At 44.7% G+C, this 240,291-nt stretch overlaps 6 protein-coding genes across 14 annotated transcripts; 2 read left to right on the forward strand and 4 right to left on the reverse strand.

The window, feature by feature from the left end:
• Positions 1-14,705: 14,705 nt before the first annotated feature.
• On the forward strand, positions 14,706-15,114 carry LOC129503109 (copper transport protein ATOX1-like). The gene has a single exon (XM_055315055.1). The coding sequence runs from the start codon at positions 14,715-14,717 to the stop codon at positions 14,919-14,921; it is 207 nt and encodes a 68-aa protein (XP_055171030.1). The 5' UTR covers positions 14,706-14,714; the 3' UTR covers positions 14,922-15,114.
• Positions 15,115-23,842: 8,728 nt separating this feature from the next.
• On the reverse strand, positions 23,843-25,685 carry CUNH11orf86 (chromosome unknown C11orf86 homolog). Its single transcript, XM_055314953.1, has 2 exons — positions 25,284-25,685; positions 23,843-24,673 (listed from the first exon to the last, which is right to left on the reverse strand). The coding sequence occupies exons 1-2, from the start codon at positions 25,551-25,553 to the stop codon at positions 24,578-24,580; spliced, it is 366 nt and encodes a 121-aa protein (XP_055170928.1). The 5' UTR covers positions 25,554-25,685; the 3' UTR covers positions 23,843-24,577.
• An 11,041-nt stretch (positions 25,686-36,726) lies between these two features.
• Positions 36,727-134,975, forward strand: PC (pyruvate carboxylase). Of its 5 annotated transcripts, XM_055314968.1 has the most exons (23): positions 36,730-36,822; positions 42,172-42,209; positions 71,601-71,718; positions 111,891-112,026; positions 112,185-112,369; positions 112,631-112,796; positions 112,922-113,067; positions 113,229-113,346; positions 113,648-113,799; positions 115,357-115,475; positions 117,698-117,860; positions 120,127-120,309; positions 130,137-130,281; positions 130,633-130,722; positions 130,810-131,031; positions 131,510-131,666; positions 132,159-132,399; positions 132,531-132,780; positions 132,987-133,231; positions 133,310-133,489; positions 133,566-133,814; positions 134,113-134,253; positions 134,339-134,975. In XM_055314968.1, the coding sequence occupies exons 4-23, from the start codon at positions 111,891-111,893 to the stop codon at positions 134,585-134,587; spliced, it is 3,537 nt and encodes a 1,178-aa protein (XP_055170943.1). In that variant the 5' UTR covers positions 36,730-36,822; positions 42,172-42,209; positions 71,601-71,718; the 3' UTR covers positions 134,588-134,975. The 5 variants fall into 5 exon arrangements, with proteins under 5 accessions (XP_055170942.1, XP_055170943.1, XP_055170945.1 ...); XM_055314967.1 differs by lacking the exon at positions 71,601-71,718 and having other exon boundaries at positions 36,727-36,822; XM_055314970.1 differs by lacking the exons at positions 36,730-36,822; positions 42,172-42,209; positions 71,601-71,718 and adding an exon at positions 54,440-54,461.
• On the reverse strand, positions 123,617-130,073 carry LRFN4 (leucine rich repeat and fibronectin type III domain containing 4). 2 transcript variants are annotated; one of them, XM_055314972.1, is made up of 3 exons: positions 126,521-130,073; positions 124,726-126,084; positions 123,617-124,178 (listed from the first exon to the last, which is right to left on the reverse strand). In XM_055314972.1, the coding sequence occupies exons 2-3, from the start codon at positions 126,072-126,074 to the stop codon at positions 123,617-123,619; spliced, it is 1,911 nt and encodes a 636-aa protein (XP_055170947.1). In that variant the 5' UTR covers positions 126,075-126,084; positions 126,521-130,073. The 2 variants fall into 2 exon arrangements, with proteins under 2 accessions (XP_055170947.1, XP_055170946.1); XM_055314971.1 differs by lacking the exon at positions 126,521-130,073 and having other exon boundaries at positions 124,726-126,405.
• Positions 134,976-136,717: 1,742 nt separating the features above from the next.
• On the reverse strand, positions 136,718-139,829 carry RCE1 (Ras converting CAAX endopeptidase 1). Of its 4 annotated transcripts, none has more exons than XM_055314975.1 (8): positions 139,644-139,829; positions 139,406-139,508; positions 139,229-139,312; positions 138,887-138,965; positions 138,195-138,362; positions 137,998-138,069; positions 137,665-137,770; positions 136,718-137,383 (listed from the first exon to the last, which is right to left on the reverse strand). In XM_055314975.1, exons 1-8 carry the CDS (start codon positions 139,826-139,828, stop codon positions 137,029-137,031), a joined length of 1,152 nt encoding a protein of 383 aa, XP_055170950.1. In that variant the 5' UTR covers position 139,829; the 3' UTR covers positions 136,718-137,028. The 4 variants fall into 4 exon arrangements, with proteins under 4 accessions (XP_055170950.1, XP_055170949.1, XP_055170952.1 ...); XM_055314977.1 differs by having other exon boundaries at positions 137,011-137,383; positions 137,665-137,727; XM_055314974.1 differs by having other exon boundaries at positions 139,406-139,829.
• Positions 139,830-139,969: 140 nt separating this feature from the next.
• CUNH11orf80 (chromosome unknown C11orf80 homolog) lies at positions 139,970-237,147 on the reverse strand. The gene is made up of 15 exons (XM_055314973.1): positions 236,919-237,147; positions 230,929-231,070; positions 227,262-227,315; positions 187,898-188,007; positions 180,341-180,424; positions 178,930-178,985; positions 178,275-178,346; positions 176,138-176,333; positions 168,463-168,613; positions 165,469-165,615; positions 160,840-160,958; positions 160,100-160,210; positions 158,227-158,325; positions 144,557-144,629; positions 139,970-140,395 (listed from the first exon to the last, which is right to left on the reverse strand). The coding sequence occupies exons 1-15, from the start codon at positions 237,018-237,020 to the stop codon at positions 140,052-140,054; spliced, it is 1,860 nt and encodes a 619-aa protein (XP_055170948.1). The 5' UTR covers positions 237,021-237,147; the 3' UTR covers positions 139,970-140,051.
• Positions 237,148-240,291: the final 3,144 nt, after the last annotated feature.

The following is a 240,291-nucleotide window of genomic DNA, read 5'->3' on the forward strand; positions in this document are numbered from 1 at the left end:
GGGGGAAGACCAAAAAAGTGTGGCACCATTACCAACAGCCCCTGTTAAAATAGGGCAAAAGAACAACAGGAATGTACCTCCTAACCCTTCCCCAGGTGCTGAGTGATAGCTGAGGCTACCCTCCATCCCAGAATGTCCAGGATAGGGTGTCAGGACCTCATAGGCACAAGCAGGATGCAAGGCAGCCACAAAAAGCATTTGGAGGTGGCAGCAGGTGTCACCAGCAGGGTGCTGGGCAAGCAGCTAATGCAGAGCCAGAACAGTCCTGACAAGATGAAGGGAATGAGCCCAGGAAGTGGGCTAGGGGATCTAGGATTTGGGGCGGGGCTTGGCACTGTGCAACATCAGCTCCATCGCGACGCCTACAGTCTAAACTCTGATACTCCTTTTGGCTCTAATCTGTCCTACCCAGGCCTTAGGACCCAGCACAATAGAGATGGAACCCGGATTTGGGCAAGGTGGCTAGCTGCAGAAATCATGCCACACCCTCCCCCTCGAGGTACCCTGGAATAGGGTTGACCTGGATGCTTCCATGGGGGGAAAAATGAATGACTAAAGATTCTTCTTCTGAATAATTCTTAAGACTCTGCTTCTTCTTTTTTTTTATTTTTTTTTAAGATTTTATTTATTTATTCATGAGAGACACGGAGAGAGGCAGAGACACAGGTAGAGGGAGAAGTAGGCTCCTCACAGGGAACCCGATGTGGGACTTGATCCTGAAACTCCAGGATCACGCTGTGAGCCGAAGGGAGACGCTCAACTGCTGAACCACTCAGGCGTCCCAAGACTCTGCTTTTCTTTTTCTAGCCTGGGAAGTGGCAAAATATTTTCTCTTAATGTCTTGGGAAGCCAGAAATCAGGTCAGATATTTTTGTGGCATTTTCTCACCCCTATCTTCAGCTTCTTATCTGGTCCTTTCTGTCCCTCGGGCTATTCATTTTAAATTTCAGCCACAAAATAAAATAAAAATAAAAATAAAAATAAAAAACAAAAAATAAAAAAAAATAAATTTCAGCCACAATACCTTACTATTCCCCAAACACACCAAAGCCTTTCTTCCCTCCAGGCTTTTGCTCAATGCAATTCCTTTTTGCCTGGAGTGACTTTTATCTGCTTCTCTCCATATAAAACTCCTCTTCATCCTCCAAAACCTTCTTCTGCAATGCCTCTTAGAACTGTCCTGATAATTCAGCCATTCTCCTTTCCCACAGTACCTGGGCCTTCCTTTTAGCCTATCAACATATAAAGTCTGTCATGAAAGTATTTCTTTTTCTTTTCTTTTTCTTTCTTTCTTTCTTTTCTTTTTTTTTTTTTTTTTTTTTTTTTTTTTTGTGGCGGTGGGTACAAAGGGTGAGGGAGAGAGTCATAAGCTGGCTCCATGCTGGGCTCAATCTCATGACCTTGAGATCATGACCTGACCAAAATCAGGAGTCTGAGGCTTAACTATCTGAAACATGCAGGTGCCCCAAAAGTATTTCTTTCTGTGCCTGTCTCTACAGGATGCTGGCCAACTGAAGAGCAGGTATCATTTCTCAGATATCTCTTTTGGCCCAGCATGCAGCAGGTGCTTTGTTAGTATTTTAAAAATCAAGAACCCACAATTATGAGGGCTTTCAGTGGCAGGCACAGTTCTCAGTGTGTTACATGTTTTGATTCCCAAATGCTCCCACGATGCAAATTCCTTTATCAGCCCCTACAGTGCTTATTGAGAAACTGAGGTATAGAGAGGTTAAGCGTGGCCAACAAGATACGGCAATAACCTAAGTGTCTACCAACAGATGAATGATTAAAGAAGATGTAGAGGGCAAATACAATGGAGAAGAAGTTTTGCCATTTGTGACAACATGGAGGGAACTTGAGGACATTACACTGAGTGAAATAAGTCAGAGAAAGACAACATATGGTCTCATGGAATTAAAATAGCTAGACTCAGATATACAGAGTAGAGTGGTGATTACTGGGGCAGGGTGGGGGGAGTTGGGGAGATGTTGGTCAAAGGGTATAAATTTCCAGTTATGGATGAATAACTGCTGAGTATCTAATGTATAGCATGGTGACTACAGTCAATAACACTGTATTATACACTTCAAAGTTTCTGCAAGAGAAAATCTTAAATGTTCTCATCACAAAAAAGAAATATAATCATGTGATGTGATGGCGGTGTTATCTGGTGGGATAGATCATATATTTAAGTGTATTAAATCAATGCATTGTATACCTTAAACATACACAATGTTCTAAGTCAATTATATCTCAATAATGCTGGAAAAAAGGACTTTTTAAATATTTAAAAATTTATTTGAGAGGGATGCCTGGGTGGCTCAGCGGTTGAGCATCTGCCTTTGGCTCTGGGTGTGATCCCGGGGTGCTGGGATCGAGTCCCATATTGGGCTCCTTGCATGGAGCCTGGTTTTCCTGTCTCTGCCTCTCTCTGTGTCTCTCATGAATAAGTAAATAAAATCTTAAAATAAAAAAAAAAGTTATTTGAGAGACTGGGGGGGGCATGGATGCCTACAAGTGGTGGTAGGAGCAGAGGGAGAGAATCTCAAGCAGACTCCCTGGGAAGTGCAGAGCCCAATATGGGGCTCCATTTCAGGACCCTGAGATTATGACCTGACTCAGATGTTTAACAGACTGAGGCACTCAGGTGCCCCATAAAGGAGTTATTTTTAAAGAAAGAGTGGTTTCTGACAAATTATAAATGAGACCTGATGGGAGGGAGCTTATGTGTTTGATGCTCCTACAATTTGATCGTACTTTAGTGTAGTCTTTACTTTTACCTGGTAGGAGAATAAATCAAATGATTTTATATATATGAAATATATATAGTGTCCATGTTATATGTGCACATATATACAATACACACACACACACACACACACACACACACACACACAAGCAAGGAAGAAAGAAGAAATGTGACCAAGAGCAAACACTAGCAGGTAGCAGAGGTGAGATTCAAACAAATGACTAGTAATAGCAGTAGCAATAACAATAATGAGGAAAAACAGGAAGTGGAAGAGCAATGAGTTGATGAATGAACAGATGACTTAAAGGACCCACAGGAGAAAATCAAATGAAGAGGGATTTCTTCAGGATCAGAAAGGGAATGTTCCCCCTCAGAAATGAAGAGAAACAGTTTGATCCAAATCCAGTCTTTTAATAAATCCATTCTTCCTTCTCCCACCCCCTTTTACCATTGCCTCTCACTTGGGAACTGAGAGCGCTCTGTGTAAAAATAGCAAACCTGAGGGAGTGTGAAGGAAGCTCTCGGCAGAGCACCCACCAGGAACCCCACTCTCACACCATGTCATCCACTTCCCATTTCCTGCTCATCCCTGGAAACCCAGCTCCTCTGGGAGCCCTGTCCCACCCCAGCAAGTCATAGCAGCCCACTCAAGCTCGCTGAAGCAGAAGGGGGGGGGTGTCTCAAACACATGCTGTGTCTCAAGGAGCCCGGGCAATGCAGCCAGATATCCATAAAGGACAAGGAGCTGGGGACAGGGAGACCCTAATGGCTTCCCTCTGTGGCTCCGACCCCGCCTTCCTTCTCTGCAGCCCCCTCACCCAGAAGAAAGGCCGCCCAGGGCTCCCGGGTCAACAGCATCTAGAATCCCACCTGTGCCACTTTCTCTGGAGTCAGCGCTGATTGGCTGGCGCGGGTCAGGTGATCCACCCTTCTCCAATCCAGTTTGGCTGGTGGTGCTGTCACGTGGTCCAAGCCGGGCTCCCACGCCTGCTTTCCGAGAGTGAGGGGAAGGGTGAGGAATGTTGACGTCACCCAGAAGGTGTCCCCAGCTGCCAGCCTGCTTGTTTCTCACCCTCACGCTTCTTTGCAGAATTCCTCACTCTTACGTGTGTTTACAGCACTTCCTGTGCAACGCAGTTTAAAGTCCAACCGCATTCTTTTGCTTGCTTTCTGATTGGGTTGCGTGTACCCATCTTCGTGCACAAGCCTACGTGAGGCCCCCAGCGTGCAGTGCACAGACTCCTCACCCATGGAGTAGTTCAAGGCCTCCACCCTAGACCGTCCTTAGGGCTGTCTTCGTGGGCGTACAGCCTACGCACGGTTGAATGCTCTGCTGTTGCCACCTTGAAATTCACAATAATTTCTGCAAAAAGACTCAGCACTTATATTTTGCATAAAGCCCCGTAAAAAAAAAAACCCAGTCCTCCTCTCTTTGCCTCACCTGAGCGTCTTAGTCGGCTTGGGCTGCCATAATAAAATACCCTACACTGGGTGGCTTACAGCACAGGAACTGGTTCTCTCATAGGGAGTTCAGAAGCCCAAGATCCAGGTGCTGGCAAAGTCCGTTTCTGGTGAGACCTCTCTTCTTGGCTTGTAGAGGGCCACTTTCCACTTTGTCATCAAACGACCTTTTTCCTCTAGGTGCCCAGGAAGAGAGAAAGTGCTCTTTGGTGTGTTGTTCTCTCAAATGGAAACCAGTCTTATCTGATTAGGGCCCCGCCCTTACAACCTCATTTGACCTCAATTACTTCTCCAAAGGACCAGTCTCCAAATACAGTCACATTGGAGGTTAAGCTTGAACATATGCATTTGGAGAGGATACAATCCAGTCCGTAACACCAGCTGTCTAGGCTCCTGGCCCCTGTGCTTGCATCTCGTGCACAGACTCATGCCTGCCCCTTGGATCTACCAGGTGGCACTGTCCCTTGGGGTGGACCTCTGGTTTTTGTTCGCAGCCTTGGAGTCTTCACCCTGGGCAGCACCCTGTTCAACCCTGTCTCCCCCTGACTTTATCTCACACAGCCATATGGGGTAAAGAGCACTCACACCCCTTCAGGGACCTTTGGGGCTGCCTGACTGGTGTTTTCCATGACTGCCAAACTCATGCTCAATCTTCAGAACTTGTCATGACCCATCCTCATCCTGCATGTTGTTTCTGCTCACCTCCCAGGGCGCCCCTGTGTGTCTTTTATTATTTTTTAAGATTTTATTTATTTATCCACAAGAAACACAGAGAGAAAGGCAGAGACACAGGCAGAGGGAGAAGCAGGCTCCCTATGGGGAGCCCTATGTGGGACTTGATCCTGGGACTCCAGGATCATGACCTGAGGCAAAGGCAGATGGTCAACTACTGAGCCACTCAGGTGCCCCACCCTCCTGTGTGTCTTATCTCACCCCATTTGAGCTCCCACCAAACCTATTGTAGAGGCTGCTTTTAGGCAATAGGCTTGAGCAGTGGAAACTTGAACAAGGCAGAGGGCCCACAGCAACCATCAAGCCCTAGGCCCTAACTGACCCCTGGGCCATTGACAACCCAGACACAGTTATCAAAAAAAAGAGGAAATTCCATACATCCCCATACTCCCTCACTGTGCCCTATAACTGGCTCCCTGACCAGACCGTCTCCCCTTTGCTGTCCTGCCTGCTGCATCTTGCAGCAGATTCAATAAACTTCTATTTCTTTGGTTATGCCTTGGGTGAATTCTTTAACCGCCTGCACTGTGTCGGGCCACCGCCCAGTAGGGATACCCCAAATCTATCATGATGGCTAATTTTGTGCCTCTTGGGCTCCCTGGTCTCTTTCTGATGACAGGGACTCTTGTCACCATTGTCACCCTGATGCCTCACACAGGGTTGGCACAGAATGGGTACAAGAAATGGTAAGGTGTTCTTTGAAGGTGGGGCTTAGTCTTGTCACCTTTGGTCCCCTTCTCGGTCCCTTTATGATCATTACCTGGGTGTGCAGTGAGGACCATCTGCAGGGACAGAGAGGGAGCTGGCTGCTTCTAGTTCAAATGGGGGAAGAATCTTTTGGGTTTGGGATGCCTAGGTAGCTCAGCTGAGCCTTTGGCTCAAGTCGTGATCCCAGGGTCCTGGGATCAAGTCCCATATCAGGCTTCCTGAAGGGAACCTGTTTCTCCCTCTGCCTATGTCTCTGCCTCTTTCTGTGTGTCTCTCATGAATAAATTTTTTAAAAAACGATTAAAAAAATCTTTTGGGTTCTTCATCATTTGGCTTTAAGAAACTAGAGCTTGGGATCCCTGGGTGGCGCAGCGGTTTGGCGCCTGCCTTTGGCCCAGGGCACGATCCTGGAGACCCGGGATCGAATCCCACATCGGGCTCCCGGTACATGGAGCCTGCTTCTCCCTCCGCCTGTGTCTCTGCCTCTCTCTCTCTCTCTCTCTCTCTCTCTCTCTATGACTATCATAAAATAAATAAATAAAAAAAATAATAAAATAAAATAAAATCTTTAGAAAAAAAAAGAAAATAGAGCTGCCTTGGGGCGCCTGGATAGTTCAATTAGTTAAGTGTCTGACTCTTGATTGTGGCTCAGGTCATGATCTCAGGGTCATGGGATGGAGCCCTGAGTCGGGCTTTGCACATAGTGCGGAGTCTGCTTGAGATTCTCTCTCTTCCTCTCCCCATGTCCCTGTCCCCTGCATGTGAGCTCTCTCTCTCTTTCAAAATAAATCTTGGGGGGGGGGGCAGCCCCAGTGGCATAGCAGTTTGGTGCCGCCTGCAGCCCAGGCCGTGATCCTGGAGACCCAGGATTGAGTCCGACATCGGGCTCCCTGCATGGAGCGTGCTTCTCCCTCTGCCTGTGTCTCTGCCTCTCTCTCTCTCTCTCTCTCTCTCTCTCTCTCTCTCTTTCTGTGTTGCTCATAAATAAATAAATAAATAAATAAATAAATAAATAAATAAATAAATAAAATAAATCTTGGGGGATCCCTGGGTGGCTCAATGGTTAATGCCTGCCTTTGGCCCAGGACATGATCCTGGAGTCCCGGGATCGAATCCCACGTCAGGCTCCCTGTATCGAGCCTGCTTCTCCCTCTGCCTGTGTCTCTGCTTCTCTCTCTCTCTCTCTCTCTGTATCTCTCATGAATAAATAAATAAAATCTTTAAAAAAAAACAAAATAAATAAATCTTACAACAACAACAAAAGGAAAATACTAGAGCTGCTAAAGGCCCTGGACAACCTCATGGCCTTTGGTCCGTTTTGCTTTTTATTTGATAGTCATGATCAAGATATACATTCATTAGGGGCACCTGGGTGGCTCAGTGGTGAGCATCTACCTTTGGCTCAGGTTGTGATGGTGGGGTCCTGGGATCGAGTCCTGCATTAGGCTCCCTGCAGGGAACCTGCTTCTCCCTCTGCCTATATCCCTGCCTCTCTCTCATGAATAAATAAATAAAATCTTAAAAAAAATACATTCATTAAATTTTTTTTAATTACAGAAACTCTATCATGGTGTGAAACATCAAACAAATGGCTGCCGTTTAAGATTTGAAACACAAAAATTGGTATGAACACCCGAATTTCTAACTCTGTAATAACTAGACTCAGCTCCCTTTGCCCACGATTCTGCTCAATGGCAGCAAAATCCTAATACTGCCAATTTAGCACTGGGCACTTTCCATGACACTTAGGCTTTGTAGTCTTGGGGAAAATTTGCCTTATATTTTTGATCTTGGCTAAAGGAGGATATTCACTGCACTTTGAAACTCAGAGCAGCTGAGACAGGGAAACTAAAGGGACCCCATGAAAAACTGCTTTTTTGGCTCTTTCCTGCTTTTGTTCTTACTAGCCCTACCTTTCCATCTCATGCATGTGTTGTAGAACAGATAATGTGTGTCCTCCTGTAGAGGTCAAGGGTTTAATGATTCCTTTGGAGTCTTCCAGCACAGCAGATAACATCTAAGGAGTGACTGGGCAGGGTTGTTATAAACAGTTTTCCAAGACCACTGACTAATCACCGAGACTCCTAGCTCCAGGGCCTAAGTGACTTGTGGAGGACACCTAAATACCCATCTTTGTTCCTGGATGCCTGAGAAGACACATGTACCAGACCACAATCCTCTATAAAACCGCAGGCCATAGGCCAAGGTAAAACTCACTCTTCCTTTCCGGGTCTCCCAGATGCTCTGTCTCTGTCTGTACTCTATGTTTTCAATAAACTCTGCTCTCACTTCCTCTTGGCTCACATTTGTTTTCTACCCTGCATGAAGCTGAGGACCCTCTTGGCTGGTGCTATGGGACACCCTCTAAAGAAGAGTACATTTATCAGATGTTTGTTTATGTATTTGCATATACATATATGCACACAGATTTGGGTGTATACATATATATTTTGCTGTTATTTTTGCTGTTTTAAAGCCAGTTTGCCTGGGTTCAAATCCCCACTCTGCTATTCACTACGTGTATAACCTTGGGAAAGTCACTTGATCTCTCAGTGACTCAATTTTCTTATCTATAAAAATCGCTAACAATAGCTATTAACGGGCAGCCCAGGTGGCTCAGCAGTTTGGTGCTGCCTTTGGCCTGGGGCCTGATCCTGGAGACACAGGATCGAGTCCCACGTTGGGCTCCCTGCATGCAGCCTGCTTCTCCCTCTGCCTGTGCCTCTGCCTCTCTCTGTGTCTCTCATGAATGAATAAATAAAATCTTTAAAAAAAAAAACAATAGCGATTAACTCAGAGCTGTGAAAATAACATTGAGGGTGAGGCTAGCACATGGTGAAGGTGAATGCCACAGTGTTACCTGTGATTACTGTACTATTTGTGCAAAAGGCTGACCTCATGTTTTTGCCCTATTGCAGAGTATTTTATTTTATGGGAGCATTGTAGTCTCCTATTGATGGACCAAGGCTGTTTCTAGTTTTGATTATTACTAGTAATGCCGCAACAAACACACAGGGTATGTGTACTAATTTTTAAAATTTACTTCCAAATTGCCTCCTCTGGAGATTATACCAGTTCATACTCCTGCAGACACTGACTATTTCGCTGTGTCCTCATCAATACTGAACACCATCAATTTCTTGTCAGGTGAGAAGATGGTGGTTCACTCTTGTTTTAATCTGTATCTCTCTGGTTACGGTGTCATAGGGCATCTTCACATGAGTACTGATCTGTTTGTCTTCTGTGAATTTTCCGGTTTCCGTCCTTTGCCTATATCTGGTAGCAACTTTGTATTGTGGCCACAAATCTTGTTTTAGATGTTTGCATATTTTTCTCCCACGCTGTCTCTTGTCTTTTTTTCTCTTTTGATACTTTTTTTTTTTTTTTAAGATTTTATTTATTGGGACACCTAGATGGCTCAGTGGTTAAGCTCTACTTTTGGCTCAGGGCGTCATCCTGGAGTTCAGGCTCCCCTCCCCTGAAATCTTTTTAAAATTTTTAAAAATAAAGATTTTATTTATTTATTCATGAGAGACACACAGAGAGAGGCAGAGAAATAGGCAGAAGGAGAAACAGGGAGAGAAGCAGAGGGAGAAGCAGGCTCCCAAGGGGAGCCTGATATGAGACCCAATCCCAGGACTCCGGGATCATCACTGGAGCCAAAAGCAGATGCTCAACCACTGAGCCACCCAGGTGCCCCTCTTTTGAGACTCTTTAATGTAGCATAGTTTTAGGCTTACAGTGAATTTGAGAAGGTCGAACAGAATTCCCACATACTCCACACCCAGGTTTCTCTATTAACACCTTAATGTTAATTAACATAGCACAATTATCACAATTAATTAGCCAATATTTACACATTATTATTAACTAAAGCCTGAACTTTTCCAGATGTCTTTCCTTTCTAAGGCATTCCTTCTGTCCCAGGATCCATCCAGGAGGCTATGTTACCTTTAGTTTCCCTGTACCTTCTTAAGCAACTCTCTCTCTCTCTCTTTTTTTTTTAAAGATGTATTTATTTATTTTAGAGATAGAGGAAGAGAGAGGGAGAGTTGGAGGAGGAGTAGAAGAAGGGGGAGGGGAGAGAGAATCCTCAAGGAGACTCCATTCTGAGTGCAGAGCCTAATGTGGGGCTCGATCCCAAGATCCTGAGATCATGACCTGAGCTGAAATCAAGAGTCAGATGCTGGGGTTGGCTCAGTGGTTGAGCGTCTGTCTGCCTTTGGCTCAGATCATGATACTGGGGTCCTGGGATTGAGGGTGAGGCTAGCACACGTTGAATGCCCTGCGGGGAGCCTGCTTCTCCCTCTGCCTATGTCTCTGCCTCTCTCTCTATGTCTCTCGTGAATAAATGAATAAAATATTTTTTAAGAATCCTTAAAAAGGGATCCCTGGGTGGCGCAGCGGTTTGGCGCCTGCCTGTGGCTCAGGGCGCGATCCTGGAGACTCGGGATCAAATCCCATATCGGGCTCCCGGTGCATGGAGCCTGCTTCTCCCTCTGCCTGTGTCTCTGCCTCTCTCTCTCTCTCTCTCTCTCTGTCTCTATGAATGAATAAATAAAATCTTAAAAAAAAAAAAAGAATCCTTAAAAAAAAGAGTCAGATGCTTAACCTACTGAGCCACCAGGCGTGCCTTAGTTTCCTCTTGACTGTGACAGTTTCTAAGACTTTCCATGTGTTTGCATGTGTGTGTTTAATGACCTTGGCACTTTTGAGGGCAACTGGTTAGTATTTTGTAGACTGTTTCTCAATTAGGATTTGTTCGTTTGCTCATGATTAGGTGGGGTCCACGGGCTTTAGGGGGAAGACAACAGAGGTTAAGTGCCATGTTTGTCATATCGCTCATCATTGTTGATGCCGACCTGACTGAGGTAGTATTTGGCAGATTTTCCACTGTTAAGTGGAATCTCCTTCCACTCCTTCCTTTAATCTCCTTCCTTTATTCCTCTGTCTCCTGTGTGTTAACCACGTTTATAGTGTCTTTTTTTTTTATGGTCTTTTCAGACAGAAGGTTTACATATTCTGTTTCTTTAGAGCTGGAAGGATCTTCATCAGGGGACAGCATCAGGGGCACCAGCACATCTGATGTAGTGAGTGCCCTTGGAGCATCGAACCCTGGGCTAAGAACTTCCACACCTGTCTCACTGACCCCTGAGGACAACCCATAATGTTGGTCCCTTTATTGTGTCCATTTTGTAGAAAGAAAGTGGAGTCTGCCTGCCATGAGTCACAGCAGAGCCAGCCCAGGTGGCAAAGTCAGGATTTATACCTGGGTCTGTCTGACACTGGATGTAACTGTCTTTTGTTTTTTTTTTTTTTTAAGTTTCTTTAGGGGCGCCTGGGTGACTCAGTTTGTTAAGTGTCTGCCTTCAGCTCAGGTCATGATCCTGGGGTCCTGGATTGAATCCTCATTGAGCTCCCTGCTCAGCAGGGAGTCTGCTTCTCCCTCCGCCTGCTTGTGATCTCTCTCTCGAATAAATAAACAAAAACAAAATCTTAAAAAAAAAAAAGTAAAATGTATTTATTTTTAGTAATCTCTACACCCAGTGTGGGGCTTGAACTCGAGATCAAGAGTCACATGCTCTTCTGATGGAGCCAGCCAGGCGCCCCTGGACATAAGTGCTCAAGTGTAGAAACCAAGGTCCAGAGAGATGGTGCTTATCTGAGCCCCCGCAGTGGGTCGGTGGCCTTGCCCAGGCCCTCCCACTGCCAGGCCACCTCTGACCCCAGTGAATCAGCAGCTAGTTCTCAGCCAGGGAGCCTGCCCTGCCCTCAGCCCCACCCCAAGCCACCCCCTCCTGAGCTGCCTCCAGTGCGTGTCCTTTGGCCACTGCGGCTTCTTGCACCCACAGGGGAAGGGACCCAGACTTTGCAACAAATAAACACCGCCTACAAATTTCTAAATATACAGAGATAAGTGTTCCTTTCCACCTCAGCTGGTCCTGGCTGGAACTCCAAACATCCCACCTGGCTTCTGCCCCTCCAGGGGTCAGATTCTGGGTCTTCGGTTGTCCTAAGGATGGCACGTGTCCTTTGCTGTGCGGAAACCTGCCCTGTGGGGATATCTCCACCATCAACATCAACAAATATAATAGCTGTAGTAGTTCTCCACTCCCCCTGCTTCAATTCAGGGCTGCTCTTGCTTCATCTGCATTCCTGTCCATATCCTTCACCTTTAAAGCAAATCCCAGATGATGCATCATTTCATCCACAAGAAGCAAGAATAATCTAAAGGATGAGGAGTTTTTCATTAATATAATAGTATAGTTTTCATGCCCGCCTCCCAGGAATAGTTCTGTAACACCATCAAATTGTCTGGTCAACATTCAAAGTGCCAAATATTTCCTAAAGAATTTCCTTAAAAAAAAAAGTTTGAATTAGTATCCAAATAAGGTTAATACACTGTGATTGGCTAATGTGTTAGGTTTCTTTTACTCTAGAGGTCCCTTTCATATCTCTTGTTTTCTTTACAACTTCTTTTTTGAAAAAAAGCTTGGCCGGTCCTTTAGGGATCACTATAGCCTGGATTTTGCTGATTGCAGCCCTGCGGTGTAATATAACATGTTTCTCTGTTCCCAAGGGGATCTTGTAAATTCAGAGTTGGATCTAGAAGTATAATAAGATGCAGGCTCAACTTTTATTTTTTGGCAAGATTGTTTCATAGGTGGTACTGTTTCTTCCATCAGGAGACACATACTTTCCGATTGCCTCTCCTTTTGCAAAGTTATCATATTGCTTTACTTTAAAAAATTCTTATTTTGGAAAAAATTCAGACCTGTGGAAAGTTGCAAGGATGATACACCTTCACCTTGATTTACCAGTTTTTGCCACACTGATTTTGTCATTCACACATACACATACATTTATACCCACACCTACATACACATTATTTGAGAATGGGGTACAAGTGTTATGCTTCTTCACCCCCAAATGCTTCCACTTGTGTCTCCGGAGAGCTCTCACAACCATCTAAAAGAAAAGCAGTTTCTCTCTATATTCACAACACTTCTGACACCAAACGTGTGGATTTTCCCTCACATTCAACAATCCACCAACTTTCGATACCAACTAGGTGTCCTACAATTCGGTTCTCACACTAACCACTTGGATTTAGCATAGACCCCACAGGCAATAGGTTCAATTCTACATTGTCTCCATTTTAGAAGCCAATCACAGAGCAATGCTGGATGGCTCAGTGTCTGCCTTCCGCTCAGGATTTGATCCTGGGTCTGGGATTGAGTCCTGCATCAGGTTGGTTCCCTGCAGGGAGCCTGCTTCTTTGTGTCTCTCATGAATAAACAAATAAAATCTTAAAAAAAAAAAAAAAAAAAAGAAAGCCAGTCATGGTTGTTACCTGCTTCTGATTGACCAGTTATAAATCAGGGGTTCCTAGACCTCCTTTTCAAATTCAATAGTTTGCTGGAAAGGCTCAGAGAACTAAGGGAAACACTCTGTTTGCCAGTTTATTGCTGCAGATATAATAAGGGATACAGATGAACAGCCAAATGGAAGAGAAGCTTGGGGCAAAGTATGTGTAAGGGATGTGGAAATTCCATGCCCTCTCCAGAACCACCCCTCCCAGTACCTTGGTGTGTTCACCAACCAGGAAGTTCCCCGAATCCCATTGTTTAGAATTTTTATGGAGGCTCCATTACATAAAACAATTGATTAAATCATTCACCATTGATGATTTAACTCAATCTCCAGCCCCCTTCTGCCCCAGAGGTCCAGAGGTGCAACTGGAAATTCCAACCGTCTGATCACAGGGCCTTTTCCTCTGACAACCAACTCTTCCCCCAGCTTCCATGTCTCCTAGTTAGCACAAACTTGGAATGTGGTTGAAAGGGGGCTTATTATGAATAGCAAAAGATGATCTACCACCCACCCAGAGAAGTGGGATCCAGAGAAGATTCCCACTAACAACTCTGAGGCTGAGTAGAGTGGTGAGTTCCCTTTTCTCCACATCATTGCCAACATTTATTTCTTTTCTTTTTGCTAACAGCCATTGCCAACAAGTGTGAGGTGACATCTTATTGTGGTGGGTTTTTTAAAATTTTTAAGCCTTTATTTATTTATTTGAGAGAGAGAGACAGGGAGTGAGAGAAAGAGCATGGGTTGGGGAGAGGGGCAGAGGCAGAAGCAGACTCCCCACTGAGCTGGGAATCTGACCCGAGGCTCCATCCCAGGACCCCAGGATGACCTGAGCTGAAGGCAGATGCCCAACCAATTGAGCCACCCAGGCACCCCTTCATTGGGGTTTTGATTTGTATTGCCCTGACAATGGGTGATGTCCAGCAGCTTTTCTTGTACCTCTTGGGCATCTGTATGTCTTCTGTGGGAAAAAATTGATTCAGATCCTCTGCCCATTTCTTAATGAGATTGTGTTTTTATCAAAACAAAACAAAAAAAACAAACAAACAAAAAAAAGAGGGATCCCTGGGTGGCGCAGCGGTTTGGCGCCTGCCTTTGGCCCAGGGCGCGATCCTGGAAATCCGGGATCGAATCCCACGTCGGGCTCCTGGTGCATGGAGCCTGCTTCTCCTTTTGCCTGTGTCTCTGCCTCTCTCTCTCTCTCTCTCTCTCTCTCTCTCTCTCTCTCTCTCTCTGTGACTATCATAAATAAATAAAAATTAAAAAAAGATATTGTGTTTTTGCTATCGAGCTGCATCAGTTCTTTATACATTTTGAATATCAATCCCTTATCAGAGATAGATTTGCATATATTTTCTCCCATTCCATTTTCATTTTACCCAGGTGTCCCCATCAACAACTATTAATTGAGCACCCACCATGCATAATGTATTGGGGGGACAGCAGGACAGAAAGAATATAAAGTTCCTGACCTGTGGCGGGCGGGCCGGTGGCGCGGGGCCTGGCGGGAGGGGCGGCCCTCCCCGGCGCCCAGCCCCGGAAACACCGCCGAGCCCACGCTCCGAGCCGGCCGAAGCGTCGCCGCCGCCGCCGCCGCCGCCGCCGCCGCCGCCGCCGCCGCCGCCACCGCCGCCACCGCCACCAACGCCACCACCACCGCCACCACCACCCCCCTCCCCCGCCATCCACAGTCATGCCGAAGCACGAGTTCTCTGTGGACATGGCCTGTGAAGGATGCTCTAACGCCGTCAGGCGGGTGCTCAACAAGCTGGGAGGAGTTGAGTTTGACATTGACCTGCCCAACAAGAAGGTCTGCATCAACTCTGAGCACAGCGTGGACATTCTGCTGGAGACCCTGGAGAAAACAGGAAAGGCCGTTTCCTACCTCGGCCCCAAGTAGTGAGGGCCTGGACCCCTGAGCCCATGATGGACCAAAGGGAGCAGGACGCTGATCCTCTCCTGCCTTCCAGAGAGACCTGGGGCCTGGCAGTCCTGCTCAGCGATGGCAGTTCCTGACAGAGACCCTCACTTGCCCCGCTCCTCCCTAGCTTCCCTGTAATAAAGTTGAGCCGCTTTTGCTGGGGAAAAAAAAAAAGTTCCTGACTCATAAAGCTGAATTACTAATGGCAGAGAGAATAGGAGTAAGAAAACATGTTGGCCAGAATAAGTGGGTAAGGTGCAGAGAGGAAGGATGAGAAGAGGAGAGTTGTTTTAAATTAGCAAAGTCAGGAAATTCCTCTGTGATGAGGCAATCAATAAGCCAAGATTGAGGGACGCCTGGGTGGCTAAGTGGTTGAGCATCTGCCTTTGGCTCAGGTTGTGATCCTGAGGTCCCAGAATCAAGTCCCACATCAGGATCCCTGCATGGAGCCTGCTTCTCCCTCTGCCTGTGTCTCTGCCTCTCTCTCTCTCTCTCTCATGAATAAATAAAGAAAATCTTAAAAAACAACAACAACAACAACAAAAAACAGATTGCAAGGAAGTAAGGTAGGTATTGCAGGAAAACTTTGCAGGTGGAGTGAACAGTAAATGTAAAAGCCCTGAGGTGGGATAGTGTGTCAATATGCTTAAGGAACAGCAAGGAAATTGTTGTGATTGCAGGTGAGAGACAAGGTGAGGGGAGGCCTCTGATGAGGTTGGAAAGGTAGCCATATGGTGTTGGGTGGTGTATGCCATGAGATTTGAAGTGCATAAGCAGGGAAGCCATTTCTGAGTTTTGAGAAGAGTGCTAGGATCTGACTTTAGCTTTAGAGTCATAATCCCGGACAAACGTGGAAAGTAGATGGCAAGGGGCTGAGTTGGAAGTGGGCTACCAGATAGGAAAGCACAGACATAGTCCTAATGAGAGGGGATGGTGACTTAGCTCAGGGCTTTGGTACTAAAATGGAAGGCAAGTTCTCAGAATTTGGATGAACTTTGAAGATGAGGCCAACAAGATTAGCTAGTGGAAGTGGCATGGGGAGAGTGGGGGATAAGCTGTAAAGGTTAATTTCATGCATAATTTGATTGGGCTATGGAAGGCCCAGACATTTGATTAAACATTATTCAGAGTGCATCTGTGAGGATGTTTCCGGATGAGATTAACATTTGAACTGGTAGACTTAGTACAGCTTGCTCTCCCCAGTGTAGGTGGGCCTCATCTGATCAGTTGAAGGTATGAAAAGAACAAAATGTGGAGTGAGGCAGAATTCACTCTCTTTACCCACCTGTCTTTGAGCTGGGACATTGGTTTCCTACAGGCTTTGGACTTAGATCCAGACTTGGACTGGAACTTACTCTATTAGCTCTGCTGGGTCTGCAGTTTGCCAACTGTGCACTTAGCCTCTTAATGAAACAATTTCTATAGTAAATCTGTATGTATATATGTCTCACACTGGTTCTGTTTCTCTGGTGGACTCTGACTGATATGCTGAGCAACAAGCTTTCTGGTCCTGCCTATGGAAAGCTTGGAGTTGTCAGGCTGGACCAGATGACTGGGAAAAGGTTTGGCACATGTAAGGGGGTGGGGGCTGTGTTACACGGGGGGCGGGGGGGCATTGTGTGACCTTGGGAAATTGACTATTTCCTATAAAAGCTTTATGTTTGAGTTGGAGAATTCATCCTGTACCATGTGATTCCCAGAAAGACAACTCAGACCTGACCAGTCAGAGCCTTACATTACCTGTCATAGTGACTGGTTCAAGGATGAGCCTGTGGAGAGAGATAAGCATTCTTTCCCTGTGGGCTTTTGGATATAAGGGCTGGGAGCTGTTGCAGATCCATGAGGAGATCATGAAGTGAGAATTAATCTGAGAGAGAGATGGAGAAAGGGAGAGGGAGATAATGCAGGTCCTAGGGATGGCTTTGAGCCCCCGAGCAAGCTGTACCTGAAGCCAGTCTATGTCTAAACTTTTCAGTTATGTATACCAACATATTCTTTTCTCCCTTAAACTAGTTTGGGTTGAGTTTCTTGTTAATTGAAACAGAAAGAGCTGTACTTGGAAAACCATCCAATCCTTTCATTTTCCAGATTTAAAAAAAGGTAAAACCCCTAAAAGATGGAGGATTTCCCAGAGGTCACACGATGAGTGAGCAAATGGGTAACTGAGTCCCTTGAGCCAAGCAACCAAATCCCTTCTTGATGTCTCTGAAGATCCAGGATTCTTGGTTGGGAATAGGCTGCCCCAGCCCCCATTCCAGGAATACAGTCTCTATTGTGGAGCACCTGGGAAATCTGACCAGGAGGAGTGTCCTCTCTCAGGGACTCCACTGGCTGCAGGGAGCCCACTGGGCAGGCTCCAGCTCACTTAAGCTCCCCATAGAACCAATCCCCGGTGCCCTTCTGCTGTAGGAAGGTGAAGGGGCAGACATTGGGAACAGTTTTGGATTCTAGCCTTCCAATCATCCATAGCCTATGGATATTTAAGATATGCACACTGACTAGTCACTGTGTCTGATGTCTGTACTCTGAGAGGCAGCAACTGTGCCAGCAAAGATGCAGAGGTGGGTTACTTGCCTCCAGGGTGGAGGTGAGAACGGAAGTAAGAGGAAGATGTGGAAAGATTGAGAGGGTGTCCAGTGCCAAGGGCAGAAGCAGGGGCCCAGACCTGTAGCCAGCCTCCTTGGCACCCATCCTTACCCACTCATCCACCCCCAGCTCTCAGGGCTGAAGCCTGCCCTGGGAAGGGGAAGGCCAAGCACCCCTCCTGCTAGGAGCTACTAGCTGAGATGGTGGAATCCAGCAAAGGAAAGAAGACAAAAGGTGGAGCTAAGCCAAAGTGCATGTGGGGACCTGGGCCTAACAGGTGAGATAGGATGTGAAATATAGAGTGCTCAGCCCGGGTCATCTCACTGGGTGTGACCCATTCAAGCCCATCTTTCCATCAGGGCCTCAAAACTCTCATTTGTAAAATGGCAACACAATTCATCTGCACTCCGCCCAGAGGGTTCCCACCACGCTCTGGGCTGGAATGGTCACAGGGAATCTTTAAGCTATCTTTCTTCCTTTGTTACTGAAAACCCTGTGACAGCTCCCTGGGTGAAGTGCCATCCCCAGTCCTTTGAGCCTTGTCCCCTGTGGACCTGTCCTTGCCTTCCCCACTCCTACTCATTCCCCAGGAAAACTGAATGAGGTATGCCTGGTTCTCCTCATACTCCAGCTATGCCACATCCCCATGTCCTTGCCCATGCTCTTCCCTCTGCCTGGCACACCCTTCCCAACCTTCCACTGTGGGCAAGCATACTTGCTCTGCTGTCCGGTCCTCAAAAAGCCTTCTCTGACACCCACCCTGCAAGAGCTAACCTCACCCTTCTCTGGGTACACCCACTCCCTGAGCCACCTCCTGGAATGCAGGTTCATTTATGTGTTTGTCACTGTGGGGAATTCCAGGGGCTGTGCATGTTATCCTGTCTGAAGTCTCTACCAGAGCAGGGCTCTGAGTGTTGGCTGAACTAACTGCTTGTGTCGAGCTCAGAGAAGGGAGATTGGGCCTTGTGGGGGGTGGGGCAGGGAGGTTCAGTGACAACCACAGACAGTGCAGGGTGAGGAGAGGCCTTCTTCCCACGCCATGTCTGCATTGATGCTAGAGGACAGACAGTGTCCTGGGAGGCCTGGGGGCAGCTGTCTGGTCTGCGGCTGGGCCCACTTTCCTGGATTCCAATGCCCACGGCCCTGCCAAGGCCCGGCCAGGCCAAGGTGACCTGAGGACACATTGGGCTTTGAGCGCCAGGCTTCCTGAGGTTCTCACTGAATGGGCACTTCTGTGCATTGGCCCTGGGTCAGTGCATGTGTGCCTCGGCCCATCTCGTCCCCAACAAACTGCAAGTCTGATGCTATTATTAGCACCCCCATTTCCCAGGGGAGGCTACTGAGGCTCAGAGAAGGGACCCACCCAGGGTCACATAAGGTGAATGTTCTGGACCTGGCTATTAAGAACTGAGGAACAGGGATGCCAGTGGTTGAGCATCTGCCTTTGGCTCAGGTTGTGATCCTGGGGTCCTGGAATCAAGTTCCATATCAGGCTCCTCACAGAGAGCCTGCTTCTCCCTCTGCCTGTATCTCTGCCTCTCTCTCTGTGTCTCTCATGAATAAATAGATAAAATCTTAAAAAAAAACCAAAAAACTGAGGACCAAACTCTCCAAAGGCTTTACATGCATTAATGTGGAAGAAATAGGGATCCCTGGGTGGTGCAGCAGTTTGGCGCCTGCCTTTGGCCCAGGGCGCGATCCTGGAGACCCAGGATCGAATCCCGCATCGGGCTCCCAGTGTGTGGAGCCTGCTTCTCCTTCTGCCTGTGTCTCTGCCTCTCTCTCTCTCTGTGTGTGACTATCATAAAAAATAAAAAAAAAAATCGTTTGTAAAAAAAAATGTGGAAGAAATAAAACAACCTTGTGAGGAGGGACCAGGTTTATATTTATTGAACAGATGAGACCAAACTGCTCTGAGTGCCCTTGCAGCTGGGTTGGCTGTGCTTGCTCTGAGAGGTGCTTGGGGACACGATGTTTCCCGCCTGCCCTGCTGCCTTCCCCCTTAGTACAACCAAGTGGCCCCATTCCACCTGCAGGATCTGCCCTCCCTCTTCCTTCCCCAGAGGACAACCTCTTCCCATCCAGCATGGCTGCAGGCTGCAGGAAGCTGGGGAAGATGTCCAGCCAAGCCCAGAGTGTGCACTGGTTCAGGACTCAAGGCCTCCTGCTTGATCGGCCTCATGAGCTCCTACTCCATTCTGCATTGAAACAGAACAGCTGGCCATCTGTCTGTCTGCTCATCTGTCCCCCTCTCAAGCAGGACTGTGAGCTTGAGGGCAGAAGTCACATGGAAGGAGCAAGACTTGATAAACCACGAGATCTCCTGTCCTGGAAGCATGCACAGAGGGGCAGGATGTTGAGCAGGCAGTGGGTTGAAGGGTGTCAGACTCCTATAGCTCCTGGCTCTCAGCCCCCATGGCAGGGGAAAGGCCTGGGAGGCTCTGCCCTTGTGGGCATCAGATACAGAACACAGGTCTCTATGTGATCTTTGGGCTCATGCTGGCCCTTAGAGAGCCTGGGGCTTTTGTGCTGGCTGGGTCATCTCTCCACACAGGTCACCGCTACCATGCATATCTTGGAGGCCTCCAAGGGAGCCACCTCCTTCCATTCAGATCCACAATGTCAGCAACGTCCTCGGAGGTCTGCTTTCTTGCTGGCTTGCTTGCTGGCCCACCTGGAAGCAACCTTAGACCCCCTCTTTCTCTTTCTCACCCTGTTTGAACCCAAGCCCCTGCCGAGGCTCCAGCCCAGCTCCCAGCTCCATCCCAGTGATACCTATGCTTCCTCCTGTCACCTCACCCCACCCCAAAGGGTAGCAAAGCAAGGTTATTCTCTCTCTTTGACAGATGAGAAAACTGAAGCCCCAGGGGCATGAGTGTATGAGTGGCAGTCCCAGGGCCTGACCCGAGGCCCAGGGGTCCTCCCAGGAGCCTGCCCATCCCACGAGAGTGAAGTCTTCATGTGCAAACAAAACCAAGACAAGCAAGGCCTGCAGAGGGCACATCTGGGGAGGTGCTGGGGGGAGGCAACATGTATGTCCAGAGCCCCAGCCAGGGACCTCTGTTCTTTTTTTTTTTTTTAAGATTTTATTTATTTATTCATGAGAGACACAGAGAGAGAGGCAGACACAGGCACAGGGACCTCTGTTCTTTTTTTTAAATTTTTATTTATTTATGATAGTCACAGAGAGAGAGAGGGGGGCAGAGACACAGGCAGAGGGAGAAGCGGGCTCCATGCACCGGGAGCCCGATGTGGGACTCGATCCCGGGTCTCCAGGATTGCGCCCTGGGCCAAAGGCAGGCGCCAAACCGCTGTGCCACCCAGGGATCCCTTTTTTTTTTTTCTTTTTAAGATTTTATTTATTTATTCATGAGAGACACAGAGAGAGAGGCAGAGATACAGGCAGAGGGAGAAGCAGGCTCCATGCAGGGAGCCCCATGCGGGACTCGATCCCAGGTTTCCAGGATCACGCCCTGGGCTGAAGTCAGCACTAAACCACTGAGCCACCCGGGCTGCCCAGGGACCTCTGTTCTGTCATAGACCATTCAAATGGTTTGGTTCAAATGGTCAACCTCCCAGATGCATTGTGTTCACTCTAGACCTTCCAGGCCACTCCCTCCACGTGGAACACTTACTCCCTCCCTCCGCCTGGCTAATTCCTGCTCACATGCTAGGTCTGGCTGCTGAGCACTCAGTAATTCAGCAACTGTTTCCTGAGCACCTACAACAAGGCAGACACTGTCCAAAGTGAGCTGTTCATAGTGAGCAAAAAGAGAATTGTCCTTTCTGGGAGTTTCTAGTCCCCAAGGAATCACACAGAGCTGACATGAAATAGTTGGGACAGACTTGCAGCTATAACAAGCAGCTCCAAATCAGAGGCTCCACACAACCAAGACCTATTTTGCAGCCACTTCACAGTCCAGATGGGAGACAAGAGGCTCTGCTTTGGGGTCATCACTATCCACTAGCCTCAAAGCCCCCTTAGACCCTTTGCACCGGGTGGGCCTGTGAGTGAGGAGGGAAGCATTGAGGGCTGGACAGGGAGGCTTAGTGGCTGGGTCTGGAAGGGCAACATATGCCACTTCCATTCATATTCTACTTGCAAGAGCTTGGCCACACAGCCATACTGGGTTGCAAGGAAGTCTGGGAAATGTTGCCTAGCCATCTGGCCAGTCTCTGCCAAGTAGAATCACACAAACACACTGTTTTAGTTTCCTGGGGGTCCTGTACCAATTCCCCAAATCCTGTGGCTTAAAGCAACAGGAATTTATTGGTGTTGGAGGCCAGAAGTCTGAGATTGGGATGCTTGAGGGTCCAGGGGAGAATCCTTCCTGACTATCGGTGGCTACTGGTAGCTGGGTACAACCTTGGCTTGTGGTCACTTCAATCCACTCTCTGCCTCCCCCTTCACATGGCCTCGTCCTCTACGTCTTTTCCTTTGTGCATCTTTCTAAGGAAGCTTCATGTTGGAGTTAGGCCCCTCCCACCCAGATTATACAAGATGATCACCTCATCCCAAAATCCTTAGTTTAATTGTATCTGCAAAGATCTTTTTTCTGTATCAGGAAAAATTCACAGGTTCTGGGGATTAGAATACAGACATACCTATTTAGGGGACACTTTAGAGGCAGGATCACCTGGACTCCTCTACATGGCAGCTGGCTTCTAAGAGGCCAGAAACAGAAGCTGGAAGGCTTCTCAAGGCCCAAACTTAGAAGACCCAGAACATTATTTCCACTGCATTCAGTTAGTCCAAGCAGGTCACAGGGCCCACCTCAAGGGGAGGGAAAATAAAATACTTCTCTGGGTGGGAGGTGTGGCAAAGATACAACACAAGAGGGCGTGAACCATAGGATGGAGGGCTGAGGCCACCTTTGGAAGCAACCTATCAGAGTGTATGCATGATTTGTTGAAGGCCTCTGCCAAGGGCCCCAGATATGTGCTCCTTGATGATGGAGTTGCCGGTAAGGCTGAGGTAGAACTGTTCTGCCTGAGTGGGAGCCCCCAGACCGTTGAACTGTAGGCCCACCCAGCCATCAGCTTACTGGGTGACCTTGGGCCAGTGTCTCATTCACTCAACAACAGCTTATTGAGTACCTAGTATGGGCTGGGTTCTGAACCAGGCACTGGGGTCCTGGTGGTGAGCAGGCCAGATCTCCATGGAACCTTCTGTCTTGTGGATGACAAAAGCTACTAATTGAACAAACTGGTCACAGAGCATGGTGAGTAAGAGAACAGCAAAGAGGGGATCCCTGGGTGGCTCAGCGGTTTCGCGCCTGCCTTTGGCCCAGGGCGCGATCCTGGAGTCCCGGGATCGAGTCTTGCGTCGGGCTCCCGGCTTAGAGCCTGCTTCTCCCTCTGCCTGTGTCTCTGCCTCTCTCTCTCTCTCTATGTCTATCATAAATAAATAAAAATAAATCTTAAAAAAAAAAAGAGAGAACAGCAAAGAGTTGGGCTAGAAAATCCTGGGGGACACAGAGGCTTCCAGGAGCCTCAAGGGCTGAGACCTAGAGGGTGATGAGGACACCTTTACATTCTGGGCCTCAGTTTCCTCTTCCAGACATCCAGAGGGTAGGCAGGAGCTGTAGACTCAGATTGTGCTTCCTGGAGCCTGGAGTTCCCCAGAGACACCCAAAAGGCTACTGCAGAAGGCAGCAGAGCAGTGGGCATCTAAAGTTTGTGACTAGTTGGGCTGGAAGCTTCTGGTCAGCTCCCAGAGTCCAGCTTCCAAGCCAGGAGCCCAGGTCTCTGATCCCAGTGTCTCTCTGGGACATGATTTACCCAGGACCCTCCTTGTTCCCCAATAGTCCTGCCAGGGTTCTGGGCTCTGCGGAAACAGGGAACCTCCCTTCTGTCTGGTTGAACTCTCGGGTCTCCCCATCATCCCAGGACAGACCTTACACTAGGATGCTTGTAGCTGCCCTCTCACCTTTGACCTTCAGTCTGCTTGAGCCATGAGAGCCCTGGGGACCCCACAAGAAATGCCAGTGCCTCTCAAAATGCTCAGGTTTTTTGGGGTAAGACCCTCCCTTCTGTGTGGCCTTGGATGAGCCTGTGCTCTTTCTGGGCCTCATGAAGGTGAGCACAAAGGCAAAGTGGGTCCCCCAAAGCTGACTGGAGGTCAGCACAGGAGGAGGTGGCAATCCTCCATGGAGTGAGGTCAAGAGAAGTGGCAAGAAGGAACCAGCCTCCTGGGGACCCATGGGTGACCTGCCTATGGTGCCCCTGCTCCACCATTCTGGCAAATTCTGAGCCAAGCTTTCCCCTGTTAGACGAGTTAATCACTAGGCAAATTGTTGACATCAGCTCAGCATTTTTATTCCTGTGTTCAGCCCCAAGGTTGGGAACTGGGTGGGGGTGGGGCTGGAGGTGCCAAAAACAAGAATTCTTTCCTTGCTCTGGGCTTCAGTTTCCACCTCTGTCACACAGGGAGGGAAAGCTTCCCTTGCTTCCTTCATTGGGACACTGTGAGGATACAAGTGAGCATATCCAGGTCTGGGCATTTCAGCTACAGGGCTCTAGTACCGATGACTGCCCTGACTGTCCTTGCCCTTGGGGAGCTCACTGTCAGGGAGGGAGACCCAAGCCTTGCCTACCATTAGCTGCTGGCAGGCAGGGGATGGCAGGGGTAGGGTGTGGGCAGGCAAAGAGCCTCTCAGCCATAGGTCTGGCTTCACTGAGCTCTGTCCTGGAAGTTCATGACTGGTCTTGTGTGGGGTCAGGGGTATCGATATCCCTATTTCTAGGCAGGTTTCTAAGGCCTTCATACATGTCACTGTCCAGGGGTGCCTCCACGCCCACAGGGCAGAATCCACCAAGAAACAGCTGAGCCCCCTTCTTCTTGCCCTTCTGAGGTCTTTGTTGAGAGCCAGTCTTGGAGTGGAGGGCCAGGGCCAAGGGGTGAGCTGGTGGCAGAGGCCTTGGTGCACCGTGTAAGGAAGGCAGGAGCAGTCCACGGCAGAAGGGTCCAGAGGGCCAGGAAGATGTAGGTCAATAGACATGGCCATCTGACCTGGGTGCAGCAAGGGCCAATACCACTTTCAATATCCTTAGCTGCTGGTGCCCAGAGAGGGCTGTGGGGAGGCTGGCTGGCTCAAGGTCACACTAGGGAAGCTGGAGACAAAGCTCTTCCACCTTCTCCTTATCTGTTGGAAGACAGAGGAGGGGGAGAATCAGGGTCCCTGTCTCACAGCTGCTTGGTAGGCTTCAGGTATTTTCCACCTACAGCCACCAGGTGGTGCTAGACCCCAGAGACAAGAGCTCTGCTCACTGGGAAATTTTTCTCCTAGAAGAAGGAGGCAAAAAAAAAAAAAGAAGAAGGAGGAGGCCGGGCCAGGAGTCAGCTGCTCCCACCAAGGGGGTCAGGATGCCCCCTTTGCTGGGTCAGAGGAACACAAGAGGCAACCCTGGGGAAGTTTTATTGGCTGATCTCCTTGCCTCTAGCAAAATCCACCCATCCAACATATTGCCCGATTAATCATTTTAAAACAGCTCTGACCACATCACTAGCCTGCTGTAAAACCTTCCAGGACTCCCCAGTGCCTGTGGGATAAATTCCAAATGCATTTAGGGCCCTCTGAAATATGATACCTGGACACCTCTCTTTCCAGCCTCACCTCCAGACAGCTCTGTTGTCTTCTTGGTCCTTGGCCTTATATGTTTCTACTTCTGAGCCTTTGCTACCTTGGATCCCTTTCTATGGAATCCCCACCCTCCCCCTGTAGTGCTCCTCCATCCAACAACCCTCAGCCAAACCTGTTGATACTGCTTCAGCCACCGCCGGCTGTCTCCTTGCTGGGCTTGGATCAGCTGCTCTGTGTCCTCCAGGCCCCCGGGCAGCCCCTCCTGACTGGGTGTGTCCAGCCTTTCTGGTCCTCTGTTTGAGGGCCTGGACTTCTCTTGCCCCTGTCTGAGGCTCAGCACCCGGCACAGTCGGCTCTCTAGAGGCTTCCCCCAGGGCTCCTGGAGCTTGCTGTAGGAGGACTGTGGCCCTCGCAAGGACTGGCTGCGTGGCCCTGGCCCCATGGTTCTTGAGGCTGCAAGCACAGGACTGCTACAGCCCTTCAGCAGGCCAGTGGCTTCTGAGATGGCCTGGAGTCTCCACCCACGTGATGGGAACTCACTTGGGGGCAAAGGTTGGTACTGCTGAGGTGGCCATCATAAACCAAAGAGCAGGCCACAGGGTTCAAGCATCTCTGAGTCAGTGTCACCACTGCCTCTCTTTGCCTTCTAGGGCAAGGGGTACAGGTCTCTTCCTCTTGCTCCTCCCCTCCTCCTCCTCCTTCTCCTCCTCTTCTAGGCAGCCTTCTCTGATCTCTCCACCCCTGAAGTGCTTGGTCCCCCCTGAACTCCTGCAGCCCTGGCTGTCCAAATTCATTCTGTTGATGCTGAGAACAGATGGCTCAACAGCAAAACAGAGATGTGCCTTTAAGAAACAGGATAGTTCTATTTTTTTTTCTTTTTTTTGTCTGACATCTTAGCGAGGCTGCCAGGGTGTCCACCAATCTCTGAGCTTCTCAATGCCTCCCAAGGATGACAAGAAGAGAGATGCCTGAGAGTCAGCCAAGAAAGACAAAGACCTGGTGAGCAAATCTGGGGGCAAGGCCCAAAAGAAGGGGCCCAAAGGCATGGTTGGGGGCATGCTCAATGTGTGACAGAGTGACATAGGACAAACTGTGAAGTTCTCAACTACAAGCATAGAACCCCAACTGTTGTCTCTGAGAGAAGATTCAAGGTCCCCTGGCCAGGGAAGCCCCCTCCCCAGGATCTCAGCAAAGGACTTATTAAACTGGCTTCAAAGCACAGACTCAAGTCATTTATACCAGCAACACCAAGGGTGGAAATGCCCCAGCTGCTGGCCAAGTTGCATGAACAGATCCTGCCAACTGTATGTCCTAAAAAAATAAGAAGTTTTATTAAAATTTTTAAATTAAATTTAAAAAGAAAAAAAAATTTAAAAAGAAAGAAAGAAACCGGACAGCTCCAACATAGAATAGAAGAGTCAAAATCACAGAAACAGAAAGTAGCCCCGTGATTGCCAGGGGCAGGGGTGGGGAATGGCCAGTACAATGGCTATAGAGCTTCAGTCTGGCAAGATGAAAAAGTCCTGGGGGCACCTGGGTGGCTCAGTGGTCGAGTGTCTGCCTTTGGCTCAGGGCCTGATCCCAGGGTTCTGGGATCAGATTCTGCATCAGGCTCCTCAGAGGGAGCCGGCTTCTCCCTCTGCCTGTGTCTCTGCCTCTCTCTGTGTGTCTCTCATGAATAAATAAAGAATATCTTTAAAAAGAAAAGAAAAGAAAAAATCCTGGAGACTGTTTGAACAACACTGTGAATATATGTAACCCTACCTAATTATACATTAAAATGGCTAAATGGTAAATGTTATGTTTCTAGCTATTTGACTGCAACTGGAAATTATTCACTAGCCTAGATGAATCCCTTTCCCTTCCTGCTCCATCTTGTCAGCTCCAAAATGGGGTGCTGTGAAAACCCAATGAAATCATGAATGTGTAAAAGCCAGACTACCAGCAGCAGCTCTTTCTCCCAAGACAAGAGAAAGAGAGAGGCACTTGGGCTGGACCAACAGGTACCCAGAATCATATAATTTGAGGGCTGAAAGGGACCTCACACATCTGGCCATTCTTTTTTAACTACTATTTTATGGGTATTTTTCCTCATTCTGGGGCTAACCCCTGCCCCTGCTGCCCCCCAGCACTGCATTTCAACCTCATGATAGTCCTGAGGTTAACATTGTTATTCCCATTTCAAGGATCAAGAAACAGAGGCTGAGAGATGAAGCACCTGGCCCGAGAACACATTCAGTAAGAGGCAAACCTGGGACTCACTCCTCAGTCAGCCTGGCCTTAGATCCCATGCTTCAACCACTCTACTGCCCTGCTCCGGTATTGGTGGTTGACATAGGACCCAGAGCCAGGAGTCTTCCTTTATTTTTGGGCTGCTGCACAAATCCCCCGTCTGGAGTCAGGGAAGTGCTGCCTGCAACTCTTGGCTCGTCCCAGACCTCTCCCCAGGCCTGGCCTTGCTCTGTTTCCTCTCTCATGGTTGCTAGGCCTTCCCTGGGCAAAGGGTCTTGTGATACCCTCCAGTCTCATCTCCCAGCCAGAGGAACTAAGGCAGGGCCAGAGCAAAGAAGAGAAAGGAGAAGGAGGGCCTGATCTCCTGCCCCAGTCTGTCCCAAAGTTGGACTGTGACCTGCACACAAGCCTCTTTACTCCCAGCCTGACCACACCTCTAATGTCTGACCCACAGGGCAGCCCTGGTTCTGGCTGAAAGGCAGCAAAGCCATTCTGTAACCTTCACCACCCTCACCCAGTTTGAGTGGGCTCAAACCCCTGCTCTTGCTGAAGCCTGTGCCAGGAACAATTTGCTGACTCAGACTTCTGGGACATGCTGGGGTGAATCACTCATGCTTGTGTCAAGCATAGAGCTGCCCAATACCCTCCTGCCAAGTGTGTAATCCTACCATTTCCCAAATCCATGGAGGGCAAGAAGCAGATGTATGCCCTCCTTCCTTCCCTGGGAAGCTCTTGCCTTTCCAGACACTGCTGTGCTCAGTGATACCTCCTCTGGAAGCCTGCCTCTCCCCCCTGCAAGGGTTAGGGAGGCAGCCCCTCCCCAGCCCACTCAATAAACACAGTAGCAGCAACCACATACATATGCCTTTCCCCCTGATACTGGGTGTCCCTTGAAGGCTTTTCATCTCTGTGTTCTCAGGACACAATGCAGTAAATATTTTGTCCTAAATATTGGAGACTATTAATTATCTATTGTTGCCTTAAAAAATTACCCCCAAACTTAGTGACTAAAAGCAACATTCATGTACCACCTCCTGGTTTCCAAGGGGCAGGAATCCAGGGCTGGCCCAATCAGGAACCTGCAACCATCTCAAGGGTCAGCTGGGGGGAATCTACTTCCAAGGTCACTCTGGGTTGTTAGCAGGACTCAGTTCCTTGTAGATGGAGGGCCTGAGGGTCTAAGAGCTTCAGTTTCCTTGTTGATTTTTGGCTGTTGCCATATGGGTCTCATCCAAGAAGCAGCTCACATCATGGTGGCTGGCTTCAATTGGAGCCGGCAAATGAGAGGGCAAAGATGGTAGGCAGGCAGAAGCCAGAGTCTTTGGGGAGCTCAGTCTCAGAAGCGACCTCCCATCACTTTTGTCAGTGTTCTGTCCCTCCTAAGTGAGTCACCAGGTCCAGTCCGCCCTCCAGGGAGGAATCCTCACAGTGTTTGAACACCAGGAGGGGGGATCACTGGGGGTCATCATGGAGGTGCTTACCCACCTGAATTTTATTATTTTAAAAAATTCATTATTTATTATTAAAGAAAAGATTTATTTATTTGAGAGAGAGACAGAGAGAGAGATCATGTGCACTCACAAACCAGCACGAGCAGGGGGAGGGGCAAAGGGAGAAGGAGAGAAATCCCCCAAGTTTAGACTCCCTGCTGAGCATGGAGCCAGACTAAGGGCTGGATCCCAAGACCCTGAGATCACAATCTGAGCTGAAATGAAGAGACAGATGCTGGACCAACTGAGCCACCTAAGGGCCCCAGATCTGTATTTTAAGCCTTCGCAGTGTCTGAGTTTGGAGCCTGGCACTTCTGTGTGCTAGCTCTGTACTTTGAGTAAGTGGCTTAACCTCGTGTGCCTATAATTTCTCAGCTACAAAGTGGGGGAAAATACCTTATTTAATCAAACCTAAGGTGGTGTTGATGGAAAGGTAGCATTAATTCATACACCATTAAGAAAGAATACGCAAGGTGTCTGGGTAGCTTAGTGGGTTAAGTGTCTGCCTAAGGCTCAGGTCATGATCTTTCCCCCACCCTGCCTTGTGCTCTTTCTCTCTCTCAAATAAATAAATAAATAAATAAATAAAATCTTAAAAAAAAAGGAAAAAGAAAAAAAGAAAGAATACTCACTGCTCATTCATTGGAAAATGCAGTCCATTTCAGAGAGGTTAAAATGGGGGAAAATAATGTGCCGTGAAATTAATGAAACACTTGGTATCTCTTTCCTGAAGTGGGTTCCGGGACTTAGAGATACGGGAAGGCTGCGAATGGAGGCAGGCCATCCAGATATTCCTTTTTATTAGTGAGCCAATGAAATTAATCCACATCTACACACTGCAGGCAAGACTCTTTTTGATGATGCCTAGAGTAAGGCCAAGGAGAACAGGGTAGAATCATTGTCCTGGGAAAAGGAGGGATTCTCATATACATAAAGGAAGGCACCTTAAAACAGACGCCAAGTGCTGAGAGTGCAGGAAAGAGAATGGGAGACAACATCTGGTTTGGGGATAGGGAAAATCTCTTTGCTTGAGCAGCAGTTATTATACAGTACATTTTGGGGAACTAGTTTTTTTTACTTTGGAATAATAGTACCAGATGTGTCCACTGTTTTGGTTTTCACTTCCCTCCAGGAAGCCAGAATGCAAGCTATCAGGTTCAATGCCCGACTTTGGCCGCATTATCGCTTGGAGAAATCAAACAAAGGGAATGAAAAATTATTATAATATTGATTTTTTTTATTTTTTTAATGATAGTCACACACACAGAGAGAGAGAGAGGCAGAGACAAAGGCAGAGGGAGAAGCAGGCTCCATGCACCGGGAGCCCGACGTGGGATTCGATCCCAGGTCTCCAGGATTGCGCCCTGGGCTAAAGGCAGGCGCCAAACCGCTGCGCCACCCAGGGATCCCTATAATATTGATTATAAAAGCTCCCATGGGACACCTGGGTGGCTCAGTTGTTGAGCGCCTCCCTTCGGCTCAGGGCATGATCCTGGAGTCCCGATATCGAGTCCGCTTTGGGCTCCCTGCAGGGAGCCTGCTTCTCCCTCTGCCTATGTCTCTGCCTCTCTCTGTGTCTCTCATGAATAAACAAATAAAATCTTAAAAAAAAAAAAAAGCTCCCATGTTCTGAGCACCTGTTTTGTGCCAGGTATTGCGCTTAGGGCTTCTTTTATGTGGTCCCAAGAAACCAGGGGAGGATTATTTCTACATTACATACAAAACAATTGGGATGGGGACGCCTGAGTGGCTCAGTGGTTGAGTGTCTGCCTTTGACTCAGGGCATGATCCCAGGGTCCTGGGATCAAGTCTCGCATCAGGCTCCCTGCAAGGAGCTTGCTTCTCCCTCTGCCTACGTCTCTGCCTCTCTCTGTGTCTCTCATGAATAAATAAATAAAATCTTTAAAAAAAACCAAAGCAGGGCAGCCCCGGTGGCGCAGCGGTTTAGCGCCGCCTGCAGCCCAGGGCGTGATCCTGGAGACCCGGGATCCAGTCCCACATCAGGCTCCCTGCATGGTGCCTGCTTCTCCCTCTGCCTCTCTCTCTAGCTGTGTCTCTATGAATAAATAAATAAAAATCTTTAAAAAAAAAAAACAAAGCAATTGGGATCAATTGATATAAGGTCCCGGAGCTGATAATATAGGTGCTCTCGAAGTTTTTCTTTTTCTTTTTTTTTTTTAATAGATTTTACTTATTTATTTATTCATATCACACACACACACACACACACACACACACACACACACACACACACACACAGAGGTAGAGACACAGGCAGAGGGAGAAGCAGGCTCCATGCAGGAAGCCCGATGTGGGACTCGATAGGAGGACTCCAGGATCATGTCCTGAACCAAAGGCAGACGCTCAACTTCTGAGCCACCCAGGCGTCCCTCTCACAGTTTTTCAAATATGCAGGCCCTGATGACAATTGATGGTGAGCCTGTCCCTTCTCCTATTGTGTGAACCTATTTCCTCATCTGTAAAATGAGTGGGTCCAGCTGGAGCATCCCAAACTTCCCTTGTTAAAAAAAAAAACAAACCAGTTGCTAGTCCCGTCACAAGCCCCCTGCATGAATAGGTCCCCACAGGGGCTTGAGAAGTTGTCTATACAATCATGCCCTAGGTGATCTATTTCTTAGGGGAAATCCTGGAAACATAATTGCTCAAGGCCCTTTTGCCTTTGAGGTCTGTGATTATAGGACTTAGATTGCAAACCAAAGCCCTTCCTTTGAAATCTGAATTCTGCACATTCTTGCCTTTTCTTTTCCCCCAAGGCAGCCATTGGAGCAAAAAGACTACAGCTTGGGGATCAAGAGACTGGAGGTCTGGTCCTGGCCCTGCCCCTGCCCCTGACTAGCTATGTAATCCAGAGAGAACTCAATTCCTTTCTCTGAGTCTCAGCAGCAGAATCAGAGGAGCTGTGGCTCAGAGTGGGATCTGATCCTTCTCTGCCTTGTGAGCAACAGCCTTAGTTCGGGCCTGAAGTGCTGGGGGCTGGAATTTGCTAGACCAAGGCCCACCTTGGCGGGTAGAAGGTCTGACTGTCTTGTTAGAGATCCCATGATGGCATGGGCTTCACAGGGTCAGTGGACTGATTAGCCAGAGTCAAAGGAGACCAAAAAGACAGGGTGGGTCCCTAGGAGTAGGAGGTCTACATACAGGGTTAACAGCCTAGAGATTGCAATGGTGAGGCATTGGGCTTTAGTTTCCCCCAATTCCAAAACTGTATTTGGGTGGCCACGGCAAGGGTCCAGGGCAACCTCACACAGATGTTCAGTTTCCACAAACCACTCTTGGCAAGCTGGGACTGCAATCCAACCCATGCTTTGCCAGCTCAGTCACAGGCTAGCATGACTCTGCTGCTGTCCTAAGAAGGATCTCACCACTAGGATGATGCCAGAGGAGCATCTTTTCCTCATTATAACAAGGTACAGCATGAGTTAACAGTGTTTATGGTGGAGCAACCTGGATCCCTGAGGACCTGCAGGGAGGAAAACTCTTGAACCACCTCTACCCCCAACACACGCACTGGGGGCTCTATGCTGCTTAGAAGACACACTATCTAACCTGTGGAAAAGGATTATTTTGTGCATTCTTCTTGCCTCCTTTTTCCATAATTAAGGATTTAACCCTAAGGTATTGCCAGCAGACAAGCTATCTGAGGTTCCAGTTGCCAGAATTTGGTTAATTTTTTTTAAAAAATGACTTTCTTTTGTCTCCCTGGACAGGGGATCTGGGATATCTGGTTTGTCCTTGTGAGATCCTCAGGGCAAAGCCAGCCTTCTGAACTATCAACATGGAGAGGTGGGTTCATGGTGGCTGTTAGTGTTTGAGGGGTCCGTGGTTTTGTCTGGGAGTCCTCATCCACCTGGGTGCTTCTGCTTATCCAAGCTTCCTGAGTTCTAACTGTTCTTGGACTTCCCCACAGCTTCCCCTCAGGCAATGCTTCCTGAACTTGTTAGTGGGTCCCCACTGACCCCTTCCATGCCTTGATCCTATCATGCCTCCCTGTCTTTGTTTAGGCTGTGTATAGGATTCTTTTTATCAATAAATTTACCCAATAAGTTCTCAACTTTTCTCTATCTATCTATCTATCTATCTATCTATCTATCTATCTATCTATCTATCATCTATCGACTTAGCATAGATAGGTATTGCCCCCTCCAGGAAGCCTTCCACATCCCTCTCATGGGGTCAGTGACACCCTCTTTGGATTTCTATAGCACTCTGGCCATTTTCTCTAGCACAGCACAAACTATTTTGAAATCATATGCTTTGAAGTGTATCTCCCCATCTGGTCTAAGAGCAGCTTGAGGGTGGGGCAAGTAGCTCCTTTTTCTATTGTGTGTTGCCAAAATGGGCGCAGAGTGAATGTACTCATTGTCTCTTGCCATTCAGTCCTTCTTTCCAGTCTGGGGCCCTGGAGATGCCCCCCCCCCTCAGAATTTGCTCTTCCTGCCAGCCCTTGCCCTCTTTTTAACTCTTCCCTTCCTCTTAAATGTGGTGCCTTCTCTATTGGTGGACTCTACTCAGCCTCAGGGGCTGTCTTCTTCCCTCCCTTGGTTTTAACCACTAAAAGTGGGCTGATGACTCCCATTCCTTCATTTGCTGACTCTTATTAAGCATTTATTTTGTGCCAGACTCAGCTCTTGTAGTGGTAACATTCAAATATCTGAAGGGGTTGGGAGAATAGAAGCAAGAAACAAACCAAGAATAGAAGCAAGAAACAAACCAAGAAACTTCCAGAAAGTGATTGATACTAAGAAGCAATAAGGCAGACATAATCCTAGTTTAACAGGAGCCCATAAACTGCTCTGCAGCTGCCCCTAGACCACACTCTCTTAACAGAACTATGCTGCCTGGGCCCTAAACACCAGAGCTAGACTCCTCATTAGCATTCTCAGGCTGATCTCAGCCTATCTCTCCCACATCACCTTCTCCTGTAGCCCCCTAGGAACTCAGCGAAGTTTCCCAAGCTCTCTGTAGCTTCAAGAATCAGTTGAGCTTAAGAGGCACCTGGGTGGCTCAGTAGGTTAAGTGTCTGACTTTGGCTCAGGTCCTGATCTCAGGGTCCTAGGATGGAGTCCCATGTTAGGCTCCGTGCTCAGTGGGGTGTCTGCTTATCTCCTTCCCTCTGCCCCTCCCCCTCTTTGTTCTCTCTGGGCAAATAAATCTTAAAACAGAAAAAAAGAATCAGTTGGGGGCTTTTGATAGAGAAAGAGTCTTGTGCCCGGCCACCAGACTTACTGAACCCTTACGAATCAGGGACCTGGGAGTCGGCCATCTGTTTTGTTTTTGTTTTTTAAAGACTTTGTTTATTCACTGGAGAGAGAGCGAGAGTGCGCTTGCGCGCCTGCGCGCGCACGCACACACGCACGCACACGTGCATGCATGTTGTGGACGGGGTGGGGTGGGGTGGGGGGTGCCTGGGAGGGACAAGCATGACCCTGAGATAGTGACCTGAGCCGAAATCAAGAGTTGGTTGCTTAACCAACTGAGCCACCGAGGTGCCCCATCAGTTTTGTTTTTAAAGAGCCCCAGGGAGGGTCTTATTATCAGGAAGTCAAGAGAGTAACTTCTCTTGGTCTATTAGTGGTTCTCAACACTGACCCACATTAGAACCATTTGGAGAGCTTCTTAAACTAGCAATTCAATGCAGGGATTTCATCCAACAAAAATAGACCCAGGTGGTATTCTGCTGGTCATATTGGTGATCAATATGCTAAGAACCATGGAGTGGGGCTCAGGAATCTGATTCCCACTAGCCAGCACCCTGTCCCAAGGAGATTCTATCACTAGAGGTATGGAAGCCCAAACAGATGCTTTCTCTAGCCACTGTGGCTCTCCACCCAGGGTTTTGTCGGGCAGTTTTCTCTATCTGGGATGGAATACACCTTCTAACTTTGTCTTTCTGGGGAAATCAGCCTGAGGGTAGGACAGAGGCCAGATGGATAAGTATCTTGTTTCCTAATCTCATTTGAACTAGATAATTTATATGCCTGAGCTAACTGTCCAAAAACCATACTTTTTTGGTTCACAGCAGTCCATTTTCTAGTTCTCAATTAGTTTCTTCATTCAGACCTTTACCTGGTGGTGTTGATATGGGGGACCACCTGAACCTGGCTGGAGTCACCCAACCTTTGCTCCAGACCCACAGGTTCACAGGGACCAGCCAAGACTGAGCTGACATGTCGCAGCATCTATAGCATGGCCAACTGTAGAGAAGGACCCTTGTCTTTCCTGAGGGACACCAGGGTCTGCATCTTACATGTACACAGTAGGGGAGATAAGATACAGGCAGGAAATGTCAAAATCACAAGGTAAGCATGCTAGAAGAATAGTAACAGGGACAACCATGTAACAGAGACTCAATGTCCATCAAGCCCAACCGCTTTTAAGAAGAAATTCAATCCAGAGAGGGAGGGGCTCTGCCCAAGATCACACAGCTTTAATGCTTTCTGGCATAAAGTTCTGAGGTAGAAAGAGTCATAGGACTTGGACGTCTAATAGAATATGAGCTCTATAATGTGATGCCAGGGGCTATGTCTTTTCACAGTAGTGTCCTGGGATAGCACAAGGATCATGGTAGGTGCACAATCAAATGAATTTTTAAAAACATTATATTTATTTATTCATGAGAGACACACACACACAGAGGCAGAGACATAGGCAGAAGGAGAAGCAGGCTCCCCATGGGAAACCGGTGCAGGACTCAATTCCATTGGAGGACCCCAGGATCAGGACCTGAGCTGAAGGCAGATGCTCAATCACTGAGCCACCCAGGCATCCCACAGTCAAATGAATTGTTAATTGAATGAATATGTGGATCTGGAGAATTAGGATTTTAATCCTTTTTCTGCTACTAAAATAACTGTGTTGGATTGACCTATGTTGAAGTTCAGCCAATAGGTGGAAGGAAGGACAAGAAAGTTGGGAGAGACAAACATTAACAGACACAACAGAGAATGGAGTTGTAAATATTTCTCCATGCTCAATAAGCAATTTCTAGTTAACAAGATGTTCTCATAGTCCTTGATCCTCCCTACTGTCTGGAGGGAGGTTATTTTTCCTCCATGTCCTGAGTACCACACGATGTACCCTATATTTTGTTTATCGTCTGTCTTTTCTCTCACTATAAAGCAGAGATTTTGCTTCGTTTTGGTCATTTCCATATCCCCTTGGCTGGTACAGAGCCTAGTTTATGAAGCTTTCTGTTTAATCAGGCCTTCTAGACCTTCTAGGTCCCCAGGGGCCTCGATTTGCAGGTTAAGAAACTGAGGCTCAGAGCGGTGAGGTTGCTTGTCCAAGGTCACACAGAGATGGACTCTTGCTCATTGCCCACCCCAGCTAACCGACGCAATCTCGATCACTCTTGTGGTACAACTGCCATCTCCTTCCTCCTGCCCGCTCCGCAAACGCTTTTCCTCCGCCCTCTTCCCCGTCCGCTCCTTGCCTCCGCGTCCAGTTGGGATCTCCCGGTCTCGGTGCGATCTGTTTTGCTTGCGGCTTTGGGAGACACGTGCTACTCGGGTGAATGAATCGCACGTCCCCACCCCCGCCGATAGCCAATCACAGCGTGCCGGAACCCGGTTACTTCCGCCTATTGCGGGCGGAGGCCCCGGCGCCGCGGCCCACGTGGGGCTTTAAAGGCAAGGGAGTAGGCGGTGGTGCGCCAGGGGCTGGCTCTCCCAGCCTCCTCACCAATCCAGGGGCCCGCCGGCGACGCGAGGGGCGGAGCCGACGTGGGGCGCCAAGGCTTAAACGTGACGGGTAGGCGGGAGGTAGGGAGGAGTCCTGAGCCGGGAGCGGTGAGTGACGGTCGTCATTGCCCAATAACAGGAGGGGTTGGGCTGTCTGAGCCAATAAGAAGTCGGTAAGGCGGGGCCAGGACTGCAGCAAGTTCGGTTGCGCGGAGACCGCAGCTGTTCCCTGTCAGTGGAGGCAGCGGCGGTAGAGACGGTGGCGACGACTTGAGGCGGAGGCGAGGAGGTGAGTGCCGGCGGCGCTGCGCACCTTCCTCTCCTCGCGACGGGTCGGAGCCCGTGGGCGTGCGCCAGCGCCGCCGTGGGGGACGCTTATGTAAGGGTCGTGCGCGCCAAGGCGGTGCGGTCTCCACGAGTGACGGCTGGAGGAGACGGCGGCGGGCGGTGCGCGACGCGACGTGCGCCGCCCCTCCCTTCCCCCCTCCCTCTCCGGCGGGGCGGCCGGCGCGGGCCCACCTCCGCCCGCCTCACGGCGCGCGAGAGCTCCCGGGACCCTTCGCCCAGGCCCCGTGCCGCCTCTCCGCCGGTGTCCGTCCGCGCGGGCGCAGCCGGGCCTCGTCAGCTCCGCGTCCCTGGCGGTCGCCGGCGGCCTTATTCCTGCCCTCGAGCCCATTTTGCAGATGGAGAAACTGATGCACGGAACCCCCGGATGCCCTGGGCGAGAGGTCCCTGTGGATTCGAACCCAAGTCTGTCAGAATCGGGAGCCTAAGTTTCCCCCAGCGTACTGGAAGTTGTTCAGCCCTGAAGGAAGCTGTGGCGTGCCAGGCGAGGGTTTTCTGTGTTCCAAGTGCCTGCACTCCGCCTGCTGTAGGGATTCTTGTAATAATCCGGTCGGGCATTCGTTTTAGAGGCAAAGCAGTGATTCGCCGGAGGCTGCTCAGTGAGGAGGAGGTGGGGCTGCACTCAGCCCGTTATTCTACAGGCTGGAGCAGTTTACAAAGTGCACTGGCCTCGGGCGGTGAGGAGCAGCAGGTGGTCCTGGAAGTGCCCTCCTGGGCACGGAATCAGGAGCACCGGGCAGGCTTCGAGGACCTGCCGTGGCAGGTTCTTTCCAGCGGAACTTGTTTTGTGTACTTTTGAGTTGTTTCACCTCTGACAAGCTCTTTCCTCATCTCCTAAATGCTGGGGTTAGGCCAAGTCCATAGGTTCCCGGCAGCTCTGAAAGCCCTACAAATCAAAATGTTTTGTGAGAGAGAGTAGGCCAGGGCCCATTGTCCCTATTCTGCAGCTGAGAAAGCCAAGGCTCCAAGAGGTGCCGGTGTTTGCCAGATCACAGTTAGAACTTCCAGTGTCTTTACCAAGAAGTCCTTGCCTTCCCTCCTAACAGCAGCCCCGGCTTCTCCATGCCACCCTTCCCCTGCCGGTGATGCAGACACTTACGGTGAGGGTGGATGTGCTGGACATGTGTAGTTGCTCACAGCCGGAGCTCTTCTGTTTGTCCATTCACCATCCTAATTCAGGAACTCTCCATCCCATTCTTTTGCACGCCTACCCTGTTGGGAGCCCTAGACTGGGCATTGAGATACTTGGGAGGTGAAGTTAATTCTTGCCCTAGGACTGCTGGCAAACTGGGGAGAGAAATAGAAGCAGAACTAAGCCGTGAGTGTACATGCCACAGGTATTTGTAGAGAACCCAGTGTGGGTGAGGTATGGCCTCTAGGGGGACATGGAAGAGGAAATTCAGTAAAGGCCCACAAATCAGGGCAAACCACACACTAAGGCCAGGGAGAGAAGAACTGGGCTGGCTGGGGCTGGACTGGGGCAGGCTTTATGGAGGAGATGAGTCGTGAATCTCCTTCAATTCCACTGGAGCCCACGGTGAAGAAGCAGTCCAGGTTTTGTCATGGAGGAGAGGTGAGCTATACGCATTAGAACCCTCCAGAGAAAGGTTGAGGAAGATGGGAGGAGAATGTGGGGGAAGTAGTGCTTTCCAGTTGGATAGAAGTTTGGTCTGGCACTTAGAAGAGGCTTCTCTAGGAGATATAACAAGGTGAGGGCACTTGCCAAGGTGCAGAAAAGCCAGAAGTCAGATTGGGTTCCACAGGTGCCAGGGTGCTTGGTTGGGTGCCCAGGGCCCAGCAGCAGGCCTGAGCTACAGGCTGTGTCTGTGTTGTAGTGAGCAACTTGAGGGCAAGCATCTTGTGTTTCTAAATGGCTGCCCTGCTGGAAGTGGCTTTGTTCACAATTGTTGCCCAATATCTGTCTGTTTGTTGAATTGAATTAGATTGCCAGCGAAAGTTTCCACAATTTGTCCCAATGTCCTCTCTGTGCCTTCTTTCCTACTCTCTCTCCCAAAGCCTACTCCAGCCTGATGGACCCTCTGTGCCATTACTCACTCCCAAGATCGTCCTTCAGGAAGGTTTGCCCTGGTGGCTGTAGCCTCTTGGACCCCTGCTACCTTTGGTTTATGAATACAGGCCACTTGCCCATTTTTTTTTTTAATAATTTTTATTTTTTTAATTTTTTTATTTATGATAGTCACAGAGAGAGAGAGAGAGAGAGAGAGAGAGGCAGAGACACAGGCAGAGGGAGAAGCAAGCTCCATGCACCGGGAGCCCGACGTGGGATTCGATCCCGGGTCTCCAGGATCGCGCCCTGGGCCAAAGGCAGGCGCTAAACCACTGCCCCACCCAGGGATCCCCTCACTTGCCCATTTTTGTCCTGCTCTTTGCTTTCTCCTTGTTTCACATCTGGCACTCCAGTATCCCACGTATGGTGCTAGGTTCCAGTCCTCCCAGCACTACTCACAGAGGCCCTGGGACCATGGCAGGGTGGATCTCAGACCCAGGTCTTTCCAAATTGTAGTTCCCCGTGTACCTCTTCTCTGTGTCCTGTCAGTGCTGTTGACAAATGTTTCAGGTGAATTACTGGAAATGGCACAAATTGGAAACCAATGAGGAAGGAAGGGTGGAAGTTGGGGAACCAGGAAGGGAGTACCATTTGGATGCTGCATGGATGACTGTCATATGGCGGTGCATCTGGGAGGAAGGCCTGGGCAGACCCCAGACCATGTAGATCTTATTGCTAGCACCCTTCTGCATGAGCTGGATGCCTCGAGTAGACGTTCTTGAGGATTAGTGTGGGCCTTCTTTTTGACTGCCTCCCAACAGCATCTGACCGTCTTCTGAGGGGGCCCCTACCCCTCACATCCAGAGAGTGTGCCTGTTTGGGGGCTACTCTCTCGCCAGAGACCTCCTTTGCAGAAGTGGGCCATTTTGCCTGCTTACTCTGAAATCTCACCTGGGCCTGACTGACCACTCCTTGGTCTCTGCCCTAGCTGCTTCTAGTCTTGGTTTTAGACATGTTGCCGAACTGCCAAAGAAGTAGAACACCATAAGTGACAGGGAAATGATGGAAAGAACCATTTCCTCTTCCCTACTCAATGAAAAGATGTGAGGCCATCTCTGGGCTTTTTCTTCCATTTGACACCTGTTCAGGTACCCTCTTCTGCCTCAGCCCTCGTCTAAGACTGCTTGCTGTCATCCCAGACTTTCTTTTTAGTGTCCTTTCCCCATTCTTGTTCCTTGGTGACCTTGTTTTCTGCAGGGCTTTTCCTCGTACCTTGTCCTATCAAAGTGAAATTATTTGTCAAGATTCAGGCTTTCTTACAGTATTAAGTCTTGCCAAGTCTGTTCAGTTGAAAGTGGGCTCTTTCTTTTAATAACAGTAATGATAACTAATAATTTATTGTTATTAACAATAAAAGCCAACCTTTATGGTGCTGTTACTGTAACTGTATGGTGGCAGGGGGCCTTGCAAGGCCCCTCTCCCCATGTATCACTTCATGTGATCATGACAACAACTCTACAGCAAAAGTACCATTAGGCCCTCATTTACATGTCCACCCCAGGCCACCAGGCTTGGAGTCTCCTTGGCTCCCTCTCAAGCATGACTCCATTTTCTTTCTTTTCTTTCTTTCTTTTCTTTTCTTTCTTTCTTTTTTGAAGATTTTATTTATTTGTTTGAGAGAGAGCAGCAGAGGCAGAGGGAGAATCAGAGTCCCCACTGAGCAGGGAGCCCAATGTGGGGCTCGATCCCAGGACCCTGGGATCATGACCTGAGCCAAAGGTAGACACTTAACCAACTAAGCCACCCAGGTGCCCCTTCGTTTTCATCCTCTATTTGCTAGCCCTCAACAACTTGCTCTTGGGCCTTTGGGGAACAGAGCCTGTGCCTTCTGGCAGGCTGCCTCGTGCAAGATACGTGCTCGATAAATATTTTATTGAATTTAATGCCTCAAACACTCATTTCTAGCCTTGAAATAATCTATCAAGGCAACTGATCTTCTTAGAACATGGATTCAGTACATTTGATGGCTTGCTGGCCTGTGTCTCCATTTTGCTCTTTACTGACCAGTGGCTAGAGCTGACAGACAGATGTGGCCTTTCTAAAACAAGGGGTGTCTGGGTGGTTCAGTTGGTTTAAGTGTATGACTTTGGCTCCAGGCATGATCTCAGGGGGTCCTGGGATTGGCTCTCTGTAGGCCTCCATGCTCAGTGGGTAGTCTGTTTCTCCTCCCTCTGCTCTTGCTCATTCTCTCTCTCTCAAATAAATAAATACAATCTTTAAAAACAAACAAAAAAAACCTGAAAAAGTCTGTAGAAATCTGAAAAATTATGGGCTTCCATGGATCTAAACAAGGGGTGTGCTCTCGTGTGTGTGTGTGTGTGTGTGTGTGTATTATCTCTGCAGGAAAAGATCTGAAGAAACAGGGAAAGAGGAGACCTATCAGCTCTCAGGGTCATGTAAGACAGTTCTTAATTAGTGTCAGGTTGCTTAGAGAGATAGGAACCAGGCTCAGAGAATCCAAAGGGGAGGAAGTAACTCCTGAAGGATTAGAGACAGCTCTGCCCAGAAAGTGGGCCTGGGCTGGCTGGAGGTGGGCAGGAAGAGAAAGCACTTCAGATAAAACAATACAAATTTCTAGAACTTCTTGTTCTTATGTAGTGGGTGCTAGGAAAGGTCTTACTTTAATGCTTCTTACTAATAAGCACGTTGGCTAATGTCTGAGAGCATCCTTTGTACCAGGCTTGGTGCCAGTGCTTTGTCTGTGTTACCTCACTGGGAACTCTATGAGCTGGATGCTGTTACCATTCCCATTTCACAGACGAGGAAACAGGCTTTGAGTGGTTATGGGAATGGGTGGCTGAGCGTCAAGGGTGGGGCCCAGACAGTTGGATAAGAGCCAGGGTGCTTGGGACACCTGCGTGTCTTGGTGGTTGAGCATCTGCCTTTGGCTCAGGTCGTGATCCTGGGGTCCTCCGATCAAGTCCTGCATCAGGTTCTCTGCATGGAGCCTGCTTCTCCCTCTGCCTATGTCTCTGTCTCTCTCTCTGTGTCTGTCATGAATAAATAAATAAAATCTTAAAAAAAAAAAAAAAAAGAAGAACCAGGGTGCTCTCAGCCCTGTGGTGTCCTGGGCTCCCAACCCCCACCACTGTCCCAAGTCCCTAAGATGGAAGCAAAGCAACAGATATCTCTCTGGGTTCTAAATCTATGTTCTTGCCACTCCTAGGTTCTTTGGGGGAATGCTCGGAGAAATGAAGATAACACTTCTTTTTTCTTTTACTTTAGATAGCAGCTGCTTTCTGAGAACTGACAGAACACTGAGGGTAAGTCCGTGCCTGAATCCAGGTCGGTGGGATGTGTGTGGGTCTTCTTCAGGAGCAGTTGTAGATGTTAGCAGTCCTAGAACATCAGTTATCAAGTTCAATTAAAAAAAAAAAAAGCCAAGTGACTGTCATCTGTACCTGATCTCTCTCTTGGTTTACACAGGAAAGTGACATCTGGCTCCCTGCCAGCCACAGTTGGTAGCTGGCAGCCTCAGCAGGAGGCCTGACTTCTGGAAGCATGTGTGGCTTGGGATGCTGGTCAAGGGGAGGGCAGTGAGGCTTCCCAGGACCACAAGAAGCATGTTTAGAGCTGGGCACCTCCTGGGAAGACCCCTTGAGTCAATGAGTAGAACAGACGGCTGGGCAGTGGGGGACTCTGGGAAGTGTGAAGCTGGATCTGGGAGGTGGTTCTGTCAGCTGGCTGTAAAAACACCTGACACATGTTTCCCGACAATGACACTCAGGCTTTGGGAGTCAAAATGATAAGGGGACCAGGGGGTGTAGTTGGACCTTCTCCCATGTAGTGCTCAGGCAGCACTGTCCTATATAACCAGCTGCTTGTCTCAGGTTTCCCCTGATGCACTGATCTGGGTGCATCTCAGCCTAATGCCGAGGCCCTGTGGGCAGAGTCCACCTAACAATCCAGTACTGTTTCCTGCTGCTAATCCACATGAACATCCTAGGTGGGCACGGTCCTTTCGCTCTGTCTAGCATTCCCCCTGTATTTCAGATACCAATAATGTTGCTCTTTATACATCCAGAGGCAGGCCAGTTACTATCCTCATTTTGTAGCTGGGGGCCTTGGGGACATTGTGGCCCAGGGACAACTTTCCCCATGGCTCAGGTTCTGTGCTCAGAGTGGAGATTCCTTTGTGTTGGGATTTTTCTTGGATTTCCACCCATTGTGCAGGAGTTCTTCTCAGGTGACCCTTCATGACTTAGGAGTTGTTCTGCTTTCTGATGTGTTCCCATGATCCTCTCTAGTCCTATGTCTTGGACCATTTTCCACTCTAGGATTGTATTTGCTTTGAAAAGCAGGTGGAGTAGGGTACCTTGCTGGCTCAGCATGTGACTCTTGACCTTAGAGTTGTGAATTCAAGCCCCACATTGGGTGTGGAGCCTACTTACAAAAAAACAAAAAACAAAAAACAAAACAAAACTCGTTATATGCGAACCAGGTGGAGTAAAGGCAGATGGGTATGAATTTTTGATGGACTCTACTCCATAAAGGTTCCACTGCCCCGTTCTCTGTTTGCTCTTCTCTTTCTGTTCTTGGTTGACAGAGTTGAATGTTATTGCTCTTACTTGCATCCCTTTGAGGAGAGGTGGGAAAGTTGGGTGAAGGCCCCAAACCACCTATCTTATGGAGCTGAGAAACTGGGGCCCAGAGAAGGCTGATTAGCAGTATCCAAGATTCTGACCCCCTCCCCCCCTTTTAAGAGTGTCTTCTTTTCTTGTATATCTTCCCTCAAATCCATCAGTAGCAAGTGAAAATTAGTTGCCAAGAAGGGCTGCCTTTTACCAGCTCATCTAATTTGTTAAGGCTTGTCTGGCACTTCATCCCTAAGTCCCTGTTGAGTCCCTGGAGTTTTGCTTATTAGTTACTGGAACTAAGACTGCCATGGGAGGTGGCTGCCCTGTTCTCCTCCTTTGCTGTCTCCTTGGTGATACTGGAGGGAGGGGGATGTGGGATGTTGTTGGTTTTTTGTTTTTTTTTTTAAGCAGAATGCCGGTAGGTGTAACTGAGTTCATCGCAGCAGCCCCTTGTTGCTGCTGTCCGCAGCTTATCCTGATTTGCCTGCAGGCCAGAGAAGGGTGTGGGTGTGGGTGGGTATCCAAGACTGCTCTAAGTACATTTCCACCAGCTGTGTGGGAATGGGGCCCAACTCCACATGTGGCAGCTCCCCTCCCCACAGACATTCATCCCTGGCTGAGGCCTTGGGTAAAATTCCATGGTCTGTGCTGAGTCATGCTTAGTCTCTGAGGATACGTATGGCACCTTTCACATGTCTGTCCCTAGTCAGCCAGGGGTCTGGGAAAGGCTATTTCTCTGAAGTGATATCCTGCTGCTGATCATTTGTATTTGCATATCACTGCTTTTACTAATGTGCTGTTTACCAGTATGGAACTTATTAATATGAAATCACTAATAATAAATGTATTGTTTATTCTGGATTCCTCTCTTATGGGTGAGGAAACTGAAGGTCAGAGACTAAGTGATTTGGTGAGTTTTAGGTGACTGGAATGTCAGGGTGAGGTTTGTGATGCAGGCCCCGCCCCTTCCCCCAGGCTTTTGTGTCACACAAAGATTATTTGGAAGTAACTTTGGTTGAAAAAAAGATTGATTTTCAAATTGTTAACGTCACAAACTCAAAAACCAGCCTTTTCTTTTAAGGGCTAGTCTTTTGTTTTTATTTATTTATTCATTCATTCATTTATTTATTTATTTATTTATTTATTTATTTTCAGTTTATTTATTTATATAATTTCCACACTCAGTGTAGGACTTGAACCCACGACCCTGAAATCAAGTGTCACGAGCTCTTCCAGCCAACCAGGTGTCCCAAAGGCTAGTCTTTTATTTTTTAGAGAGGGAGAGGATAGGGAGAGACAGAGGAAGAGGGAGAGAGAGAATTTTAAGCAGGCTCCATGCCCAGCTCGAGCTGACATGGGGCTCGATCGCATAACCCTGAGATCAAGAGCCGAAATCAGAAGTCTGATGCTTAACCAACTGAGCCACCCAGATGCCTCTAGTCTTTTAAGTTTAACTTTTAAGTAGGGCCTACAGATCTTTCTGTTCTATTTATGATTCTAGAAAATTTTAACAATTTGAAGGGACTTTCTTTATTTATTTTATTTTACTTTTTTATTTGTGATAGTCACAGAGAGAGAGAGAGGCAGAGACACAGGCAGAGGGAGAAGCAGGCTCCATGCACCGGGAGCCCGACGTGGGATTCGATCCCGGGTCTCCAGGACCGTGCCCTGGGCCAAAGGCAGGCGCTAAACCGCTGCGCCACCCAGGGATCCCTGAAGGGACTTTCTGATTAATACTTGATTCCATTTGCAAACTTAACTCATTTGAAAATTGTAACTTGGGGATCCCTGGGTGGCGCAGCGGTTTAGCGCCTGCCTTTGGCCCAGGGCACGGTCCTGGAGACCCGGGATCGAATCCCACGTCGGGCTCCCGGTGCATGGAGCCTGCTTCTCCCTCTGCCTGTGTCTCTGCCTCTCTCTCTCTCTCTCTCTCTCTGTGACTATCATAAATAAATAAAAAAATTTAAAAAAATTATAAAAAAATTAAAAAAAGAAAATTGTAACTTGAATTTATAAATTACATTCAACTTTCTTTAATTATTTTAACGCTTCCATTGTCTGCTTAACAAATATCCCTAATGCTTAAATAATTCCTGTAAATCTAATAAATTAAGGTGACAAATTTTCTTAAACATTCTTATGTTTTACCACTTGAAAGCTATTCTACTCACTTTATTGAGGTGTATTTAACATAAATTGCACATATTTAGTGTACAGTGTATGTTTTCACATATGTATACTCTTGTGAAACCTTAACCACACTTAAGATAATGAACACATCGGGGATCCCTGGGTGGCTCAGCGGTTTAGCGCCTGCCTTTGGCCCAGGGCACGATCCTGGAGTCCCGGGATCGAGTCCCGCATCGGGCTCCCAGCATGGAGCCTGCTTCTGTCTCCTCCTGTGTCTCTGCCTCTCTCTCTCTCTCTCTTCTCTCTCTCTCTCTCTCTATCATAAATAAATAAATAAATAAATAAATAAATAAATAAATAAATAAATCTATCTTTAAAAAAAAAGATAATGAACACATCCATCACCTCCCATATGTCCGCATGCCCCTTGGTAGTTCTTCCCTCCCACCCCTTTCTGCTTCCCCCAGCCCCAAGTAACCACTAAATTGCTTTCTGTTACTGTAGATTAGTTGACATCTTTTGGAATTTTACATTAGTGGAATCAGAGAGTATGTATCCTTTTTTGTTTGGCTTCTTTCACTCCGCATAATTTTTTGAGGTTTGTCCATGTTGTTGCATCCATCCGTAGTTCTTTCCCTTTTGCTTCAGAGTAGTATTCCATTATGTGGGTACCCCACAGTGTGTTTATTATCCATTCACCTGTTGGTTGTTTCACTCATTTTCCAGGTTTTGGTGGTTCTAAATAAAGCTGTTATAAATGTTTGTGTACAAGTCTTCGTGTGGATATCTTTCCTTTTCTCTTGGGTAGATATGTAAGAGTGGAGTGGCTAGATCATATGGTAGGCATGTGTGTAACTTGAACTTGCCCAACCTTCTTCCAAAGTGGCTGTACCATTTTACATTCCCACCAGCTGTGTATGAGAGCTCCAGGCTCTCCACACCTCACTGATACTGGATATGGTCAGTCTTTTACATTTTAGGCATTCTAAAAGATGTGTATTCATGTTTTGTGGTTCCAATGTGAATTTCTTTTGTCACTATTGATGTTGGGCATATTTGAGCTTATTTGTCATCTGCCATACTGATTTTAAACTTAATAAAATTCCTGCTTAAAATTGTGTCTGAACCAATTGCTCAGTTACATATGTTAATTGGGAATCTTGAGACTAACTCGTTATTCTGAACAGACTGAATTCCCTTGAATTAAAGTACATAGAATAATAGATATGTACACATTTCTTTTTCTTTTCTTTTTTTTTTTAAGATTTTATTTATTTATTCATGAGAGACACAGAGAGAGAGAGGCAAAGACACAGGCAGAAGGAGAAGCAGGCTCCATGCAGGGAGCCTGATGTGGGACTTGATCCCTGGACTCTGCGATCACGCCCTGAGCCAAAGGTAGACGCTCAACTGCTGAGCCACCCAGGCATCCCAATAACATACAGATTTCTTAACACAAAATTATAAATACTATGGTTTTTATTTTCTTGGGCATATTTATTCTTAATGCTTTATCTTCTTGGAATTAGAGAATCTTGCCTAACAAAGAAATCATGCTGTGATTTCAAACTGTAGTAAGTTACTTTCCTAAGCAACTTGAGGAGTTTCTCAACTAGATGACATTTCTTTATAATTCAAGAGATCCTAGCCAGGATAAAATTAGTTCTTTTTCTTTCAGTCCAACTGCTAGGCAGAGCCCTGATTCATTGCTGTTTTGCCCCCAAATGGGGATAGTCTCGCAGCCCATATGTCCCAGATTGAAGCATCACATTACCTAATCCTCTTCCCATGAAACTCTGCACTTTACCACCCAGGCTGCCATACTATATGACTGGATCACTAGATTCAATTAGCCTATTTAAGGCTTCATTTCTCATGTACTATGGTCACAAAATAGGTGGAATTAAAGTACGAAATAGGTGGAGTTGAGACTCTGTGTACTTCCAAGGCTTTGTTAGACCAAGGAATAGCTGTAAAATCAGGTCAGTGATCCAGCAGTGCGAAAATTTGAGTCTTGGTCTTCGGAGTCTAGGTCTAACATTTTATCCCCTAACCATCCCCCCAGCTTCCATTTCTTACATCTTAAATGAAGAGAAAGGGAATCTGGTACTTCAGAGACTGGTGATTTCTGGTCAGGCTTGGTTACCAAGAAATCCTGGTACCAAGAACCCATACCTGCCTTTTTCCTTTTCTTCATTTCACCTTCCTGGAAATATTAAGAACCCTGGCTTTTCCCGACCTTACAGTGGAGAGCTACCAATCTCTTTGGAGGGGCCATTACCATCAAATTCTATTTATAGATTTGATGTTGGATGATAAATGGATGTGGACTTGCATTCCCATCCTGGTCACTAGGTGGGGCCTCAGGAAACTTGTGGGTGATTAGTGGGACCTGGTTGAAAATTATTAATGCAGCCTGACCTCTCCTGTGATGGCCAATGCTGACATCACCCCACGTGAGTAAGAGTGAAGGTCTGTGGAGTTCCAAGAAAAGGAAATTTGAGTGGGGGACTGTCTTAGATTTCGGCTCTGCAGTCTGAAATACAGTCTTTATTTACCTTTGGCTCTGAGATTCCCCTTCAGGTGGTGAAGCAGCACTGTGTGATAATAAATTATCAATTCCAGTTCTAGATATGTAACCTAAAGTATAATGGGGCAAGCACACAAACTGGGCTGTTCAGATCAGCATTTTTATAGCAGAAAATGGGAAACTGGGGCACCTGGCTGGCTCAGTTGGTGGAGCATGCAACTCTTGATCTTGAGGTTGGGAGTTCGAGCCCTACACTGGGTGTAGAAATTACTTAAAAATAAATCTTTAAAAAGGAAAAGAAAAAGAAAATAGGAAACCAAAATGTACATCAAAAAAGTATTGTTACATATGCAGTCTGTTCAATGTCTATATAATGCAGCTTTAAAAATAGCCCATGTACCCTAATCAAACTGTTGCTCTAAATTTGTTACCCTAGAACAAGATGTGTTTATTTGAGAAAGGTATATTATAAAACAGAATGTATAACATCTTTTTGGTTATTTTGAAATGCTATACCAACATTTTTTTCCTGGGTGCTGGAATTATAAAATTATGTGTTTAAATTGTTTTGTTTTGCTGTGTCTTTTAATTTTGAATAATCAGCTTTAAAAATGTTGTGCAAATCCGAGAAACCACCACGGAGCCGACACCGATGCAAGTGCACGAGCGTTTATTAGCAAGCTCGAGCTTGGGTCCAAGTGTGCCCGACACAGCGGAGCAGGGACTTGGACCTCGAAGTGGGTTACAGCTGGGTTTTTTATAGGCTGGTCTAGGGGATTTTCAGAAGGGGTGGAAGAATTTCTCCAAGTTCTGTTTACATTCTGATGTGGGGCTTTCAAGGGCATTGAGCTCTGTTCTCATTCTAAGATGAGACTTTCTACCATGGGCGTGGGCTCTGTTGTCTTTCTGATATGGGATTACCTGCCGAGGACATTGAGGACATTCTGCAGTTTTTCCCATAAAGTTCAGCTCTTATTCACAGGGGCCGAAGATGGCTGTACTTGTGCTAATGCTAAACTTTAGGTGGGATGGCCTTAATTTTTCTTGGCCTCCACAAAAAAAAAAAAGAAAAAAAAAAGAAGGGTGCAATTTATAATACTATGTGGGACATAAGATCAGGGATAGTGTTTTATTATCAGACTTCCTCTCTTTTACCTCAGTTCTCCAACAAATTGTTTAGGGGGATGAAAACCACTTTCTAAGTGCCATACAAGATATAGATTCCTGGGGAATAGTGGAATAAAGACTTCTTAAAAGATGCTCCTCTCTAAAGAAATGAAAAAAATTGGCAAAAATTGTAAAAATAATCTTTTTCAGAACTCTGGAAATTAAAGGCTTGCAGCAATCCAAGGAACATTTACTCAAGAGAAATGACTAAATCTTATTTTCCACAGAAATTATGAGTTCTGCAAAGAAACAGAATGGCACATGCATAGGAAAAGCTGCCAAAGGAAACTGTACTCAAGGAAGCTCAGATGTTGGACTTTTTTTTTTTTTTTACTTTTTTTTTAGATGTTGGACTTTTATAAAGACTTTAAATCAGCTATGTTAAAACATGTCTAAAAAACTAAGTATGAGAACAGTGCCTCAGCAAATAGAAATGATAGAAATTATTAAAAAAAAAAAAAAAGGGCAGCCCCGGTAGCTCAGCAGTTTGGTGCCACCTTCGGCCTGGGGTGTGATCCTGGAGACCCAGGATCAAGTCCCATGTCAGGCTCCCTGCATGGAGCCTGCTTCTCTCCCTCTCCCTCTGCCTGTGTCTCTGCCTCTCTCTCTCTGTCTTTGATGAATAAATTAAAAAAAATCTTTAAAAGATTATTAAAAAAAGAACCAGAAAGAAGTTCGGGAGTTGAAAAATACAATAGCTAAAATGAAAAAGTCACTAGAGGGGCTTAATAGCCGAATAAAGCAGGCAGAAGAATCTGTGAACTTGAAGATGGGTCATTGAGATTATCCATTCAGAGGAACGGAAGGGAGCAAGAATGAAGGAAAATGAACAGAGCCTCAGACACCTGCACAACACCATCGAGCCTATCAGCATTATTACACAACAAAAATTCAACAGTAAATTGGAAGATCTCATTGGCTTTATTAAATGATTCATGAATCTGGCAGCATCCCAACTAGCAAGTAGAGGAGAGCTCTGAGGAGTGGTACCAGGTATTTAAAAGAAGGTATTTATAGGAGGGGGTGGGTGAGGCAAGGAGTTATTAGCAGAATAAAAGAAGAAATTGTTCCAGATCAGTCACCTTCCCTTAGGTGATCTTATTAGATGGATTACGTTATCTTTCTCTGGGAGATGGAAAGGCCCAGATGACAGATTACCTCTTTGGTGCTGACCAGCATATTCTAGATTGATTGGTTTAAGATTCCAATCCTAGAGAATTTGAAACTGCAATTATTATTATTTATTTTTTAAAAATATTTTATTTATTTATTCATGAGTGCGAGTGAGTCACACAGAGAGAGAGAGAGGCAGAGGGAGAAGCAGGCAACACACAGGAAGCCCAACGTGCGACTTGATCCTGGGTCTCCAGGATCAGGCCCTGGGCCAAAAGCGGCGCTAAACCCCTGAGCCACCCAGGCTGCCCTGGCTGAGCCACCCGGGCTGCCCTCAATTTCCATTTTAAAGTAAGCTCTACTTAGGTTGAGTAGATGGGGCTTGAACTCAACCTCAAGACCAAGAGTCGCATGTTCTACCCACTAAGCCAGCCAGGCATCCCTGTGGCTTTCTGGTAAAGTGTGTACATAATGAGTCCTAGCAGGAGAGGATGGAGAGAAAGGAGCAGAACAAATATTTGAAGAAATAATGGCCAAAAACTTCCTAAATTTGATGAAAAACAGTAATTTATGTGCCCAAGAAGCTCAGCAAACTCCAAATAGGGAAACTCAAAGAAAGCCACATTTAGGCATCTCATAAAGAATCTTTAAAGCAGCACTTAAGCAACTCATCACAAACAAGGAATCTTTGATAAGATTAAGAGCTCATTTCTCGCTGCAAACCACAGAGGCCAGAGGCAGTGGGATGAACACAGGTACCAGATGAGGCAAACTTTCAATGTATTTGACATTTGAGTCTGAGATAGCTTGGATCTCTTCTGTCATCAGGGACAACATATCAGTTTAATCCTTAAATAACAATTACTTGAGGTCTTTTCACACTTATTCTGCAAGAAATCTGTCTTTTACCATGTTCCCCTCCCGAAGTATTTCTAGGAATACCTAAGGAATGCTTATTCTATGTTCTACCAAACCTAGAACGTAATAGGCCCCCCAAAATATTTGTTAAATGAATGAAACCTGTCTGGGTTGCTTCCTTCTTTGGTCATCTGTCTATCCACTCTTGTGTGTGTCATCTCATTCTCCCTAAGGGTTATTATACCATTTTGCCTGAAACATACAGACTAACCAGTTTAATAACTTTGAAAAACAGCATTTAAAAATATTACTGGACATTTTACAAAATTTTACTGACTGCTTGTGGATAGCAGAATGGAATTACAATACAGAAAAAAAAAAGTTTTGAAAAATAGAACAGTTGCTGTAACCTAATAGTGGCAGCTTCTCTCCCCTGACCATTAGTCATCAGGTTTCACCAAATATTGGGGGCTAATCATGATCAGCACTTCCCAGGACACCATGGAACATCATCTGCTGATGTTCTATTGTTTCTCTTGGTAACACTCCTCATATATGTACAGCACTTTACAGTTTCATCTTTTCATTGGATAGTCCTCACAGACACTGGTCAAGATCATGGTTTCACTGTTTATGAATGATAGATCAGAGATTGGAGGAGTTCAGTGACTCAACCAGCTCTGCCAGGAAGCTTTGAAAGCAACAACTTGACTCCTGGCGTTGAGACCTTCCTGCTGTCACACAGGATTAGAATGTGATGTGGCCGTGTCACAGTGTAAGGGCTGAAGAGATCACTCCGAAACAGTCTTTCCTACTTTAGTTCATCAACTCTCGATGGGGGTTTGCAGCTCCTCTCATAGGAGCCATTTGTTGTCACTGGACTTTGGCCAACCGGGAGCCTTCACTCAGGGCTGGGGGCTCCTCCCTGCCATGTTGCCAGAGGCCGAAGGCAGGGCCATCTCTACAAGACTTGAAGGTTTTGCTCCGCCTGCCAGGCTTTCAACTGTTCTTTTCCAGCTGGTTTGCAAAGCCACTGTTTGTGTTTTTACTGACCCAAGTCATATTTCCCTTTCCCTCCCTTTTAATCTCTGATAGTAACGGCAGTTGAATATTTGGCAGAATACATTCCCCATGACCTAAGCCTACAGATGTTTCACAGTTGAATGGTTTGAGAAAGGCAAAGGTTATGATTGTGAGGTGTTCCAAGAAATTGTTCTTTCCTCAGGTGTTTGCTGTGGCAGGCATTGCTCTTTACTAAATACTGTAGGGCTATAGGAGGATCTGACAATGCTGTGGCCCTTGCCTTTGGTTGTGTATCCCATGGCTCGGGAGAGAAAATGCATGCGTGTGCTGGGGCAAAATACAGGCTCGCTCAAGTAGTGCCTGTTAACAAGGAAGCATTATAACTCCTCCCCCCTGAGGGCTGCTTCTGTCAGGTGAGCTGCCCAATGCAGGCAGTTCCCAGAGAAGTGGTTAAGAGCAGGGATCTGGAGTCAGGCAGTCAGGAGTGGAGTTTGGGTTTGGCCCTTTACCAGTCTTGTCACTCTGGCAGTTTCCTGAACTCCTGGGAGGCTTGGTTTCCTCATCTATAAAATAGAGGCAGTGAAAGCATCCTCACAGGGCCATTGGGGGAATTAAACGAAATCACTTTTTAAAGTGGCACCCAGCAGACACATCATCATAGTGGCTGTGTTGATGGTGCTAGTGGATAGGAGCCACAGGGGGAACATGTTATAGAGTGGAAGACAGGAGGTGGGAGGCCTGCACTTTGAGGGGGACTGTGTCAGGTGGGTGGCCACACAGGAGGGACTTCTTGGGAGAGCTGGCCCAGAGACAAGGGGGTCATATTTGGGCTGGCAGAGAGTGTGGTGTCTAAGTGGGGAGTCTCTCCCCATCAGAGGAAGGCCTCCAGATGTGGGGTGGAGGCTGGGTGGTAAAAGGATATGTCCAAGGCAGAACAAAGGAGATAGCACTTTATAGAATGCAGCAAGGTAGCAGAGGACAGGGCAGCAGAGCAGAGGTGCAGTGAGGCAGTGGGTAGGGGCTGTTGGAATTCTCCCTTTTTTGGTAACTATGCCAAGCTGTGGCTGCAAGTAACCCATTGGTTAGTTAGGGCCTATGGATATTTTGAGGTGAGTCACCGGAAGGGCCTGTGAGCCCTTTCTACATTCCATCGCTTAAGCCTGTTTGCCTAAAAGCCACCTCTACAGAGAGGAGAGGACAGCATCCAGGTGGTGGCACATGGAGAAAAGTCATGTTAAGAAGAGCCATGCATTGGGAAGGGTGATGCCCCAGCCTCACTGGTGGGAGAAAGATGATGGAAGCCCTGTGAGGATGGAGATTTGCGCCTGTTAGGTTCACTGCTGAACCCACAGGACTCTGTGCTTAGGAAACTTGTTGAAAGAATGGCTCCTGTTGGGGGAATTCTTTCTGTGATGCCCAGCAGCCTGCTGGGATCTGAGAAATGAGAAACCTCTGAGATGCTTGAGCAGACAACCACCCACAGATGAATGGGGTTTTGAAAAACTCTTCTGGAAGTATCGTGCTGACTGGCCCAGAATGGGGAGAGGCAGGTCGTCAGGGTGGGAGACCAGCTCTGAGAGGCAGTCGTTGCGACTCAGACATCCCTGATGTACACTTGGACTGGACCAGGTGGCAATGGGCAGGAAGAAGCAAATACAGAGTTCTAGAGAAGAAAGGTTACCATGGGTGGAGTGCAGAAAGGACTTAACACGAATTTTCAACTCTGCCTCCACCTTGAGATGCAGAGCTGGGAAAGCATCCTCATTCCTCAAGCTGAAGAGACTAACTGGACCGGCATAGAAATAGGGAATTGGAATGGAATGCTGTGTTTGGACTGGGCTGTTAAGCCTAACTCACAATTTCCGGAGAAAATTGAGTTTGCTTGAGACCAGAGCAGCTAGTCTGAAGACGTACCTGGAGAAAACATCTAGAGAGAGATCAAGCAGAGTCCTCCAATTCCTGAATCTCTCTAGCTGTTGCCTCAGTTCCTTTTCTCTCTCTTAGAGCAGGTGCTACTGACAGTGTCTGGGTGAGAGACCACATATCGTCTGCCTGGTGAGCCTCCCAGAGCTCCTTGCTGCTTGGTTAGGTGGGCTGGCAGGAGGAACCACTTCCAGGTACTTGGAGCTTTCCCTTTACTTCCAAGGCAGGGCAGGTAGAAGCTGAAACTGCCTGTCAGCACTGGGACTTAGTCTAAGCAAAACAGTGTATTTGTGAAGGTTAAATTTGAATGGTTTTATTTTTTCCTTTTTTTTTTTTTTTTTTAAATGTGAGGTGAGGGAGGCATTTTGGAGAGGAGGATCCTTCCTCCTAGCACACTCAGAATATGCATTTATAACTCTGGTTTCTGTTCTTCTTCCAACTGCTTTGTTTTCATGTTTCATGTGCTGGGGGAATGGTATTTGGTGAGCAGAACAGACAGGTAGGGCACCTGCTGAGGACAGGGAAAGTCAGTACATTGAGACTGGTCACCAGTGAGGGGATGGTATGCTTTCCCTTCTAAGCAAAGCTCTAAGTCTAATCCTGCAGCCGGCTTCTCTGTTGTTTTTACAACTCTGAGTCTGTTTTCTTCTCTATGGCTCGCTTCTCCGAAAGGCGAGAACATAGCTTAAAGAGGTTTTATTCCCCAGGAAGCAGATGAAGGGTCTATCTAGGGCAGAGGGCAAATACAGCCATTCCTAGCAGATTTATGGTCCCAGGAGGACATTTCCCACAGGAGCCTCTGTTTTTCTGAGATTTTTGTCCCAGATCAGCCAGCCCAGCAGAGTACACGCAAGGTTCCAGTCATTGATGGGTTCCCATCCAAAGATCTCTCGTGGTGTTTAACCACAGCACTGTAGACACTAAATGTATGGTGTTTTTTCCTAACACCAACCAGGTTTCTGACTCTCTGATACTGAGTGTCCTACAGTTTGAGTTCTGACACTAACCACATGGAGTTAGTGCAGACTCCATGGGTTGAGGGCTCAATTGCACAAGATTACCTCCAGTTCAGATGCCAGTCACAAGTGCCAGGCTGCCATCTGTACTTCTGACCGACTGGCTGTAAATAGGGGGCTCCCAAGACCATTTCCTTGGGTTTGATAATTTACTATAATGGTTCACAGAACCCAGGGAGACACTTTACTTATGTTTACTGACTTATTTATTATGAAGGATACAAATGAACAGCCAGATGAAGGAGTACTTTGGGTAAAGTCCAGAAGTATCCTGAGCACAGGAACTTCTGTCCTCATGGAGCTCTCTGAACTCTGTTGTTTAGGGTGTTTATGGAGGTTTCATAACATAAACATGATTGGTCATTGGTGATTAACTCAAGCTTTAGCCCCTCTCCCATTCCTAAAGGCCTAAGGGTGGGGCTGAAAAGGGCTTGTGAATAACAAAAGATGACTCTCCTGTCACTCAGGAAATTCCAAGGGTTTTAGAACTTTTTATGCCAGAAACCCGAGAATAAGGGCCAAATTCATATTTATTATATTACAATATCATCAGGTCCTTGTGGGATTCTGGGCTTGGATGGGTTGGTGGACCCTTGCAGTGAAATCTTTGGGATGATGATGTGCCTTCCATCCTGGAAACAGGTCTGGTGGAACAGCTATGGATGAGTCAAAGAATGCCCTGGTGTGGCCCAGGCAGTGGCCCTAGAGGCACTACCCATGAACCTAATAGTCTTTTTTTTTTTTTTACTTCAAAATTGTACCTGTTATTGAACTTCATCGGGTTTTAGGGACTGAGACAGCAGACCCCGAGCCCTGAGCGCAGAAGGCTGAACCTAATAGTCTTACAACAAATTTACCAAGTGGTATATCAAAGGGTTAGGCCTTAACTTAAAAAAAAAAAAAAAGTATGTATTTTAGCTGAGTAATACTTGGACTTGACATGACACATATAAAAGCCTTGTTTTGTTCTTTTTTCCCTTGTAACGCTGTTCTGCTCCCTAGAAGCCACCTCTGGTTAAAGTATCTTGTCTATCCTTTTAGAGATGATGGGTCTGTTTAAAATATAAATCTATCTCTTTTCTTTTTTCCTCCTACACTCTCTGCTCCATGCTGTTTTCGTCTATCATTGTGTTTTAGAGATCTTCCCATATCAGTACAGATGTCAGCTTCACTCTTTAATAGCTGCATAACGTTCCATAGTTTCTTTCTTTCCTTTTTTTTTTTTGCCATATGTTTACCACAAAATATATCACATAGAAGAGGTATTTAAAACATAGACACACATACGTTAAAACAAAATAATGAACACCTATGTTTCCATCCCTCAGGTTAAGGAATAAAAAGGCTAGGACCATATAAAAATCCTATGTATAGCCCCCCACCCCAATTGAAGAGCCTTACCCCCACAGCAGCTATTCTGTAATAATCATTCTCTTGATTTTCTTTTTCTTTTTTTAATTTTATTTACTTAGGGGCACCTGGGTAGCTCAGTGGTTGAGTGTCTGCCTTTGGCTCAGGGCATGATCCTGGGTCCGGGGATCGAGTCCCGCATGGGGCTCCCTGTGAGGAGCCTGCTTCTCCTACTTATGTCTGCCCCTCTCTTTGTGTCTCTCATGAATAAATAAATAAATAAAATCTTAAAAAAAAAGATTTATTTACTTAGAGAATCTCATGCAGACCCCCACTGAGTGCGGACCCAGAAGCAGGACTCGATCTCATGACCCTGAGATAATGGGCTGAGCCGAAATCCAAGAGTCGGCGTCTTGACAGACTGAGCTACCCAGGCACCCTGTCTCTTGATTTTCTCAAGAGTTTTACCACCTGTGACCAATCTCTAAATAACTTACTGTCTAGTTTTGCCTATTTTTGAACATCTAGACATGGAGTCATACTATAGACCTCTGACTCACTCAGTATTGTGTCTGTGATGTGTCCATGTGGATGTACCTAGCTCCCTTCATTTTCACTGTTCTGTAACTTTCCACTGTATGAATGCACTACAGCCTATTGATCCTTTCCCCTGCCAAGAAGCCTTTGGTCTACTTTGATGTTTTTGCTCTGAGGAACAGCACTGCTGTGAACATTCTTGTCCATGGTTCCTGGTATACATGAACACAAGTTTCATCAGGGAATAAATTAGGAGTGGAATTGCTGGCATGTCTGACCCTTCTAAGCTTACGGGAAATTTTTCCAACATGGTTGTGATAATTTACCCTTTTTCCCATCAGCAGTATTAGAGCAATGTTTTCTGATCACCCATGTAGGAATTTAGACTTCAAATCTTTGAGGGCTGTTTGTAACTACAAAGGGAGGGGGTTGTAACTACAACTTTTGTGTGTGTGTGTGTGGGGGGTTGTTGTTCTCCAACTGTTCAGTAACAGGGATTAAGACACTTTTTTTTTTTTTTTTCAGATACCTCTTGCCAGTGAGGAGGTAGATAGGTTTATTTCTGGTTCACTCTCATGCAAAAAGAGTATCCTTTCAAAGTCCCAGCTGCATTGGTGTTAAAGACCTCTATAGACTCCCCACCTTGTGTGGGCTCTGAGCTGTGCCCTTGTGTTTGTTGAAGCTTTGAAGGATCATCTGGTTCTGTAGATGCCCTCAGGGCAAAGGCTTCAGTGTTTACTTGTCTCTCCTGGTTTCTTCCTCCACTTAGATTTTGATCTGAGTGTTCCTTATTTTCTTGCTAGCTTGTCAACACTTTTAAGAAGATTTTTAAAAATCAAGTTTTTTTTTTAATGAAAAAACAATTAAGAAATATATACAGGTATTTTATTCAGCATTTTTAGTTATTATCTGCAGGAGTCATGAATTAAAAAAAACAAACTCAAAATTCAACTGAGTAAATTTGAGGATTTAGTTGGTTTTATTTTGTGGCTCTTGAGTCGAGCAGCATCTCATCTAGCAAGTAGAAAGGAGCTCTAAAGAGGTATACAAAATGGGCAAAAGGTGCAGGGACAAGGAAAGAACAGATTACCTCACCTTTCTTTGGGGGATGGAATGGGGTCTATCAGGCAGATAGATACCTCACTACTGCTGACAAAGAAAAGTCCAGATTGAGTGGTTTAAGATTACATTTCCGGGAGAGGTGGAACCTGCAACTAGGTTTGGTATTAAATCTTGGCTTGCTGATGTGGGGCTTGGCACAAGTGATTCCATTTGGGGCCTGTTGTTTCGATTTTTCATCAGTGTTTATCTGACCCAGCTAGAAAAATTCTTGTTTAACTTTAAAGTAGTGCTTTTGAGGCAGGATCCTTTCATCCTTAGGATATGGCTCCCATTCTCATGCGTCTTTGGCTTTAACACTTGAAAATAAGACTACCAGCATCACAGTGATGTTATGGAGATGGTTTGGGTCACTCCCCCAGAGCTGTAGTACTTTAATTGGGTCGAACCTGGAAATCTGACTCATTTTATTTTATTTTATTTATTTTAATTAATTAATTAATTAATTAATTTATAGATTTATTTGTTTATTCACGAGAGATACAGAGAGAGGCAGAGAGACACAGGCAGAAGAAGAAGCAGGCTCTTTGCAGGACCCCGATGCAGGACTCGATTCCAGATCCTGGGATCATGACATGAGCTGAAGGCAACTGTCCAACCGCTGAGCCACCCAGGCGTCCCTGACTCACTCATTTTAAACTTATTTGCCATTGATTTGCCCTGGAAGGTACTTTGAATTTGTAATGGAAGATACAATCCCTGGGGTCTGCCCTTCTCATTTTAAAGGCCTGTGGTTGGCCCATCTGTATCAAGTAACTCTGGCTGAGGGCTAGGTCTACTCTAGCACTTACTACACAGTTAGGTTTGCTTAGAGAGCAGGAATAACACACAGGCAATTATTGATACCTGCCTTAATGGACTTTTAAAATGATATGATCCTATTTTAAACTCTGGTCCCCCTTGTCTCTGGTTGCAGATTCCTGCCTTGCATAGTTGCTTTTCCAAGTATTTTGCCCTTTTGATTTCTGAAATTCTCCATAATTTTCACATTTTTGCATTCCCGTGGAGACTGTGTGAATATCCCATTGTCATTCTACTGCTGCCAAATTGATCTTTTGTTTTAAACCTTTTTTTATGGTGCCTGGGTGGCAGTTAGCTCAAGTCATGATCTCAGGGATGTGAGATCAAGCCGTGCATCTGGCTCCGTGCTGGTCATGGAGCCTGCTTGATATTCTTTTTCTATCCCTCTCTCTCTCTTTCCCTCTGCACCTCCCCACACTTTCTCTCTCTCAAAAAATTAAATTTAAAAACATTTTTAAAAAAATATTTTACTTATTTATTCATGAGAGGCACACACAGAGAGAGACAGAGACTTACACAGAGAGAGAATTACAGAGAGAGGCAGAGGGAGAAGCAGGCTCCATGCTGGGAACCTGACATGGAACTCGATCCCGGGTCTCCAGGATCACACCCCGGGCTGAAGGCTGCGCTAAACCGCTGAGCCACCCAGGCTGCCCATAAAAACCCATTTTTATAAGGTCCATCTGTTGTCTGGATACTGAAGAAGCTACTTATTTTATTTTTCCTTTTTTTCTTATTGTGTTAAAATACACAGAACATGAAATTTGCCATCTTAATCAAAGGTCAGTGGTATTAAGTATATTCACACTGTTGTGCAGCTGTCACCACCATCCAACCCCATAACTTTTTTCATCTTGTAAAAGTGAAACTATGTTTCCATTAATTGATAACTTCAATTCTCCCCTCCCATATATCTCCCTGCCCTGGAAACCACCATTATACTTTGTCTTTTCATATGCTTAGTGGCCTTTTATATGTCTTTTTTGGAGAAATCTCTGATCAGGTCCTTTGCACATTTTTGAACTGGGTTTTTTTGTTGTTGAGTTTTAGGAGTCCTATCTATTCTGCATATCAGTCCTTTATTGGATATATTACTTGTAAATGTTTCTTCCATTCTGTAGGTTGCTTTTTTACTCTGGGAATATTGTCTTGTACAAAATTTAAACATTTTCATGGAGTCTGATTTGTCTATTTTTTCTTTTCTTACCTGTGCTTTTGGTGTTATATCCAAGAAATCATAGCCAAGACTAATGGCATGAAGCTTTTTTCATGTTTCCTTCTAAGAGTTTTATTGTTTGGGGACTTACATTTAGGTCCTTGATCCATTTTGAGTTAACCTTTGCATCTGGTGTTAGGTAAGGGTCCAGCTTCATTCTTTTGCATGAAGATGTTGTTTTCCTAGCACCATTTGTTGAAAAGACTATTCTTTCCCCGTGCAGTGAACTTGGCATCTGTGTCGAAAATCCTTTGCTCATATATGTGAGTTTAATTCTGGGCTCTCACTTCTATTCCATTGTCTATATGTCTGTCTTTATGCCAGTACCACACTATTTTGATTACTGTGGCTTTGTGGTAGGTTTTAAAATCAGTAAGTGTCAGTCCTCCAGTTTTATTCTTTTTGTTTTTCAAGATTATTTTAGCTATTTGGGGTCCCTTGAGATTCTGTATTAATTTTAGGATTTTTCTATTTTTGAAAAAAAATAGTCATTAGGATTTTGTTAGGAATTATATTGAATCTGTAGAACACGTAGGGTAATACTAACATTTTAACCATATTAAGTCTTCCAAACCATGAACACAGGATGTTTTCATTTATTTATGTCTTCTTTAATTTCTTTCAGCAATGTGTTGTAGTTTTTATTGTACAAGTTTTTTACCTTCTTGATTAAGTTAATTCCTAAGTATTTTGTTCTTTTGAGGCTATTGTAAATGAAATTGTCTCTGTAATTTTCTTTTCAGATTGTTCATTGCTCATGTGTAAAGCAACTGACTTTTGTGTTTACTTTGTATCCTGCTACCTAGCTGAATTTATTTATCCTAATAGCATTTTTGTGGTATCTTTTGTGTTTTCTACATATAAGATCATATCCTCTACAAACAGAGATAACTTTACTTCCTTCTAAATTGCATGCTTTTGATTTCTTTTTATTGCATAATTGCTCTGGTTAGAACTTCCAGTACCATGTTGAACAGCGGTGGCAAAAGTGGGCAAGCATCCTTGCCTTGTTCCTGATCTTAGAGGAAAAGCTTTCAGTCTTTGACCATTGAGTATTATGTTTGCTGTGGGTTTTTCATATATAGCTTTAATTATGTGGAGGTAGTTTCTTTTTATTCCTGTTTCATTGAATGTTCTTATCCTGAAAGGATGTTGGATTTTGTTAAATATTTTTTCTGCATCAATTGAGATGATCAGTTGTTTTTTTCCTCCATCATTTTGTTGATGTGTTTTCATATATTGAACTTGTGCATCCCAGGAATAAATTCCAATAAGGTGGAGTGAATAATCCTTATAATATGCTGCTGAATTCTGTTTGTTGTTTTTGTTTTTGTTTTTGTTTTGTTTTGTTTTTTGAGGGTTTTTGTATCAGTGTCCCTAAGGGATATTGATCTAGTTTTCTTATAGGTGTCTTTATCTGGCTTTTGTATCGAGGTTCTGTTGGCCTCATAGAATGAGTTAGGAAATGCTCTCTCCTCTTCAATTTTTGTAAAAATTTGAGAAGGAAAAAAAAAAAGTTTGAGAAGGATTGGTATTAGTTCATCTTTAAATACTTGGTAGAATTCACCAGTGAAGCCATCAGGTCCAGGGCTTTTCTTTGTTGGGAAATTTTGATTAATGATTCAATCTCTTTACTAGTCACAGATACTCCAGATTTTTCTATTTCTTCATGATTTAGTCTTGGTAGGTTTTGTGTTTCTAGGAATGTGTCCATTTTATTTAGGGTATCCAATTTGTCATGTATAATTGTTTATAGTTATTACATAGCCCTTTTTATTTCTGTAGAATCAGTAGTAATATCCCCACTTTTATTTCTCATTTTAGTAATTTGGGTCTTTTCTCTTTTTGTCTTAGTCTATCTAGTTACATTTTCATCAATTTTGTGAATCTAAGAATTAACTTTTGATTTTTTAAATTTTTTCTATTCTCTATTCCATTTATCTCTGTTCTTAATTTTTATTATTTCCTTCCTTCTACTGAGTTTAGTTTGTTCTTTTTCTAGTTCCTTAAGTTGTAAAATTAAGTTGTTGATTTGAGTTCTTCTTTCTTTCTTTCTTTCTTTCTTTCTTTCTTTCTTTCTTTCTTTCTTTCTTTCTTTCTTCTTTTCTTTTTCTTTCTTTCTTCCTCTCCTCTCCTCCCCTCCCCCTTGTGATTTCTTCTTTGGTCCATTGGTGATTTAAAAATGTGTTGTTAAATTTCACAAATTTCTGAATTTTCTTTTTCCTTTTATTGATTTCTAACTTTATCCCATTGTGATCAGAGAAGATATTTGGATGATAGCTATCTTTTTAATCAGAATTTAATTTGTGGCCTAATGTATGATCTCTCCTGGAAAATGTCCACGTGCACTTGAGAAGAATGTGTATTCTGTTGTTGGGTAGTATTCTATATATATCTGTTAGATCTAGTTGGTTTATTATGTTCTGTAAGTCCTCTTCTGTCTGGTTGTTCTATCCATTATTTTGAGGGGTATTGAAGTTTCCAACTATTAGTGTAGAACTGTTTATTTCTCTCTTCAATTTTGTCAGTTGATGATCAATTGTATTTATAATTGTTTTTTTTTTAATTTTTATTTATTTATGATAGTCACAGAGAGAGAGAGAGAGAGGCACAGAGACATAGGCAGAGGGAGAAGCAGGCTCCATGCACCGGGAGCCCGATGTGGGATTCAATCCTGGGTCTCCAGGATCGCGCCCTGGGCCAAAGGCAGGCGCCAAACCGCTGCGCCACCCAGGGATCCCTGTATTTATAATTGTTATATTTTCTTGCTGTGTTGAATCCTTTATTAATATATATTTGTCTCTTGTGATGTTTTTAATTTAGAATCTATTTTGTTCGATACTAGTATGGCCACCCTGCTAATAGTAACCTTTTGGTTACTATTTGCACAGAATATCTTTCTCCATCCTGTCACTTTGAGCCAGTTTGTGTCTTTGGATTTCAGGTAATTCTCTTGTAGACAATGTGTTTTCAATCCATTATGCCAGTCTATATCTTTTGTTTGCAGAGTTTAATCCATTTACATTTAAAGAAATTACTGATAAGGAAGGACTTACTTCTGTCATTGTGTTGTTTTCTATATGCCCTTAGTTTTTTGTCCATTATTTACTGCATTACTTTTTTCTTTTGTGTTCAGTTGATTTTTTTGTAGTGAAATGTTTAAATCTTTTCTCATTTCCTTTTGTGTGTATTCTATAGCTTTTTCTTTATAGTTACTATGAGAATTACTTTTAATGTCCTAAAGTTATAACAGTCTAATTTTCACTTGTACCGTTTTAACTTAAATAATATACAAAACTGCCCTTTTATAGCTTTGTCCCCACTCTTTTCAGTTGTTGATGTTACAAGATTATATCTTTGTATGTTGTGTGCCCCAAAATATAAACTAATAATTCTTTTAAATGCATTAGTTTTCTAAATTATGTAGAGAAGAAGATTTGAAGTTATAAACTAAAGTTGTAGTAATACTAGTGTTTACACTAGTAATTGTTTTTTTCTTCAAATATTTAAGTCTCTTAAATAATGTAGAAAACAAAAAGTATATTCATAAAGCATTGTTGCAATAATACTAGCTTTTATAATTGCCCATGTAATTACCTTTATTGAGATCTTTATTTCTGTGTGGCTTTGAATTACTATCTAGTACCTATTCATATAATTTTGCATGATTTCCTTGAACGTATCTTGCAGGGCAAGATTCCCTGTCCCCTTTTGTTTGGATACCTTAATTTCTTCCTCACTTTTGAAGGACAGTTTTTTTTTTAATTTTTATTTATTTATGATAGTCACAGAGAGAGAGAGAGAGAGGCAGAGACATAGGCAGAGGGAGAAGCAGGCTCCCTGTGGGGAGCCCAATATAGGATTCAATCCCAGGACCCCGGGACACACTCAAGCCAAAGGCAGACTCTCAACCACTGAGCCACCCAGGGGTAGGGTGGCCCTGTCTGGGCCAGTTTAGACATAAATTCTTCTATGTGTTTTTATTGTCTTAGATTTTCTTCCCTTCCTGTTCTTTCACGTGAATTTCTCCTATTCTTTACATATTTTTCTTTTTTCTCTTAGTCTTGATTCTTTAAACATTGCTTGTTTCCCATGGTCTGATTTCCTGCCTTTATCACCACTCTTTAACCTTCAGTAAGTTCGACTTCATCTAGCCCTTCCAAGTAGGGAGAGTAAAACCCAAAGTTAGCCCTCTAAATTCTGTTTTTGTTTTTTTTAAGATTTTATTTGAGAGAGAGAGAGCAAGAGAGAGCATGCACATGAGTAGGAGGAGAAGCAGATTCTCCACTGACCTGGGAGCCCGATGCGGGGCTTGACCCCAGGACTCTGGGATCATGACCTGAGGTGAAGGCAGACACCTAACCCCTGAGCCACCTGGGTGCCCTTTTGTTCTTTTCTTTTTTGCATGAGTAAACGAACTTTTACAGGAAGCATGTTGTGTACTGGGGGCTAAGTGCTTGTCTACTTGTCGTTCTCCTTGTCCCATTTAGCTTTACAGCAGTGTGTTTTACTATAGGATTCAAAAGGTCAATTTATAGAGTTTTCCATTGATTATCTATAATCTCCCTTCTATTGGTCTGTGAAGACAGGAAGGAGTACATTCAGTTAGGTGGATTTCTGACCCTGCAGCTAAGTGCTTCATGTATATAGATTGTCAACAGTGACTTTCAAATTTCTGCAGCTTTCTTCTGCCATCTAGCACATTTCTGGGCTGCTGTTACCTTCCATATCAGAGCATAGGAATGAAGAGGAGAAAAAAAAAAAAAAAAAAGGAATGAAGTGGAGTCCAGTGGTGTGACCGGGAGTCAAGCTCTGGAGTCTAGACTATTGGGTTCAAGTCCCTGACTAATTAAAGCATAACTAGGGAGGCCAGCCTGGATGATTAAAAATTATATATTTAAACAGTCACATATGCATGAATGTTCATAGCAGCATTATTCATAACAGCCGAAAAGTAGAAACAACCCAAATTTTATCAACTGATAGATAAAATATGGTATATCCATGAAACGGAATGTTATTCAGCCATAAGAAGGAATGATACATGCTGCAGCATGGATGAACCTTGAAAACTTTAGACTCTGTGAAAGAAGCTTGTGCTAAAGACTATGTAGTATATGGACTTTATAGGAAATGTCCAAGTAGGCAAAGTCATAGAAGCAAGGTAGATTAATAGTTGCTAGGGCGGGGGGGGGGGGGGGGGCGGGGATGAGGGAGTGGGGAGTGGGAAGTGACTGTTAACAGTACTGGGTTTCTGGGGTGACTGGGTGGCTCAGTCAATTAAGCATCTGACTCTTGGTTTTTGCCCAGGTCATGATCTCATGGGTCATGGGATTGATCCCCGTGTCAGGCTCTGCTCTAGGTGTGGAGCCTGCTTAGGACTTTCTCTCTCCCTCTGTCTCTGCCCCTCCCCCTATGCCTCTCCCTCAAATAAATAATTAAATCTTTAAAAAAAATCATACTGGGTTTCTTTTTGGGGAGAGAAAAATGTTCTGGATTAGTGGTGATGACTGTACAACGCTGTGAAGTACTAAAATCCACTGAATTGTGCACTTTAAAATACTAAAATGATGGGGAAAAACCTAAAAAAAATGTAAAGTTGTAGACTGAAGGCTTAATGTTAGATTTTCTTCTACTCCTTGTCAGTGCACCTATACACTTTGTATATACTTGTAACCACTATGTGTATGTTTTTTAGGCCCACGTGCCAAACATTTCTAATTGATCATGTACCTAGTCCCTGGGCCTATCAATTTACCATGATTTGATCATTTTAAAAAAATTCTGCTTCCTACACTATGCCAGGCCTTTCAGAGGTACTCTAGAAACATTTGTAAAATTACTTATGCTTGCCATTCCCATTTCATTAGTGTGGGCAATTGCAGATTGGCTACAATTACCTTTTGTTCAAGATTGTTTCAAAAAAGATAATATCTCTTAAATTATGTGCCCTTCAGTAGGAGCTTTACATTTTACATTTGTGAGCTATGTATATATTTTTTCCAGAGAGAATATAGTGTGCTTGGCTTTTTTTTTTTTAAGATTTTATTTATTTATTCCTGAGAGACACAGAGAGAGAGGCAGAGACACAGGCAGAGGGAGAAGCAGGCTCCTCGCAGGGAGCCTGATGTGGGATTTGATCCTGAGACCCCAGGATCACACCCTGAACTGAAGGCAGACGCTCAACCACTGAGCCACCCGGGCGTCCCATGTGCTTGGCTTTTCTGATCACAAAGGTAATATTTGGTAATTATAAGCAAGATTCAGATAATGGTCTTCCCTGGACTGTGGCCTTTAGCTTTTAGGAGCCTCCAGACAATTCCAAATCTGCAAAGGAGCTTCTTCTTTTTATTTAATCTTGCTGCCCTGTCATTCTTTTTATTATATTCTCTGCATCTTGAATTAGTTTGGCTTCGATCACTTCTTTCCACATAGCTTCTTAGACACCTTCTCTGAGATAGGAGCCTAGGATGCCATTGTCCTTTTGTTCAAGGATCATGTCTGTCTTGTTTGCAAATAGGAAGAAAGAATAAATAGTGTTCGCCATTTGTTCTGCCAAGTCAACGCCTCCTTAATTCCTAACTTTTCTCTCTTTTGGCCTCATGATTTTCTGAATCTTGACACAATGTGCTTTTCTGTGACCCATTTAAAACCTTATCTATGACATGGCTCTTTTGTGGAAAGGAAGTGGTAGACTTCTAAGACTTCTTCCTTTTCCTTTGTGTGTGGCAGAGATGTTCACTAGGCTGCCTTCTTGCTGCTCAGTGGTATCTGGTCCCTTTTCTCTGCTGCATTCATGGCTCAGCATCCTTGAGTGAAGTGAGACATGGCAGTAGTGACAGGCTACTGTCTACTAACGAAGCTAATGTTACTGACTTGTACCTTGCTTTTCTCTTGGGAGTTATTTTCCCATGAGGATGTTTGCATACTCCTTGTGTCCTTCTTTGAAACTCCCTTTATAGCTAACAGCAAACTTGGGCAGGACAGTTCATCAGGGAGAAGGTATATAGGCCAAAAGTAACAGGCCTTCTCAGTGATGGACAGGCCAGTGGCCCTCAGCTCCCGTGGACAGCAAACAACTCATGCACATGTCACCCGCAGCCATGAAGGGATGTGGATCAGAGATAGGAAAGCACAGGATAAGCAGGCACTCCTCCCTGGAGTTATGGATGCACATCCAGCAGAGCTGGTGGCTACTGTTTTTCCTAGTTGACGCTAGGAAGACTGAAAGAATGTTTTTTATCTTAGGTTGAGGAAGGAGATTGTTGAATGAAAGTAAATCTGTCTATAGCTGTTTCTTTATCTTTCTTGTCATTATTCTGTTTATTTAGATTTGAAGCACCTCTCCACTCTGATTTAAATTAGGACTGTCGGAAATCCCCTTACTTTTTCAGAAAGTCTATTCTGTGACTGTAGACTGTAGATGCTGGGTGGGCTTTATGCAGACAAAGGACCCACAGCTTCATTCACAAGCACAGAGGAATTGTAATGAGGAAGATGCTGAGTCTCCTTTTTGCTGTGTAACTGAGCTAGGGGCTAGGGAAGGAGCCCCTTTGTGAATCATGTAGGGGGTAGGCAGCTTTCTCTTTGTAGAGCCTTGTCAGTCTGAAATTCTCAGGGAGCGTTCCAAAGTGTGGGAAAAATGAGAGGAGAGTTCTTGGGTGGTTTTGTATCTGCTGGTTGATTCCCCACCTCCCTCATTTAAAACTAACTGTATATAACAGAGATCAATAGCAAAGTCATAACGGCAGCTACATTTGTTCTGCTCCACTGTGGTCTCTTCTGGAGGTCAAAAGCGTTACCGTGAGGAAACTGAGACTCCTGAGAGTGATCTACTTGCCCCAAGTAGTCCAGGGATGGAGCAGCAGAGACTCTTCTCTCTGCCCTAACATCCAAACCGTGCCCCTGGCCCTGCTGCTGTACTGCTGCCAACAGAACAAGACAGAACCCTCTGCCAGAAGGCTGTGCATTCACTTATTTCTTTGGCCTGGGTTTTCTCTTTGTCCATTTCTGTGGTGTCCTTTGCAAAGCTTTCCTTCCTTTTATTTTTCCTTCACTGCTAGCATCTGACATGATGCCCAGGGTGTGGAAGCAGGATTCTTTGCTCAGAACATCTTGGTTCATCTCTGTTTGACAAAATTTTCCTTGGCCTCTGTTTCATTTTTCTTCGATTTCCTTTGTACAATACTGCTGCTTTAGGCTGTAGTGAAGAAAAAGATAAGCCTGCCCAAAGATCTGAAGAGATGTAAAGGAGGAGGTTTTTTTTTTAGCCAACAGTTTAGTGTGTAGCAAGGTTGTTGCCACACTTCTTGATGCCCTAGTGAAAGGGCGTTGTCTTCCTTATGACACAGTGGAGGCACGTGTATGAGTGGATGCAATCGGGGGCAGTCAAGCCACCGACCCAGTAAGGCATCTTGTGTTGGCCACCCTGCATCACATTTCTCTGCACTGAACAAATGTGAGTCTAGGCCCAATGCCATTCCCTCAGGAGGTCGTAGTTCTCCTGTGTGGAGGGAAGAGATTCCCAGGTAAGGCTGCTTGGAGGAGGGCACAGTGAAGACGGAGGGGTGCTTTTGAGAGCCTGGAGTTGACAGGAAACCATTGCCGAGAGTTGGCCATTTGTACTTTCTGAAGCTGCAACAGGTTTCTGGAAGACAGGCCAAACACCTCACCTGGTCTAGGTCCACGCCATTTCTCTTGTCTCCTGTATTTCTTCCAGCCTCATATGGCAAGTTCTGGAGCCAATGGCCCTATGGATGAATAGCTTGGCACCTTTCCTCAGGGTGTCTGCTGTGACAGCTGAGGTCTGTCTTGTTGGCGTGTGGAATCTGAGAACACATCTCCCTGGCTTCCCCCTTCTCCCTTCCCCCTCCTTCTATGCCCCAATTAGAGGCATGACATATTCTGGATCCATGGTAAAGTGATCCTCTTTGCTCCATTTTACTTGCATAAGCACCATCTCTCTGCCTCTGCTACTCTGAGTACTCCAGATCGAACCAGCATTATTCTGAATCCATTCATCCACATATACATTTGATGAGCATTTGGTGCCAGGCATTGTGGTAACCGGCATTCTCAAGGTTGTATCTGACATTATCAAACCAGTATCACTTGCAGAAGTTTGGGTCACTGATGTGCCTTTGACCTGATGCCTGTTTTATAAATTTTTTAAAGTATATTTTATAATAGTCACACAGAGAGAGAAAGAGAGAGAGAGAGAGAGAGAGAGAGAGGCAGAGACATAGGCAGAGGGAGAAGCAGGCTCCATGCACCGGGAGCCCGATGTGGGATTCGATCCCGGGTCTTCAGGATCGCGCCCTGGGCCAAAGGCAGGTGCTAAACCACTGCGCCACCCAGGGATCCCCCTGATGCCTGTTTTATAAACTCATGTTTCTCCTGAGTAATACGGTATCTCTTCCCCAAGGAGTTGAGGCCTAGATTTTGATTCTGACCTCATTCAGAGGGGGAGCCTGGGCCAGGCCCTTTACTGCCAGGCCTCATTTTTGTCTCAGCATTGGGAGTTAGAGCCCCCTCTCCCTCTTTTCTATTTGTTTGCTATTCCTAGCACAGATCCTCGGGGTTGGCCCATTCACTGCCTCTGGCCTAGAGCCTATTCCAGTGTTGTCACTACCCTGATCCTCCACCCTTTCCCTGGAAGCAATGGCTTCTGTTCCTTCACAGCTTGTCAGCAACTAGAGATCTCAGGGGAGACACTGATAGCACACAGGAAGCCCCTCCCTCAAGTTCCGAAAAGATGCTCTTTAAGGATGTGAGTGAAGGGGGAACTTGAAAATAGAAAATTTTTCTTCATTCATTTTACCCTTTGAGACCAACCTGATGGCTTGAGACATGGCTTGAGGCAGTCCCCTTGGGCCCATGGTGCCAGGACTGCCTGAGTCTTTTCCAGGGTTTCTCCTGAAACCCTCTGGCTTATGTGGGCACTGAAGGCTCATATGGACCTGTAGGCTTGTGGGGCTTGGTCTGTCTCCTCCCTGAGCTCCCACATTAGAGGCACTTCTGGATAGAGTAATCTTCAGAAAGAAGACAGAAGTGTTGTAGGCTTCCACTCGAGTGGGGCTCTGCTTTGAGACTAGGGTGAACAGAACATCCGGAGGCTTAGAGGGTGGAGAAACATTTTATTTATTCTATTTATTTATTCCTTCACCTCTCATCTTCCCACCCACACCCCCCAAAAGAGACATTAAAAGTAGACATGAGGGACGCCTGGGTGGCTCAGCGGTTGAGTGTCTGCCTTTGGCTCAGGGTGTGATCCCGGGTCCAGGAATTGAGTCCCACATCGGGCTCCCTGTGAGGAGCCTGCTTCTCCCTCTGCCTATGTCTCTGCCTCTCTCTGTGTCTCTCATGAATAAGTAAATAAAAATAAAAAATCTAAAAAATAAAAAATAAAAAAAATAATAAAAGTAGACACGAGGCTTGGTGGTTTGCTCACCTCCCTTCTGCAGGAGCTGCCAGTAGAAACACGAATTCTGATTGCCTTCACGTGATTTTTCCTTTAATGCAAAATGATTTAGGAGGAGGAAAGAGGATTTCATTTGTTTTCCTTACCACCAGGCTGCTGCCTGGAAAGGGACTTGGGCATTTTGAGTCAAGGTTTTGCAGTGGATGGGGGGTGTTCCAGAGGGATAAAAACATGTATAACTTAGAGAGCTGAGAGGATTCCAGTTTCTTCCCTTCTAGTAGCTGGAGGCCCTCCTGGGCCTTCCAGAGACCTTTGCCACAGCCTTCTGTTGGCTGTGCGTGCCGCTGTTCCAGGCCACCCACGTCTAGGCAAAAAATAATCTCTGCCTTTTTACACAAGAATGAACAGTTTTTGAGACCCTTTCCCCTTTTTGGTGACTTACATCCGTCTCAGCAGTTGACATGCATTTATTTAGGTGTTAGATTACTCTAAGCTGGGACACCTGGGTGGCTCAGCTGTTGAGCATCTGCCTTTGGCTCAGGGCATGATCCCAGAGTCCTGGGATCGAGTCTCGCATTGGGCTCCTGCAGGGAGCCTGCCTGCTTCTCCCTCTACCTCTCTTTCTCTCTCTGTCTCTCATGAATAAATAAATAAATCTCAAAAAAAAAAAAAAAGATTAAGCTTAGGCCTAGCTAAGGCAAACACATAGCAGACACAGCTTGAGAGCAATGTACACACAACAGACACATTAGCTGCTGTAACCTACAATCAGCCCTCCAGGCCTGGTTCCAGTTTTCCCTGGAGCTTAGTTTTGGAATTTCAGATTTGACCTCTTTTCTTAGCTTATCAATTCTCCTTATCCTTCTTATCCCAGGCAGGTGAAGGCCAACTCAGGAAACCCGCACGGCAAGCACAGCACGCTCACCTATGTTCTGAGGGGGCCGGGGGCTCCAATATGCAGATGGTCACAAAGAACCAGGCCTGGGACCCAGGTATTCTGCCACCACCAAATCCCTTGGACAGTCTGCAATGCTAGGTTTCTCCCTTAAGTGCTTATTACTTCCACAGAGATTTACCCAGTGCCTGCTTGGTTTCCTGTTCGGCTAGGTTTGGGATGCCAAGATGAATAATCTGTGGTCTTGGGCCTGGCAGTGGAGTGAGTTCCTTGCTGCGTCCAGCCAACCATGTCACTCAGGAGGTAGGGCTCTATTTCACCTTGTGAGGAACACGGACCACACATAGAAAACTGCTTGGCAACACGCAGAATAGGCCTCTGTCCATAGCCGTGAACCTGGCCTGCCCATTGCTAAGAGGAGATAGTGGGCTGGGCTGAATGGTCCTTGGTCTCTGTGGCCACTGGACATGGCCTCACTGGTCACGTGGTCTACAGCTGGTGCTCACCTTCAGGGCCACTGTGTAGCTGAGAGAGACTTGCAAGCACCCCCAACTAATTATTGAGTACTCGTGTTATAAGCCTCATGCTACCTGTTAGAGACACACAACAGGGAACCAGAAGGATGAAGGCCTGGTTGCCTGGCATCAGAGCAGATGGGCAGAAAGCCAGTGACTGTTTAATTACAGCTGTGATAAGTCCTAGGAAGAAAAGCATGGTGGGGAAGGGGAGCACCTTAACTGGGCGGGCCGCCACGTGGTTATCTGCCTACACAGCAGGCAGTTTTTAGGGACTCCAGCTCAACTCTCCGTCAACTGGAGGGGAGGGTGGGAGGAGCTGTGGCAACCACTGTGCTCCCCTCACCTGCCCTGAGTCCCTAGCTAAGATTAGGTTCCTGGGGCTACCTGCAGACCTGGTGAGCCCCTTTCCACTGGTGTGCCCTAGGACCTCTGATAGCACTACTCTTGACCAGCCCCTGTGGGGTCACTGAGGTGACGGCAGAAATGCCCCTGGGGGCCAGGATCTGTTTCAAGTTGAATTAAATGCTTTCTTGCCTGGCAGCAGATCATCAGTTTGTGGATTATACGGGCTTCTTCTTTCCTCACATTTATTGAGCATGTACTGTGGCCCAGGCTCAGCAGTCCTCTCCACAGAGAATTCAAGTCTTCTTAGGTTCTACTTCCCGGCCTCTTACCTGTTGCCCTCACTGAAAGAGCTGGGCAGGGATGAGTGCAGGGCGGGGAGATTGAGCCATTTCCGGGTCGCCCGGGTGCTTGGTGGCTGGGAGACAAGCAGCACCCCAGCTCCAAGTTCCTAGCCTTTTTTTGAAGGCAGTCCTTTAACCCTTTAAGCCCACCACTGTGGCTTCATCCAAGGGTCATTGCCACCTTTAGGCCAGGCACCTGTGGTCTGCAGGGGGCCCCACGTGTGGGGTACCTCCCTGTGAGTCTTCTGTGTCCCCCTCCAGTGCCGTTCTTGCTGGCCATTCCTAACCCTGGGTGGGATCCACATCGCCCCTCTGGGATGCTCTCAACTCTGCCTTGTGCAGGGACAACCAGATGTCCTAAGAGGTTGTTCCAGGGTCCCATGTCTGGGCCCAGTTCCAGGAGGGTGGCCCTACTGGTGGTCATAGTATTTCTTTTGTAGGATCATGTGAGATTGGGCCAGCCAGATGGTGCTGACGGTGCTAAGCGTGAGTGACTCAAGTTTTTTATATAGATGAGGTTATCCCCCTAAAATAGTTGCCAGGGGCCCTGCACATCCTAGGGGCAGACCTGCCCCAGGACTACCCACTGGGCACTCCAGCTCTGCTTAGCAGCTCTTGGCTTACACCAGACACCAGGATAAGGGCCTATTGTTAGTCGCTGGGGGCCTGAATGGCACTTTGTTTTCTGCATTTGAACTCTCAGGCCCTGGCTTTTCTGCTGCTGCTGTTGCAACCATCATATCTCCGATGAGAAATCCATTCCCACTCTGACTTCACGTAGTTCTACTGAATATCCTGGGAAATTGGGCTTTGAGCCAACTTGGGGTCTTGTGTTAGTTGCTGTAGGATGGGAGCTGAGAACAGAGGTGCTGAGAGCAGGGGCCTTCCCTACCAGCAGACTTGAGCTGTGGCAGAAGGACAAGTGGGGAGCCCCCCCCCCTTTGTTCACACTGAACCAAGGAGCTAGTTGGCAGGGATCTAGGCCGGCCCTGACTTGGCAGGAAGGGAATGTAGTAGGAATGTGGGGCAAGCTGAGGCTGGGGACGGCTGGGCCACAGCAGAGGATGGGGTTTGCAGCTCTCCTTTCTTTTAGCCTTCTTGCTCTCCTCCAACTTGCATAAGTTTACCACTTTGCCCTCTTTGGTGTGGAAACGGGAGAACCATCCCAAGAATTGAAGGTGCTCCTTTTATGTTGAGGTCAAAGGAATGGAAAAGTGGAGTGGAGTCAGAGAGCAAAAAGACAGGGAGCTTGTTTGTAAGATTTTGAAACCACAGCAAGCCATCTTTTCTGCACAAACTCCTGGGCCCTTTCAGACTGTCAGTTAAAGGGCATTGAGTCAGCCTCCTGCCCTGACTCAGAACAGGGGTCTTGTCTCATTTTCTGCTCACCTCTGACGCCTCTCCTTACGTCACCACGTGAGGAAGTCTGTTTTATTTTAAAGGTTTTCCCTTCTCCCAGTCTGCAGGGAGTGGTCTCCTAGACAAATATCTCTTCAAGTGGGGTCCTTAAAACCCTTTCAAGGGAGTCCCCGAGTCAGAATAATTTTCATAATGATACCAAGAGGTTCCTTGTCTGTTTCACTATGTTGACATTTGCATTGATGGTGCAAAAGCAGAGGTGGGCAAAACTGGTTCCTTTGCAGGAGTCAGGACAGTGGCAGCAGACTATCCGGCAGGCATGGAGCCCTTCACCTCCACAAGTTTGCTGTTCCAAAGAGCCAGCTTCACTTAAGAGTGGCCTTGACAAAGCAAGAAAAACATTCATTTCATTAACTCTATGCATGTGTACATGTCCTTCATACCCTGTGTGGTGAGATGGGGAGTTACTCTGCATGCTGAACTACACTGGGTAGCATGAGGACAGGTGCTTCTGAGGTGGTTTGGGTAGCCAGCTGAATAGTCACCTTTTTCAGGGAATGTTGTTTTCACTTGAAAGAACAACTGGCAATTGTGGTTGTTCAGAGTTGGGTATTCGATAGACTTTTTCTCAAAAAATGGAGTAGTGAACCTGTTGCTTCAAAGAAAATAACTAATAGCATTTATTGCTGATGATCATGGAGCTGTCAAGCCACAATTAGAATTTTGGAAAACTTTTATCTAACATCTTGAGCTGGGCAGCTTTTAGTCCTTAGACTTTCCTGATGATATTGGTGGTAGTATCACACATGTGATATCTTGGCATTTTATTATAAAATGTGTCCCCATCTTGAGCATCAGCATAACTCAGTGAACCAGTATGTTTCCAAATGACCAGAGTGGTATGTAAGGTTACAAAATTATGTTTGGCATAAGGCCCATTTATTTTTTCAAGATAGGCCAGTGGATTTTAACATAACAGAGTACATTAAGGCTCATAGGGTTTCCTATTTCACGTTATCATTAATAACTTTTGGTCAAGTTTTGGTGTATTAAACAGGAGTATCCACCATTGTCTGAAATGGCTACTAAAATATTCCTCCCTTAATATATATATACATATATATTCCTTCTTTTTGCTAATACATATTGGGGGAAGTTGTCCACATTTTCTTCATGAGCATCATTTACTACAACAGATTGAATGTAGAAGCACAGATATGAGAATCCAGTATCTTCTATTAAGCTGGACATTAAGGAGATTTGCAAAAATGTAAAATAATATCACTCTCCTCAGTGTTTTTAAAAATATAGTTGTGTTTTATGAAAAGTATTTGTTAACCTGTAATATATTTATTTTTATGTTAAAACACTAATCAATATAAATGAGGGTACCACATCCCAGAGTAACCCAGCACTGAATTTGCTTTGCCCACAGAAAGCTCTCTTCCCCTTACTAGAAGACTCTCTTAGGTCAGGGAGCATATAGGCTTCTGATGGGTGGTTAAAAAGCAAGCATATAGAATTTTTATTTGTGTGAGGATTTTAACTTTTTTTTTAATTTTTTTTTTATTCAGAGAGACAGAGAGAGAGAGAGAGAGAGAGAGAGAGAGAGGCAGAGACATAGGCAGAGACACAGGCAGAGGGAGAAGGAGCCTCCATGTAGGGAAGCTGACATGGGACTCGATTCCAGGTCTCCAGGATCAGGCCCTGGGCTGAAGGTGGCGCTAAACTGCTGAGCCCCCTGGGCTGCCCGGATTTTAACTTTTTAAGCTTTAACATATGTTACTTTTATTTTTTATGTTTATTTTTATAAAGATTTTATTTATTCATGAGAGACACAAAGAGAGTGGCAGAGACACAGGCAGAGGGAGAAGCAGGCTCCATGCAGGGAGCCCGATGCAGGACCCGATCCCAGACCCAGGGATCACACCCTGAGCTGAAGACAGATGCCCAACCACCAAGTCACCTCGGCATCCAAATATACATTAGTTTTAAAAATTCATTTTTATGATAGCTTTATTTGGGATATAATTCACATACTGTAAAATTCACCCTTTTAAAAAAGTATATAATTCAGTGGTTTTAGTATATGTAGTGTTGTCTAACCAACACCACTATTCCAAAACATACTCCTTACCCCAGAAGGAAACACTATGCCCATCAGCAGTCACTCTCTGTTACTCACCCCTCTTCTAGCCCCTGGCAACCACTAATATACTTTCTGTCTCTGTGGTTTGGCCTATTCCAGACATTTCATATAAATGGAGTCATATGGTATGTGGCCTTTTGTGTCTGGCTTTTTTTCAGTTAGGATGTTTTCAAGCTCACCCACTTTGTCACAAGTAATAGTACATCATTTTTTTTTCTTTGGCTGAATAATATTCCATTATATGGATATACCACATTTTGTTTATTCACCAATTGGACATTTAGCTTATTTCTACTTTTTGGTTATTATGAACAATGCTACTGTGATCCTTTGTGTACACATTTTGTGTAGACATAAATTTTCATTTCTCTTGTGTATCTATCTAGGAGCTGGGTCATATGGTAACTCAGTATTTAATCATTTGAGGAACTCCAAACATTTTCTGAAGTGGCTGCATCATTTTTTAAAATTTATTTTATTTTATTTATGAGAGACACAGAGAGAGAGAGGCAGAGACACAGGCAGAGGGAGAAGCAGGCTCCATGCAGGGACCCCATCGTGGGACTTGACCCTGGGTCTCCAGGATCAGGCCCTGGGCCGAAGGTGGCACTAAACTGCTGAGCCACCCGGGCTGCCACTGCATCATTTTATATTCCCATCAGGAGTGTTTGAGGGTTCCGATTTCTCTGTATCACCACTAATACTTGTGGTTATCTGTCTTGTTGATTTTAGCTACCCTAGTAGGTGTGAAGTTTATCTCATTGTGGTTTTGATTTGCATTTTCCTAATGACATTGAGCATCTCTTCATGTATGTATTGGCCATTTGTATGTCTTTGGAGAAATATCTGTTCAAATCTCCTCCCTATTTTTAAAGATTTTATTTATTTATTTCTCCTCCCTATTTTTAATGAAGTTGTTTGTATTTTTGTGTTTGAGGTGTAAGAGGGTTTTTAAAAAATATATATTCTGGATATTAAACCTTTAGAAGATTACTTAATTTGTAAAAACTTTCTGCCATTCTGTGTAGTTGTCTTTTCTCTTTGGTGTTCTTGAGAATACAAAAGTTTTTTTTTTATTTTGATGAAATCAATTTATCTGTTTTCTTTGGTTGCTTATATATCTTCTGTCATAGCTAAGAAACCAAGGCCACAGAAATTTATATTTTATCCTAAAAGCTTTATAGTTTTAGCCCTTGCATTTAAGTCTCATCCATTTTGTGTGAATGTCTATAAATGGTGTGAGTTAGGGGTCCAACTTCATTCTTTTGCTTGTAGCTATCCAGTTGTTACAGCATCATTGCTGAATTGTTTTTGGCACCCTGTTGAAGATCAATTGACTGTAACTATGAGGGTCTTAAGGGCTCTCAAGTCTATTCCATTGATATATGTGTCTATCCCTATGCCAGTACCACACCATCTTGATTACTGTAGCTTCCTAATGAGTTTTGGAATTGGCAAATATGAATCCTCCAACTGTGTTCTTTTTCAAGATTCTCTTGGTTGTTCTGGTTCTTTTGTATTCCCTTATGGATTTTAGGATTATCTTGTCAATTTCTATAAATGAAGTAAGCTGCAATTTTTGTTAGGGTTTGTATTGAATCATTTTGGGGAATATTACCATCTTAACAATGTTCAGTCTCTGATCCATGAACATGAGATGGCTTTCTTTTTGTTTAGATCTTCAAATTTTTTCAATGATATTTTGTAGTTTTCAGTGTACCAGTCTTGCACTTCTTTTGTTAAATTTGTTCCTTGATGTTTTATTCTTTTCATGCTTGTCTTACTGTATATTGATTTAACTTTGTTGTTTAATTCCTCCCTCCTCCTCAACTAGACTTCTCCATAGGGCCTGGCATTTTGGTAGCACAGTGCACAGAGTAGAGATTTTCTTGTTTATATTTTGTTCACACTGCCCTTGTGAAGGAGGCATGGTTTATTGTCCCTGGCCTAGTAGTTGAAGAAACTGCAGCCCGAGTGCAAGGTGACTTGTTTCTTGTTGTTTCTTGGCACAACATTGATTAGTGGTAGCAGAGGTTTTTCTGATTCAGAGCCCATTCCTCTTTCCAGGCATCATCCTGCATAGGACTGACACTCTACTTTTTTTTTTTTTTAATTTATTTGAGAGAGAGAGAGAACATGCGTGTGCATGTGAGCACGAGCTGAGGATGGTTGTGGGGGAGGGGCAGAGGAAGAGGAAGCCCTATATGGGGCTCAATCTCAGGACTCCAAGACTATGACCTGAGCCAAAGGCAGACACTTAACGGACTGAGTCACCCAGCCACCCCTGACATTCTGTTCTTGCCCTCCGCCCCCCACCAGTGGTTGTGTCTCTACCTCTCATATTGAGCCCCAGGGTATGAAGGGAAGAGAAAGAATAAGGTTGATATCACAATGGCTGACCATTGGGGTCACTTTTCTGGACATCTTTTTTTTTTTTCCTGGACATCTTTAATGTGCCAGACTCTCCTAAGTATTTCCAAAATATGTAACCTAATTAAGTTCTCAGAGCAACTCCACAAGATGACTCAGATCCCTCTGCATTTTATAGACCAGGAGGTGAAAGTTCAAAGAGTCATGGAAACTCCCAATCAAAAAGTGAGTTACATGTTCAACGCTGTTCCAAAAGCTCCAGGTATGGTGCTTAATGAAGGAAGGTGTGGGGAGGAAGGAGGGAATGGAGGTTTTCTTGGAAACTGTGAGGGTCATCAACATCAGGTTTGAATTGAATCAATCCAGAAGCCTTTGCTCATTGGCCTGGAACTGGTATCTCAAAATGATTGGCTTGCTGCTCCTTGCTGCTTTCTCCCTCTTTGCTTCTCCAGAGCACTTGGCATCATTTTCATTACCCAACAGCCATTCCTTATAAGTTTTTTGAATAATGAAAGACATTCTACCAGCTGCTTTGCCCCATAGAAGTCATAGAACCTCACTGCCTTTGTGGCTGGATGTGGGGTGATATAGAAGAAAGGGGGACAAGGCCATTAGAGGGGTCCAGCTGTCCTGCTGCTGTGAGACAAAAGGCATGGGAGAGATGCAAGCTCTGCCTCTTGTTGGTTGCCTCTCTACCTCCAGAGCAGAGCACAGACAGATATGGTTCCTTCTTGGTGTCTTGGACATCTGGTCTGTTATACCCTGGGTCTACAGTGTCGTTTCCACATCGGAGTGACCCATGAACCAGAACAGCACTGAATATCTTTGCCATTGGTTTAACTGAGCCAGACCCTTACAGTCTATCCCCATTTCTGTTTTTCTACAGTAAGAAAACAACTATGAAGTAGTAGTCATTGGTGGCCTTGGCAGTATTTTACAACTGTCTAGAAAGTTAATTGGTGCAGTTTTTGATGCTGGATATTCTTCTTAGATTGAAAGTAGTGGCACAGATGATTATGTTTCTCTTTGATGCATTGAGCTTGCCTTACTCCCCAGCCTTGTTCTGGCACCTGCTGCCCAGCCATGCCAAGCTGTGCATGGCTGTGAACACGCAAAGCCAGGTGGTGTCCCTATCACACTGCTCCCTCTTCTTGAATGCCTGCCCTTCCTCCTTTTCCTCCAGACCACCTGTCCCTCTTCTCATCTTTCAGGCTCCCTCCTGTGATACCCTTCTGGGTCCTCGATTCCCCCTTTGCCTACCATTAGCTTAGAGCTGACACCTGCCGCTTAGGCCATCATCCTATCTACTTATTTCTATCTGATAGTATCCACCACACTTAATTTGGCATTTTTTTCCCCTTGATTTTTTTTTAAAGATTTATTTATTTATTTATTTATTTATTTGAGAGAGTGAGCAAGAGAGAGAACACAAGCAGGGGGAGGAGCAGAGGGAGAGGTAGAAGCAGACTCTCTATTGAGTAGAGAGCCCAACCCAGGCTTGATCCTAGGACTGCAGGATCATGACCTGAGCCAAAGGCAGATGCTTAGCCAACTGAGCCACCCAGGTGCCCCTTTCCTTTTTTTATTGATGTATAATTGACAGTATTACTTTCAAGTATAAAAGGCAATGATTCACTGTGTGTGTATTGTGATACAATCACATTGTCTAGTTAATATCCATCACCACAGGTATATATTTGTTTTTCTTTTTTTTTAATATATTTGTTTTTCTTGTGATGAGAACTTTGAAGATCTACTCCCTTAGCAACTTTCAAATATACAGTGTGGTATTGTTCACTGTAGTCACTGCTGAGCAATTCATTTCATTTCTATATGTGTCTAGTCTTCCCTGACCCTGAGTGCCTTGAGGGCAAGGACCACCCCTCTCCCTCCATCATTCTGCATCCCCACTGCCTTAGAGACAGCTGGGCAGGCTGCACTGTGCTAAATGGAAAACAAGGTGCTGCTGCTGGCAGTGATGGTATCCCTGCTGCGGTCCGGTTATAGCCTGTGAAGTGTCTACTGCAGGCAGAGCTTCGGAAGACCTGGGCCAAAGCTCAGGCAGCTTCTATTTTTTTTTTAAGATTTTTATTTATTTATCCATGAGACACACACACACACACACACACACACACACACACACAGGCAGAGACACAGGCAGAGGAGGGAGAAGCAGGCTCCATGCAGGGAGACAGACATGGGACTCGATCCCAGGTCTCCAGGGTCACGCCCTGGACTGAAGGCGGTGCTGAACCGCTGAGCCACCCAGGCTGCCCCATTCTCAGGCAGCTTCTAATCTGGATGAGTAGACACCTGTTCTAAAGGTTCCTGGTCTTTGGCCTGATCTCTGTGTGCTAGAAATTAAGCATGCGCAGAGGTAGTTGGGGCCCATGAAAAGCGTTTCATGGGGAGTAGCATCAGTACCACTGGAAGTTCTCCCCGACCCCCTCCGACCAAACCTAGGGCGGCCTGGGTCCTCTCAGCTCTCAGAACACAGGACTCTGCCCCTGGGACTATCCCCACTCAAAGCTAGGTTACTTGCTTCCTTGATCTTGTCTTGACCTGGGTGCTATGGGGAGACAGGTACCAGATTTCATGGCACCTCTGTGATGCCTGTGAATGTCCAGGAGCTTACAGAGAAAGGAGGGCATGTACCTAATCATCTAACGGAGCCGGTTCCATTACTAATTTTTCCCCTTACCCTCGTGCTTCTTTTGTTGAGTTCCTCAATGCTGGGAGATTTAACAAAAGTTGGAGAAACAGTAGAATGTTAGGATATATTTCTCCTTCTCATCTACCCTATTCTCTCATAAAGAAGGTTCTACTTTTATGAGAAAAATTGGGAACAGTTGGAAGTTGAAGCTGCCTGTTCATAGTAATCAGATCCATTGACCCCCCACAAATAACTCTACAAGGTATGGGTTGTCAATCTCCATTTACCAATGACCAAAATGAAACTTGGAAGTTAAGGGACCTGCCCAGGGTCACACACACAGAACAGAGCTACGACCCACCCCAGGTGCATCTCACAGCAAAGCCCTGTTCTTCTCTCATGCCCACTCGTCCTCATGAGGAGCAAGTGTCACCCCCACTCTGTAACCCGTGTTGCCAGCATACTAAGTATTTGGTGAAGGCAGTCCTATCTTTCCTGATTTCGGCCACTCACCAAGAGTTTGTGCCTTTCCCCAGGTAGTCTCCAACTGTCTAGTCGTAGGACCTGTTTCTGCACTTATGTTAGGAGAGTCTCTGCTCCCCTTTGTCAGGGGGGATAAATGTTCCTATCCTGTCTTCATCCCTGCGGTGTAGGGAGATTGAGTTAAGGTGTGTGCAAGTGCTGGACTAAGATCTCTAAGAAATGTCCCTCAGACCAATCTTGCTCTTGGCCCTGCCCCTGGATGAGGCTGAGGCCTGTGTGCCAGCCTGAAGCCAGCTGCTCCCTCTGGCTCACCCTCTCAGCAGGCCCATCAGCTAGGTAGCCAGTCTCAAGGTGGATGTGGCACTGTTCTACCTTCAGCTGGGGTAGCCATCCTGGGTGCTTGACCTGATGCCTGTCCCCTGGAGGACAAGGCCCTCCCCAGCTCAGAAGCCAGAGCATTGTATGCAGGGAGCCTCTGTGGTTCCCTACTTCGGCATTCCAGCAGACCCTCTTACTCTTACTGTTCCTGGGCAGGGCCCTTCTGGAGTGTCACTGGCCACCTCGGGGATCTGCAGCTGCCTGCCTTTGTCAGGGTTTATTAGAGGTTAGCTCCCTTCCTTGATGGACTAGAGGGGAGGCAGAAAGCTGCTTGTTGGGGCAGCCCGGGTGGCTCAGTGGTTTAGCGCTGCCTTCAGCCCAGGGTGTGATCCTGGAGACCTAGGATCAAGTCCTGCATCAGGCTCCCTGTGTGGAGCCTACTTCTCTGCCTGTGTCTCTGCCTCTCTCTCTGTGTGTGGGTGTCTCTCATGAATAAATAAATAAAATCTTTAAAAAAGAATAAAGAAAGCTGCTTGTTGTCAGCTCTGGAGAAAGCTGTAGGCAAAGGGGGAACAGAGTACCTGTGCAGGGTGAGGGCCTGGATCCAAGAGGAGTAAGCAGGTTCCCTCCCATGCTGAGTTTGCATTTAACTTGTGGGTTTCCCAGAGACTCCTGACATTTAGACTTCCACCTGACTTAGAACCTCTTCCCAGGTCAGGCGTGCTGCCCACATTTCATTAGCAGGATCATCCTTCCCACTTCTCTGGATGCCACCTGCCTGGTCTAGGATTGAGCACTCAGAAGCAGGGAAGGCGTCTCTGACTAATTAATCTTGGGTTCAGGAAGCTAAGCAAAGATAGAATAGTGAGTTATTGACTGTGCTTCCTCCAAGCACTCTTATCCGAGCTAAGCCACTGCTGGTTTTTATTTTGGTGATAGCGGGGTGGCATCCAGGGGGTAGGCACTCTATCCCTGTTCTGGACTAGAGTGGTCTCTGGGATAACACTATGTTCAATGTATTGATCTGAGTGGGTTTTTTTTTTTTAAAGATTTTATTTCTTTATTCATGAGAGACACAGAAAAAGGCAGAGACATAGGCAGGGGGAGAAGCAGGCTTCCTGTGGGGAGCCTGATACAGGACTCGATCCCAGGACTTTGGGATGATGACCTGAGCCAAAAGCAGATGCTCAACCACTGAACCACCCAGGTGTCCTGATCTGAGTGGGTTTAATATTATATTTAAGCATTTAAAAACCTTGCTAATGAAGTCAGACCAGGCCAAGTGCTCACAAGAGCCACTAGATACCATGTGCCCTTGTGAGGAAGCCTGTCTCCTGGCCCCAGGGCAGAAAGGACCAGGATATCTCCAGATCTCAGGGGGACAACCTGAGACTTATCGAGGTTCTCCTGGAGAAGTAGGACCTCAGAGTCCTCATTTTTTCTTCTGTCAAAGCCTCTGCTCCTTTCCTTAGGCCAGAAGCTCTCTCACCTGGTTGGCTCTCCTGTCCCTGTCCCTCTTTCCTTTGTAAAAGCCAAACACCATTGCCCTTTAATCCTTCCTGTAGGCAGTAGTTCTGACCTGTAGGCAGTAGTTCTGACCGCCCTCTCCAAGCTCACCCCTGACCTGGTTTTGTTTTTTCCCTTCCCTCAAACAAGCTGTTCAAGGTCTATTCCTGAGCCAGAGATTGGCTCACAAGCAGCTCTCTCTCCTCTGAGCTGTAGGGAGGGGATAGTGTAGAAAGTCATTGACAGAGGCTTAATCTAGAAAGTCAGTTATAAACAAGAAGCGGGCAGAGGGCCTAGATTTGGGTATTCCGGTACCAGGAACACCATGGCCTCTCTGGGACTCCGCAGACCAGCTGCCACGGTAAGAGGACCCACCTCTCAACAGTCCCGGGTACTGTCCTGGGTGGGGGTGTGTATGCAGTGTGGTTATTGTTTCTCTTCCTTTGGAGCTTGGCAGTCTATTTTTACTTAAGAAGATGGCAGAGGGACTCTGGGAACAGTCATTGGAGACAGGAATCCAGGGGACGAGTGTGCTGGATCATTGCTCACAGGCCTGTGGGGACAGCTCTGGTCAGGTATAGGTATTTGACGAAGGAGCTCAAAGTGGACAAACCCTACATGACAATGAAAATGGATTCTGCCTGAGACCTTGGGGACAGAGGAAGATGTGCCATGGGTCCAGAGCTCTGGGCCAGAGTGCCTTTATGTGGTGATGAAGTTGGGGGAAAGGCCATGTGGTTCCCTTGACTAGGGCCCCTTGTGGAAATGGTGATGTGGCAAGTGGTCAGGGGAAGGGTCTGCTCTGAGAATAGCACCAGGCCAGGGCTCGGGAGCCCACATGTGCTGTGCTCCAGTTCCTTGGCCAGAATGAGCCTTGATGCTCTGGAGCTGCAGAACAGGGAGGCCTGGCTCTCCCTTAGGAATCTGGGAAGTAGAAGGGCCAAGATCAGATCTCTTCAGGAGGTGAGTTTGTGATTATGTCCTAGAGAACAGTGAAGGGAAAGCACGAAACTACCCAGTTTTCAGGAGAATGAATCTCTGGCATTTGAGCAGGACCTGTTGCTCAGGTGTAAAGGGAGAAAACTTTTGCTTGGAAGAAAACCTTTCCCTTGGTTCCGGTGGAGGAGAAACTAAGGGCACCAGATGGTTTCTGGTTATCTCTTACTGCAGCAGGCTAGATTCTCCAGGTCATGGGATAAAGATTCAAGAAGGGAGTAACTCTGTGTGTGTGTTTGTGTGTGTGTGTGTGTGTTTCAAGGAACAGGTGAGAAGGAGGACCTACATCTCTCTTTGCTTAACAACATTTGCAGAAATTGGTAAGAAATGTGCCTTTTCTCCTGGTGTTCTGGACCAGGGATGGAAGGGTGTGGCTTCTAGACTTTCTTTCCTGTTGGGTGACTCAGAGGGAGACCTGTCATCAGGAAGAAGTCAAAGCAAGAGGACCATCGGTGCTTACTAATCTGAAGGGCTGGGTCTGGAATGATCTCATTTGCGGACTTGGTCTGCTCCTGACTAGAAGGAAGCAGCAAATTTCCTGAAGGCAGGGACCTCTTCTCTCTTGTTCGGCTGTTATCTCCAGTGCCTAACAATACCTGGCATGTTGCAAAGGCTGTCACTATTGAGTGAATGAATGAATGAATAAATGAACACTTTCTGTGCCTGTCATTTCACTAAATCTCTCCAGTTTCATCTTTTTTTGGTTCCATACCAGACTTCTCACCTGATCAGCATCTACTTGGTGTCACCCAGCCCTGACTCTAATCAGGCAAGACCATGCTCACGGGAAGAGGCTATCTCCCTGTTCTTCCCTCCCCCACTGGTCCACGCCAAGCAAGCCGGTGCTGATGTCTTGTGGGCCAGGTGCCGCCCCCCTCTGCTGAGGCCTCTGGGGTGGATCCCCCGTCCAGTGTCCCCTCCATGCCAGTTATGTAGCTCTTCTCAGCTGCTTTACCCTTCTCCAATTTCCCTTTTCCCCCAAGTGGTTCCTTTGCTATGCTGGCTGTTTAATATCCCTTACATTTCAAGTGTGGTAGTCTTGTCTCCTTACCAGACAAAGCTTAATGAAGGGAGAGGCCCTGCATTTGTTACGTGATCCTCTGTCCCTCAAGTGTGTCTTATGGGCTATAGGTTCTCAATAGACATTTGATGGCTCCAATTGTGTGAAATCTAATCCTAGTCCTTGGAATACATACTATGGCTTCTAGTTTACAAAATCAAAGAGGGTCAATCTGAGGTTTCTCACGTGGCAGGTTGCTAAATTGTCAGCCATCTGTGCTGGGGGATCAGGCTGTTTCATTGATGGATTAACAGGCGCCAAACTGTTTTTTATTCATAATACCTCTGACACCAAATATGTGGGTTTCTCCCTCACACCAACCAATTCTTCAGTTCTCTGCAGACGCCAAAGGGTATCCTTCAATTCAATTCAGTTCTGACACTACCCAGAGTTAGTGCAGACCCCATGGGTGAAGGGCTCAGTCCCACAAGACAGGGGACACTACATAAAACTTGGCCTTCTGGACCTCTGACCACCCAGCTATAAATTGGAAATGACCGTAATCCTCTCCTCAGGTTTGATAATTTTTTAGAACTGTTCACAGAACTCAGAAAACTGCTTTCTTTACTATTACCAGCTTATTGTAAAGGATACAGATAGACAGCCAGATTAAGAAATACATAGGTGATGTCTGGAAGAGTTCTGAGTGTAGGAGCTTCTGTCCCCATGGATTGGGGTGCACCATCCTCTTGGCATGTGGATGTGTTCACCATCCTGGAAGCTCCCTGAGCCTCACTGTTTGGTGTTTTTATGCAGGTTCCATTATGTAGGCACAGTTGATCAAATCATTGGCCATTGGTGATTAACTCAATCTCTGGTCCCTCATCCCTCAAGTGGAAGTGAAGCTGGAAGTTCCATCATTCTACTCATGTGGTTGGTTCCTCTGGCAAGCAGCCTCACCCTGAAGCCATCTAGGAGCCCACCAAGCATCACTACTTTAGCATAAAGTCAGGTGTGGTTGAAAAGGGCTTATTATGAATAAGAAAAGTTGCTCCCTTCTCTCCTACCACTCAAGAAATTCAGAGGGTTTTAGGAGCTCTGTTCCAGGAACCAGGGAGGAAAACCAAATTCAATAATTCTGTTATCACTATATCACACAAGTGCAGAGAGGCAGAGTGATCCCCAAGGTCATTTGACGAGCCGGTGGCAAAGCTAGAATTTGAACCTAACTTTTCTGACTCAAAGACTTTGCCCTTTCCATGGAATTACAGCAGCATCTGGCCCCCACCTCCACTTCATCAAAGCTTCTCCTGCCTGACCTCACAGTGGCGGGGCGGGGGAGGGGGAGCAAAAGGGTCTGGCTGCTTTCCCCTTTATCCTTCCAAAGCCCCAGCTCCTGGGACTGTTGACACAGTGAGCTGCTTGAAAGAACACTGTGATGTCAGGCAGCAGCAAGGAGTTCAAGAAGTGATGGGGGTCAGCAGATGGGCCTGGAAAAAGCTCCATTTTCCCTGTCTGTAAAATTGAGGTAATGCCTGCCCTTCCTTTGAGGCAAGGTTGCTGTTAGTAGCAAATGACAGTATCTCTCTCTCTCTCTTTTTTAAGATTGTATTTATTTATTAGAGAGAGAGAGAGAGACAAAGAGAGAGGCAGAGAGAGTGACAGAGACAGAAGCAGACTCCATGCAGGGATCCCAACTCGGGACTCGATCCCGGGACTCCAGGACCACACCCTGGGCCAAAGGCAGGTGCTAAACTGCTGAACCACCCAGGGATCCCTGAGAGTATCTCTTAAAGTACCTTATAAATGGCAGAGAGCCAGAGGTATATTGTTGTTGAATGTAATTACAGTACATAGATTAACAGCTCAATAAAACTGTCAAATGAAACAATACCCACCTCCTAAGTGTTAGGAGATGACCTCGTCCAGCTGTCTGGCACTATACAGACACATACAGCTGTAATTAATTATTGTTTTCATAACTATTATAACATATGACCTCTTCCCTCAGATGCAGGGTGGGTGGCCCTGAGGAGACTTCCTGGAGTGGGTTGGGATGTCCCTTTGATTTGGGACTAAGAAGATAAGAAAGGCAGTGTTGCCTGGGACTTTGGTAATTAACTTACTATCTTAGGTCCTGAAAGCCCGTCCCTCATGGATGCTGAAGTTCTTAGCTGGGATGTGTTTTTCTTCCCAGGGAATTCTCAATCTAATTTCTCAACACTGAGGAGAAAGTATATTCATTTTTTTTTCAAGATTTTATCTATTTATTCATGAGAGACACAGAGACAGAGAAGCAGAGACACAGGCAGATGGAGAAACAGGCTCCATGCAGGGAGCCCGATGTGGGACTCTATCCCGGGACCCCAGGATAACGCCCTGGGCCAAAGGCAGATGCCAAACCACTGAGCCACCCAGGGATCCCCTGAGAAAGTATATTCAAATGAGCATATCCCCTGCTATCAGGAGAGCATAAGTGTGAGTCTCAGCGAATCAGAACCTGCTCAGTAGGTGAAGGGTTGGAGCTGCCAGAGTTCCTGGCAGACACCATGCTCTCCCTTCCCAGGGTGTGCACAGTAGGGTAAAGGCCACTGGGAGCCTCTGGTCACTTCTGCCGAGTTCCAGAACATCCTAGGGGAAGGTTCTGTCTGCTCCAATCAGCTGCGTACTCAGTCAGGCTCCCACCACTGTGACGGAGCACAGTTAGCCTGCAAGGGAAGGCTGTGATAGAAACGGTGACACAAGTGTGACGCTGATCCAGGTAGAGGGGGGAGGAGGCTCTTCACACAGTGATGGAATGCCCAGGTATGGCTGGGGCGAGTGTGATGGTTGTGGAAAAATAGTTGGAGATTGATAAGCAGGAAAGGGAGAGAGTGGTAACTAATAACCTAGCTGGGATGGGAGCCACAGGAGGCCCCTGGGAATTAGTGCCCTGAGTGAGGCACAGTTTGGGGTGACAGGCAGACTGGGGTATGGGTGCCTTTGGGCTTGGAAGCCATAGCTAAGCTATTTATCCTGATTTTCTGTTTCCTTACTTACAAAGCTGGGGCCATAACACCTGCCAGACAAGGTTTTGGATGATTAAATGGAATGATGTGAAGCACTTAATGCAGTGGCTGGCACCCAGTAGCAAGCCCAGGCATTATCAATGGTTCTGACACTTTGCTACGTGGCTGTGGTCATGAGGATGAAACCAACAATAGCGAGTGCCTACAACTCTGTCTTGGAAAGGCCTCTAGTCCAGTTTTTGTGCTCAAATTCCAAACCAGAGGGTGAAAGGTCAGATCAGGGGGTCACAGAGATGTATTTTTCTGGGGTCAAGAACAGAGGGAGCAAGCGCAGCAGCCTCAAGGTCGTATCCTGTCTGGGTTGCTGTTTACTTTCTTCCCTCTAGGAATTGAAGCACTTTGCCTTTGATTTTCCTCATTGTCTCCTTGACTCATAGTTGGACACTCTGGTGAGTGTTTACCCAGAGAACCAAATTTTCTAGTGAGCCAGGTTCTACCTGTCCTCCCATAGGGGTATTTTGGGGGTGGTGGTGGTATCTAACAGAAGAGCGGTAAGGGCTGGCCAGGTATAGTGGAGGTCACACACTGATTCTGTGAAATTGAATTAATCAGGCAAAGCAAATCAGGCGCTGAACCAGGGCAGTCGAGGCACTCAGGACAGACAGCAGTAGGAAGCCATTACTTCCAGGTTGGGAGAGGAAACAGTGTTTCCTCTAGACTCCAGGGATGGTTGGAAACATGGAGGCAGGAGTGCCCAGCAGAGACTGTCATAGTGGCAGGACACACCTGCAGTCCGTATTGGCACCTAACCGCATAGAGAGTGAGGAAGATACACCCATGCTCTCCTCCACCCTCCTCTCCTGCTTGTGCCTCCCCATGGCTGAACATGCATGCAGGACCACAGCCTGCAAAGGGAGTCTTTCACAGGTCTCAGATTCCCTGGGCACAGAGCCGAGGGATGTGGGGAGGTGAGCAGAGCCTAACCAACCAGGAAGCCTCTCCTAAAGGCCAAATCTGTGTGGAGACATCTACTCAACAGGCATGACAAGCAGAGGAATGAGGGCTCTGGCCTCCTGTGGGTCAGAGCAGCTGCTATTTTTTGGGAGGGCACTACCTCCAAATCAAAAGTAGTCACTGTAAAGTTGCTCCCGTCGACGGTGGTAAGAAAAGAGGCTACAAGGCAAGTGGATCCAAGAGATGAACTTTATTGCAAGCACCCTCCGCGAGGTTCCACGACTCCCGGGGCGGGGGGGGCCGCGGGGTAGTGAGTCGGGGGAAGTCCCGCTGGGAGGGAGTTGGCAGGGTCCTTTTATCGGGTTGAAGCAGGACATAGGCTTGTGTCCATATTAGGTAAGGTATGGAGGTTATGGGGTGGGAGAAGCCCGTGATGGACAGTTCCGAATTGTGAAGTTCCTGGGTGGAAAATTTCAGTTTCCTGGTGGTGACCTGGAGGCCGCAGTGAAAGTGGCGGGAAAGTCCACCATCTTGGAGAGGGGTGGCCGGGTGATCCGCCATTTTGGAGCCCCGGTTTCCCAGCTTGCCCATCAGTCACCAGTTTAAAATTTGTTCATTGGGGCAATTAGGAGAGATATGAAACGAAAAGCATATGGATTGGAAAAAAAATAAGTAAAGTATCTTTATTTGCAGCTAACATAATCTTGTGTAGGAAAACCTAAGGAATCCACTAAAAACCCATTAAAATGAATAAAAGAGTTCAGCAGGGTTGCAGGACATAAGATCAATATACAAAAATCAATTGTATTTCTATATAGTAGCAGTGAGCAAATTGAAAATGAAAATAGTGTCATATAGAATAGCATCAAGAAGAATAAAATTCTTATGAATAAATTTAACGAAAGAAATATAAAACCTATAACAGCATAAAACATTGTTGACAAAAATGTAAGAATACTTAAATAAATGGATTCCCCATGTTCATGGATCAGGAGACTTAATACTGTTAAAATAGAAGTACTCCTCCAAATGATCCACAGATTCAATGCAGGGTCACTCACAATCTCAGCTGCCTTTATTTGCAGAAACTGACAAGATGATCCTAGAGTCCCCATGGAAATGCAAGAGAAGCAGACAGCCGAAATAATTTTGGAAAAGAACACAGTCGGAGGACTCACACTTTCTGATTTCAGAACTTTGTACAAAGCTACAGTAATCAAGACAGTGTGGTGCTGGCATAAAGACAGACATATAGATCAATGGAATAGAATTGAGAGTCCAGAAATAAATCCTCACACTTACAGTCAATTGATTTTTGACAAGGGTGCCAAGACAGTTTAATGGGGAAGGAATCGCCTTTTCAACAAATGGTGCTGGAACAACTAGATGTCCACATGCCAAAGAATGAAATTGGACACCTACCTTACACCACAGACAAAAATCAAAATGGATCAAAGACCTGAATGCAAGAGCTAAAACTTTAAAACTTTCAGAAGGAAACATAATCATAAATCTTTGTGATGTTGGGGTAGATAGTGGTTTCTTAGCTACAACAGCAAAAACACAAGCAATAAAATAAAAAATAGATCAATCAGACTTCATCAATATTAAAAACTTCTGTAGCAGCTAAGGACACTGTCAAGCAAAAAGGCAATGCAATGCAAAGAATGGGAGAAAATTTTTGCAAATCTTATATCTGATAGGGAACTTCTATCTAAAACTTTTATCTAGAATATTTAAGGAATTCTTAAAACTCAACAGTAAAATAGACAAATAATCCACCTTAAAAATCCAGAGTCCCTGTTTTTCATGACAGAGTCATGAATCGAGCCCTGTGTCTATCAGGGAGTCTGCTTGTCCCTCCACCTCTGTCTGCCCCCCGCCCCCATCCCACTTGTGCTCACGAGTTCTCTCTCTCTCTCTCTCTCTCTCTCTCTCTCAAATAAATTAAACCTTGGGATGCCTGGGTGGTTCAGCAGTTGAGCGTCTGCCTTCGGCTAAGGGCATGATGCTGGAGTTCCAGGATCAAGTCTCACATCAGGCTTCTTGCCTGGAGCCGGCTTCTTCCTCTGCCTAAGTCTTCTGCCTTTCTCTCTCTCTGTATCTCATTACAGATAGATAGATAGATAGATAGATAGATAGATAGATAGATAGATAGATAAATAAATAATAAAATAAAATAAAATATAAAAATAAATAAATAAAAAATCTTAACAAAAAATGGTGGGAAAAAACTTAAAAAAAATAAAAACAACAAGGGATCTGAATAGACATTTTTCCAAAGATAGACAGATGGCCAGTAAGCACATGAAAACTACAGTGAGGTACAACTTTGTCCCCTCTAGGACAGCTACTTAAAAAGAAAGACAGTAGCAGAGGCTGGTGAGGATGTGGAGGAACTGGTGGGATATAAAATGGAGCCGTTGCTGTGGAAAACTGTCTGGCAGTCCCTCAAGCAGTTAAACATAGAGTCACCAGGACCTAGCAACGTGTACCTAGCTGAGAGATGAAACACAGGTACACCCAAAAACCTGCACAGACATGCTCATAGCAGCTTGTTCCTAACAGCCAAAATGTGGGAACAACCCGGATGTCCATCAGCTCATGAACAGGTGAGTAAAACATGGTCTGTCTCTATAGTGGGATAGGACATGGCAGTCGCTGCCACATGGAAGAACCTCGGATACCTTGTGCCAACAGAAAAAAAGCCAGACATGAAGAACCTTTGTATTCCTTTTATATGAAACATCCAGAATACGCAAATCCAGAAAGAGAGAGAACTTAGTGAGAGGTGGGGGTGATGACAGCTAAGGGATGTGAACATGTTCTAGAATTGATTCTGGTGATGGACACACAGCTCCATTGACTGAACGCCACTGAATTGTACTTCAATGTGTGAACTGTCCGGTGTGTGAATTCAACCTCAATAAAGGTGTTTAAAACAACCCACGCAGACCTGTCCCCCAGGGGTAATCCAGTAGGCTAAGTCTGTGACTTCCTGAGGAAACTCCTACTGTTTTGTAATGGCTGATGCTGGCTGTCCTGGGGGCGGAGGTGCTACCTGCCACTGAGCACCTTCTGCCTCTTTTTCTGGATCTCAGAGCATGGGAAGATCCCCTGGAAAATTTTAATTCCAACCCAACTTACATTTTGGTTTAGTTTAAAAGTTCTGGAACCCTACTGTGAATCAGGCACCAAACTGGGTACTCTTGTGAAAAACGGGGTTCTGGATTTGGATAGGCTTGGTGATTTTTGAGTTGGCTTCTCCCTGTGGGTCCTCCTGAGGCTGATTTTTCTTATCAGTATAGTGAGGGGTGATCCCCTGCAATTGTGGTGTGAATTAAGCAAGCTAGAGGAAGCCTGGAAGAACCTCGGATACCTTGTGCCAACAGAAAAAAAGCCAGACATGAAGAACCTTTGTATTCCTTTTATATGAAACATCCAGAATACGCAAATCCAGAAAGAGAGAGAACTTAGTGAGAGGTGGGGGTGATGACAGCTAAGGGATGTGAACATGTTCTAGAATTGATTCTGGTGATGGACACACAGCTCCATTGACTGAACGCCACTGAATTGTACTTCAATGTGTGAACTGTCCGGTGTGTGAATTCAACCTCAATAAAGGTGTTTAAAACAACCCACGCAGACCTGTCCCCCAGGGGTAATCCAGTAGGCTAAGTCTGTGACTTCCTGAGGAAACTCCTACTGTTTTGTAATGGCTGATGCTGGCTGTCCTGGGGGCGGAGGTGCTACCTGCCACTGAGCACCTTCTGCCTCTTTTTCTGGATCTCAGAGCATGGGAAGATCCCCTGGAAAATTTTAATTCCAACCCAACTTACATTTTGGTTTAGTTTAAAAGTTCTGGAACCCTACTGTGAATCAGGCACCAAACTGGGTACTCTTGTGAAAAACGGGGTTCTGGATTTGGATAGGCTTGGTGATTTTTGAGTTGGCTTCTCCCTGTGGGTCCTCCTGAGGCTGATTTTTCTTATCAGTATAGTGAGGGGTGATCCCCTGCAATTGTGGTGTGAATTAAGCAAGCTAGAGGAAGCCTGGCATCCAATGAGCAGAAAATGAAAGTCCCCCCCCCCCCCCCCCCGCAGAGCTCTTGGAGCAAGTTCAAAGATGAGTGAGATCTGACCACAAAAGAGCTGGAGGTCCAGCCTCAGCCAGCACTAGCTACCTAGTGCTCAGTGAGAAGCAGGAAGACACCAGAGCCTTCCCTGCTTCCCTGGCCATGTCTGGGACATGGGTGGGGAGCCAGGGACGACTCCTTGTGGGAGGGGTCTTGAGAGTGGGTGGATCTCTTTGTCATATATTGTATTTACTTCTTATTTTGAATAATCAATCACATGTTGTCAAGTCAGAGGGGTAAGCGGTGAAAGATAGACATTTTCCTCACGTCTTTTCTCCAGAGGCACCTGCTGTTACCCGCACCTCGAGTCTGCTTTTAGGAATATTCTACACTCATCAGAGCAACTGTATGTCTCTATAGCAGAACTCCTGTGAGTGGGGCAGGTTTGGCTTCTTCCCCTGCTGGTGCACCGGGATGGAAGGCTCAGGCTAAGGTGTCATTCATGCTGCCTCTTGTGTTCAGCCAGACTCACCATGGGTCCCATCAGTAGAAATGCTGCCACTGCTTTCCTTTATGTCCCCTAGAAACAGGGGTGTCCACGGAGGGGGTCCTGTCTGGCCCTTGCCTTCCCCAGCACGCCCCCTCTCCTTATGTGGCCTATGCTCTGGGGTCTTCCTGCCACCTCTCATTGTAGTTCCTGCTGCATTTCTGGCCTGGCCACTGCCTTGTTTTGGTGGAGCTTGTCCACAGTAGCTTCCTGAGAAGGAGTGCCGAGTGCCAGGGAAGTCAGCTGGGCAGCCCCTGTCTTTATTTCACCTGTACACATAACTGATAGTTCAGCTAGATATGGAGTTTCAGGTTTGAAATAGTTTTCCCTTTGCAATTTTGAAGGATCGCTTTATACTTTTCTGGCCTCCCGAGTTGCTGTTGAGAAATCCTAAACCTTGCTGATGTCTGATTTTTTTTGTCCTTCTCCCTTTTCCTCCTTTTCTGAAAACTCATAGGACCTGAAATTTCACAACACGCCTGGTGTGGGTCTGGGGTTCATCCATCTTGTTGGCTCTTGGTGTGTCCTTCCGTGGAAACGTGTTCCTGTGCAGGGAGTTTCTTGAGTTTACTGTAACCCCTTTGTTTTTTTTCTGTTCTCTCTCTCTGAGACTCCTGTCAGTGGAGTGCTTGGACCAGCCCTCTGATTCTTTTTGCTCTCATCTCGAGCCCATTTTCTGTTTGTCTTTCTGCTTCCGTTTCTAGGAGGCCTCCTCTATCTTGTCTTCCAGCTCTTCTATTGATTTGTTTATTTATTTCTCCCATGATATTTTTAATTTCCAAGAGCTTTGGTTGTTCTCTGAATGGGCCTTTAACAATCTGTGCATAGTTGCCTGTTGATTTGCTGGTACTGTAGTCTTTCCTGACTTCTCCGAGAATATTAATGTGTGTTTGCCTTTTTTCCCTTTCACAGGCTGTTTCCTCCCAGTTGCATTTTTCTGCTGCTTTCTTTTGGTCTCTGCCTTTTAGGGCCTCTGTCTTCTGCTGCCCAGTGACCTTTGGTGGCCTGCTCATGATTGCTACCAGGGACTAAAAGCTGCCTGGGAGTCCGGTTCCCAAGCTGCACAGTAGGTGATATGTGTGCCCTTTTTTGGGGGCCCTCAGTGTCAATATCCTGACGTCTTCCCCCTTGAGAAGGTCAGGTCTCCAAGGAGGGAAGGACGGGCTGCTGTGTTGTGAGAGCAGAGGAGAATAAGGCAACAGCATGCGGAGGTTGACTGAACCTTCCACCACCCTTTTTGACCAGATAGCCAGGCCCTTGACTGTGCCTCACATCTGCCAATGTAGACCCTAGGTTTTGCCCTCTCCAGAGACTAAATGTCTGTTCTTCAGGAGAGGGCAGAAGAGGTGAGTAGTCTCTAGACATGAGAGGAGCAGCTCAGCCCAGTCCTAGGGGCCCCAGAGCCATTGCTTCCTAGCCTTCCATGGATTCCCTGGAGAAACCTCAGCCTTCCCCACCACCAGATAGATGACCTGAGATCAGATATCAGCTGCCTTTCAGTTTCCAGGTTGTGTGGCTGTGGTCTCCTCTCCTGCTCTCTCTGTCCTCGGGGCTTTAGAGCTTTAAATATGACCACAAAAAACTCTTCATTCAAGTTTTGCTGCGATTTTAGGAGAAAGGAAAATGAGATGCGTAACCCAGCCACAGGAGGCTTTGCACAGGTCAGCACAAGGAGAAGGGTGTTCAGGGGAGGCATCCTGGGGAAGACTGTTCCAAGGGAGATGGAGAGTATGTGGATTCTTCGGGAACAAGGAGGAGGCAGTTTGGCTGGAGTTACAAGATTCAGGAGGCTGAGGACTGATGGGCAATCAGGCTGGAAAGGCAGGTTGTGCTGATGAGGAAAGGGCCAGCAGGAGGGAGAGCTTACCTGTGGGTGGGGAGAGGAGGAGAGTGAAATAAGGCCTGTATTTGGGGTGCTAACTACCACTAGCGTATAGTGCAGATTGGTAGCTAAAGCTAACCGAGAGTAATGGTTGGCAATGGTTAGGAGCCTTTTGCACTAGTTGAAGTAGCATGAAAGATATGATCTAGGGTATGTTCTTGGAAATGAAAGGAAGAAGAACATGAGGCTTTAAGAGAACTGACAGGCCTCCTTGACTAGATGGTGGGTGAGGGAGAGGGAAGAGCTCCCCAAACTGAAACCCTGGTTCCTGGGCAGATGGAAGACAGGAAGAAGTGTTGAGTTTGGACTTTGAGGTGTGTGTGTCATTTGGGAGAGCAGGAAGAGGGTGGGGAGGTAGTTCTGTTGTAGAATTGACATTTCGCATCTATATCCAACAGCTATTATTTTAAATCCTCACATTTCAACTTGCAAATGCCTGTATTGGTTAAGAGGGAAGGAGGGGGAGACAGGGTGTCAGGATGTGAACAAAGAAATCAGTCCAGAAAACAAAAGAATAATTTTTGTGTTGTTAAATGAGATTATCAAAAGAATCTCTAGTTTGATATTCTCACAGGTTAATTGGTGTTGCGGAATGGCTTCTGAACTTCCTTAAGACATGGAGAGTGCCAAGTTCATTTCTTTCCTAGCTCACCCTCATGTTTTAACTGCATTAGGCACTTGTACATCAGGCTTTTACAAAAGAAACAGAGGCCTCTTTATTTGGGTTCTGTAGCCAAAAAGAAAATGGAGAAGGGGTGCCATTCACGCAGCCACCCCCCTGCCTGTCTCTGTGTCAAGGTGGGATACTTGAGCCATCTGGGTTCTCTTTCAGTGGCTGTCTGAGAGGTAAGGAAAGGGCCCTGATCACTGAGTTTGCAAATTTCTGGTCTACGTCTGCCCACTGTGGCCGATTGTAGCTCCTGGTGTGATGACACTGACCACAGAGTTGGACAGAAGCAGAGTCCAGGAGCCAGTGGGAGCCAGCAGGAGTGAGCCGCATCTGTGTTGTGTGGCTCGAGGGGGGTCCTCAGCGACATGTTGCAGCTGGGCAGGCAGACCCTGTTTCTCATGGTGTCTTGTTGGGGTCGAGGCATGCTTCAGCGTGTTGTCACCATAGACGGAGTCCTTCATGGCACAGCCCCAGCCCCGACTGGGCCTCTCCCTTCACAGCCCTTCCCCCGCCACGTCTGCCCATCAGAAGCAGGGCCAGCCCCACAGTCCAGCTTCTAATTCTAGAAGCTGACACTTATAATAAAGGCTGCTTATGTGCCAGGTACTGAACCAAGTGCTTTACAAGCAGTTGTTGCTGTCTATGTGCTGTTGCTGTCACTGTGACAAAGAAATTAATGTCCGAGGTTAAACAGTTTACCCAGAGTCAATGGGTTTGGTGCAGCCCTGATCTGAAGCCAGGCAGTGGAACCCTGGGATATTAACTGGTGTTAGCCCTGCCCTGTATGCCAGCATCTGAGAATTCTCTTCCCATGTTTCTTTCCTCCTCACACCCAGTCGGCCCTCAGCACCACTGTGTTGGGGTAAAATACAGATAAAATACAAGATACCTAGTTAAATTTAGCTTTTGGATAAACAACAAATAATTTTGTAATATATTGGGCAGCCCCGGTGGCACAGCGGTTTAGCGCCGCCTGCAGCCCAGGGTGTGATCCTGGAGACCCGGGATCAAGTCCCACGTCGGGCTCCTTGCATGGAGCCTGCTTCTCCCTCTGCCTGTGTCTCTGCCTATCTCTTTCTCTCACTGTGTTTCTCATGAATGAATGAATGAATGAATGAATGAATGAATGAATAAATAAATAAATAAATAAATAAATAAATAAATCTTTAAAAAAATTTTTTTTTGTAATATACCCCAATAAATACTGCATGGTATATATTCACACTTTGAAAAAAAGTACTATTTATCCGAAAATCAGATTGTATTTTATTTTTTAAAAATATTTTATTTATTTATTCATGAGAGACACAGAAGGAAAGAGAGGCAGAGACACGGGCAGAGGGAGAAGCAGGCTCCATGCAGGGAGCCTGACATGGGACTTGATCCCAGGTCTCCAGGATCACTCCCCGGGCTGAAGGCAGCACTAAACCGCTAAGCCACCGGGGCTGCCCCGAACATCAGATTTTAACTGAATGGCAGCCCTCAGCTAGTTTTATGTTGGGTGAGAATGAAGTCACGAGTGTGGGAAGAGATTGAGGTAAGTGATCTTGCTGCTCACGGTTCTGGCCAGGTTGTGCTGTGGGCTGCAGGTCTCTGATCCACGGTACACTGTAAAGTAAAACATACTTAATAAATATCTGGGGGATCCCTGGGTGGCTTAGCAGTTTAGCACCTGCCTTCGGCCTAGGCTGTGATCCTGGAGTCCCGGGATCGAGTCCCATGTCGAGCTCCCTGCATAGAGCCTGCTTCTCTCTCTGCCTGTGTCTTTGCCTCTCTCTCTATGTATGTGTCTCTCATGAATAAATAAACAAAATCTTTAAATAAATAAGTAAATAAACTCCAAACATACTTCACTTTTGCTTTTTTTTCCTCTAAAGAAAGAATATTAAAACAACATTTTGTAGGAATATGCCAAAATGCAGGTAGAAAACTGCTTTGCTTCCCCATTTTCTGAGGATAATCACAACCAAAATTCAAGAATTCTCATACATCATTCTAACATTTTGCTATTCCAAAAGAGTCACTTGACCTAAACCCATTCATTCAGAAAACTGTCTCAATTCTTTTAAAAGCCCCCTCAGAGGGAAATACCACTGCTTTGTCTAATCTGTATCTTTTGCTGATCTGACTGGCCAGAAATTTTTCTTAAAGTTAAGTATCAGTCGTCTCTGATGCAACTTGGACTAATTATTCCTGGTTCTTGGAACAGCTGCTGCTAACAGGGAGTTTGGATATGAACAGGATGCCCTGCCATCTGCAAATTTATCTTCCTTCTGCTGCTGCTCTTCTGGTTGTGCCTCCTGGAATGTGATGTCTTTGGGCTCCTCAGCCTGAAGAGCTAGAGTCCAAGAGCTACTGGTCATTTCAGGCTGTGGCCTGCTCAGTGTGTCAGGTGCCACTGCGTCCTGCCTGTGGCTAGGCACTGGCATAGTTCCACTGGGACTGTTCCAGCAAATGTAGGTACTTTGGTTTCACAGGAGGGAGGCATTCTCTATCGACTTCCACGTCAGTGTACCAGGGGCACCCTCCCTGGGCTTGCTGTCTCTTACTGTCTCTTCTCTCCCTCTCCTCTTTGTAGGACTAAGTACTCTGTCATGTGGAACAAAGCCTGCTGTGTGTATAATGGAGAATGGTTCATATCTAAAATACATAAAGACTTAATACAACTCAGTAAAGAAAAGACAACAAGTCCATTAGAAAAAGGGGCAAATGATACAAACATGCAATTCATAAAAAAGAAAATCTAAAAATAATCTCAACAATCTTGAGAAAATATCCAACTTTACTAATAATCAGAGAAATGATTTTCTACCTATGAGATTGACGAAAATCAGAATCTAACAGTAGAAGAGTTAGCAGAGGTTTGGGGAAATAGAAATTCTGCTGTGCTTCCGGTAGCTGTGTGAAGTATTGGGACAACTGCTTTAGAGAGCTATTTGGCAGTATTGACATTTATTATTTATTTGTTTATTTTTATTTATTTATTCATGAGAGACACACAGAGAGAGGCACAGACATAGGCAGAAGCAGGCTCCCTGTGGAGACTCGATCCCAGGGCTGCAGGATTACAACCTCAGCCAAAGGTAGGCACTCAATCACAGGCATCATAGTATTGACATTTAAAATGCGCCAGCCGGGGGCACCTGGGTGGCTCAGTCAGTTGAGCTTCAGATCAACTGTTGATTTCAGATCATGATCTCAGGGTCGTGGGATCAAGCCCAGCATCAGGGTCTGTACTGAACATGGGGCCTGCTTGGGATTCTCTCTCTCCCTCTGCCTCTGCCCTCCCACTGGTGCACACATTCTCTCTCTCAAAAAAAAAAAAAAAAAAAAAAACGGTTAAATGTGTCTGCCATCTGGGGCAGCAGTTCCAATTCCATGTGTAGGCCCTGGAGAAATTCCTGCACATTTTGTACATGGATTCAAGGTTATTCATTTTTAACATTTTAATTGATATTATTATGGTTGTTTCCAAACATCCATAAAAATGGAACAAATAGTACAATGAGTTTCATGTATCTGTCCCCCAGTTTCAACAATGATCCATTTGCCAATCCATATACAGTTTTTGATAGCTAAAATTTGGAGACAACCTCTGTGTCCCTCATTTGAGCATGGATGAGCTGTGATATGTATACTGTTATAAAGCCATTAAAATTAATGAGCTAGATTGACTTGTATCAATGTAGATAGATTCCAAATATGTTGGGTGAAAAAACTGAGTTAAAAAATGACAGTATATAATTTATGGAAAAATTAAAATACAGGTGTATGTTTTCTGGGCACATATCTAATCAGTGTAAAATCTATAAAGGGGGAGCACCCCAGCAACTGGCTTATGGTAACACCTAGGGATCAGGGGAGGAGGAAAGGGGTGAGGGATGGGATTGGAAGAACAGCGAGAGAAATTGGAACTGCTTGTAGGAACTGTTTCCTTTTGTTAACTTTAACTGTAATTTTATCATAATACATGTGGACACTTGGGGTGGTCAAATTGTGTCATGAGGCCTATAAAAACTCCCTCAGTCCCCTATCTGACCTGCCTTCCTTGATTGTCTCCCCAAAGACAAACTCTTTACTCCTAGCTGCTGACAACCCTATTTACACAGGACTTTTGATTGCTGGGCTCCTGCTATGGAAGATTTTGCTTGCTTTTACCTCTGCCTAAGCCCCCTACCTGTACCCACTTTCCCTGGTTAGGTAACCATTTTTAAGTACATTTTCAGTTTGCACATCATTAAAATCAAGTATTAATAGTCATACTTGAGAACTTCCAAGTGTATACATGGTAACATTTTCTTGTATACCTTCTCAGTTTCCTGGAGACTATTTGCCTCATTCTTCATCCCTAAATTGTAAATTGCTATCCCCTCTCCATTCTGTCAGGGACTTCAGGCAATCTAGCCTTTTTTTTTTTTTTTTTTAGTTGTTTACTTAACTCCCTGACTTCCCTCCCCTCCCCTGGAGCCTCCCCCACCCCCACTTTTGGGAGCCTTCCCACTTCTGCTGTTGTCCAGGGCAGTGGTTCTCTGTCATCACTTTCCCTAGAGGTCCCCTTGCTTCTTTCTCTGCTGGCTCCCGCATTCCACTTCTTGGTTTACTCCCTTGTCTTGTTAGTGCCTCTCCCCAGGAGCTTCCCAGCCAACAGGCTCCTGGGATGTGAACTTGCCTTTGCTGGGTGTGCCTGAAAAGGGTCTTTATTTTGCCCCCACATTTGACTGGTAGTCTAACCAGGTGGAGAGTTGTAGTTTGGAGGACATCTTCCCTCAGAAGTAGCTTCTGGCTCAGTGTCACTGTTGAAGACTCTTACGTGCCCTTCTCAGTCTCCTTTTTGGAAGCATAGTAGCCTGGATGAGTGCCCCCAAAGATCTCCAGGTCCTCGTCCCTGGAACCTGTAAATGGCACCTTCTAATGAAAAAAGTTTTTTATTTTTGTTTGTTTGTTGTTATTGTTGTTGTTTTTAAAGATTTTACTTATTCATAAGAGACACAGAGAGGCAGAGATATAGGCAGAGGGAGAAGCAGATTCCCTGCGGGGAGCCCGATATGGGACTCGATCCCAGAACCCTGGGATCATGACTTGAGCCAAAGGCAGACTCTCAACCACTGAGCTACCCAGGTACCCCTAAAAGAGAGTTTTTGTGGAGGTGATGAAGTAGAGGACCTTGACGTGGGGATGACCCCAGATTATCCAGGGACCCTTTAATGCCGTCACATGTGTCCTTGGGAGATAGAGGTGGGAGAGTACACATGTCAGGGAAGGCCAAGTGCCCACAGAGGCCAAGATCAGAGGGATATGGCCATAAGCAGAGGTGTCCAGGTGCCACAAGCAGGGTACCATGGGGTAGGACACCCCCTCCCGAGCCTCTGCAAGGAGTGTAGCCTTGCCAGCATCTCCATTTGGACCATTTTGATGCTGAATTTCTGGCCTCTAAAACAGAGAGAGAATATACCTTTGTTGTTTTACGCCACCAAGTCTGTGATGATTTGTGACAGTGGTGCCAGCAAACTCATGCAGGAAGCTGTTGGATACCGCTGGGTCCCCTTACCAGGTGGGACTCGCAGCGTCACACTGGCATCTCCAAGCATCCTCGCCACCACTCCATGTCCTCAGCCCTGGGACTGCTATGTGCCAGTCTTCCTGTTCTGCTCTCTGGGCGATGTCCTTAACTGTCTTCTCATTCTTCTATTTATTATCGTTAAAAATGTCTGAAACTCTATTTTTAATTTCCTAGAGCTCTTTCTCCTGCCTTTAAAATAGCTGCCGCCTCTCAATGCAATAGCTTCTCTTACTTCTCTGAGATTAATTATAGTTTTTTTCTAACTATCTGCTCTCCATATTACTCTTCTGAGAGTTTCTTGTTTTTTTTTTTTTCTCCATTTGTTTTGGTGAATTTGGGGGGAGCTCAAATAGCTGGTGATCTTGGCTGTCCATTCATGCTGAAGGCTGACGTGGATGCAGGTTGGAAAGCCTGGGCGTGGCGGGACTCAAGGGCTTCACAGGCTGTCTATGCTGCCTGTCCCCACCCCAGGTGGAGCCTCTCCAGAGCCTGATGGCCGGAGACAGCATCATCTAGCCTGCCTGGGTCTCACCTCCTGCGGCACTAGACCCATGCTCTCAGGGCACAGGAACTCTTGTGGGGTTGGTGGGGAGGGCTGTGTGTGACCACAGGGGACTCAGGACCAGGTGGCCCTTATGAGGGCTGTGGGTGTTGCTCTTCTTTGCCGCTCTCTACCTACAGCCACTTCTGTGTTCTTTAACTTGGTGTTAACTGCTATTCATCCCCACTTTTTAAACAAGAGTCATGAGTCATCCTTACTTGTGGCCACTATCCTTTAAGAGGTGCTGGAGGTACTGCCGCTGCTGCGTTTCTGGGTTCCTGTTGTCTCTTGCCTATGTTAGAATGTCTTCCTCAGTTGTCTTCCACCCTCTCATCTTTCCTCCTCACATCCACCTTCCTCAGGATGGCCAGAGTGGTCCCACTGAATTGCAGCACTCTTCTCCCCTGCCTGGTTTCTTGGATGGCACCTCCTGACCTGGGGGATCTGGTCCCTGCCCCTTGCTGTCAGAGTCCAGGTGTCTGCCCTTGGCCTCTTCCTGGGCTCCTTCATTCCTGCCTCTGGCCTCAGTGTACATCCACTAGGCTGTTTGCTCCTTGGCCTTTGCTCCAGCTGCCTCATACCCAAATTGCCTCCCCCCGCTTCCTTGTCCTGGATGCTTCAGTCCTGGTGTTCTTCAGGAGGGCTTCCTGCTGGCTGCCTGCTCTTCATGCAGCTGGTGCTCGTGCTGGCGCTGCTCACTGCTCGTGTTTGCTGCCTCCCACTCGGCCTTCCCTGGAGGGATCACTGATCACAATCCTAAATAGCTCCCTGTTCTGAAGGCCCTGCTGTGGCCTGTGTCAACCTGAGCAGGTAAAAGAAGGGGGCATTTTTATCAGCCTGTGCCCCCCAACCTGGTCCTTGGTTTTAGAGTCTCTGTAGGTCCTGGTCATTAGTGGGGAACCTGGGCATGTGTTTCCTTAGGGCTGCCATAGCAAAGTCCCCAGAACTCATAACAAAGATTTATTATCTCACACTTCTGGAGGCCAGAAGTCTAAAGGTGTTGGCAGGACACGTGCTTCCTCCCAAAGCCATAGGGGTCCTTACTTATCTTCTGACTCCTGGTACTTTCTAGCAATCCTAATAGATGAATTTTTCTGGACATATGGCTGTCTTCTCCCTGTGTGTCATTACATGATCTTCCCTCTCTTTGTCTTTCTCTGTGTCAGAATATCTCCTTTTTATAAGGACACCAAGCATATTGTATTAGGTCCACCCCAGGGGCTTCATTTTCACTGATTACCCCTGCAAAGACTTTGTTTCCCACTAAGATCACATTCTGAGGCCTGGGGTTGGGACTTCCACAGAGTAGAAGGAACACAGTTCCTTGAGGAACACAGTTCATTCCATACACTGGCATTCACTTTCCTGCCACCTTGGGGGCTGGAGTGAACTGGGTGAGCAAGTGGGGGAGGAGGTCCTATGTGACTCTCCAGCTGGGGTGGTATCCCGTGAAGGGATCAAGGAGCTTCCGGGACCACCTGCGTCCCTGCTGCCTTCTGGTACCTGTCTTCCTATCCAGCCACCATCCAGAATGGAGTCTTTAGTGTTGAGCACCTTGCTCAGCCCTCCTGGTTCCCACCTTCCATCTGGGAGGTGTTTTTTGCTGACCTTGCCCTTTTAACTAAACTTCCTTATCAACCCTTTGGACTCTAATCTGTGTTGTATGCCCCACTAACTTGTGTGTGCTGCTCCTAGCAGGGGTCATGACCCTTTGCATTAGCATGCCATCATATTTCTAGAAGCTTGTGTGATCTGGAGGATTCATTCATTAGTTTGTTCATTTGTTCCCCAGACATTTAGTCACGGTGTCGGGCACAGTTCAGAGTGCTAGGAAGTCAACAGAAGACAAAATAAACTGAGGATCCCATCCCCAAGGTCCTCACAGTGGCTCATGAGATGGGTCAACGAATCATTAGGACATGAAGTGCTTCTTGCCATGGACAGCTGTGCCATGGAGGACCTTATAGACATCCTCCATAGACAGGAAGACAGTGGGGTGTGGCAAGGACAATGACAGAGCTTTTCCAGGGAGTTTCAAGCTCATTGAGGAGGTGGGTGTCCAGGATTGACTTCTGAGTGAGTCCTAAAGGACTCAGAGCACTCAGGGCCAGTGGCCTTCTGACAAGCTGGTACCTAGGCAAGCATGCGCAGGTCAGCAGTAGCTCTCCTTTTGCACCAGGGGGCACTGTTTGCCCTGCAAGGCTCCCTGTCCTTGAAAGAGGCTGGACAGGGCAGCTGCTGCTATGCCAGTTGCCCCCTCCTCAGTCCTGTCCTTCCCTGCAGGACCAGACCCCTTCCTCGCCTCCTTTCTCTGAGCCTGCTCCGTCCCCCTGCCTACACATCCCAGCAGCTCACACAGCACCATTTGTCCTGGCATGGCTGCCCCACCCTCTCCCCTGTGCCTGCTGCCTGAAATCAGAGGGCCAGGGGAGTAGGAGGGGCCTGTGGGGCCATGGTGTGTCTCTGAACCCTTGTGGCCACTTAGGGCAGCAGCCGGCTGTGCTGCCCTGGGCCACATGCTGTTTCCACTCCGGTCTCTGACTTTGGTATTCTCGCTCTTTCTACTTTGTCTGTCACCTTCACTGTTTTTGTGTCCTCCCTTCAGCTCCCCCTACCCAGACATCATAGCCCTAGTCAGGCCTCTCTTAGGCTCTTTGATACCGGCTGAGTCCTTTCCTTTCATCTGTCCCTGCTGGCCACCAGCCCTGAGGCCCCCTCTTGGACACGTTTAGGACAGTGCAAGAGCTGCCTGGAGAGAAAGCTCCCTGAGAGTGGCCCCATCCACCAGAGGTTTGCTTTTGCCATGGCTGGAGTCCTCTGCCAAGAACTCCTTCCTTCTGGTTTCGACCTGCTTTTGCTGGCCCTGCGGAGGCCAGCTGGGGGCTGGGGAAGGAGCCTGGTGGGGGTACTGGTGCTGGGGAGGGTCGGGGGAGTAGATATATGGGAGTCTTTTTAGTTCATTTGGAGATTCCTGGGGCCTGTTTCTGATCTGTTCTCCCTTCTCAACTCTTCTTGCTGTCCCCCTACATACCTCTGATGTGGATTTGCTGAGGGGCTTGGGAACGAGTGGCGGGCAGTCCAGACTGAGGGCTTCCAAAACTGCCATCAGCCAGGCACCCCCAAAGCAGAGCCACGGCTCTCCCTTCTAGTGAGCCTCCTGCCCACAGCTGCCCCCTAAGGCTGTAGGAGATGCCATGTGAAGACCAGGGATATTTAGGGTGGAAGCAGTACAGATCCTTGAAGGAGCATTCCAGGGCCTGATGCTTGGCCACAGTGACCATGCAGGTGGCTGCCTTAGCCTGGTCCCAGCAGGGCTCCTCTGGCTGAGAGTACACCCACCCTTAGCACAGTGGCCGTAGTGTGTGGACCAAAATTTGGACAACAGTGGCCTGACAGCAGAATTTTGTGCTGCTCCTTGCTGCAAGAGGCAGCCTGGGAGATGTAGTCTAGGTCTGAAGAGGTGGGACTTCTAGTGTCATTTTGACTATTTATTGGACAAATTGAAGCTGCCGTAGCTTACCAGGAACACATGAAGGCTGGCACTGCTGGCCGGCTCCCTGGTGGGAAGTGGCAGAGTGCCCCTGGGGGCCCTGCTGCAAGTTCAGACCAGTGACACAGTTTTTATCAAGACTGTGATTTTTGGTTTTTGGTTTCCAAGTACCTGTCATGCTGTACTTTTGATGAAAGCCACAACTTACTCCTTTAGTTGTGATGACTCCAAATGCCCTCCTGGATCAGAGCTCCTGCTTCGGAGGGCAGTGTACAAATTGGGCTCTAAACCAGCCCTGCTAGGTGACCTGGGGTGTTCTGTAATACCACTACACTGGATTCCTTATCCATACAAGGGAATGATAAGGAATCGTAAGAGATACCTGAGTTAGTACTTGCAGAACATCCCATGCGTAGCTCAGTTACCTGGTAAAGAGTAGAGGCACTGCTCGGTGTGCTGGTCAGCGTGTGTCCCCACCCACCTGCACTGGCCTGGCATGTAGGCAGAGCTTGGTGAGCATCGGATGTCCTAGAAGCAAAGTGGACAGATCATCAAGATTGGGCAGAAGGTGTCCACACCTTTCCCCTCCCTCCTTCCACAGGTTGTTGTAGGCACCATCCTGACTGGATTGTTACCACTGCCTTCTCGAAAGGAGAATGCTGAGCTTATTGATCCAGTGTTGGAGGAGAAATCGAAGCTCAGGGAGAAGTAGAAAGTGTGGAGTCACACTGAGAGGCAGCAGGGAGAAAGCAGGTGTTCAGACACTCCCTGCTTCATTCTGCCTCACGCTTGCCGGCAAGGCGTTGTTTACATGTCCCAAGTGAGAGTCAAAGCCGTCTTATTCCCTGTCTCTAATGTACAACCCAAGGCCAAGGAAAGAGATCTGTCAGCTGGCATTTGCAAAAAATAGCAAACAGGCCTCTCTGGGACTGTCAGCTCTCTGGAGAGGAAACCAGGGTAAGGGATCTGCAGGTGACAGTAGTTGCTTTTCTCTTACTATTTCTTTCCCCATCGCTGATGTTAGGGATTTTCACCCATGCACATCATCAGCATGGAGCAAGGCAACATGGTGTGCCTGGGGCAGATAACCAGAGGCTCTTTGCTCTGATAGCATCTGAGCAGCCTTGCCTTTCCTGAGGAGATCCAGCCAGCAAGGCTGTGCTGTCCGGGAAAGCAGCCTCGCTGGCTGAAGGGTTCCAGCTCTATCAGGCAGGATCAGGGAAGGTCATAATGCAACAATATGAGAGCTTTCCAAGATGCCAGTTTTGGTTAACGAGGCCCTTGGAGCTTTTAAGGGAGATTCTTAGCCAGATTGTCAATGAGTTTGAGGATTTCGTGGTTACCATCCACTAACCAAAAACCCACGGTGGGAGCCTGACCCCAACCCCACACCACTCCCCTGTGACCAGCACCTTTGGGTGTTCTCTGCCCTGGTGTGAGGATGACAAGGATGCCACTTGGAACAGTGTCTGAGGGAAGGCTGGCACTCCAGAGGCTGTTTTGGGGAAAGTGCCACTGTGGGGAGAGGCTGGCACTCAGGTGACTCCACGATGCCAGGGCTTGATCTCTGAGCAAGGGGCCCCATTTAATGCCAGAGGCAGCCCCTCTAGGAGGGCTGTGGGAAAGGAGTTTGGTGCTTGGAGACCTCCCCACTGCCCTCTGCTCCCATCTCAAGGACTCCACTTCTTTTTTTTTTTTTTTTTTTTTTTTTTTATGATAGTCACACACAGAGAGAGAGGCAGAGACATAGGCAGAGGGAGAAGCAGGCTCCATGCACCGGGAGCCCGATGTGGGATTCGATCCCAGGTCTCCAGGATCGCGCCCTGGGCCAAAGGCAGGCGCCAAACCGCTGCGCCACCCAGGGATCCCTGGACTCCACTTCTACCAGTAGATCTCGCCAGCCTCCAGCGGCATGGCTTCCTGCCTCCACAGCACCCCCTTACCCCCACCCCCACCCAGCACTGCACAGGGCCTCTCCTCCCTCCAGGGTTAGGAGATGGGGCAAGATTCAGGGAGCAGTAGAATCTGCCCACTCAGCACCTCCCTTCAGCGCCTCCCTTTGGCCCATCCCTCAAACTCAACATACCATGAGTGGACTCTCACACGTGACCCACAAATGTCCTACTTCCCGCAAGAGAGGGCTCTGTGAGGCAACCCACCTCTGTCCTGCAGGTTTCCCTCAACTGTAATTGATTCTGGAAAGGTCTCAGGAAGCACCAGGCACCTGACCCCCACACCCCTGGGTTTCAGGTCTCGGAGGAGAGTGGGATTTGACAAGGGGAAAGGCTGGGTACTGAGTTAGCCAAGTTCTAGGAAGGGTGGACATGTTATGGGAATGAGGTGACATTTTTTTTTAAGATTTTATTTATTTATTCATGAGAGACACACACACAGAGACAGAGACACAGGCAGAGGGAGAAGCAGGCTCCATGTCACACAAGGAGCCCGATGCAGGACTCGATCCTGGGTCTCCAGGATCACACCCTGAGCTGAAGGGATCTTCACCCAGGGATGAGCCACCCAGGGATCCCCCTGAGGTGACATTTTAGTCCATCTCTGTGTGCTCCTGTCCCAAGCCTAGCATTGGTGGGCAGGAGGGGTGGGGGGTCAGGGTCATGTGTGACTCAGCTCTACCTGGGTTCTGTGGGGCAGCATGACCTGTGTCCTTTGTCATCCACACGAGCCCCGCCCTCCTAGCCTCCCAGACCCCGCTCTCCTTGCTCACTGATGTTTCTGTGCCTTTAACCCCAAGTGGCAGCAGGTCCTAAATCAGTCATGGCTGCCTGCTGTCTGTCTGCTGGCTGGTAGCCTGCCTCAGACCACCTCCCTTGCAATCTTTCCTGGTCCCAGGGGGTCAGGGCAGGCTGTGAGTCACCTGCTGCCTTCATGACTGGACCTCCCTGCCTCCCCTTGCTTCGGGCCCAGAGCCACTGGGGGTGCCCCTTCCCCTGATTTCAGTCTTGGCCACCACCCAGGCTTCCAGCACTCTAGTGCCTGAGGCCTTTGTATCCCAGTGCCAGTGACCTCAGGCAGAGCAGCCAGCTGTCCACGGCCTCCCTGGGCAGAAGCAGCTGTGGGTGCCTGGCTGTTGCAGGGTGAGTGCTGTGGGGAGAGCATGGGCCAGGCACACTGGGGTGGCGGGCCCTGGTGCTGCAGAGTGTGCGCAGGAATGTGGGTTGTATGGGGCTGCACGGAGATGGAGTACCTTCTTGCTCCTGTTCTCTTCTGGGAAGCAAGTGCTAGTGTCTCAGCAATCCTGCCATGCTCAGGGCATGGGCTCAGTGGCCCCCAGGATGACCCACCGACCGAGGTTGGGGGTGGTGGTGTCCAGTTTCACAGATGAGGACATGAGGTCTTGGGAGCCTGGATCTCAGCTGGGGCAGACCCAGGCCTATGGACTCCAGGCTTGCATGCTGGGCCACCAGTGGCTGGATGGGGCTGCTCTCTGCATTCCTTTCCCCAGTGCTCTGACTTCAGGGAGAGGGCCCTGATCTATCTTTCTTCTCTGTGAATTTTGCCTGGCTCTCTGCTGTACCCCAGGGCTTGATCTGCTTGGATGCAGGTTCAGCAGCATTTGGAGGCTACTGTCCCAGCCCAGAGGCGGGGGGCGGCATCTGTGAAGATCAGTCATGGTGGAATGAGCTCTGAGGCCTGCGTGGGTGTTTCAGGCTCCCTCTTTTCCTAGCTGTGAGCTGAGAGGCACTTGATGCCCACCTTCCACACAGCCTCCAGTGATCCCTTTCTGTATTTGGAAAAGGGAGCAGGAGTAGAAGGGGGTATTTACACACAAGATGATAGGTAAGTGCCTAAGTGGTAGCAGGAGCAAACCCACCCAGGTGGGAGAAAAGCTTGGCCTCCCTGGAAAATAGTTGAAACTTCTGGAGGTTTGAGAATCTTGGTGCCACTGGCCCTCAGCTGTGAGGCTGCTCATCTGTACACAGGTGAGGAAGACCCATAGCCGTCTCGTTAACCAAGAGATGAGGAAGGCGAGGTGGCCCCACTGTGTGAGGGAGAGGGGGGCTCAGCCTTGCTGCCTGTGGTTTCACAGGACAAATGCTGAGTCCTTTACCTCCCCCAGGGAGACAATTCAGGCGCTCTCCTTACCTTTTTTTTCTGCAAAGATCTTCCTCCCCCTTCCGTATATGCCTCCTTAGTGCTAATTGTAAATAATATACCCCTAGTGGAGAAGATATAGACTGTCTGGAAAAGATAGAGAAGGAAAAGAACAACACTGCACCAATTCTAGAATACAGGAATGAGTGACATGCTGTCTGACAGAGCTCCTTCTAGTTCTTTTCCTCACCTAAAAAAAGCTTCATGAAATCATATTATTTACCTTTTTAATTTCTGTAGCATCACATTATAAGCATTTCCCTTGTAAACAGAGCTGTGCAAATAGTCATTCTTAATGATTTTATAATGTCTGTATAGATGCCCTATTGTTGGATCTTTAAGTGGCTTCTAATTATTTTCTATTGTAAATAATGCTGTTTTGAACATCTTTCTGCATCCATCTTGGTTCCCATTTTAGAATATTTCCTTGTGTTGGATTCCTAGAATGGTAACCACTGGGCCAAGGGGCATAAATATTTCAAAGGTTCTTGATAGGATTTCCAGAGAGCTTTCCAGAGAGCTGCCCTGATATCCAGACCTCACCTTGTGTGTCTGTCTCCCTAGGCCTTACCAGCACTAAATCTGATTGTTTTACTACACTGTTGCTAATTTAATAGGCAAAGTGGCACCTCCCTGTTCTCTTTTGTCCCTGGTGATTTCTGGTGAGGTGAAACTGCTCATGGTTTATTAACCACCTATTTACTGCTCTGTTGCCTCTTCTTGACTTAATCCTGTGTGGTAGTTTGGGCTAGTGGGCCCGTTATCTGAAGCAGATCTCAGAGTCTTGGGCTGCTGGTGGATCCGTGAGGGGGAGATAATGCGGTGATATCTGAAATTTAGTGCACTTTAACCCTTGGTAGAAAAGGAGGCTTCTGCCACTGTGTGAACAAGTCCTTGCTTCTAAAGTCTGACAGAGGTGTGGCTTCCTGAGAGGGCACGGTGATGCAGGTTGGCTCCTCAAGAGATCTGTCATTACCCTCATTGCCTGGCCAGGTGGAACCCTTTTGGAAGGACATAGGGGCCAGTGTGGTGTGGAGAGGTCCTAAAGCCCAGGCCGCTGGGCCTCACAGAAGGCATTGAAGGGGACTCTGACAGTGTGCACACTGAGGGCACTCAGGGTCTCTGCCTGGTCCCCACAATTGCTTTAAGAGCTTGGAGTGTTGTGAAAGTTATTAGAGTGCTAGGGTGAGATTGGGTTCTGTTTGGGTTTGGCTTTTTCCCTTTCCTACAGCCAGTTGGCCCCCAAGGGAATGTTGGGTGTGGCCGGGAATTGAGGGTGAGGTGCTGGCTTTCATGTGGGGCCGCTACAAGGGCAGGGTGGGGTAGGACCCTCATTCTTCCTGGGAGACCCTCTTTGCTGAAGCTGCTCTAACCCAGCTCTGACTTCCCAGATGCTGAAGTTCCAAACCGTCCGTGGGGGCCTGAGGCTCCTGGGTATCCACCGAAGCTCCACTGCCCCCGCTGCCTCCCCAAACGTCCGGCGCCTGGAGTACAAGCCCATCAAGAAAGTTATGGTGGCCAACAGAGGTGAGTGCCCTTGGGGCCAGCAAGAGGAGCCACGTGTCTAGCCCAACCTTAGTGTTTCTGTTCTGTGCTTGCCCTGCGCACCAGCTCTCCACTCCCCTTCTGCTTCTGTTAAGGACCCAGGAATCTAACATCTGGTCCCGTTGCCCCCTCCCTCCAAGGTGAGATTGCTATCCGTGTGTTCCGGGCCTGCACAGAGCTGGGCATCCGCACTGTAGCTGTCTACTCGGAGCAGGACACAGGCCAGATGCACCGGCAGAAAGCAGATGAAGCCTACCTCATCGGCCGCGGCCTTGCCCCAGTGCAGGCCTATCTGCACATCCCAGACATCATCAAGGTGGCCAAGGTGAGCTGGGCTGGGCTAGGCCTGAGTCCTGTGCCTTTCCCCCACCCAGGGCAGCCCATAGTAAGTGTCTGTGAATAGGGGACTGGGTAAATGAATCAATGAATGAATGGACGGATGGATGGATGGATGGATGGATGGATGGATGGATGGATGGACCGACCAGATGAAGTGGGGGGAGATGCTTGAGCCACAGGTTTTGGGCTGGACCTGTGTGAGAGATTTTGAGAGATGCTGCATGCCTCTGACTGCTCCTGCCCCCAGGAAAACAATGTGGATGCAGTGCACCCTGGCTACGGGTTCCTGTCAGAGCGAGCAGACTTTGCCCAAGCCTGCCAGGATGCAGGGGTTCGGTTTATTGGGCCGAGCCCTGAGGTGGTCCGCAAGATGGGCGATAAGGTGGAGGCCCGGGCCATCGCCATTGCTGCAGGTACATGTGGTGGACAAGCAACTGTGGCCTGCACAGCTCGAGAGGGGCTGTCTAAGGAGGGTCTGATGGGTTCGGGCAGAGATTCCAGCCTGTTACAGAGGACCCACATGCCTCTCTCCCAACAGGTGTCCCTGTGGTCCCTGGCACGGATGCCCCCATCACTTCCTTGCATGAGGCCCATGAATTCTCTAACACCTATGGCTTCCCCATTATCTTCAAGGCCGCCTATGGAGGTGGGGGGCGTGGCATGAGGGTCGTGCACAGTTATGAGGTGAGCAGAAGCCCAGGGCTGGGTGCAGAGCAGGGAGCCCAGCTGGCCTGTGAGGCCACCTGCAGAACAGAGCCTGGGGTTCCCAGAGTGGGCGGGGGTCCCGCAGAGGGTGAGGCTGAGCTACAGGGCCCAGTGTCTGCTCAGCTTGCCTGCCCTCTCAGGAGCTGGAGGAAAGCTATAACCGGGCCTACTCGGAGGCCCTGGCCGCCTTTGGGAATGGGGCGCTGTTTGTGGAGAAGTTCATTGAGAAGCCACGCCACATCGAGGTGCAGATCCTGGGTGAGTGGGGGCATTCATGGGGCCACCACACGAGGCAGGAGCCAAGTGGGCTTGATCTTTCTGGGCTCACCACAGCTGGTGTCCAGGAGCCACCCCTCAGGAGGAACCTCCCCTGGGAAGGCCAGCCGTGGAGGCTGGACTGGTCAGGGCCCAGGCCTTGGTGCTGACCATTTCCCTCCTGACTGCCCCAACTGCCAGGGGCAAGCATGTATTGGCCCCAGGAGGCTATATGGGATTGGTGGGTATTTAGGAAGTGTTTAGGTCCCAGGAGACACTGAGGCCAGCTTACCTTTCACTGTAGGAGACCAGTACGGGAATATTCTGCACCTCTATGAGCGAGACTGTTCCATCCAACGGCGGCACCAGAAAGTGGTTGAGATTGCTCCTGCAGCCCATCTGGATCCCCAGCTTCGGACACGGCTCACCAGTGACTCTGTCAAACTTGCTAAGCAGGTGAAGGGCAGGGGCCTTCTGGGACAGTCTCCTTCATGGAGATAAGGAGCCTGTACCTGTGGCTTCCTCTGAACTCCTGCCAGCTTAGGCCTCGTGGCCAGTAGTCATGTCCACATGTGGACAATCTGCTAGGGAGCAGGGAGGCCCCAAGTGACTGGCTCTGGTAGACAGAGGTGAGGACTGTCTGGGGAGGAGAAAGCGCTAACATGGGATTTGGATCCTCGCTGTGTGAGAGCAGAGGTGCTAGGCCCAGAGACCAAGCTTGGAGTCCAGAAAGGCTGAGAAGAGGAAGGGAAAGAGGTTTCCAGCCACTCCCTCTGCACAGATGGAGCTCTGCGTGGCACTGCCTCACTCCTGAAACAAAAGGAATGAGATCCAGTGGATTCTGTCAAGATTAAGAAACATTACTAAGGCATTTCCTATCATTCATTCTTGACTGGCCCCTGCATCACCTTTATTGCCACCCATCGAATCCTCAGGTCCTCCTCCTCCTGCCAGTCTTTGCTCTACTGGGGCGTGGAGGTAGGAGATGGCAGGTGGTTCCCCAACAGTGACCTGCCCCCAGGCCTGCCCAGGAGAGCACCTGCCGTGGCCAGGCCTGTAGCAGGGCCCACCCCCTTCTGTTCTTCTGGGCCCTCCTGAACCCACCCCCTCTCAGAGTCGGAGTATCCTGCCCCCACCTCTACCTCCCTTCCCCGGGCCCCGAGTAAGAGCATCTTCTCAAATCTGCCTTCCTCGGCACCCAGGTGGGCCCCCGGGTGCTGTTTTCCTTGCAGAGCCTGGCCCCCTCAGACCTTTCGGGCAGCAGATGATTCTATGACCTTCCCCAGCTGAAAGAGAGGGTCAGCACTCACAGGGAAGCTTCAGACACAGTTAATTTAGGTTAGGATCTAATTTAGAGTTGCCATTTGGGTTATTTCATATGAGTAATCTTACCTGGAATTGGGTCTAATTCATTGGCTTAGGCAGCGTGTCCTGTAACAGGTCTGAGGGAGCTCACTGAAGTCTACTTTGTGGTTCTGGCAGGACAAGAGTGAGACTGGAAAGAGGGTTGAATTTTGTATTAGAAGGATCATCACTAAAAAAAATAAAAAAAATAAAAAAAAAAAGAAGGATCATCACTGCTGGTTCCTCTCAGAGGACACCTCTTTGGGTCATGGTCAGAGGTCCTGGTGATGCGTAGAGCAGAGGGGAACTTTCTGAAAACCCTCTGAGAATGAGAAGGTCCAGCAGAGACTGGGGTGCGTGGTGGGGCCTGTCCACTGGGGAGGGTTCTGAGTGCAGCGCCAGTGGCAGCTCCTGACTTGTTGCCTCAGAGAAGCTGGGTGCAGTCGCCAGAGGCTGGGACTTCAGCCCCTTCAGCCCAAGGGGGAAGGGAGGGGCGTGAGCTGCAGGCGCTTGCCCTAGGGGCAGGGCTGTTGAGGCTGGGAGTGCAGTCTGTTCTTTCTGGAACCGGCCAATGGTTGTGGCTGAGCCAGAGTGGCTGTTAGGGCCCAGTCAGGGCCCAATCGGTCCCACCCTGCTGATTGATGTCTTGCTGACACGGCCGCCCCACAGGTGGGCTACGAGAACGCAGGCACGGTGGAGTTCCTGGTGGACCGGCATGGCAGGCACTACTTCATCGAGGTCAACTCACGCCTGCAGGTGGAGCACACAGTCACCGAGGAGATCACCGAGTGAGTGGGTGGGGCTTCAGGGGCGGGGCACTTCTGAGGGCCCGGCAGCTTCCAGGTTTCCCATAAAATCCACATATTGGGGGGGCATTTAGTGGGGGCTTGGCCCACCCCCCACTGTGGTAGAGAGCAGTTAAGGATCTAGGCACTTTTTACAAAAATTATTAGAAAAGCATTACATGTGGGGTACCTGGGTGGCTCAGTCGGGTAAGCAGCTGACTCTTGATTTTTCTCAGGTCATGATCTCAGGGCTGTGGGATGGGGCCCTGGAGCCTGCTTAAGATTCTCTCTAAAAACAAAAGAAAGAAAAGCATCATATGCTTATCATAAAAATGAAGGAACAAATAAAAAAACGATTCAGAGCCCCACTTTCAGAACCAGGCTGCTGAGGAGGCTGGGGCTGGTGCCCCAGAGGAAAGTCTAATCCTTCCATATTTCAGATGAGGGGTGGAGGCTCAGGTCAAGAGAGTTGCCAGCCCAGCAGAATTGTCGGTGTCGACCATAACTCTCCTGGTTTTGTTCCATCTTTATTTTACTATATATGTATTTTGACACAATTGAGATGTTATGTGTAGAGTTCCTCTTCTACTTTTAAAATTAGTATTAGTTGAAGGCATCCTCCAGGCCAGTAGTCTTTCTAGAACTGTAGATATGTGTTTCATGACTTCCCAAAATGGCCCTCCATTGCTAGTGGGTCAGGTCGTTTCTGGTTTTTGTGGCTCGTAAAGGGTGGTCACACCATTTTTGTGTCTAAATCTTTTCCTTCGCCCCTGAAGAGTTGTGGGGATAGACTCTTACAGTGCAGTTACCCGAGCAAAGCCTAATCAGGTTTCCAGATTGCTTGTATCAGTTTGTGCTCCACAAGCACTGAGTACAGACCTTTAAAAAATCTGCTCCTTTTATAAACCATTCAGTTGTTTCAGGATCATATTTTGAGCCATTTAAGTGTGAAGCCCTGGCTTTGGGCCAGCACATCTCACGCTGGAACTTTTCTGACAGTTTGTTCCTTCCCTGACCCCCACCTGAGATTGAGGATGCTGTGGGGGCGCCTGCCTTTGCCCAGCAGGCACACACAGGCCTCCAGACGCCTTGTTCTCTTGAGGTAAAGGCTGAATTGAGGTGGCCGCTCCAGCTTCAGATTCTGACTCCATGAGACTTTGCCCCATTCTGCCACTATAAACTCACTGTCAATCTTGGGCCTGCCACAAGCTTGCTCTGTTAAGGATGGAAGCCTGTGCTTGCTCTGGAGTAGGGGTTTTGTGTCCAACACAGACCAGGGTGCAGGTTCCTCCCTGGTCACTGGCCACGCAAAGCTTGGGTGAGCTGCAGCCTCTCTGACCCTCAGGCTCCTCCTCTGATGGGAATGACAGATTCAGAGTATCACTGTGGAGCACAGGCTGGAAAAGAACACAGCCTTAAGCCCGTGGTACATGGACATAGGGACGCCCGGTAGTCATTGTCGCTCCCATGAAATGCTTTAGTGGCAAGTACAGAACCTGGGAGAAGATCATCCAGTGCCGTTTACAGGCTGTCCCTGCTACAAGCCTCAGTGACAATACATTTATGACCCTGAGTTGTTTTGTTTTTTTTTTTTAATAGCTGTTCCACTTGGATTTGTCACTGTCCTTAGGAGCATGGCAGTCAGTGAGGCTGAGCTTATAAAATCATGCACATTTGGAGAGCTTTGTGCACTGAGATCTTCTTTAGGTTGGGGTCTCAGGCACGAGCCCAGCCTTGACACACCTCCTGGGTGGAAGGCACTCTCACCGAAGCATGTCCCCTCACAGCCTCTCCCTACAGCCCTCACAACCCTGCTCTCCCACCAACCGCCCCCCCGCCCCCCATCAGGGCGTAGTACCTACCACTCTCAGCATGAGCGGTTGAGCCTTCAAATCAGGCTTCACCAAGGGTGGGTCCGGGGGAGGTGGGAGGATGGAGAGACCCTAGGGAGAGGTTAGGGCAGAGTATGGGGAGGCGTCGTTTGGTGGGAGGGACGACAGCAGGTAGATGTAGATATTTCAGCTGGCCCCCCCTCCAGCTGCCCTCTTCTTACTCACACTGCCCAGAGTTCCCAGCCCCCATGGGCCCAGGCAGGGGCCATAGGTCTGGGTGGAAGGCTCCTGCTGCCCCAGCTCGTGAATGAAGAGCTGGCAGGCAGGGATGGGGATCACCCTCCCCATCCATCCCCTGCCTCGTGCTCCCCTTCTCCCTACCCCCCCCTGCAGTGTGGATCTGGTTCACGCCCAGATCCATGTGGCCGAGGGCCGGAGCCTGCCTGACCTGGGCCTGCGGCAGGAGAATATCCGTATCAACGGTTGTGCCATTCAGTGCCGGGTCACCACCGAGGACCCTGCACGCAGCTTCCAGCCAGACACTGGCCGAATCGAGGTAGGCCAGCATTCCAATGGAGCATGCACTGGCACGGTCTGGGTGGGAAGACCCTTCTGTGGGCCCGGCAGGGAGTAAGAACCCTCGCTTCGGTTGGCTTAGGGTACACAGGAGCCAGGCTCTGTCCAAAAATAAGGGAGAGCCTTCCAGGGGGAGACTGCCATGAACACAGACGAAGAAACCAGTGAGTGAATCGTGCAGAACAGGGAGCAGACCAGTTAGGTGGAGCCAAATGTAAGCTCCCCAGAAACGAAGCTCAGGCCCTGGACTTTGGCTTCTTACGAGAGCCCAAAGACAGAGTGGTAGCCTCTGTCCTGTGTGGTTGGCAAGGCAGAACCCAAGGATTACTGCAGAGAATTGGGGCCCAGTTGTCCCAGTGGAGGGGATAGGCCAGTGGGTCCCAGTGGAGGGGCCCATTAAAGGATGAATGAGGGAGTCAGGGGAATTGTGGAGGGCAGGGAAGAGGCACGCTTGGGCCACCAGTGGCTAGAAGGCCAGCTGTGGAGGTGGACCTGCCATGCCTCTGCCCCAGGAGTATCTCCCACACGCCCTCTCTTTTCTCAGCACAGACAGCCCCCCTTCTACACGCCTTCCCTCCCCACTCCCAGCCTCTGGATCTGCTTGGGGCAGGAGCCCTCTGAACTGCTGGGGTGCCTGTTTCCTGGCCCTCTAGCTCATGATGGCTAAGAATACCTCTTAAACCTGCACATCAGCAGCGCTGCTCCCAGCTCTGCAGGTTTACTGCCTCCCCATCTGGTCTGAGCCTCCAAGGAAGTGGGACATGTGCGAGAGCTCAGGTTCTGGTCCAGGGAGAAGCCCAGGATGATTTTGAGACAAATACTGGGCTTCTGAGAAACAAGTGATGTGGGAAGGGAAAGGGAATATCTGGATTCTGAAAGTTGCAGAATTCTGGGAGTCCTGAGACAGCTGCCACTGGAATTCCATTTCTGGAACAATTCAAGTCCATAGGTGGGGGCAAGTGCTAAGGCTGGAGTGCTGTCTAGTGGGCCGGCCCCTGACTTCTCTGCCCTCAGCGGGGAAGGGGCAGCCCTGCAACGTGCCACTGCCTTCCTGCCCTCCACTTCCAAGGCCTGGCTCCTCTGAGCCTGGTTTACCACAGAATATTTTTAGCTGACAGTTCCTGCTCACAGCTGAGTGTTCACCCTTAAATATTTTATTAAGTTCCTTTTTATCGAACACACGCCTGTGTCCCTTAAAAGCAGAAACATGGTGCAGTGGGTGTCCAAGCCCCTTGGGCTGTCCCTCCCACTCCCCATCCTCCTACCTCACTGGTGCCTCACAGGGGTCCCCCGGCGCCAGGTGAAGGCTCTCCCTGCAGGAACTCACCCCTGTTCTCGTCACAGATGTTCATGTGTGTACCAGTTACCCCAGACATCCTAAACCCCTGTCCCCCCAGGACCCTGTCTCTGTCTAGCCTTGGACTTGGAACCCCCCCTTCACCCCCCGAATCTGCCTCTGGGACCTGTCCTCTTCTGCCCTGCTTCCCTCTCTCGCATGCGAGTATGCACCTGTTCTCCCGAGAACTCTGCATCCAGCCCCTCTTGCCATTCTCAGCTTTTCCTCTGCCTCTCCTCCCTCTCCCTTCCATTCTCCCCTTTAGAAGGAGGGGAAGTGAGGGGACACTGAGGCCTTCCTCATCATTTCACTGTATATGTTAAAACAAAACCCCTCAGCTTGCCTTCCCTCCTTGGCCTGCTCATGCCCTGCAGTGTCCCTGTCACTAATCTGAATTTGTACGTTTGTCTACGGCCTTGCCCAGCAGGCTGGGAGCCCCCTGTGGACAGGGACTCTCTTTTAGCTGCTCACCCTGGTGCCCACAAATGCTGTGGGATGAATGAATTTGAAAGGCAAGAGGGTTAGGCAGGAAGGCGGGTGGGAGGTTGGGGGCTTTGGCTCCTGCCTGCCCGGGGCCCCTGTCTGTGCTCTGCTGAGCTCTGTGTCAGCCCTGAGCTCTGGGCGTATAGCCCTGGGACTGGGAAGAGCAGGGCCTCCCCTGTTCCCCCTCTTGCCTCTTCCCCTGCCAGCTCTCAGGGAGAAGGAAGCAGTTACTGGCACTCAGAGCATGCAGTACACCCCTGGCTTTGTTGGCGAAAACTAGACAGAACTTCACAAGCCAGAGTTGGTGCACCTGTGCTAGGAACGGCCCCCTGCCACATCCGCCCTTGTCCAGCCTGGGGTGGGGGTGGGGCATATCTTGACTCCTGCTTAAGACCCAGTTCCTGACCCTGCTCACCTGTGCCCACAGGTGTTCCGGAGCGGAGAGGGCATGGGCATCCGCCTGGATAATGCATCTGCCTTCCAAGGAGCTGTCATCTCCCCGCACTATGACTCCCTGCTCGTCAAAGTCATTGCTCATGGCAAAGACCACCCCACGGCTGCCACCAAGATGAGCAGAGCCCTTGCGGAGTTCCGAGTCCGAGGTGTAAAGGTGAGAGAGGCTGTATGCTTTGCCTGCTTTCTAGTCGCTCACAGTCCCACTCAGTTCTGTCCCTCTGCTGCACAGGGACTCTCCCAACCGCTCTGCCTCTGCTGGTGCCAGGCCCCTCAGCCTCCTGGGAGTAGGCCTTGGCATCAGATGCTCAGGGGACCCTTGGCCAGAGACAGGAGACTTGTTCCGGGGAGCCCCACACTCCTTCTTGCCCTTCTTAGGTGAGATCACATGGAGTCTGTGTTCAATCCACATATTATAGGCCTCCTTCTGGAAATTCTGATCCCGCATGTTGGGGTAGAGACCCCAGTTTTGAACAAGCTCTCAGGAATTCTGAGTCCCAGGAAAACCCTGGGTGAGAGCACAAGCCTGTGTGGATGAGGTCACTGGGCATAAAATGAGACCCTTGTCTGCCCTCACAGCTCCCATTCCCTGGCCTGGCACCAGCATCATGTTGGTGCTTCTGGGACAGCGAGGAAGGGAGGCTGCAGCTGGGAGGCCTGAGCAAGGGCAGAGTGGGGCACATCGCCCACCCTCAGGGCGTTCCTAGCCCAGCTGTCAGCTGTCAGCCCCTCGGTGCCCCCTCTAGCTAAAGATGAAGCCACAGCCACATACTGCCTTGGCCTTGAGGGCCAGCCCTGCCTCCATATATGTGGGCATCCCCTGGGCAGATGCTGTCAGCAGACACTCTGCAGCACAAGAGCAGGAAGGAGGGCTCTGCCCTCAGTGGACTGTGCCACCCGGCCCAACCATGGGGGTGGTTTCTGGGCAGACCAGCCCTCAGCCTCTCCTGGGAGTGCCCAAAGGATGGCGCCCAATACAGAGGATGCCCTCTCTGGCCTGCCCTGCACAGAGGCGCAGGGTGTGTGTGCTGAGGTGCTGGCTGATGTCCCCCTTGTGTCACCTTCTCCTTTCGGCTGCCTCCAGTCCTGCCTGGGGTCCAGGCTCAGCTGGTGAGGTCAGGGCATATGGGCAGTACTGTCCTCTCACCTGCTGGTCTGGCTATGTGGTGTGTCCTGGCAGGAGCCCTGGTAGGTGCAGAAGCCTCTCGAAGCACGTGGTGTGGAAGGAGGGAGGAAGCGTACCTGTGGGGTCAGGGCTTGGTCAGCCGTCTCTCCTTAGGCCCTTGGCCCACCTTAGAGGGAATGGCTGTTCCCTGGGTGTTGGGGCATCTCTGTGCACTTCTGTGGGAAGCCTCGGGGCTCCTGGTCTGGGGGCTATTCTCTGCACAAGTACAGAGACGTGTTGTGGCGTCATGTGTTCAACGTGCTGCTCTCTGAGGGGCCTTGGGTTTCCCCACATGGTGTCTTAGGGGTGCTTTGGGGGCCGAGTGGCCAGTATGCACCATGGCCCTGCCTGCCTGCCTTTGTGGCTCTTGTTCTTACTGGTAAGCCCGGCTGGCCCTTGTGCTTGTGCCCCTGGGCCCCTGGGCCTTTCACCTGCCCTACAGCTGGCAGGCTCCTGCACACCTAGTGTCTGAGAGCCCTGAGGGCGGAGAAGGGAGACCAGAGTCCTGTGGCTCACAAGGAGGAAGCCTTGAGACACATGTTTCTGGTTCCTTGGGGCACCAGAGTCCTCCCCAAATGTGCACCCTGACTAGGCCGCTGGCTCCTGCCACCTCTAGAGCCTCCTGCACCCAGCACCTTGCACCTTCTCATCTTACACACCACGGGCCCTCCCTCCCCTCTGCCCTGTGCCACCTCTGCCTTAACCCTACAGCCCCTTAGAGGGCCCACACTCTCCTGCTATTCTGTTTAGGACCTCGTTTCATTTAATTAAACCAGGATCTCTCTTGAGCCACACCCAGGTATGTGTTCTGGGGCTGGGAGGGCAAGCGCACATATGTCAACACCGTGCAAACCCACAAGTGTGTGAGCTTGGCTAGCACACGTGTGCACACACACACTTGTTGTTCCAGTTTTCCTCGGGGCTGCCCATTAGAACCCTGGTGGGCCTCAGAGAAATGTCCATGCGCCCCTTGGCACATGTACTGTGGCTGCCACAACCTGGACACCATTATAGGATGTGGGGTGCCTCAGTGGGGCCCAGGCACCTGCATGTTCTTAAAGCATCTGGGTGCATCTAGCCCAGTGGAGAGCCACACATCTGCAAGTATTTGTGTCTGGAGCATGGATTTCCTTCAGCTGACACTTGGAGCTATGATTGTTCAAAGGCTGGCAGAGCCTGTGCCCAGGGCCAGAGGCTGGCAGGGGTCTTGGGTCGAGAGGAGGCAGAGCAGGGCATGCCCACTCCCCCCAAACTCCAGCTCCTCTGGGTGGGGAACAGAAGCAGGGCAATGGCTCTGTGGGTGTGGGCACCCCCTTCCTAGTGTTTACCCCTCCAGTGTCCAGCAGGGGTTTGACTCAGTCTTTCAAGATAAGCACAGAGCAAAGCCACAGGATGGGGAGTGGAGGGCATCAGTGGAGCAGCTGGGAGCTCAGGGCCTCTAGCACTGATGAACCTTCCAGAAGGTCTTGGGCTGATAGGGCAGTGGGATTCCAAGCGTATTCCAATCCCTCCAGGATAACATTTTACAAATCCAGAAGATGCCCTGAGAGATGGTGAAAGAGGTTGTCCCTGATGGAAGCCATGGGGGCCTTCCTACTGAGTTAAAAAGACTGTTACCAGACAAGGTCCCTTTTGCCCTGAAGGGCTGTGCCACATCCCTGTGCCCCTGTTGCCACTCTGTGCACCATGACATCCATGCCTCCATGAGGATGTCACATCCCCTCCATGTCCTGCCAGGAAGGGGTGTTCTCTTCCCTCAGACATAGGCCCAGGGCCCAGAGGCTCAGTCACAGCCCTTCCCCTTCTCTAGGTGCTGGTCCAGCTCACCTGGGACAGGAGGTACCAGCCCCAAGCACTTGGCCATTAGACAGATGAGGATGAGGGCACACACCCCAGGCTGTTTGGGCCACCTCTGTGGGGCTAGCAGCCCCAGGCCTGACCCTGTCCTGTGTGCCTCTACTGGCCCACGCGTTCCCCTCCACTCTCAGGGAGCCTAGCAGGATGAGACAGGCTAGCACTGAGGTGTACCCAACAATTTTATTATAAAGAAAAACAAGACTTCTGCTTGGTGGCTGCAGCCCCTGCCTTGGTGGCTGTGAGCACCTGTTGGAAGAACACGGGTCTGGAGGCCAGAACCAGGGATAGGGCCCCCTGTCCTGCCAAGTACAAAGGGAGCCTGAGGTACCAAGGGTAAAATCAGGAGAGATTCCCAGGCAGCGCTGACCCACCAGGCCCCGCAGCTGCCCACCCCATGCCCTCTGCCCCTTCCCCAGCCAACCCTGGGCTGACTCCCTTCCCATCACACCACACTCTCCTCCAGCTGCTCCATGCTGCCCCCCACCCCCCGGCACCCAGCCCCGAGCAGCCCCCCATGCACGGAGTGGCTCCTCCGGGCCCAGGCCCCTCCAAGGCGCCTGGCATAACCGTAGCACCCGCTGGCGTCTCCCAGGTCCAGGGAGCAGCTGCGTTGGGGCCGAGGTGGTGGGCTCCGTGGCGGGTGGGCCTTGGGCGTGGGGCTGGGGCCTCCATTGGTCTGGGATTGGACGTGGCTGAGCTTGAGGGGGAGGCGGCCATTCCCGGCCCCCCGGCCCCGAACCAGCAAGGCCACAGTGAAGACCAGTAAGGCAGCCACCAGCACACCCCCCACGGCCACGGTCAGGGTCCCGCCCAGCACATGGGCCTGCAGGGCGTGGCACAGGGGTGCAGCCGGTAGCGTGGAGAAGTGGGCACAGCCCAGCAGCCTCGTGGCTGTGAGGTCGGAAGGTCCAGCGGCAGGTGACAGGGCCAGCAGGCAGAGGTCATAGTCGGCACCAGGGACTAGGTGCTTCAGCAGGAAGTGGTGGCTGGAGGCTGGGACGATCCTGTGGGCAAGGGTGGGTGATCAGAGCCTGGGTCCAGGCTCTGGCCCCAGCTCACACCCCTTCACTGCACACCTCCCACCTTCACTGCATGCTCCCAGGTCCAGCTCAGATCACTCCTCTCCCCTAGGACCACATGGGCCTTGTCTGTTTACTCAAGAAGGCAGAGAAGCCAAGACAGGCATGCATGTGTGCAGCTGGGGACAGTGCAAGGGGACAGGCAGGCATATGTGTTGATGCACAAGCCCAGGGCAAGCCAGGGAGGTGGTGGAGAGTCACGTTGTCAGAGCCAGAAAGAACACACGTATGTGTGGCCCAGGCTGGTGTGCTTAAATGCAGAGACCAGATGCCAGGAAGCCAGTTCTTGCTTAGCCACACCAAGAGACTTCATGGGGCACTTCCCACCTCTCCCTGGTGCCTGCCCCTCCCCTCTCCCTGCAGGCAGCTCAGAAGCTGAGGAGGGGTGAATGGAGGTGGCTGAGTCCGGGAGGGGTGAGGAGGGGCAGCTGGGAGTGAAGCAGGGGCTGCAGGCTGCAAAGTGCATCCTCACCGGTAGATGAGGGTCTCGTCCTCGCTGCTGTTATACTGGATTTGGAACATCCACACAGGGTCTGCTGGCCGCCCCGGCCCCCAGCTCACAAGCCCTGAGGTGGCAGTCACCTCCGTCACCTGCACAGCCGGCTCAGACTCGAGTGTCCCCTCGCCCTCAGCAGCGGTGCGGGCTGAGGCAGCAATGTCCGAGGGCCCAGGGCGGCCCCCCTCAGTGCTGCCATTCCCACCATGGGGCAGGGCCAGCACTCGTAGCTCTACGTGGGCTGTGGCCTCACCAGCAGGGTTGGTGGCAATGCACGTGTAGCCCCCTGCGTCCCCAGAGCCTGTCACCCCAATCTCCAGGGTCCCGTTGGGGAAAGCCCGGGCTCGAGAGGAGTTGCCAACCAGCCGGTCATCGGGGCCAACCCAGTGCATGGTGGGCGCAGGGTCGCCAAGGGCCCGGCACCGCAGCGTGGCCCGCTGGCCCTCCAGCACCCAGAGGCGCTGTGTGTGGCGGGCAATGAGGGGAGGCTCACAGGAGAACTCGCCCTCGGGCACTGCCCAGAAGTAGCGGCCAGCCAGGCCTGGAGGGGAGGCGCACGTCTCTAGGTCGTCAGGCCGGGCCAGCCGCCGCAGCCACAGCAGCTCGCAGTTGCAGTGCAGGGGGTTCCCGCTGAAGCTCAGCACCAGGGGGGCAGGCGAGGCCTCTGCGTCGCGCCCCCGGGAAAAGAGCGGGTCGGGTGCCAGCGTGGCCAGGCGGTTGGAGGTGAGGTCAAGACGGGAGAGCTGGCCGAGCTGTGCAAAGGCACCCGGGGGCAGTGCATCGATGAGGTTGTGGTCCAGGTTGAGGGTGTGCAGGGCAGGCATGGCACCGATTCCGGCCCAGGGAACCTGCCGCAGGTTGTTGTAGGACAAGTCCAGGTCCTCTAGGCTGTCCAGGAAGTCATCGAAGGCCCCAGGTGAGATGCGGCCCAGCTGGTTGCCACTGAGGATGAGGTGCTGCAGGTTGACAGGGCCCCGTAGGCTGCCGGCACCCAGCTCCACCAGCCTGTTGCCATCCAGGTGCAGGGAGCGCAGGCTTTCCAGGTCCCCAAAAGCGCGGGCCCCGATGCGGGTGATGGCGTTTCGGGACAGCGTCAGGTCCACCAACCCTGTCATGTTTCGAAAGTCTGGTGGCCCCAAGGCCTGGATGAAGTTGTCAGCCAGCCGCAACTCCACTGTGCGCCGGTCCACGTTGGGTGGCACAAACAGCAGGCCTCGGTGGGCACAGAGGGTGCTGAGCGATTCGGAAAGGTTCTGGCAGACACAGGGCAGGGGGCAGGCGGCCGCTCCACTGGCCAGCAGCAGCAGCAGGAGTGGCGGGGCCATGGTGAGTGCCCTGTAGGGAAGGGCCAGGGCCCCAGGCACAGGTGGGGCTGGGACAGGTGTTGGCTGTGCCCGTGGCCCAGTCCCAAGGGCCAGCTTCCAGAGTCTGGACCACGTGGGGGTCAGGGTCAGAGGCCCGAGGGGCCCCCCAGGGCTGAAAGAAGGTCGGGGCCTGCAGGGCCAGGCCCCCCCCCCCAGAGTAAAGGTCACATTTCCCAAGCCGGTAGGGGTGTCCTGGCTCTGGGGATGGGGTGCAGCATGAGGCAGGAAGCGGAGGTGGACACTAGAGCAGGGAGGGTCCCGGAACTTCCTTTCTCTGGCGTCTCCAGGAACCGCCAGCCCCCTCCCTCCGCGCCATCCCCTCCCCCGCCGGGGAAGGCGCCCCCCCAAGCCCCTCCCGTCGCCCCTCCCTGGCCATCCACCGCTGCTGTGCCCCGCGGCCCCCTCACCTGGTGTCTGTAGCTCAGGGGGCGCGGGCCGGCCTCCCCGCGGGCCTGGCCAGCCCCCGCCGACTCCAGGCCGCTCTCCCGCGGGGGCGAGGCCAGGGGCTGACCGGCCGCCCGCCGCGCGCCCTCCTGCCCATGGCGCTCGGGCCCGCGGCCCCGGCTCACTCGGTTCCCGGCACCTTTTCCCGGCGGCTCGCGGCGGCGGTGGCGGCGACAGGCAGGCGGGTGCGCGCCGGCGAGCACGCGCTCCGCGGACACGCACGTGGAGGGCGGACAGGGAGGGGCGCACGGGGATCCACCCGGGCCGGCTGGCTCCCGAGGTCACGGGGACACGCGGCCACTGCAGCGCCCACGGGTAGCTCCTGGTCACGCCCGAGGCCCGGGCCGGCGCGGGCCCGCCGCGCAGTCCCCCGGCGCTGCCGCAGCGCACTCACCCTGGCACAGGCGCGCGCGCCCCCGGCCACCCTGGCGCCCCGGCATCCTGCACCGCACGGGCGCCCGCCGCCGCCGCGCGAACCGTCACTCTGCAGACAGCCAGACAAAGCGCCAGCTCGCGGGCCCCTTCACCATCTCCCAGAGACGGGAGCCTGTGTCACATGTCGCTGGGCACCCTCCCCAGCACACCCGCACATGCCCACACACCCACAAGTCCCCGCACCCACAGACAGGGCCGGGCGCAAACCCGCACTGTTGTTGGGACCCTCACAGACACACGCTGAAGGTCATAACCGTTCTGCATCACCGAGTCACGTGGAGGGTCCCCAACAGGCAAGGGGTCTGGGGTGGGGGTGAGGGGCTGGGGCGACGCCCCCGGCAGGCCTGCTGCGGGGTGGGGCAGAGAGGGCTCGGCCTCCCGGCTGGCGCCGTGCCCCGCCCCTCCCTTCCCTTCCCGGGCTCCCTGCCCCGCCCGGTGCGCTCGGGAGCCAACCGGTCTCTGCCTCCGGCCGGATTGGTCTGCGCGGCGCCGTTTCCCAGCAGGCCGGCGGTGGCACGCTGTTTGAAGCTGTGCGTCAGTGGTCCTCGCCGAGCCGGCAGCCCCTCCCTCCCCCTTCTGCCCCGGTCGGGCCATTTCTCTGGGAGAGCGGCCCAGGGTGAGCTCGTCTGGGCTGCGAGAAAGGGCTCCCGGTGGGGGTTGAGATCCCCGCTTCCCCCCTGCCTCCGGTCGTCGGGGCTTGGGTGGGCGCGCTGAGTGCTCGGACCCAGGTTGCGCCCTTCGGCCGTTGGGAAACGGGAAGTCACCACTTTCTCCAAGTATCTTCTAGTCCTTAGGCCACCTGGACACCCCCGACTCCCGTCCCTTTCTCTTCCTTTCAGACATGATTCCTAGGGGCCGGGTAGGCCAGCCCCCTGGGAAACATGGAATTCTGATTCTGCCTGGTAGAGTAGGTAACCTTGGGCAAGTTATTTAACCACTGAAACACTACCCATCTTGGCCAAGGAGTATTAATTGCATATACACTTACCTCCTAGGGCCGAGAGTAGAGATGTGGCCCGTGAGGGGCGCAGCCACCTGTCAGCTGAAAGCTGTTCTTAACTGTTGCCACCCCCTGGGCCTCAGCTGTTGGATTTGTAAAATGAAGGCACTGAATTCCAGCCCAGGTCCACTCTGGTGCTCAGTAGCATGGGCTATCTTTGTTCCTCATTTCACCTTCCAGATGTTTCATTCTAAACATACAAATCTACTAGCATCCTTCACAAGGGGCTCTGTGCTGGGAGTTAGGGTACTTGAGGAACCAGATGGGCCTGGTTCCTGCTGGCATCCAGCTCACAGTACATAAGGACCACCCATCCCCCACAGAGTTACAAAGGGGGAGGGGGGCCTACAAATGGGAAATGTAGGGTGGAAGAGGGGAGGCCTCTGAGAATGCCTCTTATCCCTGTGCCGTCCCAGGTTCTTTAGATGGCTTAATTGAGTTTATCTCTTCAGATGCCATGCTTTGGTCCAGTTGAAATGTATCCATCTCTTTTTTAGGAGGGGCAGCCACTAGTTTCAGGGACAGATAGGCATATCTGTCACACCAGTGGCATGAGGCAATGTTGGCTGGGTCTGCAATGACTGTGGGGGAGACAACCTTCCCATCTGGGCCTCCAGGTGACAGGAACCCAAGGTGGGGGGGGCAGGTAGAATTTCTGAGTAGCGGCAGGGCTCCTCAGCCCATGCAGGGCCTGGAGTACCTGTTGAAGTTGCCAACAGAGGTCATAAATGGGTGACATGGAGGTGCCTTATCTGAAGTGACAGCCATGTGCTCACAGGCACATTGCATGCTGGAATCCCACCCACGTGGCCTGGCAGTCACGGGACATCTCTGTGTGCCGGCTTCCAGGCCCCCATGTGGCCTCTAGGTTGGACTTGGCCCACTCCAGCTTCATGCTGTCATCCAATAAGTTAATGAGCAGAAATGAGGGATCTTGTGTACAAAACGGGAAGATACAGATACCCAAGGCAGCACAATGCTCCCAGGGCTCCCAAGTGTAGGAAGAAGGCAGACATGCAAAAGCTGAGGCCTAGGGAGGCACTTTCCAACAGCTGACCCCACAGAAGCCTACTAAAAAGGGGGAGGTACAGATGAAGGCCTTCAAGTTCAGACTGCCAGGAAGAGCTTCCCAGGCAGGCACAAAGGAGTGGAGGCATGAGAACACAAGGCAACTTTGGCAAGGCTGGAGGTGGCCATGACTTGGAAGTGTGGCAGAAGGCATGACCTGGAAACGGGTCATAGAGTCTAGAGATGGCCATGGTAGAGCCATCTGGCTTGACCAGTGACACAGGAGTGGGTATTGGGGGCAATGGAGTGTAGGTTTGGGTAACTGGATGGACAGTGAGGCACTCAGTAGAAGGCAGAGGAGGACTGGGTGAAGGAAGCGGACTTTGGACTTGACGGGGTGGGTGAGGGCCACACAAGGAGAGGTGTCCAGGAGGCATTTCTCCTTTAGGGTCTTGGCTCTGAAGCTGGAAGCCCAGGATGAGGCCACCCAGGGAGAATGTGCTGTGTGAGGAGGAGGCCCAGTGACAGCTCTGAGAACTCCATCCTGCAGGGGTTAAAGGAGCCCCCAGTGGGGACTGGGGAGGAGAGCAAGAGGTCTTGGAAGCCCAGGGTGAGAAGGTCTAGGTGGGAGCTATTAGCAAGTGAAGGGTGGGAAAGAGCCCACAGGAGATAGTCACAAGGAGGGATCTTAGCAAGGGTACCAAAGTGTGGCTGTGGGGAGTGGAGGGGTTGCAGGAAAGGGGGTTGCTAAAGGTAGGGGACATCTGTCAAGAAGCATGGCTGGGAAGGTGAGCATAGCTACTTTGTCATGGTGCTATGGGAAAGGCCTGACCAAGTTTCTAGGTTGTGTGAAGGGGAGGTGCTTATTTCCAGATCCCTTAGGAAGGAGGAGCTGATTCGGCACATGCTCTGGAGTGAGCAAGAGGGAGGAAGTGGATTCAGCCCCCTAACAACTTACAGGACTCTGCCAGAATAGGGGGTGGGTGAGGAGGTTATCCCACAGGGAGGCCTCAGACCTCAGCCTAGTATCCTGGGGAACGTGGGGGAGCTATGCTGGCCCACGCTGGCCCCTTCAGCCTCTTCTCTCCCCATCCCTGCTACATCATGACACCCTCCCACCCACCTCTATCCTGCAGACCAACATCCCCTTCCTGCAGAATGTGCTCAACAACCAGCAGTTCCTGGCAGGCACCGTGGACACCCAGTTCATCGATGAGAACCCGGAGCTTTTCCAGCTGCGGCCTGCACAGAACCGGGCTCAGAAGCTGCTGCACTACCTCGGTCTGGCCCCCAGACTGCCCTGCTCTCCCCTCCTGGCCCCTGTCTAGAAGAGCTTCCTAGCACCCACTGTCCCTGCCCTCGTTTTGGTCCTGCACCCCACCACCTCTGCTTCACTCTCCCACCTTGCCCACCTTCCTTGCTCCTGATCTTAGAGGTGCCCCCTCTGCCCACACAGCCCTCAGTAGGTTCCCACTGCCTGGACCCAGGAGGCCCTGGCTTTGGAGAGGACAGGGGCCAGCTGGAGGAGTGGGGATCCTGGAGGAACCCCTTATCCTCAGGCCCATCTACTGTCATTCCTGCCCTCAGACACTCCCCAGCCTGTCCTGACCCCACTACCCACTCTCTTTCTAGGTCATGTCATGGTGAATGGACCAACCACCCCAATCCCTGTCAAGGCCAGCCCCAGCCCCACGGACCCTGTTGTCCCTGCGGTGCCCATAGGTAGGTGCGATTCCTTCTGCCAACTTGGAGACGCAAAGAGGAGGTTGTTGCCTGAAGGATGAGTGCTGATGCCCAGTTCTGCCCTAGGCCCACCCCCAGCTGGTTTCAGAGACATCCTGCTGCGGGAGGGGCCTGAGGGCTTTGCTCGAGCTGTGAGGAACCACCAGGGGCTGCTGCTGATGGACACAACCTTCAGGGATGCCCACCAGTCGCTGCTGGCCACTCGTGTGCGAACCCATGATCTCAAAAAGATTGCCCCCTACGTTGCCCACAACTTCAGCAAGCTCTTCAGCATAGAGAACTGGGGAGGTAGGCTGGAAGAGGGCGGGAATGTGGGACAGCACCTGAAAGGCACTGGGTATCCAGTGTGGCCACTGGCCACTCCAGAAGCTGGAGATGTTAACATCGAGGAAACCAGTGAGAAGTGAACAAGGCATGGTGTTCATTTGTTCAGCAATGACTGGTGCCCACTCTGGGCAGGCCTGGTGCTGGGCATGAAGTTGCAGAGCTGAGACCCTGGTATGCTCAAGGTCAGAGAGCAGCCACCAGCCTGTTACTTACAGCACAGAGACTTGGTGGCAGGTGAAAGGGGGCACAGAGGTCACTGATCCTGAGCTACCCTGAGTGAGCAGCAAAGGGAAGTCTTCAAGGATTGGGATAGGACTGTGAGAGATCTTGAATATGTACAGGATGGTTCGAGGGCTGGAGGCTTAGGCTGCAGAGCTGCAGGGTGTGGTGGAGTCCCAGGGAAGCGAGGGCTGACCTGGACTTCTCGGTCCCTGTGCAGGAGCCACGTTTGATGTTGCCATGCGCTTTCTGTACGAGTGCCCCTGGCGGCGACTGCAGGAGCTCCGGGAGCTCATCCCCAACATCCCGTTTCAGATGCTGCTGCGGGGGGCCAATGCTGTGGGCTACACCAACTACCCTGACAATGTGGTGTTCAAGTGAGCCTGGGGTCGGGTGGGCACTGTACTGCGTGGTCGGGTGCTGGGCCACAGTGAGATGGCCTGTGGTCCCCATGGAGGGCTTGACATCAAGCCTCCTAGCTGTACCCAGAAAGGGCGGCTATCTGGAAATTTCATGGAGTGCAGAATCATAGAAGAACTGGAAGGACTTCTAGCTCACGGGGGCAGTGGAGACCTCAGGACTCCTTTGTTCAGTGCTCCTTTTCCCTCAGACTGCCACTCTTGCAGACTCCCCAGCTGATTTTTCTGACCCGGGCCGACTAACTACACTGTACGTGACTAGGGCAGGGCAGCTCTGCTGGATGCCCAATGCCTCTAGGGGGGCTCTGCCCAGCCAGGTTGCCCCAGAGAAGGCCTTTTCCACCTTGGGGTGCCAAACCCCCTGCCAGGCCAGAGCCAGAGAGGGATGTGCAGGAGGGAGTGGGATGGGGTTGACCCTTATCGGAAGGGTGCGCTCTCCTACCCACTCAGGTTCTGTGAGGTAGCCAAGGAGAATGGCATGGACGTCTTCCGGGTTTTTGACTCCCTCAACTACATGCCAAATCTGCTACTGGGCATGGAGGCTGCAGGCAATGCTGGTGGCGTGGTGGAGGCTGCCATCTCCTACACTGGTGACGTGGCCGACCCCAACCGCACCAAATACTCACTGCAGTACTACATGGGCTTGGCGGAAGAGCTGGTGCAAGCTGGCACCCATATCCTGTGTATCAAGGTGCCTGGACCTTCCCCTCATCCTGGGATTCCCCCTTGCCCCTTACTCATCTCTCCTTCCCACCCCACCCCCAGCCTGTCTCTCCATCACACCCCCTCCTTACCAGCCTTTTTCTTTCCTTCTTGCCCCAGGACATGGCAGGGCTGCTAAAGCCTACAGCCTGCACCATGCTGGTCAGCTCCCTCAGGGACCGGTTCCCCGACCTTCCACTGCACATCCACACCCATGACACATCAGGGGCAGGTGTGGCAGCTATGTTGGCCTGTGCCCAGGCTGGGGCTGATGTGGTAGATGTGGCATCTGACTCCATGTCCGGGATGACTTCACAGCCCAGCATGGGGGCCCTGGTGGCCTGCACCCGAGGGACTCCCCTGGACACAGGTAAGAACAGCGGGAGTCCATAGCCACTTCCCTCACAGCTGTGGACCTTATTAGTTCTAGTAGAGTCTGGCCTATGCTTGAATCCAGATGAGCTTTCCTGACTTTGTCTTCTATCACCCACATCCAAGATGGGACCTAAGCTGGCTCTGGGGTCCTGGGAGGAGGAACACCTGGGAACTTAGCATATTCTCCTGGCCTCCCTGCAGGGGTGCCCCTGGAACGTGTGTTTGACTACAGTGAGTACTGGGAGGGGGCCCGGGGATTGTATGCGGCCTTTGACTGCACGGCCACCATGAAGTCTGGCAATTCGGACGTGTATGAGAACGAGATCCCAGGGGGCCAGTACACCAATCTGCACTTCCAGGCACACAGCATGGGGCTTGGCTCCAAGTTCAAGGAAGTCAAGAAGGCCTATGTGGAGGCCAACCAGATGCTGGGCGATCTCATCAAGGTGAGCCCAGTGCCCTTATCCCTGCCTCTGGGCCTCCATAAGATGCCAAGCATCCCAACCTGGGGCTTTTCTTCTCAGGTGACCCCGTCCTCCAAGATCGTGGGGGACCTGGCCCAGTTCATGGTACAGAATGGGCTGAGCCGGGCAGAGGCTGAAGCCCAGGCAGAAGAATTGTCCTTCCCCCGTTCCGTGGTGGAGTTCCTGCAGGGCTACATTGGCATTCCCCACGGGGGGTTCCCTGAGCCCCTTCGCTCTAAGGTAGGAAGGCCCAGCACAGCCTGAGGGTGGAGACTGGGTGCAGGCATCAGGCCTGACCCTCTGCTTTGCTCCCCAGGTGCTAAAGGACCTGCCAAGGGTAGAAGGGCGGCCTGGAGCCTCCCTCCCCCCACTGGATCTGCAGCTGCTGGAGAAGGAGCTGACTGAACGGCATGGGGAGGAGGTGACCCCAGAAGATGTGCTCTCAGCAGCCATATATCCAGACGTCTTTGCCCACTTCAAGGACTTCACAGCTACCTTTGGCCCCCTGGATAGCCTCAATACCCGCCTCTTCCTGCAGGGACCCAAAATTGCAGAGGAGTTTGAGGTGAGTGGCTCTGGCCCCTATCTACACTCCCCCCCCCCCCCCAGCCCTACCCCTGCATCCCTAAGGACACTAGCACAGCTAGAGCTCCAGGCTTTGGCTTGGCTGTCACCTTGCCTCACAAGCTGTCGGTGCCCAAAAAACCCTTGAGAGATGAGGAGGCTAGGCCTTCACAAGTGAAGAGCTGAGATCCAGGGTTGAGGGACTTGCCTGGGACTGGGTTGGGGGGCTGCTCTACCCAGACTTGGTGTGTTTTATTGCCCCTGACCCCTGGCTCTGAGTTTCCGTGCCCTCCTTGCAGGTGGAGCTGGAGCGGGGCAAGACACTGCACATCAAGGCTCTGGCCATAAGTGACCTGAACCGGGCTGGCCAGAGGCAGGTCTTCTTTGAGCTCAATGGACAGCTGCGGTCCATTCTGGTCAAGGACACTCAGGCCATGAAGGTACAGCCCCTCCTAGGGCCAGCCAGGTGGTGGGGACAGGTAGGGCCGATGCCTCATGTCTCTCCCCCTCTTGTCTTGTCTACAGGAAATGCACTTCCACCCCAAGGCCCTGAAGGATGTGAAGGGCCAGATTGGGGCACCCATGCCTGGGAAGGTGATAGACATTAAGGTGGCAGCTGGGGCCAAGGTGGCCAAGGGCCAGCCCCTCTGTGTGCTCAGTGCCATGAAGATGGAGACTGTGGTGACTTCACCCATGGAGGGCACTGTCCGCAAGGTCCACGTAACCACAGACATGACACTGGAGGGCGATGACCTCATCCTGGAGATTGAGTGATCTTGCCCCAGATTGGCAGCCTGGCCATCCCCACCCCAAGCCTTCAATAGACACTGTGCTGCCAGGGCAGGCCCAGGCCAGCCCATGCCTGAGAGCAGAAAGGCTTAGCCCTGGAGCTCCTGTCCTCAGCTGCTTGTGGCAGGAGAAACACTGCCTGCTGTGGCACATTCCTTTCCTCCAGCCATTTGTCTTTCCCTGCTGGACAGCTGCTCACATAGTCATCTCTTGCCAAACAAGATTCCTCTCCTTGTTGGAGACTGCAGGTGATGGTGTGTAGGTGGGCCTAAGACCCAGGGGAGCAGGTTTAGGGGTGCTACCTCGTAGGGGGAGATCTAGGCTCCAAGTCCTGAGAACTTCGCTCAATAAAACTGGCTTCCCCTGCCCTCTATGCTGGGTCCTGTGCAGTACCCCAACCCCCCACCCTGCTCCACTCAGCAGAGGGGCAGGGCTGCCTACTGGGACTCCCCATAGCAAGGGCAGGTTAGTTTTATCTAACTCCTTGGAGAGTAGGAGAATAGTGGCCTTGGTTTCAGCCACTACAGAGTGCCTATGGTATACACACCCTAACAGAATTAGTTAGCTGTACTGAGAGCTTCGGCTGTTATAAGCATTTAACACCATTAACTCAAGGCATCAGTCATCCATTTTATGGACAGAGAAATGGAGTCCTAGGAAGGTTAAATAACTTGTCCAGGACCCCACAGCTAGTAAGAGGCAGAGCATTCATATTCAAGCTGTCAGTGGAGTTGCTTCCCAACCATACTGCTGTACTTCCTAAAACCAGGGAAAACCTACCACCCCATTAGTTCAGGACTGGATGCAAACAGGCACCAACATCTAGGAGGTGGGCAAAACCCTTGGATGTGGGAACCTGTGGGTGAGGATTTTAGTAGGAGGTTAGGAGCACTGGATTGAGTCTCCAGATCTAATCCTGCCCATTCCTATTCCTAAGCCTTAGGGAGAATCCCTCACCTGCAGGACAGCAACCCTGCGTGCATCACTGCACTGCTGCCCACCCCCAAACTCCACAGGGAAGGTGAAAAAGGGGTGCTGGGTAATTCCTGAGCAGGAGCATGAAGAAGAGGTAGAGCACAATCTCCAGGGGACCAGGCAGGCAGTTCACCCCAGCACCCTGCCAGCACAGTGCTCTTTGCGGGTGGTTTTGGGCTTTCTCCCCTTTGGACTTCAAGATCCCAAAGGTACACTCTAAAACAGGCCCATGCTCACCCCCTCTACCTCCCCAGATGCTACACAGGTGGAAGACAAGAAAGCTCTCCATAGCAAGGTAGGTGTGTGACTATCATGATGACCTTTTAGATCCAGGTGCATGTAGTGTAGTCACAGCCAAATTGGGGGTACCCTGGGGAGCGACTGCACTTCCATTTCCTTTCAACCACCAGCCTCAGGGGATGGGACTAGGGACAGCCTCTTTCAGTTTAGAGTGGGAACTGAGAGTATAATATTCTTTTAAAAAAGTTAAGACCCAGGGGCAGGGTAATAAAAATATGGAAACCATTCTAAAATCAAGAGGAAGGAACTAGAGAGTTCTAAGAAAGAACCCTGAGTTCCAGTGCTGCTCAGCAGGGTCCTTGCTACTCTCAGGGCTGCAGCCTTTGCTCTGAGCTCCTCTAGGGACCAGACTAGCAGCACAGTGGCAGAGGTCCAAGCAGAAAAGCTTCTACTCCCAGGTGACTCTGAGCTGGTTCCTTTACCATTTTGAATGTTTATTCTTGCTTGTGCAACCTGAGGCTGGTAGACTTTGGGGAGGTCCTGGTGGAGGCCCCACAGTCAACCCTCTACCCCTTGGAGGCTGGAGGTTCCATCACTGGGGTCCGGGCCTAGGTTTCATTCCCTGACTCTGGTAGCCAAGACACAGGTGCTAGGTTGTGCTGAGCTCACACCTGGCACCTGCAGTCCCAGGCCCACCTGTGCCAGGAGTTGGGGTGTGGCTAAGAGAGGAGAAAGCTACAGACCCAAGGCAGCCAGAGGACCCCATCCTATCCTTTACTTCAGGGAACTATGTCTACCAAGTTGAACTTCCCAGAGGGTAGTGTACAAGGTAGCCAAGACAGGTGGCAGGCACACTCACAACACCCCAAGTAGATCGATTCCCAAAGGTCCAAGGCCATGTTACCCAAGTTAAATCTCTTTAATATCTCAATACAAAGTCCTGATGCAAAAAGACAATGAGAAAACCCTGGGAAGTTGGGGGGAGGGATTTTGTAAATTCCACCCCCGAGCAGCTTTTCAGAGGCAGAAGGGGGCAGAGGAGCTCAGAAAAGCAGCAGTCCAAAGTGAGGAAGGGAGTGCACGGCTCCTAGGACCTGCCCCTTGTCCCCTGCCAGCTGCTCCTCAACCTCCTTTGGAGAAGGGCTGCACCCTTTGGATATCTGCTCCTTTCTCTTGGTCCCTGGGATTCAACTAGCTCTGGCTTCAATCCCCTACAAAAATTCCTGAGATCTCGGGGACCCCAGCCAGCTCCTCCCCTCTGCAGTACCCCTTGATGGGGAGGGGCTGGGGAGCCCGTGAGAGTTCATAGGAGCATGTACAGGAGCATGGGTCAGGAGCACAAGGGAGCCTCTGAGTCCCCTGCTCGCTCCAAAAGCACACAAAGGGGAAGGCTGCCGTAGAGTTTGGGGTCCGTGAGGGGCTGGAGCAGAAGCAGGAAGAGTCCCACACCCAGAGCATAGCCTGCCAGCAGGGGCCGTCTCTGCGGATGCTCCAGGGCCGCACATACAGCAGGAAAGCCCATGTAATTGCAGAAGGAGTGGCAAAGAACTGGCCCAATCAGGTGTCCTAGGGAGGGGAGACAGAGCAGCTCATGGAGCATCCCCACCACCTCCCAGGGCTAATCACCCATATCCCTGAAATAGATCAAGGACTACCCACACACACCATATGGCCCCTGCTCCCTTCCATCTCTCAGACCTCACCAGACCGAAAGCCCTGGCTCTGTCTCAAAGACCAAAGTAGAAGAAACTTGTCACTCCTATAACAAACACAGCATTCCCATTCTCCCACCCTCTCCTGTGGACCCCTGAGCCCCCAGGGGGACCCGTGAGAGACTGAGGACCAACCTGTGCGGATGAAGAGGAAAGCAGTGTAGGCACCGAAGACAGCTGTGTAGGAGAACTGGAACGCTGGAGACGGGGAGGCCTCGAGTGACCACACCTGTATGCTCTTCTGCCCCAACACTGCACACCCATCAGCCAGAGACATCCCCTTCCCCCTGAGGGCAGTGGCTGCCTGCCCCAGCACCTATGGCTGTCCTCTACACCCCAACTCCCACGGCCAGGGGCCCTTCCGGTACTAGAGCCCTCTGTCCCCAAGTCTTCCTCCAGAATGGCTATTGGGGACACCCTTACACACCCCAACCCAGGACTGCCCCAAGCAAGCTTTCTAGGACTCACCTGCAGACAAGAAGATGCTCCCCACACTGCTCTGGCGGAAACGAAGCTGTTCAAAAATGTGGTGAAAATGGGCTGCGAGAAAGGCAAGAACCATGTCACATTTTTCATGCCTACTTTATAGGCCACGCCCTTGCTCCAAACCCCATTTTTCGCTCATGCTGGGAACATCTCAAAAGGACCACGTTAGACAAACTCACCAACTCCAAAGAAGAGTGGGCAGGTGAACACGGCAGGGCCCAGGCCCGTGCATGGTGCTAACATGGGCAGCATGCAGGCCCGGAATACCAGTTCCTCTGTCAGGGGTGCGATCACTTGGTTCCGCAGCCAACGCATGTCTGTGAGGCAGCGGGCCCAGGAGCGAGGGGCTGAAGGTTTGGGGATTCAGGACCAAGAATTAGTGACTAGCTATTGAACAAAAAGATCCTAGAGTCTCCAAGGGTCCCTCTCCCACAATCTTTCCTTAGCCAAACTAAGATTAGGCATCAATGCTCCTGAGAACAGATAAGAGTCAAGCTTTGTTATCACACAAAGCGTAAAACAATGTTTTAAGAGGGCTGAAAGGAAAAGTATTAGTAGCTAAGGCAGGATATTCTGGTAGTAAATTCTGGAAACGTCAAAATCATAATTCAAGACCAGCTCTGGTTTGAAGAAGCCAAATATTAAAAGAGAAAGCAACTTTCATCAGTCCACACAAAGTACTGCTGGGGATTCCTAGGGGCCTGTCAAAGCAACTCTTACAGGCTGTCTGCTACATGCTCCCATCTTACTGATAAGGAAACGAAGAGTAACTCATACATCTCAAATCTAAGTCTCACCATGAGCCCACTTATTCTCTTGCTCCACTGTGCTGGGCAGCCTGTGCCTTTCTCCCTAAGCCCTAAGGACTCACCTAAGACAACCTTCAAGCCATCTGCCAGGTCACATGGACAATCCATAGAGAGCTGCATTAGTGGGCCCAGGAAAAGGATCTGGGAATAGAAAAACAAGCGATCAAAGGAAAGGCTTAAGCCAAAATCCACTACCCTTGCCCAGCAAAAGCCTCATGAGATTTCAAGCTTCCTGTTCTCAGCGAAGATCTCCCACCCATGTATAACCAACAGCCAAGGACCATCTCACAATTTCTGTTGCCCATCAGTCAAAAGATAGGCACAATGAGGATTAAAAAAAAAAAAAAAAAAAGGCCATGGACAGAAACCATGCTAATAAGGAGAAAAATAAAACGAGCACTCACCATGGTCAGCAGCAAGGGCAGCAGTGCTGCTGGGAAAATGCCCTCCAGCCTGAAGCCCATCAGGGTGAGCAGGGATGTGCCTGGCTGAGCCACAGGAAAGGAGGCATCAGTCTTGCTCTCTTCTAAAAGACCCCTGAGATCCTCCCCCTCTTGCCCTCTGCCCCGCCTCCTTCGCACCTGGATGCCTGTGAGTTCTCTCCAAAGTAGCACGCAGAGGGGCGAGAGACTGGACACCACCAAGACGCTAGTGAAGCGCCGCTTGATAACGGCAGGGTGGTCCCTACGGAGGGAGCAGTAAGTTCTGGGGGCCCCACAGACTCTGGACAGCGCGGCCCCGCCCCCAGTCCGCCCAAGCTCCGCCCACAGCCCCGCCTCGCGGAGGCGCGGGTTCTGGCCGCGCGCGCAGCCCCCGCACCTGGGCAGCTCGCTCTTCCAGACGTAGAGGCTGCCCACGTAGGAGCAGGCGAGGCTGAGACAGGAGAACACTGACACCCAGCAGCACAGCCCAGGGCCTGGACCGCCCAGGGCCGCCGACTCGGGTTGCCGCTCCGGCCGCGATACCGACAGCAGGCGCAGCCCATCCCCGCCCAGCGCCGCCATCGCGCCCGGACCCGCGGCGCGCACCAATGACGCGTCCCGCCGCCGCTCGACCCGTGCCCTGCCGGACGCGCGAGTGACGTCATCGGGCAGCGCGGGCACCCAGCCCCCGCCCTCGCCCCCAACACTGAAACAGAAGCGGCGCACGCAGAGCTGGTTTATTGAACAACAGACAGCACGCGGCCCCTACAGCCGCCCGGCAGGTGTGGAAGCGCCGGGAGGGCACTTAGGGCCCAGGGCCGGGGCTCAGCCACTCGGACAGATTGGAGACCTCCTGCAGCCAGAGCGAGTCCTGCGGGAGGAAAGGGAGCCCGGGATGAGGACCCGTCGACAGCGGCTGTTTCTTCCCTCCCCTGCGCGGCCCTCGCCCGGTTACCTCCAGGCCGCCCCCGGGACTCTCCCTGCTCCCGCCAGAAGTCGGGGAGGCCCCTGCCCCTGTGGGCTCCGTGCGGCACGCGGCGGCCTCTGACTGCCTCGAGGCCTTGGCAGAGGGGAAGGTCCGCGTCTCCTTCATGCCCCGCCGCAGGCTGCCCCTTTTGAGTGTCTTGTTTTCCACTTGCCCGCCGGTCCCTAGACGAAAACAAGCCCACTTACCTTGCGCCCGCGACCCTGTGCTAGAAAGACACCAAGGGCAGGAGAGAGGGAGGAGCTGGTCCCTTAGCCCTCCCACCTCAAATTCCTTTCAAACAGGTCTGTCGGAATCAAAACCTGGCAGCTCTAGGAATTAAGGCTGAGACTGCAGAATCGTTTCAGTTTTACTTGGGGCTCGCATCCACTCAATTCATCTGCATACAGATTCCTCGTGGAGTCTGCACTAACCAGCTCCTCCCTGCCACGCTCTGACCTCCTTGCCTGAAAGCCAGCATCACCTCTCCCTTCGTAGCTCACAGTGCCTTGAGCAATGCCCAGTGGCATTCTCCCTACTATTAACTGATGCACGTGTGCAAATTTAAAGTGAGTTAGGATCCATAGATTCTTTTTGAGCAGGTCCTGGGAATGTAGCTCAATGAGGTGTTCCCTGGGTGAAGCTAGCAAATGCCAAGAGGGATGCAGAAGTGTGTATGAAGCCCAGGGATAGAACATAGAATAAAGCTGCTAACCATTCCTAGAGGTGAAGGTTTCCCCGAGGAGAAGTCAGAGCTGTTTTGTTTTGTTTTTTTAAGATACATTTATTTACGATAGAGAGAGGCAGACACAGGAGGAGGGAGAAACAGGCTCCATGCAGGGAGCCCGACGTGGGACTCGATCCCAGGCCTCCAGGATCACACCCCAGGCTGCAGGCGGCGCTAAACTGCTGCGCCACAGGGGCTGCCCTCAGAGCTGGGTTTTAAAGGAAGAGAAATAGGCCAGACCAACAAGGGAAAGGAAGGGAATTCCAGGCAGAAAGAGGCAAATACCCAAAGGCATTAATTAATATCCTGCATAAAATGCAAAATGGGGGGGAGGGCTCCCTAGGAGATGAATCTGAAGGGCTAGTAGGAATCAGAAGACTAAGAAAAGGATTTTTATCTGTAAGAAACTGAAGAATTTTAATAAGCACTGGAGATTTTAATTTTCTATTTTAGAGTGACTATTATGTCAAAGGTGTAGCTTAGCGTCAAATTAGAAATAGGAAGACCTTGGGATGCCTAGGTGGTACAATCGACTGAGCATCCGACTCTTGGTTTCAGCTCAGTTCTTAATCTGAGTCATGAGATCAAGCCTCACATGGGGCTCTGTGCTCAGTTTGGAGTCTGCTTAAGACTCTCTGCCTCACCTTCTGCTCCTCCCCACTACGTGTTTGGGCATATGCAGGCACATGCTCTTCTACTCTCTTGCTCTCTCAAATCAGAAAGAAAGAGGAAGGGGGGGGGGAGAGAAAGAAAAATAAAGGAGAGAAAAAGGGAGAAAGGGGAGAGAGCAAAAAAAAGAGGGAAAGAGAGAGGAGAGAAAGAAAAAGGAAAGAAAAGGAGAAAAAGAAGAAGAGAGAGAAGGAGAAAGAAAAAGAAAGGAGAGACAAAAAAAAAGAAAGTCCTCAAAACCTCAGGAGAGTGAAGGCAGCAGGAATGGACACAGGCACCCCTAGGGGTCAACTGAGGCCAAATCAACAGGCCTTGGTGCGAGACTAGGTGTAATACATGAGAATGAGTGGCATCTTGAATCAATCTCATTTTAGATGTGAAAAACTGGATGGGAAGTGGTGCTATTAATCCTGACTGAGGTACCAGTGGGACCTCCACATGAAGCTGCCTAGTAAGCAGATTTATCTCCCACCTGGCACTCAAGAGAGGCCTGGGCTGTTCATGCCAACTGGAAAGTCTTGAGCCCAGAGCAAGGTTCAATGCCTGGGATAGAAGAGAGCAGCTAGGGAAGGAGTGCTATACAAGCACTGCTGAGGGGTGGCCAAAGGAAGCTAGTTGAAAGATCAGAGGGGAGAATGAGGTGAGTCACAGTCTTACAGTGCTGAATGAATTCTATAAATAGTTCAGGCACAGTAAAAATAAATATACAATTTGGTACTTAGGAAGTCTTCCCAAAAGAGACCTTGCAGTGCAGAGGCCACAGAGAAAGCAAGTGTCTGGGTTGGAATTAGAAGTTGGGGGGCACCTGGGTGGCTCAGTCGGTTAAGCCTTCAGCTCAAGTCATGATCCCAGAGTCATGAGATCAAGTCCTGCATTGAGCTCCCTGCTCAGCAGGGTGCCTGCTTCTTCCTCTCTTTCTGCCCCTCCTCCACCTCATGCTCTCTCTCACTTGTATGCTTCTCAAATAAATTTTTTTAAAAGAAGAATTAGAGAATGGGAGGAAAAAAGGAGAGGAAACAGCTTGTTTTGAGAACCATGGCTGAGATGTGATGGAGAGAAAGAGAAGTAGTTCAAGATCATGGGATATTTCCTCTTTAAGTAACAAGGGATTGCCCTGCTGAGGGGACAGAACTCGGAAGAGAAACTAAAGGTGCAGAAATGGTGGTGATGCAAGTAGGTCCTGAGAAAGCAGTAGGGCTAATGCCACGCGGACACAGTTTGGGCACGAAGTCAGTAGGCAGAGTCTGGGTAGATATTTTAAAGAATGGAGTAGCCGCTGACAAGAAGGCGAGGAAGATGATGTAAAGGACTGATGGCTAAAGGCTCCTGAGTGAACAGACCATGGATGCATGGTGGCATCATCTAACTTATTTTCTTTAGCAGAACTGTGGGGACATGGGACATAGAATTGATGGTGACTAGAGCTGCAGCTTTGTAAAGCAGAGCAGCTCAAGCAGTCTTCCAGTGGTTCTACCAGATTATAAATGCCTAGGTTTTAAGGCTTATATTGTACATAGAGACAGCATATGAAATTATTTTCCTGCAAAGCAACCTCTGAGCCTGGTGGTCTCTTGTGAAAGGGGGGCACTGTCACAGTGGTCACTGTGGACAAGTTTAGCATCCCCTCCCCTGGGTCCACAGCAGGTGATGGATAAAATACGAAGTTCTTCCTTTTAAAAAAGTATTTTTTTATACTCTTTGCTGCATAAATACTGAATTGTATGTGGTATACATCCATTCTTTTAAATCTCCAAATCTCTATTTATAAAAATAGATTCTTTGCTTTATACAAGCCTTCACTGCAGAGTTCTTTTCAGTATCAACAGCCCCTACCACATTTAAAACAGGTTCAACTGACAGAATGATTCAGGAACACCTCTTAGGCCTAGTCTGGACAACATGCAGCATGTTGTAGTTGTGACCCTGGAAAGAGGAATTTTACCAACAAAGTATGGGTGCTAGAATCAGTCCCCAAATTCCCTCAAGTCCACGTAGTTTTGACAATGCATCCCTAGTAGTCTTGGCTGTGTGAAGACAGATTGGAGCTAGGCCACGTGGGTTTGAACTCTGGCTCTCCACTTACTCCCTGCGTGACCTCCAGTAATTTTACTGACAATAGTTTCCTTACCTATAAAATAAGAATAGTAACACTACCTCATAGGATTGTTTTGAGAATTAAGAGCATTACTCCATTTTAAAAGCTCAGAATCGGGGCACGTTGGTGGCTCAGTTAAGCGTCTGATTCTTGATTTCAGCTCTGGTCATGATCTCAGAGTCATGAGATTGAGCCCCACATTGGGCTTTGTGCTCAGTGGGGAGTCTGCTTAAGTTTCTCTGCCCCACCCCATGTGCTCATGCTCACATTTTCCCTCCAAAATAAATAAATCTTTTTAAAAATCATGAAAACCTTTGAATAGTGCCTGACACCTGGACTCTCAGGCTCAAGCACCAGTGGCTGTGATTATTTCCAGCCATATACACACCTTCTGCCACTGTGTAAGTGTTGGAGGGAGGGTGGAAAGACCAATATAATCACCAACATCACACGCAACAACTCCCTGTAATATACATCAAAGTTGAGGTGGTGCTCTGTGCCCAGGAGTAGCCTCCAGAGCCCCAGAGGAGTAACCAAAATTAGGGAGAGCTGCAGTACCAGCAGTAATGATGGAGAAAAGACACAAAGGAACCAGCTGAATTCAGGGACCCGCCCCTTCATGTGCCACTAGGTTTAACTGCACAAAATTTATGAGTAATTTCTATTTCTATCATACCAGCTTTGGGGAGGGAATGCCCTTCCCCCACCGCTGTCCGAGAACACCCAAAGTGGTGGTGGGAGCCAACTAAATCCCAGGATTCTGCTGTGGAGGAAGGTGTAGCTTGAAAGCTTGAAGTCAACATTTTTTACTTCTGAGTGTTGGTCCTGGATTCACCTGAAAAGCTGAAGCCTTACCTGCAAGTTGCTCAGGGCTGCTGTTTTCATGTGCATCCTCTGTGCTCTGCTCTGCATTTTTCTCTGGGAGTAGCTGTTTTAAAAATCAGAAGTACTACGTGAGTTTTGTAGGAACATGAACAAGCCCCAGTGAGAGAGAGTGCCTGGTAGCTTGTAGAACTCACAGGGCTATCCTCCCTTACCTGGAACTCTACTTCCTCTTGGTTCATGGGAGTTCTCCTACCCCGCCCTAATCAAGGCTTCCTCGTCAGAGCATTTGCAGCTCATCCCAGGCACTTTAGGCATTTCCTTCCTCCTCTGCACTCTGGTCACTTGCTTACCAACTACCCTGCTCCTTTGGCTCTGCAGATGCACTGCCTGCCCTTGTTTATCATTTTTATCTGCCTGTTTTCCACATTATTTCTAAAAAAAAGTGTGTGTGTGTGTGTGTGTGTGTGTGTGTGTAGAGAGAACTCCCAAGTGGGGTTGGTGGGGGGCAGAACCTCAAGCCGACTTCATACCCAGTGTGGAGCCTGATGCAGGTCTTGATCCCAGGACCCTGAGATCATGACCTGAGCTGAAATAAAGAGTCAAATACGTAGGGACGCTTGGGTGCTCAGCGGTTTAGCGCTGCCTTTGGCTCAGGGTGTGATCCTGAAGTCCCGGGATTGAGTCCCATGTCGGGCTCCCTGCATAGAGCCTGCTTCTCCCTCTGCCTGTGTCTCTGTCTCTCATGAATAAATAAAATCTTTTTAAAAAGGGATCCCTGGGGATCCCTGGGTGGCGCAGCGGTTTGGTGCCTGCCTTTGGCCCAGGGCGCGATCCTGGAGACCTGGGATCGAATCCCACGTCGGGCTCCCGGTGCATAGAGCCTGCTTCTCCCTCTGCCTATGTCTCTGCCTCTCTCTCTCTGACTATCATAAAAAAAAAAATAAGGGGATCCCTGGGTGGCGCAGTGGTTTGGCGCCTGCCTTTGGCCCAGGGCGCGATCCTGGAGACCCGGGATTGAATCCCACGTCAGGCTCCCGGTGCATGAAGCCTGCTTCTCCCTCTGCCTATGTCTCTGCCTCTCTCTCTCTCTCTGTGTGTGTGTGACTATCATAAATAAATAAAAATTTTAAAAAAAGTCAAACACTTAACTGACAGAGCCACCCAGGCACCCTATTTTCCATACTTTAAATTCCTTGAAGGGTAAGGTTCACTGTGCCTGTATCCCTTTACAGCTAGCATAGTGTCTTGCATAGGTAAGTACTCAAACTATAACAGACTGAAGTCAAACCTGGGAAACCACAGGGTACATTTTGTGGTCCTCTGTTGCCTTTCAAAGCCTTGCCACTCTTGGTTCAATTTGGACAGAGAAACAAAATTTCTTACTAAGATCAGAACCCAATTCTAGCTTCTTGTTTTTCAAGAACACAAGTACATAAAAATAGACATCCTCTTCATCAAAATTATAAACTTTTGTGCTTCAAAGGGCACTATAAAGAAATTCAACCCCCAGGAATGGGAGAAAATATTTGCAAATCGTATCTGATTCAATTGTGTTGAATCCAGAATAAAGAAGTCTTATACTTCAACAATAGTGCCTGGCACCTGCAGTCTCAGGCACCAATAAAATAATAGCCTAATTAAAAATGGTTATCAGATTTGGAGACCTTTCTCCAAAGAAGAGATACAAATGGTCAATAAGCCCACAAAAGGATGCTCAACATCATTATGCATTAGGGAAATGCAAATCAAAACCGCTTTACACCTACTAGGATGGTGGTGGTAATAATAATAGTAATAAAACAAGTAAATAAAATAACAGTAATAATAGACAATACCACGAAGATGTGGAAAAACTGAAACCATTTGTTACACATTGCTGGTGGGAAAGTAAAGTGGCCAGTTTAGCAAAGAGTTTAAAAGTTCCTCAAAAGGGGGCACCCAGGTGGCTCAGCTGGTTAAGCGGCTGCCTTCAGCTGCGGTCATGATTCTGGGGTCCTGGGATTGAGCCCCGCATTAGGCGCCCTGCTCAGCGAGGAACATCCTTCTCCCTCTCCCTCTGCCTGCTGCTCCCCCTGCTTATGTGCTCTCATGCTCTGTCAAATAAATGAATGAAATCTTTTAAAAAGTTCCTCAAAAAGTTAAAACATATTGAGGCACCTGGCTGGCTCAGCTGGTAAGCTGTGTGGCTTGTGATCTCAGGGTTGTGAATTCGAGCCCCATGTTGGGTACAGAAATTACTTAAAGTCTTTTAAAAAGAGGGGCACCCCATGGCTCAGTGGTCTACTTTTGGCTTAGGTTGTGATCCTGGGGTCCTGGGATTAAATCCCACATCAGGCTCCCTACAGGGAGCCTGCTTCTCCCTTTGCCTATGTTTCTTATTTTCTCTCTCACTCATGAATAAATAAAATCTTTAAAAAAACTGAATGAGGGATCCCTGGGTGGCGCAGCAGTTTGGCGCCTGCCTTTGGCCCAGGGCGCGATCCTGGAGACCCGGGATCGAATCCCACATCGGGCTCCCGGTACATGGAGCCTGTTTCTCCCTCTGCCTATGTCTCTGCCTCTCTCTCTCTCTCTCTCTCTCTCTCTCTCTCTCTCTCTCTCTCTCTGTGTGTGACTATCATAAATAAATAAAAATTAAAAAAAAGTGAATGAAATTTTTTAAAAAATCTTTAAAAAAAGAAAAAAAGTTAAACAGTTATCATATAACCCAGCAATTCTACTATTAGCTATATAACCAAAATTACAAACATATGTCCACCCATAAGTGTTCACAGCATTATTCATAATTGCCAAAAAGTGCAAGTAACACAATGTCCATCAACTGATGAATGGATAGAAAAAATGTGGTATATCCATACAAAAGGATATTATCCAACCATAAAAAGGAATTAAGCATTGTCACATGCTACACCATGGATGAATGAACCTTTTTTTTTTTTTAACCATGGATGAATCTTGAAAACATTTTGCTTAGTGAAAGAAGTCAGACACAAACAAAAGACTACCTATTATGTGATTCTATTTACATGAAATACCCATATAGGCAAATCCATGGAGACAGAAAGCAGACTGGTGGTTGCCAGGGGATGGTAGAAAGGGGAATTGAGACTGACTACAAATAGGTACATGGTTTCTTTTTGGCATGATGGGGATATTGTGGAATTTAGTGGTGAGTGCTGCATAACACAATATACTTAAAGTCACTGAACTGTACAATTTTAAATGGTAGGGCAGCCTGGGTGGCTCAGCAGTTTAGTGCCACCTTCGGCCCAGGTCATGATCCTGGGGACCCAGGATGGAGTCCCACGTTGGGCTCCCTGCATGGAGCCTGCTTCTCTCTCTGCCATATCTCTGCCTCTCTCTTCCTGTCTCTCATGAATAAAAAAATCTTTTTTAAAAAGGTAGGTTTGAAAAAAAAATAAAATAAAAAGGTAGGTTTGGGGGCATCTAGGTGACTCAGTCGGTGAAGCATCTGCCTTCAGCTCAGGTCATGATCTCAGGGTGCTGGGATCAGAGTTCCAGGTCAGACTTGTTGCCCAATGGGGAGACTGCCTCCCTCTCTACCTCTGCTCCTCCCCCTGCTCATGCTTTCTCTCCTCCTCTTTCAAATGAATAAATCTTTTTAAAAAGTGTAGATTTTATAGTATGTGAATTGCAACTCAATAAAAAATTATCACAAATTATTTACTAAATCAAGTCTCAACTTCTAAGTACATTCCACGGAATAAAGAAGAGTAAAGATAGCCCTAGTGGTGTGGAAAAAAAAAAACAGTACTAAGAAAACTTCCAATTTTTTTCTTCTTTGAGAGAAAGCTTGACTCTTTTACTTCATTCTTGCCTGGAAAGTCTCATGTAATAGACAAATCCTTCTACTACCCTGAAGCTGGTATCACCAAGGAAATAACCCACACTCAGATATAAAGCTCTCAGCCCTAGAGGAGTTCTTGCACACCCTTCATCAGTTCCCCCAGATGAGACAACCCTATCTTCACACCTCCTGGGATTTAACACTGTGAGATATTTAATTCTGGTCTATTCCCCAAGAGAAACAATACCTTTCCTGACAAAACTACCTCCCTGTTACTGCTCCTGTTTATAGGTTTATGTTCTTAGCCGCTATGCACATCTATGACACTAGCCCTGGAGAACTGCCTAGTCTGCTCTTTCATGGCCCACTGTCCTATGTTCTCACACCCAGGCTATAAATCTCCACTCCTGGAATGGCATTTTCCTAAATATATTCTATAAACCTAAATACATATTTTCTCATTTTTTCTACTTCTCCATAAACCATTTAATAAAACCATATAACAAAAATATAATGGATGGTTTTATTCTCTATTATTCAAGAGGTCAGCTATTCTATTCTGTTTAAAAATGGAAACTGGGACTGGTCTAGAGGTAAAAGAACTTGACCTTTCATCATTGATCTTGTAGTTTTTAGCTATGCCACTGGGTGCCACTCTTGTGCCACTACCAAGTTATTTATCACTAAAAAAAACAAAACAAACAAACAAAAAAAAAACCTCACCAGAGGGAAACTAATGATCTTGAGTGCAGACAGGTTCTGCTCATGAGTGTCACCCATCTTCCCTGGGCTATATGGTGTGGAACATTCCTATACCAGTCCTATGTGGTAACAAGGTTACTAGGCTTTGATACCAAGAGAGCCTAGCCTTGCCATTTGCTGACTATGTGATTCTGAGCCAATCAGGAAAATTCTCTAACCAGTTTAGTCATCTATAAAATGGGAAACTACAACCTATTTTTTAGGATCTTTGTAGTATTAAAGTGGAAATCTTGGCACAGATTAAGGATTCAATAAATGTTCCTTTCTTCCAAGACCTATGACTACTGGATAAGACCTTGAGTTCACTAGCCATCTGCCAAATTAATTGGGCTATAAATGGCCCTGAGGCTATGAGCCATCACTATGGCAACAGAATGGGGGCAAAAGAGGTCATATCATTTCCTTATGAGTTCTCACTGTGATATCAGAAAGGCCCAAGCAAAAGGTCTTCACAGGCTGAACACTTCTGGATCCTACTCACATACATCCTAGGTCCTATGATAATGGCACATGCTTACCCTGAATCCATCCCTAGAAATCTAAAGGTGTGGATAGCTGTAGTGAATGTAGTGAGACGCCCAAAAAGGAATGTCCAAGCCTTGACCCCCAGAACCTATAAATGTGACCTCATTTGGAAAAAAGGGTCTTTTCAAAAGTAATTAAGAATCTCAAGATAAGACCATCATGGATTTAGAGTAGGCCCTAAATCCAATGACAGGTATCCTTATAAAAGAGGCAGACGGAAATCTGACAGACATAGGAAAAAAGGGCCATGTGAAGATGGAGGCACAGACTGAAGTGTTGTGGCTGTAAGTCAAGGAACATCTGGAGCCACCAGAAGTTGGAAGGGGAATGGAAGGATCCTTAGAGCCTTTGGAGGAAGCATGGTTCTCCTAAAACTTTGATTTCGGATTTCATCTGTTTTATTTTTTTAAGTAGGCTCCATGCTGGGCTTGAGATCAAGACCTCAAGTGAGATCAAGAGTCCAATGGCTAGGGCAGCCTGGGTGGGGCGGGGCTCAGCAGTTTAGCACTGCCTTCAGCCTAGGGCATGATCCTGGGGACTGGGGATTGAGTCCCACATCGGGCTCCCTGCATGGAGCCTGCTTCTCCCTCTGCCTGTGTGTCTCTGCCTCTCTCTCTGTGTCTCTCATTAATAAATAAATAAAATCTTTTTTAAAAAGTGTTAAAAAAAGAGTCCAAAGGCTAACCAACTGAGCCACCCAGGTGCTCCTGATTTCAGACTTCTAAACTCCAGAGCTGTGAGATAATAAATTTTGGTGTTTTTAAGCCTTAAAGTTTGTGGAAATTTGTTTGTTCAAGTTAGGGACAACAGCTTTCCAAGTTGCAGGGAAACCACTCTTGCTGGAATGGTGGATGCATGCTAAAGTGCTTCCTAGAAGGTACATAAAAGGTGTGGTGAAGGGAGCATTTACGGGGATTCACTCCTGTCCTCTAGCTTTTCTGACTACAAACCAGAGGAGGATAAGCAAATCGATGAGATGCTGTGATCCTTGAGTGTCTGGGCACCTAAACTTTGCCAAACAGGCAAACTAAAGTAGGAGACGGAGAAAAGTAGAAGTGCAAAAGGCCCTATTATTCTGTCAGAAACAGTGTAATTTTTTATAGCAACTTTATTGGAATATAACTTACTTACAATAAACTGCATTTATGTTTATTATGTACATTAATATGTACATTTATTATGTACAATTAAGTTTTGGCACATATACATATTTGTGAAACCATCATCCCAATCAAGATAACAAACATATCCATCACCCTCAAAAGTTTCCTCTGACCTTCATGATAATTTCCTCCAACTTTTTTAAAGATTATTTATTTATTTGAGAGAGATAGGGAGAGTGCATGAGTGGGGGAGGCGCTAAGCAGGGAGCCTGATGCTATGTGGGACTCCATCCCAGGACTCCAGGATCATCACCTGAGCTGAAGACAGACTATCAACTGACTGAGCCACCCAGGCACCCTCCCTCTAACTGTTATACTTCCCATCTTTAAGCAAACACTGATCTGTAACTAAAGATTACTTAGTATTTTGAAAATTTTTATATAAATGCAAACAGTATGTACTCGTGTATTGTAAGTGCTTTTTTCCCCTGGATGCTATCACACCTGATCCAATATTTCAAGGTTTTTCATTCAGCATGGCTACCTAGAGATTCATTCATGCTATTGTGCATATCAACAGTTCATTCCTTTTATTGCCAAGTAGTATTCCATTGAATGAACCATTTGTTTATCTATTTACCTGTGGACACTGGGTTGTTTCCAGTTTGGGGTTATACGACAGAGGTGCCATGAACATTAGTATATAAATTTTTGTGTGCACATATGCTTTCATTTCTCTTGGGTTAATACTTAGGAGTAGAATAGCTGGATCATATGACATAAATTTTTAAGAAACTGCCAAACTGGGCAGCCCTGGTGGCTCAGCGGTTTAGTGCCGCCTTCAGCCCAGGGCCTGATCCTGGAGACCCGGGATCGAGTCCCATGTCAGGCTCCCTGCACAGAGCCTGCTTCTCCCTCTGCCTGTGTCTCTGCGTCTCTCATGAATGAATAAATAAAATCTTAAAAAGAAAAGAAAAGAAACTGCCAAACTACTCTCCAGAGTTATACCGCTTTTTATTCCTACAAATAGGGTATAAGAGTTCCAGTTCGTCCACATCCTTGCCAATACCTGGTGTGGTCAGTCTTTTTATTCCAAATAGGTGTGAAATTGTGCTTCTGACTTGCATTTTCCCTAATGACTAATAAAGTTAAGCATCTTTCTTATATGTTTATTTGTTGTTTGTGTATCTTCTTTTGTGAAATGTGTTCAAATCTAGTGCCCATTTTAAAAGTTGGTTGTTTTCTTATGTTTAAGTTTTGAGAGTTTTAAAGTATTTTCAGGGGGATCCCTGGATGGCTCAGTGGTTTGGCGCCTGCCTTTGGCCCAGGGCGTGATCCTGGGGTCCCAGGATCGAGTCCCGCGTCGGGCTCCCATCATGGAGCCTGCATCTCCCTCTGCCTGTGTCTCTGCCTCTCTCTCTCTCTCTCTCTCTCTCTCTCTCTGTCTATAATAAATAAATAAATAAATAAATAAATAAATAAATCTTTTTAAAAAAGTATTTTCAATATTCTGGTAAGGTTTTATTTATTTATTTTTTTATAAATTAATTTTTATTGGTGTTCAATTTACCAACATACAGAATAACACCCAGTGCTCATCCCGTCAAGTGTCCCCCTCCGTGCCCGTCACCCATTCACCCCCACCCCCCGCCCTCCTCCCCTTCCACCACCCCTAGTTCATTTCCCAGAGTTAGAAGTCTTTATGTTCTGTGTCCCTTTCTGATATCTCCCACACATTTAGTTTTAAACTAAAAATTCAATCTCTTTAATAGACAGAACTGCCACATATATAGAGCTCTATTTCTTCTTCTCTTTAATGATTTGTTTATTTATTTGAAAGAGAGAGAGAGAGAGAGAGAGAGAGAGAGAGAGAGAGAGAGAGAGAGAGAGAACGAGCAGGAAGAAAGACAGAGGGGAAGGAAGAGAAGGAAGAGGGAGAAGCAGACTCGTCACTGAGCAGGGAGCCTGATGTGGGCTCTGGGATCATGACCTGAGTCAAAGGCAGATGCCTAACTAATGGAGCCACCCAGGCACTCCTAAAGCTATTTCTTTTTGAATGAACTTTAGTAATTTCTGTCCTTCAAGGAATTTGTCCATTTAATCTAAGTTGTCAAAATTACTGAAGTAACATTGTTCATAACTGTCTCTGATGATCTTTTTAATATCTGATGTTATTTCTCTAATTTCTGTAATAGAAAATTGTATCTTCTCTCTTTTATTCTGATTAGTCTGGCTAAATGTTTATCAATTTTATAATCTTCTCAATGAACCACCTTTAAGTTTCATTGATTTTTCCTTACTGTTCTTCTGTTTTCTTTTTTATTCTCTTCCACTCTGACTTTATTAATTTCTTCTGTTTAATTACTCTTCTTGTTCTAGTTTAAGTTGGAAGCTGAGATCATTGATTTGGGACCTTTTTCTTTCCTAACATAGGCATTTTTCCCTCTACTGCTTTAGAGACAGCTCACAGATTTTGATAACTTGCATTTCCATTTAAATTATTTTTCTAATTCTTCTTTTGATTTTGTGTTTGATCCATGGGTTATTTGTGTGTTACTTAATTTCAAAATATTTGGAATTTTCTAGATATCTTTCTGTCACTGATTTTACTTAATTCCTACTGTAGTCAAAAACATACTTTGAATGACTTGAATCCTTTTAAGTTTATTGAGATGTATTTATGGCTCAGAATAGGGTCTATCTAGTTAAATGTCCCTTTTGTACTTGAAAAGGATATTCTGCTGTGGTTGGGTGGAGTGTTTTATGGTTATCAGTTAGGTCAAGTTAATTCATTGTGTTATTTAAGACTTCCATAGAAGTCTGATTACTGATTTTCTATCTACTTGTTCTACCAATTGTTAATAGAAGTATACTGAAATCTCCAAATATAATAGGGGATTTGTCTACTTCTCCTTATAATTCCATCAGTTTTTTTCGTTTCTTTTAGAGTTCTCTCAAGGGACACCTGGGTGGCTAAGCAGTTAAGCGTCTGTCTTCAGCTCAGGATGTGACCCTGGAGTTCCGGGATCGGGATGAGTCGCACAACAGGCTCCCTGCATGGATTTTTAAAGATTTTATTTATTTATTCATGAGAGACAGAGAGAGAGAGGCAGAGACATAGGCAGAGTTGGAGAAGCAGGCTCCATGCAGGGAGCCTGATGTGGGACTCCATCCTGGGTCTCCAGGATCAGGCTCTGGGCTGAAGGCGGCACTATACCGCTGAGCCACCCGGGCTGCCCAATATAAATAAAATCTTTAAAAAAAAATAAAGTTCTCTCAAAAGTTTCATGAATGCTTGGGGCTATTATTTTCATTACATTATACTGTATTCATCATTATGAAATGACCCTCTCTATCCCTAGTAATATTCTTTGCTCTGAAATCTACTTTATAGCCTCTTCAAGTGCTTCTTTTTTTAAGCTTATTTTTAAGTAATCTCTACACCCAACATGGGGTTCAAACTTAAAATCCTGATATCAAGAGTTGCATGCTCTACCAGCTGAACCAGCCAGGTACCCTTCTTAGTGCTCTTTTGATTAGTGATATACCATGGTATATATCTTAAGCATGGTATTATCTTTTTCCATCTTTTACTTGTTGAATCTATTTCTGTCTTTATTTGTTTAATTATTTTTTTAATTGAAGTTCGATTTCCCAACATACAGTATAACACCCAGTCTTTATTTTAAAGTGGGATTCTTATAGGCAGCATATAGTTGGCTCTTGCTTTTACTTAATCTAACAATCTCTGCCTTTTCATGTAAATTGTTGTAAAGGCCCTTTACATTTAATATAACTGATATAGCTGAATTTACATATATTATCTTGCTAATTGTTTTCTATTTGTCTCATCTGTACTTTGTTCTTTCTTTTTCTGCCCTCTTTTTGATTATTTTAAAAAATAATATGCCCTCTGCCCGATAGGTATAGCCTCTCCTATTATCAACATCCCCCATCCAAATGGTACATTTGTTACAAACAACAAACCTTCATTGACACATCATTATCATTCAAAGTCCATAGTTTACATTAGAGTTTACTTAGTGTTGTATGTTCTATGGCTTTGAGCAAATGTATAATGACATGTATCCACTATTACAGAATCAGAGTAGTTTCACAGCCCTAAAAGTCCTCTGTGCTTTGTATATTAATTCCTCCTTTTCCTCTAACTCCTGGAAACCACTGAGTTTTTTTTATTGTCTCCATAGTTTTGCCTTTTCTAGAATATCATATGCTTGGAATCATTAAGTGTGTAACCTTTTCATATTGACTTCTTTTATTTAATAACATGCCTTCAAGCTTCCTCTGTGTGTTTTCATGGCTTGATAGCTCATTATTTCTTAGTGCAAAATAAAATTCCATTGTCTGGATGTGCCAAAGTTTATTTATCCATTCACCTGCTGAAGGACATCTTGGTTGCTGCCAAGTTTGGCAATTATTAAGAAAGCTGCTATAAACGTCTGTGTTCATGTTTCCATGTGAACACAAGTGTTAACTCCTTTGGATAAATACCAAGGAGCATGATTATTGATCACATGGTAAGAGTATGTTTAGTTTTTTAAGAAACTACCAAACTCTTCCAAAGTAGTTGTATCATCTTGCATTCCTATCAGCAATGAATGAGAGTTCCTATTGTTCCACATTTTTGCCAGCATTTGGTGGTGTTAGTGTTCTGGATTTTGGTCATTGATCGAGGGATCTTATTGTTTTAATTTGAATTTCTCTGATGGCATATGATGTGGAGCATCTTTTCATGTGCTTATTTGTCATCTTATGTCTTCTTTGGTGAGGTGTCTGTTAAGGTCTTGGCCTGTTTTAAATTTTTTTTTTTTATTGTGAGTTTTTGGATAGTGGTCCTTTAACCATATGTGTCTTTTGAGTTGAATACTTTTTATGACTCCATTTTATCTCCTTTCGTGGCTCAATACCTGTATTATTGTATTATTTCTGATGGTTCCTTTCATCTTTAACTTACCAGTCTACCTTCAGGTAATATTACACCACTCCACAGTATAAGTCCTTACAACAATATATTTCCACTTCTCTCCTCCTGGTTTTTGTGCTGTTGTTGTCGTCATACATTTTACTTTACCATAGCTTATAAACCTCATAATACATTATTGCTATTTTTGCTTTAAAGGGTTAATTATGTATTAAAGAGATTTAAGTAATAAATTTTATATTTATCCATGTAGTCACCATTTTCAGTACTCTTCATTCCTTTCTATAGAATCAGGTTTCCAGATGGTATCACTTTTCTTCTGTTTGAAGGACTTCCTTTACATTTCTCATCTGAATTCTTTTAATTCTTGTATGTCAGAATAAGTCCTTATTGCATTGTTTTTTTTTACTTTATTTATTTTTAATATTTATTTATTCATAAGAGAGAGAGAGAGGCAGAGGGAGAAGCAGACTCCTGGCAGGGAGCCCGATGACGGACTCTATCCCAGGACCCAGGGATCACGCCCTGAGCTAAAGGCAAATGCTCAACCACTGAGCCACCCAGGAGTGCTTCATCATTTTTCTTTTAAAGTTATTCTTGTTAGGTAAAGAATCCTAGTTTGAAGGTTTTTTCTTCAGTACTGTAAAGATGTTGCTCCATTTTCTTCTAGCTTATACTGTTTCTGATGAGAAATTTTCTGTAATCCTTATCTTTGTTTCCTTGTAAATAGCTTTCCCCAACAATTTGTTTTCAAGATTTTTTCTTTATCACTGGTTTTAACCAATTTAATTATGATGTGTCTTGGTGCAGTTTTGTTTTATGGGCTTGGTGTCTAAGATTCTTAGATCTGTGCATTTATAGATTCCATCAAATTTGGAAAAATTTCAGCCATTATTCCTCCAAATATATTTTCTGCCTCCATTTTTTCTTCAGATTCCCCAATTATACATATATTTAGGCTACCTGAAGCTGTCCGATAAGTCACAGATATTCTATGCTTTATTATCATTATTTGGAAAGAAATCTTACCCTTTTAATTAAATTTTTTTGAGAGGTAGAGATAACAAGCACATGTGCAAGCAGGGGGTGGGGAGGTAGAAGGGAGAGGGAGAGAATCTTAACCAGACTCTGCACTAAGCATGGAGCCCAATGCAGGGTTCAATCTCATGACCCTGATATCACAACCTGAGCTGAAATCAAGAGTCAGATGCTTAACTGACCAAGCTACCCAGGGGCCCCTATTATTTTTTTTAAAGGTTTTATTCATTTATTCATGAGAGACACAGAGAGAAGCAAGACATAGGCAGAGTGAGAAGCAGGCTCCCTGCAGTGAGCCCGATATGAGACTTGATCCCTGGACCCCGGGATCACATCCTGAGCCAAAGGCAGATGCTCAACCACTGAGGCACCCAGGCATCCCAATAACTATTTTAGATCTATTTCATTTCAAAGTTTTTCTATTGTTATGTGTTTCTCCTTAGGTGTCCAATGGGCCATTCATATGATCCAGTCTAATTTCCACCTCAGAGACATCATAATTTTCAGTTAGTTTTGGGTCTTTTTTTTTATACCTTCCACATATCTACTTAATATGTTCAGTCTTTCTTCTAGGACATATGGAATACAGTTATAATAATAACTCTTTTATTGTCTTTGTCTACTAATTCTATCTTCTGTGTCAGTTCTGGATCAGTTTTGATTTAATAATTTTTTTTAATTTTTATTTATTTATGATAGTCACAGAGAGAGAGGCAGAGACACAGGCAGAGGGAGAAGCAGGCTCCATGCACTGGGAGCCTGACGTGGGATTCGATCCCGGGTCTTCAGGATCGCGCCCTGGGCCAAAGGCAGGCGCCAAACTGCTGCGCCACCCAGGGATCCCTGATTCAATAATTAATCAACTGATTAAGTTTTCTCTTCACTGTGGGTTGTATAGTCCTGCTTCTCAGCATACCTGTTAATACTGATTGGATGCAAAGCACTGTGAGTATTACCTTGGTGGTTGCTGGATATTTCTAATACTTCTATAAATATTCTTGACCTTTGTTTTGTGATGCTATTGAATTACTTGGAAACAACTTGATCTATGTCTTGCTTCTGTTTTTAAGCAGAGGAGTGTTTAGTTGGCAGAGGTTTAATTTTTCTCCATTCCCAAGGCAAGTCTCTTCTTAGTATCCTACCTGATGCTCCATAAAGTACAAACCTTTCCTCTCTAGTTGATAGAAATATTTTATTCAAACCTCCAACAATCACTTTAGGTATGCATTATTCCTATTTTACTGATAAAGAAACTAAGGCTTAGAAAGATTAAATAGCTTCCACAATACCACACAACTAATTAGTGGCAGGAATGGAATTCGAGCAACATCTAGCCATGCTTTTGACCTCTGTGTAATACTATATTCTATAAAATTTTCTTAAACCACAGTCTTTCTTGCTGAAAAACTAATCTCAGATTGTGCAATCTAAAGTACCTGCACCTAAACACCCTGTATACAGAGTTCTCACACATCAATATGGAAGATTTCCACCAAAGTACTGATTAATACTTTATACTTACCTGCTTCATCTCACATGAGCAGCAGGGAAGATATCGATGCCAGGTGATCTCATGAAATGATTTATTCAGTTTGGTCCCAAACTCTTGAGTGTCAGCTGCCTAGAATGGGCCAGAGATGGAACATGCTGAATTCCAGTACTGGCAACCAAAAGGAGGGTATCCACAGGATACGAGAAGAGGATGAGACAAATAGGAAGGCAACCCACTGACATCCTTCATATATTGTATTAGGAGTTTCCTTAATTCCTATGGATACAGGAGAAGTAGAGAGTAGGTCTGGGATACTTGGCATGAGACAGGTAGTTGTAGCTCCTATGTCTTCCAATTTCTGTTACTTAAGCAAGATCTTTCACCTAAGGCCTTTGTTCTCTTATCTCTATAGGAAATATATATTCCAGAGATCCATCTGTTCATAAAGGGGTTATATAAATTTCTTTCTTCTAAAACAAGTTCCAAGAGAGCAGAGGTTCCGCTATATTCAACTAAGGCTGATATAAGAACTTTTCCTCAGAAGTCTTTTAGGGAAGAAAGGAAGAAGATAATATCATCCATAGGAATGGGTAATAACCTCTACTTTTTAGTATAGAATAACAGGATATTAGAGTTTAAGGGGACAAGAGTAATCATCTAATACAACATACTAATTATATAGATGAGAAAACTGAAATCCAAAAAGAAGAAATGACCCATCTAAGATCTCATGGCTTGTTAATACAAGTTAGGGCTGACCTTAGGAATGCGAACACAGCATTCTTATTGACCCTGTGCTATCCACATTATCCAAAAAGCTGAAGCTGTAGGATGCACTAGATTATAAAGATGTTATACTCTTAGACCTAGTAATTCCACTTATAGAGATTTACTCTGGGAAATAATTCAGAAGAGGCAAGTTATCACACAGAGGTATTAACTGCAATATTATTTATAATGGCAAAAAGAATATAAGCAACTTAAATGCCTATCATTAGGGAAATGATTCATTAAATTAGATTAAACCAGTGCAGTGGAATTAGGTAACTAATACAAATTCTAAGACAGTTGAAATGGCAGGGAAATGTCAAATTATATATGAATATAGAATATTTTGGTTACAACTATCCAACATAACTTATATGAGATAATATGCAAAAATTTTAAATTACAGTGATAAATATTAGCTATTTTAAATTTTGAATGTATCATACTATTTTTCAAGAAAAAAGTACAAAAAAAATAAAGCAAAAGATATGGAATGAATGGGTCACCCCACTGATAATACCAACTGGTCAGCACACATTCCTTAAAGGTAAGAAAGAAACTAATATTTATTCAGTACCTACCATGTGCTATGCATGTTCACACTTAGCCTTCACCCTTGTAATAACCCTCTGAAGTACTATTATTTTTTCCAATGTATAGATGAAGCTCAGAGAAATTAAGTACAGGCTTGAGTCCACATAGCCAGTAAGTAAATAAGCCAAGAATTGAACTTAGGTCTTTGATCTCAATTGTTACACTATTCCATACTGCCAAATATGTGTAATACATAAGGCTACTCAGTTACTTCCAATGTTTTCTGTCACCATGAGGTAACAAAACATTCTTCAACAGAGAACTGGGAATCACTGATCTAGTCTTAGCTCTAACTGTAACTAGCTTTGTGACCTAAAGCAAGTAGAAATTTTAGGTAACTTATTTTCTCATTTATAAAATAGTATACATATACTATCCATTCAATAAATATTTCTTAAAAGGCCACAGGCCTATACTATGTAGGATCACAGTATGAGAAAATGAAATAATGTTTCTAAAAACTCTGAACATATTCCTATGATAGGTAGTATAATATCATTAAAATTCTGGCAGTATTAAGCAGCCCCAATTTCCTACTAACTTGAAGAGTCTGGAGACAGATCTTTCGGAAGCTACTGCTGGTGCTTCCAGTCACGATACTCATGATGGAATTTACAGCCACTGAGAGTGAGGCCTGCAATTTCTGATGATCCTAAGAAATATAACAAGTAAGGAGAGATGACTGTTTATAATAATCCCAAACTGCTGGTTCAGAGAATCCCAAAGGAATTAAAGATTTCAATAGGAGCAGAATTTCAACAACTCTTCCCCCTCTATCAACAATACTTAGTGAGATCACACCATATAAAGGACAACTTTACTCTCTTAGTGTGGTTGTTATTTCCCTGAAAAGGGGGCCATATGAAGTTAAGCAATATGTTGCCAAAAGTACACAGGACAGAAGAAATCAGAAAGTCATATAGGAAGAGAAAGTGATGTTAGAAAGCATTAGGAAATGAGGGAAGAATGTAAGATTTAGTGAAGCAGTAGTTCCAGAAGTATATGTGGGAAGGGAAAATAGACAGATAAGGAAGAGGCTCATTATTAGTCATTTTTCTATATTATTTTGTCCCCATTTACTCAAATTCATCTATTAGGAGATAAGACTGGTTACATATCCTAAGTTAAAGCTTGAGTTCCTAGGCAAGAGGCAGTGTAAGGATCAGCCAAGGTGACAAAAGAGGAAGAGGCATTAAGGGAGGGCTCTTAGGCTTTGTCATATTCTCTAGTTCTTTTTTCTTAGAGACAGTAGGAGAAAACAAGTAATGAATCTCTTATTACCTTAGCCTGGTAATGTTGCTCCAAGGCCTGGTCCACAGCAACCTGGATGGAATCTTGCACTACACTGTGGCTCTCTGTGAGGATGGTACTGAGATGAGCAGTGAGCAACGTGTAGACTCCTAAGGGAAGGAAAAATATTGGTAACCTTGAATGAGAATGGCCACTTCAAGACTGCTGTTATGTGCTATGAGTCAAAGTCTCTAGGAACAAGAGGCCACTTTTGCCTATTCACAAATAATTACTTTTTTAGATGATAACAAAACCAAAACCACTAACCCAGCAACTTTCAAACCCACCAAGTTCCACTTACAAATGAAAGAAAGCTTCGAAAATTAATGTGAAGGTTGACATTATTTTTGAAGAAACAAGCAAGGGATCTTGTTTAATTCATATCAGAAACAGAGATATATACCACATACTATAAAAAATGATACTGGTGACTCTCAAAGGATAGGAGAAGGAGGAAGACGAAAAGCCTCCTGGAGAGTGTGTTTATCCATTCCTGTGTGAGCATCACTGTTGTGATGAGCCACTGTTATCATTAAGGTCTCAATCCTTTCATGTATGCTGTGATACAGAAAAAGTTAACACTCACAAAGATGACTCTGAGACTGCTTGTATAAGGTCTTTTAAAATGGGGGCTATTTCTGTAAAGTAACCATAGGCACCACTGCTCAGCAGAAAAGCTAACAGGTAAGAGTGATAGGCAAAATATGTCATCTAACAATAGGCTAGCACTGATGACCCAGAGGCAACAGACATAGGAAGACAATTTCACTTTATACTTGAGAAAATATTTTTCTTTCTTTTTTTTTTTAAAGGTTTTATTTATTTATTCATGAGAGATACAGAGAGAGAGAGGCAGAGACACAGGCAGAGGGAAAGGCTCCCGTGCAGGCTCCCGTGCAGGGAGCCTGATGTGGGACTCGATCCCGGGACTCCAGTATCATGCCCTGCACCGAAGGCAGGCGCTCAACTGCTGAGCCACCCAGGGATCCCAAGAAAATATTTAATTAACTCTTCCTTTTTCAGTGTTTTTTTCTATTCTCTCCTGCATAGTCTGTTCAAAGGCACTATGGTGAAGCAGCCTACAGCTGGCTGGTTTTCTCAGGGCTGCATTAAAAATGCAAACCAGAAGGTACCTTTTCTACCCCAAGGCACCATGATGCTTTCCCAGAAAGGAATGTAAAATGTGGTCTACTCAAAGGGGTCTGAAGAACATAGATTCTAGAGTGAATTCTACCACTTATTGGTGACCAAGTCCCCTCACTTTTCTCACTTCAAAACTAAAATTGGCTTTATACCACCTGTTCTAACAGGCATGTCATGCAGACAAACTGAGATAGTATCTATGAAGTGTTTTGAAATGTATATTGCAATATTCGAAGGGAAAATATCACTATTGCTATGATGCTATCATATGGATTACCGTTTTCTATAGTCTGGTGCTAAGAATAGCTTCAAGAAATCAGTTAGACCCCTTTAGAAAGCAGACATTTAATTAAAAAGCTACAAGTTTGTTCCCCTAAAACTGCTGATACTACCAGATGCCTTTAACGTTGTAGCAAAATAATGAGTTAATCATAGAAAAGTTACCATGACAAGGTGGGCAGGAGGCCAGTTAAGCGATTTTTTTAAGACACATGGAAACAGACTGTAGTTCTGCACAATCTGTTTCCTAAAAGTAGCTCTAGAGAAAGCTTTCAAGGATATGAGAAAGGATAAGGGAAAAAAAGATAAAATTACTGTATCTCTAACCATATATTTATATCTACCTACCTTTACCATACATCCTTTTTCAAAGGCTAGTCCTAAACTACCAGATGTGTAAGGAAATTTGAAAAGATACAGAGAATGAGGGTGCATGGGTGGCTCAATTGGTAGAGTGGTTGGCTCTTGATTTTGGCTCAGGTCATGATCTTGGGGGTTCTGGATCAAGCCCAGCATCATTGTCACTGGGCTGTATTCTCAGTGGGGAGGCTGTTTTAGGGTTTTTTTCTCTCTCTCTGCCTCTCCCCCTGTGTTCCCTCCCCCACTCTTTCTCAAATAAATAAACCTTTTTTTAAAAGTTAGTATGTTTTTTTTTTAATTTTTATTTATTTATGATAGTCACACACACAGAGAGAGAGAGAGAGAGGCAGAGACATAGGCAGAGGGAGAAGCAGGCTCCATGCACCCAGAGCCCGACGTGGGATTCGATCCCGGGTCTCCAGGATCGCGCCCTGGGCCAAAGGCAGGCACCAAACCTCTGCGCTAAAAGGGACTAAAAGTTAGTATGTTTTTTAATGCAGTGATGAACTTCTATTTAGTCCAATATTGAGTGTCATTACCTGAAATGCTATAGGGTCAAACCAAACAGATGTATAAACTATCACAGTACTACAAAAATGACAGAAAATACTTTTTTTTTTTTTTTAGGAATTGGGAGTTCTTTAGGTGTGTTCAATAGGAATCAGAAAATGGTGTCAGACTTTATGTCATCCTAGGGAAGACTGAACGTGGTAATTCCCTCTAGCAGACCTCAAAAAACCCCCAAAACCAAAACCAAAAAACAACCAACAAAAAAGCCCTGCCGAAAGATAGTATATCTTAAGTCTTAAGAGGGTCTTTAGACTTGGAAGGGACTTTGTAGCATCTAGTCTAACAATTTCATGTTAAATATATGAAAAAGGAAGATCAGATGATGTTTGTGACTTGTTTCCCAAAAATCACCAAGGAATTTGGTAGCAGAACTAAAATTAAACCCAGCTTTGTTGACTCCACCCTAAAGTCATTTCCACTATACTAAGAGGCTTCTCTTATCAGCCTCTGTCCACTTGAGTGCAGGCCAAGTAACAACCCTAGGCATCCTCATTTTGTCCTCCCTGATGGAAGCCTCATTAGTTTGGGTCTCTTCTTCTTCTCTCTCTCTCTCTTTTTTAAGATTTTATTTATTCATGAGAGACACAGAGAGAAACAGGCAGAGACATAGGCAGAGGGAGAAGCAGGCTCCCTGTGGGGAGCCTGATGTGGAACTCGATCCCAGGACCCTGGGATTACAACCTAAGCCAAAGGTAGACAGATGCTCAACCACTGAACCACCGAGATGCCCCAGTTTGGGTCTCTCCTATGCTCCCATTCTATGGCCTTGATGAATGGAACAGCGGAGCAACAGCCAACAACAGCTCTTCAAATAAAGAGTTGTAAGCCAGAGCCCAGGAAAGCAGTGCGCTTCTTGCTTAAACAATATATAATACTGGGAAAAGACTGGAGAAGCATAGAAGAAAGGCAGTAGGAAGAACTCCACAGCTGACAACAGTTTGTTCAATAAATAGCTGGCACCAGTCAACATGAGCTCTTCTGATCTGGGGATATAAGCTGTCTCATTTCTCTCATGATTCAGTAGGAGCAGGCCACACCAAACAGCACTGGAATGGCTGGAGAGTAGAGTCCCAAGAAAAAACACTGGCTCACAGAGAAAGAACACAGGAATATATCAGAAGCATCAAAAGGGAGGCTTATGAGCCTTTCTTTAGATATTTGTAAGCTCCACTTCTTGTTACTTACTTCCCTCTAAGTTTAGGAGGGCACTGAGAAACACTTAAATTTGGGGTACCTGAGTGGCTCAGTCAGTTAAGTGTTTACCTTCAGTCCAGATCATGATCCCAGGGATGGCACCCTGGGATGCAGCCCTGGAATGGAGCTCTGTATTGGGTTCCCTGCTCATCAGGGAGTCTGCTTCTCCATCTGCCCCTCTCCTCCCTGCTCTCTCTCAAATAGATAAATAAAATCTTAAAAAAAAGAAACACTTAAATTTATATCTCAGGGCTTATTGGATTAAAATGCACAAGCCAAATCCTGCTCATACTCAGTGTTTTTCAAACTTTACTATATTTATAAATTACCTGAGAATCTTGCTAAAAAATGCAGATTCTTGAGCCATACCATATTTTTACATTATAACAAAATACTGAGTTAATCCTTGACTCAGCACATTTTCAAATACTGCAGATGATTCTGACTCATGGACGGGCCACTAAACAGAACCTTTTTGATAACAAGTTATCTTAAGCAAGGACCATTTCCAGAGGTTTATGAGGCAATCACATAAAGTCATTCACACCAATATACTCCCATACCTCCTTATATTGTAGTTGAGATGCTGCATCAAGGCCAAGTAAGGCCAATAACATTTCTTGATTCCACCTGGAAAAGCAATAATGTGGTGGACAGTTCTCAAGCCTGAGCTTTAAAAACGTACTGATATCTGAGTCTTGCCTCAGGCCAAGGAAATCATTATCCCTGGGGGTGAGGTCTGAGCATTTCTTAGAAGTTCCCCAGGTATATATCATGCAGCTAAGGTTGAGAACCACTCATCTGAAGTAACAGACTGTAGAGAGCATTATAGGAAGTATCCACTGATATCTGGCCAATTAAATCTGGGAATGTTATCATTTAAGTGATGTTTCAAGATACAAACCTTTTCCATAGAGCATATCATTTGTTTAACTTATTTAAGTAAGGTTTTTCATTAAAATTCATTATTCTACAGAAATATATGTAATTCAGATTATGTGCATCATATATAGTCTCCCTTTCTTTACTCTCTTAACATTTAAGCACACCCAAATTAGCAGCCCCTATACCTACTCCATAGTTCTGTTTGCTGGACTGGAAATCCGCTCTGAAAATCCACAAAGAGAAAAAGCAGCAGAGTTTGTCCCTGGGAGTCCAAATTCTGAGACTGATCTCTCTCACTGGATTCCACCTGATAACTCACATCTGGAAGCACCAAATCTAGAGGACAAGATATTACACTGTAGTCTAAGATAAGTAAAGCCCTCAGAATGATAAGTGAATAAAGAACCTATGCCTCAAACAAAGAAGGATGTGAGACAGATTGAAATTTGAACACTCCCTTCTCCTCCTGAACCTGTTTGTCTATCCATATGATGGAAGCAAATAATAGCGACTCACAGAAGGAACATAAAAATAACAACTGGGTGTGCAAAATGCAAACCAAACAGCACTCCTTAGAATTTACTGGGAAACATTAATACATGTATTCATTTCTCATACAACTTTCTAAGATAGCTATCGCTAGTAAGAGGCAAGAGGTCAGCGGTGCCTGGGTGACTCAGTCAGTTAGGCCTTTGGCTCAGGTCCTGATCCCAGCGTCCTGGGATTGAGCCCCCATTGGGCTCCCTGCTTAGCGGGGAGCCTGTTTCTTCTTCTCCCTCTGTCCCTCCCCCTGGTTGTGCTCTCCCTGTTATCTCTTTCAAATAAATAAACAAAATCTTTAAATTAAACAAAAGGCAAGAGGTCAGAGTCAAGTTTGAGTAATGATAAGGACAACAGCTAATTTGTATTAAATGCTTACTACATGACACTTACTGTGTTAAACTCTTCACATGAACTATCTAAACATTTAGACTTCACAACAGCACTATGTCATAGGACCTATTCTTAGGTCACTTTACAGATAAGAGGTACAAATAGGTTAAATACATTGTCCGACATGATGGAACTGATTTTAGACTCAAAGTCTGCATTCTTAACCACATTACTATGTTATATTTGTATTCCCAAGTAATCTGATGCCCTATAGTCACTTTTTAGCACCTTGATCCTTTAGAATACAATAATGATAGTCCTAAATTCCACCCAGATCCAAATGGAGAATATCTCCATGTGGATTCTGGTTCTGTCCTTGAGAGTAATGAGGGAGGGAAGGAGATGAAGGGACATTTTCTATATTACTTATTTCCAAAGTTAACTGAGCAAGTTCAGGCATCACAAATTGGCAAAAAATGAAGGGAACTGACAAAGCATAAAAATAAAAATGAATGAGAAAAGGAAACATAAAAAAAAAAAGAAAAGGAAACAGAGAGCCTTAGAGTAGAGATTCAAAAATTCTAATGGCAGGACATCCTACCTGTTAAGATCAGGCATTCTTTCTTCCCCAAAAAACTCACTTCTATAGACCCTATTCATTGATTTTAGGGGGGGGGGGATCTATCTCCTGGATCTGAATGCCCGTTTCCCTCCCCAAGTTAGGGAAGTTCTCAGCTATGATTTGTTCAAATACACTTTCTGGTCCTCTGTCCCTTTCGGAGCCCTCTGGAACCCCAATTAAAGGTAGATTTTTCCTTCTGAGGCTGTCATTTATTTACCTTAGCCTTTCCTCATGGTCTTTTAATTGTTTTTCTCTTTTTTCCTCAGCTTCCTTCCTTGCCATCAACTTGTCTTCTATGTCACTCACTCTTTCTTCTACTTAATTAACCCTCATCGTTAGGACTCCAGTTTGGAGTCATTTAATTGATTTTTCATTTTAGCCTGATTAGATCTAAATTCTGCAGTCATGAAGTCTCTTAAATCCTTTATGCTTTTTTCCAGAGCCACCAGTAGCTTTATAATTGTGCTTCTGAACTGGCTTTCTGACATCGAATTGTAATCCAAATTCTGTAACTCTGTGAGAGAGTACTGTTTCTGATTCTTTCTTTTGTGTGGGTTCTTTCTAATCATTTTGCTCAGTGCAGAGTGGCTAAAAATGAGTTGTACTTGTTAGAAGCACAAACTCTTCTCTCTGTAGTGTTCTAGCTGTTCTCTCTTTAAATCTCAGGCCGAATTCATAGGTTTTCAGGATGATTTGAAAGTTATCTAGGTAAGTTGGTGGGGACAGGTGACTTGGGGACCCAGCTCTTCCACCATCTTGCTCCACCCCCTACAGACCCTATTCAAAGACACCCTCCTTTATTGCACACTCTGTAACAACTACCAACTCAATAAAAAAAAAAAAAATCCTTACTCTGAGGCTTCCTTCTCAGAGAAGATTCTATCATTCTCCCTGATATACTTCTCCATCCCAGGAGGTCTCAGTCTTCTCATACCAGTCACAGCTCTAGAATGCCTCTTCCTCACTGGTCACTTTCCTCAGGATCCAGTTTACCAGACTACCTTCTAAATTTCAAAGGATTCTAGCTAATGGTCATCAAGCTCAAGACTGTAAACCTCCTAAATATCACCTCATGGTTTCATATTCCTACTTTCCTGTTTTACTTTTCGGTTCAGTCCAACTCTCAGCATGATTCAAAGTTAATGTGGTTAGGCTTTACATGAAAACTACAGCTAGTTTCCTAGGTTCATTACTACATGGTTTATACCCCTGCTTTGTATTTATATGGTGTTTTAATCTTTTAAAGTAATTTTATGTGCATTTTTATGTCATTAGGAGATACTTCTCTTCCACAGTATTTCAATGATGTTAGTAACCCTTCTAAAACCCCAGAGTGACAGATTAAGATACGACAGAAACCTTCTGAACAAGTTCTTACAAGATAAAGTTTTCTACTTGACTATATCAAGAGGTCCAGGAAGAGAGGAGGCTTTGGGAAGTGAGAGGAAAACCAGCATAAATATGTAATGCCAAAATACTTAGGCTCTAACGCAGCTTTGCCTATTGACCTGTTGTGGACTTCATACCAGCAGCCCCCAACCTAAGTCCCCAACCTACCAGCAGCCCCCAACCTAAGCCATCGGATCACCATGTCCCATTTTTTTTGTACACCTGCTATTTATATTTCCTTGCATTTCTCTGATATTCTCCAGGTTTCTTTATTCCTGTGAAAAGAGAGGGAAATATACCTCTATCCAAGCTGAGATCCAAATTGGGCACCATACACAAGTGGTATTTCTTCCAGTCAATGAAATAACAGATATCTTTGAAGACAGTAGTATTTGGCTGCTCCTGACTTGGCAGTATCAGAGGCAGACCTGAAGGTCCATACAGAAATATGTATAGTTGCTAAAGAAAAGTATTAGATTTTAGTTTTTTATGACTATGTATTCATTTGCATAAAACAAACATAACACTGACCTGGTTCACACTCCTAGAAATAAACTAGGGTGCTAGAGGATTATATATTAAGCCTTTCCACATTGAATATAGGTGTGAGGCACCAGAGATAGATCCACTAGAATCCCTAGAAATTTATTTTATTGTTTTTTAATTTTTTATTTTTAAGATTATATTTTTTATTTATTCAGAGAGAGAGAGAGGCAGAGTCACAGGCAGAGGGAGAAGCAGGCTCCATGCAGGGAGCCCAATGTGGGACCCGATCCCGGGTCTCCAAGATCACACCCCGGGCTGCAGGAGGTGCTAAACCACTGTGCCACCGGGGCTGCCCTCCCTAGAAATTTAATCTGGGTTTAGGTGTGTGTTACAGGTATAGTATTGGTACAATTAGTTTATTTTTTCATCCTACTCATTTCATCATAGGTTTTTTGTGGTACTACAGACTAAACACTGTACTAAGTTCAGAGGACACAAAGATGAATATTAGATTTAATATCTACCTTCAAGTTATCATATTTATAGTATTGGAGATATATATATATAAATTAGTAAAATATGGCATGATACATGCTAGAAGTATATACAAAGAAATATCTTTCAGGAAGTATTTGAGTGTATTCAGATAAAGAAGGAAATTCCTTGTCCTGGGACAACTGGGTGGCTCAGCGGTTGAGCATCTGCCTTTGACTCAGGGCTCGGGTCTCACATTGGGCTCCTGTGGAGAGCCTGCTTCTCCATCTGCCTGTGTCTTTGCTTCTCTCTGTCTCTCATGAATAAATAAATAAATAAAAATCTTAAAAAAAATAATTAAAAAGAAGATAAATTCCTTATCTTCCCTAAGCATTTTCTCTAACCAAGACCAAGGGGGTCAGGCCTCTAAAATGCTTTCCTTCTCTTGATTTCACTACAACCCTCGCTCGCCCTTTAACCCAGGGTTTCTCCACCATAGCACTACTGGCACTTTGGGCCAGATAATTTTTTATTGTAGGGGCTGTCCTGTGCACTGTAGGATGGTAAGCAGTATCCCTGGCCTCTACCCACTAGGTGCCAGTAGCACCCCGAGTCATGACAGTCAAAAATGTTCCCCCAATATTCCCAAATGTCCTCTCGGGCCAAAATTATCCAGTTAAGAATACTTAACCCTTTTTATCCCCTGAACCAAGGCTAAAGAAACAAGAAATATATTTTCCTTTATCTTTTTTTTTGTTTCATCCTCTTTTTATAGGGTAAACATGAGGAATGCCTGGGTGGCTCAGTGGTTAAGCATCTGCCTTCAGCCCAGGGTGTGATCCTAGAGTCCCGGGATTGAGTCCCACATCAGGCTCCCCACATGAGCCTACTTCTTTCTCTGCCTATGTCTCTGCCTGCCTCTCTCTCTCTCTCTCTCACTCTCTCTCTCTCTCTCTCGACTAAATAAATAAATAAATAAATAAATAAATAAATAAATAAATAAAATCTTTTTAAAAATTGGGTAAACATGAAGTATTAAGTGTGAAGATTAAAATCCTTACCCAGTAGGTACTGGGTAAGTCACAGCAGGAAAAGGGAGACAGTACCCATAAATGAAGTCTCTATCACAAACCTAAGACATTTACACAGGGGCTAAGGCCAATACATTTACTGTTTAGAGCCAAAGGAGCTTTGATGCACTGCAAACTCAGGAAGAGTGGGGTGTTTGAAGAGTTAAAATGTGTGAATGTCTTTTAATTGTGTTGTTGAAACTATTACATATAAATACTGGTATGGTTATGTTTAGCCTACCATCTTGTTAAGCATTTTGCATTTATTTGTTCCTTATATTTCCCTCTTTTCTATTTTTGGGTTTCTATTTTGGACTGGGTGTTTTTTACAATTCCATCTTATCCCCTTTCTGGACTTCTTAGTTACAATTCTTTGTTGTATTAACTTAGGGATTGCTTTAGGCTTTATAGTATAAACTTTTAGTTTATCCTGTCTACCTTAAATGATATTATAGTAGACATTATAACAATCATTTTCCTTTTGCCTGAGCATTTAACATTTCTTATAATATAGATCTGCTGGTGATGAAATCTTTTGTACATCTGAAAAATTCTTTATTTTGCCTTCATTTTTTAAAAATATTTTCTCTTGATATAGAATCCAGGTTAAGTTTTCTTTTCTTGGGATCCCTGGGTGGCGCAGCGGTTTGGCGCCTGCCTTTGGCCCAGGGCGCGATCCTGGAGACCCGGGATCGAATCCCACATCGGGCTCCCGGTGCATGGAGCCTGCTTCTCCCTCTGCCTGTGTCTCTGCCTCTCTCTCTCTCTCTCTCTCTCTCTCTCTCTGTGACTATCATAAATAAATAAAAATTAAAAAAAAATTATTAAACTTTGTTAGGTGGGACCGGGGTAGCCTACACACTAGGGCTAACTTCTCCATTATATTCAAACTGTTCTTAGCACTCCCAACTGATGCTTTATGAAATATGAGGTTTTACATACTGCCTGGTAGGAACAGAATCCATCCCCAGCTCTGTGTGTACTCCAGGAATTCTCCTCTGTCTGGAGCACTCTCTGTAAATTTGTCTCTTACAGTTCTAGCTGCCTGGACCTCCGTAAACTTTGTCTTCTCAACTCAGAGAGATCCTCTAGAGTCTAGTTGTGTATACCCTCCTTGTGAACTTCTCTTTAGGTAATACAGTGGTACAACACAGGGTTTGTTTCTCCTCTCTCTCTAGACCCACTGTCCTGTACTGTTGTTTATAATAATTTGTCCATTTTTTTAGTTGCTCAAGGTAGGAGACCGGATCCAGTCCCTGTTATCTGTTCACGGCTGGAAGTAGAATTTCTGAAATCCTCTGACATGATCTCATGGACTTTGATAGCGTCTTTGCTTTCTGGCTCAGCACAAGATATTCAGGTTCATCCTGTACATTTCTACTTTAGGCCTGGAATCAGTCATTCTACCTTTTTAGTGAGCAAAGACAATTAGAGAATACATTATGGGTACTAGGGGAGTGCTCATTGCTCCTAAGTTTGTTTGTTGTTTGTTTAGCAGATAGCGCTAAGGAATACATAATTTCAAAAGTCAGGAAACTTGGGAGTATACATTGGTATCTTCAGTTCCACTTTAAGATTACTTAAAATTTTTTTATTTTAAAATAAAAAAAATAAAAAAATATTGCTTTGAATTTATACTCATATATCTGCAGTCTTATGCTAAAAATTTTTGTTTCCAACTATGTTATCATAATTACTTGCTTTATAATAAGTATGCATACAGTAATTTCAGTACAATGCCAATATTATTAGTAAGAATAAAGACCACTAAATGAATTTCAAGAGTGCTTATACAATCCACTTCATCCTTAAGAATATATCCTACCAAGAATATATGTCAAAACATTATGTTCTGGGGCACCTGGGTGGCTCACAGCTTATTAAGCATCTGCCCTCCACTCAAGCCAAGACCACAGAATCCTGGGATCCAGCCCTGTATCAGGCTCCCTGCTCAGTGGGGAGCCTGCTTCTTCCTCTCCCTTTGCCCCTCCCCCTGCTTGTGTTTTCGCTGTCAAATAAACAAATAAAATCTTAAAAAAAAAAACTGTTCTAAAGTCAGCTGAATTCTTCTTACTGTATGAATTATGACATTAATGTATATAGGTATGTTCATTATCTTTTATCTTGAGAAATACTTTTATTGGGTAAGGGATTCTAGTGTGGTGATATTTTTAATTTCAGGATATTAACACTATTAAACTACTACATCCTGTTGGTATGGGGAAGTTAGCTGTCAATTTGTTTCTCTTTTGAAGAAAATCCATCTTCCTTAGCTGATTTTTCTCCTTATTTTTTATTTTTTACAGGTATAGGTATCTTTTAGTTTATCCTGCTTGATTATTAAGATCTGAAATCTGTTTTAGTTGCTTTAGGCATTAATTCTTCAAAGACTTTCTGCCACATTTTCTCTCTTCTCCTTTGGGACATGGATTAAATGTACATTAAATGGTCTCACTGTTTCTTCTCATCTGTTAACCTCTCTTCTGTATTTTCCATAGTTTTCTCTCTCTTTGCTTTATTTTATTAAGTTTTTGCTATCATTATCTTTTACTTCACAAACTGACTTATACTGCATCTAATCTGTTATTAAACCTATTTAATTTCAATATTGGTTACTATATATTTTGGTTCTACAATTTGTTTGGTTCTTTTAAAAATTATGTCACAATTATAGTTAACAGTTTCCTGACAGGATTTTTACGGTTGTTTTCAATTCCATAAGCATAGTAAACATAATTTTTTATTTTAAAAATCAGTGTCTGCTATTACCAATATCTGGAGTTCCAGTCGGTGCTTCTGTTGCTTTTGTTTTTGCGAGCTCTTGTTCATGTTACCTTATCCGCTCTTTAGCCTAAGTGTGGGGTGTGTGTGTTGTGACAGAGAAGAGAGAGAGAGAGAGAGAGAGAGAGAGAAATGCACATAAGCTAGACACTTTGAGAAAGTATTTGTTAAATAATTTGAAGCATAGATGTGGTTATCTTCCTCTAGGAAGAATTTTTGTTTGTTTCTACAAAGCCATCTGGGAGAATCAGAAATCCAGAATCATCTTAATCCAATGTGAAAGTCTAAGATATTCTAGCCTTCCTAAAATGACCCAAAAACTACATGCAGTTCACTTGAAGGATAATTTATTTCGGGTTCACCTTACTCCTTAAAGTGTAACCTTTTAGTTATCCCTGCCCAAAATAAGAGGTGCTTTTAACAGCACCCCAGCTCAGCAGGCCCTAAACTCTTTGGCCTTCCTGTCCTACATGCATTCCGAAGTGCATTTTAGCTTCTTGGCTGCTTGCTCTAATTTGCAAATGACCTCAGGGCAAAAGTAGCCCCCAGTGCTGGGCCCAAGCTTTCTGTAATTCCTGTTTTCTCCTATAATGGCCCAGAAATTCTTTCCTATTCACTAGCTCTAAAATTCTTTTTTTTTTTTAAAGATTTTATTTATTTATTCATAGAGATGCAGAGAGAGAGAGAGGCGCAGAGACACAGGCAGAGGGAGAAGCAGGCCCCATGCAGAGAGCCAGACATGGGACTCGATCCAGGGTCTCCAGGATCACGCCCTTGGCTGCAGGCGGCGCTAAACCGCTGCGCCACCAGGGCTGCCCTCTAAAATTCTTTCATGATATTTTAATATTTAATCCAGTACTTGTCCTCAATGGGAGGGTGGGTCTAAATTACCTAGTTTGCCATTTTCAGAAACTGAAATCCTACCAGAGTTTTCTGTTAGCTCTCTTTCTTTTCACTAAAACATCACCTCCCTAGAGTCTTCACTGACAATAATATTCAAAATAATTTCCCTATTATCTCTTTTCTGCTTTATCTTTACTGTACTGATCACTACCTGACATCTATTTATTAAAATGTCCCATTAAGTGTAAACTTCAAGAGGATAGAAAAATGTGCCTTATTCCCTCGGGGGGAATGGAATGAGGGGGAAGGGGAAACTTTTATATTTTACTTTATACTCTTCTTTATGACCTAGATATTAAGATTTTAAAATCCAAAAGTCCTTGCATAGTCTTTTTTTTTCCCTTGCATAGTCTTTATCACCATCCCGCTCCGTCCTCCTCCCTAAAGATATTTTCAGCTGACATTTATCATACTATGACCTTGGTCTTCTTCTGTTCTTATTCTTTTTACTCTACTATAACTTCACTTACTCTTATAGCTTCAATCATATAACAATAATACCTGATATTTATTGAATTTTTATTATGTGTTAGGCAGAATGCTAGGAGCTTCACATAGATTAATATATAATTAATCCTAAAACAAACAAATAAATCTCAAAAGAACAGCCATAACAACAATAAAACCTTTGCAAGGGGAAATAAATAAATATACAAAGTATTATTAACTCTGTCTTAAAGCTGATGCAATAAAAACTTAGGCTGGTTGAGCAAGCTGCATAAAGGCATAGGCAATTTACCAATACTGGTAAATCCAGTATTTACACTCTTGTGCCATGCTCTAACCATAGCACTATACTATATTTAGGGAAAATGCTGAGGTTCTAAAATTTAGAACTAAATCTAAACACTTCAAAATTCCAGACCAAAATTTCTATTCAGCTCTTGCTATTTTCAAGAGATGTGCTGTAGGATCCATAAACTTAACATGTTTAAAGTGAAGCTAATCTTCTTTACCCTCCAAATCTGCCATTTATGATCTTATGATCTGCATCTTATTGACAGTATTATTATTCTATCAGCCATCTGTGGAAATGTTTTTAAACAGTTTACTGAGATTTAAACATATCACATAACATACAATTCATCCACTTAATGTGCACAGTTAAATGTGTTGTAGTATATTCAAAAAGTTGTGCAATCATCACCACCATCAATTTTAGAACATTTTTATCACCTCCCCCCAAAATCCCCTTCCATCTACTTTCTATCTCTATGGTTTGCCTATTCTGGATGTAGAAATATTTACATCAACTTTGGCCATTCCCTGCCCCTAATCTCTCCTTACCCTAATAATGAATTGATTGCCTTGTTACACTGATTCCTTCGAGTGAAAAGTCACTCTTTTCCATGCTCATCATACTTTTAACTCAGGTAAGGATTATCTCTTGCCCAGGTCACTTACTTATTTACTTAGTGATTACTGACTTCTCTCTCCTCCTCTCTCGTCATACCCCACTGTATGATGCTGCTTGAGACTCCTAAAACATCCAATGGTTTCCTACTCCTTAGACAATGAAGTTCACACTTAGTGTGGCACACAATAGCTGCCATATTCAACTCTCATCTTTCCTGCTTGCACCATTCATTCCATGCTTCAATCACACTAAATTATATGAAAAGCATGTGGCACATATGGCACATTTTATAGTATTCAGGGTTTTTTTTTTTTTTTGAAAACTTCTAAAGCTCAGCTTTCATACTAGATTTTTGTTTTTATACAAATCATACTGGCTTCTAGGCAGAGTTCATAATGCTAAGGCTTTTCTAGAACTGAGATATAAAAATTCATTTTGGGGGGCACCTGGGTAGCTCAGTCAGTTAAATGTCCAACTCTTAATTTCAGCTCAGGTCATAACCTCAGGGTTGTGAGATAGAACCCTGCATCAGGCTCTATGCTCAGCTCAGAGTCTGCTTGTCCCTCTCCCTCTGCTTCCCCACCCTCACTCACTATCTCTCTCTTTCAAATAAATAAATAAAATCTTTAAAAATTTCATTTTTCAAGGCAACTAATTTGAAGATTTGATGGACTTGGGACATCTGGGACACCTGGGTGGCTCAGTGGTTGAGCTTCTGCCTTCGGCTCAGGGTGTGATCCTGTGGTCCTGGGATAGAATCCCACATCCAGCTCCCTGCAAGGAGCCTGCTTCTCCCTCTGCCTCTGTCTCTGCCTGCCTCTCTTTGTGTGTCTCTCATGAATAAATAAATAAAATCTTAAAAAAAGAGAGAAGATTTTATGGACTCTATAATCAAAAGGATATGGAAACTGAAGAAATTCTATTCAGCTGGTTGGAAAAGACCTTGGGGCAGGGACACAGAGCAGCAGCTGGAGTCAGTATCAGCTCTCCCAAGAAGCCCATGTCATCCATGTCATCAGGGATGAAAAGTATTACTGGATGTCCTAACACAGGATGGATTCTGCTGCAGAGTAATTCAGCTGTACCAAATTTTGGTCTACTGTCAAAAAACAGGTTAGATAAATTTAGCTTTTCTTGCTTTTAAGAAATTATTTTCTTTCTTTTTTTCTTTTTTGTTTTTAAAGTAGGCTCCACTATGGGCCACCTGGCTGGCTCAGTCAGTGGTGTGTACAACTCAATCTTGGAGTTTTGAGTTCAAGTCCCCACACTGAGTGTACAGATTATTTAAATTATAAATAAATAAATAAATAAATAAATAAATAAATAAATAAAGTAGGCCCCACATCCAGATTATTTTAAAGGGCATTTAAAATTCCTTAGATATTTCTAACATATGTGTAACCATACAACCCACCATATCGGTTTTATTGGAATAAGCAACTTGTATCTCATTCAAGGAATCACAAGCAATAGAAAGAGTAGACAAATTGCCCTTTCAGGAATGATATCATGGCTCCTGCTTTTGCTGCCACTAATGCAGTTTTATATTCTCTAAAGTGTATTTCCTTCATTAAAATTACTCTATGGTTCTGAGCATAAGTTTCCAAGATCAAAGATTAGCATGGTGAGAGTAGGGGTGGAGGGGTCTCTGAATCACAACGGCCTAAAACTAGCTCCTGCTACTTAGATCTGTTTTCACACATGCTACACCTTCCCCTGAAGGAATCTGAGGTCACTGTTTGATAAGAGTAATAAGAAAAAATTAGGACATCTTTCTCTGCTAGAACTTAGTGAAATTTGATATTTGCTTACTTTCCAACAGCTCTTTTCTAAACAGAAAGAAATATTAATGAACCATTTCCTCTCTTTAAACTCATCAGGTCATCCAGGAAAATATGTCCACAAATACTGGCTCAGAGGCTTAAACTTTTTCAGTAAATCTATGATAATGAGCTGTCTTCTTGTAAGGACTATATGACAGTAGAGGCCTACTAAAGAAAGATAAGGGGGTGGGGCTTTGTTTCCTGCATAACTAAAAATTATTTTTTTTCTAAAAATTTTTTAAATTCTACTTTGAAGTGTAATTCTGGGTAAGAGTAAAACAAACAAACAAACAAAACAAAAAACAGGCTAAAAAGCCATGGGCAGTCTCTTCAAGCCTTAAGATCCTATGACTATCAGTTCTGATTTAAGACATACAAATGGAGTCGAAAACTACTAAATAATAAATTAGTTGGACTTAATAATTAGTTTTTTTCTTGCTATAATGCGTGTTCACTTTGGATTCTGAGGTAGGTGGATAGCACAGGAAGGCAAGGCAGAGGGTTCTATTCTATTTATTTACCATCTTCTCCATAGAATTTTTTTTGTAGTCTGAAGAAGGTGGAGGTAGTGAGAGATGATTTCCAAACATATGCAAAATGCTGGTGCACAAAAAAATAACATACAAAGAATTCCTTTGTGTTCATAGCCAAGAGTTCAAGTAACCATCTAAAGTCATTCCTCTTGGGGATCCCTGGGTGGCTCAGTGGTTGAGTGCTTGCCTTCAGCCCAGGGTGTGATCTTGGGGTCCTGGGATCGAGTCCCATGTTGGGCTCATTTCATGGAGCCTGCTTCTCCCTCTACCTGTGTCTCTGCCTCTCTCTCTCTATGTGTGTGTGTGTGTCTCATGAATAACTAAATAAGATCTTAAAAAAAATAAAGTTATTCTTTTCTTCTCATATATAAATAAGATTGAAATTAGCAGGGTTTGTTTTATTTCATTTACAGAAGAAAATGAGACATGGAAAAGAGAAGGCATATGTCCTTGGGTTAATTAGAATATTATTCAAGGAGCCAGAAATAATAAGAGCTTTTAATACAAATAATTTCAAAGTTCTACTTCTACTTTTCTGACAGAAAATCTGACACCTGGCACTAGGAAATGACGAGTGAGGCTACTTTCAATTTCTACCCACATTCATACTTTTTTTTTCCACATTCATACTTTTGATAGGAGATTAAAACATGGAAAGAGACAATAATGCTTTTAACCCTTCACCTCACATAATGCCGATAGCTTATAACAAGAGAAATTCCATTCGACAGGTTCAAAGTGGGTTCATTCTTTGTCCTGTAAAGCAAAGAAAAGCTAAGCCGTATTTCAGAGATTCTAAAATCAATCTTTACCTGATACAAATCTTGGACCATGACTACCACACACCCCTCCTCCAGAGATTACTAGAATTCAATAACCAAATAACCAAGGGAAAATGGCAACTTTTAAGATCACCCACTCTAGTGAGAGGGAAAGACATGAAGTGTTTAGATGAATTTACCTGCTTATTAAAAGCTAACATAGAATAAGAAAACGTGGGGGTCTCAGAAAATTAGTTTCAGAGTGACTTTGGGTCAAAAAGCCAAACCGTGGGGCACCTGGGTGGTTGAGCACCTGACTTTTGATTTCAGCTCAGGTCATCATCTCAGGGTCATGAGATCGAGCCTTTCATGGAGCTCTGCATCAGGCTCTGTGCTCAGAGTGGAGTCTGCTTGGGTTTCTCTCTCCCTCTTCCCCTCCCCCCCCATGTGCACTGTCTCTAAAACAAACAAATCTTTAAAAAAGGTCAAACTGTGAAGCTACTAGAAATAGGACAATAATGACTGAGAAAAATTATAAAGCCATGGCATAAACTTAAGCCATGGATTTAAGAACTTACCAAAAGATATCCATGGAAAGGACTCCATTCACTTTTACACTAAAATTGAATCTAATCTGCAAAGTAAATGGTATGAGATTTAACATGAACCAGGACATAAATCAAAAACTTCTATACTTAAATTCCAGAGGGGAAGATATTCTTTATATCTCCTTTTTTTCACCTGTACTTTTCCTAAACATAACATAATTAACACAATTAACATTTGTCTGTGCTCAAATTCTGCATCTGAAATATATTAAGTCCTATACTTCATTCCAAGTGGTCATAGATTATCAGGAGATCCTACCTTTTGTTCTCTGTTCTCCCAATGTTATGTGTTTTCCCTCTTAAAGGAACTATCAATTTTTCTCCCTTTTTTTCCATTGTTTTTGTATGTAGAAAATTCCATGCTTTTTTCTTTGCTTTTTCTTCCCTGGCCCCTAACTGACTTTTATGTCCTCCCTTCAATTTATTTCACTGTTCTAGTTATTTCCTACCTTTGACTTACATTTTTCTTTCTATATAACGTAATGGGTAATAAGGGACTCTGGAGCCAGATTGTCTGAATTCGAATCCTGACCATGCAAGTTATTTAACTTCTGTACCATAGTTTCCTCAACTGTAAAATGGGAATAATGAGGATAAAACCTACTTCACAAGGGCTGTTTCATGGGGTGAGTGAATGAGTGTGTGTGGAAAGCACTCAGAATAGTGACTGGCATAATTAAGAATTGAATCCTGCTGACGACAGAAAAAGTAGAAAGCTAGCAAGAAAAAAAAGGAGAAATTATATACCATACTTAATGTTGTGCACCCCTATAAATATATCTAACTATAGAAATAATAAAAATGATAGCTCTCTAAAGTTTGAAGTACTTTATCAAAATTTCCTGATTTGCTCTTCTAAGTCACTTTGGAAAAGGTGATAGTCAGCAAGGTTTATTATCCAAGTTTAATAGGATAATGAAGTACAGAGGAAAAAAATATATCTAAACTGATACTATAAAACAGTAAGGAAGTAAAAACAATCCAAAGGAAGCTCTAAATCCAAGGGCTCTCACCTATGTCACCTATGTCACATGACCAACATCAACACCATGTTAGGGACGCAGAAATCAAATCAATTCAATTTTATTTATTCACGAGAGACACACAGAGAGAGAGAGGCAGAGTCACAGGCAGAGGGAGAAGCAGGCTCCATGCAGGGAGCCTGACGTGGGACTCGATCCCAGGTCTCCAGGGTCACGCCCTGGGCTGAAGGCAGACGCTCAACCGCTGAGCCACCCGGGCTGCCTCAATTCAATTTTAAAAGCTGTAATCATTATCATGAAAAGAAAGAGGACCAACCATATCCTTCCATGTCCTGCAGAATAGAAATCTCCTGAAATCATATGACAAAAGAAGCATTACGTGCAAAAGAACAGCTTACCTTAGGGTGTACCATGACAATTTTATGTAAAAAATTCTTTATCACCAGACTATCTGTCATCAAAGTTCTGGGCTTTTCATTAACCTGTAACAACACAACAAAAATATCCACTACACATACACAAACCCAAGAGTACAAATGAGTTAAATTATAGTATCTCTTAGGCACATGGGTGGCACAGAGGGTTAAGTATCAGACTCCTGGTTTCAGCTCAGGTCATGATCTCAAAGTGGTGAGACTGAGCCCCATGTGGAGCTCTGCTCAAAGTCCACTTAATATTCTCTCTCCTTCTTCTGCCCTTCCCTGCCTCTCTAAAATAATAAAATAAATCTTTTTAATAAATAATGGTATTTCTTCCTTTAAAGGTAACTTACCCCTCAGAAAGCTTTTCAGACACCCAAGGGTCTAAAACTTGTACACAAAAGGCAATCTTTTTTTTAAAGGTTTTATATATTTATTCATGAGAGACAGAGAGAGGCAGAGACATAGGTAGAAGGAGAAGCAGGCTCCATGCAGGGAGCCCAATGCAGGACTCAACCCCAGGTGATCTGGGATCTGGGATCACACCCTGGGCCAAAGGCACACACCAAACTGCTGAGCCACCCAGGCGACCCGTGCAAAAGGCAATCTAATAGCTGTCATTTCTCGGGTTAAACTGTTTCTTTTTTTTTTTTTTAAGATTTTATTTATTTGTTTGAGAGTGCGTGAAAGACCAAGAAAAAACACACATGAACAGGGGAAAGGGAAGAGGCAGAGGAAGAAGCAGACTGCCGGCCAACTTGGAAGCCTGACATGGGGCTAGATCCCAGGGCCCTGGGATCACGACCTGAGCCAAAGACAGAGGCTTAACAACTGAGCCACCCAGAGGCCCCTTGGTTTAAACTATTTCTTTTTTTTTTTTTTAAGATTTATTTATTTATTTATTTATTTATTTATTCATTCATTCATTCATTCATTCATTCATTCATTCATTCAGAGAGAGAGAGAGAGGCAGAGAGAGAAGTGGGCTCCATGCAGTGAGCCCGACACGGGACTCGATCCCAGGTCTCCAAGATCACGCCCTGGGCTGCAGGCGGCATTAAACCGCTGCGCCACCGGGGCTGCCCAGTTTAAACTATTTCATGGAACTTCAGGAGATATATGAACAAAGATCAGAGGAAAATCCACAATATCAGAACTACCTTTTGGAATAAATTTAACAGTAATTCAGATCAGAGCTAAGAAGAATAACTCTATCTTGCTCTACCATCCTGATGTGAGTTGATTGTATTAAGAAGGGAGTGAAAGGGGGCAGCCCCGTGGCTCAGCGGTTTAGTGCCGCCTTCAGCCTGGGGTGTGGTTCTGGAGACCTGGGATCGAGTCCCACGTCAGGCTCCCTGTATGGAGCCTGCTTCTCCCTCTGCCTCTCTCTCTCTGTGTGTCTCTCATAAATAAATAAATAAAATCTTTTTAAAAAATGGAGTGAAAGGAGCAGACAACTAAAAAGAACCTATTTTTCAACATCAATCTATTTATATAAACACTTATTTTTTAGGAAAAGTTGTAAAGCAAAAAAATTCACAAGTCAGAAGACATGTGTTCCAGTACTGGCTCTGTATAAATTATTTAAGTAACCATGAAAAAAAAATCACTTAATTGTTCTGGGATTTATTTACTAATCTGTAAAAAGGATAAAAGTTACCCATTCTACTTCACAGAATTGTTTTAAGGATCAAATAATAGGGACGTCTAGGTGGCTCAGTGGTTCAGCGTCTGCTTTCAGCTCAGGGAGTGATCCTGGAGTCCCGAGGTCTAGTCCCAGCATCAGGGTCCCTGCTTGGGGCCTGCTTCTCCCTCTGCCTATGTCTCTGCTTCTCTCTGTGTGTCTCTCATGAATAAATTTTAAAAATCTTTTTAAAAAAAGATCAATTAATAATCTGAAAGTATACATTATACATGGCAACAATAGTAGATATCACTTGTTGAATGCCTACTATGTAGCAAGCGTTGTGCAAGTGTTATATCTCTTATTACCTCATAACAATCCTGGAAGCAGATATTACTATCCTTTCTTTGTAGTTTTTAAAAAATATCTTATTTATTTATTCATGAGACAGAGAGAGAGGCACAGACACAGACAGAGGGAGAGCAAGCTCCTTGCAGGGAGCCCGATGCAGGACTCGATCCCCAGGCCCAGGCAGAACTGAAGGCAGAAGCTCAACCACTGAGCCACCCAGGCGTCCCTGTAGCTTTTTTTTCTTTAATGAGATTCAGAGAAATTAAGCAACTTGCCTAAAGTTACTCAAGCTGTTCAGTGATAGAGCCAGGATCAGACCCTATCTAACACCAATTGTCCATGCGCTTTCCAATATACTCAGATACCTCCCTACAAATATAATAAAAATTTATAATCTAATGAAAGTTTTCTCTAGTCCAGAAATGGAGCTAACATATCCTACTTATATCACCTCATTTACCCCTCACAAAAGCCCTATTACATACTTAAAACCCACATTTTATGGATGAAAAAATAGAGTCTCAAAGAGATCAAACAATTTTCTCAAGGTTACCTGATCTGGCTCCAAAGCTTTAGTATTAACCACTTTCCTAGAATGGCTCACTATATTTAATACAGTGTCCCTAAAAGCAAAGTTAGAAGGAGTCTTCTAGAAAGTGGAAAAGTCTAGGAAAATGAGAAAAAGAAATAGAGTAAAAAATCAGTAAGTTCTTATTGGTGGCTCAGAGAATACAGACCCATGTAGGTACATGTTAAAGAAAAAAATTGTCCCAGACCTCAAAATATCATAACACAATGAAGAAGAAATGGAAAGAATAAATTATTGTAATACTTTTTCTAAGTACACTGAAAATGAGATCAAGAATTATGCAATGAGTGGGGAAAATTAAATTATTATAGAATCATTACAAAAATATCAGAAAAATGGGGATTCCTGGGTGGCGCAGCTGTTTGGCGCCTGCCTTTGGCCCAGGGCGCGATCCTGGAGACCCGGGATCAAATCCCACGTCGGGCTCCCGGTGCATGGAGCCTGCTTCTCCCTCTGCCTGTGTATCTTCCTCTCTCTCTCTCTCTCTCTCTCTCTCTCTCTCTCTCTCTGTGACTATCATAAATAAATAAAAATTTTTTAAAAAATCAGAAAAATGGATGGGAATTATTATAAATTTCTGGAAACAGATCTAGGATTATTCATATATGTAAATAGTGGTGATTAAACAGTAGCTGCAGCATACACCTCACAGCCACATCCTTCATTTAAAACATTTTACTATGGAACGCCTGGGTGGCTCAGTTCTCAGCTCAAGTTTTGATCTCAGGGTTGTGAGTTCAAGCCCTGGGTTGTGCTACATGCTGGGTGGGGAGGCTACTTACAAAAATAACTTAAAAAATAACTTTATTATAAAATGTTCAAAAAAATAAAAAAAATAAAATGTTCAAATAATAGAAAAGCAATGATCTCTTCAAAGCAGTTTTTGTAATTAGCACTTCCAAAACAACTTCTTGGAACAGTTTCAAACTTCTGTAGCCTTGGTTATTATAGGGTACATCACAGAAAGGGCTAATTATATCTAGCAGTAAGTAAACGAAGTAACTAAAGATTCCTTCAGCAGCTACCAGAGAGGCTAGAATTAATAATGATGAGAGCTACCACTTACTGAACACCTGCTTCATGCCAAACAGTTTATATGCAAGCAGGAAATATTCCCATTTTATTTATGAGAATAATGAGACTAAATAAGCTGTTTAATTTGTCCAAGGTCACACATAGCTAGTTAAGTGGCCGAACTGGAATTCAAACCTAGATCTGACTAAATTCAAACCCCACATTCCACTACGCAATACTGTTGCTCCAAGATAATTCATTATCTGTGCATATAGGTTGGTGAATTGGACATTATGTAATCTATCATTACTTTTATGGAGCCTGATAGGCAATACTTATGCAAACTACTGAATTACCCACTCAAGACACTTAATGGAGTTTATTAAGTACCTGAGCTTACAGAGGTAAATAAAACAACCTCTGAGTTTGAAGAGTTCACAGTTAAGTAAACCAAAACGCAAATAAATAATTTATATGACAGTATGAAAAGTCCTATGATTTACATATAGGAGATGCTAAAGAAAAAAACAAGAAGGACTGGCAGATAAAGTGATCTAATATCACACCAGCAGAGGATAGTTAACACGAAGTAAATAGCTCCTTTTAAAATCTACTCATAAATTACTGAGAGAGAGAGAGAATGAACAAAATGTATGTGTGTATATCTACAAGGTCTTTTACAGCCTTTTAGAGTTGGGTATTAGAAACCTAGTACCCCATCTTGACATACATATAGAAGCAGGGAACTTACTTAAGTGTTATTAGGAAAACAGATGCTGCCAGCCCTGGGCAGTAGAAATCACTATTGAATCATATGTTCCAGCCTTCACCTTTAAGTATAAATCTAAATGTATCACAGATAATTTGAGCTGTTTTATATTTTCAAACTGAACCTAGGTTATCATGGGCCCTATATAACTGTCTAGAGAAAAGTCAATCACTGCCTCTGTCTCTTCTTGCCTCTAGTTAAATAGATATAGAAAGAAATAGAGATAGACAAATATGAAGATATGTTTGTAGGTATACATGTGTAGCTCTATAAATTTTATTATTTAGTATTATAGCAAAAATAAATATAAAAATGGGTAAAGTCTCAAGATCTTGTAAAACCAAACTATTTTTGGAGGGACATGTTACCCTGCCCAATGGACCCCAAGATTCAAGGCTAAGTCTGAGCATAAACACAAGACCTTGCATCTCTTCTAAATGAAGCTTCAGTATTCCCTTCTAAGATTAGCTCTCCTTGCATGTCCAAATCAGTGGATCATCTATTATAGTTTTTTCATGGATGTCTCCACTGACTAGCCTCCACTATGAACCTTGATACTTGATCCTTCTCCCCATTTGAGGTATATAAGTTGTTCACAATCTCCCCTTCTTCTCTTCTCACTCTCTTCATTCAAATATCTTTTAAATAGCTGCAAGGTACTAGAGACAATGAGATGTAATGGAACAAATGCTTTCAGGGAACTCTTGGTCCTATTCTGAGGTCATACTGTTCTTTGCTGCTCCTCATCTATCGCCAGCTGACTACAGGCACTGAGCTCATGTTTCCTCTGTACTTTAAGACCTGCCATCAGCTGGGCTGACTTCCACATCCAAGTAGATGGCCTGTCTAAGCAACAACTTAATCTCACAATTTCCTGACCTCTTCAACTCCAACGACCTTGACATCCACACATTTCCAGCCACCTATTTCCATGGCCATAGTTTGGAACTGTACCATTCTAAAAACCTGAAACTGAAATGCCTCATTCTTATGTGAAAAGATGCACACCAAGATGTTAACAGTGGCTATCATGATTAAATCAAATTTGTGTTCTAAATTTTCCTGAGGGAAACAATAAGACAAACTTTATCAGTCTGAAGACAAATTCCTATTCTTTCAAGTCTCTGAACCCGTTATGCCCAGAAAATCTGTTTTCAGTCTCATCAAGACCCCTTGGCCACTTCCCACTGCATTAGGTACCTTCTTCTATGTTATACACCCTACTCTATCATGACACATATTACATTGTATTGTAATTATATGTTTGCTTGTTTATCTTTTCCTTTAGGAACTTGGAATCAAATAATATATCTTGGGACTCTGTACTTTCAACATCTACCACAGTGAGGCTGACTTGAACAAACACAGAGTATATATTTCTGTGTGAGTGAATATATATTCAAACAGACCTGATTAAAATGAGTAAGATTTTAGTTCAAATTCTAATTGTGTCACTTAACTTTCATATGACTGTGGAGAAGTCCATTGAATTATCTGAATCTTAGTTTTCTTGTATCTGTAAAACGGGGAGATAATCCCTGTTCTATCTACTTCACAGAGTTGTCAGGAGGCTTAAATAATATATATAAAAGTTAGGGATAAAAATTAAAGAAGATGTGGTCTATATATATACAATGAGTATTACTCAGCCATTAGAAATGACGAATACCCACCATTTGCTTCAACGTGGATAGAACTGGAGGGTATCATGCTGAGTGAAGTAAGTCAATCGGAGAAGGACAAACATTATATGGTTTCATTCATTCGGGGAATATAAAAAATAGTGAAAGGGATTAAAGGGGAAAGGAAAGAAAATGAGTGGGAAATATCAGAGAGGGTGACAGAACATGAGAGACTCCTAACTCTGGGAAATGAACAAGGGGTAGTGGAAGGGGAGGTGGGCAGGTGGTTGGGGTGAGTGAGTGACAGGCACTGAGGGGGGCACTTGATGGGATGAGCACTGGGCGTTATACTATATGTTGGCAAATCGAACTCCAATAAAAAAATATACAAAAAAAAGATCAGTTTAGACTGGTAAAACACATGATCTCCTTTTCTAGAACTGCTTTTCTTGGTTCACTGAAAACAAACTTTTTTTTTTATTGCTACTTGACATTAATAGTTTCAGAGCTGACTAACCATTAATTGCTCTAGATTGTTTACCCATCATTCCCCTAAAGAAGATAAGGCACAGCCAGAGATATCTATTGTCGTAATACTGCACCCATTTCCTTTGAGAAGGAACATATAATTGTCCAAACATGAAGAAAGGCCTCCCAAATGCTTCTTCGGAGAATGTTTAAAGCACTCTAATTCCTTATGTTTCCACAAACTCAAAGGAAAGAAAGATAAGGGATCAGAGAATTGTTAAAGGGAATGGAGAACTCAACTGTCACTCTTATAAATCTGTGCTACAAATAAACCAATAAAGATCTTTAAGCCAACCTAATAAAAATTATCCAAATAGGATCTGCACTGAGAATCCATTTTTATTTTCTTTTTCAGGAGATCCAAATTCAAACGACTGCTTGTTTCAGTGGTTCTTAAATTCATCTGCACATTAGGAACCATCTGGGATTTTTTTCCATCTAGGATTTCAAAGATATCCCAAAGCCCAGGCTGCATCAGTATGGACTGAATTGTGTCTCCCAAATTTCACACACTGAAACCCTAGCTTCCTATGTGACTGTACTTGGGGATAGGGCCTTAAAGATATTTAATTAAAGTTAAATGAGTTCATAAGCGTGGAACCCTAATCTGATAGAACAATGGTCCTTTTAAGAAGAGGAAACTCCAGAGAGCTCTCCCTCTCCACATACAGAGGAAAGGCCATATGAGGAAACAATGACAAGCCACTTTAATTTTAAATTTCTAGCCTCCAAGAGTATGAGGAAGTAAGTTTCTGTTATTTAACTACCCAATTCATAGTTTGTTTTTTATGGCAACTGAGCAAACCAATCCAACACCCTAGACCAATAAAATCATAATCTCTTGGAGCGGAACACAAATACCAGTATTTTGGAAGCTACCAAGTGTTTTAAAATCTGTACAGAGAAGTTCAGGAACAAATGCCTTATTTAATTTTAACTTGGAACTATGATGTACCTAGGTTTTTCTTCACCATTACTAGATCTGTAGAAAAATAAGAATTGAGACATCTGTAATTTATAGAACCACAACAAAACCTGCCTCAAAAATCATCTGGAATCTTGTTACCCCTGATATGTCCTGAGAAGAGCTGGGTTCCTCTGAAGACCAATTCAGCTTTGCAGAGAATCCAGGCAATATAGATTGTATTTCTGTGTGAGAAGAAATGGCGACAAAAAGAAAAAGCAGTTTGGATAAGCACCAGAGTTTCTGGAATTGTTTATTAAACTGATGAGCCAAGAAGGCATTTCCCTGATGAAAAGATTATCTGCAAAATTTAAAATATGACTGGAAATGGCTATGCATCAGCAAATTGCTTGAACATTTAGAATTACTTTATGGGGTTAAGACTTTTAATCTCAGGTTTTCAATTTTTCACATTTGCTAAATCAATTTGTATTTTCAGTTAATTTCCACAAGGTCATGTCCAAAGCCAGAAATCTTCAGCACTGATAACTCTTATATTCTTGTATTTTTTAATAAAATAATTTATTTAATAAACACAAAGTGAGCTAATTTAGAACTATAGCAGAGAAATTCAAGAATGACCCTCTCAGGCATTTACCTAACACAGTATATTTATTAATAAGGCAGTCTTTAACAAAGTAAAGCAAACTATTGATATTTTAATTCATAAATTAACCACTTGGTATAGTTACATATGTAGACTTAGAACTATCTTTCCACAAAGCGCCAGTGGGTCTTGCATCATCAAAATTTGCATCATGGTTCTTCCTTTCTGTACCTTGGAACTCATAAGGGAAAAAAACAAATCTCCCATTTTATAAAATGCTATCCCTTATTTCCCCTCTACAGTACTATTAAAATAGAGAACTACAAATGAATAAAGATAGCTTGCAGAGACTGCAAGCTCTAACTTGTAAATGAGGTTGACAATATTGATATTATACAAGAATTCAACTTTAAAAACCTATTTACAAAATACATCCTAATAGTGCAACTTTCTCCTACAGCATTCGTATTACATATCTAATAAAGCTTTAACCATCTCAAAAAGTATGAACATTACCAAGATCAAGTACTAGCTATCATTCTTAATGGGTAGTATTTTTCTTACCCTTATTTGTTTTTCAAGTGTATTCAGTCATAAAGCATGGAATAATATGGCTGCAAGGTTACGCTACACTGAAGTTTAGTGAACTTGGCACTGAACCAAGATGCCTTGCATCAATCTTCAGTTTTACCAGTGACCAACTTACTGACCTAAGGTGACTTTCTTTTTACTGTGACTAAATTACCTTTCTGTGAAATATAAAATTTGTTCCTGAATCTTATTTTGTCTTTGAAGCATTTGATACAATGCAGAATGGGGAAAACGTGTAGATATGTGAGAAGAAGCCTTGTTAATAACTAAATTTTGCAGAAATCTTAATAAGAATTTAAATAAAATGTGTAGTGATTTGAGGAAAATCAATTTCAATTGCCTCACTTCATACACAGACACACACACACACACACACACACACACACAATCAAAGTCCAGATGGATTGACTAGAGTTAAATATGAAAAGTAGAATAAAACTAAACAAAAGTCTTCTATTTCAAGGTAAATTGAGCATATGTTAAAACTGCATCTTCCCAAACACATAAAATGATAAAACAGATATTTTAAAGTTTTTATTTCGATTCTAGTTAACACACAGCATAATATTAGTTTCAGGTGTATAATATAGATTCAACCCTTCATACAGCACTCAGTGTTCATTACAACAAGTGCACTCCTTAATCCCCATCACCTATTAAAACAAGTGTTTTTAAAACTTAATAAATACATAGCATGGTGAGAAAGAGAGAGAAATCCTTATAGATCAGAAATGGAGAGGTAAATTTCCCTCATCTTCAGAAAGGAAAAAGAGAATCTATAATAGTAGGTATGGACCGAAGATGCACACCGTATTTGGGGTTTGAACTAGGGAAAAAATATGGGGCTAATACTGCAACAGCCATAGGTTTAAGAGCAAGATCCATACAGGCCACACACATAGGAGATCTAAACAAACATGAACAGAGGCCAGAGATTCACCATCTGCCTACCAGAGAGTTGGTTAGAGCCAAGTGATGCTAGTAAGAGCATCAAGGATGCAGGTTGAGGGCCTTAGAGCTATGTCATATAAGTGGAAATAAGATTCAGAACTATATAATTTCTTAAGATGTAAACGCATTGTATCTTGCCACTTAAGCAAAATTTAATCCTATATTATATAGGATTTATATTACTACATTATATAGGATTTAATCCTACACATATATACATATATATGTACATATACATATATAATCCTATATATGTATATATGTATAATCCCATATATGTAAATATAATATTAAGTTTTGCCATATAAATAAACATAAATCTATATACATATACATATACATAGCTCAGCAACAGAAAACCCCCTACTGGAAACCTGTCAATGCAGGATGTGTTCAAAACAAATAGATGATGGACAATTAACTTTTTTTTAAAATTTATTTATTTATGATAGTCACAGAGAGAGAGAGAGAGGCAGAGACATAGGCAGAGGGAGAAGCAGGCTCCATGCACCGGGAGCCCGATATGGGATTCAATCCCGGGTCTCCAGGATCGCGCCCTGAGCCAAAGGCAGGCGCCAAACCGCTACGCCACCCAGGGATCCCTGGACAATTAACTCTTAACTAAAAGTTACCAACCAGGAATATGGATACAAAGGAACTGTCATGCACTGTTTGTGGGAAAGTAAACTGGTATAGCCACTGTCGAAAAAGAAAAGGGAAAAATTAATTCAAAAAGATATATGTACCCCTATGTTTATTGCAGGATTATTTACAACAGCCAAAATAGGGAAGTGCCCATTGATAGATGAATGAACAAGAAGATGTGGTACAAGCACGCGCGCGCGCACACACACACACACACACACATAGTGGAAGATTACACAGCCATAAAAATCATATCTGGGATCCCCGGGTGGCTCAGCGGTTTAGCGCCTGCCTTTGGTCCAGGGCATGATCCTGGAGTCCCGGGATCGAGTCCCACATCAGGCTCCCTGCATGGAGCCTGCTTCTCCCTCTGCCTGTGTCTCTGCCATTCTCTCTCATGAAAAAATAAATAAAATCTTAAAAAAAGAAGAAAGAAATATTCTCTTCTAAAAAAATAAATAAATAAAATGTAATGTTTAAAAAAATTGTATCTATTTGTAGACAACATGAATGGTATTCTGCTAAGTGAGACAAGTTAGACTGAGAAAGACAAATACCATACGAATTTCACTTATAAGTGGAATCTAAGAAACAAAACATATAAATAAACAAGCAAACAAAAGAATCAGATCTATACTTAACAGAACAAACTGATGGTTGCTAGAGGGGAGGGGGATGGGAGATGGGCAAAATGGGTGGTAGAGAGTTACAGGTTTCTGGTACGGAATGAACAGGTCATGGGAATAAAAGGTTACAGCTTAGCGAGTATAGTCAATGATGTTGTATACTGTTGTATGGTGACAGCTACATTTGTGCTGAGCATGGCATAACATATACACATGTTCAATCACTATACTGTATACATGAAACTAATATAACACTGTGTGTCAACTATACTCAATAAAGTTTTTCAAAAAATAATATACTGCCATCAATTAAACAGAAAGATTAAGGAGGGGAAACCCTGTTATAAATCTTGGAAATTAAAGATACAGTATTTGAAATGAAAATGCTACAGAAGGCATATTAGTAGCTGTAAAAGAACACACTTAAAGGAAAAGGTAGTACCTGAATCTTTCATAGCAGCACAATTCATAGCAGGCAAAAGTGGAAACAACCCAATGTCCATCAATAATATACAGATTAACAAAATATATGATATTCTTCAGCCACAAAAAAAATTATTGTTACATGCTATAAGATGGATGAGTCTGGAAAACATAATGCTTAATGAAAGAAGCCAGGTGCAAAAGGCTACATATTGTATTATTTCATTTATATTTAATGTCCAAAATAGGCAAATCCACAAAGATATTAAGGATTTTAAAAAGACATAAACATTAAAAATTTTAAATAAGAAATACTTGGATATTAACAGATCCAGAATAAGTAATTACTGAGAATTATCATAAAACAAACACAGATGTAAGTACTATTTGAATAAATGTACCAAATGTCAAGCAGGATAAATTTCTTTTAAAAAAGAGGCACGGGAAAAAAAAAAGAGGCACGAAAAAAGTCACACAGCAGAACATATCACAATGAAACCCAGAATAACAAAGATAAAGAGAAAACTGTTGAAACTACAAAAGAGAAGGAAATTATCCCAAAGAAGCATGAATTAGACGTCTCATCAGCAACACTAGAAGCCAGAAGATAAAATTAAGTACTATTGTCAAAGACCAGAAAAAAATTAACTTTCAATCTGGACTTTTAGGAAAATCAAATTACCATTAAAGAATGAGAAACTGCAAATATTTATGTTCTACAAGCTCCTGATGAAAAAGACCTAAATAAACCAAATAAATCAATATAACCACTTAAAAATGACTTTAAATTTGCACCTTTTTGGGGCAACTGGGTGGCTCAGTCAGCTAAGCATCTGCCTTTGACTCAGGTCATGATCCTAGGGTCCTGGGATCAAGCCCTGCATCAAGCTTCCTGTTCAGTGGGGAGTCTGCTTCTCCCTCTGCCTCTCTCCTTGCTCATGTTTTTTCTCTCTCTTTCTCAAATAAATAAAAAAAATCTTAAAAAGAAATTTGCACCTTTTTGCTGAGATAGTGGTGATAAGGAAGAATGAATTATATCATCAACAATATCAAACTATCTCTTCATGCAACTCTTCAACTGTTAAAGTAGAAACATTTCAATCATGTGGCAATGTAAACATACATCAAAACAACATATTGGAACTTCTCTTTCCAGCAATGATGAAATAACAGGTACGAAATCAGCCCTCCCACCAAAGGCTACTATAAAATTGGGTAAAACATATGAGTCAGTTGTTTTCAGGCACTGGATAAGAACACAGGTCTGTGATCCCTGACAGAAGGCAAATTCCTGAAGTGAACCTACAATTGCCCTGGATATCTGCCTATGGAAATTTTCTCATCCACTAGCAGGGACCTAGAGCCCAAACAGACTACAGTGGTTCCAGTAAATTGAGGAGACACAGAACAGAGTTCAGAGTTGCAGAAGTACCTGGAATCTAGCAGGGTGCACTGGAGGAGAGGAACTTCTACAGAAGTGGGTACCGAAAGTCTGTGTGGGAGGTCCCCATGAGTCCTTGGTCAAAAGCTGGACTATGCATGTACAGGTTGGATTACATAAAATCTCCCAGACAGCAGTTGCAATGGAGATTGGAATACCAGTGGTCAAGCAGTACTGGAAAATGTTGGCCTTCAAGTCCAATCAGAATGGAGAGACCTTGATAAAACTGATGGTGTCTAGCTAAGATGCCAAAAAAAGGTAAGGCTTGGGCAGCTTGGGTGGCTCAGCAGTTTAGCGCCTCTTCAGCCCAGGGTGTGATCCCAGAGGCCCGGGATCAAGTCCCACATCCGGCTCCTTGCAGAAGCCTGCTTCTCCCTCTGTTTGTGTCTCTGCCTCTCTTTCTCTTTGTGTCTCTCAAGAATAAACAAAATCTTCTAAAAAAAAAAGAATTTAAAAACAAAAAACAAAACCCAACAACAATTTGTGGATGAAAATCTGCTCTTGATCTACCCTATAAAAAAAAAAAAATCTACCCGTCCTCTGTAGATCTTAAGACTCCAAGCCTTAAAACTCCAAGTCTTAAGATCTACAGAGGAGACAGTATGGAGGTTTAGTAGTATCAAGTTAAAAGAGTTTGGAAAATGACTTGGTTTCTACATATCAATTCTATAAAATGTACAAGAACAAGCTAACACAAGGTTAAGGTGATTAGCCTACTAGAACTGCCTGCTAGAACAAAAATCAACACTCTTCAGAGGTAAAACAGAATATAATATATGAACACAGTACCCAACATAAAACTAAGGATTTACTAGACATGCAAAGAAAAAAAGCAATAAAAAAACAAGCCTGTTAATGTTACATTTAGGAGAAGCTTTAAAGCACAGATTATTAAAATGTTCAAAGACAAAGGTGGTTTAAATAAGTCAACTGATACAAAATATCAGCAGAGAAGTATACACTGTAAAAAAAAACCAAATGGAAATTCTCTAACTGAAAAGTTCAATAAATGAAATGAAGAAATTTCTGGACAGTTTTAATAGATTAGATATGAAAAAAATCAGTAAAATTATAGGAGACAACAAAAATTATCCAATCTGAACAACAGAGGAAGAGATTGAAGAAAAATAGAATCTTAAAAATCTATAGAACAATATCAACCAGTTACAGATATGTATAATCGGAGTTCCAGAAAGAAAAGAAAGAATAGGACAGAAAAATATGAAAAACTCATAGACAATTTTTTTTAACTTGATGAAAAATATTAAGATGTGAAAAACTCATGGGATCCCTGGGTGGCGCAGCGGTTTAGCGCCTGCCTTTGGCCCAGGGCGCGATCCTGGAGACCCAGGATCGAATCCCACGTCAGGTTCCCGGTGCGTGGAGCCTGCTTCTCCCTCTGCCTATGTCTCTGCCTCTCTCTCTCATTCTGTGTGACTATCATAAATAAATAAATAAATAAATTTAAAAAAAAAAAGAAAAACTCAGCAAACCCCAAGCAGGATAAATGCAAAGAAAATCACACCTAAGTACATAATGGTCAAAGTGATTAAAAAAAAAAAAAGATAAATAGAGAATCTTGAAACAAGCTGGGGGGAAATGCACATAATACATACAGAGCAACTATAATATGAATTACACTGACTTCTTCTGAGAAACAGTTGAGGCTAGAAGACAATGGAGTGACATCTTTTAAAACACTGTCAACCTAAAATTTCAAATCCAATGAAACATTCTTTTAAAATGAAGGTAAAGGGCACCTGGGTGGCTCAGTCAGTTAAGCATCTGCCTTTGGCTCAGGTCATGATCCCAGGCTCCTGGGATCTAGCCCCACACTGGGGTCCCTGCTCAGTAGGTAGCCTGCTTCTCCCTCCCCCTCTGCCTGTTGCTCCCCCTGCTTGTACTCTCTCTGTCAAATAGATAAATAAAATCTTTTTAAAAACAAAAAATAGAATGAGGGTAAGATACAGACATTTTTAGACAAACAGAAGATTAAATAACTTGTCGGCAGAAGACTTGTACTACAAGAAATGCTAAAGGATGTTCTTTAGGCTGAAGAAGAAAATCCAGCAGGAACGAAGAAATGAAGAGCACTAGAAATAAATGAGTAAATACAAAAGATAATTTTTTCTCATATTTTTCCTAACCTACAACTAACAGTTTAAAGCAAAAGAATAACATCTTAGAATGATAACATCTGAAAATACTCAGAGTAGAAAATAGTATTGAATTATATAACACCCCAAATAAAATAAATATCCACAAGTTTATTCTGATAGAAATAACTGGGTTAATAAAAAGGTGAAGAAGGTGTAAGCTCTTGCTTAAAAATTTCAATAAATAAATATAGAATAAATGAGGACAAAAAAATAAGAAATGAGGACATATGAAATCACAATAAACACTAGAGTAATAATTGCTGAAGGCCAAGATCTACCAATGAATACTAAATTAGTGGACGAACATTTAAGGAAAAACAGGGTACTTGCAAAGTCTCATAGTATTTCCCCTAAATATTTAAAACCTACAAGAAGTAACTCTACTTGGAAAAATCTGGCAGATAACACCTCAAACAAATAATCAAGGTCAGATTTACTAATAAAAACATCAACATCATCAGTTCCTTCATATGGTACACTGAAATGGATACATTATCTCGGTGGCATTGTTTCTAACAATATAACATTCAATCTAATATAAGAACATATCACACAAGCTACAAGCTACAAAATAACTGACAAATATTCTTCAAAAGTATCAAGGTCATGAAAGAAAAAGGAAGACTGAGAAACTGTCACAAATTGAAAGAGATTAATAAAACATAACAATTAAATGCTAAGTGAGATCCTGTAATGGATCCAGAAACTGAAAAAGAATGTAAGTAGAAAAACTGGTAAAATCTTAATGAAGTCTGTAGTTTATGTTAATACTACTTATAAATGTTAATATTTTTATAATTGCACTATAGGTGTTTAAAATATCAATTGCAGGGGAAACTGGATGAAGAGTATATAAGAATTCTTTGTACTATGTTTTCAACTCTTCTGTAAGTCTAAAATTATTTTTAAATTAAAATTGTAAGTACTCTGCAAAAGAATGAAACTGGACCAATATTAAACAGCATACATGAAAATTAACTTAACATGGATTAAAGACCTGAATGTAAAAAAAAAAAAAAAAAAAAAGACCTGAATGTAAGATCTGAAATCATAAAACTCCCAGAAAAAAATAGAAAATTCCTTGACACTGGGCTTGGTGATTATTTTGGGGGGATTTCACACTAAAGCCAAAGGCAACAAAAATTAAAATAAGCAAGTGAGACTACATCAAACTAAAAAGCTTCTGCAGAGCTAAGAAAACCATCAACAAAATGAAAAGGCAACTTAATGAATGTGAGGGAAAAATTGCAAATCATATATCTCATAAGGAGTTAATATCTATAAAGAACTCATACAAGTCAATAGCAAAAACCTCAAACAATCTGATTTAAAAATGGGGGATCCCTGGGTGGCACAGCGGTTTGGCGCCTGCCTTTGGCCCAGGCCGCGATCCTGGAGACCCAGGATCGAATACCACGTCGGGCTCCCGGTGCATGGAGCCTGCTTCTCCCTCTGCCTATGTCTCTGCCTCTCTCTCTCTCTCTCTGTGACTATCATAAATAAATAAAAATTAAAAAAAAAATAAAATAAAAACTCTTCCTCATTGGATTGTTTTGGTGCTTTTATCAAGTATGGGCCTGTAAGTATGGGCCTGTTTCTGGACTCTATTCTTTCTCACTGTTCTTTTACTTAAGATTTTTTTTAAATTTATTTATTCATGAGAGGCAGAGAGAGAGAGAGAGAGAGAGGCAGAGACAAAAGTAGAGGCAGGCTCTGTGCAAGGAGCCCGATGTAGGACTCGATCCTGGGTCTCCAGGATCAGGCCCTGGACTGAAGGTGGTGCTAAACCACTGAGCCACCTGGGCTGCCCTCTGTCTGTCTTTATGCCATTTCAACACTATCTTAATTACTGTAGCTTTATTTTTTTAAAGATTTATTTATTTATTCAGAAAGAGAGAGAGAGGCAGAGACACAGACAGAGGGAGAAGCAGGCTCCATGCAGGAAGCCCAACGTGGGACTCAATCCGAGATCCCCAGGATCACACCCCAGGGCCGCAGGTGGTGCTAAACTGCTGCACCACTGGGGCCACCTTACCGTAGCTTTATAGAAAGTAGGGTAGGTTAAGTCCTCCAATAATGTTCTTTTTCAAGTTTGTTTTAGTTATCCTAGGTCCTTTTCATTTCCATATATTTTCCCTGTCTTTTATTGTCATTTTGATTTAAAGATTTTACTTATACTTGTTTTTTGAGAGAGAGAGTGTAGAATGAGTGTGTGAGTGGGGGAAGGACAGAGGGAGAGAATCTCAAGCAGACTCCCTGCTGAGTGCAGAGCCTGACCTGGCGTTTGATCTCACAACCCTGAGATCATGACCTGAGCAGAAATCAAGAGTTGAATGCTTAACAGACCAAGCCACCCAGGTATTCTTTGTTTTTTAAGTAGGCTCCACACCCAGCATGGAGCTTGAGATCAAGACTTGAACTGAGATCAAGAGTTGGATACTCAACCAACTGAGCCACCCAAGGCACCCTTTCATTTTCCCTGTTTAAAAAAAAAAAATTAACAGCCCTTGGACTTCTGGGTAAGAGTGCAGAGTAGGAGGATCCTAGGCTTACCTTGTCCCACAGATATACTTAGATAAACACAGTGTAAACAACTCAGCTATAATATATAAATGACCTGAACACTGGTAGCACAGACATTTAAATCTAGAGAAGAAGCCACATCAAAGAGGGTAGGAAGGGCAGAAACACAGTCAGAAGCCAAAATGACCCAGAGGGCTATCTACCCATGGGAGGGAGAGACGCCAGGGCATAGAGAGGAGAGAGAGAAGATCCCACACCACGCACACCAGGCACCCCAGGCACAGGGCACCCATGCCAGGAAGACAAAACCAGCATAACATTTGGCTTTGAAAATCATAGGGTCCTAACTTCACAAGTTCTTACAATCTGTGGGGCTTAATACCCGGATCTTTAAAAATCAGTAGCTGAGCTCTGGGAGAGCTGGAAGGGAAGGGAAACTAAGTTCCCATCCTTAAAGACACACACAGTACAACAATAGACCTGCTGAGATAAGCATTGAAACAGCAGTTTGAAAAACACTTGAGACTTCTCCAAGAATAAAAGAGCTGGGGGGGGGGGCATCTGGAGGGCTCAGTAGGTTATATGTCTGACTTTGGCTCAGGTCATGATCTCAGGATCCTGGGATTAAGCCCTGTGTCAGGAGGGAGAAGCAGGCTCCCTGCTCAGCTGAGAGTTTGCTTCTCCCTCTTGCTCTGCCTCTGCCCCTTCCCCAACTCATGCTCTCTCTCTCAAATAAATAAATAAAATATTCTAAAAAAGTAAAAAAAAAAAAAAAAAGAGGAGTGCCTGGGTGGCTCAGTCAGTTAAGCATCTGCCTTCAGCTTGGGTCACGATCCTGGGGTACTGGGATTGAGCCCTACATTGGGCTTTCTGCTCAGCAGAGAGCCTGCTTCTCCCTCTCCCTCTGCTGTTACCCCTGCTTGTGCTCGTGGTTTCTCTCTCTTTATCTGTCAAATAAATAAATAAAATAGTTTTCTTTTTAAAGAATAAAAGAGGGGCAGTCTGGGTGGCTCGGCAGTTTAGCGCTGCCTTCCGGGCGTGACCGTGGAGACCAGGTATCAAGTCCCATGTCAGGCTCCCTGCATGGAGCCTCCTTCTCCCTTGCCTGTGTCTCTGCCTCTCTCTCTCTCTCTCTCTCTCTCTCTCTCTCTCTCTCTGTATCTCTCATGGATAAATAAATAAAAAATCTTTTAAAACAAAAGAATAAAAGAGCTGGCAGGCACCATTTCCCTCCCCTAACTTAGATATAGAGACCCCTGCAAGATATAAGCAATCAATGGGTCAACCAAGAAATCAAAGAAGCAATAAAAATATATATGGAGACAAATGAAAATGAAAACACAACAGTCCAAAATCTTTGAATGCAGCAAAAGCTGTTCTAGGAGGGAAGTTTATAGCAATACAGGTATATTCAAGAAGCAAGAAAAATCTCAAATGAACATCCTAACCTCCTTATACCTAAAGGAACTACAAAAAGAAGAACAAGCAGAACACAAAACCAGGAGAAGGAAGGAAATAATAAAGATTAGAGCAGAAATAAGTGAAAGAGAAATAAATAAATAAATAAATAAATAAATAAATAAATAAATAGAAAAGATCAATGAAACCCAGAGTTGGTTCTTTGAAAAGTTCAAGGAAATAGATAAGACTTTAGCCAGACTTACCAAAAGGGAGAGAGAGAAAGAGGACTCAAACAAAATCAGAAATGAAAGAGGAGAAATAACCAACAGCACAAAAATACAAAAGATTATAAGAAAATGTGATGAAAAATTACATGTCAACAAATTATACAACTTAAAAGAAATGGATAAATTACATTTAAATTCAAAACCTCGGGGTCCCTGGGTGGCGCAGCGGTTTGGCGCCTGCCTTTGGCCCAGGCCACGATTCTGGAGACCCCGGATCGAAACCCATGTCGGGCTCCCAGTGCATGGAGCCTGCTTCTCCCTCTGCCTGTGTCTCTGCCTCTCTCTCTCTCTCTCTCTCTCTCTCTGTGACTATCATAAAATAAATAAAAATTTTAAAAAATTTTAAATTCAAAACCTCCCAAAACTAAATCAGGAAGAAATAGAAAATTTAACAGGCTGATTATCAGCAATGAAATTGAATCAGTAATCAAAAAACTCCCAACAAACAAACGTCCAGGACCAGATGGCTTCACAGGTGAATTCTACCAAACATTTAAATCCTATTACTCAGCCATCAGAAGAGACGAATACCCACCATTTGCTCTGATGTGGATGGAACTGGAGGGTATTATGCTGAGTGAAGTAAGTCAATCGGAGAAGGACAATCATCATATGATTTCACTCAAATGTGGTATATAAGGAATAGTGAAAGGGATTATAAGGGAAAGGAGGGGAACTGAGTGAGAAAAATTACAGAGGAAGATAAACCATGAGAGACTCCTAATTCTGGGAAACAAACAAAGGGTTACAGAAGGGGAGGTGGGTGAGGGGATGGGGTAACTGGGTGATGGGCACTGAGGGCACTTGATGGGATGAGCACTGGGCGTTATATTATATATTGGCAAATTGAGTTTAAATTTTAAAATGTGAAAAAAATAAAACCTATTCTTCTCAAACTACTCCAAAATAGAGGAGGAAGGAAAGCTTCCAAATTAATTCTATGAAGCCAGCATTACCCTAATACCAAAACAAGATCATCATCAACAACAACAAGAACAACAAAAACAACAAAGGCATCCAAACTGGTAAGGAAGGAGTAAAACTTACTCTATTTGCAGCTGACATAATATATATATATAAAACCCTAAAGACTTCACTACAAAACTACTAGAACTGATAAAGGTTACAGGATACAAAAATCAGTATATAAAAATCCACTGCATTTCTATATAATAATAATAATGAAATAGTAGAAGGAGAAATTAAGAAAACAGTCACAAAAATAATAAAACATACAGGAATAAACTTAACCAAGGAGATGAAAGACCTACTCTCTGAAAACTATATAAAACATTGGTGAAAGAAATGGAATATGACACAAATGGAAAGATTTCATGCTCATGGACTCAGAGAACATTGTTAAAATGTCCATTCTATAGCGCCTGCCTTTGGCCCAGGGCACGATCCTGGAGACCGGGGATCGAGTCCCACGTCGGGCTTCCAGTGCATGGAGCCTGCTTCTCCCTCTGCCTGTGTCTCTGCCTCTCTCTCTCTCTCTGTGTGACTATCATAAATAAATAAATTAATTAATTCAAAAAAAAATTTAAAATGTCCATTCTATGAAAAGCAATCTACAGATTTAATGCACTCTCTATCAAAATACCATAGGCATTTTTCATAGAACTGGAACAAATAATCCTAAAATTTGCATGGAACCACAAAAGGCCCTGAATAGCCAAAGCAATCTTGAAAAAGAAAAAAAGAAAAAAGAAAAACAAATTCAGAATTTATCACAATTCCAGACTTCAAGTTATGTTACGAAGCTGTAGTAATCAAACCAGTATGGTACTGTCACAAAATAGACAACATGGATCAACTGAATGGAATAGAAAGCCCAGAAATAAACCAATGATTAAATGGAGTTGTTTAATCTTCAACACAGGAGGCAAGAATATGCAATGGGAAAAAAACAGTCTCTTCAACTAATGGTGTTGGGAAAACTGGACAGTTACATGTGAAAAGTGAAACTGGACCACTTTCTTACACCATACACAAAAGTAAACTCAAAACAGGTTAAGAACCTGAAACCATAAAAACTCTAGAAGAGAGTACAGGCAGTAATTTCTCTGACATCAGCCATAGCCATATTTTTCTAGGTATGTCTCCTAAGGCAAGGGAAACAAAAGCAAAAAATGAACTATTGGGACTATATCAAAATAAAAAGTTTCTGCACAGCAAAAGAGTCAATCAACAAAACTAAAGACAACTATTGAATGAGAGAAGATATTTGCAAATGACACAACCAATAAAGGGCTAGTATCCAACATATATAAGGAACTTAACTCAACACACAAAAAATAAATAATCCAACTAAATAGCAGCCAGAAGAGATGCACAGGTATTTCTCCAAAGAAGGCATTTAGATGGTCAACAGACATATGAAAAGATGTTCAATATCACTCATCATCAGGCAAATGCAAATCCAAAGACAGTAAGATAATCACCTCACACCTGTCAGAATGGCTAAAATAAAACACACAAGAAATAAATGTTGACAGGATGTGGAGAAAAGGAACTCATGCACTGCTGATGGGAATGCCAATTAGTGCAGCCACTGTGGAAAACAATACAGACCACTTTCTTCAAAAAATTAAAGATAGAATTACCATATTATTCAGTAATCCCACTATTTACCCAAAGATCTGTGGACCTTTATGCTTATTGTAGCATTATTTACAATAGCCAAGATATGGAAGCAACCCAAGAGTCCATTGTTAGATGAATAAAAAAGATGTGTATATATATATACAATGGAATGTTACTCAACCATAACACAAAATGAAATATTGACATTTGCAACAACATGGATAACTCTAGAGAGTATAGGAACACCTGGGTGGTTCAGCCATTGAGCATCTATCTGCCCTCAGCTCAGGGCATGATCTCGCGGTCCCAGGATTGAGTCCCACGTCGGGCTCCCTGCATAGAGCCTGCTTTTCTCTCTGCCTCTGTCTCTGCCCCTCTCTCTCTGTGTCTCTCATAAATAAATAAATAAAGTCTTTAAAAAAAATCCTGGAGACTATAATGCTAAGTGCTAAGACTAAGAAAGACAAGTACCATATGATCTCACTCATATGTGGAATTTAAGAAACAAAACAAATGCACAAAGAAAAAAGAGAAAAAAACAGATTCTTAAATATAGAAAACTGATGATTATCAGAAGGGAGGTGGATGGAGGAAAGGATTAAATTGGTGGAGAGGATTAAGAGTACTCTTATGACGAGCACTGACTAATTTATAGAATTGTTAAATCACTATACTGTATACCTGAAACTGATAGTAACACTGTATGCTAATTACATCAGAATTAAAAATTTAAAAATGAATAACCTTTATTTTTTAGAGCAGTTCTGAGGGAAAAAATTGAGGGAAGGTACAGAGAATTCTCATATATCCTTATTCCCATACAAACATCCTACCCCACTGTCAACTTCCAATACCACAATGGTACATTTGTCATAATCACTGAAGCTAATAAACCAATTGATATATTATTATTACCAGAAGGCCATGAGATTCACTTAGGATTCATTACTGGTGTTATTCATTCTATGGTTTTTGGCCAATGTATAATGTTATGTATCCACCATTATGATATTATAGAGAAAAGTTCACCGCCCTGAAAATCTTTGACACTTTCCCTATTCATCACTCCTTCCTCCCAACCACGAACAACCATGAATCCTGAATCCTTTTATTGTCTCTATAGTTTTGCCTCTTCCACAGTATTCTATACTTGGAATTATGCAGTTTGTAGCCTTATGGGATTGGTGTTTGTTTGTTTGTTTTTTACTTAGTAACATGCACTTTAGCTTCATCTATATATTTTTATGGTTTGATAGCTCATCTCTTTTTAGTGCTGAATAATAGTCTATTATCCAGGTACACATAGTTTATCTACTTACCTACTGAAGGATATCTTAATTGCTTCCAAATTTTGGCAAAGAAAGCTGCTAACACATCCATGTAACAGCTTTATTGTGGACATAAGTTTTCAATTTATTTGGATAAATACCAAAGAGCATGATTACTGGATCATACTATGTGTAAGAAACTGCCAAACTGCTTTCCAAAGTGGCTCCAACAATGAATGAGAGTTCCATTGTTCTATCTTTGCTAGCATTTGGCAACAGTGTTCTGGGTTTTGGCTATTCTAACAGGTGTGTAGTGATATCTCATTGTTGTTTTCATTTGCAATTCCCTAATATATAATATAGAGCATCTTTTCATGTGTTTACTTGCAATCTGTTCATCTTTGGTAAGATGCCTATCCAGGTCTTCTGCCCATTTTTTAACTGGGTTGTCTTCTTCCTGTTGAGCTTTAAGATTTCTTTGTATATTTGGGATAGCAATCCTTTATCAGATGTGTCGTTTGCAAGTATTACCTCCCAGTCTGTGACTTGCCTTCTCATTCTCTCGGCATTATCTTCCACAGAGCAGAACTTTTTAATTTTAATAAGTCCCAGCTTATCAATTATTTCTTTTATGGATCATACCTTTGTTGTATCTAAAAAGTAATCTCTACATCAAAGGTCATGTACATTTTCTCCTATGTTTTCTTTTAGGAGTTCTATAGTTTTGTGTTTTACATTTACATTTATGATCCATTTTGAGCTTTTATAAAGGTGTAATATCTATCTAGATCCATGTTTTTGCATATGGATATCCAGTTGTTCCAGTACCATTTGTTGAACAGACTACCTTTGCTCCATTGTAGTATCTGTACTCCTTTGTCAAAGATCAGTTGACTAGGGGCACCTGGGTGGCCCAGTGGTTGAGCATCCTGGGGTCCCAGGATCAAATTCCGCATCAGGCTCTCCACAGGGCGCCTGCCTCTCCCTCTGCCCCTCTCTCTCTGTGTCTCTTATGAATAAATAAATATTTTTAAAAAGATTTTTTATTTATTCATTCATGAGAGACACAGAGAGAGAGAGAGAGAGAGAGAGAGAGAGAGAGAGAGAGAGGCAGAGACACAGGCAGAGGGAGAAGCAGGCTCCATGCAGGGAGCCTGATGTGGGACTCGATCCCAGGACTCCAGGATCAGGCCCTGGGCTGAAGGTGGCACTAAACCGCTGAGCCAGCCAGGCTGCCCCCAAATAACTTTTTTTTAAAAAAGGTAAGTTGACCATATTTATAAGGGCTCTCTCTTTTGTTCTGGGCTCTATTTCTGGGCTCCTTGTTATTTTTTAATTTAAGATTTATTCATTTGAGAGAGGATAAGAGAGAGTGAGAAAGGAGTGGAGGGAGGTAGAGCAGACTCCCCACCGAGCAGGGAGCTCTACGTGGGCCTTGATCTCGGGACTCCAGGAGGAGACACTTAACTTACTGAGCCACCCAGGTCCCCCAGGACCCCTATCCTATTCCATTGATCTATTTGTCTATTTTTTCACCAACACCACAGTGTCCTGGGTACTTCTTAAGTCTTGAAGTTGAGTAGTGCCAGTTCTCTGTTCTTCTCCTCTAACACTGCGTTAGCTATTCTGGGTCTTTTGCCTCTACATATAAACTTTAGTATCAGCCTGTCAGTATTCATAAAATAACTTGCTGAGAATATGATTGGAATCATACTGGATCTATACATCAAGTTGGGAAGAACTGACATCATGCCAATATTGAATCTTCCTATCCATGACATGGAACATCCCTTCCACTTATTTAGTTCTTTGATATCTTTCATCAAAACTTTATAGATTTCCTCATATAGATCTTACACTTTTTTTTACTTTGTACCTTAGTAGATCCTACCAACTATTAGGTACAAAGTTTATACTTTCTATATATGGTAATTAATATGCAAAGAAATTATTCCTTTTTGAGTAGGAATAAAAGGTATGGAGAAATCAAAGTATCTTTTCTCTTATATATTTTTTCAATAAAGAGAATTGATTCCATTTAGTTTTCTGTTAGCTTCCCACAATAAGTGATTTAATTCAAGAAATCCTTTCAGAGGGACACCTAGGTGGCACAGTGGCTCAGTGTCTACCTTTGGCTCAGGTTGTGATCCCAAGGTCCTGAGATTGAGTCCCACATCAGGCTCCCAGCGTGTAGTCTGCTTCTCCCTCTGCCTATGTCTCTGCCTCTCTGTGTCTCTCATAAATAAATAAATTAAAAATCTTTTAAAAAAAAAAGAAAAATCCTTTCAGAAAGTTTGGAGCAAAACAAACAAACAGTTCTGGAGGCTGGAAGTCCAAGATGAGGGCCCCAGCTTTGTTGGGTTCTGGGCTCTCTTTCAGGTTCCAGACTTCTCATTGCATTTTCATGTGACATAAGGACATAAGAAAGTTCTGTGAAGTCTGTTATAAGGATATTAATTCCATTTGCGGGGGTTCCATCCACATGCCTAAGCATTTCCCAGAGATCCCTATCTCCTAATACTATCACACTGAGCATTAGGATCCCAACACATGAATGTTTGGGGAAACACAAATATTCAGATCATAGCAATTATTATTTATTTATTCTAAATTTATTTATTTCTTTATTCTAAACCAAATTTATTCTAAGGTGCAGATAGTAAACACTTATAAAAAGTTTCAAACAAATACAAATTAAAATTATACACCATTTCATTAACTAGTAAATTAGCTAAAATATTTTAAGCAATTGAAATTCCCAATGCTGGCAAATTATGGAAAGTTGTTACTTTCACTTACAAATGCTACGTTACATGACACAACTTTTTGTTTTTTAAAGATTTTACTTATTCATTCATGAGAGACAAGGAGAGGCAGAGACATAGGCAGAGGGAGAAGCAAGCTCCCTCTGGGGAGCCCGATGCAGGACTTAATCCTAGGACCCTGGGATTACCACCTGAGCCAAAGGCAGACACTCAACCACTGAGCCATCCAGGTGCCCTGACACAACTTTTTTAAAAGCAATTTCAGGAATCATAAAAATAGGGATCCCTGGGTGGCGCAGCGGTTTGGCGCCTGCCTTTGGCCCAGGGCGCGATCCTGGAGATCCGGGATCGAATCCCACGTCGGGCTCCCGGTGCATGGAGCCTGCTTCTCCCTCTGCCTATGTCTCTGCCTCTCTCTCTCTCTCTCTCTCTCTCTGTGACTATCATAAATAAATAAAAAAATTAAAAAAAGGAATCATAAAAATATACATACTTTGATCAAGTTAATTCTACTTTAGGAAATTAGCCCTAGGGACACCTGGGTGGCACCTGCCTTCGGCCCAGGAGGGCATGATCCCAGAGTCCCAGGATTGAGTCCCGCATCGGGTTCCCTGCATGGAGCCTGCTTCTCCCTCTGCCTGTGTCTCTCCCTCTGCCTGTGTCTCTGCCTCTCTCGCTCTCTGTGTCTCTCATGAATAAATAAATAAAATCTTTTTTTTTAAAAAGGGAAATTCGCTCTAAATTTCTCATTTAAGTAAAAAAAAAAAAGCTATATGCATTAAGATATTCATCCCAGTGACATTAGGACTTACTAAGGACTATGTACTCAGAATAACCATCATGCTACATGCATCATGTGTATTACCTCATTTAATCCTCAAAACAACTTTATGAGGTAGGTTCTTTCAAAATATCAAATAACTTGTTCAAGGACACACCTATGGCTTCCTAACCACTGCAATACACTGCTATTCATAAAAATGGAGGAAAAAACTTAAATGCCTAAAAATATTAAAATGGTTAACTTACGATATCTTATGATGGACAATTTATCCATTAAAAATAAGGACCTATGGGGATCCCTGGGTGGCTCAGCAGTTTAGTGCCTGCCTTCAGCCCAGGGCATGATCCCAGAGTTCCGAGATCGAGTCCCATGTCGGGCTCCCTGGATGGAGCCTGCTTCTGTCTCTGCCTGTGTCTCTGCTTCTCTCTCTCTCTCTCGCTCTCTCTCTCTTTGTCTCTCATGGATAAATAAATAAAAATTAAAAAAAATAAGGACTTAAAAGACTATGTCATAACATGAAAAAATGCTTACATGTTAAGTTAAAAAAAAGTAGTAGCACAAAACTGTGTATATATTGTGATTACAACTACATTAAAAATATGTGGGAGAGGAGTTTGCAGAGAATATAATACAATGCCAACATTTATTGTGCAAGAAGTGTTTTCCTTTTCTCTTTTTTCCAATATTCTAAAATGGGTAACATTGCTTCTCTTTAACAGAAAGTTCCTTTTAAAAATAATTTGAATAAATAAATAAATAAATAAATAAATAAATAAATAAATAAATAAATAAAATTTATTTGATGGTAGCAAAAGTTGAGATCTCGCTGCATGTTGTTTTATTTTTCCAAGAGACTCAGCAAACCAGTAACTATTCCATCTTACTTGGCCTGACTCCTGCCCTTTAACATAGCTTTCTCATAATGCTTGCAAATAATGTACCAGTAAATAAAGCAGCAGTATCAAGCATTTTAAAGAATGAAGCTAATTAAGCCAAAAGATGAAAAGTTCTTTGGCTGGCTCTGTGGCTTGATGTCATTAGTTAAATTGGCTAATTATTTCCACATTATAAAACAACCCCAGACACGCTTTAGAGAAAGAAATAGAAAGCAGAACATTTTAATGGAGGATCAGCAACCTTTCAGAAATGTGTCAAACCTTCATTCACTCCCTCAAAAAAAAATCAGAGACTAGTAGCCATTGCTGCATATTCAGTGGGCTCATCCAGCCAAGTAAACCAGTCAGAAAAGATGTAATCACTCAAGTCTCTAACAATGGAATAAGCACCCGAGTCTCATACGACTACTGGTTCCCAAACCAAAAGGATATAAACTGAGAATAGAGGGAGAAAAAACTTGATAATTTTTTCCAAACCTACACCTGCCTCTTCACACAACCAGAATGACTCGATCGCCAAATGTGATACAGGTTATAGATTTCCTCAACTTGTAGTTTAAGAGTAAAGTAAGAAGTTGTCAAAAGAAGAGAGAAATTATCTGTTCATTCAGGATAAATGAGAGTTATCTGAAAAGCTAACATAGTAAGCAAACCTCCGGCAAAACAGTATACTGTAGAGTAAACCAAAACACTATGTCATGGTGGTTAAGACAACCTCTGGAGCCAGTCTGACTAGGTTCAGGTATCCCACTCAATCACTTACTAGCTCTGTGACTTTAAACAAGTTACTTAACCTCTTCACATTTAAAATGAAATGTTTGCTATTAGTGTTATCATCACCACCATTAAGAAAAAGGCAAAAAACAACAACATAAGAAACCCCAAAGAGATAAGAATACAAATGTTTTTAAATCATAAAAAGTACTATTAATAACTTCACATAATTTGAAAACTAAGATGAAATGCCTAACACATAGCAGTTGCTCAATAAATATGTACTGGATGAATGATTGAAAGGGAGTAAGAAATAATTTGTGTGTATCTGTGTATTCTTTTAAAGATATATATGAATCGCAATGTACCTGGATGTCTCAGACGGTTAAGGTTCTGACTCTTGATTTTGGCTCAGGTCATGATCTCAAGGTTGTGAGATCCAACCCCACATGAGGCTCTGCACTGGGTGTGGAGTCTGCCTAAGATTCTCTCCCTCCTCCTTCCTTGCCCCTCTCTTGCTCTAAAAAATATATAAATAAAAAATAAAGAAATCTATATACCTACAAAGTTGACTCTGGGAGAAACAGAAAATTTAAACCAAACATCATCATAGAAAACAAGTTGGATTGCGTCTGGCATCGGGCTCACTGCAGGGAGTTTGCTTCTCCCTATGTCTATCTATGTCTCTGCCTCTCTCTGCCTCTCATGAACAAATGAATGAAATCTTTAAAAAAATAAATCCAGGGTATATAAAAACTTCATGATCAAATTGTGATGGAACTGCAAGGATGTTTCATCAAAAGGTCTACCACTAGAAGTCATCATATTAATAGATTTTTAAAACCATATCATAATCCCCCAAAATATAGAAAAAGCACTTTAGAAAATACAACACTCATTCATAACAAACACTACTGGCAAATTAAGATGAGAAATCCCTCAACCTGACAAGGAACAACTGCCAAAAACTTCAGTAAATGTACTCAATGGGGAAATTTTCAGTAATCTCATTAAAGAAAGGCCAAGTCACAGATACCTAATAGCACCTTTACCCTTCTAACCAATACTAGTACTGTTCTATCCAATGCAATATGACAAGGAAAAGAAGTAAGCCATAGAAGAAAGGAAAAGACAAAATTGTCATAATTTAGAGATGCTTTGATTGCCCATATAAAGAATCCAAGAGAATCTACAGATAACTACCATAACTATTAACACTTCAATTCAGCAGTGTTGAAACAATGAATACCACTCACAACTGGCAGCAAAAATTAAGACACCAGGGATAAATATAACAAAATATGCCTAAGACTGTTATGAAAAGAATTACCATGTTATTATAAAATAGGATCTAATTAGGAGTGTCATTGGCAAAATGGCAGAAGAGGAAGTCCCAGACCCTTGCTTCCCCCTGGAGATACTGCCTTAACAATACCAAATTGCCTCTGTAAGAATTAAGAAACCAGCTAAGAGGTTGCAGGACTCCAGGTAAGTGCAAAAAAGAACCACTGAAGAACAGGATCTAGGCTAAATGAGTATCTTCCATCTCAGATACCTTAGAAGCAGATGAAAAGCAGGAAAAAAACGAGTTAAGACCAAAACATATTGACCCTTAAAGCTTCTCCTGGGAGATGGCACATATCATCTCTACTCATTTCATTCGCCTATGCAAGTTCTACCACCCAACTTATTCATGGGGCAAGAAGTATAATTCTCCCATGGGGAGAAAATATTTTGAATAAATGATAAAATCTAGCAAAATGGTCTCTGGAATCAGGCCAACTTTGGCTTTACTAGCCATGCACTCTTGGGGAAGCTCCTTATTTTCCTACAGAATCCTTACATTGGAAATGATAATGCCTACCTCCTGGTTGTGACAATTAAAATTAAGTAACATTTTTGGGACCCCTGGCTGGCTCAGTCAGAGGAGCATATGACTCTTGATTTCAGAGTTATGAGTTTGAGCCCCATGTTGGGGTGTAGAGGTTATTTAAGAAAATACAAAACTTAAAAAAATTAAGTAACATTTTTAGAGAGATCTAAATAAATGACAATCTATATCAACTTATAGAAACACTTAATACTATAAAAATACTGCCTATCAAATTAATCTATAAACACAGTATAATAATAATCAAAATCACAAGAGTTTTCATAAAACTTAAATTATAGGGATCCCTGGGTGGTACAGCGGTTTAGCGCCTGCCTTTGGCCCAGGGCGCGATCCTGAAGACCCAGGATCGAATCCCACGTCAGGCTCCCGGTGCATGGAGCCTGCTTCTCCCTCTGCCTATGTCTCTGCCTCTCTCTCTCTCATTCTGTGTGACTATCATAAGTAAAAATTTAAAAAAACTTAAATTATAAAATCCATAGGCAAGAGTAACAGTTTTAAAAACCAAAGATAATTCTAAAAAATAACAATAAGGGGGAAGGATTTGCCTTATTACATAGAAAGATTTACTCTAAAGCATTAAGAAATAAGACTCTATGATACTGGCCCAGGGACAGACACAAAGGCCAGGGCATCCAGAAACAGGGTATATATATGTACTTACTACATGATAGAATAGGAATACAAATTATTGGGGGAAACAAAAGATTTAATTATATTCCTGGGGATCCCTGGGTGGTGCAGCGGTTTAGCGCCTGCCTTTGGCCCAGGGCGCGATCCTGGAGACCCGGGATCGAATCCCACGTCGGGCTCCCGGTGCATGGAGCCTGCTTCTCCCTCTGCCTATGTCTCTGCCATTCTCTCTCTCTGCCTCTCTCTCTCTCTGTGTGTGACTATCATAAATAAATAAAAATTTAAAAAGAATTTTAAAAAAGTATATTCCTAACTTGTATCATAAATCAAAATAAGCTCCAGACTAATTGTAATAATTTAATAATAAATACAATTTTGAAACTTTAGAACTATTAAATAATGTCATGATTCAGCATAGAAAAGAATGGTGTCAAATCAATAATTGCAGCTTCCACTTTCAAAAAACTAGCAACAGAAGAGCAAATGAGATCCAAAGCAAACAGAAGAAAGGAAAGAATAAAAGATCAGAGTGAAAATCAATTAAACAGAATATAACAAAAAGAACTTGATTCTTGCCAGACAGATTAAGGTAAGGGAGAGAGGGAGGGAAGGAGAGAATGAACAGCTATAAATTACCAATACCAGGAGTGAGAGAGGGGATATTGCCAGAGATTCTACAAAGTTTGGAAAAATAATAAGGGTGTATTATGAACAGTTTTTGCCAATAAATTAAACACTTAGATGAAATGGACAAATTCCCTGAAAGACACAAACTACCCACATTTGCTCAAAGAAAAATAGATAATCTGCATACTTAATGGTGAAAAACTGATTTCCCTCTAAGGTCAGGAGCAAGATGAGGGTGTCTGAACTCATCACATATATTCAACATTCTCCCTAGAGGATCTAGCCAGTTCACTAAGGCAAGAAAAAAATAAATAAAAGGTATCCAGACTGGAAAGGAAGAAATAAAATTCTCTTTAGTTGCAGATGCTATGATTCTCATGTAGAAAATCCTATGGAAAAAAAAAAAAAAGAAAATCCTATGGAAGCTACAAAAAAGCTACCAGAACTAACAGTTTAGCAAGGCTGAGACAATTTTTAATCTACTGTATTTCAAATATTACCAATCTACAAATGGAAATTAAAATTTTCAAAAATATCATTTATAATACCAAAAAAATATTAAACACTTAGTGTTAAACCTGACCAAAAAGATACAATACCTATACACTGAAAACTATAAAACACTTAGAAAAATTAAAGACCTAAGAAATGGATAGATATACCATGTTCATGTATCAGAACACTGAATATTGCTAAGTTAGATATTTAATTCTCTCCCAAACTGAGCTATCAGTGCAATACAATCTCAGTCAAAACCCCAGCAGGCTTTTGTATATATTGACAAGTAGATTCTAAAATACAGATAAACTTAACTATAAAGAACAAACTGAGGGTTGATAGAGGGAGGTCGGTGGAGGATAAGCTAGATGGCTGATGGGTTATTAGGGAAGGCATTTGTTCTGATGAGCACTGGGTTATATGGAAGTGATGAATCACTAAATTCTTTTTTTTAACTTTTATTTATTAATGAGAGGCACACACAGAGAGAGAGAGAGAGAGAGAGAGAGAGAGAAGCAGAGGCACAGGCAGAGGGAGAAGCAGGCTCCATGCAGAGAGCCCAATGTGGGACTCCATCCCAGGACTCCAGGATCACACCCAGAGCCAAAGGGAGATGCTTAACTAACCACTGAGACACCCAGGTGCCCCCATACGGATGATTGAGGCAAACTATACCCCTCACCTCATGGAGTTCACATTCCAATTGAAAAAGACAATAAGTAAACAAATACCAAAACAACAAACCCTACAAGATTCCTACAGAAGGTAATAGGTGGAGTGAAAGAAATAAACTTTAAATGGGGTAGTCAAGGAAGGCTTCTGAGGAGGTGACATTTGAGCTGAGAAATAGAAATGAAGTGAACCAACCAGCCACATGAAAAACTAGGGGAAGAACATTACAGGTAAAGGAACAAGTACAAAGACTCAGAGATGAGAAAGAGTTTAGTGTGTATTAAGGAACAGAAATGTGGCCAATGTGGTTGAAGAACAAGTGAACTGAGAAAAGAATTGTCTGAGATAAGGTTTGGAGAGGCAGAAATGAGTCTGATCATTCAATCTTTCAGTTTGTGATGAGAAGATATAGATTTTTCTAGGTTGCAATGGAAAGCATAATGGGTATTAAGTAGGAGAATAACATAATACATTTATATTTCTTAATGATTACTCGGATTGCTGTATAGAGAAAAGATCTGAAGATTAGGGAATTGATCTTGGCTGGCAATATAGAGAAGAAAGATGGAGTGGTACAAGGCATAACCAGAAGCCTTGAGCACCTTCTACATTCTTGGTGCTTTGAAATTATTTTAAATATTTTTTTCAATTTTAATCTTCCGAACAACCCTAAGTGTTATTATTCTCACTTTACAAATGATAAAACTGGGGATCCCTGGGTGGCGCAGTGGTTTAGCGGCTGCCTTTGGCCCAGGGCCCGATCCTGGAGACCCGGGATCGAATCCCACATCGGGCTCCTGGCATGGAGCCTGCTTCTCCCTCTGCCTGTGTCTCTGCCTCTCTCTCTCTCTCTGTGTGTGACTATCATAAATAAATAAAAATTAAAAAAAAAACAAATGATAAAACTGAGACACAATGTTATATAACTTGTCTATAATCACAAAGCTGGTAAATGGCTAACCAGAATGGCTAAATTGTACAGTCATCTGTATGATCTTCGTCTAAATTTCTCTGCTTTTTAACCAATTTATGTGACAAATAACTTTTGATTACCTGCTGTATACAAAACATGATGAAAAATACAAAAATTCAGAATAAGATATTATGTTGAGCAATTTTTAAAAGTAATTGAAAATGTTCACAATTAATGTTAAGAATAGAAAAAAACGTATGTTATAAAGCTCTACATATAGATTATAACTTTGTTTAAAAAACATATTAGATATGTTTGATAAACTGTCTGGGCTTGTGTGTAATTACTACTATAAAATTACTACTATAAAAAAGATTAGAGGAGTGCCTGGGTGTCTAGGTCGGTTGAGCATCTGACTCTTGATTTCAGCTCAGGTCATGAGATCAAGCCTTGCATAAGGCTCCACACTGGGCATGGAGCCTGCTTAATTAAGATTCTCTCTCCTTCTCCACCTCTTCCCCATCACGTGCATGGATGTTCTCTCTAAAAAAAAAAAAAAAAAAAAAAAAAAGATTGGAAGAAAAAACCATCAAAATGTTAAAAAAAAATTCTCTCCGAATGGTAGACTTATAATTTTTGCTTTTTCTTTATATTTTACTACAGTTCTACAACAAACATATAACTTTAATTCAATGGAATGCTTAGAGTGAAGAGTCAATTTATAAGGGACTAGGGAATTGAGTGAACAAGAATAGGTAAGAAAAGTGAGTAGAGATTGTTCCCTTAAGAAATTTATGTAAGAAAGGAGAAAAACAGTAGGATTGAGAATTAATTATCTTCATTCCTTCTTTTGTTAAGACTGGAAAAGAAAAAAAAAAGACTGGAAAAGATTTGGTAACATTTGCACATAGGACAAAGAAGCCAGTATAACAGAGGCAAAGATTTATATAGCAAAAACTGATGTGACCTAGGTTCAACAGGAAGATAACAGAGTCCAGAAAAATAGCACATTTATCCTTTTTATGAAATGAGAAATACTTCTGGAAATACAGAATATTACTCATGCTCATTTACATGGTACTTTATACTTTTTCAAATTGCTTTCTTATTATAAAATTAAAGCTACCTGTGACAGACACCACATTTTTCATTTTATATATCAGAAAACTAGGGTACAGAGATATAAAGCAGAATTTTAAAACTGGATTTTGAAAGTTTTTTATACAGCAAATCCCTACATTTTAAATTCCAAGAACCCCAAGTACAAAAAAGATCAAGATAACCAAAATCACACCAAGTAGTTAATGTCAGAGTCAGGACTACAACCCATATTCTTTAACATTTATTCCACATCTTTTTTTTTTTGAAGATTTATTTATGAGAGAGAAAAAACACAAGCAGGGGAAGGGGAGAGGGAAAAGCAGACTCCCCACTGAGCAGTGAGCCAGACCTAGGGCTTAATCATGACCTGAGCTGAAGGCAGGTGCTTAACCAACTGAACCACCTAGGCGTCCCAATATTTATTCTACATCTTAATGCTGACTGTAAACATTTAGTATAGACATTTTATAGACATTTAGATAAGTTTGTGACTTTTTTGTAGGGATTTTTTTTTATAAACATCTTGTACCTACTCAATCAAAATTACATCCCTGTAACAGAACAGCATTTTATAATAAGACAATTACAAATTAAGTTCCACATATAGTCAAACTTTTTTTAAGATTTTATTTATTTATTCATGAGAGACACAGAGACAGAGAGGGGCAGAGACATAGGCAGAGGGAGAGGGGGAAGTAGGCTCCATGCAGGGAGTCCAATGTGGGACTCAATCCCGGGACTCCAAGATCATGCCCTGTGCCAAAGGCAGGCGCTAAACCGCTGAGCCACCCAGGGATCCCCCACATATAGTCAAACTTCTGAAAAGATATACTAGAGATGGTGAAGTAGTTGCCATAAGACTGATTCATCTAAGGCCACGGAGCTAATAACAGATCTTTTCATTACAACTTAGTATTTCAAATTTAAGTTACAAAGAGAATTGAAAGGAATACCACTTGGACAACCTCAATCTTTTCAAGTAAAACAGAAGGTAAAGAAATTTGTTTAAATGCGTACAGGTAGGCTGGAGCATATACTAATAGAATTATATAAAAGGATAAATAAAAAAAAGGATAATAAATATTAAAGAATAAATAAAATGGGCAGGCCTGGTGGCGCAGTGGTTTGGTACCGCCTGCAGCCTGGGGTGTGATCCTGGAGACCTGGGATCGAGTCCCACGTTGGGCTCCCTGCATGGAGCCTGCGTCTCCCTCTACCTGTGTCTCTGCCTCTCTCTCTCTCTCTCTCTCTCTCTCTCTCTCTCTCTCTCTCAAATAAAACATTTTTTAAAAAATAAAGAATAAATAAAAGAATACTTTTTGGACAACCCTAATAAATTTAGAAATTCTGCTTAAATTTATAGTGTACCAAATTCCCACTGTTAAGATTTGTACTAGCAACATTTGGCTGCTTGGAAATAAGAATAGATAAAACAAATAGTGGGGATTATCTAAGCTTGAAGACTATAAGAAAGGAAAGATAGAAAGTCAAGGCAGCAGGGGATTATACTGTGCCAAATAGTTAATAACTTTGGGCAGGGAGGCCAGAAGGGGTGGCAATATAAAGAAGAGAGGAGGAAAGGGGAAGATGAGAGTTCAAAAAACTTCAATTCCATGTAACAACTTCTTTCTTTCTTTTTTTTTTTCAAGATTTTATTTAAATTCAAGCTAGTTGGGATGCCTGAGTCGCTCAGTGGTTAAGCATCTGCCTTTGGCTCAGGGCGTGAACCTGGAGTCCCGGGGTTGGAGTCCCACACTGGGTTCCCTGCATGGAGCCTGCTTCTCCCTCTGCCTATGTCTCTACCTCTCTCCCTGTGTGTCTCTCATGAATAAATAAATAAAATATTTTTAAAAACTTAAAAATAAATAAATAAATTCAAGCTAGTTAACATATAGTGTAGTATTAGTTTCAGGGGCAGAATTTAGTGATTCATCACTTGCATATAATACCCAGTGCTCATTCCAACAAGTGCCCTCCTCAATTCCCATCACTCATTTACTCCCATCCACCCATCCACCTACCTTCCAGCAACCCTTTGTTCCCTATAGTTAAGAGTCTCTTATGGTTTGCCTCCATCTATTTTTACCTTATTTTGTCTTCCCTTTCCCTATGTTCATGTTTTGTTTCTTAATTTCCATTAGTAAAATCAAAGTTTGTCTTTCTCTAACTTATTTCACTTAGCATAATACACTCTAGTTCCATCCATCTTGTTGCAAATAGCAAGATTTCATTCTTTTTGGTGGCTAATATTCTCGTGTGTATGTGTGTGGCATGTATGTGTATACACCTTTGTCATTCATCAGCCAATGGACATTTGGGCTCTTTCCATATTTTGACTACTGTGGGATAGTGCTGCTAACATTGGGCAGATTTATTTTAAACCTGAAATATAATTCACACCATAAATTTCACTATTTTAAGTGCCTTTCCGTATATTCACATTATACAACCATCATCACAATCTAATTCCAAAACATTTTTATTACTCCAAGAAGAAAACTCCTATCCGTTAATAGTAACTCCCCATTCCTCCCTCCTCCCACTAATCTCCTTTGGATGTGCCTCTATGGAGTTGCCTATTGCAGACATTTCATATAAATGGAATCATAGAATGTGCAGCCTTCTGTATACAGCTTCTTTCACTTAGCATATTTCCAATTTTCATCCATGATGTAATATATATCAAGACCTCATTCCTTTTGACTGAATAATATTCCATTGTATGGAGAGAGCACATCTTGCCCATTAATTGATGGACACTTGTGTTGTTTTCAATTTGGGGCTATTAGGAATGATGCTGCCATAAATATTAGTGCATTAGATTTTGTGTAGACATTTCTGAGTGAAGATAATTCTAACTTTCCAAGGAACTTCCAAAGTAGCTGTACCATTTTACACCACCGTCAAAGTATGAGGAACTCAATTCTCTATATCCTTGCCAATATTTTTTTTATTACAGTCCTACTAGTGGGTATCAAGTAGTACCTCATTATGGTTTTGATTTGCATTTCCCTAAAAACCATGATGTTGAATATTGGCCATTTACATGGATAAATGTTGTCCTAGTCTACTCAGGCTGCCATAACAAAATACCACAAACTGGATGGCCTAAGCAATGGAAATTTACTTCATACAATTTTGAAGGCCGAAAAGTTCGATATCAGGGTGCCAGCAATTCAGTTCCTGGTGAGAGCTCTCTTCATGGCTTGCAAAAGCTGCCTTCTCATTGTGTCCTCACATGGCTTTTCCTGGAAGGGTACACTTGGAGAGATATTTCTTTCTTCATCTTTTTATAAAACCACTAATCCCATCATAAAGGCCCCCACCTTCATGACCTAGTCTAACCCTAATTACTTCCCAAAGGCTTCATCTCCAAATACCCCTGCACTGGGGATTAGGGCTTCAACATAGGAATTTGGGGAGGACACATAGATTCAATTCATAACAAATGTCTATTCAGATCCTTTGCCTATTTTAAAATTAGTTGTCTTTTTAATGTTGAGTTATAAAAGTTGTTTTTGTACTCTGGATGTTAGACTCCTATCAGATACATAATTTGCAAATATTTTCTCCAATTTTATAGGTTTTTTTTCTAAGTTTTTTTCTTTTTTCCCCAGTTTTATTGAGGTATAATTGATATATAGCATTGTGTAAAGTTATAGTGTACAACCTATAAATCTGATACTTATATGTTCCAAAATGATTACCACCTTTGCCTGAGCTAACATGTCCATCACGTCACAAAATTGTCTCTTCACTTTGATAATGTTCTTTGAAATACAAAGGTTTTTAATATTGATGAAGTCCAATTTATTGATTTTTCCTTTGGCTGCTCATGCTTTAAATGTCTTATCTATGAAGACTTACATCTACATTTTCTTGTAAGAATTTTATAGTTTTAGCTCTTAGATATAGGTCTTTGATCCATTTTTTTAAAGATTTTATTTATTTATTTATGAGAGACACACAGAGAGAGAGAGAGGCAGAGACACAGGCAGAGGGAGAAGCAGGCTCCACGCAGGGAGCCCGACATGGGACTCGATCCTGGGTCTCCAGGATCAGGCCCTGGGCCAAAGATGGCACCAAATCACTGAATCACCCGGGCTGCCCTCTTTGATCCATTTTGAGTTAACTTTTATCTATAGTGTCATATGACTCTTTAAAATGTGCTAAATGGGTAACCATAAAGTCTACTCCGGAAACAATATTCAAAATGTCCTTCTTCCCATACCAGCCAAATTCACTGCTATAAGCAGCTAACATTGTCTGCTATGGAAATGAAAGGGACATGGTAACCCAAGAGGCCAGAGCTGGACCAATTAAGCATCTAGTTGATTACCCAATGAGGGATAACAACAGTTCAAGGATTTTAAGCCAAAGCAGATACAATGCTGGCTAGCTCCCACTACCGAATAAAAGCCACTCGCCTGAAGTAGGAGCCAACTCCCAGGATCTCTGATACTAAGAGCTGTCCATGGGATGCCTGGGTGGCTCAGCGGTTGAGCGTCTGCCCTCATCTCAGGGCATGATCCTGGAGTCCTGGGATCGAGTCCCACATCAGGCTCCCCACAGGGAGCCTGCTTCTCCCTCTGTGTCTCTGCCTCTCTCTCTCTCTGTGTGTTTCATGAATAAATAAATAAATCTAAAAAAAAAGCTGTCCTTTTCTTCCTCTTCTATCTACTCAAGCTCAGAAGGAAGAGAAACATGTCAAGATTCATGTCCTTTCCACTTCCCTTCACATCAAATCTTTTTAAGATGTTATTCATTTATTCAGGAGAGACAGAGACAGAGAGAGAGAGAGACATAGGCAGAGGGAGAAGCAGGCTCCCTGTGGGGAGCCCAATGTGGACTCAATCCCTAGACTCCAGGATCAGGCCTTGAGCCAAAGGAAGACTCTCAACCACTAAACCACTCAGGGGTCCCCTCTCACATCAAATCTTAAACATATTCTCAATAGTGAAGTATGATTAGATATATTTAACAGGGAAAAAAGTAAAGAAATATTAAGGAAGCAAAAGAAGACAAATTTCATTCATTTTTTTAAGATTTTATTTTAGTTTTTTAAGTAATCTCTACACCCAGTGTGGGGCTCATACTCACATCCTCAAGATCAAGAGTCACATGTTCCACAGATTGAGCTAGTGAGGCATCCCAATAAATTCATTTATTTTAACTTCTCTTGATGTTTAATCAATCTTTTCTTTTTGAAGTCTTGCCACATGTTATGCAAATTTCATAGCAAGAGACTATTTAAAACATATCAAAAGTTTGGATTTAATGTGGACTCACAGAGTAACCAATGACCTATGAGTCCACAAACTCTTCCCTTACCACTAAATTTAATATATCAGGCTGAGGTAAAGCTCAGTTTCTTCATCTTAGAAAAAGAAATTGTGATAACATGTAAATTTGACCTACCTCTGGAGAATGAATGAAATCATGTTTACAAAAACGAGCTCCTGGGGAGAAAGTGTTGGGTGAGTACTGAGCCTTAGAGTTGCTGATCTTGTAAAATATAAAATTATAATAGATATTTAATCTTTGAATATGAGAATCTCAGATTTAAAAGTATGTATTTAGTCAGACATCCAAGAGTTCACCATTGCAAATTTCTCACTCAGTGATGAGCAAGACTGGACACATCAATCTCTCTAACAAACAAAAACCATGACTCCTCACTTCCTTTCACAAATTAACAAAAAGGACAAAATTAAACTAAACTTTTTTGTAAAGTCTCCCTAATGGCAAAAGGGTGGAGTACAGAGAAGAGGCAAAAACTAGACTATCATAATCATATAACCATACATCAATAGCACAGCTGTCTTCCCTACTTTCAAAGGCTGTTATTCTTATCTAGTCTTTTGAAGAGGAAAAAGAAAAGGCTGTAAATTTTCTGACCTGGGAAATACATCTGAACATGACTGGCCAAACTATATCTTACAAAAGTGTTAAATTATGTCAATAAACATGGGAATAAGGAAGAGATAAAAAGAGATTAAAAGATAAAAAGAAAAAGAAATCAAAATAATATGAACGGAAGAAACAAGAAAGAAACAGCAAAATAGGGACCTATAAATATAGCCTTTTTCATATTCCCCCATCTTACCACTCTCTTCTACCTTTTTTTTTCTTCTTTTGCTCACTAGAGTAAGGATGGTAAGAACTAGCATCTAGATCCACGCAAGATGGACAAACTAAAACCATCACACTTCACCAAACAGGTATTTATAATAGAAGTAGTTCTATTATAAATGGATAGATATATATGCTTATATATATGCATATAAAATTAATTTTTAATAAATGGATAAGCATATCATGAAGAATAATAGTACATATATTAATAGGAACTAATGAGAATTTTTAAACATGTAAGAATTTATCTATCTTAATGGGCATCATCCTTCAAAGTACAGAAGTTATTCTAATTGACAGAAGACCTCATATCTGGTCTGAGATGTCTTAACCTTTTTTTAAAAAAAGATTTTATTTATTTATTCATGAGAGACACACAGAGAGAGAGGCAGAGACACAGGCAGAGGGAGAAGCAGGCTCCAGGCAGGGAGCCCAATGTGGGACTCAATCCCAGGTCTCCAGGATAGGCCCTGGGCTGAAGGTGGCGCTAAACCGCTGAGTCACCTGGGCTGCGGGGGGGGGGGGGGGGGGGGGGGGGGGTATCTTATCCTAATAAGCAATTGAGAGTCATCAAAGCAGGAACTTAAATATATGTTTAAATTAATATATAGCTGAACAAATAATAATTATAAACACTAAAAGAATTAACAAAAATTAAATTAGATTAGATAATGGAAAAAAGAAAAAAAAGGATCCTAAAAAAAAACCTCAAAATTTATAAGCCTTGAAAATATGAACGTTAGTATCATTGAAAGAATTGGAGAAATTACAGAACAAGTTAGCTGCAAGAAAATGAAACCCATTTTAGGTATGTTACAGATTTCTTTTTTTAAGATTTTATTTATTTATTCATGAGAGATACAGAGAGAGAGAGAGAGAGAGAGAGAGAGAGGCAGAGACACAGGCAGAGGGAGAAGCAGGCTCCATGCAGGGAGCCTGATGCAGGACCTCCAGGATCATGCCTTGAGCCGAAGGCAGAAGCCCAACCACCAAGCCACCCAGGCATCCCCAGAACATAGATTTCAAAGGAACCTTCAAATGGAATAGTCTAATTGACAGTCAAACCTGGAAACATGTTAGTGATAGAGAAGAAAAAACTTAAGTCTCATCAGCACAAAATACTAAAACTTTAAAAGTAGAAAAGCTATCTGAAGTAAATATAGTATTATAATACAGAATAATGAAGGGATGAAAGGCATATTGGTGACTGAACTTTAAGGAATAGCCTCTGGGCTACCAAAGAAGCACCCTGAATATGCATACTTTCATACAGCATTTATCACATTATATTTTATTTTCAGAGCTATCTCTCCCTATGACTTCCTGTTTCAAAGCAGATGTTCAATTAAAGGTTTTCTGGACAAAGGACAAAAGTATGAATAGTTGGAACCATAGAAAAAAGTGAGCAAAAAGAGAACTTAAACCATTAGAGAGGGAGTAAAATCTTGGTCACTATTTATTAATCCAACATAAATAAAACACCCAGAAATAAGAGCCTGTTTGTATACAAATTGATCTGAAGTATTCCAGATCCAGAGAAAACGTACCTTGATAGGATTCTGATAGAAGAGACTGAAGAGTAAAGAAAACTGAAGCTGGATGGCTATACAACAGCATAGTCCCCCCAAAGAGGGGTCAGATCTTATTTTAGGCAGGGAGAGACATAAACCAAGCAATAAAGAGAACATAGTTAAAGTAAATTCAGAGGCATACTATTAATTTTGTAAAAATAAGTATTTTTTTTAACACCTGGAAATCCAATGGTTAATGAGTCAGCCACCAGAGACTTCCTAATGAAGCTAATTAAACAGTGTAAAGATTTGCAAACAGACCAATTTAAAGCAGTTTGTTAATAATGTTATAGGAATGCTAAATAAATAATAGTAATAAAGGCATAATTAATGGTGCATAAACCAGGTTGCTAAGGGATTTAAATCTTAAACTTGGACAATTTCCTTTGTGAATTTCACTGAGTTATTTTTGTTACTGATTAGTAAAAATAAGTAATATTATTGACTGAAGGTTAGTTAGTACTATAAGCCTAGAGAGGGATGCCTCGGTGGCTCAGCAGCTGAGCGGCCTTCAGCTCAGGGCGTGATCCTCCAAGGGCAGGGATTGAGCCCTGCATCAGGCTCCCAGGAGCCTGCTTCTCCCTCCTCCTATGTCTCTGCCTCTTTCCCTGTCTCTCATGAATAAATAAATAAAATATAAATAAGTAAACAAACAAACAAATGCTTGGAGAGAAGACAGGCTGAAGTTGGCTACTAAATATGACTGACCATGAGCAAATGACTCGATTTTTTAAAAAATATTTTATTTATTCATTCATGAGAGACAAACAGAGAGAGAGGCAGACACAGGCAGAGGGAGAAGCAGGCTCCAAGCAGGGAGCCCAATGTGGGACTCAATCCCGGGTCTCCAGAATCACACTCTGGGCCAAAGGCGGTGCTAAACCATTAAGCCACCAGGGCTGCCCAGATGACTCAATTTTAATTGTGTACTTGATATGCAGGAATTCCTCTTTGTACAAAAAGTTAACCACCTGCACTTTATCACAAGGACATTAAAACAGATTAAATAAATAGCTTAAAATTGCTGCAAGCTTTTAAAATAATTAAAGTTAAAACTAACTTACCAGGACACAAATTGTCTAAAGTTTGTATTAGCATAATAAACAGGGGGTTATTCCATTACCTAAATTCAACTCAATACCTTCTCTCCAGGTATTAACAGTGATAATAAAAACACTTCCTTGTACTTGCATAGTTTTTCAATTTTGTCAAAGCACTTTTACAAATATTAATTGAAGAAATAGGGCAGCCTGGGTGGCTCAGCCATTTAGCGCTGCCTTCAGCCCAAGGTGTGATCCTGGAGACAGGATCTAGTCCCACGGGCTCCCTGCATGGAGCCTGCTTCTCCCTCTCCTGTGTCTCTGCCTCTCTTTCTCTCTGTGTCTCTCATGAATGAATAAATAAAATCCTTTTTAAAAATTGAAGAAATAGTGTTTTCTACAATCTGATCACTAATTGTACAGGCATGGTAAGTGTAAGTTATGTTGCAAGAAATATTCCTATCTCCTCCCTAGCGCTAATAATAATATACTCCCTGTTATTTATATGGATTTTAACTCCTTTCAAACCATTTTCACACATATTAACTAGAGAAGTGGCGTGAGGAATGATCTTTCCATTCTTCGCATCATCCAAAGGACAGAATTCAAAAAAGCAGAGGACTAAAGATTGATAAATAGATTAGATGGGGGCACCTGAGTGGCTCAGTTAGGCGACTGCCTTTGGCTCGGGTCATGATCCCAGGGTCCTGGGATCGAGCCCCATGTTGAGCTCCCTGCTTGGTGGGGAGTTTGCTTCTCCCTCTTCCTCTGACTACCCCTCCCCCAGGTTTGTGCTCTCTTGTGCTCTGTCTCAAATAAATAAATAAAATCTTTTAAAAAATAGATTAGATGGATTTGAGGCAGTCAACTCATGATTCTTAAAGCTGGATTCATGTTACCCAAAAGTCTTAGAAACAGAACAAACTCTCCAGGACAATAAGCTGATTCTCCCTATCTTTTAAACAGGCTTTAGCAGGTAGCAGAATTAAATAATTAAGATATCTTAAGTATGGGGACCCCTGGGTGGCTCCGTGGTTGAGCGTCCTTTGGCTCAGGGCATGATCCTGGTGTGGGGATTGAGTCCTGCATCAGGCTTCATGCAAGGAGCCTGCTTCTCCCTCTGTCTGTGTCTCTGCCTCTCTATCTTTCATGAATAAATCAGTAAAATTTAAAAAAAAAAAGTTATCTTAAATATGGGCATAAGGGGAGAAACCAAATCTGTCTTGATCACCTCTGTAACCCCTCCATGTCAAGCAAAAGGCTCAATGTATAGTTAATGCTCAATAAAGCAACATTACGATGATTACCACAGGGAGAACATTCTACCCAAGCTCCCACAGAATATCTATTATGGAGCTATTAGTTTTCCTCCACAATTACTGCTTTCAATGTGTACACACCAAGAAGAATCTAAAGAGTTGGGAGACATGTCAATGGTTCAGTTGGTTAAATATCTGCCTTTGGCTCAGGTGGTCCCAGAGTCCTGGGATCCAGCCCCACGTGTGTATGGGGAGGGAATCCCTGCTCAGTGGGGAGCCTGCTTCTCCCTCTTCCTCTGCCTGCCAATCCTCCCTGCTTGTGCTCGCTCACTCTCTGTCAAATGAATAAATAAAATCTTAAAAAAAAAAAAAAAGAATCTAGGATACAGACTACTGGAAAGTAGATTCAGAGGGCCAAGACAATTCCAAAGGCTAAGGAAAATATACCTGATAACCTTAGTTTGGCAAGCAAACACTTTTAAATCCCCATGCTTAAACTAAAAATTACTTCAGCATACTGGTACAGCCATTCTGGAAAACAGTATGGAGGTTCTTCAAAAAGTTAAAAATAGAGCTACCCTATGATCCAGCCACTGCACTACTGGGTATTTGCCCAAAAGATACAAAAATACTAATTCAAAGGAATATATGCACCCAAATGTTTATAGCAGCATTGTCTACATCAGCCAAATTATGGAAACAGCCCAGATGTCCACTAACTGATGAATGTATAAAGATGTGAAATATAGGGCACCTGGGTGGCTCAGCGGTTTAGCGCCTGCCTTCGGCCCGGGGAGTGATCCTGGGGTTCTGGGATCAAGTCCCGCACTGGGCTCCTTGTGTGGAGCCTGCTTCTTGCTCTGCCTGTGTCTCTGACTCTCTCTCTCCTCTGTGTCTCATGAGTAGATAAATAAAATCTTTAAAAAAATCTTAAAAAAAGATGTGAAATATATATCTATAATATACACATGATATATAATATTACATAATATAATATATACACTTATATACACAATGGAATATTAGTCATAAAAAAGAATGAAATCTTGCCATTTGCAATGATGTGGATGGAGCTAGAGTGTATTATGCTAAGCAAAGTAAGTCAGAGAAGAACAAATACCTATGATTTCATTCATATGTGGAATTTAAGAAATAAAACAAATGAACACAGGGGAAAAGAGAGAGAAACAAACCAAGAAACAGAATAAAGAGAACAAGAAGAGAACAAACTGATGGTTACTAGAGGAGAGGTGGGAGGGAGAATAAGTAAAAAAGGTGATGAGGCTTAAGAAGTGCACTTAGTGTGATGAGCACTGAGAGTTATATGTAAGTGCTGAATCACTAAATTGTACACCTGAAACTAATATTACACTGTATGTTAACTGGAACATAAATAAAAACTTTAATAAATAATAATTAAAAAATTAAAATTACTTCAAAAAAGAAGTTCCAAAAGGGAAAATTATTTCCTATATGTTTATATCTTTAGACATCTTGTGAATTGTAAATATAGTTTCTTCCTCTTCTTTGATATCACCAAGATAGAGGAAGGTACTTTTATGTAGTAACTGAGTTACTGGGAATGTGGATCTAAGTAAAATTTTTAATTGACTACATTTTAGAAAGCACCAAGAAACACTGCCATCTTTTTAAAAGTCCATGGTAAAATAAATAAATAGTCCAATGGTAATATATTTCATAAACATTTATAACATTACACTGCTCTGATGTAGTTTTTTATTGTTTCCATATTTTACACATAGCACATTTTTTAAAGTAATGACAAACACAAAGATAAAACATCACAATCTAAAAAAAAAAAAAAAACCACAATCTATGTTCCAAATTTAACTGGAGGTTTCTTTTAAAAATTATTTAGTGAAATTTGTAAATTACACATTAGGAAAAGACAGGCCCATTGGATACTCTACAAACCACACCACTATAGAAGATAAGTTTAAAAGTACAAGTTCTCAGATCATTTTGATCTCCTTAAATATGTGTATGTCCTTTAGGATTATTCTCAAATCAAAGGAAAGAACTAAAACCAAGGTCACCTAAACCATACCAACTTTGGCGTATGGAGTACAGTATTAATACTCAACAAAACAATTTATAAAAGCCTCCTTCACACATTATTTGAGGTAGATAGAAACAAATACTTTACCAAAAATTTCATTTTATATACGTGACAATTTTGCCTGAGGTTGTATACAGAGTATTCAAAGAGGCTATGTTTTATAGATCTGTATTTTATAGATCATCTTTCAGTAGGGTTGCCAGATAAAATACAGGATAATATATTGTATGGAACATACTTACACTACAAAATTACTCATCGTTTATCTGAAATTAAAATTTAAGTGGGCATCCTGTATTTTTATTTGCTATATCTGGCAATGCTATCTTTCAGTTTGTCTGTTTCAGAAAATACCAAATTCACTGCCAGGAAAAGATTTAATCTTGTGAAAGTAAAGTAATTCTTTATTTACCTTTTAGGAACTTCCTGAGAACCAAACCATCATAAATGCTTCCTGCAGAAGCAACTGTAAGAAAGAGAATACAAAGAAATATCACAAACAGATTTTATCTAAAGAACCCAATGGGAGCCTAAAAACACTGTTTATAGATACAGAACATTAAAAGGTAACCACTCTGTAATGAGTTTACTGAAAATGGAGGCACCCAAGAAGCATTATGAGGCTACAATGACTCTCAGGGAACAGAATAACTTCTTAGAGATGAGAACTAAATGGCAAGTCTTTTCACCTATATCCAATACCACGACTGCTTCTTTAGGTAGTACTACTCCTGAGAGAAAGGGATTATAGGAAGACTGCAAACTATAGTCTGTAATCAGAAAACTTGTCAGTAACCCATATTCCAGTATAAGATTCAATTAAAAATTTTGGCCCTTTTAAACAATTTACTCTCTAGCAGAAAATATTAGACTATCAGGTAAGAATTCTCCATACCTAGAGTTAGAAGTCTGAACATCAGAACACTTAAAGCAACAGTCTTTTTTTTTTTAAAGATTTTTCTATTCATTTGTTCATGAGAGGCAGAGAGAGAGAGAGAGAGAGGCAGAGACACAGGCAGAGGGAGAAGTAGGCTCCCCACAGAGAGCCCCATGTGGGACTTGATCCCAGGACCCCGGGATCACAACCTAAGCCAAAGGCAGATGCTCAACCACTGAGCCGCCCAGGTGCCCCTTAATTGTTTTTTTTTTTTTTTAAGTAAACTCTACCACCAATGTGGGGTTCAAACTCACAATCCTGAGATCAAGAATCACATGCTCAACTGACTGAGCCAGCCAGGTGGCCCTAGAGCAATGATTCTCCAGGGTAAGAGGGTGAGGAAGGAAGTAGGGACCTAAGAGGGAAAAAAGATCAGAACCACCTGGAGACTTTCTAAATTGAACATCTCTCCCCCACAGGGTTAACCCACAGTTAAGAATCTAAGAATAACTGCCACAGGAACCAATGAAAATGTGTATATCCCTCCAGAAATGTGTATTCTTCAGGCAGGGAGAAAAGGTTGAGAATAACTGAACTACAGTGAGAGGCAACACCATTATCTAAACGTGTGCTCTCCAAATACAATAACCATTGGATATATGTGGCTATTTAAACTTAAACTTAGCTAACTTAAATTACAAATAAGATTCCTCAGCCACACTAGCCATATTTCAAGTGGTCATTAGCCAAGTGTGGCTAATGGTTACTGTACTGAACAGCACAGATATAGAACATTTCTATCATCACAAAAAGTTCTACTAAAATGCTATTAGAGCAGTGCTTTAGGTTTCCAGATTTTGAATGATTCTAGACAAATGGTATTTCAAAAGGCCTGAGCCCAAGTAGCACAGAACATTCAATAAAAGACAATCATCTCGGGGCAACTGGGTGGCTCAGCCAGTTAAGTGTTTGCCTTCAGCTCCGGTCATGGTCCTGGGATTGAGCCCCCCATGGGGCTCCCTACTTTGCAGGGAACCTGCTTCTCCCTCTGCCTCTGTGCTCTGTTTCTCTCTCTCAAATAAATAAATAAATCTAAAAAAAAAAAAAAAGACAATCATCTTTTTTCTTAACATTCCTCCCAGGCATACACTGGTTCTAACTTAAGGAGAGTGGGTCACTGGGACAGAGATGGCAGGTGGAGTGGCAGGCCCACACTAGTGATTAGTGAGGAGAAGAACAATAATAAGAAAAAAAATACAACCTATACATCTCACAGTGTGTTTATGATGTTTCTCAATTGCATATGTCACACTGTTTCTTCAAACATCCTTTTTAAATTTTAACAAGAGGGATCCCTGGGTGGCGCAGCGGTTTGGCGCCTGCCTTTGGCCCAGGGCGCGATTCTGGCGACCCGGGATCGAATCCCACATCGGGCTCCCGGTGCATGGAGCCTGCTTCTCCCTCTGCCTGTATCTCTGCCTCTCTCTCTCTCTCTGTGTGTGACTATCATAAATGAATGAATGAATGAATGAATGAATGAATGAATAAAAAAATTAAAAAAAAAAAGAGGAAGCATCTGGGTGGCTCAGTTGGTTAACCATCTGCCTTTGACTCAGGTCATGATTCCAGGGTCCTGGGAATGAGCCCCACATCCCTGCTGAGCAGGGAACCTGCTTCTCCCTTTCCTGCTCCCCCAGCTTGTATGCACTCTCTCTCTCTCATTCAAATAAATAAATTTTTAAAATCTTTTAAAAAGTAATTATTAGGGATCCCTGGGTGGCGCAGCAGTTTGGCGCCTGCCTTTGGCCCAGGGCGCGATCCTGGAGACCCTGGATCAAATCCCACGTCAGGCTCCCGGTGCATGGAGCCTGCTTCTCCCTCTGCCTGTGTCTCTGCCTCTCTCTCTCTCTCTGTGTGCCTATCATAAATAAATTAATTAATTAATTAAAAAAAATAAATAAAAAGTAATTATTATCTCAAGGGATGAAATTACTAGAAAGTCTCATTTTCCATACTATATTTCTGTAATGTTGGAATGTTTTATGATAAGCATGTATTTCCCTTCCTTCTACAAAAAAATATGAAAATTATTACATAAAGATCAGAGACAATAAAGACAATAAAGAGAAGAGAGAGGCCCCTATATTTCACATGGGCTGAAGAAGTCCATTTGGTTCAAAATGTCTATGGAACTGGATCTCTTGCCAAAAGCTACTGTGGTCAAGTCCTCTGCTTTGAGTGAAATCAATCCTGCTACCTTGGCCAGTTTATTGGATTAGAATCAATGCATAAACTAATAACCATATACAGACCAACATCACCCTAGCCATCATAACCAAAACTTTCTTATGAATGGTGGGAACTCTGTACAGTCAGAGTAGAGTTCATGCACAGTAACAGCAAACCAGCCTATCATATCTCTCTCAAGGATATATTGCTAGATACCCAAAGGGAAGACAGGGCATTTCAGTTCAGTGAAATAATGTCTTATAGAGCCTAAAGTACTATTCAGTCTCAACTGGGACTCAGGGTGACTCCTCTAAGGCTGACAAGATAACTTCATCCCACAGTATCCTTCAGTAAACCTACAGACAGATACACTCTCTTCTCTCTCTCTCTCACACACACACACACACACACACACACACACACTGGCACGCACACAAGTAACCAAACAAAAAAGGATCACTTCCAAAGTTCAAGACAATAAGTTGTTCCAGGGCCACTCAATGCATCAGCTTCCCTCAAGGGTGTAGGCAAAAACGAGAGAATAAGAGTCAAGTGGAAAAGGTTTATTTTCAAACTAATCACAAATTACAATTATTAAAGTATGCATCATTTGTCATTTTCCTTCTTTTCCTTTATTTTTTGGCTCTCTTCTAACTACCAAAGTCTGGACATATAAAAGGAGATAAAATTCAATGTAATATAAATATGCTGTGAAAGAGGAGGTTAAAACCAAGAGCAAGAAGGAGATTGTTTCTGAGAATTCTTAAGCCAGTAAAATATTCCTCTGAAAAGAGTTTTGTAGAACACATTTGTAAATCTATCACCAGATACTTATTACATAATTGTTTAAGTTTTTTAACTATTCAGTAACCCTGGAGTGATAACATGATAAAAGATTATGACTAACTGAAAATTTTAATTATAACAAATCATAACAAAGACAGAAAAATCAATTATTTCTTCCCCTACTTACTAGTTGTTACACAATGAAGAGTATTTGCCTGGTGCTTAGAATTTAATGCTTCCATGGAAATCATTAGCTGTCGTTCTAACAACGTTCCCTTTGATACTCCTGCTGTTTCACACTTCCAGTGAATTATTAAATATTTCAAAATCTGAAAAGGGCAGAATCCAAAGGAAACAAATCTTTAGAAATCATGGTGGTAATAAATTTATGACAGTTGAATTAACAATCCTAATTTCCAAAAAATAATATTCTTGCTTGCAAAATGTCAGATTTACATCTATTCAGAACAAAGCACTGTGTCTAAACAAAAGTAGTAACTAGGAAAGTGACATAAGAAAGGAGACATAAGAAATTAACACAATACTCAACAATACAGGAAATGGAGACAATAAATTGCTTTATTTAAAGGGTAGGTTCGGGAAGCCTGGGTAGCTTAGCGGTTGAGCGTCTGTCTACCTTAGGCCCAGGGGGTGATCCTGGAGTCCTGCAATCGAGCCCTCATGGGGCTCCCTGCATGGAGCCTGCTTCTCTCTCTGCCTGTGTCTCTGCCTCTCTCTCTCTCTCTCGAATAAATAAAATTTTTAAAAAATAAATAAAAGGTAGGTTTATCTGGAAATAATAATTCGAAAAAATTATGTGGGAGTTTGTTTTTCCTGTTTCTTTTTTCTTCTCCCAAGTAAAAGCCAATATGAAGATTATGAATAAGAATGGCATCTGGTTATGAATCATCTTTATTTTTCATCAAATCATCCTTTCTGAGGATCAGAATACTAGTTAAAAGCACTGGCTTTGGAGCCAGATGTCTGGGTTTGAGTCTCTGATGTGCTATGTGATCTTGGGGAAATTATTTAACTCCTCTCTACCTCAGCTTCCTCATTTACGAAAATGAGGACAAAACTACCACATATGACTACTGCTAAATGTAAACAAAATAAGAGCAAAATGCTTAACACGGTGCCTGGCATAGATAATAATAGTAAATGCTTAACAGACATTCGCTTTTATTTCTAGTAAGTTTATAAGCAGTTAAGACTGCACACAATATTTTAAGTTGAACAGGTTTCAACTGTCCAGATAAAACATCCAATCTTGAGGAGACAAATTTAAAATATTCTGTATTTAGGGAGCTGCCAAATATATCAATCAATTAATAACCAAAGTTAAGACATACTTAGATAATAATATGCTTATACTCGGTGACTTCAATCTAGCGCTTTCTACACTCGATAGGTCTTCTAAACACAACATTTCCAAAGAAACAAGAGCTTAAATGATACACTGGACCAGATGGATTTCACAGATATCTACAGAACTTTACATCCAAACTCAACTGAATACACATTCTTCTCAAGTGCACATGGAACCTTCTCCAGAATAGACCACATACTGGGTCACAAATCGGGTCTGAACCGATACCAAAAGATTAGGATCGTCCCTTGCATATTCTCAGACCATAATGCCTTGAAATCACAACAAGAAGTTTGGAAGGACTTCAAACACGTGGAGGTTAAGGACCATCCTGCTAAAAGATGAAAGGGTCAACCAGGAAATTAAGGAAGAATTAAAAAGATTCATGGAAACTAATGAGAATGAAGATACAACCGTTCAAAATCTTTGGGATGCAGCAAAAGCAGTCCTGAGGGGGAAATACATCGCAATACAAGCATCCATTCAAAAACTGGAAAGAACTCAAATACAAAAGCTAACCTTACACCTAAAAGGAGCTAGAGAAAAAACAGCAAATAGATCCTACACCCAGCAGAAGAAGAGAGTTAATAAAGATTCGAGCAGAACTCAATGAAATCGAGACCAGAAGAACTGTGGAACAGATCAACAAAACCAAGAGTTGTTTCTTTGAAAGAACTAATAAGATAGATAAACCATTAGCTAGCCTTATTAAAAAGAAGAGAGAGAAGACTCAAATAAAATCATGAATGAGAAAGGAGAGATCACTACCAACACCAAGGAAATACAAACGATTTTAAAAACATACTATGAACAGCTCTACGGCAATAAATTAGGCAATCTAGAAGAAATGGATATATTTCTGGAAAGCCACAAACTACCAAAACTAGAACAGGAAGAAACAAAAAACCCGAACAAGCCAATAACCAGGGAGGAAATTGAAGCAGTCATCAAAAAACTCCCAAGACACAAAAGTCCAGGGCCAGATGGCTTCCCAGGGGAATTCTATCAAACATTCAAAGAAGAAACCATACCTATTCTACTAAAGCTGTTCGGAAAGATAGAAAGAGATGGAGTACTTCCAAATTCGTTCTATGAGGCCAGCATCACCTTAATTCCAAAACCAGACAAAGACCCCACCAAAAAGGAGAATTATAGACCAATATCCCTGATGAACATGGATGCAAAAATTCTTAACAAGATACTAGCCAACAGGATCCAACAATACATTAAGAAAATTATTCACCATGACCAAGTAGGATTTATTCCCGGGACACAAGGCTGGTTCAACACTGGTAAAACAATCAATGTGATTCATCATATCAGGAAGAGAAAAACCAAGAACCATATGATCCTCTCATTAGATGCAGAGAAAGCATTTGACAAAATACAGCATCCATTCCTGATCAAAACTCTTCAGAGTGTAGGGATAGAGGGAACATTCCTCAACATCTTAAAAGCCATCTACGAAAAGCCCACAGCAAATATAATTCTCATTTTTTTTTTTTTTAGCAAATATAATTCTCAATGGGGAAGCACTGGGAGCCTTTCCCCTAAGATCAGGAACAAGACAGGGATGTCCACTCTCACCACTGCTATTCAACATAGTACTGGAAGTCCTAGCCTCAGCAATCAGACAACAAAAAGACATTAAAGGCATTCAAATTGGCAAAGAAGTCAAACTCTCCCTCTTCGCCGATGACATGATACTCTACATAGAAAACCCAAAAGACTCCACCCCAAGATTGCTAGAACTCATACAGCAATTTGGCAGCTTGGCAGGATACAAAATCAATGCCCAAAAGTCAGTGGCATTTCTATACACTAACAATGTGACTGAAGAAAGAGAAATTAAGGAGTCAATCCCATTTACAATTGCACCCAAAAGCATAAGATACCTAGGAATAAACCTAACCAAAGAGGTAAAGGATCTATACCCTAAAAACTAGAGAACACTTCTGAAAGAAATTGAGGAAGACACAAAGAGATGGAAAAATATTCCATGCTCACGGATTGGCAGAATTAATATTGTGAAAATGTGAATGTTACCCAGGGCAATTTACACGTTTAATGCAATCCCTATCAAAATATCATGGACTTTCTTCAGAGACTTAGAACAAATTATTTTAAGATTTGTGTGGAATCAGAAAAGACCCCGAATAGCCAGGGGAATTTTAAAAAAGAAAACCATAGCTGGGGGCATCACAATGCCAGATTTCAGGTTGTACTACAAAGCTGTGGTCATCAAGACAGTGTGGTACTGGCACAAAAACAGACACATAATCAATGGAACAGAATAGAGAATCCAGAAGTGGACCCTCAACTTTATGGTCAACTAATATTCAATAAAGGAGGAAAGACTATCCACTGGAAGAAAGACAGTCTCTTCAATAGATGGTGCTGGGAAAATTGGACATCCACATGCAGAAGAATGAAACTAGACCATTCTCTTACACCATACACAAAGATAAACTCAAAATGGATGAAAGATCTAAATGTGAGACAAGATTCTATCAAAATCCTAGAGGAGAACACAGGCAACACCCTTTTTGAACTCGGCCATAGTAACTTCTTGCAAGATACATCCACAAAGGCAAAAGAAACAAAAGCAAAAATGAACTATTGGATTTCATCAAGATAAGAAGCTTTTGCACAGCAAAGGATACAGTCAACAAAACTAAAAGACAGGGATCCCTGGGTGGCGCAGCGGTTTAGCGCCTGCCTTTGGCCCAGGGCGCAATCCTGGAGACCCGGGATCGAATCCCACGTCGGGCTCCCGGTGCATGGAGCCTGCTTCTCCATCTGCCTGTGTCTCTGCCTCTCTCTGTCTCTCTGTGACTATCGTAAAAAAAAAAAAAAAAAACTAAAAGACAACCTACGAATGGGAGAAGATATTTGCAAATGACATATCAGATAAAGGGCTAGTTTCCAAGATCTATAAAGAAGTTATTAAACTCAACACCAAAGAAACAAACGATCCAATCATGAAATGGGCAAAAGACATGAACAGAAATCTCACAGAGGAAGACATAGACATGGCCAACAAGCACATGAGAAAATGCTCTGCATCACTGGCCATCAGGGAAATACAAATCAAAACTACAATGAGATACCACCTCACACCAGTGAGAATGGAGAAAATTAACAAGGCAGGAAACCACAAATGTTGGAGAGGATGTGGAGAAAAGGGAACCCTCTTACTCTGTTGGTGGGAATGTGAAATGGTGCAGCCACTCTGGAAAACTGTGTGGAAGTTCCTCAAAGAGTTAAAAATAGACCTGCCCTACGACCCAGCAATTGCACTGCTGGGGATTTACCCCAAAGATACAGATGCAATGAAACGCCGGGACACCTGCACCCAGATGTTTATAGCAGCAATGTCCACAATAGCCAAACTGTGCAAGGAGCCTCGGCGTCCATCGAAAGATGAATGGATAAAGAAGATGTGGTTTGGGAACCCTGGGTGGCTCAGCGGTTTAGCGCCTGCCTTTGGCCCAGGGCGCGATCCTGGAGTCCTAGGATCGAGTCCCACGTCTGGCTCCTGGCATGGAGCCTGCTTCTCCCTCCTCCTGTGTCTCTACCTCTCTCTCTCTCTATGTCCATCACAAATTAAAAAAAAAAAAAAGATGTGGTTTATGTATACAATGGAATATTACTCAGCCATTAGAAATGACAAATACCCACCATTTGCTTCAACGTGGATGGAACTGGATGGAACTGCTGAGTGAAATAAGTCAATCAGAGTAGGACAAACATTATATGTTCTCATTTATTTGGGGAATATAAATAATAGTGAAAGGGAATAGAAGGGAAGGGAGAAGAAATGGGTAGGAAATATCAGAAAGGGAGACAGAACATAAAGACTCCTAACTCTGGGAAACGAACTAGGGGTGATGGAAGGGGAGGAGGGCGGGGGTGGGGGGGTGAATGGGTGACGGGCACTGAGGGGGGGCACTTGACGGGATGATCACTGGGTGTTATTCTGTATGTTGGCAAATTGAACACCAATAAAAATAAATTTATTATTAAAAATATTCTGTATTTAATTCCACTATTTATAAAAGCACACTCTCACTTCCACACTAAAGTATCATAGGGAAAATTACTACCTCTTTTAAAGCAAGGAGATCTCAGAGAACTTGGGAATGAAGATCCTAATTTGTACCCAAGTTTATAAGAATGGCTTCCAGACATTTCTACAATCCAGCACTTTCCTTCACACAGCCTCTGACTTAGTGTGCTCCCCTCTGTTAAGATCTTCCCGCAGTGGCTTTATCCGTAGATTGCAATTGGGAAAATAACACTGGCCTGGGAGTCAGAAGCTCTGGGTTCTAGCCTAGCCTCCGTCTGTAAAATCGAATCCTTCAACTTGGAGGATAAGGCCTTGAAGGCAAGACGACCGGGCGAACGCTCAGGTGCCGTCAGGTCAACCCCGTCAGGCCTGTGGTTCTGTTCTGTCTAGTACCCCTTACAAGACCAAGGGTTAAGAAAGTGAGCAGGTGGCGGCTCTGAGGGTGCTGCCATGGGTGAACTCACGCAGCGTGGCGGCACCGGACGCCCCATCCCACTTTCCAGAGCAGGAAAGTTCCCGGGACCGCGTGGGGTGGTAGAGGCCGAGGGGGAGGCCTCTGCACCACCCTCCACCACCCAGACCCAGGCACGCGCCCCACGCCACACGAGTCTGCCTCTCTCCTACTTCGCCCGCTCTGGCCTCGCCTTGCGCCCGAGGCTGCCCAGTAGTCTTTCCTGCGCACCCCCTCCGCCCCGGGGAGAGGCCCCCTTCACTCCAGGCTGGTTTCCCCGGCCCTGACCTGGGTGTCCCGCGAACGCCTAGCAAACACTTCAGCTTCTGGGGCCTCGCTCTTCTGGGCTGTGAAATGAGGCGTTCCCCCAACTGAGGCGCTGTCCCTCATCTGCTCCTCACAGCACCGTGTGGGGCCAGCGAGCTTCCGCCGAATCACCCCATTCCCACCTCAGGCACCACCAGACCCCTCTCCCCAAACTTTGCGGTTCGCTCACGAAACCCTCCTCAGAGGGTCCTTCTCGGCCTTCTCTCCTCCCTGGCATCACCTCGCATACTGCCACGGCCGCCCCTTCCATGGCGCGGGGGCAGCAGCAGCGACGCCCACCACCTGCTGCCCGCTGGGACGTCGACCTCCGCCGGCACCCACGCCAGGCAGCGCAGAGTTCTTCCCGCACGCGCGCGCGCACGCGCGCCCCGCCCCCTGGCCCACCGCGCGTGCGCACTTCACGCCGCACCACCCCCAGGCCGCGAGCAGCCAGGGCTTGCCCAGAGCGGTGGGGAGGTGCCGGGAGCCGCGAGGGTCGTGGGCGGACGGATGGGCGGGCCGCCGGGCTGGGGAGAGCCTGCGGGCTGCGACTGAGGCTGGTGGTGCGGGAACGAGGCCAGTCGAAGACTCTCCTTCCTCTGGAAAGAGACTTTCCCACAGTCCCGCCGAGGTGCAGCCCTCAGCCGGGAGGAGCTGCTGAGGCCCGGTGCGAGATCCCCAAGCCTGTTCTTGACTCCCCCGCGGCCTCATCTCCTGCCGGGGCTGCCCCAGGTGCCCTTGACCTGCCTCTGGTTCCCAGATTTAGCAAATAAAAATACAGGACGGCCAGCTAAAACTGAATTTCAGATTTTAAAAAATTGTTTTTAAGCTACGAATATCCCTCGAAATACTTGGGACTTAAGTATACTAAAAAATTATTCGCTCATCTGAAATTCAAAACTAGGCATCCTGTATTTTACCTGGCAACTGCCCCAAGCATGTCCCCAGCCTAATCCCAAAGTGCCTGGCCAGCCCCAGGCAGGACCTGGAACGCCCCGCCCCACGTTTGGCTCTGCACTAAATATGCCAACGGCGGAGCTGGTTTTCACGGGCTTCAGCTGACTCGACAAGCTCTGGGGTTTTCAGTGTTCCCAGCTGGAAGGAAGTTATTACTCCAGACCAGCTGCTGGACTTCAGGCAGGTTCAGGGAGGGACGTGGTGAGCGGGGCTTGAGCCCAAACTGATAGTCTGGCAGCTGGTTCCCCAGGCAGCTGAAAGAAAACAGGTGAGAGAGATTCTTGTGTAGCAAAGAGTTGCCCAAGGAGAAGGGTGGAACAGGGTGTTGGCTGCTTTCCTTCAGGGAAAATTCTTCCACCCCAACTCCAAGAAGCCAGGATTGGACAGAACAGATGGGGGAGCTGGCAGAGTGCCCACCCAGTACACAACCTTGGTGCTACTCCAGAGAACGTGTCTGCTAAGATCTGAATCATAGCCTTGGCCAGTCCATGGCCTGTGCCTTTGACCACCTTCTCCAGCACAGTTGCTCACAGGTAGACCTACTGGAGAAAGGTAGCTTTTATTTCTGGAAAATTCATCATAAAACCATCTCAGACTTGATAAGAAAGCTGGCATTAGGGGAATCCTTGGAGCCCACCTCTCCCTTTCACTGTCTTCTCTCTCCGGTGTTCCTTTTAGGCAAAGGAGTTGCCAAGGAGAAGGGAGCTAACATTTATTGAATGACTTCATGTTGTCTGACACCACTGGCTCTTTACACAAGTTTTTTTCACTCTCACAACTATCTTGTGAGATCCTTACTATATTCACTATCCATCAGTGAGGAACCAAGGCGCTGAGGATGGCTCTTCAAAAATATTTCCCATAGAGAGTTCTGGCTCAGCAGGAAATGCCCCACCTTGAGAGTGGCATTGGGAATGAAGGGTGGAGGAACACTTGGAAATGTAGAAGTACCTCAGATGAATTGGTTGTCCTGGCTTCCAGCTCTTGGTCTTGGAGTGAGCTTCAGGGATGAACATGCAGTGGAGTACCCAACACCATCCTAGAGTCAGAGGAAATCTAACAGAGGCCAGGAACACAGCCACCTTCCATACTGGATGTGGGCAGAAGTGAGGAGGGGAGCCTTTGATATGAAGGCCTGCCATCAGGACTTCCATAGTATAAACCCTTTTAGATAAGCAACGTGGTTTTGTTTGTTTGTTTAGGTAGGCTCCATGCCCAACATGGGGCTTGAACCCATGACTCTGAGATCAGGAGTCCCACACTCAACTGGCTGAGCCAGCCAGGTGCCCCCTTTAGACAAAGTTTGATGCAGACTTGACGTTTGGTGGGCATCTACTCTGTGCTAAGTGGTCTTCACTTTTTCTTATCTGTTTTAAGTCATCCTCCCAGTATTGTATGGAAGGTGTTATCCTTGTTTTATAAAGAATGAAGATGAGGTTCCAAGAAGAGGTTGTATGACAGTGAGTTGTAAATGGTAGGGCCAGAATCTGAAACAAACATCTCTTAACACTTCTTTCTGCTCCCCGGCGCATCTCCTACTTGGATGTGATTGCTTGTCTGAGGTCTGTGGTATAGGAACATTAACTCTACCATGTAAAGCCAGTCCCTCCATTCAAAAACTAAGGAATCAATGAACTTAGATGCCCTCCTCTCCCACAAACTAAGGTTTGAATGAATGGAAGCTCCTAACCCTTCAATATGTGCCCCATCCTGCTTGGGGTCTGGTAACTAATATACTATTGAACTCTGCATTATTAAAATTGTTTTTACTCAGATCCCATCCTCAGAGAAGTAGAATGTCACAGTCATAAGGGACCGTAGAGGTTATCAATTACCTTCAATCGAGGAAGAAATTTGAGTTCCAAAGTTAAGGTCACTTTAGTCAACCAGGTCAGCCAAGGAGCTTTGGGATGCTGCTCTGGACATTTTTAGCCCTGGTGTTCAGGGTCTTATTATTAGTGTCTTCAGGGGGCCAGTTATCCCCAGTCCTTGGACTTAGTGGCATATTAATTCTCCTTAATATGCAGACATTTATGCGCCCACCTCAGTATTTAGGATAGTGTTGCATGTCTGCTTTGAATATCCTGCATATTCTGAGAAGAAATCCTCTGGATAGAAGAGACCCTGTCTAAAGAGCCCCAGGTTGGTTCTGACCCAAACCCAAGGGTTAAAGTGGAACCAGAAATCTAAGAAATGCTGCCAGGTCAACAGTGACATTTGACATTTTAGGAACTGCTGAGCTGTCTTTCCCTTGTAAATGTGCCCTCTCTGTGTATGTCATTCCTAGACACCTCTTAGGTCTACCTTGTGCTCAGGCTCCCTTAAAGCATTCAAAAGCCCTGAAAAGATAGACCATAGGAACTGAAATGGAAAATATCCCTGAGGTCTCCTTTATCGG

Source organism: Nyctereutes procyonoides, unplaced genomic scaffold, assembly GCF_905146905.1.
Source record: "Nyctereutes procyonoides isolate TBG_1078 unplaced genomic scaffold, NYPRO_anot_genome, whole genome shotgun sequence".
Lineage (NCBI taxonomy): Eukaryota > Metazoa > Chordata > Mammalia > Carnivora > Canidae > Nyctereutes > Nyctereutes procyonoides.

Excerpts from the sequence above, each read along its gene's own strand:
- LOC129503109 (XM_055315055.1), top strand. The coding sequence starts at position 14,715 with ATGCCGAAGCACGAGTTCTCTGTGGACATGGCCTGTGAAGGATGCTCT.
- CUNH11orf86 (XM_055314953.1), bottom strand. The coding sequence starts at position 25,553 with ATGGGGCCAGGGCCACGCAGCCAGTCCTTGCGAGGGCCACAGTCCTCC. Across the intron at positions 24,674-25,283 it reads GGCTGAAGCAGTATCAACAG|ATAAGGAGAAGGTGGAAGAG; the intron begins GTTTGGCTGAGG and ends GTCTTCCAACAG.
- RCE1 (XM_055314974.1), bottom strand. The coding sequence starts at position 139,828 with ATGGCGGCGCTGGGCGGGGATGGGCTGCGCCTGCTGTCGGTATCGCGG. Across the intron at positions 138,363-138,886 it reads TGGCTTGAAGGTTGTCTTAG|CCCCTCGCTCCTGGGCCCGC; the intron begins GTGAGTCCTTAG and ends CCAAACCTTCAG. Across the intron at positions 137,384-137,664 it reads TTTCCTCTTCATCCGCACAG|GACACCTGATTGGGCCAGTT; the intron begins GTTGGTCCTCAG and ends TCCCCTCCCTAG.
- PC (XM_055314966.1), top strand. The coding sequence starts at position 83,989 with ATGGCCTCTCTGGGACTCCGCAGACCAGCTGCCACG. Across the intron at positions 113,800-115,356 it reads CTGTCAAACTTGCTAAGCAG|GTGGGCTACGAGAACGCAGG; the intron begins GTGAAGGGCAGG and ends GCCGCCCCACAG. Across the intron at positions 133,815-134,112 it reads AAATTGCAGAGGAGTTTGAG|GTGGAGCTGGAGCGGGGCAA; the intron begins GTGAGTGGCTCT and ends CCCTCCTTGCAG.
- CUNH11orf80 (XM_055314973.1), bottom strand. The coding sequence starts at position 237,020 with ATGAGGGACAGCGCCTCAGTTGGGGGAACGCCTCATTTCACAGCCCAG. Across the intron at positions 168,614-176,137 it reads ATAGAATTTCTTCAGTTTCC|ATATTTCTGTATGGACCTTC; the intron begins ATATCCTTTTGA and ends TAGCAACTATAC. Across the intron at positions 160,211-160,839 it reads AGCAACATTACCAGGCTAAG|GATCATCAGAAATTGCAGGC; the intron begins GTAATAAGAGAT and ends TATATTTCTTAG.
- LRFN4 (XM_055314972.1), bottom strand. The coding sequence starts at position 126,074 with ATGGCCCCGCCACTCCTGCTGCTGCTGCTGGCCAGTGGAGCGGCCGCC. Across the intron at positions 124,179-124,725 it reads GACGAGACCCTCATCTACCG|GATCGTCCCAGCCTCCAGCC; the intron begins GTGAGGATGCAC and ends CCTTGCCCACAG.